The sequence below is a fragment of the Phyllostomus discolor genome, chromosome 6 (genome assembly GCF_004126475.2).
Source record: "Phyllostomus discolor isolate MPI-MPIP mPhyDis1 chromosome 6, mPhyDis1.pri.v3, whole genome shotgun sequence".
NCBI lineage: Eukaryota > Metazoa > Chordata > Mammalia > Chiroptera > Phyllostomidae > Phyllostomus > Phyllostomus discolor.
In genome coordinates this window covers 69,926,392-70,214,749 of record NC_040908.2, presented here as the reverse complement: position 1 = coordinate 70,214,749, position 288,358 = coordinate 69,926,392, and the positions used below count along the sequence as shown (strand labels likewise).

Here is a 288,358-nt window from a genome sequence, read left to right as displayed (position 1 = left end):
GGGCTTTTGTGTGTTGGGAGTTTTTTTATTACTGCTTCAATTTCTTTTGCTGTTATTGGTTTATAAAACTTTCTTCTTTAGTTAGATTTTATAATTCGTATCTCTCTAAAAATTTTTCCTTTTCATTGAATTTGTCTAGTACATTAGCATAAAATTGTTCATAATAATCTCTTATGATTATTTAATCATGGGAGGGTCTGTAGTGATGTCTCCTCTATCGTAATTTTTTCAATGGGCATCTCCTATTTTTTTCCTGGTCAGTATAGCTCAGGGGTTAGTAAACTGTGGCACATGGGCCAAATCTGTCCCATGATCTATTATGTTATAACTCAGAAGTTAAGAATAGTTTTTACATTTTTAAAGAGTTGTAAAACATTAACAACAACAACAATTAGAACATGCAACAGAGACCATACATGGTCTGCGAAGTTTATCCTTTTTACTATCTGGTACTTTATTCTGAAGAGTGCTTCAGTTGTCAAGGTCCCAGACTTTCTCAACAATAGGCATTTATTTATTTCTTCTCAGAGTGTTTAAAGAGACTGATATGGAAGAAAGGGTGCTATGTGCCTCATATCCATCCTTGATAGGAACATGTAAAAACTATACTTCCCAGCCTCTTGTAGTTGGGTGGAGTCATGTGTCTACATAAAAATATGCATGCAGAAACAATAAGTAGATTCTTTCCAAGCCATGGCAATGAAAAGCCCATGTGCTATTCTTCCATTTCTTTCTTTTCTTTTGATGGTAAGGGTGGTGATCTTCTGTGAAGAGGGCAGAGATATAAGTTTGACAAAGTCTTGATTGCAAAGTCTTCACATAGGCCACAGCTTCTTTTGGATAATAGAAAACTTTGAGTGTGCAAGAAATAAGCTTTTAAGTGCTAAGCCATTGAGATCTAGAATTGTTTGTTACCTCATCAAGAATCTAGCCTACTCTGAGGTAGGTTATTAGAAAGGCAATAGTGAAACTACCTTCTGAAGCAGCTCAAAGGATTGAGAGGGGAATGTTATTAACAGAAAGCCTACACTCTAGTGTCATCTGATCCAGCTCCTTCCACAGTGAGGTAATATTCACAATGCACGTGCCTTTCTTGCAGTTATTAGGGTCTGACCTTTTCAGTGGAAGACAATGTCTTAGACATAATCTGAAATACAGATACAATGAACTGTGAATTAACTAGAGCCCATCTATTCAGAACCTTCACTTATATAAATAGTTTCAATAATCAGCATGAAAACAAGAGTCATTCTATTTTAATCTTCAGGTAACCAGAATATTTCATTAATTAGAACGAACAGTTTAAATCTCCAAGCCTTTTCATTATTTGAGATTTTACCTTATATACAATGATTTTAACAATATATAAACACTAAGTATGGTAGGCAGTTAGACAGGTATGAGCAGAGCAAGGATGATGGGCCAGGTACAGAAGATTCACCAGTGTGGAAAGCCCCAGGTGTCTAGCAATGGAAAGACAAGGGCAAGACCCCCCCTCCACCATATCCTTTCCTCCTCTAGTTGGTCCTTTGGTTTAGACCACCTGATTATTCATATCACTGGTCATGTGGTTCAGACCCTCTCTTGACCTTTCCTCCCCCAGCATATGGGTTAGACCCATTTAGAGTGTGAACAAACAAGGAGTCCAGAGAATGGCCCTAAAGATTTACACCCTCAGGACAATGAGGTTCTGACCCAGCAAATACATCTAGGCCTCAGTTGTGTTTCAGCTCCAGTCCCAGAATATCAGCAAAACAAGATGAATGATGCCATGGCTGACATCAGGACCAGCTGCACTGATGAATGATCCCCTTCCCTGGTGCTCACCAGTCAGTAGTGACCACAACCCTGAAAGGACACACCTGGAAAGCTGATGAATATGGTATTTGAATCCTCCCCTGAGACCTCCAGATAAATACCCTCAAGACAGAGTATCTACTGTGGCTCTCTTTAAGGAGCACCCCTGTGTCTTTCCCCACCCCCCCAGGTGCATTTTTTGCCCCTTTCTTCTTCCTAAGACCCAAGGGCTCTTCTTTCACCTCTGTAACTTGTTTTTTGAGCCCATTTCTTCTATAGCTCACTTCTTCTACCTCTGTAACTTTCTAAATAAACTTTCTCTTATAGTTTGATTCTTAGCTCTGAATTTTTTCTTAGCCAGACCTCAACTACCCAGATTCCTGAACCAATGTCCAGTCTCACTTCACTGGTCTAATACAGGGTGCCATTTCACTGACAACATAAGTAGGAAGAAAATAGATGGTGTACTTCATAATAGAAAAAGAATGAACAAAATTAATAAAGTTACTTTCAGCAGGGAAATAATAAACCTCCCTATATGTAGAAAAACACCACCTAAATGAAATATAGCTGGTTATATTTTATCTTTAAACACTGAACACTAGCCTTAAAGATGCTTTCCACCATCTTCCCCCCCACCCCATGAACACCAGTCTGTCCATCCTTGGCCCACACTCATGCCATTCCTCTATCTCTTTGCATCGTATTACTGATGCAGTAATTAAGGAGCATGTTGGTTTTAGGTTGGAGGAAAGTAAAAGCCAGTTTTCAACTCCTAGAAAATATTGTGAATCTGTTTGGTGAGCATAATAGATACACTATGAAAGTGAAATTGTCAAGTTTTCCTGCTTTGTCTTCATTAGCTTCGACATTTGCATGAAGATTGAATCCTGGTTCCCTGGGAGTTCATCTGTTACCACAGCTTCCTTCTTACCTGAAGCTGGTGACATGATAATCAGGTCTCCAAAAAGCAATTATGATGTTACAAGGAGATAATTATCACTTTAGGTGAGAAAATAAACAGCCCACACAAATGATCACCTGAAATCTTCATGCCTATCTTAATGCATTTTTTCCTTGTAAAAACTTAACTTTGTATGAGAAAATTAATGTGACCCACAAGGCAATGGTAAATTTTGCATTCCAGTCTCTCTGCCAATTTTTTAGTGGAGGTCCCCTAAGTCCTTATTTAATAGTTCTTGAGTATCTTCTCTTCACTGTCAGCTGCAAAGTATACTTTCCTGAACACCCATGGGCCTGAATGCTCCTCCTACTTGAAAGCAAAGTGAACAAAAAATCTATCTAATTGAAACAATATCATAGAATAATACTGTTAATTAGGGAAAATTTTTATTGCACAAAAATTAAACAATGTTTATAAGCAAAAAGAATGCAATAAAAATTATCTAGAATCCCACCATCCAGAGAAAACCTCATTATTTTGATTCCAGTCTTTTTTTTCTTCATTGTGTCAATATGTGTATGTGTGTGGTTTGTTTCACAATAACTAAATCACAATGGGCACTGAGACAAAAAAATATGGCCCAAATGAAAGAAAAGATCAAAGCTCCAGGAAAAATACAATTCAGTGACAAAGAGATAACCAACCTATCAGGTGCACAGTTCAAGACACTGGTAATCAGGATGCTCACAGAACTGATTGAACTTGGTTGCAAAATGAAGGAACAAATGAAGGCTACCCAAAGTGAAATAAAGCAAAATATACAGGTAACCAACAGTGATGGGAAGGAAACCAGGACTCAAATCAATGGTTTGGAGCAGAAGGGAAAAAGAAACACTCAACCAGAACAAAATGAAGGAATAAGAATTCAAAAAAATGAGGAGAGGCTTAGGAACCTCTGGGACATCTTTAAATGTTCCAACAGCCAAATCATAGGGGTGCCAGGAGAAGAGGAAGAGCAAGAAACTAAAAACTTATTTGAACAAATAACAAAGGAGAACTTCCCCAATCTGACAAAGGAAATAGCCTTTCAGGAACTCCAGAAGCTCAGAGAATCCCAAAGAAGTTGGACCCAAGGAGGAACACACCAGGGCACATTATAATTACATTATCCAAGATTAACAATAAGGAGAGAATCCTAGAAGCAGCAAGAGATAAGGAGACAGTAACCTACAAAGGAGTTCCCATCAGACTGTCAGCTGATTTCTCAAAAGAAACCTTGCAGGCAAGAAGGGGCTGGAAAAAAGTATTCCAAGTCATGAAAGGCAAGGATCTACATCCAAGATTACTCTATCCAGCAAAGCTATCATTTAGAATGGAAGGGCAGGTAAAGTGCTTCTCAGATAAGGCCAGGTTAAAGGAGTTCATCATCACCTAGCCCTTATTATATGAAATGTTAAAGGCACTTATCTAAGAAAAAGAAAATAAAAAATATGAATAGTGAAATGACAACAAACTCAGTTATTAACAACCAAACCTAAAAACAAAAAAACAAAAGCAGGCTAAGCAAACAACTAGAACAGGAACAGACCCACAGAAATGGAGATTACATGGAGGGTTATCATCAGGGGGGAGTGGGAGGGGGAGAGAGGGGGGAAAGGTACAGAAAACAAGTAGCATAAATGGTACGTAGAAAATAGACAGGTGGAGGTTAAGAATAGTATAGGAAATGTAGAAGCCAAAGAACTTATATGTACAACCCATGGACATGAACTGAAAAGGGGGAATGTGGGTGGGAGGGGGTGTGCAGGGTGGAGGGGGATAAAGGGGGGTAAATTGGACAATTGTAATAGCATAATCAATAAAATATAGTTTTAAAAAATAGAATAAATCACAATGTACATATTGATTTGCAATTAACTTATTTATTTGAACATATGTTGTGAATGCCTTTGTACTGCAGTATATTTTAAATAAAGGAAACTGATAGTCTTACTTTAACCAATACAGCCTTGGCTGCCTGCCACTACAAAAGTCAAATTTGAGAGACAGGTGCTGACATGAAAAGAAAGTGGCTTATTCAGATGCTAACCATCTAGAAGATGGGGGACTCATGTCTCAAAGCCCATTTTCCCATCTCAGTACAGGCACAGGTTTTCATAAGGAGGGGAGGGAAGCAGAACTAAGAAATCAAGGGGAGCAGATTGAAAAGCTCTTGACTTGCAGATGAGCACAGTACATTCCAATAAGGACAGTAATGGTCCAGTGTACAGTCATCCTGGCTCCATGTCATCCTGGATCCATTGTTGAAGGTCAGCAAATCTCCTGGAACTGAGATGCCTGAGTGTTGGAGTCTGTATCTTTTGAAGTTAGTTCCTAGGATTATTTATCTACAAGCTACACATTAGTCAGAGTCAGCACTTAACAGAAACAATGTCAAAACAAAGGCAGGGTGGTCCTAGTTACCTTACTGAGAGAAGTGCTTTAGACAGGTCATTTTTCAATGTGGCTAAGAAGACAATGTTTGATTCTGGCCAACCAGGTGGTCACTTAGGTGATGACTGGGCACTTGAGTCAAGACAGGAGCATCTAACAGTAACCACTTATCAAAAGGGACAGGCTGAAGTAAAGAGGACTATTTAGGCCAAGAGTGCTTGTGGTTTAGACCATTGCAGTCCTGTTACTAAATTCTAGTCACTAAATCCCTAATGCGCCCCTATGCTCCCTAAGTGTTCTCTTCCCCAATACATGATCACAGTGTTTTTATTTCCCACCTTAAATGGTTTCCACAAGTGTTGACTTCCTTTTAGAATGTACATACCTTAAAGGAATGACTCTTCTCTACAAAACTGTTCTTAAGAGCTAGCCAAAACAAGTAGAGAATCATGCCTACAAGAACTTACCCATGGCTCTTCCAGATCTTCTCAGCATGTTGAAGCTGCCTGACACAGTAGAATTCTGGAAGAGGAAACCCGCGTACCTACCACAGGCAGCTTGTGGTAGGATAAAATACAGGAGAGGGGCATGAGAACCATACAAATTAATTAAAGTCCAACAGAGTTAAGTCAGGGGCCTGCTATGTGCTGGGACATAGAACTTGGCTGACCAGAGATGCAAACAGACCACAAAGGGCCTCCAGATAAAGAAAATTCCTGCAGAGATTGATTAATAACTACTCTTCCACACTTTATTGTTTACCCATACCATGAAGGGAAAACACAAGGCCACAAAATACAGCTTGTAAAGGCTGAAATCAAAATCCATCCTGTTTCCATCCTCTATTTCCATACATCAGCAATTTTCCATAGAAACTACAAACAGATGCAAGCTCAACTTCTAGACACTATTGGGGTCTCTCTTCCTCTTGTGAGGAGAATCCACTACTCTGCCTATGGAGTGGATTTTCCCGCTTGATCTCTCTTTTCAATAAAAACTGCCTTACCACTTTAACCTCTTGCCTGGCTCATGTCTTAAATTCTTTCTTATGAGAATCCAAGAGCGTTGGTTTTGGGGTTCAAGTCTCCCCTAGGGACTTGCCCCTCTGGCATCAGAAGGAAGAAGAAATAGAAGAGCCCACATAGGCATGTTTTTGGAGAGAGTTAGGGGTACAACATCAGAGTGAAAGGTTAAGATATAAGAAAAACTGGGGCAGTTGCTGGAGGTGAGAAAACCGTAGGTGAAAAAAAATATTGTAAAATTGGTGCTGAGCAAAAGGAACTGGATCTCTTTTAATATTTTTGAAGGAAAAACTGAAATTACTTTTAATATGCTTTTTGTTGTGTGACCCAGATCATTTCTTTGAATATAATGCTGATATGAGACTGGGCCATGTGGAGCCTTGGTTTATACCCAGGTTTCTTCAGTAGAGAATGTAACAAACGTCTGTGGTGGGTCAGTGCAGACACGTGATTGTTCTGTTATACTGCATTTCACATTACCTTGTTGTCTGTTCACAATTCCATTACTCCAACTAGACTCTGACTTCTTCCAGAGCAGAGCACTTTTGTTATTAATGAGCTCCATTTCCTCTCCCCCATAAGCACATGTATTAACTAGAATAGTCCAGGTGGTTTTAAGAAGGACTTCCCAAGATATAGTGATATAGTATTTTATATAAGTTTGAAGTTTATTTGTCTTTTAAATACTTGTCAGGAGGTAGGCAGTCCCAGGTTGGTTGGGTGGTTCTGCCATCCTCAAATTACTCTTTTAGCTCTTATCATTACATACATATCTGACCCAGCAGTAAGGAGGAAAAAAAGAAGGGAAGGGAATGTTCCTTTATTTTAAAGGCACATCCTTGGATTTGTACATGCCCTCTGTTCATATCCCTTTTATCAGAACTTAGTCACGTGGCCACACTCAAGGCAGGCTGGGATGTGTCACCTTTAGTGGTGTTACCAAGTGGCCAGTTAAAACTTGATTACTGTAGAAGAAAGAGAGAGCAAATATTAGAGGAAACAACTGTGTGTCTTCTGTAGTTCACTCACTTCCAACTTTTCCATAATGTCTCTCCAAGTATTTCCTCACTGATCACTCTGTTCTGAGCTCATGTGCACTGCACCCATTCCCCAACATATGCTCCCTCATGCTGGGTAACTTTTCTCTATTTCATATATATTTGTTTAATCCCTAAACTTCTATCTGGTCAATTATACCATAATTTGCTTTAAAGACCTTTAATGTACTTTACTGTATACTTGTCTCTTTTGGTTACCCCTCTGTTTCAGTTGAAGACAGTGTCCACGCTCTTTGCAGCCACAATCAAAGCACTGGACTGATGACACAGATATTGTAAAGCAAAGTAAGTAGGAAATTTATCAAGGAAAGTACACTTCCCAAGACACGGGAGTGGGCCATCTCTGGCCATGGAATGGCTCCCTTTTATTGAAGGGTTACAGGCTTTATAGGGATTTTACTTAAGCTTCTACACATGCAATTTCCAACAATCCTCCTTGATTGCCCACTTGGGGTGGAATCGACAATGCTAATTATTATCAAGTGTCACAAGCAATTTTCAGAAGTCAGGATGCTGACTGTTGACAGCTACAGTGTCTAAGGATTTCCTATTATATCTCCTGCCTCAACTTTGCCCCTAAGAGACATGGTTCTCAAAAATTCTTTTTTGGGGTTGCTGAGGAAGGATGGCCAATCTTCTATATCTACTTCCTGCTGGAATGGGACAGTAGACCCTGCCTACTGAGAACCATGACACTCTTGTCCTATCTTATCTAGTGGTTGGGGAAGAGTTCATGAGATCAGTATGGATACTGGATGTGGTAAGGTGCTGGCATCCAATTCCTTAAGGATTGGTTGAAAACCCTGGAACATCATCACCCCAATGTGGTGCTCTTCAAGTCTGTAAAGATATAAGGGCCAGAAATTAGAATGATCTATTGGTAGTTTATTTGGCCCAAAGTAATGTTAGGGATATTTCTTGCCCAAAGGAATTGTGGTTGTCAATGGTAAACCCAGCAATTATTAGAAGTACTTCCCCAGAGAAAATCCTGGGTAATTTGGAAAAGGGAGTTAATGACCAATGAAGTAGCACAAGTGAAGATTGTTAGCAAGAAAATATTTCATGTTGACTTATCTTTAAGGTTTCTTCTTCTTGAACAGGAATGTGAGGCCTTCTAAGGATTCACAGGCATAGATAGGGTTTGAATTCTTCTGCTGCTCTGGGGGAGGGTCTGCTGGTTTTACTCTAGAAATATGGACCTGACTATCTACCCTTAACAGCTTCATAGCCATGAGGGTACTTAGGAAAACCTGATAGGCTCTCTCTTCACTGAATAAACTCTAAGAGTAGGGAAAGTTATGGGGTTTTCCAGGGTTGTTATAGGCACAAAGGGTGTAGGCATGGCAAATATTCTTTATAGCAGTCATAAGTCCTTTGCCCACAAATAATTTGTTAACCACTATTGTGGCATCCCTTCCTATGTGAAAGGAGTCGTGCAAAACCTTTAAAAATTTAAACTGGGAGACCTGGGGAAGGAAGAGTTTTGGACACTGCATACCCAAGGTCCTTCATGGATGCTCCATTGCTCTGAAGCCCAAGATATCTACCCAGACATATAATTGAGCTTGATAACTGTACCATTCACAAAGGAGAATAAGGGCAGTTTTCCAGCAGTCCCTAGTGCTGCCTTCTTTGCCCCTCAGTCTGCTCTTCTATTTCCCTGGGAGACAGAGGACATATCCTTCTGGTGACCTTTGCAATGGATGCTGCCAGTTGCTCAGGGAGCTTAACTGCTTTTAATAGATTAAGGATTTCTGGTCCATGTTTAATGGGGGAATTCCTAAGAGTGAGGAGTCCCATTTTTCCATATGGCAGCATGAGCAAGAAGAACAAGGAAGGTATATTTGAAATGTGTGTGTGTGTGTGTGTGTGTGTGTGTCCTTTTTCTTTGTCCATAACAGTTTGGTTAAGGGTCATAATTTCAGCCTTTTGGACCAAGGTTGAGGGTAGAAGGGACTGTGCCTCAATGGAGTCATATAAACTGAGTACTACATATCCCATCTTTCACTCCCTATTTTGTACAAAGCTGCTTCCACCAGTGAACCACTCTTCATCAGGGTTTTCTAAGGGTTAGTCTAGCAAATCAGTTATTCTGCAATAGGTGAGATTAATAATCTCTGAGCAGGAATGGGTCAAGTATGGAGATGATTCTATAGGCATTAAAGTATTACAGGTTTTTACAGTTACATCAGGATTCCCCAGAAGAAGGACCTGATTTCTGGTCAATCTATTTCCTGTTAGACAGAGATGCCCTTTCATTTCTAATACTCCTTGTACCTGATGTGGAGTTAAGACCTCTAACTTCTGCCCAAGAATTATCTTAGCAGCTTCCTCTGTTAGTATGGCTGTGGCTGCAACCACTCTTAGACACAGAGGCCACCCGGTTGCTACAGTGTCTAGCTTTTTAGAGAAATATGCAACCAGTCAAGGTTCATTTCCTAGTCAATGTACTAAGAACCCTAAGGCTATTCCCTGCTTTTCTGCTATGTATAAAGAGAAAGACTTGTTTAAGTTAAGGATGCTTAGGGTTGGGGCCTCAACTAGAGCCGTTTGATTTTATTATAAACTTGATCACATTTTGTCCCCATATCATGGGTTCAGGGTTTGGTCCCTTAGTAGCATTGTATAAAGGTTTTGCAGTTAGTTCAAAGCTTGGGATGTAAATTCTGTAATATCCAGCCATTCCTAAAAATGAATGGAGTTGTTGTTTTGTAGCAGGTGGTTTTAGCTCAGTGATTGCTTTTATTCTTTCTTGTGACAGTCATCTAGATCCTGGGGTTAGGATAGATCCTAAATAGTTTACTTTTTGTCTGGCAATTTGGGCCTTTTTCTCAGAGACCCCATATTTCTGGCCCCTCAAGGAAGTTCAGAGTTTGGACAGTATTACGATCTGAGGCTTCCTTCAAGGGCTTCAGACTAGGATATCATCTACATATTGTAAGATGGCTCCCTCTTGTAATTGGGATTCCCTTAGATCTTTTCCTAATGCTCTTGAAAACAGATGAGCTTTATCTCTAAATCTTTGTGGTAGTACCATCCAGGTATATTGCTGATGGGTCATTGCTTTTGGGTCTGTCTACTCAAATGCAAATAGGTATTGGGAATCGGGGTGGACAGGGATGTAGAAGACACCTTGTAAGTCTAAAACTGTGTAGCACTGAGTATAGTCCAGTACCTGAGTAAGTATGGTGTAAATACTGGTTATAAGAGGATGGAGGGGAACCACAGCCTCATTACCTAGTCTTAAATCCTGGACCAATCTGTATTCTCCTATCAGTTTAAGAATAGAGAAGATTGGTTTAAAAATGGAGAAGATTGGACTATTGCAGGGGAGTTGATAGCAGCACTTGTGCTACAATTTTTTTTATGATGGGCTGCAGAACCTTTAGGGCCTCCTGTTTAATAGGATACTGTTTCCTATGGGGATAGACTGTCCCAGGCTTCACGTAATTTGAAATGGTAGGAAAGTCTTCGCTTTTCCAGGAACTCCAGAGTCCCAAACTAGGGGACCTACTTTCTGTAAAATTTGTTCTGGGATATCATTTTCTTATTTTCTTTATTGGTTAACATTATTTTAGAGATCTTAACTGGGACCCCCTGAAACTTCAAAATGCCCCCAATCTGGCCAAGAGATCTCATTCTAGCAAGAGAAAGACACATTGTAGAAAAATTATGAAAGAATGTTTAAATCTTTGGTTTTCAAATTAACAGGTGATGGGGTGTGTAAAAACAAGTTTGAGATTTTTCTTCAACCTCCATAATATTAATTGAACTAAAAGAGAGAGGTCCAGTATAAGAAATGAGGACAGAGTAAGTAGCTCCAGTATCAACAAGAAAGTTTATTTTTTTTTTTTTTACCTACCACATCAAGGCTTACCCAGGGATCCTTGTTAAAGATCAAAATGCTGGTGTAGGCTAGGGCCAATCTGTTACCTGGGCACTCTCAATCCTCAAGTAGTGTCATGGCCTTAAGTGATGACCCCTTTCTGCTCTTGGAATGGAGTGCCAGGGATCAGGGTTTGCACCTTTGCACATGGGACATGGCCCTGGGAATGGCCTAGTGCGATAGCTTGCCTAATGTCCAGGATGTTTGCACTTAAGGCATGTTTGATCTTTTTGTTCTTGGTGTTTTTGTGGGTTTCCCAGGTTACCTAAGGTGGCTGGACATTGCCAGCAGTGCTGCTGACAGCTAGCACTATTAATTTGGCCTGCCTTTCTGCCCCTTTTTTCCTACACTGGATTTGTTCCTCCCTTTCCTCAAGGTCGTTGTTGTTAAAAACTGAGAAGACAGTGTCTGTTATTTGGGCAATAGGAATTTGTGGACCTATTTGTAATTTCTGAAGCTTTCTATGAATATCTGGTGCTGACTGGTTAATGAAATGCTGCCCCATTAATACTTGCCCTTCTGGAGAGGATGGATCTAGATTACTGTATTTCCTGAATATCTCAATCAGCCTATTACAGAAGAGAGCAGGATTCCCTTCCTTTCCTTGTGTTATTTCTCTGATCTTGTCATAACTCACAGGCTTCCTAAGGCATTGTTTCATCCCAGCTAATAAACACTGAATCATGGTGTTCCTGTTTCTGTTTCCTCCCTGAGGATTATACTCCCAATTGGGCTCTTGATCAGGGACTGTCTGAGCTGCAAGTCATACACCACTGGAGTTTTGAGCATGCAATTGGTCTGTATGTTTGTGGGCCTCTTACCAAATTCGTTGCTTCTCTTCTAGAGGGCAACAGGTGGTCAGGATTATATAAAGGTCTCTCTGGGACATGTCAAAAGAAAGGGTTAAAGTTTGCAGTTTACTAGTGAAACATGAGGGATCCTCAGAGAAGTTTCCTAGTCTATCTTTGCACTGGTGCAGGTCAGTTATAAAAAAGGGCACATATACCTGAATAACACTTTCTGCACTCTCCAGACTCTCAGGGACAAGAGAACAGGGGTGGTCGAGAGATATGAAGCTCCACTCGGAGTATGCCCCAATGGATTAGGTTTATCATAGTAGGGTGAAGGAGAGTTTAATTCCTCTGAGCATGGGGGAGCAGAGTCTTCAAGACCCTGGGGCTTACTTGGTTCCCCCTGAGAGACAGGTGCAGAACTTAGAAGGGGATCTTCTAGGATGTCACTGTTGACACTCCCCCGCCACCCTGCCCAGAACAGAGGGTTGTGATACAGTGCCATGAAGATTTGAACATAGGGAACTTCTGGTCATTTGCCCAACCTTTTACAAAACAGGTCTAACTGGATATGGTATTGTAATTTTTGCTCCAATTTTCAGGTCAGACTTCCCCATCTCCTAGTTTATACTGAGGCCAAGCCATATTGCAAAAGAAAATCAGCCTCTCTTCCTTGAAATTTTCAGGGTCAAAAATTTCCCAGTTTCTAAGAATGCATCAAATGGGAATCCTGAGGGGATACATTATATATTACCCATCATGTCCATGGTGCACCTGAGGAAGAAAAAGAGAATGGAACTTCCTGGCTTCCTAGAGGCACTTCTCTTTGTTTGCCCAAGGAGTTCCCTAATGGGTTACAGGGCATTCCCCATTATCCCACCACTCAAGTGGATTACCAGGACATCACCATTATTCCACCATTCTGATCTACTAGACATCTTTGGAAAAACTAAGAGAAAAAACCCTGGAATGGCCATGGACTAATTGTACCCTCTCACCTGTTAGGTAATTCAGAGGATTTGGTAAGAAAACTAGCTTCTGCTAGTTTCCTTTGCTCCTCATTGATTAATGGGGGCTAGTTTCCTCTGTTACTGGATTAACTTGGGCTACTTTAACTTGGGCTAGTTTCATTTGTTCTTTATAACTTGGGCTAATTTCCTCATAATTTATTAACTTGGGAATTGATTCTTTAAGTTGGACTCCTGGAAGGAGTTGTAGGGACAAGACTGTAATTGATTAACTTGGGCCAGTTTCCTCTGCTCCTCCTTGTAATTGTTTAACTCAAACTAGTTTCCTCTGAATTGATTAACTCAAACTAGTTTTCTCTGAATCGACTAACTTGAACTAGTTCCTTTACACAAACTGGTTTCCTTCTCTCCTTTGCTTTTCATAATTGATTAACTTGCCTCCTTATGATTGATTTCTCTGCAAAGGGGATGGAAGTCTTCTAGTTTATCTATTTACAAACCTGACCTCTGTTGGGAAGGCCTCCAAAAGGATCTTAAAAGGCTCACCATCCTTGACCTACATTCAGCAAATGCAGCAAACATTTACTGAGGAAAGAGGCAAAATAGAGAGGTAGTAGGTGAAGCAAGTTTTAGAAGGGAAGTATACCTGCAACACTTTCTAAGAGTCACAACAGTCCTGCATAGAAAGCCACAGAGAGGGACAGTGTTATATTTAACAGCGTGCCTCATTGTGCAGGTATTGTCTTGTTCCCAGTGGGCAGCTAGTCTATAATCCTGACCCATGACCAGATAATCCTCACATGGGAGTCTTTCAATGTGGCAGGCACCTTATTGGCTTTTAACTGCCTGATCCATGCCTGCACAAAAGTGGCAAACTCTCTTCAAGGAGCTGGGGTGTCCCCAGGCATAAAGGACATAGAGACAACAAGTCTTCTCCAACCACTGGGGAGGGTGGAAGGGGTTATATTACCAGTCTGGCATTTTCACAGAAGTTTTCCTCATTGGCTCACCAAACTGTTGCAGATGGAAACAGTATCCAGGTTCTTGGTGACTGCAAACAAAGAATTGGGCTGACTACACAGACATTGTAAAGCAAAGTAAGTGGGAAATTCATTAAGGAAAGTGCACTTCCCAAGACATGGGAGCCGGCTATCTCTGGCCAGGGAATGGTTCCCTTCTATTGAAGGGTTACAGGCTTTACAGGGTTTTTATTTAAGTTTCTACATATTTGATTCCCACAATCCTCCTTAATTGCCCACTTGGGGAGGAAACAACAATGCTAATTATTATTGGCACAAGGTGATTCTAGGAAATCAGGATGCTGACTGACTCGGAAATCAGATGCTGACTGATGACAGCAGCAGTGTCTCAGGGTTTCTTGTTCCATCTGCTGCCTCACCTCAATACTTAACACAGTGCTCAACACCAAAAGACACTCAAAAGATATTTTCTGACTGGTGGAATGAGATATTGGGGATATTAGCAGATGTCTATAGAGCATGAGGCATTTTAAGGAAACTGAGTCTAATTCCATACATACACTTTTGTATGTGTGTTTTCCTCCTCCTATGAGGTGATGGCTTTTTGGATCAGTGAAGAAAAGCTTCACTTGTCTGGTAGTGGATTATTTCTGGTATTCAGACATTAAGAGACTAATCTAACTATATTTCCAGATGTGATTACGTGTACCTGCCTCTGTGATGCTTGAGTCAGGTATTAGCAATCAATTTTTCCAAATGAATTACCTCTGGGGAAGAACTTTCTGACCTCAAGCTTTGTATTGTGGAGCCACAAAGGAATTGTTTTTATACTCTTTTATTATTTCAAGGCAGAAGAAATATTCCACTTTGATTTTGCAAATCTCCAATGAAAGCCTGTTCTACAGTTTGGGCGAGTTTCTAGTGAGTACATGGTCCTTGTTTCCTGTAACCCTTTTGGGATTGTAAGCATTCCTCAATTTGATAATAATTATACAGGCAGGGACCATTGGAAGTGAAATTTGTCCTGTATACCAGATCTAGTATGCTGGCCAAGGCCCCATCCTGGGAAGACACAGTGGAATGAAATCAACATTGGAACCAATGACAACTGATTAGCAATTCTAGTTATGCCTTTTCTAGAAGAGGGAACTTGGGAAAGTAATCTAACCCCTCTGAGCCTATTTCTCCCCTATAAAATTTTGACAGTAATATCTTCCTTATTTTATGGGTTAAGTAATAAAGTGTGTATAACCAGAACACAAACATAAAATGGTCTCGAGTTTTTCAGTTCCTACCCCTAATTATGTGACATTTAATATCTTTTTCCAGATGAGTTATGTCTGCATTAATGACACCTTGAGAAGATTCTATAATTTGATAGTCACTTTCTGTTACAAAAATTTAGTTCATTTTCAACATAATGGTTTGATTTTAGATCTAATTCAAAATTCTCTTTCCCCAGCTCAGGTCTGATCGGTGTCTTCAGGATTCAGTGCAGGAAGGGGCTAGGTTCTGTTCTCTCACTTTCTGGTCTGAGGAGGGGTGGGTGCTGCCTGGTGTTGCTCTGAAGTGGTCTGATGCTATCTGCTGCTCCATATGTATGATGTCCATGTTTTCCTTGGAGGTGGTTCTCAGTTTCACCCAGAACCTTCAGAGCTCCTTTCTTCACCTGCTGTGGCTCACCCTCAACTGCTGTTCTGGTTGGACACCCCATTCCTTGGCCATTACCTGTGAGCCCACTTCATCTCCTGGTTATCAGCATTTCCTTCAACCCTATGGCCCTGGTGCTCCTCTTGTTTGTATCTCCCTCCATTTGGAGTTAATTTATCTTTGATAACCTGGGAGGAGGGAAATCTTTTCTACTATGACTCAAAATCCTGGAGCAATATGGGGTATGATTGATATACTGAATTATACAAAGTATTTTTAAAAATAAAAAATCATTGCATGACAAGAAACATTCGAGGCAAAGAAAAAAGACAAATTCCATACTGAGAGTAAATATCTGTAACTCATACCTTAGAAAAAGAGTTAGTATCTCTAATATATAATGAACTTTGAGACATAGAGAAGAAAAGACCAATAACCCTATATAAAAGTGGGCCAAAGGAGAGAAGTGCAAATTAAAACTATAGAGTTGCCAAGTATTACCTGTCAGATCTACCAAATGCAAATGTTGAAAGCTACACTCTGGGAAGGCCTGTGGGTAAACAGACACTCTCATGCTTGATGTATGGAAATTAAATCTGACTTTGGCAATAACTAATAAAATTCTCTATGCATCTGCCTTTTTACCTAACAGTGCTACTTCCAAGAACCTATTCCAAAAATACACTGGCTAAAGAAACAAAACAAAACAAAACAAAAAACCTACTCCAAAAGACATATGCACGAGAACATCACAGCAGTACTCTTTGTGGTGGGTGCATCAGTAGGTGCCTGGAAGAGTCCAGCCAGCCTGCAAAAGGAATGAGAGAATCTCTGGACACTGGCATGTTGTGATCTCTAGGACATATTTTAAATGAAAGAAGCAAGTGAAGTAAATATAATATGCTGACATTTATCTAAGAAAGGAGAACATAAATATATATTTTAACAACATGGGAGGATAGGTTATATGATGATATAGTGACTAACCCTTAGGAGATAGGAGAGAAAAAGTGAGAACAGGGAGAGAAGCTGGGCTTTTCTCAAATTGCCTTGTATTTATATTTGATGAAAGAGACACAAATAAAAAAAGTCACACTCTGTAATACTAGTTTTGTACTTTTTCTTTTAAAAAAGGGGGAGGAAACTTTTTCTCACATTCCTTTAAAACCTGACTTTAATGGGTGCGTAGTAATTTATTACAGAGATAGGCCATGATTACTTTAACAAACCAAACTTTATTTCAGATGCCTCTCCACAGAATGGAAAAACATTGGACACAGAGAGAGAAATCCTAGGTTCTGGGTCAGCTCCCAGGTTCCACTAGGTTGAATGCCATGATACTGCTGATGTGGCTTCTCTGATCTGCCAACACAGCAATGCATATGGGTCACATGGTTATTACTCCTGTGACTCTGGGCCAACTCATGACCTCTCTCATCTTTCCCCCAAACCCAAGGAGTCCCATCATGCTCAGGGGATGGTAATGAGAACCAAAAAAATTCTGAGCAGCAAGGGTGAAGTGAGATATTGTTACAACTGAGAAGAGGTGGGGTTGTAAGATGGAATGAGAAATATGAATGTGAATCCTGTTATAATTCCTTGCAGAACAAGTCTAAAAATAAGGCTGAGAGCCATTCTCCAGCTGGGCCAGGACTGCAGACATTCTAAATTATACCAGTTATGCAAACAAAACTCCACAGGGCTAGTTGGCAATTAAAGGACATTTGCATAAAATGAAATTTTTATTTTTTTATGCAGTGCTGTTGTTCAAAGAGGATCCTTTAAATTGTATTCTCAACACAATTGTTTTTCCCTTTAAAATGGTCTGCACACTTCTCACATTTGAGAAGCTCTGGCCCTGCAGGGAGTGATTTCATCTGAAATGAAAGGCCTCCACATGCTGCATGGATGGGAAATAGCCTTCTGGGACTCCTGCCAGATCCTCTGGGAAAAGGGAATAGCCCGTTGTCAAGTGGAGATTTGGTTGTTCGGTGACCCAGGGTACCCAAAAGGAATAGAGAGAAAGTCAGTGACTTACTTCCCTTCCCAGGAAGGCAGTGTTGTGTGCACTTAGGGTCTCCTGGGGAGATGCTTTTTGAAAGTGAGTGAGCTCTTTCAGTCTGACCATTTGTGACCCCGAATTAGAGCCAGCTGGAAATTAAAGATATAAGCAGCCCCTCAACCACAGTCAGTGAGTCGAGGGCCTGCTAGCCGCCTCGCTCAGCTCCCAAATGTTTCCAGTATTTGATAATGCTTCCAGCATCAAGACAAGGGCAATAAAATGTGAATTGGATGTAGATGAATGTGCCACAGAGGCAGGAAGAAATTCTCATGCAGATGTGTGTGGAAATTAATGGTGTGGTGATAACAAATCGAGTACAGCAACACACAGAGGGAAAGCCCCAACAACTGTTTCACAGAGGGAGAGGCTGCCTAAGAATTGGAGGAAAAGCTGGGGCAGGGGTAAACACTTTGGGATTCACACACTTGGTATATGTTAAGGAGCTCGTCTAACTTCTTTCAGGAATACAATTTAACTTGTGATGCCAAAAGCTTTTCTATGAAAGTTTCAATATTCATTGGAAAATGTGTTTTCTATGCTCCTGCTTCTACGCCCTCTCTATCTTTACTCTTTCCTCATCTGCCCCTCCCTAGGAAAAGAACATGGGTAACTTAAGTGGAAGAAAATAAACTACACTCTACCAGAGGAACACATCACAGAGGACCCATTTCCAAAGTCAGCTCTCCACCCTTCTCTGGGCCTGGTCATTCAGAACCGTGTTTTAAGAAGGAAGTAGGCTTAACAGTATAAAAGCAACTCAGACCCTAAGCCTGGCTACTTTGGCAGGCTGGTGATTAGCTTTTTAAAAGCCTTATTTGTATTCAAGGAAAAGAAAATACGATGAAAAAGACATCACTTTGAGGACTGTGACAAAATTCTGATATTTACAAGTGACACCCAAATATTCTGTTGAGTACAGTTTCCATAGTAAAAAAAAAAAAAATACAATGCAGTGAAGTGAAAAGAACTGCTGGATTTGGCATTTGAGGACCTAGGTTCTTACTAGCTGAGGAGATTTTGTAGGTCACCATTAGTCCATGAGCACTTTCAGGCTCACCTCATATTTTTCTTGCTCCAGACCCAAATCAGCAGCTTGTTCCTTTAAATGGAGAATGATTCTTAGACACTAAAATGTGGGTACTAGATGTGCTCATTGCTACTGAGGTATCATTACTTCTAAACTCTTTCAATAGAGATAGATAAATATGTTTTTAAGATCATGGGTGCATACTGATATCTTCAATTCAAATAAATTCAACACCATAGTGTTCTTCCTCATTATTTTCCATTTTTTATTTGTATCTCCCTTCTTCCATGTGAGAATCCTGGAAGATCACTCTATTTGTCGTTTCACTATATTCTATAACATACTCAAAACATTTCTGAATCATTACCACTCCAACAAAACTACTAAGTCAAGACTTCTTCAGTGCTCCAAGATGGCAGCAGAGTAGATGGATGTTACACTCACCTCCCAGGGCCAAACTGGAATTGCAACTAAAATATAGAGCAATCATCCTGAATAACCAACTAGAAGCTAGCTAAAGAGACATCTTATAACCAATGATTTACAGAAAAAAGCCAAAATGAGACAGTAGGAAGGACAGAGACATGAAAAGGGCTGATCCAGCTCCTAAAGCTACCACTTGAAATTACGGAGGGATGTCTCAGCCGCAAAAGTCCCTACCCCCTCCCCCCGAGAAGCGTGGGGTATCAACCCCAAGCCAGGGTCCCCAGCCCAGAGGACCAGAGCCAGGAAGAGGCACCCACATAACGCCTGGCTATGAAAATCAGTGGAGATTCTGGCCGCCCAGGAGAGATGAGAGTCCACTAGAAACATAAGCACCCTCCTCAAGGGCCAGTGCACACAATCTCATTTTCAGCCACTCATCCTGGGCTCCTATGAGGGGAGGGTGGAGCATACTCAAGTCTTGTGAGGAGAGACTGAGGATTGTAGTTCTGGGGAGAGAGCTAAAGGGATAGACACCAGGATCCCTGGGTTGAATTCCTCTCCCACACTACAAATCCCATTTTTCTTGGGAAAAGCACTCCCCTCCATATGACATCAGCCTGGGGGGATGCATTAGCTCCATGCTCTGGACTCCAACAATATGAAAAAGGGCATACAAACCATCAAAATAACCAGTCAGAAATGAAAAATGCAATATATGAAATGAAGACCACAATAGAAAGAATAAACAGTAGGTTGGATGAAGCAGAGGATCAAATCAGCAATTTGGAAGACAAGATACCAGAAAACACCCAACCAGAGCATCCATCAAAGAGAAAAAAAATTAAAAATTAACCATAATTTAAAGAATATTTGTGACAACATAAAACATAACAACAACTTCAACATAAGGGTACCAGGCAAAGAGAGAGCGAAAGAGAGAGAGAGAGAGAGAGAGAGAGAGAGAGAGAGAGAGAGAGAGAGAGAGAGAGAGAGAGAGGGAGAGAGAGGAAGGAATGGAGAATCTATTTGAAGAAATAATGACTGAAAACTTCCTAAACCTGGTGAAGGAAAAAGACACATGAGTACAGGAAATCATAGAGCCCCAAACAAGATGTATCCAAAGAGACCCACGCCAATACACATGACAATTGAAATGACAAAAGTTAAAGACAAAGAGAGAATCCTACAAGCAGCAAGAGAAAGACAATTAAATACCTACCAGGGAACTTCCATAAGACTGAAAGTTGATATCTTAAAAGAAACATTTCAGGCCAGAAGGGATGGCATGAAATATTCAAAGTTTCAAAAGCAAGAACTTACTACCAAGACTACTTTACCCAGCAAGGCTATTATTTAAAGGTGAAAAGGAGGAATAAAGAGGTTCCCAGGCAAGGAAAAGCTAAAGGAGTTGTTACCACCAAACCAGTATTACAAGAAATGTTAAAGGGTCTCTTGAAGAAGAGGAAGAAGAAAGAGAAGAAGGAGGAAAAGAAGGAGAAGAAAAAGGAGAAGAACAAAAATATAGAAGCATAGTTAAAAGAATAAATTGAGCCCTGGCTGGCGTAGCTCAGTGGACTGAGCACGGACTGGGAACCAAAGTGTCCCAGGTTCGATTCCCAGCAAGGGTACATTCCTGGGTTGCAGGCCATAACCCCCAGCAACCGCACATTGATCTCTCTCTCTCTCTCTCTCTCCCCCCCCTTCCCTCTCTAAAAATAAATAAATAAAATCTTTAAAAAAAAAGAATAAATTGGCAATAAATATGTACCTATCAATAATCACTTAAATGTAAATGGCTTAAATGCTCTAATCAAAAGACATAAGGTAGTGGAATAAATAAGAAAAATAAGACCCATATATGAGGGGGGAACCCCCCAAAATCAAATTATCTTCTGGAAAGTGAGCCTCTTGTAGTATAAGCTTCCCTCACTAGGTGAGTGTTCTAGGAACCCATCTGTATCAGTGTACCTACTGACATTGTTGTGAGAGGTTGCTTTCAGCTTCAGTGAATTTTTTTAAGACTCTTTCAGCTCATTTGCCCATTTCATGATGGGTCATTTATGAGCAAACCTGCCCACACCATACTGAGTGTTCACCAGTTTTTGAAAAAAAAAACACTATGACCCCTGTGGCCCACCCTCCCTATTCTCCTGCTCCCATCCTGAGCAACTTGGTTTTACCCCAGATGAAAAAATTCCCCAAAGGGAAATGTTTTGATAATGTGGAAGAGGTAAAACAAAAACAGCAGAAGGACTAAAAGGCATCAAAATCTACAAGTTCAAAAACTGTTTTGAGCAGTGGAAAAAACATCTCGATAGGTATATTACATCAAATGGAGAGTACTTTAAAGGTGACTGAAGTTTAAATTTGTAAGAATAAATACACAATTTCTATAAATAAATTCCTGTTTTTTAGAGTCCCCCCTCATATATATAGTCCATATGAGATGCATCTCAGAAAAGAAGATACACAGAGACTAAAAGTAAAGTGATGGAGAAAAATATTTCTCGTAAATGGAATTTTTTTTAAAAAAAATCTGGGGTCACAATAGTATATCTGAGAAAATAGATTTTAAACCAAAGACTATGGTTAGTGACAAAGAAGGACAGTATATAATTATCAAGAAGGATATACCCTTGTAAACATTTATGTACCCCACATAGGAGATTCCAAATATGTAAAGCAAACCTTCATGGATATAAAGGAATAGACTGAAAGTAATACATTCATATATAGTATTAACACCCCATTGACCCATCAATGGATAGCTCTTCCAGACAGAAAATCAACAGGCAAATGGTGGCCTTAAATGGCAGACTAGATCAGATGGACTTAATGATATCTCAGAGCATTTCACCCCAAATATTCTTTTTGAGAGTACATGGAACATTTTCTAGGATAGACCACATGTTAGGATACAAAATAAGTCTCAATGAATTTAAGAAGATTGAAATCATATTGAGTATCTTCTCTGACCACAATGTTATGAAACTAGAAGTCAAGCACAAGAAGAAAACTGAAAAATACACAAAGACATGGAAGCTAAATAATGTGCTATTAAATAATGAATGGCTCAACAAAGAGATCAAGAAGGAAATCAAAAGGTACCTTGAAACAAATGAAAATTAAAACACAGCCCAAAATCTATGGGATGCAGGGAAAGCAATCCTTACAGGAAAATTCATAGGTCTATTTAAAAAAAAAAAAAAAAAAAAAAAAAAAAAAAACGAAAAAACCCAGAAAGGCCAAGATGGAGGCATGGGTAGATATTCTTTCCTTCTTGCACAACCAAAAGAAGGACAACTACAAATTTAAAAACAAAAAAGAAATAACCAGAACTGCCATAAAATTGAGCACTGTGGAAGTACAATAACCAAGGAGTTAAAGAAGAAACATTCATCCACACCAGTAGGAGAGGTGGAGATGGGCAGCCAGGGCAGAGAGGACTCATGGCAAGGTGGTGGCTGGCAGTGTGGTTGGTCTCACATTTGTGTGTGTATAAACTGGAAGGAAAAACTGGGGAGTGAGCCAGACCTCACAACCCAAGTTTCCAGTGTGGGGAAATAGAGCCTCTAAACCTCTGACTGAAATAATCTGTGGGGGTTGAAGCAGCACAAAAAACTCCCAGCCCCCCAGGATAGTTCACTGGAGAGACCAACAGAGTCCTAGAATGTACACAAACCCACCCACCCAGGAATCAACACTATAAGGGCCCAATTTGCTTGTGGGTAGTGGGTAACTAACTAAAAGCCAGAAAAGAGCTGAGCAAGTGGCATTGTTCCCTCTTGGACCACTGCCCCATATACAGTGCCAAAACACAACGATGTGGGCTGCCCCACCTTGGCTAATATCTAAGGCTCTGACCCTTACTACATGACAGGTGTGCGGAGACAAAAAATATAAGTATATAACCCAAATGAAAGAACAGATAAAAGCTAAAGAAAAAAAATAAACTACGCAATGGAGAGATAGCCAACCTATCAGATGCAGAGTTCAAAACACTGGGAATCAGGATGCTCACAGAAATGGTTGAGTATGGTCACAAAATAGAGGAAAAAGTGAAGGCTATGAAAAGTGAAATAAAGGAAAATGTACAGGGAACCCACAGTGATGGGAAGGAAGATGGGACTCAAATCAACAGTTTGGAGCACAAGAAAGAAATAAGCATTCAACCAGAACAGAATGAAGAAACAGAATTCAAAAAATGAGGAGAAGCTTAGAAACCCCCAGGGACAACTTTAAACATTCCAACATCCAAATCATAGGGGTGCCATAAGGAGAAGAGGAAGACCAAGAAATTGAAACTTTATTTGAAAACATAATGGAGAATTTCCCTAATATGACAAAAGAAATAGACTTCCAGGAAGTTCAGGAAGCTCCAAGAATCCCAAAGAAGTTGGACTCAAGGAGGCACACACCAAGGTACATCACAATTACATTACCCAAGATTAAGGATAAGGAGAGAATCTTAAAAGCAGAAAGAGAAAAGGAGTTACCTACAAAGGAGTGCCCATAAGACTGTCAGCTGATTTCTCAAAAGAAACCTTGCAGGCAAGAAGAGGCTGGAAAGAAATATTCCAAGTCATGAAAGGCAAGGACCTACATCCAAGATTACTCTATGCAGCAAAGCTATCATTTAGAATGGAAGAGCAGGTAAGGTCAAGTTAAAGGAGTTCATCATCACCCAGCCCTTATTATATGAAATGTTGAAGTGACTTATCTAAGAAAAAGAAAATAAAAAATGCAAACAGTAATATGACAACAAACTCACAAGTATCAACAACAGAACCTAAAAAAACAAAAACAAAAACAAACTAAGCAAACAACTAGAACAAGAACAGATTCACAGAAATGGAGATCACATGGGGGTTATCAGCAGGGAGGGAGAGGGGAGAAAATGGGGGAAAAGGCACTGGGAATGAGAAGCATACATGGTAGGTACAAAATAGACAGGGGAAGGTTAAGAATAATATAGGAAATGGAGAAGACAAAGAACTTATATGTATGACCCATGGACATGAACTAAGGTAGGGGAATGATGGTGAGAGGGGGGTACAGGGCAGAGGGGAATAAAGGAGAGAAAAAATGAGACAACTGTAGTAGAATAAACAAGGAATTTATTTTAAAAGGAAGAAAAAAAAACAAGACAAAGCTGAAATAAACAATTTAACTTCATACCTAAAGAAACTAAAAAAAAAAGAACAACAAAACCCAAAGTGAGTAGAAGAAAGGAAATAATAAAGATCAGAGCAGAAATTAACAAAATAGCATCTGAAAAAACACACAAAAGTTCAATGAAATCAAGAGCTGGTTCTTTGAAAATATAAACAAGATTGACAAACCTTTAATCAGACTCGTCAAGAAAAAAGAGAGAGGATCCAAATAAATACAATCAGAAATGAAAGAGGAGAAGTAATAACCGACACCGAAGAAATACAAAGGATTGTGCCCAGGCAGGTGTAGTTCAGTGGATTGAGCTCTGGCCTGCAAACCAAAGGGTTGCAGGTTGGATTCCCAATCAGAGCACATACCCGGTTTAAAGGCCAGTTCCCCAGTAGGGGACACATGAGAGATAACCACAAACTGATGTTTCTCTCCATCTCTTTCTCCCTCCCTTCCCCTCTGTCTGAAAATAAATAAATAAAATCTTTTAAAAGAAAGAAAAACAAAGGATTGTAGGAGAATATCATGAACAACTATATGCCAACAAATTGGGCAATCTGGAAGAAATCGATAAATTACCAGAAACATACAATCTTCCAAAAATGAATCATCAATAATCAGAAAATCTGAATATACAAGTTACAACTAATGAAATTGAAATAGTAATTTTAAAAAACAAAACAAAACAAAAAACCCTCCCAACACACAGAAGTCCTGGACCAGATGGATGGCTTCCTGTCTTCGCTGGTGAATTTTACCAAACATTAAAAAAAAAAAAAAAACTAACACCTATTCTTCTCAAACTATTCCACAAAATTCAAGAGGCAGAAAGACTCCTGAGCTCATTTTATGGGGCCAACATTATCCTAATTCCAAAACCAGATAAAGACACTGTAAAGAAAGAAAATTATAAGCCAATATTTCTGATGAACATAGATATGAAAATCCTCAACAAAATATTAGCAAACCAGATCCAACAATATATTAGAAACATTACACACCATGATCAAGCAGAATTTATTCTGGGGATGCAAAGTTGGTATAATATCTGTAAATCAATAAATGTGACACACTACATAAACAAAATGAAGGGTAAAATCACATGATCATGTCGATACAGAATAAGCATTCGATAAAAACCAGCACCCACTTATGATAAAAACTGTCAGTAAAGAGGGAATAGAGGGAACATACTTCAATGTAAAAAGGCCATATATGACAAAACAATAGCCAATATCATACTCAATGAGCAAAAACTACAAGTGTTGTCCTTAAGATCAGGAACATGACAGGGATGTCTGCTTTCACTACACTTACTCAACATAGTAGTGGAAGTCCTAGCCAGAGCAGTCAGACAAGAAGAAATAAAAGGCACCCAAGTTGGAAAGGAAGAAGTAAAACTGTAATTATTTGCAGATGACATAGTACTGTATATAGAGAACCCCAAAGATTCCATCAAAAAACTACTATAACTGAGAATTGAATTTAGTAAAGTAGCAGGATACAAAATAAATGTCGAAATCAGTTGCATTTTTATATACTAATAATGAATTATCAGAAAGAGAAACTAAGAAAACAACCCAATTTACAACTGCATTAAAAAGAAATAGCCCTGGCAGGATAGCTCAGTTAGTTGAAGCATTGTGTTGATAAGCTAAGGTAGCAGGTTTGATCCCTGGTCAGGGCACATGGAAGAATCAACCAATAAATGCATAAATAAGTGGAGCAGGAATAGATGTCTCTCTGTCCCTCCTCAAATCAATTTAAAAATAATAATAATAAATAAATAAAAATGAATAGCATAGCTAGGAGTAAATGTAACCAAGGAGGTAAAAGACCTGCACTCAGAATTATAAGACACTGAAGAAAGGAATTGAAAAAGACACAAATAAGTGGAAGCATATACTGTGTTCATGGATAGAAAGAATTAATATCATTAAAATGTTCATATTACCTAAAGCAATCTATAGATTTAATGCAATTCCTATCAAAATACCAATTGCAGCCCTGGCTGGTGTAGCTCAGTGGATTGAGTATGGGCTGCAAACCAAAGTGTTGCCAGTTTGATTTCGAGTCAGGGCACATGCCTGGGTTGTGGACCAGGTCCCCAGTGGGGGCCACATGAGAGGCAACCACACATTGATGTTTCTTTCTCTCCTTCTCCCTCCGTTCCCCTCTCTCTAAAAATAAATAAATAAAATATTTTTTAAAAAGATATCAATAGCATATTTCACAGACCTAGTACAAATATTCCAAAAATTTATACGGAACCACAAAAGACACTCAATAGCCACAGCAATCTTGAGGAAGAAAAACAAAGTTAGAGGAATCATGCTACCTGATATCAAACTATACTACAAGCCCATAATAATCAAAACAGCATGGTACTGGCATAAAACACATACATAGATCAATAGAACAGGATAGAGCCCAGAAATATACCCACACCTTTATAGTCAATCAAAATTCAATGGAGAAAGCAAGCACATACAATGGGCTAAAGAGAATGTATTTAGTAAATGGGGTTGGGGAAATTGTACAGATACATGCAAAAAAAAAAAAAAAAAAGAAACTAGACCACCTTCTTATACCATATAGAAGAACAAGCTCAAAATGAATTACATACTTAAATGTTAGACTTAAAACCATAAAAATCCTAGAACATTTTGCACAGTGAAAAATAATTATCGACAAAATGAAAGACAACCCACTGAATGAGAGAATATATTTACTAATGATACATCTGACTAGGGGTTAATATCCAAATTTTATGAAGAACTTATAAAACTCGGTAACAAAAAAACAAACAATTCAATTTAAAAAATGGGGAAAGCATCTGAATAGACATTTCTCCAAAGAAGATATGCAGATGGCCAATAGACATATCAAAATATACTCAACATCACTTATCATCAGGGAAATGCAATCAAAACCACAATGAGATATCACCTCATACCTGTTAGAATATCTATCATCAATAAATTAACAAACAACAAATGCTGGCAAGAATGCAGAGAAAAGGACACCCTCATGCACTGTTGGTGGGAATGCAGATGGGTGCAGTTACTCTGGAAAGCAGTATGTAGTTACCTGAAAAAATTAAAAATGGAACTGCCTGTGACTCAGCAACTCCACTTCTGGGAATATATTGGAAGAAATTCAAAATACTAATTTGAAAGAATATATGCAAGTCTATGTTCATTGTGGTGTTACCTAAAATAGCCAAGATTTGGAAGTGGCCCAAGTATCCATCAGTAGATGAGTGGATAAAAAGTATATTTATGCAATGGAATACTAGTCAGCCATAAAAAAGAAGGAAATCTTACCTTTTGTGACAGCAGTGATGGACCTGGGGAGCACTATGCTACATAAAATAAGCCAGTCAGAGAAAGACAATTACCATATAATTTCATTTATATGTGAAATCTAATGAACAAAATAAACTAACAAATAGAAACAAACTCATCCATAGAGAGCAGGATGACAGCTGTCAGAGAGGAGGTGGGGACTGTAGGACTGGGTGAAAAAAGTGATTAAGTCAAGTATAAAAAACAACTCATAGACACAGACAACAATATGGTTATTACCAGAGGGAAAGGGGGTTGGGGAAGGTAGAAGAGATTAAAGTGGGGATGAATGGTAATGGAAGATTTGGTGTGAGGTGGTAGGTGTACAATATAGAGTTGTACACCTGAAACCAATATAATTTTATTAACCAATGTCACCCCAATAATTTTTTAAAAGAGTTCTTTGCAGGTCATTTTGCCCTAAGAATAATTTCCACCGTGTGTGTGTGTGTGTGTGTGTGTGTGTGTGTGCGCTTAGAGTACTGCCTTCAGGTCACTTAAGCTAAATCTGTGTACGTACGTTCCCAATTTGACATATGATATAATCATGTAGTTTTGTTGATACAGGTTTAGAATGATTTAATTTTCTTGATTTTACTTTTGAATTATGTAAAACACATAATATAGTTTACTTTTAAACTATATAAAAATAATACTCATTTCTATCCTTATCCCTTATATCCTGATCTTATCCCCAAGTTTCATCGCTTTCTGATTTAAAATTCCTGACTTGTTTTGAAAAAAATACGTATTTGCTTATTTCCCCTTCTTTTATATACAAAGTATAGCATATTATTATACTTTATATCTTGCTTTTTTGCTTAATATATTTTCAAAATTACTTCCTGTTGGTTCAAAGAGCTCCCTGGCTCTCAACTTTTGCAACTGCAGAGCATTCCCCTATGTAGATGGGCCCTTGCTTTTAGCCCAGTCTTTTAAGAAGGGACTTAGCAATAATTTGCTCTTGTTAATAATCACATTATGAAAAAGCATGCAAACCTATTGTTCTGTATTGATAGAGGTGGGGGAGGGGGGTTCCGGCCTAAATTTCTAGAAGTGGGAGTTTTGGGTCAAAAAGCAAAAATATATGTAATTCTATTAGTTATGGCCAAATTGTTCTTCATAATGATTGTACCATTTGTCCTCTGTCCAGATTATACCAATGTTGTGTTCTCATTGCCTGGCTAAAGAGTATGTTGTGCTTTTGAATGTCAATCTGTCAAATGAAAATGGCAACTCAGGATGCATTAATCTGTGTATCTCTTATTATGAGTGAAGTTTTCTTTCACATGTATAAAGGGCATATGTCTACAAACTAATTGTTCATGTCTCTTGCTACCATTACTATTGGATATGTGGGGGGGGTTACTTCTTTATTTCTAAAAGATCTTTGTATATTATGGAGATTAGTCTTTTGTTTGTGGTGAATATTGCAAATATTTTCTCATTTTTCATTTTTCACTTGTCCTTTGACTTTGCTTATTTTTATGTAGTCAAATTTATCACCAAATTATGAAGGAATATTTTTTAATTATTTATATCTTTCATTCACTTGGAGTTTATCCTGTTGTAAGGTGCGAAGTATGGATCAAATTTTTTTTCCCAAATGGCTATCTGGTTATGCTAACAGAATGTATCTAAAAGGTCTATCTATCTTTCCACCAGAGATTTGGGATGTCACATTTGTCAGATAGTGAATTTCCAAGTATAGTTTGGTCTATTTCTGGGATTTCTATTTCTGTTCCATTGATTTATCCATTTATGTACCATGCTGTTTTAGTTATAGAAGCTTTATATTATATTTAGATATCTAATAAGGCTGGTCCCTTGTAGGGAAGTCTTTTTGTTTTTATGGAAGCTGGGAGGTTGCACTGGCATTTAGAACTTGTGATGCTAGCTATCTTGCAAAGCAAGGGTGGTCCAGTACCTGATAAAGCATCTGGCATGTTGCACAGTTCTCACATGACTCCCGGATAGCATGCAGATAAAAACTATTTCTAATCATTGCAGTCTAGAATCTAACTTTGATTCACATATAATCACAAGGTATTTTTTGCATGGTTTTAATGAACAGTCTATTTTCCAGACTTTAAAAACTTTTTATCAAGCATCAACAGGATTTCAGGAAAATGAAACATTCCTGCTGGTAATAGTGGTGAAGTGTTTGGTAGCTACCATTGTAGAAGTCTACCTCATTGTGTCTTTTAGTGTATTTAATGCAGATAATGCACATAAACTATGTAAATGGGTGGTGTTTTTTAAATTATAAATTGCATTCCTTTTATTTCTTTTTAAATTATAGTTAGTGAATTATGTTGATTTTCTTAAAATTATATATATAGTTCACATATAATCTATATATGTCACTTTGGGGTACTTTGTAAATTATTTGTTATTTATAGAAAGAGTTTGGAGACTGATAGCTTGGAAATCAAGCCTAGCCTGAATGCATTCATGTTGAGCCATTTGTCAATGCACGCCATGACTACTGCAGGGCCAGTGGGAGAGTTTGGGTGCATTTTTGCAAACCCAACAGCTATGCTGGAAAAACAGTTAAGGCTCTTGCTCATCTGATGTTGACACAATAGTTTCCTTTTTGGTACTAAGAACAATGTACATTTCAGACAGTAGTAGAAAACATTAGAGATCCTGGAAAAGTTCATAACCCAATTCTAGTTCCCTCCTCAAGATAGAGTTTTTTCAGTTTTGTGAGTGTTCTCCCAGACTTTTAATCTTTTAATATTTTTATGGTTTTGCAAATGTATGCAAGTATGTATGTGTTGTGTGTTGTTGGGAACTGCTCTGCTTGGTTTCAAAATATGTAACCTCCTATGGCTAAGGCTGAGTAAAGAAAGCCACTAAAGAGACAAAGCTTATCCTCCTGGCAGGGGTGCAGCCTCTGCCCTCTTTACTTCACCCTACTTGGCCGTAGGTGGATGACTGGTGAGCCAATGACCGGTAAGATTCTTCAGGGCAGGGACAACCTAAGACAGGTATAGTCATGAAGGGGCCCTCAGGGAAAGACTTGAGGGCTATAGAAAAAGGGTGATGGACCTTCACCCCTCGGCTTCAACATAGCCTGAGTCCTCATTCTATCTGTAAAAAGTCTCCTAATCTCTTGACTGCTGGAGTCCCCCACCTGATTTCAAGCCTGAAACAATGCTGGAGGTAGGTGTGGCCCTGTTCTGGAATGGGCAGTTTCCGGGGGCAATCAAGCCTAAGAAAGAATGCATAAAATCCTGTGAAACCTGCTTTGCTAAGAATACCCTCAATTTAAAGGATAATGGTCCAAGCAAAAAATGAGTTTGTTTCCCAGGGTTTTATGGCCCTTTGGCATCACTCTATCTGGCCCTGACTCAGAATAAGCCCTCATAGTTCTTTGAATATTATCTATTATTTGATCATTACTGCCTGGTAATAATCGATGAGCTTTACATATACACCCTGTATTCCTGTGCAAGTTAAACCAAATAAAGCCCATTGAAGAATAGGCTCGAGGCCTTCTCTTCTGAGAGACTGGCCACCTTTCCTCCCCAAGCAGGTCATGTCTTAGTAGACTTATTCTATTCCACAATGGCCCAGGGGAGCTCTGTGGGTGTAGCCCCCCTACAGTGTGTATGCATAAAGAAAGCTGTATAGAATATGATTCAAATGATAGTCATTGAGCACATATTATCTAGAAACTAGATATCAGATACTAGGTACCAGAAATGTAGCCCCTGCTCTCAAATAGCTTATCAGTGACATAAAATACCAGCACTGCTGATATCTTGTTCTTGGACTTCTAGCTTCTAGCACTGTGAGAAAATAAATTTCTCATATTTAAGCCACTCGGCATGTGGTATTTTGTTATGAAAACCCTAGCAAACTAATACAGGTGTCTTTCTTAAAAAAATAAATTAAAAGTTCTTAATTTATATAATTAAGCATATCAATTTGTTCTTTTGTACCTTCTATATCTTATTTAAAAAATCGTCCCTCCCCTGCATTCAAGAAGATACTACTCTATGTTGTTAAGAGTACGGAGAGTTTCCTATATGAGTTTCCTACTGTTGCTCTAACAAATCACCATACATTTAATAGCTTAAAACAACACAAATGTATGATCCTATGGTTCTGGAAGTCAGGTGTCTGAAATGAGTCTCACTGCGTTAGAATCCAGGTGTTGGCAAGGCTGTGTCATTTCTAGGAGAACCTGCTTCCTTGACTTTTCTAGCTTCCAGAGGCCACAGCAGGGAATGCTGTGGCCCCTTTCTCCACTTTTGGAGCCCGCAGGGTCAGGCCAGTCCTTTCCATGCTGCCATGTCTCTGGTTCTCTCTTCTGCCTCCCCTCTCCTTTATAAGGACCCTTGTGATTATGCTGGGCCCACCCACATTGACAGGATAATCTCTCCAGCTCAGAGTCAGGTGATCAACCTTAATTCCATCTGAAAATTTAATAGCACTTTTCCACATAACACAATAGACTCACAGATTCTAGTATTAGGACATGGACATCTTTGGAGGCCATTTTATGCCTACCATGGTTTCCCACTATGACATCAGCTAACTACTGCTAATTACCGTTGCTCTCTTTCTTGCCACCACCTCAGAGGAGCCAGTAAACTTTTCCACATTAAATTTCGGTGTCCTCACCAGAGCAGAGAACTTGTCTTAGGATGGTTTTTTGCTCATCATCAGGATTGCCAATTAGACCTGAGATCCCACAATACTTAGCAACTAGCCTTGGAAGAAGAATGACACTATAATTGGGGTCCAAGGCTCCTATCGCCTGAACCAGTGTCTGAGTAACAGCAAGCATCCACTCTTGTGCTCTTCCCTATGAGGAACAAGAACAAAGCAAGGAGCAAGTGTTTTCTGATCTGAAATTTGGTTACCCTTTAACCCAACTCAGATCACTAACTAAAGTTACAAATCTTTGAGTGGGAACTTGGGGTAGAGTGCCAGGAACACTTAGCATATGGCTTCACTGAACAGTGGAGTAGAAAGGGACCCTCTTAATGAATGTCCATTCATGGAACCCAGGTTTAGTTCATAATAGTGCTTTATTAAGCTCTTCTTACCTGAGGCTGTATGTCTACTTCTAGACATATAGTTTCCTTTCCTTTCCTTATTCTTTTCCCTTTTTGGGGTGTGGGATGGGGTTGGGGAAAGGAGACACTGTGGGTGGGGGGATCTTTCTTGTTCAGTTATTCTCTCTTTCTCTCTCTCTCTCTTTCCTCTGGCTATAAACTAAAATGAAGTAATTTTAAAGCCTGCCTTTAACTTTGTGATAAACCACCATTCACTACTTTGAATTTTCTGAAATTGGAAATACTGAGCATATGTCCGCCTAGGCATCAGGGGAAAAGTTTCTTGTTCACAAAGATGTCACTTTTTTTTCCCTACAAAATTCTGCCCTGGAGCAGAGCTAAACTGTAGGGTTGAATAGAAATGGATCTAGAAAGTAATGATGTAATAGACTCTTTTTTTAACAAGTGAATATTGTCTCCTGGGATGGTCACTCTGAGAAGTTAAGCATTGATTCCAGTTATCTCCTTTTGGGAGACTGACTTTAGGCCCTGCCTCACATTTTGGGGTGGAGGTAATTTCCATTATTAACAAATCTTCATTCTTGAGGAATGTTTTATTTTTGAAACCAATGAAAAATTCTTCAGAGCCCTGTTAGGAAAGGTTGGTGATCAGCATGATAATGCCAGATTTGATTAAAAACAATAAAGATATTATTGTAGTGATTCTCAAATGAGACCATAGCTTGTGGGGGCAGATATGAATCTTGGGGAGGGGTTAAAATGCATATATTTATATATAATTTTATAATTTTATATTTGAAAAATGGAAAAACTTTGAAACTTTAAGTAATAATCAGGAGAAACAAAATATTTTAGGTTTGTCAAGCGGAGAGGAGGTTATAAATTTTAAATCAGCTTCTCTAAAATAATAAAGGAAATGTTCCTGTGTGGCCAGAAACTGAGTTCCCCTCAGGTCCCTGCCCTAAGTCCCTATCAACACTCTCTAATTCCAGATGAAGCTGCCACCACCTTGGCTAGCATCTCTTCCATGTGGGTCCATCTGATTGCTCAGCTGGGACACTTGCCTGAGCTCAGCCACAGAAAAGCTGACATAGTGAGTAAGTTTACAAAAACTCAAAAGGTGTGGAAGCTTTCATATCCAGGAAGGCTAGACCAGAAGAATAACAAATGTGTACTCTTTGTATGAAAAGCAAAGAAGAAGCTACATTTCTGAGTGGGTCATTGGAGAGCAGAGAAATGGAACCTGACAGTGTAAGAACTGAGGAAGTAGGACTAAGTCCCAACATAATCTTACCTCCCTTTCTTCTTGCAGAAATCTTACGGCAGGTGTGAACATCCAGAGATTCTAGAATTAGGGTTCAGCATATTTGTACCTTTATCTCAGAGAGCTGATGGGTCCCAGTTTTTTTTTTAATGATCAGCCTTTTCCAGTAACAAAATATCTTTGAAAATAAAGAAAACGTCCTATTTAGGGTAAATTATTCCAGCCTATAGATAAATAGCTAGCATGTTCTGTGATTATCAAAGTCTGTCCCGAATCAGTTGTGTGTCTAATGGACAAGCCACTTAGCCTCTGTGGGTTTCTGTTAAATGAATGGCCCTAGGGGGTTTTTATCAATATTTTGTATTCGTTGTTCACAGTTTAGTCCATTTGTTTTAAGGAAAAATTTTTTTAGGATAGGATACTTTATTGAATTGTAATTTATATAAAGTATAAAAGTATAAAGTATACAGCTTAATGACAGTCCTAGTTTGGACAAAAATGTCATAGACTGAGTGGCTTAAGAAACAAACATTTATTTCTCACAGTTGTAGAGATGGAGAAGTCCAAGATCAAAGTGCTAGGAAATTTGGTACCTGGTGAGAACCAGCTTCCTGGTTCATAAATAGTTGTCATCTGGTGTGTCCTCATATGATAGAGAGTAGATTGCCAGGAAGCAAGCTCTCATGTATTTTTTTAAAGGTACTAATTCCATTCACCAAAGGCTGCATCCTCATGACTTATTCACCTCCCAAAGGCCCCATATCTAAATATATATCATTACATTGGGGGTTAGGATTTCAATCTATGAATTTTGTAGGGTCACAAACACTCATTCCATACAATGACTTTTACATATGTACAAGTATGCACACACATGTGCATGCACAAATGTATGTGAGACCACCACCCTAATCAAGAGAAACAAAGTATTTCCTTCATCCAGAATACTCCTCTATACCCTTTCCAATTGATATTCCCCAAACTTATGTACTATTGTAACTTACACACTATAATTTTGCTTTGCCTGTTCTTTAATTTCATATAATATAGAATCATACAGACTTTTTAATATCTGGCTTTTTTCATACAACACAATACTTGCATGTTCATTCATGTCATTTTAGGTTGGAATTGATCATTTTGGAAGAAAGAAATGTTTCTGGCTTTTAAAATAGATTTATGGTGCTATGGCCAGGTGGCTCAGTTGGTTGAAGTGTCATCACCTGCACCAAATGGTTGAGGGTTCAATCCCTGGTCAGGGTACATGCGTGAGGCAACCAGTCAATGTTTCTTTCTCACATTGATGTTTCTCTGTATCTTCCTCTCCCTCTCCCTCTCCCTCTCTCTCTCTCTCTCTCTCTCTCTCCCAAGTCAATGCACATATTCTGGGGTGAGGACTTAATATATATAGTGGTTGCCAGAGGGAGGTGGGGTGGGGAAGGTGGAAGAACGTAAAGGGAAGATGCATGGTGACAGAAGGAGACTTAACTGGGGCTGGTGAACATACAGTACAGTGTACAGATGATGTATTATGGTGTTGTGCACCTGAAACCTGTATAATTTTATTAACCAAAGTCACCCCAATAAATTCAATAAAAATATATGCATTATATTTGTACCAATATGACAAATTAAATTAAATTAAATTAATTTATGGTGGACACCAGAGAATGAAAAGATTTTTGAGGCCAGCAGGAGGCAAAATAAGTCTCCTCAGAGATGTGTGATCTTAGTGTGAGCTGCAGAATGTGACTCCAGTACTGATTCCAGACTCCCAAAGATTTTAATAACAATAACAATAAGAAAAGAAAGGAGGAGGCAGCAGAATAGGGGCAAAAGAGAAGGGTGGGCAAGAGAAAAGGCAGTGGGCTGCTGGCTAGCTGCAAGAGTTAGCTCTTCCTCGTAATTTCCTGTCAGAAGTACAGTTGTGTAAACGGATATGTGCCTGGAATGCGAGGAAGGTGGAATGGAAGCCAAGTAAGGCAAAGACTGCTGCTAGAAAACAGGAAGAACTTGCTTGAAATAAAATAGCTCATTCTTTTAGTATGGAACTTCTTGAGAACTCATCAGGCATAAGTCAAAATCAAATACAGTGCAAACTGAAGCATGGCCTGGAACCATGTGGCTCACCTACCTGTGACGTCACTGTCCCTTATCCTGGCCCCATGTGGGCTAATGGAAGAACTAGACAAACTGAGTGCCTGACCAGTTAAAGGCTGTCATTAACCAGTGAGGTAGGAGTAACATTGTCATGAGCCATGAACGAGTTGTCCTGTACATGGTGAAAATTCTACTCTCAACCATCATCTCCTAATGTAACAGATTTTTGACTCTTTACCTATATTTTTCTTAACTGTAAATATTTTAATGAGGGCTTTAAAACTTTTCTTTCATCTTGACCAAAGCTCCATTCTACTCCATCCTCTGGAGTAGATACTTCACTTTATTTTCCCCAATCTGTATTCAGATCAGATGCTTCTGTTCAGTCTAATGAATTCCACAGGTTCAGAGACAGCTGAGGAACTGGATGCTGCTTTTCATGAAGACTTTCAGCCCAGCTGAAATTCTAACTTTAAAAAACAATGTAAAGTCCAGAGACAGTGATAAATTTTTCTACACTCCAAATTGGCCATGTTCCAACATGCATTGAAAAAAAAATTGAATGAACAGTAAATAAGATACCAGGACCCACTTTTAGAATGGCTAAAATAAAAAAAAACAAACAAACATGACAATAGCAATTCCTCACAAGGATGTAGAACAACAGGAACTCTCATCCACTGCTGGTGGGAATACAGAATGTTGCAACTGCTTTGGAAGATAATCTGACAGTTTCTACAAGGCTAAACTTGTTCTTATAATGTGATTCAGAAATTAAAGTCTTAGGTATTTGCCCTACTGATCTCAAAACTTATGTACACTCAGAAACCCATGTATAGCCCCTGGCTGGCGTAGCTCAGTGGATTGAGCACGGGCTGTGAACCAAAATGTCGCAGGTTCGATTCCCAGTCAGGGTACATGCCTGGGTTGCAGGCCATGACCCCTAGCAACCGCACATTAATGTGTGTGTCTCTCTCTCCTTCTCCCTCCCTTCCCTCTCTAAAAATAAATAATAAAAATAAAATCTTTTTAAAAATCTTGAAAAAAAAGAAAGAAAGAAACCTGTGTATAAATGTTTATAGCAGCTTTATTCACAATCATCAAAACCTGGATGCTAATAAGATGTCTTTCAGTAGGTGAATGGATAAAAAAAAAGTGGTATGTCTGTACAATGGAATACAATTCAGAGAATAAAAAATAAAGGACTATCAATCCACTCAACAACAAGGATCAATGTTGCATTATGCTGCATGTAAATTCATTATGCTAAGTGAAAAAAAAAACAGCCTAGAAAGGCTATATACATACTGTGATTCCATTTATATGACATTCTGGTAAAGGAAAAGCTATAAAGATGGGAAACAGATCAGTTGCTTTCAGGGACTTGGAGAGGAGGAGGTTTGAATTAGAAGAAGCATACAGAGACAGGCCTGGCCAGAGTCCACCTTGACCCAGGGCTGCTTCATAGCTGTTCTGTATCACAAATTGAGTTGTTTTTCTCTTAATAAAGTTTCCTAATTCACCACATCCCAGACTGGGGATTCCTGTTGGCATTGAATCGGCACCAATGACCACTGGTTGACAAGATGTTAATGTAAATAAGACTGACTCCATCTTCTCCCCCCTGCCCTGATTTCTCTTTTATTCAAGTTTTCATGCTGTGGACTCTCATCACCTAACTAGTCTCTGCCAGCACCAAAACCTCATAATTAATTATTAGCTGTGTCCTATAAGCTTATACAATGTAACCATAAAGAGTCTCTTCAGTAATGGCCTGAATGGCATAGCAAGGGATAATTATCCAAACTAGGTGTGGGCATCAATTTTAGCAATTATTTGTTATAAGACCATCAGGAGGCATGGTCCTTGGCTCATGCTGCATTCTTTGTCCTTTTATCAAGTTGATCATTTGTTCTTTAGCTGTATTATAAAATATGTACTGTAACAGCTAACAGTGGATATTAGCTACACAGACTGTGGGGTATCATCTTTTGCTCCAACTCTCTCTTTGTAAATTACTCTGTAATAAATTCTCTTATAATCTTTGGAGTTGCCATATTGTTTTTCAGTCTTACAACACCCTCAAAGTACCTTTGCTCCACCTTCAAACAGCTCATTAACAGCAGGGAAAATCTGAGAAACTATAATACTCTAGAGGTACCTAAGGAGACATAATGATTCAGTGTAACATGATGTCCTCAATGAGATCTTGGGACGGAAAAAGGACATTAGGTAAAAACTAAGGATATATGAATAAACATGGACTTAGTAAATAATAATTATCTATCACTGTTGGTGAAATACTTGTGACAAAGCTATGTACCACAGTAATGAAAGATGGTAAAAATAAGATGTTGGGGTGTGAAGGATATGGCAACTCTGATAACTGTCTGCATTAGCTTTGCAATTTACTGTAAATTTAATTCTAAAATATAAACTTTATTTGAAATGAAATGGATGAGTACAGCTAAATTTATACTGGATAAGGAAAATTTTTATTCACCAGAATTCCTCTAAATTTTATCAGAAATGTAACAATATGTTTGAAAGATGCTTTGGCAAATGCTTTTGGTATCAAGGGTGAGCCTCCATACTCCAAAGGAGCAAGATGAAGATAGGGATGTTTTGCACAAGGATACATTCCATTTGGAGGAGGGCTGGGAAGTTAAGGGCATGGCAGCAGGAAAATCACAATGAATCAGGAGAAAGCTTCCTTGGCCTCTGAGTCTTCAGCAAATTCTTCCGAGTGGTGAGACTCTTGGTGGGAGTGAATTTTTGAATTTTTAACAGAAAACTGGTGGAAAGGCTGAATTGGGGTAAAGAAAGAGGAATAAAGTAAGTCAAAGTTTTAAAGCCAGGTTTTTAAAGATTGTATATATTCATTTCTAGGGAGAGGGGAAGGCAGAGAGAAAGAGAGGGAGAGAAACATTGATTGGTGCCTCTCGCATGCCACCAGTGGGGGACCTGGCCCACAACCCAGGTATATGCCCTGACCAGAATCCAACCAGTGACTGCTTTGTTCACAGGCCAGGGCTCAGCCCACTGAGGCACACCAGCCAGGGCCTTCTATACCATTTTTAAAGATCTACAATGACTTCAGTTCCCTGGAGATTAACAGGAACCTTCAGGCGGGCACTGAATTACCCAGGCCTGTAATTGAGGGTTCTAGGATGATGGGACATAGATGCCAAGGGGCAGACAGGATCCCCAAGTAATGTCTGCATAGATATTGTTTAAATTGTTGACCCAAACTAAAAATTATCCCTTAATAATTAGAAGTTGAGAGCTGTCTCTGAACATTGAGAATTTTTTACTAAGAGCACCACTCTGAGTCAATGCTATTCCTTATCACACACACACACACACACACCCCATGGTCAGGGGTTGGTCAATCTATAAAGCAAGTTAATATCTTTCCCTGCTGCAGGTGTCCTGCCCACCAGGGCTGCCCAGGTCCACCAGCAGTGCCTCAGAGCCTGGCCACCTTCGACTCTTGTGCAGTGCACTGAAGAGCTCCCCAAGTGTCCCCTTGGCCCAGCCCCTCTGCTGAGCCCTGGGCCCTTGCAGCCAGAGCTCCCTCCCCTTCCCACCCCCCCTCTGAAGGATCAAGGGTGTGGCTCACCAATGGGGGCCCCAGACAAACTTGGTGTATGGCTCCGCTTCTTCCTCCCCCACTGCCCCTGGGCAGTGGGGGTGGCTGTGGAGGACACCCCCTAACCCACACCTTGGTGTGCTCTGGCTCTGGAGGTTAAGCTGAAAAGGAAGGACACTTGGCAGATAGATGTTCAGAGAGAGAGCTGGGGATGGGGCAAGCAGGGTGTTTGTCATGAGCATATGTTCATGATATAGTCTTTCCTATAAGTTCTCCAGGCAACTGCTTGGCAACCTGCCCGCTGAGCAGCCTGGCACCAAGGAATAGGCAAGAGTCACACACAATAACCATGCTATTCACTCAGCTTTTATTGAAGGCAGGTCCACTCAAAGTAGAACATCAACATACATTAATATCCTACTCATACTCTAACAATCTAAGTGAAATACACACACACAGTAATCAGCGGGGGACAATGAACCCAAGTGCCAGTCTCATCTGCAGGTCCAGGAGACAGCAGGGTGGGCAAGGGAATTGTCAGCATCTTGCAAGGAGGAGCCTCTGGAGCCAGTTGTGCAGCAGGGCAGACGAAGTCCTCATTTCAGCAGGGCAGAGTCTCCGGCAGCCAATGCCAAGGGAGATCAGTGTGTTGTGGAGCAGCACTCTGGTGTGTGGAGCTCGGCTATCTCAGCAGTGGTCTGGAGCCTGCCTCAGTTATGTCTGGAAAGTGGTGTATTCCACCCTTCTGGATATTTTTGATAAAATCTTGGTATCCTTGATGCCAAATAGGGAATTTGCCCAGGAGCCTATGGGTGGTACATGGTTGTTCTGCTTGACACCCCTGCTGGCAAGTGTGGAATTTCCCCAGGACCCTATCTATAGCTGGTCCTGCTCTGTAGACAAGGCTATTCTGATTACATGTGCAGATATCTTAACTGTGTCTCCTTGCCAGATGTGTCTGCTCTGACTTATGTAGTTCCCCTCTTGAACCAAAGTGTCATGGCTGATGGGCAGCCATCTTGGTTGACATGAGTGACTCCACTTTGTTTTAAATACTTTATACCGTGTTGATCAGACTAATGCCATTTTACTGGTCCTGTTCCCCACGGCCTCTGGCACTAAGGAAACTCTGCCTTTGATTTTTTGGTTTTTTTTGTCCCTGCTGGGGACTCCCAGGTGATGAATTTGACTCACAGTGACCTAGGAAGATGCCCACTTCCCCCATGGGGCCATCCCTCAGGGGCCTATCACACCTTACCACTCCCCTGGGCTAGCACAATGCCAAGGCCGACGGGAATGTTTTCCATCGTGTACTGAACCTGCCTTTCCCCTAGTCCTGGGGCCCACCAGCTGGGACCCAGATAGTCAGGTCCCAGCTGCAGGGTCAGGGACACCATGGCCCTGGGACTATTATATACCCTACTCCTGCTTCAGATCCTGGGGCAAGGTAGGTCAGGGGCTTCTGACCTGCACAGGTGACAGTAGTCTATCCCCAGGAAATACCATTCTGTATTTTTTCTGTCCTGTCTCCTTAAAATGGAACTTTTTGAGGTCAGGTCTTTGTCTTTGTATGTTCTGTCCACAGCTCCACCTCTCAGGGGCTCTCAGTAAATGTGATAATGAGGAGGGGGAAAAGCAAGCTAATGCCATTTGGTTATCTTTCCCCATCTTACCTGTTTTCAGCATTGTTCTTCCACTTTCCTTCAAATTTCATTTCTATGATCTTTCTTACATCTATAAGTCAAAAATACCATAATCCAATAACTAAGTTTCACTGGCATTTGCCCTAAAATAATAAACCCAAGTTGGGGTAGGGGGCCTGGCCAGTGGCTCAGCTGGTTGGAGTGTCATCCCATACACCAAAAGGTTGCAGGTTCAATTCTAAATCAGGGCACATATCTAGGTTTCAGGTTCCATCCTTGGTAGGGGCACATATGAGAGGCAATTGATTATTGTTTCTCTCTCACATCACTATTTCTCTCTCTCTCTCTCTCTCTCTCCCTTCCTTTCTCTCTAAAATCAATTTAAATATATCTGTGGGTGAGGGTTTAAAAAAAACTACATGGGGAATTCAATAGAGTAATTTTTAATGCTTTCAAAATGTGTGATTTTTAACTTAAATCGGGAAAGGTATTTTGAGTGGGCTGTTAGTATTAAAATCTTCATAAGTATAGTGATCCTTCAAGTGGGGTCTCTGGACCAGCAGCATCAGCATCACTTGGGAACTTGTAAGAAATGCATATTCTCAGGCCTTACCTCAGGCCTGCTGCATCAAGTGGCTGGGGGTGGGCCCAGGAACCTGTATCTCATCAAGCCCTCCAGAGCATTCTGGTGCTCACTCAAGTTTGATAACCAGTGATTTAGGGACTCCCAATTCTTTACAAAGCCAAGCTGTGAGGTTGGGATGATGCACTAGGAAAGGCTCCCACATTTGATTGCACATGACAGTTAACCTGGGAACTAAAAAAACAACTTTTTGAGGGGTAAAAAGATAGTAGCAATGTAGGTGGGAGCTGAGCCCACTTGCTCGTGCACCCAACTGGGACACCTAGCCAATCTTCCAAAGAACAGAGTGAACAGCCAACAGAATCCCAGCTGATACAAAGTTTGGAAGCCAAAGTGTGCAGAGGACGCTTAAAAATAGGCAGTAAGGAGATTTTGTAGGCTGAAGGGAAGGTCCTTGGGCCTTGTGCCTGAGACCACAGCTGCTGTGGGAGCACTGGGGGAGAGACAGGTCAGTAATAGCAACCAAGCAGCTCTCTCTCCTCCCATAGCAGGGACGTCCCAGACCCATACCTGGATAAAGTCGCTGAGGGATAAAGTGACACACAGCCAGTGGCGTACCCCTGCTGGGGCAACGACCACCAACTGGAACAGTACCAGAGAAACTGGGGAGCCAGGTGACACTGGAAGCTGGGAGAAGTCACTGGCTGTGACTGGCTGTGACCCAGGTAGAGTCTGAACTGGTCAGAGAATTGGTCTGTGTGGAAAGCAGGGCACTTGTTAGGAGGCAGGCGGCACCCAAGGGGACTTTTCTCAAAAAAGGAACTGAGCCACCATTCAGGGACCTCGTGTACACAGCAGTTGAGTCTGCCAAGAGGAACAAATGTGTACGTGATTTTCTCCCACTAAGGGTGCCTCACAAGTGGGACCGCAGGGGCTTGGAGAGGCAGAGGCTCCCAGAGAGACTTTTTTCAATAAGGGAACAGAGATGCGCAGGGACATCGGCTCACAGTGGCCAGGCTGACAAAAAGGGAGGAGGATGGGTGTGATTTGCTCCCACTCAGTCCACTTCATGGACTGATCAAATGGTTGCAAAACAAGGTGGATTATTGGCACTGACATGGCACAAATGCAAAGGGTGGACAGTGCAGTGCTCTAAGGGTGTGGACTGGAAACTGGGCACCTGTGAGTATTGTAGCCCAGGCTGAGCCCCATCCTTGCAGAACCACAGTGTAGAAGGGTGCAGCCAAAGGGTCCCCAAATAGAGATTTGGAATGGGGTTCAGAACTCAAGGTGTCCAGGAAATATTAGAAAAATATATAGAATGTCCTCACCCCCCACCCCAGGGGAAGGGACAAATGGAGCAGGGCCATTGAGAGCTATTTCCCATAGCAACAGCCTTGCAGCTACCCTCTCGGGTGGTCTTTTAACATATCTATGGCCTTTGGCTGGTTGCATAGATATGTTAAATAGCTCTGGCCAAGCTCTAAGCCAGGGAAATGGAAGTAACTTTCCCTAGTTACGGATCCTGGGAGGCAACTCCCCCTGGTTACCGCGCCTGTACCTGCCTGAGAACTTGGAAATGATTGGTTCCATGACATGGGGCCACACCTGCCCAGACCCACAATGGCAGTCCAGTAAAGCTGGAAGGCTTTGAGAGTTCTAGCAAGTGAGGCCGAGAGTGGGAGGAGTCGGAAATAGGGCTGGAGAAGAAGATTGGCGTGGGATTTAAAACCCAGACTTGGCGGCCATTGGGGAGAGAACCATGCAGCTTCAGCAGAGTGGGGACTTCCGCAGCCGTGCGGACACCATCTGGGATGCAGCTGCCTGCAGCTCCTCTACCACCCGGCTCCAAGCCCCAGCCGGCTCTGCAGCCGCGGCCGAGAGAAGGGGCCACCAGTAAGTGACTCGGGAGCACCAGATCACTGTCCGGCTGCCGCAGCCACCGCCAGGCCTCCGCAAGCTGCGCCCACGCTCTCACCGCTCTCGGGCTCAGCTAACCTTGCAGCCACCTGCTCTGGCCAAGACACGATGAGCTCCGCGCTAGCCCTCTCGGCGCTGCTGCTGCTGCTGCTCTCTCAGAAAGGGGGATCACCCCCCGCCCCCGCCCACAGCCATGAGAAGAATCACCACGCGGCTTTAGCTGGAGATCCTGGCAACACAACCAATGGTGCTAAGAACTAAGGAAGACCTGCCAGCTAAGCACAAATTACTAGGAAAAACCGAGAGCTGCCTAAGCTACAGACTTCTATTTCTTCTCCTGAGATATGGTACCCCAGACTGGGCAAAGGAGGGAAGAAAGGACTGTGTGTGTTTGTGGGTGTTTCAAGGGATTTTGGGATTTTAACAAAGACATTAAGTCATTACTTTTAGTCTGTATAATTTGAATAAATAACTCTTTTCTTTTTCACCAATCTCTAGCATGGAGAGCTATAATTCTCTGGCTTAGAGAAAGGTGAACCTAGTACAGGGGGACCCCAGGAGAAACGGGGATTAATTCCCTAGCATTGTGGGACTCTCTTCCCTGGTGGCCAATCGGGGAGGATCATGGGAAACCACATGTGCAGTAGCTTTAAAGTAATGCAACTACTTGTATATACTCAGTAAAAGCCCACTAAAGCTAGCCAGGAAGGATCCACCCTATAAGAATAAAGTCCCTCCAGCCCTTGAGGTCAATCTCTGCTTGGAGTTGACCTGCTCCCATGTTCTCTTCTATGAACTCTGGGTGTTCGGTTCAATTCTTTGTCCCGATCACTAAGAACCTGGTTACCTGTGCCCACCTGTGACAACACGAAAGGAAAAAATGGAGCCCAGCCCTGCTCTTCCTACAGGATCCTAGAAGACCTGCAAAACCGGTCTGGCAGGTATAAAATCAGCAGGAGGACTTCCCCCAACCCCGCCAAGAGTAAAACAATAAATCCCAGAGCTATGAGAAGACCAGAGATGGATCCAGAAAGAAGTCAGAAGGTGAACACCAACAGCTGAGACAAATTTCACTTTGCTGTCCTTCAGAATTTGCATGTTTTTTAAATTTCTCTTTCTGTTTATTTAGTTTTTTGTTTTGTTTTTATTGTTTGATTTGTTTTTTATTCTTCCTTTTGTTACAGGGTGCAGCCAAGAGGGGGGACCCCAAATGGGCATTTGAAATGGGGTCCAGAACTTAAGGTGTCCAGGAGATTTTAAGATGTCTCCATCCCCGCCCCACAGGGTGTGGGTTGGGGGAAGGGACAAATGGAGCAGGGCCATTGACAGCTGTTTTGCATAGCAACAGCCTTACAGCTAAGCTCTGGCGTTGTCATTTAACATATCTATAGCTTTTGGCTGGTCACTTAGATATGATAAATAGCTGTGGCCATGCCCTGAGCCAGAGGAATGGAAGTAACTTCCCCACCAAGACGTAACTGGGGGAGGCAGGTCCTCCAAGTTACAGCACCTACGTGGGAGCTTGGAGATGATTGACTCCAGGACATGGGGCCACACCTGCCCACACTCATGATGGCAGCCCAGTAAAGCTGGAAAGGTACGAGTTCTGGCATGTGAAGTCGAGTGTGGGAGGAGTCGGAAATGGGGCTGCAGAGGAAGATTGGCCGCGGGGATTTAAAACCCAGACTTGGCGGCCATTGAGAGGAGAGAACCACGCAGCCTTGACGGAGTGGAGACTCCTGCAGCCCTGAGAGGAGAGAACCATGTGGCTGTGGAGGTGCAGAGAGGATCACAGCCATTGGAGAGAGAGCCACACAGCTTTAGCAGAGTGAAGACTCCCACGTCCCTGAGAGGGAGAACCACATGGCCTGGACAGAGTGGGGACCCCCACAGCTTTAGAAGGGGGAACCACCACCTGGTTTTAGCAGAGATCCCGGCGACTCAGCCGAGGGTGCCGGGAACCCAGGGAGGTCTCCCAGTCGAGAGGGATTACTAACTGAGAAGAACCAGAGGACTGCCTGAGCCATGGACTTCTATTTCCTTTCCTGAGATACGGTACTCTGGATTGGGCAAAGGGGGAAGGAAGGAAGGACTGTGTCTGTTTGTGGGTGTTTTAAGGGACTTTGGGATTTGGTGAAGACATTAGGTCACTACTTTAAGTTTGTATAGCATTAAATAAACGTTTCCTTTCCTTTTCACAAATCTCTGGCATTGAGAGACGTCTTTCCTAGGGCGGCGGACATAACGGACCCAGGGCCTTCTTTCAATAGTAGTATATCGTCCCAGGCCCCCCTTGTTGTGTTCTGTAACACTTTCATATTGCATTTTAATTTTTTTCTTTCACTTCACTCGTATTCCAAATAACTCATTACTCTTAGTCTTTTACTCTTTATTCTTTTTATTCAAATTATATATTTCTTATCATACTATTGTTATTCCAAATCCCATACAGCACCCTTCCCTGGTCTTGATCGATTTCGCCATCTTCCTGAGCCTTATTACTGTTGTGGTAAACTATTTTCGCTCTCACACTATGCCAAGTTTCTATCCCTTACTCTCGCTATATCTCACCATCTAACCTCATTATACACTCTGCTTTCTTAAATCAGCTCACATTCTTTTTCCCTTCTATTAAGAGTCTTATTTCTTTTTCACCTTTTATAAACAGTGGCTAGTTGGGTGAAATATCACAGTTATTGCTGTACTTCTCCAAAGGATCTCCTATTTGTTCACTGCTTGTTTGTACTTTAAATCCCATAGAACACTTCCACTGTCTTACTCCATTTCGCCTTTGCCCTGCTCATGATCAGTTGAGTGAGGAATTTTATTTCATTGTCTTCTCTCTCCTGTTTTTTCTTTCCCCACCCCCTTAACCTGGGCTTTTCTCCTTACTCTTATTAGTTTGCTTCCCCTATCCTATCAAAATCATTTTTCTTTACTGTAGACCTCTCATATTCACTTCTTGCTTTTCTACAATATTCATATTCCCATTCTACCTTTATTAAACTTCATTCAGCTATCGTTGCTATTGACCCTGCTGTGGTTTTTCTGCAATTTTGCTCCCATTGGTTCAGTACCTTTCCAATTCTACTTCAATTCTCACAGTGTACTCTTCCCTCTTCTTACCTCATTGTTCCCACTGCCCTTTTGTGTTTTACTTATGTTGTAAATTTTGTTCTCTCCCTTTCTTCACCTCAGGTCTATCCAATTCTTATCAATTTTCCTCCCTGTTACTATAAAACATTTTCTCCTCTTTTAATCATTTCATATTCCCTTTGAAATGTCTTATAATATCTGCAATCTCTCTTCACCTTTATTAATCTTAGTTCAATTGTGATTGAGACTGCTCATGTGGTAGCAGGGGTTTTTTTGCTGGCGTAGGTTTGGTTGCCTGGTAATGCTGCTTTGTTAACCAACACCGGTACAATAGCATACAAGACAAGGTGGGAGTTGTAAATACCAGCAAAACCACTGCAGGGGAGAGCCCACCACCAAAGGAGCCACCAACAGGTAAAGTCCAAGTACAACAAGACAACCCACACAAACAGAAGAAAAGGCAGCCCTAGAGTATCCAGACAAGGAGATCAAAGAAGCTGTACCACTGAGTTCCACAGAACCCCTACCACGGAAGTTCATCCTACGAAGACAGCTAGCAAAGCAGAGCATCTGGAATCACAGAAACAAACAAAAAATCATCTAAAATGGGGAAACAAGGAAAGAACCCACAATCAAAAGGAATGGAAGACTCCCCAGTGAAAGAGTTAAATGAAGTGGAGGCAGGCAAACTATCAGATATAGAATTCAAAAGAATGATTATAAGGATGCTCAAGGAACTCACTGACAAATATAAGGAGCTGAGTGGGAACTACAAATGTATGAAAAAGGAAATAAAAACTATAAACAAGAACCAGGAAGAAATGAAGAATGTGGATGTGAGGGCTATCTGGCTGTGACATCTGTCAGTCACCCCACTGATTGCTAGGGTTGATTCATCTAATCTGGCTGGTTAGGCAGGTGTCCCCTTCTGCCCTCACCAATCCATGTGCATCCTTCCCAAAGCTGTGTGCTCAATCAAAGAGGACGACCTTCTAGAGGAGAGGACTGGTGCCAATCAAGATGAACCCAAAGAGGCCTATTCCAAGACACATCATAATTAAAATGCCAAATTTTAAAAAAGATTTTATTTATTTTTAGACAGAGAAGACGAGAGGGAGAAAGACAGGGAAAGAACTTCAATGTGTTGTTGCCTCTCACGTGCCCCCTACTAGGGACCTGGCCTGCAACCTAGGCATGTGCCCTGACTGGGAATCAAACTGGCAACGCTTTGGTTTGCAGGCCAGCAATCAATCCACTGAATCACACCAGGCAGGGCTTAAAATGCAAATTTTAAAGACAGAGACAATCTTAAAGACAGCAAGGGAGAAACAGGAAGTAACATACAAGGGAGCCCCAACAAGACAAGCGGCTGATTTTTCAACAGAAAAACTACAAGCCAGAAGGAATGGCAAGAAACATTCCAAGTAATGAAAAGTGAAGGTTTGCAACCAAGACTACTCCACCCACCAAGGGTCTCAATTAAAATGGAAGGTGAAATAAGGAGTTTTCTAGACAAAAAGAATGCTGAAAGAATATACCTCCACCAAACCAGCACTGCAAGAATATGCTAAAGGAACTGTTTTAAGAAGAGGAAGAAAAAGAGTGAGAGAAAGAAACACAGATACAAAGGGAGAAAATGAGTAAGTACCTATCAATAATAACCTTAAATATAAATGAATTAAATGCTCCAATCAAAATACATAGGGTAGCTGAAAGGATAAGAAAACATGACCTGCACATATGCTGCCTACAAGAGACCCACTTCAGAACAAAAGACCTACACATACTGAAAGTGAAGGGTTGAAACAAAATATTCCAGGGAAAAAATCTGGGGTAGCAGTACTTGTATCAGACAAAATAGACTTCGAAACAAAGGCCATATAAAGAGACACACCCATCAGTAAATGAGTGGATCAAAAAACTATGGTACATTTACACAATGGAATACTACACAGCAGAGAGAAAGAAGGAACTCCTACCCTTTGCAACAGCATGGATGGATCTGGAGAGCATTATGCTATGTGAAATAAACCAGGTGGTGAAAGAAAAATACCATATAATCTCACCTATAAGTGAAACCTAATCAACAAAACAAACAAGCAAGCAAAATGAACCAGAGACATTGAAATAAAGAACAAACTGACAGTAACCAGAGGGGAGCAGGGAGAGGAATAATGGGGGAAAGAAGGGAAAGGGTAGTCAAGGAATATGTGTAAAGGACCCATGGAAAAGCCAAAAATGGGGGTGGTTTGGATGGGTAAGAGTGGTGGAGGGAAAATGGAGAAAACTGTACTTGAACAACAATTTTTTTAAAAAAGCTTGTGACCCAAAAAAAACCCAAAAAACAACCCAACTCCTGCTTGGGCCTCATCCCCAGAGCTTCTTATTCCTACATTATTTTTTAAAATCTCCTCAAGTGGTTTTAATATGCAGCAGTGCTGAGAACTCCTGACCCAGGATCCAACCTGGGCCATGTCTTATCCTCCTTCTAAGGACTCTGACTCAAACTCAAGCTAACAAAAATGAGCAACAGAATCCCCTGGAGGACTTCTTCCACCACCTCAAAATTCTGTCTAGCAGGTCTTGGATGTGGTCCAAAGTTTTTCAAGGGATGCTGATGCTGCTGCTCTGGGGGCCACACTTTGAGAATGTGTGGTCTAAGGTTCACACCTCAGTGTATAGCCAGTCTGCCATTCTGCTGATCTTCCAAATAGACACAGAGGGGCATTTGAAGAACATCAGGTTAGATTAGCTTTGAAATACAGCCTATCCCCTCCCCATAGCAGGGTAGCTCCTCCCCTCCCTTCCAGCATCCTAGAGTATATGAACTTGTGTGGTCCACTGAACAATGGTCCCAAAGATGTCCATATCCTAATCTCTGGATCCTGTGAATGCTCTCTCATCTGTCAGAAGAAACTTTTCACATGTTATTAATTTAAGGGTCTTGAGATGGAAAGATTATCTTGGATTGTAAGGGTGGGCCCAATACATGGGCCCAGTGCAAATGTTTTTATAAGAGGGAGTCAGAGAGAGGTTTGATTCAGAAGAGGAGAAGATGTGACAATAGAAGTAAAATGAAATGTTGCTGGATTAGAAGATAGAGAATTGAGCCACAGACCAAGGAATTCCAGAAAAGCTGCTCTAGAAGCTGTGGAAGACAAGGAAATGGGTTCTCCCTGCAGCCTCAAGAGAGAGTGTGGTTCTGCTGACACTTGATTTTAAACAGTAAAACATCTGGCTCTGGACATCTGGCTTCCAGAGGTATAAGAGAATAAATGTAGCTTGAATTAAGCCACTGAGTTTGTGGTAACTTGTTATAGAAGCCTTAGGAAACTAACTAACACCCTCTCTCTCTCTCTCTCTCTCTCTCTCTCTCTCTCATACACAAACACACACATACACATGGCAAAAAGAGCAAGAGGCCTGGGAGAAATCAAAATTATGTATGGAGTTTTCCAATAACTAATTCATTTTCCTTCCAGAATCCAGTGAGTAAGAAAGGAAGGTATTAGTAGTGTGCCCAATTCACAACTGAGGAAACAGTTCTGGCCACTGTCTCAGAGTACATAAGGAAAACCAAGATTCAAAACTAGACCTTCAGACAAGTCCAGGGCTCTGGCTCATGTTTTCTACAGCTCTCCTCTCTGCTGGCTAGGCTAATCCACAAAGTTAATTTCCTTCATTGAGAATAATGATTTACTTTCTGTTTGTCACCTGCAAGGAATTATTCCCAGTGACACCCTCTCTAAGCTGTTGTACCTCACTCCATTAGTTGGCAAAAATTAAATCACTGCTACTCAGAGAGTGCCAGGACATCTGCTTGCCATCATCATCCCCAGAGAACCAGGCTCTCTGATATTGCAGCCACCCCTCTTCCCAGCAGGGCCTGGGGCATGTTTTTGGAGACATTTAGTAAAGGAGTTGGGACGGAAGCAGATTGCTGAACAAAAACTGCCTTTCAGAAGACTTCACTGTTCGAGTCTGTCAAGCCCAAAGATTTTAAACACATCCCCCACCAGTCATTGCTTGTCCAACTCCTAAATTCAAGGAGCCCATGGATACAGAGAGCAGCTTGTCATGGAGCAAGAAAGGTCATTTCTGCAGGCCTTCTGAGAGCAAAGGGTGTGAATAATATTCTTGTGTGCTTCAGCCATTGGATTAACACAGATGTACTGTGTAGGTGGAGGTCAGGGCCCTAGTATTACTTTGATCATGGCAGGCTCTGACCACAGGATAATTCTCACTCACAGAGGACACACATGTGTAATAGACTTCACATCTATTACTTCATGAGATCCCCCAACAGCCCTATGAGGATCTCACATTGCAAATGAGGAAATAGGCATAAAGTCTTCAAGAAACTAGCCCAAAGTCAAGCACCTGGGGAATGGCAGCAGGGATTTGTACCCTGAGTGTCTAGATTGGTGCTCTGATCTACCCCAACACATTGCTTTCTAATGACAAATAGAGCCTTTTTCTCTCACACTTCATCCAATCTTTAGCTGTCTTCCTCCGAGAGCTGTGTAAAGAAATCTAGAAACTCTGTCCTTCACCCCACTCACTTGTAGTCCCACTTTCTTTCCACAGGAAGACATTTGTCTCAGAGCCAAAGAGTGAAAGACTGGAGGCGCTGGGAGGTTAAAGAACTTGCCAGAAGTCACACAACCACTCAGACTCTGATGGTTTGGCTCCAAGACCCACACTTTTAACTGTTATGCTAAATTAGGGATAAAAATGAGCCTAACATCTCTGCTTTTGTTTTTCAGTTTTAATGAAGATAATGTATTCTAAGTTCTTAGCTTAATGACTGCCACATAATAAGCCCTCAATAAATACCAGCTAGCATTATTATGACCACTAAATATTAAATAACACAAACTGCCATTCTAAACACTATTGGATTTTTCTGTTTTCTATCTTTGCTATAACATTGCTGCCTCTTATTATGTTTTTACATTTTAATCTTTTGTTTTATTTTATACACACTTAAAAGACCTAATAGAGAAGACATAGTCTGCATTGCCTGTTTGGGGTCATGTTTGTACCTGGTAATCCAGCACATCCTGGCCACAGCTGTTGGGACCAAAAGTTGATACCTGACCCAATCATAAATCAAAAGAGCCAATCAGATTCCCTCTCAGGAGTTTGAAATCAGGAATCTGAGACACTGACAGAAGATGGTTCTTGAACTGAAAGTTCTCACAGAATTGGAGCTGGCAAAATCTACTGTGTAAATCAAATCGGCTTTGACACCAGAGCTGTGGAGAAGCAGAGAAGCCACCACTCTGTCTGGAAAAATGTGTCCTAGGGATAGCTTGACTATATTTCTTGTCCCTGAATTTCTAAGTGATTGGCTGGGTGAGCTTTAGCTAATTTCTTTTTTTGCTTCAGCTAGCTTGAATAGTCTTCTCTTCCTTGTAATATACATGCATAGACAAAAATTTCAAAAAAAAAATTTCCATATAGGTGTGAAGAAGAATTTTATTTAGGTGAACAGTTTGCAAACCCCAGAAAAAAAAGCCTCCCTCTGATGGAAGATGAAAGTGTGCTCCACAAAGATGAATGGGAAGCCACTTTTTATAGGGTAAGTTCCTGCCCAGATTCTCAATTAGATCTATTTTATTCAAATGAGGTTTTCAAATTCCTGCAGCTCTGATTGATATAAATCATGAAGTTCTAATGGTTGCTATTGTGCATTCTGATTGGTCATTATCAAACAGTTCTGATTGGTCAGTATAGATGCAAATAAGGATACAGTTATGCAGTTCTAGTTGGTCAGTACAGATCTCAGTCCATTAGTTGAAAGACAAAACTACAATAGGAACTCCCATATAGTGGTTGAATCAGACAGCAAGAGTACAGTACAGGAAGTTCAAAGTTTAGTCTGTGGCTTTTTCTGGAAATGCAGAGTACATGAGAGGCATCTGTCAGCAATGACTGATGGACTCTAGCTATGAACTTGGGCCCAATTAGCCACTAGAAGGCCTTCTTGGTGGATATATTTCCTCTCGGGGTTCACAACTGAGATTAGCTATGCCTCTCCTACAGAGCATTGAAATAGCTCTTTTATTAGATCTTAGAAAGTTGGGAGGATATCCTAGTGCACTGGTCCTCAAAGAAGGATCCACAGACCCTTGGGGACCCATTGAAGTCTTCAGGGCACTTGTGGAGTCAACACTTCTCACAATAATACTAAGCATGATGTCAAAAACAGTGAATGGGTAAAAGATCTATTCAAAGTGCAAAATAGATCACTGGATTTTTAATGTGACAGTCTGATCTGAAAAGTTTATTGATATGATTTATGATTTCTCATTGCAACTAACCTTTAAGAAACTACTACATTTGGATAAAAAAGTTGTGGTACATATACAATGGACTATTACTCAGTCATAAAAAAGAGTGAAATCTTACCATTTATGACAGCATGGATGGACCTGAAGGGTGTTACACTAAGTGAAATAAATCAGACAAAAACAAACACCATAAGATTTCACCACAAAATAGAAACAAACTAGTGAATACAAAGAAGAGACAGATAGTTGCCAGAAGGGAGGCATTGGGGGGCTGGGCGAAAAAGGTGAACGGATTAAGATAGACAAGTTACAGAATAGACAGATGGATGTAAAGTACAGCATAAGGGCTGTGATCAATAATATTGTAATAACTATATACTGTGCCAGGAGGGTAATTGAAACATCAGGGGGATCACTTTATAAAATATGTGATTATTGAGTAAAGGGGGGGAAATGGGACAACTGTAACAGCATAATCAATAAAATATATTTTTTAAAAATGTGATTATCTAACCACTATGCTGTACACTTGAAACTAATACAAAATAATATTGAATGTCAATTGTAATTGAAACATAAAATTAAAAATAAAAGAAACTACCACTTTTGAGCTTTGGTGTAGTTTTAAAGAAGAATATCCACAGTTATCTGAAAAGAAGTATCTAAAATACTCCTTCTGGTGACCCAGGAGTTCCGGCCAAGATGGAGGCATGGGTATAAACCCTTCACTTCCTTGCACAACCAAAAGGAGGATAACAACCAATCCAAAATCAATAAACAACCAAAAGAGCCAGAAAATCAAATTGCATAGAACTCCGACAACCAAGGAATTAAAGAAAAAAATCAACCAAAACAACCAGCATCAGAGCACACGGGCCAACTCAGAAAAACCATGGCAGACCGGGCGAGCAGGGCTGACTGAAGGCAAAACTGAGGCTCAAAGATGGCAGTGGGCTTCAGAGGTGGCTGTGGGCTACAGTAGTTGCTATGGTGGGAGAAACTCCCAGTTTCACATGACAGTCTGTTGGAAAGTGTTCTAGAGACTTGTACTGTTCCCTCTCTGGCCCCTCACCCCACAGGCAGCACAGCAAAGAGGGTTGCCCTGCCTGGGTGAATACCTAAGGCCCCACCCCCTTACAACTTATCAGGTGCTCCAAGACAAAGAAATATGGCCCAAATGAAAGAATAGAGCAAAACCTCAGAAAGAGAACTAAGCAAGGGGGAGATAGCCAACCTATCTGATGGAGAATTTAAAGCCCTGGTAATCAAAACGCTCATAGATCTGATTGAACTTCATCAAAAAATGAAAAAACAAATGAAGGATACTGAAAGTGAAATAAAGCAAAATATTCAGGGAACCAACAGCGACAGCAAGGAAACCAGAAGTCAAAGCAATAATTTGAAACAAAAGGAAAAAATAAACATCCATCCAGAACAAAATGAAGGAATAAGAATTCAAAAAAGTGAAGAGAATCTTACAAACCTCTGGGACAACCTGAAATGTTCCAATATCTGAGTTATAGGGGTGCCAGAAGGAGAAGAACAACAGCAAGAAATTGAAAATTTATTTGAACAAATAATGAAGGAAAACTTTCCCAACCTGGCAAAGGAAATAGGTTTCCAGGAAGGCCAGGAAGCCTAGAGAATCCCAAAGAAGTTGGACCCAAGGAGGAACACACCAAGGCACATCATCACTAAGTTACCCAAGATTAAATATAAAGAGAGAATCCTAAAGGCTGCCCATAAGGCTAACAGCTGATTTCTCAAAAGACACCTTGTTGGCAAGGAGGTGGAAAAAAGTATTAATCACGAAAGACAAGGATCTACATCCAAGATTACTCTACTCAGCAAAGCTTTCATTTAGAATGGAAGGGCAGATAAAATGCTTCCCAGATAAGGTCAAGTTAAAGGAGTTCATCATCACTAAGCCCTTATTGTATGAAATGTTAAAGGGACTTATCTAAGAAAAAGAAGATCAAAAATATGAACAGTAAAATGCCAAATTCACAACTATTAACAATTGAACCTAAAAAAAGAAAAATGATGAAAACAAAAACTAAGCAATCAACCAGAACAGGAATAGAATCAGAGAAATGGACATCACATGGAGGGATTTCAGTGGGGAGGGGGAGAAAACATACAGGGAAGAAGAAGCATAATTAGTAGGCATAAAATAGATGGGGAGAGATAGGAAACAGAGGACTCAAAGAACTTATATGTACAACCAGTGACATGAACTAAGGGTCGGGGGATGCTGGAGGGTTTGGGGGACAGGGCAGAGGGAGGATAAGGGGGAAAATTGGGAAAAGTTAGTAGCATAATCAATAAAAAATACTCCTTCCTGGCCAGGTGGTTCAGTTGGTTGGAGTATCACCCATAGACCAAAAGGTTGTGGGTTTGATTCTCAGTGAGAGCACATACCTGAGTCAAGAGTTAGATCCCTGGTCAGGGTGCATACAAGGAGGCAACCAATCAATGTCTCTCTCACATCAATGTTTCTCTCTCTCTCTCTCTCTCTCTCTCTCTCTCTCTCTCTCTCTCTCCCCCTCCCTCCCTCCCTCCCTGCCTCCTTCCTCTCTCTCTAGTCAGTGAACAAATCCTCAGGTAAGGATTAAAAAAATGACATAAAATACTCCTCCCTGTTTCTATTGCATATCTAGTAAGGCTGGATGTTTTTCATGTACTTCAATTACAACATATTGCAAAAGATGGAATGCAGGAAGAGATATGAGAACCTAGTTATCTTTTTAATAGCCAGATATTAAAGAGGCTTGCAAAAATTTAAAACAATGCCAGAAATATATTTTATTAATGTTATTTACACTAACACATAGTGAGTTTATTGTTTACAATAAATTAACAAATACTTAAATGAGATCTGATTTTAATTTCAAATATGGTTAATGTTGATACATATAATCTACATAAACAAAGGCTTTTGGGGCTGCTCCATAATTTTTAAGAGTATAAAGAAATCCTGAGGCCAGCAAGTTTGAAACTGAATATCTAGTCCAACCAGCCACATGGCTCAAGAGTATCTTCTGCAGCATTCCTGAGAGTGACCATCTATTCACAGCTCAGTTTTTTCTGAAATAGGAAGCTTGCTAATTTTCCAGTGGTCCCATTCCATGTATTGACCTGAAACCTACATTCTTGTAAACTTCGCCCGTTGGTCCCACTTCTAGCCTCATCAATCATGCAAAATAACATCTTTCAGATACTTTTGTCCACTTGAAGGCAGCCATCTGTCCTGCCAACCGTCTTCAGTCCTTGTCTTCTGATTTGGTTAGTGAATCATTCATCACCCCACTTGAAATTATTTGTACCCATTCCAGTTTTTCATTGTCCCAAAGGCCTTTCTCTTTATTACTTTCAAGGTTAGGGGTACTTCTTAGATAACTGATGGTTTTAAAAATCTAACCCTAGAATAATTGACAGTTTCTACAGTAATGTTTGCCAGATTCAGGAATGAACATACGTGTTTCGTGACTTTTCTGTACACTTGTATAAATATTTATAAGCCCACTCACCCCTTTTTATGGAAATCATACAACTGTGAACTCATCCTTTCCCCTAGCATTGTTTCCATGTGGAGGTAACTCTAGTGAAGCAATACCCTGATCTCTTGACCATACTCCCTGCTCTCCAAGGAAAGAGACTTATCCAGCCCCAAGTGAGGCAGGCACATGGTTTTCAGTGTTGTCCATAATGAGGTGGGTAAAGTTCAACCCAGGGGCTCAGTATTAGCAAGCCCATTTGTTACTACATCTACCCTCTTTCTCCAGCCTAGCCTTTATCTGTCGTAAGGGTGATATTTTATCTCCATATGTCTGACTTCTGTGTCTATTTCTCATTCCATAATCAGAGAGGGAAAAGGATATTAATTATTGGGCCTCTTCAAATCCCAATGCTTTTTAAAATTGTAACCAAATCAAAGGTTTAAAAAATTAAGCTAAATATTTATATTAGCAAATTTTCAATAACCCTAGACTCAGGAAAACACATGCTCTGGTATCTGACTTGACCACTGATAAACTCCTTTGTAGTTAGGGAACTTGTTTTCAAATGTAAATGACAGCAGTTTAAGAATAAGATAGATTTGGTGAGAGGAAAGCCAAAAACACTACCTTGGAAGGGAGGGACAGGGGACAGAAAATCAGGGTTATTCTGGTCCACTGAGAACAGGGCACATGTACTCACAGAGGAAGCCACATGAAGAAACACAAACTCTGTATTACACAACATTCAGTCCCACCCTCTCAACTCTGAATGACTACCTTTTTCTCCTTTTAAAATACTAGACTGCCAAACTCTCCATCCCTGATACACTATGTACTCTTTTCTCTTTTTTTAACTCTTGTGATTCCTGAGACTGTAGCAGCCATAGAATCTCATATAGTAAGGCCCAGCTTGATTCAAGGTACTGATCTCAAAATGGGCTAACCCTTGGATACAGAGATATAGGGCAGATCCATGAATATTGGGCACTTTGAAAAGTATGAACACCTAAAATCAGCATGCTTTCACCGAAGGTTCAAAAGAAAGAACAAGAACCGAGAAACAAAGGGCATTCAGGACAAACCATGTTGTACAAAATTCAAGTGAGATGCAATGAGATGATGAAAAGTAGTTAAGGCAACAATGATCATGAATAAATGTTAAAGAAAATTATCAACAGGAATCGATTTTGACTATGAAATCTTTTATTTCTGTTCATTATTTGTGGACCCCTGAACCAGGGGCCCTCACTTAGTTACTCTCTGTACTTTGTGCTCTGTCTTAATTCTCACTGATTTCCCAGAAATCCTTGGTCAAATTTTTATGCCACTTTCTGATGAATTAGTCTTAAAGAGAAAATACAGTTCTAGTGGGTATTCGGTAGAAACTACTAAAGAAAGTTTTGTGACTGACTGAGAGGCACAAAGAGGTTCACTCCCCAGAAGCCTTGGATGCTCTCCCTGCAAAAATCCCACGGAGCTTTACCTCAGTGAGAGGAGCTCCTGACACTTCCTTTGACTACAATGCAGAGAGGAGTCACTGTCTGGCCTGAGGGAAGCCTCCTGGGGCTTCACAGAGATTAGAATATGGTTTGTTATTTTTGTGGATAGTCCTGCGTGCCAAGTAAAAATTATTAATCTCTCTCCATCTATATTCTCCTTCCCTTGTAGTTTCCTTCCAGGTTTCAGGAAAGTACTTAAAAGGTTTAATGGAATTCAGACTAGGTTCAAAAATATTTTAAAGTTCAAATATAACTATTTGAAAGCACAATCCTTATGCAACAGTGAGAAAATGTGGCATAGGAACACCTGACAGTAATCCACACGCGTCCACTCACTGTGGGGCTGGGTGCCTCAGCTCTCCCTCCATCAAACAGGGAACACTGCAAGCACCTACAATTACTGTAGACCACAGGTGGCAAACACACCTGTGGCCCAAGGGCCGAATCCAGCCCTCTGCTCTGTTTTATCTGGCCCAGCACCTTGTTTCTACCTGGCAGCAGTGCTGAGCCCTCATTTAACTGTTAAGGAGTAGTTACATTTATACAGTCCTAAAATTACATTTGGCCCTTTGAAGGCAACCAGGAGGCTGATGTGGCCCCCGATGAAAATGAGTTTGACACCTCTGCTGTAGACAGTGATGTAGAATAATTTTAAAGCCCTGTACAGTGTATGCACAAAGACAGTTCTCCATCCTTTCATTCTCTCTATTTTGTTCTTCTCTTTTCCCTGCTTCTCTCCCTTCCTTAACTCTTCTTTTTCAAACCCACCCATCCTACCTTTCTTGCTGGTGATCAAATGAATTATATAGTCAGACTAAGATGACCTTCAATTTAGCCAAATGGTTGATATATCTGTTTTACTCCAAGTGTCATAATAACCATAACTAATATTTATATCATGCTGTATACCTTAGAAAGTGCCTTCAAAACATTAGTTCATATTGGGAAGTTTGCCAAAGCAAAACAAGCTAAATCTTAGTGTTATCACATGTCAAACCCCATCTTGGGGATGTAGTAATGTATAACAAAGCTGTGTGAAGAAAAACCTACAGTTCTATCTGCCTGTGTCTTTTCTTTACTTTTACAGAGCACACTCACAACATTTTTGACACCAGCTGGGGAGTGGTGGTATTCCCAAACACCATGCAATGGTCTGAGAAACCAGCCAAGTGTCCTACACTGTAACTCAATTCTGATAACTACATCCCTGGAGATAGCATCAGATCCCACAGGTTAAGGGCTCAGGCCCACAAGAATGCCCTCACTTCAGGAGCCAATGGCAAGTGGCAGGTCCCCAGATTACCCATGACCTCTTGCCCCTATGATCCAATTATTTGCTAGAACAGCTCAAAGAACTCAGGGAAACATGTTTATCAGTTTATTGAAGAATATGATGAAGGACATGGATGAATAACCAAACAAAGAGATGCATAGGGAGGGTCCCAAGTGCAGGAGCTTCTTTCCCTGTGGAGTTGGGCTGTGTGACTCTCCCGGTACATGGGTCTGTTCACCAATCCAGATGTTCTCTGAGGCCTATGCTATTGAAATTTTTATGGAGGTTGCCTCATGTAGGCATGATCAATTATTAACTGTAATTCTAGCCCCTCTCTAGAGAAGTGGGGAAGATGAAAAATGTAAGCTTCTAATCCTGGCTTGGTCTTCCTGATTACATCCAGGAGCCCACCAAGAGTCACCTCAATAAAACAAAAGTTGCTCTTAGTGCTTTTATCACTTATGCATCTACAAAGGTTTTAGAAGTTCTGTTTGCCAGAGACTAGATGGAAGCCATCCCTACATCTTGCCACATCATCTTGCTAAATTACATAAGCAGTACAAATGGTAAATGTGCTAATAAATGAGGTTGCATCTTATCAGACAGTGAATTCATTTAACAGCATGCTCTCTGGATACAATGTTGAATCACAATTGCTGATTTGGGGCAAAACAATGGTATAGCTGGAACTTGTCTCTGGTGTCCTCCTCATTCCATCCTTCTACTTATCTCTCTCTATTTTAGTAATTAAGGTGTTCATGTGTTTTCCTCTCAGGAAAAGAAACCATTGATATAATGAAGAGTTAGTAATTTAATGATTTGTCCTTTCCAGGAATATCTAAATTTTTAAGAGGAATCAAACACTCTCCATCTCCATCTCATTTCTAGATTTCTCTTTAGATATTTCTTTAAATATCAGTTTTCTTCTAGGTTCCATTCTAGATGCTCAACTTCCCACCTCTCCCTGGGTGAATATCCCCACTTTTATAGAGTTAGAGATCCTTATACACCAACAGTTCCCTAAATTATCTCCAGCCCAGTCTCTTTCCTGAGCTCCAGACCTACCAGTGGATATCCAACTGCACACTGGACATTGCCACTTGGGTGTGCCACAGCTGTTTCAAATTCAATACATCTAAGTCTTAGTTCATATTTTCAGTCATATCTACCTCTACTTCTATATTCTGCCTCTGTATGAATGTGTTGCTGTTCACCTAGTTGCTATAGTCAGAAATCTAGAAACCATCTTGTTCCTCCCTCTACCTCAGTCACCAAAACCATTCACCAAGTCTTGCCAATTCTATCTCCTAAATGCCTTGTGAATTCTGCTCACATGTCTCTCTCTGTCCCTACTAACACCATCCTGGTCAACCTTCAATCATTTCTCACCTGGAATATTTCAGTGCCTCCCAATTAGCCTTCTTGTTTCCTATCTAGGCAATTTAAACACTATAGTTAAAATGATTTTTTAAAATTTACTTTCTATTTCTTTATTCCTTTGCACAGCATTTTGGGAGAATTCCTCAGCCTAATCATCTAGCTCATGAATTCACTATTTGGTCATTTATTTCAAATAGATATAATTAGTTCTTATTTGAAACTTTATTGTATTAGTTTGAGGAAATATATTTATCTTAAAGCTCTGTTCTGTTTGTTCTATTAACTAAGTTTCTTTAGTAAGTTTTTCTGTTAAGTGTGTTTCTCATAATGTCAGTTTCTTTCAGATTTCTAGCAAATCTTTATTGTGTGCTTGGCTTTGCACTTGGAAATCCCTGCTAGATTGTTTACTACCTCTGTTCCTACCAGGGAAGGGAACAGAATAATCTGCTAGTGTTCATGCCTTACATTGTTCCGTGACAGCAGAAGAAACCCCAGCCAGGTCACTGACCTTGAAGGCTTTGCCAAATACCTGATGACAGATATCTGTCTTTCTGCTGTAATGGCAATAGACACTTTTTTTTCCCCTGAAGCCTAGCTCATGGAAGAATGTGTGATATAAAGGAGTGGACCAAAGCAGCAGAATGTCCATAAGGACATTTCCTATGTCCTTTTAGGAAATCAATAAGGACATAGTTGAATTCAACAACACCGTCAATCGACTGGGTATCACTGACATCTATAGGTTACTCCTTCCAATAATAGCAGAATGCTATTCTTCTCAAGCTCACATGGAACATTTACCAAGATAGACCACATTAACAAATTTAAAAGAATAGAAATCATACAATGTCTACCCTCAGACAACAATGGGATTAAACTACAAATCAAGAACAGAAAGATCACTGGAAAAATCCCCAAGTACATGGATATTAAACAATATTATTTTAAGTAACACCTGACTTAAAGAAGAAATTTCAAAAAAATTAATATTTTGAACTAAAAATAAGATCACTGCTTATGAAAATTTGTGAGGTTGGTGAAAGCAAATCTTGGAGGAAAATTTACAGCTTTAAATGCATATATTAGAAAAGAAGAGAGATCTAAAATCAATAATCTAAGCTTCTACCTTTGAAAACTAGAAAAACAAAACTAAATACAAAGTAAGCAGAAGAAATATTAATAATTAGAGCAGGAATCAATAAAGAAAATCAACAAAACCAAAAGCTGGTTATTTGAAAAGATACATGAAATTGATAAGCCTCTAGCCAGGCTAAGAAAGAGAGAACACAAATTACTAATATCAGAAATGAAAGAGGGGACACAACTATAAACCTCATGAACATCAAAATGAGAGTAAAGGGATACTGTGTACAACTTTATGTTCACCAATTCAATAAACTAGATGAAATGGACCAATTTTTTGAAAAACACAATCACCAAAACTCACACAAGAAGAAACAGGTGACCTGACTATGTCTAAACCTCTTAAAGAATCAGTAATTAAAAACTCCAAAACAGAAAGCACCAAGTTTAGATGGGTTTAGTGGTAGATCTTTACAAAACATTTAATAAAGATATTATACCAATTTTCTACTATCTCTTTCATAGAATGGAATATCCTCTTTCAGCAGAAGGAATATTTTCTAAACCATTCTATGAGGCCAGCATTACCCTAATGCCAAAACCAGAAAAAGACATTACAAGAAAAGAAAACTACAGATGACTCTGGCCAAGTGGCTCAGTTGTTTGGAGCATTGTCCTGATACCAAAAAGGCTGCAGGTTCGATTCCTGGTCAAGGCACATACCTAGGTTGTGGTTTAGATCCCCTGTCAGGGCATGTATGGGAGTCAAGTGATCGATGTTTCTCTCCCGTCTTCTCTCTGTAAAATAAATTTTTAAAAAATATCCTCAGATGAGAATTTTTTTAAAATTCAGAAAACCACAGACCAATAGCTCTCATTATGCAAAATCCTCAACAAAATATAAGCAAATTGAATCCAATAATGTATAAATAGAATTATACACCACAACCAAGTGGAATTTATCCAAGGCATGCAAGACTGGTTCAACACTAAAAAATAAATTATTGTGGTATTAATCTATCACATCCCAAGCTAAAAAAAAAAAAAAGGAGTGGACCTACCTGGATGTAAGGACTTTAGGGACCACCTAATTTCTCTGGACCCTCCTTCTGGTTTCTATCCCACTGATCATGGAACATCATTGGTGTTATTTTCACCTATTGTGTTTGTATTCTCTTGTGGTCTCCTGTTCTAGGGAGCCAGTTCTTTCTTTAATTCATTTCATTTGCTTCTAATTTGGGAGACTTTTCATTAACCTAGTATCTTTTGAAGAACAGAAGTCTTTTTTTAAAAAAATTATAGAGTCCAAATAATGGTTTTTATGATTCTTTTTTAAATTTTTATTGTATTTTCCCATTACCATTTAGTCCCTTATATCTCTCTTCCCACTGAAATCCCCACAGTGCTGTACATGTTCATGAGCCCTTTTTTCTTTTTGTTCAATCCCTCCACCCCCTAATATCCCCACCCCTCTTTGCACTCAGCCTGCTCTCTATTCTATGAGTGTGTCTCTATTTTGCTTGGTTAGTTCAGTTTGTTCATTAGATTCCATATATGAGTGAAAGAATATGGTATTTGTCTTTCTCTGACTGGCTTATTTCACTTAGCATCATGTTCTCTAGGTCCATCCATACTGTCGCAAAGGGTAAATTTTTCTTCTCTTTTACAGCTGAGTAGTATCCTATTGTATAAATGTCCCATGGTCATTTTATATACTCATCTAGTGATGGAAACCTGTGTTGTTTTCATATCTTGGCTATTGTAAACCATGCTGCAATGAACATAGGGTTGCTTATGTTGTTTTGAATTAGCGATTTGGGTTCATTCAGATATATTCAAAGAAGTGGGATCTCTGGGTCAAAGGGCAGTTCCATTTTTAATTTATTGCAGTATCTCCAACTGTTTTCCACAGAACCTGCACCAGTCTACATTCCTACCAACAGTGCAAAAGGGTTCCCCTTTCTCTTCATCCTCACCAGTACTTGTTTGTTGATTTGTTGATGATGGCCATTCTGATAGGTGTGAGATGATATCTCATTGTGGTTTTCCTTTGCATTTCTCTGATGATTAGTGACATTGAGCATCTTTTCATACGTCTGTTGGCCATCTGTATGTCCTCTTTGGAGAAGTGTTTATTCAGGTCATTTGCCTATTTATTAATTGGGTTGTTTGTTTTTTGGTGTTGAGTTTTGTAAGTTTTTTATAAATTTTGGATATTAACCCCTTTATCAGATGCATCAGCAAATATGTTCTCCCATTCTGTGGGTTGACTTTATTTTGTTGATGTTTTCTGTTCTTGCACAAAAATGTTTTACTTTCACATAGTTTCATTTGTTTACTTTTCATTTGTTTCCCTTGCTTATGAAAACAAATATATCTGTATTATATATGTCTGATACAATATTGCTATAATCAGTATCCAAGTTTTTACTGCCTATGTTTTCTTCTATGATTTTTATTGCCTCAAGTCTAACATTTAAGTCTTTAATCCATTTTGAATTTATTCCTGTGTGTGGTGTCAGAAGGTGGTCTAGTTTCATTTTTCTGCACATGTCTGTCCAATTTTTCCAACAACATTTATTATAAACTAACTTTAGCACATTGTATGTGCTTGCTTCCTCTGTGGAACATTAATTGACTGTGAAGGTGTGGGTTTTTTCTGGGCTCTCTATACTGTTCCACTAATCTATGCATCTGTTTTTATGCCAGTACCATGCTGTTTTGATTGCTATGGCCTTATAATAATATAGTTTTGTATTAGGTAGGGCGATTCCTCCAACTTTGTTCTTTCCCAGGATCACTCACTGTTGCTATGCAGGGCTTTTTGTGGTTCCACATAAATTTTTTGAAATATTTGTTCTAGTTCTGTAAAATATATCATTGTGAATCTGGATAAGAATTGCTTGAATCTATAGACTGCTTTGGGTAAAATGGACGTTTTAATTCTGTTAATTTTTCCCATCCATGAACATAGTATGTGCTTCCATTTATTTGTATCTTCTTCAAGTTTGTTCTTCAATGTCTTTTGATTTTATAATACATGTCTTTTAAATTCTTGGTTAGATTTATTCCTAGCTATTTTATTCTCTTTGAAGTGATTGTGAATGGAATTCTTTTCTTAATTTCCTTTTCCATTAGTTTGTTATTTGCATATAAAAATGCAGCTGTTTTCTGGATATTAATTTTGTATCCTGCTACTTTGTTAAATTCATATATCATTTCTGGTAGTTTCTTGGTGGAATCTCTGGGATTCTCTATGTACAGTATCATGTCATCTGCAAATAAAGACAGTTTTACTTCTTCCTTTCCAATTTGGATGCATTTAATTTCTTCTTGTCTGGTTGATGTGGCTAGGACTTCCAATAATATGTTGTAAGAGAGGTAAAACTGGACATTCATGTCTTGTTCCTTATTTTAAGGGGAACTCTTGTAGTCTTTTCCCTTTGAGTATGATGCTGCCAGTGGGTTTATCATATATGGCCTTTATTATGTTTAGGTATGTTCCTTCTATTCCCTCTTTGCTGAGAGCTTTTATCATAGATGTGCTAGATTTTATCAAATGCTTTTTCTGCATGTATTGATACAGTAGGATGGTTTTTCCCCTTCATTTTGTTTATGTGGTGAATCACATTTATTGACTTGCTAATGTTGTGCCAACCTTGCCATCGCTGAATAATCCCACTTGATCATGATATATGATCTTTTTTCTGTTTTTAATATATTTTATTGATTATGCTATTACAGGTGTCCCATTTCCGCCCCCCCCCCCGCTTCATTCCCCTTCACCCTGTACACACCCACATTCCCCCCCTTTAGTTCATGTCCATGTGTCATAAGTTCTTTAGCTTCTACATTTCCCATACTATTCTTACCCTCCCCCTATCTATTTTCAACCTACAATCTATGCTACTTACTCTCTGTGCCTTTTCCCCATCTCTCCTCCCACTCCCCTGTTGCTAACCCTCCATGTGATCTCCATTTCTGTGGTTCTGTTCCTATTCTAGTTGTTTGCTTAGTTTCTTTTGGTTTTGCTTTAGGTGTGGTTGTTAATAATTGTGAGTTTGCTGTCATTTTACTATACATGATTCTTTATCTTCTTTTTCTTAGGTAAGTCCCTTTACATTTCATGTAATAAGGGCTAGGTGATGATAAACGCCTTTAACTTGACCTTATCTGAGAAACACTTTATCTGCCCTTCCATTCTAAATGAAAGTTTTGGTGGATAGAGCAATCTTGGATGTAGGTCCTTGCCTTTCATGACTTGGAATACTTCCTTCCAGCCCCTTCTTGCCTGCAAGGTCTCTTTTGAGAAATCAGCTGACAGTCTGATGGGAACTCCTTTGTAGGTGACTGTCCCCTTATCTCTTGCTGCTTCTAGGATTCTCTCCTTCATTTTAATCTTGGCTAATGTAATTATGATGTGCCTTGGTGTGTTTCTTCTTGGGTCCAACTTCTTTGGGACTCTCTGAGCTTCCTGGATTTCCTGAAAGTCTATTTCCTTTGCCAGGTTAGGGAAGTTCTCCTTTATTATTTGTTCAAATACGTGTTTAATCTGTTGCTTTTCCTCTTCCCCTTCTGGTACCCCTATAATTCGGATGTTGGAATGTTTAAAGATGTCCTGGAGGTTTCCTAAGCTTCTCCTCATTTTCTTTAATTCTTATTTCTCCATTCTTTCCTGTTTGGTTGTTTTTTTTCTTCATTCTGGTCCACTTCATTGACTTGAGTCCCAGTTTCCTTCCCATCACTATTGGTTCTCTGTGCATCTTCCTTCATCTCTTTTATGGTAACCTGAATTTTTTCATCTAATTTGCCCCTAAAATCAACCAATTCTGTGAGCTTCCTGATCACCAGTGTTTTGAACTGTGCATCTGATAGATTGGCTATCTCTTGGTCTCTCAAAAGGATGAGTCCTGGGGCATTGATCTGTTCTTCTGTTTGAGGTATGTCTCTCTCTCTCTCTCTCTCTCTCTCTCTCTCTCTCTCTGTCTTTTTTTTTTTTTTTTTGGTCTGGTCACTCCTGTTACGGTGAGGGGCAGAGCCTTAGGTGTTCACCAGGGCTGGGCACCCCAGTCACTAGATTGTGACATTGTATGTGGGGGTGGGGGTGGGGGCGGGAGGGAACAATGGCGGTAGCTCTGTTCTCCTGGGACCTCAGTCCCTTCTCTGGGATCCTGGGTTGCTCGCTCTGCCCTGGTCCACAATCGCCACCTCGCTGGGTCCGCTAGCTACCGCTTGCAAACTTAGGGTCCACCCACTGAGATCTTGTGCACCCCAGATGCCTTATGTGCTCCCAGTTGCCTTAGGTGCCCACTGCTCTCTACTCTCCCCGCCGAGACCCATGCTGCGACACATACCCGGCTGCTTGTCTCCACCCCTCCTACCAGTCTGGATGAACGGGTCTACTTCAACTTCTTGGCTGTCTGAATTCCATTCAGATAAATTCTCTGTCAGTTCTTGGTGTTATTCTGCCTCTAAATTGTTGTTGTTCTAATCTTGGTTGTGCTTAGAGGTACGGTGCATCTACCTATGCCTCCATCTTGCCGGAAGTCCCCGGTATATGCTCTTTTTGATGCATTGCTGTATCCAGTTTGCTAATATTTTGTTGAGGATTTTAGCATCTATGTTCATCAGAAATTTTGGCCTATAATTTTCTTTTTTTGTAGTGTCTTCATCTGATTTTGGTCCAAGGATATTGCTGGCCTCATAAAATGAGCTTGGGAACCTTCCTTCCTTTTCAATTTTCTGAAATAGTTTGAGAAGGAGAGGTATTAGTTCTTCTCAGAATGTTTGGTAAAACTCATCTGTGAAGCCATCCAGTCCAGGGTTGTTGTTTGTTGGGAGGTTTTTTTATTAACTGCTTCAATTTCACTAGGTGTAATCTGTCAATTCAGATTCTCTGAGTTTTCCTGATTTAGTTTTGGAAAATTGCATGTTTCTAGGAATTGATCTATTTTGTCCAGGTTGTCCAGTTTGTTGGCATATAGTTATTCATAATATTTTCTTATAATCCTTTGTATTTCTTTGGTGTCAGTTGCTATTTCTCCTCTTTCATTTCTGATTTTAGTAATTTGGTTCCTCTCACTTTTTTCTTGACTCCAGTTAAAGGTTTGTCAATCTTATTTATCTTTACAAAGAACCATTCTTGGATTCATTGATCATTTGTATCATTTTTAAAAACTTTATTTATTTACTTATTTTTAGAGAGGGAAAAGGAGGGAGAAAAAAGGGGAGAGGAGCATCAGTGTGTAAGAAATACATAGATCGGTTGCCTCTTGCATACCCCCAACTGTGGACCTGGCCTATAACCCAGACATGTGTCCTTACTGGGAATGGAACAGGCAGCCTTTCAGTTCACAGGCCAGCACTCAATCCACTGAACCACAACAGCCAGTGCTTTATCATTTTTTTGTACTCTGTTTCATTTATTTCTGTTCTGATCTTTATTATTTACTTCATTCTACCCCTTTGGGGCTAAATTGTTTGTTGTTGTTTTTTCAAGTTCCTTTAAGTGTAAAGTTAGATTGTTTATTTGAGTTTTTCTTGTTTGTTTGTTTGTTTGTTTTTTTGAGATGGGTCAGTAATGCTATGAATTTTCCTCTTAGGATTACTTTCCCAGTGTCCCACAGATTTGGGGATATTTTCATTTCTTTCAAGGTATCTTTCGATTTCTTCCTTGATCCCATTGTTGACTCATTTATTGTTTAATAACATGTTATTTAGCTTCCATATCTTTGCGTGTCTGTGTTCTTGTGGTTGATTTCTAGTTTCATAGCATTGTGGTCAAGGAAGATGCTTGATATGATTTCAATCTTCTTAAATTTATTATGACTTGTTTTGTGACTTCCGGCCAAGATGGAGGCATAGGTAGACACACTGTGCTTCCTTGAACAACCAAGTAAGAGACAACAATTTAGAAATTGAGTAACAACCAGAACTGACAGAAAATTAATTTGAATGGAAGCCAGACAACCAAGAAGTTAAAATAGACACATTCATCCAAACCAGTAGGAGGGGTGGAGTAGAGAATACGGGCACGGGTCAAAGCTCGGGAAGCAGAGAGTGTTGGGACCGGGCACATAAGGCATCCACGGCACACAAGACCGCAGTGGGTGGACCCTAAGTGTGCAAGCAGCAGCTGGCAGACCCCGGCCGAAGGGTGGCAACTGCCAGACCAGCAAGGTGGTGATTTTGAAGCAAGGCACTGTGAGCAACCCAGGATCCCAGCACTGGGAAATAGGGCCTGGGGACATTGATTAGAAACACCTGTGGGGGTTGATGCACAGGGAGAAACTCCCAGCCTCACAGGAGAGGTCCTTGGAAAGTCCAACAGCATGTACAAGCCCAACCACATGGGAATTGGCACCAGAGGGGCCCAGTTTGCTTGGGGGAGGCAGCAGAAGGTACTGAGATCCCACGAAGAGAGAAGCAAGCGCCATTGTTCCCTCTCAGAACCCATCCCCAAATACAGCATCACAACCCAGAGATTGGGGTGCCCCGCACTGGTGAACACCTAAGGCTCTGCCCCTCGTATGTTAACAGGCATGACCAGACCAAAGTAAAAAAAAAAGATGGCTCAAACAGAATTAAAAGCTCCAAAAGATAGGCTGGCTATCTTTTAAGCAACCAAAAGATAGCCAGCCTATCATATGCACAGTTCAAAGCACTGGTGATCAGGATGCTCACAGAATTGGTTGATTTTGGTCACAAATTAGATGAAAAAATGAAGGCTACTATAAATGAAATGAAGAAAAATGCACAGGGAACCAATAGTGATGGAATGAAAGCTGGGTCTCACATCAATGGAGTGGACCAGAAGGAAGAAAGAAACAACCAAACACAAAAGAATGAAGAAATAAGAATTCAAAAAAATGAGGGGAGGCTTAGGAACCTCCAGGACATCTTTAAACATTCCAACATCTGAATTATAGGGGTACCAGAAGGAGAAGAGGAAGGGCAACAAGTGGAAAACTTATTTGAACAAATAATAAAGGAGAACTTCCTCATTCTGGCAAAGGAAGTAGACTTCCAGGAAGTCCAGGAAGCTCAGAGAGTCCCAAAGAAGTTGGACCCAAGGAGGAACACACTAAGGCACATCATAATTACATTAGCCAAGATTAAAATGAAGGAGAGAATCCTAGAAGCAGCAAGAAATAAGGAGACAGTCACCTACAAAGGAGTTCCCATCAGACTGTCAGCTGATTTCTCAAAAGAGACCTTGCAGGCAAGAAGGGGCTGGAAGGAAGTATTCCAAGTCATGAAAGGCAAGGACCTACATCCAAGATTGCTCTATCCACCAAAACTTTCATTTAGAATGGAAGGGCAGATAAAGTGTTTCTCAGATAAGGTCAAGTTAAAGGCGTTTATCATCACCTAGCCCTTATTACATGAAATGTAAAGGGATTTACCTAAGAAAAAGAAGATAAAGAATAATGTATAGTAAAATGACAGCAAACTCACAATTATTAACAACCACATCTAAAGCAAAACCAAAAGAAACTAAGCAAACAACTAGAATAGGAACAGAACCACAGAAATGGAGATCACATGGAGGGTTAGCCAGAGGGGAGTGGGAGGAGGAGAGAGGGAGAAAAGGTACAGAGAATATGTAGCATAGATGGTAGGCAGAAAATAGACAGGGGGAAGGCAAGAATAGTATGGGAAATGTAGAAGCTAAAGAACTTATGACACATGGACATGAACTAAAGGGAGAGAATGTGGGTGGGAGAGGGTGTGCAGGGTGGAGGAGAATGGGAGGGGAAATGGGCAAATGTAATAGCATAATCAATAAAATATATATTTTTTAAAAAGACTTGTTTTCTGTCCTAACATGTGGTCTGTCCTAGAAAATGTTCCATGTACACTTAAAAGTATGTATATTCTGCTGCTTTGGAATGAAATGCTCTAAAGATATCAATTAAATCCATTCGATCTAATGTGTAATTTAAGGCCAGTGTCTCTTTGTTGACTTCATCTCTAGAAGATCTATCCATTGAAGTCAAAGGGATGTTAGAATCCCCAACTATGGTTGTATTTCTGTCCTTTTCTCCCTTTAAGACCATAATGATTTGCTGTATATATAGAGATATTCCTATGTTGGGTGTGTAAATATTTACTAGGGTTATATCCTCTATTATTATGTAATGTCCTTCTTTGTCTCTTACTATAGCCTTGGTTTTAAAGTCTACTTTATCATATGTAAGTATTGCTACCCAGCTTCTTTTTCCTTTCTATCTTCATGAAATATTTTTTCAATCCCTTTACTTTTAGTCTGTGTATCTTTAGATATGAGGTGGATATTTTGGAGGCAGCACATATATGGGTCTTGCTTTCTTTTTTTATTTTAAAGATTTTATTTACTTAGTTTCAGAGAGTGGGGAAGGCTGAAAGAAGAGGAGAGGGAGAGGAACATCAATGTGTGGTTGTTTCTTGTATACCCACAAGTAAGGACTTGGCCAGCAACTCAAGCATGTGCCCTGAGAGCATTGCTGGGTAAACCTTGATAGTACGTCCTTGTTTTTCATTACCTTGAATATTTCACACCACTCCCTTCTGCCCTGAAATGTTTCTGTTGAGAAATCAAATGATTGTCTAATTGTTTGTCCCTTGTATGTAACTATCTGCTTTCCTCTTGCAGCTTTTAGGATTCTCTCCTGGGCCTTTAGGCCTTCATTTTAATTATGATGTGTATTGGTGTAGGCCTCTATGGGTCCAACTTGTTTGGGACTCGCTGAGCTTCCTGAACTTATGTATCTTTCTTTTTCCTTCATCAAAATAGGGAAGCTTTTGGCCATTATTTCTTCAAATAAGTTATTGGCCCCTGGCTTACTCTCTTCACTGGTATTCCCATGATGCAGATGTTGTTATGCTTTGTGTGTCCCAAAGGTTTCTTAAGCTCTCCCCATTTTTTAAATTCTTTTTTTCTTTTTTCTCCTCTGCTTCAGTGTTGTTTCTACCTTGTCTTCCAAATAACTGATTTGATTCTCTGCTTCATCTAACCTACAGTTTATTCCTTCCAGTGTATTATTGATTTCAGATATTGATTTTTTTTTATTTCTGACTGGTCCTTTTTATGGTTTCTATGTCTTTTTTCATGCTGTTGAGTATCCTTATAATCATCATTCTAAACTCTCTATCTCACAAATTGCCTGCCTCCATTTCACCTAGTTCTTCTGGAGAATTTTTATGTTCTTTCATTCGGAGCTTATCTCTGTCTTCCCATTTTGGCTGCCTCTTTGTGCTTGTCTCTATGTATTAGATAGATCTGCAAACTCTGATGCTTTGTGTTGATTTTTGCCCCTATGTACAATTGCCTTTTCTTGAATCATTTATACATATAAATGATAAATATAATATATAATATATTATAAATAATGTATAGATATAATATCTAATATTATATAATATTAGATAGTATATAATATTAGATATTACATATAATTATATAAGATAACATATAATATATTATATATTATATAATAAATAATTTAATGATAATATTATATAATATATATTGTGTATTATATACCTATAATAGGTATTATCTATAATAATGTTATGTATAATAGAGATTATATTGTATATAATAATATATAATATATAACTATATATATAGTTTTTCATTGAATCATTGAATATATATATTTTTTCTATCTCCCATTGAATTATTTTGGCACCTATGTTGAAAAAAATATATAGGCTTATTTTTATACACTCATTGTGTTCCATTAAGCTACATATCTATCCTTATAACAATACCACTGTCTTGTTTATGTAATTTTATAACATATTCTGAACTCAAAATAAATTGTAATTATGTAATTATGTCATTGTAACTTCCTTTTTCTTTTTTAAAATTGTTTTACTTATTCTGGATCAGTTGCATTACTTTATAAATTTTAGAATTAGCTTGTTGATTCTTACATAAAAGTACTCTGGGTTTTTTGGTTGAGATGACATTGACTCTATAGATCAATCACTTCACAAGGAGTGTGAGAATCTTTCAACAAGACACTTTCATCATCCTCTTCCACTGTTTGGAATATGATTGTCAAAAGTTATACTCCCCAGGGATGGCTGGGGAGGGGGGATAGAGGTGGGAGGGAAAAGCAGAAAACTGTACTTGAACAACAATAACATTTTTTAAATAATAAAATCAAATAAAAGTAAAAAAATTCTATTTCTACATATGCAATAAGCCCCACAATATTATTATCTTCATATTAAACTGTCAGTTTTCTTTTAAGGAATTTTTTAAAACAGATAAAAATTATCTCTCATATTTATTTACATATTTACATCTTTGGTTCTCTATTTTTCCCCCAGCAATGAGTTTCCCTCTGGTATCATTTTTGTGTAAGTCTGAAGAACTTCTTTTAACATTTCTTAAAGCATAGGTCTTCTGGCAATTGGCTCAAATTTGTTGTTATTGTCTGAAAAAGTCCTTTTCACCTTCACTTTTTAAAGACTTTCTCCGGATATAAAATTCTAGGTTGACAGGCTTTTTTTTTTCTTTCAGCATTGTAAAGATATCCTATGCCTTCTGATTTGCATTGTTTCTTATGAGTGATAATTCTTATCTTTATTACTCTATGTGTTTTGTTGCCTTTTCCTCTGGTTGTTTTAAGATTTTTAGTTTAGTACTATTTCCAGATATCTAATTATAAAGTGCTTTGTGTGGGTTTGTCCCCAAATTTGGAAATTTTTTATAATTATTTTGTGAAAATTTGTTCTTTACTCTCTCCTCCCTTTCTGGGAATCTAAGTTTATATACATTAAATTGTTTGATATCTTGCCACTGTTCATTGATGTCTGTTTTTCCTCAGTTTTTTCTCTCTCTGTGCTTCAATTTGGGTAGTTGTTACTGCTTTGACCTCTAGGTCACTGACCTTTTCTTTTCTAGTGTTTAACTTGCTGCTAAGTATATCCAGTAAATTTTTTATTTTACTTATTTTATTTTTTTGGTTCTTGAAATTTTGCTTGAGTCTTTCTTTTTTATATCTTTTATATCTCTCTTCTTTGTGTTCATGTTTTCTTTTCAATTATAATAACAATTTTTGAAGTCCTTAGTTGCCAAGTCCATTAACTTCTCTGACATTTCTGGACCTGTTTTTATTAGCTGATTTTATTTCTCCTGGTTATAGGTTACATTTTTCCTACTTCTTCATTCCTCTACTGACTTTGATTTTATGTTATCTTTGAGTGTGTCGAGATTTTTTTATCTTCCTTTAAAGAGTATTGAGTTCTATTGTGGCAAGCAAATAAGTTATTTGCAAATAATTTTCATATAAGGATCATCAAAATACAGGCTTGCTTTTCAGCATTGCTACTGTGGGTCCAGAGTGACAATTATACTATGGCTTAGTTTAGTCCTACTTATGGTGGTGATCCATCTGGGGTCCCTGTTGAGTGCCTCATGCACTCAATGATCTTCTCCATTTTGGCTGGTCAGAGCACAAATGTCTTTAAGTCCCGTGAAACTTTTTAGTGTTTTTAAGCCTATAACTCCATGCACAGCCCCATGGAGGTTCATCTTCCATGTGCATACTTAGTATTCAACAAAAGGTTCAAAGGGAGTTACAGGCTTATACAGAGTTTTTGAGTTTTTCATTCTATAGCTTCTGTCTTTCTGTTCTGGAAATTCTACCCACTTCATCTTCACCAGACTTCAATCTCTGTCTTCTCATGTCAGTGAGATCACTGACCTCTACCTAGGTTGTCCCTTCTTGTTCTACAGTCTGAAAAAATGCCTTCAAGCAAAAGACCAGGGTGACTGTAGGCTCTCTCATTTACTTCCTTTCTGTTGGGAGTCATAGTTATATTGTCTAATGTCCAGAAACAATTGCCTCCCATATTGTGTCTCGTTTTCTAGTGGTTTGCAGCAGAAGAATAAATTCAATACAAGTTACTTCATCATGTTTGTTAGTGAAAGTACCAATAACATTTTCCAACATCAGGGGCATGGCTTGAGCAGTCTTCACATTCCCATTGCCAAAAACAGAGAAATATTTGAAGTGCTACCCTGTGCAAAGCACTATGACAGACCCATGGGATACTGAATACTTGTGGTTTAATTGTGATGTGTAAACACATAAATGTGGAAGATAATTCTTTGAACATCTTAATTGCTTTAAACTCTTTAGAACACTTATGGGATAAGCTTCTCTATGTAACAGTCCACTTCGCATCACTATTTTGTAGACTTAATTTCCATCCCAGAAAAAGTTCTTTCATTAAAGTTTTTGGTGTTGTTGTTGTGGGTTGTATATGTGTGTGGGCATGCTTGTTCATAATAGGGTTTTAATTGTGTGGCAATGTAGTCCAGCTTCTACACTAAATCCTTGTAATAACAAGTATTTGGCTAAAGCCTACCACTCCACCCTCACCACAATTGGGCTTTTGCCTACAGCAATGAAGGTTACAGTGTTTTTAATACTGTTTTGGTTTGCTCATAACAGGTTTGGATGACATGCACTTTGCCATCTAGTGCTTATTTACCACTTACACTCCTGTCCCACATTTTCCTCCTCCTGAGTTTCTACTTTTGTTAGTTGTTTGCTTGCTTGCTTGTCTGGGTTTTTATTTTGTCATTTGGCTCCCAATACTAACTTGTTCTATTGTGCATTCCCTAGTCTAAAGTTGACAAGGTCTGGTGTTGGCCGTGCAGTCATTCCTCAGTATTTGTCGGCTTCAGAATTTGTCAAACCCTGTACTCATTACATATTGATGAGAAAACATTGTTTCAGCACTCAGCGCTTGTGTGGGACTCATCACACTTGCTAGAACTTGTGTGAGTCATGACACCACCCTGCAAGAGAAAATGCTTCATCACTCATCGCTTGCTCGGTACTCGTCCATTTCGGTGTCACAAGTTACAGAATTAACTAACGATGAGTATCGAGGTACCACTGTATTTATTTATTCATTCATTTTCATCACAGATTCTTTAGCTCCAGCTCCATCTCACCAATGCTAGCTGTGGAGGAGAGAAGAGTATTTGATGCCCTTCCATCTACCCATTAAAGCTTTCCTCCTCCCATGACATTACTGTTTGCTGACCCCCCAATACCAGAATCAGTTCAACCCAGTTCAACCCAAGAGTTCAGCTTTCCCAACACAACTTCTATATGAGCTTGGGCAATGTCCTTTCTGTTCAATCTTTCCCATCTCTTCATTGACAAAGCTGAATTGTTCTCTATGCCAGTTATTTCAAGCTATAATCTCACTTTAGAAAATCAGACTGGTCTTAAAGCGTAATTATCTAGAGTGCTTAGCACATGGCCCTCCAGCATACCTAATTACTTAGGACAGGGCATGTCAATGAACAAGAAACAGAAGAAATGATGCCAGGCAGACATTTCAGATATGAGGGTGGGAGGTGTTAAAAGAGTCCTTTTGGAGACTGTTCTTCACCTGAGCTTCTCTATTCCCTTCTACATCTATGCCTCTATCATCCTGATACCAAATTCAGAGAACAATCAAACCCATAGAGTTTTACAAAAGACAAGCAACTTCTATGAATGAGTGTGGTAAATCTAACAATACATTTGAAAGCTCAAAATAGTAGTTCTGAAAGTGGCTATTTTACCATTCTAAAGATTTTGTCGTTCTTGTTTGATGTGGATTTGACGATATCATTTAACAAGCTTCAAATTCCCCATTTCTATAGACAGGGACATGGGGTGAGGGGTTTATCTATAAAGAATAGCCTGGATAACTTTAATAATTGATGCTTAAATAATTGTCTGACTATTCAAATGCCTAATGCATTTGGAGAAATTGAAAAGCTGCCTTATGTTGGCAGTAATAATTAGATGTGCAGCAACAGAGTCTAAATGATTACATCTTTAGCGAGCTCTTCCCATTTTTCCCATTATCGGGAATTTTGATGAAAAAACAAAAGCTGACCCAGGGAAAATATATTTGCACCAAAGCTTTGTAAAATTGATTAGTTTCATTCAAATCCACAACCAGTGGTATTTAATTGGAATCCTTTACATCAAAGTGTTTGAATTAATCTTGGGACATAAATATTCTGTTGAATTAGATATTAGATGCCCATGGCACTGAAGCAGATTCTTTTTTTCCTTGTTTATTTTTTTTAAAATATTTTATTGATTATGCTATTACAGCTGTCCCCATTTACCCCCTCCATTGCCCTCCACCCTGCATACCCTCCCCCACCCACATTCCCCCCTCTAGTTCATGTCCACGTGTCATAAGTTCTTTAGCTTCTACATTTCCCATACTATTCTTGCCTTCCCCCTGTCTATTTTCTGCCTACCATCTATGCTACATATTCTCTGTACCTTTTCTCCCTCTCTCCTCCTCCCACTCCCCTCTGGCTAACCCTCCATGTGATCTCCATTTCTGTGGTTCTGTTCCTATTCTAGTTGTTTGCTTAGTTTCTTTTGGTTTTGCTTTAGATGTGGTTGTTAATAATTGTGAGTTTGCTGTCATTTTACTATACATTATTCTTTATCTTCTTTTTCTTAGGTAAATCCCTTTACATTTCATGTAATAAGGGCTAGGTGATGATAAACGCCTTTAACTTGACCTTATCTGAGAAACACTTTATCTGCCCTTCCATTCTAAATGAAAGTTTTGGTGGATAGAGCAATCTTGGATGTAGGTCCTTGCCTTTCATGACTTGGAATACTTCCTTCCAGCCCCTTCTTGCCTGCAAGGTCTCTTTTGAGAAATCAGCTGATAGTCTGATGGGAACTCCTTTGTAGGTGACTGTCTCCTTATTTCTTGCTGCTTCTAGGATTCTCTCCTTCATTTTAATCTTGGCTAATGTAATTATGATGTGCCTTAGTGTGTTCCTCCTTGGGTCCCACTTCTTTGGGACTCTCTGAGCTTCCTGGACTCCCTGGAAGTCTACTTCCTTTGCCAGAATGAGGAAGTTCTCCTTTATTATTTGTTCAAATAAGTTTTCCATTTGTTGCCCTTCCTCTTCTCCTTCTGGTACCCCTATAATTCAGATGTTGGAATGTTTAAAGATGTCCTGGAGGTTCCTAAGCCTCCCCTCATTTTTTTGAATTCTTATTTCTTCATTCTTTTGTGTTTGGTTGTTTCTTTCTTCCTTCTGGTCCACTCCATTGATGTGAGACCCAGCTTTCATTCCATCACTATTGGTTCCCTGTGCATTTTTCTTCATTTCATTTATAGTAGCCTTCATTTTTTCATCTAATTTGTGACCAAAATCAACCAATTCTGTGAGCATCCTGATCACCAGTGCTTTGAACTGTGCATATGATAGGCTGGCTATCTTTTGGTTGCTTAAAAGTACTGGTTTTGGAGCTTTTAATTCTGTTTGAGCCATCTTTTTTTTTTTACTTTGGTCTGGTCATGCCTGTTAACATACGAGGGGCAGAGCCTTAGGTGTTCACCAGTGCGGGGCACCCCAATCTCTGGGTTGTGATGCTGTATTTGGGGATGGGTTCTGAGAGGGAACAATGGTGCTTGCTCTGCCCTCTGCCAATTTCAGCCCCTTCTGCTGCTTCCCCCAAGCAAACTGGACCTTTCTGGTGCTGATTCCATGTGAGTGAGCTTGTGCACCCTGCACAAATGGGGTCCTTGGGTCCTTGGGTCCTTGGGTCTTTCCAAGGACCTCTCCTGTGAGACTGGGAGTCTCTCTCTGTGCCTCAACCACCTCAGGTGTTTTCAATCAGTGCCCCAAGGCTCTATTTCCCAGTGCTGGGATCCAGGGTTGCATGCAGTGCCTTGGTTCACAATCGCCACCTTGCTAGGTCTACCGGTTGCCACCCCTCGGCAGACCTAGCCAGCCACTGCTTGCATGCCCAGGGACTTCCTGCTGCAGTCTTACATGCCAGGTCCCAACACTCTTTGTGCTGCTCGACCCCTCTCTGCCTGTATTCCCAACTCCACCCCTCCTACTGTTCTGGATGAATGTGTCTATTTTAACTCCTTGGTTGTCTGACTTTCTTACAGTTCAATTTTCTGTCAGTTCTGGTTATTATTCTGTTTCTAAATTGTTGTCCCTATCTTGGTTGTGCAAGGAGGCACAGTGTGTCTACCTATGTCTCCATCTTGGCCAGAAGTCCCATATTCTTTTTTAACAGCAAATTTTCACCAGTGTGCTTTCCCTCTAAAATTCCACTGAAGGTATTTTAAGTCTTCCTCAGTACCAAAGTAGGGAGTACTAATTGAGCTGGTTGGGGTTGTGAAGAAGTATTTATCCTCTGGATTTTTAAAAAAATTCTTGTAGCGTATCTGAATGCTTAAGGTCCTTTTTCATGCTGAGCAAAATATGACTTGATTCATATAACAAAAAGAAACTAATAAAAGAAACCAGATGCTCAGTGTAATTCACATGAGCTGCTTATAAGTGGGATCTTAGAGGAGACGGAACTGCTAATTACATCCATGTCCAATCTTGAGCTTGGCAACCCCGGTCTCAGCATATGTGAGGAATGGGGATCAATTGCTACAAAGACACCCCTTGATGGGTACAAAGTGTATTAATGTTAAAATTATATGCAGACCCCAGACATTCAATGAAGAATTTTGTTGCTTATTATCAGTGAATTCTGTTATTTTTCCCTGTCAGATTTGTGTTGCAGGCTACATGCTATAGAGTATCTGAACCCTCCCAGATGCCAGCCTCTGTGGGTGTAAGACAGGAAAGACAAAGTGGTTTTGGCCCAAGTATAAAAATGTGAACCATAACAGAGAATGCTTTGTGGGATGGCCTCTATTATTTTTATGCTGTTTCAGGCTGAGTATTAAATCATGAGTAGCTCGTCTCTGTGGAAACATTGGTGTATCAGGCTACTTTTGATCTTAAGGGACAAACTCCTATTGATATAATTAAAGCAAGTACATGAATTTATTGGATATATTGTGGGCTATCTCACAGGCTCAGGAAAGTCATGAGTTCATCAGAATCCACCTGACAAAATCTCAAGGGTACCCACCTCTCATCTCTGTTCTTCCTTCACATTTTCATTCTTCTTCCTTCTGGTGACTGCTTTCTCCATGTGACAGGTGACACAGATACCCACAGTTCCTTTGGCACAGGAAAGGGACTCAGATTAGCCATCCACTTCTGGGTCAGTGAGATCTGGCAAGCAGATCACCAAAGACAGGGTATGTGTTTGGGATAGGGGGAGAGAATTCTTGGTAGGAGCAGATCAAAAGAAAAATACTGGTGACTGAGTGCTAGGCTGACAAGATGAAACTTATTACACCTGGCAAGATGGGTGTTTGTCTTACTCTGGGCCATGAATCCAATTCTGGGTGGTCACAGACTTTCTATGGTCCTTTAGCCAATATCACTCTAATGTGATCGTCTTTTAATTGGTTTAAAACAAAAGACAGGAAACCATGTTCCAACCTATCTACAACTTTCTCCCATCATGGAAAGAGAAACAGTATTTTGTGGTCTTGGATTGTGGTTTCCCACCACCATTCAAAAGAAAGAGTAAAATGTATAATTAAACTAAGCCTTGTGTTTGTTAAGGGCAGGGAAATTGTCTTCTTCATCATGGTTTCTTTACTTGTGTTACAGCAATGCCATGCACACATAGGTATTCTATACATGCTTCCTATATTAAATTTTTGGGAAAATGCTCTACCATATTGAGAGCAGGATATAAACAACTGTTATGGACTGAGTGTCCATGGTAGAATTGTGAACAAGTGGCTAAACCCTGGAAAAAGATGTACTTTAAGTACCACTAGGAAATAATGGCATGGAGTTCATTATGTGGAGGACCAGAGCACCTTCAACATGCAAAGGCTAATAGCATCTCTTGTGGAGGCTGGTCACTGTAAGATTTTCTGTGACAGTTCAGGGGCTGCAAACATGCCTAGTGGACTGGGCATTAGCAAGGGGCTAGGGTGTCTTTGTGGGTTGACTTATTGTGTGACTCTGAATTTTATTGAGTTCCTTTGGTTCAAAGTTCTCACAGAATTACATTTAACTGCACATTATCACAAAACATAATTTTAAAACATAGCAAGGTTGCTATAAAGGTTTGATGTTCCTTTTGTATCAAAATTTACCACGTCCTGGAAAGTCCAAATGCCTGTATAGTTTCACACATTAAAAAAAACCCTTCATTAGTACTGACTGCACTTTGCTAAAAGTCACCCCTTGGGACCTTCCCTGAGCATCTACTCCTTCCCTGCTCCATGGACCTCCACTTAACCCATGAAGGTCCATGGCTCTTCATTCATCAACTAACACATTCCCTCTTCTGCTTCTCTTTCTGTGTGTTCCTCTACATTTTCTCCATGGTCTTCTCAGCTTTTCTCCTGCCTCTCCTCCCTGCCTGCCTTCTGTATGTCTGCTTCCCAGGGCCCTGCCTCATGGTGTCACTCAGGGGCCCTGAGCTGCTCTGTGGTGGCACTAAGATTAGGAAGGGTGCTGTTAGGGCTTCCTGTTGCTGCACACAAACCACCCAAACTCAGTGGGTCAATGATGACAGCTCACTGTGTTGTTTCACAATATTCATGAGCTGGGCAGCGCAGCTGGGCAATTCTGCTTCTGGCCCCCTAGACTCAGTCATAGGTCTTCCTTCATCTGGGCACATGGCTGGAGCAGGAGCACCATGAGGCCTGTCTCCAATGGGCCACCCTGCAGAGCAGTCAAACCTGTTCCACAGCAGCTGACTTCCAAGAGAGAAGAAAGGGAAGCTGTCGACTCTCTTTGGCTAGGCTGAGAGGTCCCCAAATGTCATTTCTGAACTTTTTTGTAGTCATAGTCATTGGAAAACTTTTTCTAAAATGGACCAACTAATAAATACTTCAGCTTTGAGAGCCATATGGTCTCTGTCACAACTATTCAACTCTGCCATTGTAGTGTGAAAGTAGCCATAGACAATACATAAAAGAAGGAACACAAATACATAAAATTCCATTAAAACTTTATTTACAGGAACCTGGATTTGACCTGTGGTCCAGAGTTTGCTGACTTCTGCTATTGGTCACAACAGCCTCAAGTCCAGCCCAGATTTAAGGGAAGGAATGGCACATGCATAAAGGAAGATGAGGAGGACCTGATGGAGATCATCTGGGAGAACCACCAGCACAGCTAGATCCAGGGCCTTGCAGGCTACTTGGTGAAGGGTGGAGAGGTTGTCGGAGCCCGGCATGATGACAAAGGATAAGCACATGCTTCCTAACTTGCTTCTCTTTTGAAGACACTGTTAGGAAGGAAGACAGCCAACTTTTTGGCCTCTTTGGTAGCTCAGCCCTGAATAAAGGAAAGGGCACTGCCACCAAACCAATGGCTGCAGAAGCGGCCTCTGCCAGCGAGTCTGAAAACCTACAGAAACTTTTTTCACCTATCCATGGTGTTCTGCTGTTAATGATAGCATACTTTTTCTTCCTAGAGCAATAAAAATCAAAAAGACAAAAATGCAGGTGTTTGTCTGTTATGTATTCCCTTTATGGATTTGTGTTAATATCACCAATGTTATTGGGACTAATCCTATTGAAGAGGAAGGTGGGGAAAAGGGAGTAGAAATATAGGGATGGAAGAAGGTGATCTGCACTGGCCACCCTGGGGCAGGAGAGAGGGAGTGTGGAAAGCTTGAGGGGGGTGAGCATGGAAGATGGTGAGTCCTTGAATATGGACTTCATGTAATATAATGTGATGCTTATGTTTCTGTTCAAGGTGTGCGGTATAGTAGACAGCAGTAAAGAAATGAGGTTAGGGTACACAGTGAACAACTGAAGAATAGGGGTTAGTGGTTGGTGATACAACATTCTTGGAGGGCAAAAGGGGGTTTACTAGGAGACACAAGGATTCTGTTAACAGGGCTTTCAGTTCAGTCTGACAACAATCCTGGAATGAAACCAGGGTCATATTGGAGGTGATGCCCAGTATCCTCAGAAGAAAATACCAGGGCTGAACTGGGAATGTTGCAGAGAATGGGGAAGAAAGGAAGTTACCCTGAAAGGGTAGCATAAATACAGCCTCATGGGGATTGTTAAGACTGGAATGTGGAAAAGGAAGAGGTCAACTGATACAACTTACAGAGCTAAGAAGTGTCTGTTAGGATTGGGTGGAGAGGGTTAAACTTACTCCAGAAAGCATTGTTAGAGAAGAGAGAATGGGCCCAACTAGAGAATAAACTTCTAATGATTGGAAAGGCTCCAAAGGGAAACAGCTTCTCCAGGGAGTGGTGAATCCCTCTGATCAGAAGTGGTCATGCCATAGATAGGTTAATGACATGGCTTATAAGAACCCATCAAGCTCATTCACCTTCCTTTCAGAAGATGGTGCTCTTTGCCATGAAACAGCCTCCTTGATAGACTCTAAGCCCCTTGAAGGTAGGAACTTACTGGCTTCAGTGTTCCCAGAGCTTATATGCTTTGCTATTCACTACTCATATTTGTTGAATAAACAGGTGGCCACACAAATTCTCATGATCACTATGAAGTTAAAACACGTAGCTAAACACACTCTACCATACCACCTAGCCATCACCCACCAGGGATTAAAAGAAGAGAAATGGAAGTGTGTCCACAGAAGATGTGTACGCAAAAGTCTATATCAGCTTTATTTCTAATGGCCAAAAAATAGGAACTACACAAATATATATGAACTGGTAACTAGATAGATACATAACTTATGCTATATCCATACAATGGAATTATCAGTAAAACTCTTCAATAAAAAGGAACACTACTTATACACACAACAACATGAGTTAGAAAACATCATGCTGAGGGCAAGAAGCCAGACACAGAAGAACACATACTATGTTAATTCCATTTATATGGAATTCTAGAAAAGGCAAGGCTAGGGTGGTAGAAAGCAGGTCAAGTTTGCCAGGGGCCAGAGCATAGGGAGAGGAGAGTGACTACCAAGGAGCAGGAGGGAGCATTTTGGGGTGATAGAAATACTCAGTGGCATGGTCATGTTATGGTTGCACAGTTATATACATTTGTTGAAACTCTTTGAATTATGAACTTTAAATATAAGCAGTTTATGGTACTTCAATTGTATCTTAATGTGAAGTAATTAGAAAATGTAGATGTATTAGACTGTTTTCAGGCTTGAGACAGTTGGAAAGCTAGGAGAAAGTTCTATTTACGTTAACTCAGCAGATGGCACAATAGGAAGTGGGTGTCCCATAAAGTCTTCATGGCTCAGGTCCCAGGGCTGTATTCTCAGTGATTGGTGCCCAGGGTCTGTCCAGACAGAAGGAAAAGGCTAACGGTTGCAGGGGCTGTTGTGTGGCTGTGCCTTCTGACTGCTGTGACCCCTGCCTTGGGACAGGAGCACCCTTCTTTGGGGCTCTCAAAAAGAGGATTAATTGAAAATGCCACTGGGAACCATCTGTGTAACAAACCCCTTGACCCCCAGACCTGGAGCTGTCCCCAGAGCCAGGGCTACCCGACTCCTTCCTGCACCCCAATGCAGCTGGCTCTCCAGGTGAGGGTCCCGGGGAGGCAGTGAGCAATGACTCAGGAGTGTATGTCCAAAGTCTGGAGGACCTGACAAACACAATATGAAAAGTGACTTAAAAATACACTCCCCCTTCCCTGCAATACAGTCACGGGTGGAAAATAGAGCAAAGACTAAATCTCATAAAGGAAGTACCTGAACTATTTCATGTTAATGTGCTAAGATGATGGCATTATGACCATCAAAGGGCAAAAGAAATTTCCTTTGTAAATATCTTGGGTGAGATGAGATTCTTGAGCAGAATCTTAAGAAGAGACCTGTTTTGGCAAAGAACAGTGACCTCAGCCCTGACCCCTGAGTTTGAAATAATGAACTCCATGGGGAGGTGCTTTATAAAGGTGCTATCAGTCACTTACACAAACCTTTATCATTCTTGTTTCTAATAATATTAAACTTGATTGTTTGAGGTCCTTAAAATGCCAGTTCTGAGACAGCTTCAAACAGCTGCCAGATCTAATTGCAGTCTGCAGCCTCTCGTCATTCTTACATTTAGTTCCCACTTCTCTGATCAGATTGACGACACGAAGACAAGAACCAGCGCCCAGCACAGGGTCTCATCTCTGAACAAGCCAAGGATGCAAAGGACCATGGGGATGTAGAGCACCTGACTGAGAGCAGAAAAGTTAGACACTGGTAAGAACTGTTGAGTAGCACGTCGCACCTCTGACCCACAGGTTCCTTATCTGTCAGTGGAGGTCAGATTCCTGCCCACCCTACAGGACCTGGCAAAGACCAAATTGGAAACCACAAAGTACCATTTCAACTCTAGGTTTCACATGACCTGCATCAGCCCTGTGTACCGAACAGGTGCCTGTACCACTGGGAAGAAGATAAAACATCTAATTTATTGTTGGTACATATTGTTGGTACATATTGTTGGTACAATAAATTATCAAAAATATTTTTACTTAAATGGAATATATTGGAGATACAATACCTTACCCAAGGCAAGACTCTCTGATGCTGAGGTGGGTGATGGGGAAGCTAGTTTGCACTACACTTTTTCTCTGAATTTATAGAGCAATTGTAAAATTCTATGCTCAGTAATTAACAGCATAAGTAGATAAAGAAATGAAACAACAGACACACACACAAAGGAAGTAATAATAACAACCATGCTAGGGAGGTCTGGACTGTGTGAGTGTTGTGTGTACTAAACAGTGAAGCTCCAATTCTTTGGCCCTGAATCGGGCTGAGTAGGGCTCTATTGACAACCTTCCGTGATATGCAGAAGCAATAACCAAGATCTTTGTCCCACCACTTTGGAATTCAACATATCTGTTGAAAGCTGACAGGACTCTTGAGTCATTCAGCAAGCAAGGAAACACTAATGTACTGGTGGTGCCTGTTGCTCCTGTGGCCTCTGCCTGCCCCTCAGTGCGGGTGGCAGCTTGGTCATCCCAGGGTCACAGGAGCGAGGCCTGGTGCATTGTAGGCCCCGGCCTGGAGCAGGCCTCTGGGTTTGGTCTAGGCACCCTGAGACTGGCATTCACCACCTGTAGACCTATGAACTCCAGCCTTAAAACCCATATTTTGTGTCCAAGTGGTTGAGCTGCAGCTCAGAGTTTTACATTAAGAACCCACCATGCTCTTCTACCTGTAGGTCAAAGGATGTGTGTGTGTGGGAAGCTGGCGCGGGCAGGTGTGCTGCCCTTCAGCAGAGGTAGTCTGCTCTATGCCTTTGTGATCTCCTCAACTGTCAGGATCCTTTTGGTTAAAATTCTATAAATTCAAGGTATGAAAAGATTGGAAACAGTCCTCATTCTACATGTTAATCTGTTCTAATAAAATCATCTCTTCCCACCAGAGGTCCCTTGGATATGAAGACCATTTACTGGAGACTTTTTTGCTACCTCCAGACCACAGGCTGGGGTTTTATACTCATCTTCACCAAGGGCCCACATTTGCCTGTGGAGTCCTGGACACATGGCCAAGGGGCCACGTCTTCAGGAGCCCTGTTCACAGAGCCTTTCAGTGAACTGTACATAATAAGGACTTTGTGCTCCTCAGTATTTTTTTAGAATGAAAGGAAACTTTCCTGTTTTCCCTGTCTTTGGCTTCAGTTAGTTATTTGAAATGGCAAAAGCTATTAAAATTCCAACATGGAAATTTGCTTAATAAACAGGAACTGAGTTTTGAGGACCGACCACTGAGCATAAAAATTAACCCTGTGATTGCCAGGCCTTAAGTGTAGAGAGTTGCTACAGCTGGCATTCGGCAGGGTTCACTCAATTACCTTCTTTATTACTGGGATGTTTCTATGAGCCATTGTCATGTGTAATGCATACTTTTCTAACATCAAACTTAAAATAATAAATGGGCATTCAAAATGATCTCATTTATACAAGATTTGTGTAGCTGTAGACTCACTTTTAGATGACTCACATTTACTCATTCATCAAATATTTGAGTCTTCTGTTCTATGGAAAATTAAAAAAAAAAAGAATAAACAAATTGAGGAGCTCAAAACTTAAAATCTAATGGAGAAGAGAGAAATAAGGTACACAGAGAAATCCAAGGTAGAATGGGGAACATTCAGGGAAACATAATGGTGGTAGGAATTGAAAAGAGAGTATGCTTCTAGCCCAAAAGGGTGAAGCAGGAAGGGTGAAGCTACCTCTTGGAGGAGGTAGCACCTGAGCTTGGCCTTGAAAGGTGGGCAGGTGTAGTGGATTAAAGACAGACACAAATTCTTTGACATTCTCCCATTGGAAATGGGATTTTTGTATCTCCTCATGAATGCCAGTGAGTTCTGTGACTGCTTCAATCAATAAAATACATTTATTTGTGCCCTGACTGGTGTAGCTCAGTTGGTTGGAACACTGTCCTGTAACCAAAGGTTTGTGGGTTCAATTCCCAGTCAGCACATAGCTAGGTTGCAAGTTCAGTCCCTGGTCCAGATACATATGATTTCTGGTCTGGGCACATATGGAAGGCAACAAATCAATGCTTCTCTCTCACATTGATTTTTCTGTCTTTCTCTCTCTCTAAAAAAAAATAATAAGGAAAAAGTGTCCTCAGGTAAGGATAAAAAATACATTGGTTTGTGTCCATTTCTAGGTCAAGACCTTAAAATACTGGCAGCTTCCTCTTGTCGTCTGGAGCAGCTGATCTTTGAATACTCCCTGTGGGAGGGAGCCCTGAGCCTCCCTGTAGGAAACACCCTGAGACCTCTTGCTGAGAGGCCACATGTAAACACTTCAGCTAACAATCTCAGCTGAGTCTAGACTTTCCGATTAGCCCACTAAGGTGTCAGACACATGAGCAGAGCTCTCTGGGACTGTCCAGTGCAGCCCATCCCAGCTGAGTTTGTGGAGTGAGTGCCATCAGAACTGTGGAAGGTAGCAGAACCACCTGACTGAGCCCTGCATTGGTAGGTAAGCAGGATGTAGGGGTTTGACTAACAGGTGAGTGAGGGCCCAGTGACATGCCAAAGGAGTTTTGTGTGCAAAGCCCCAAAGCTGTGAAGGTGCCAAGAAAATGTGCAAGAATTTAGTTTGGGTGAAATTGGGAACCTACAGAAAGTGCAAGGGAAAAACAACTGTTATACATATTGTAAGGCTAAACAGAGAATCCGCAGGTCATGTGTATATTATAGATTCTATAGTCAATGGGTGCCACTAGGATTCTGTATATATTTTTTTAACATTTAGTTATGGAAATCTATAAATATACACAGAGAACAGGATAATGACCCATCACAACTAAGTCTCAGGGAATGTATATGTAATTCTGTAGCAGAAGAATTAGCAATATCTGCTAGTTTTTTCCAGATATATTTTAAGCCAAATCCCATACATCACTTCATTTTCCCATAACTATTCTAGTATGTAGTTGTAACAGATAAGAGCTTAACAAAGTAACTGTAAAACCATTTTTATACCAGAAAAAAACAATCAACTATCTTAATAGGAAGTCTATTCCATGATCAAATTTTTCCTACTGTCTTCTTATTCTCTGTTTGATTCAGAGTCAAGCTGGGTCCTACACTGCATTTGGTTAGTTTGGCTCTGAGGCTTCTTGTGATCAGTGGCAGTTCTGCATCAAGCCCTCTTTCCTGTGCTGTTTGTCCTGTGGAACTTCCCCCATCAGTCTCATGGCACCCTCACCCCTCACTGGGTGATGTCACTTAGCATATTCTTCTAGTGCTGTATTTCCTGTGAACTAGGAAGTTAGAGTGAGTGGTGGGAGATACCACGTCACATCTATGTTTGAGAAGGTGAATCTAATCATGTATGATAGTGAAGTGATAATGTATGGTGAGTTAATGATATATGGTAATGAGATGGACTAGGATCCATCCAAAATGAGGGTTCCTGCTCACCTGGCCTAGGCTGCAGCGTGAGGAGTGGGAGGAGCAAGCAAGTGTCAGACACTTTGAATGGAGAGGTTGGAGGCAGTGTTGTTGATGATAACCACTCCTGACATTTAATGGGTGCTTACAGCATATGAAGATCTGTACATGTGATCTCTGATCTCACCTTACAGAATAAGATCTAGAGAGGACATGTGAATTATGTACATCATTAGTGCACGACACATTCCTGGAACTGTGTTCTTAGGTACTATGCCAAATCACAGAAAGGCAGATCCTGAAACTTCTGTGGTAATTATGGGGAGAAACACTGGGGTAAGTAAGGCTAGGTAGGTGAAGACTGTGTGGGCAGCCCAGTGGGCTGAGTGTCCCAGAGAGTACTCTGAGCACTGCTGACATCAGCATCCTCTAGAATCCTCTTTCCAAAAAATGCAAACTCCTAGGCCCCACCAGGGCCAGCAAGATCAGAATTCCAGGGAGCGTGGCCCAGGAATGTGCATCAACAAGCACCTTGGGATTTTCAGATGAAGTTTGAGAAACACTGGAATAAAGAAAGAGAACGGTGTTAGCAAAGGAAAAAAGTAGAGCCGTGCACTTGGCAAATGTAATTAAATAGGAAGAAAAGGGCTTGTCACAGCACCTATGCATAGCTAAACTTTTATAAGTAAATACTGTTGAACAAATAAACAAATGGAAGGAACTTCAATGTGGAAAACCGACTGTGTCTCCAGAGAGAGCACCAAGATTAGCAGCACCCCCTGCGAAGGCAGGGTGAGTGGCTCCTTGCCACGTAGCAATCACTGCTTAGTAAAACCTGGGGGCTTACATCATGCCCTCGTACTGAAAGAAGTGACAATAATGGCCACTGGGGCCTAGCCAAAGTTGTCTTCCTCTTGCAGCCCTCCTCCTCCACATTTGTGTGGGAGAGAGGCAGAAAAATCCCCACTGAACAGGATCGAGTAAAACCAGACCTGGATGCAAATGGCTGGAAAACAAATGAGACAGGTGTATGTGCACGCTCTGTGCCATTTTATTAGTGGCGATGAAATGTCACCAACAATGTGTAGGGCAGATGAGAACACTGGGGTGAAGACATGTCACTCTGAAATGTTGTCTAGGTCCAGGCAGAGGAATCCAGTGAGCTTTTGGAGAAACAGGTATGAATACAGGATTGAACTGAACTGAACTGATGAACTGACCTGGCCATAAACCGCACAGTTTTTAACACATCTTTTTATTAGTTGCTGTCTTCCTGCTAGCAACCATGATCTTTATTTTATTAGGGTTTTTTCTTTTTAAGGAAATGAAAACAAAATACCAATAAAATGTTTTTAAAACAGGATTGTGCTACCTACACTATTTGTCACAGTACATATTGGGGGAAGGGCCTCACAGGGGACAGGGACTCCTAGAATGTGGACAATGTTGTTTCATGATCACTATGCCATATATCTGATCTCCACATTTTTCTGTATTATATTTCAATAAAAATTTTATGCAAAGAGACTGTGTCTCTCATTGGCAGAGATGGAGAATTCAGTCATTATTTAGGATGAGTAATGTTCCATTTATCCAGGAACTATAGAATATCCTGGAAACCTTTCTTGTTTTGCGAGTAAACACTGGAGCACTATGTGACTGCCAGATGGGCCCTCCATATCACATGCCGGTCATTTTTATCTTCTTGGTTAGAAAGGGCAGACTTAGCTTCAAAATGAAGACTTACCATCAGAATACTGCTCTGGCTATGTCTTCTGATCATCGCCCTTCCTGTGAAAGATGCTGCCCTTCGGCCCCCCAGGATCAGCTTGAGGAGTTTGGAGCTGGCAGGAGGATGAGTTCACCTCCATCCCCTTCTTGGAGAAAAGAATCCGGGCTAATCCTCAGAAAATGTTCTTCTCACCTTATTGGCAATTATTTAAAAATAATCTTCTGTAGGCTCCTTGATTTGTCTTGCCAATTCTATAACAGAACACTAATCAAGGTACTTTTTATATATACTCACATTAAAAATTAAGATTCAATATTTACTTTGTTTTTAAATCCTGCAACTAACTGTATGAGCTAATTAAAACACACATTTTTCCCCCTTGGGCTCTTTGAATTAACAAAAAATAAAATTGCCACCTCATTTTCAAGTGTTCACGGGAGGAGATGGGTAGAGGGCATAATATGTTGGCCTGCTTCCAAAAGATGGGAAAAGAAAACTGTGCAGGGAGGTGGCTACTGTCCTCTGGCTCCATGAACTCAATTTTGATCAGATCCTAGTTAAAAGACAAGGATTTAAATGTTGTATTAGAAGTAAATTCTGTTGAAGATTTGAAGCAAAGGAGGATGAACTCCACCAGACAAATAGGAGATTAGAATTAACACCTTAAATGTACATTCCAAACCAATCCAAACAGAATTTCAGCTTTCTATTTGCTTTTTCTTCCTAATAATGAATTTCTTGTCCTTGGGAAAAAGTACAGATATTGCTATTTTTAGTTTAGTTATTTTTTTAAAATCCTACTCCTTACTCCAGAGTTTCCCCAAGGGCTCCTAGCTTTCCCCTACAATCGTTTGATGTGTAAAGTCATCTTTCTGCTTCTCTCTGGAAATCTGTGCAGCCCAAGTCCTTGTGATTCTCTCAGCCCCACTTTACACTTCCTTGGCCCCACCACCTACTGTCTTTTCTTGCTCAATATTAACACAATCCTTCTGCAGCCTGCTGGCGAAATCCAACTGCGTTAAACAGAGAGCTGATTATGTGGTGAGACAGTAAGCACCCCCAGAAGGTAAAGGAAAGAGATAGTCATAGCAGTTCATAGCAGGTGGAGGGCCCGTAAAGGTAAATTTCAACATCACTGTCCATTCTGTAGACAAGGCCTAGAGAGACTAACTAGGTGACCAGCTCAAGGTCAGCTGGGACAAGCTTGTCTCAGTTTTCCTTTACCATCCTGCAGGTCCTCCGTATCTGATCAGGCCTAGCACTGGGCCTCATTTCAGAGCACACAGTGGGATGCTTTTGTTCTGCAACCACCTACAGAGCTCCCTCAGTTCCTGGTTTCTGAAAGGCTTTCTATTCCAGTAGTCTGGGATAAAATGTTTTCCTGGTTGGCAGTTCTGAACCCAGACTGTGGAGTCTTTCAAAATATACCAAAACACAGTGCTGCCAAAAGCATCTTTAAGTGCTACTTGGGGAATTAAGGAAATTCCAGAGACGTCTTTATAGGCCAATGCACGATGAGAAGGCGGTGAAGTATTAGTGACAAGGACAACATAAGTGGCCATCGCACCAGGCTAGGACGAGAGGGACATGATGGGAGAAGGGGAGACCTGAGCTGGGGTTAGCAGTCCGCCTCCTACCCTTTCCTGGGGCATCAGCTTTTCCCTTCTGGATGGTGTCAGCCCCTCCCTGGGCAGCTGGAACCCCAGTGGAACCCCGCTGGTCCCCCACTGGTCCTCACCAGCCACAATGCCCCAGGTGATCTTCAGTGGCGCATGCATCGCAAGCATCCGTGGCCAGAGAGCAGGTCTCAGAAGCGATCGCTGGGGCAGCTTGGCCCGTGGACCGCTGGCACAGCGCCCTCCCGGCTGGCCCCGCCCAGGCAGAGACGCAGGCAGCACCCGCCCGCCTGCGCCCCTCTCTCCAGCACACCAGTCTTCCTGCGCAGCGGCTAGTGGTGTGCGTTCCCCTCCTGCTTGCTGGGTGCAGCCATGGCCACCTCCTCCTCCACGCGGCCCACCGTCCTGGCCTTGACCGCTCTGGCTCTGTTCCTGGTGCTGTGCCTGGGTCCAAGTAAGTGGGGATATGGCAGGGAGCAGGGGAGGCAGATAGGTGCTGGAGTGGAGACATAGGGACCCATTTTGAATCCCGGGAAGGACCAAGAGTCATAGTGGTTTTGCACTTGCAGGAGTAGCTTGGGCAAGCTAACAGAGTACCAAGATCAAGGGTAGGGTCTCAGGGATGTTTGACAACCTTGGGGGAAAATGAGGGTGGGAGGCCCGAAAGAGGAGCAAGAAGTGTTTCAGGACTGAGTAATTCAGGAAGGGGTAATGGGAGCTTGAATCCGGTGGGGCACACGTCTCTCTCCCCAGCCCGCATTCCCCAGACCCCAGACTTAGGGGATCCAAAAATACATCATCCCGGAGATTCCCTTCCAGGCACTTCCCAGCTGGGTCAAGTCCAGGTAGCAAAGCAATGAGCAGGCCTCACATCCCATATAGGGAAACTGCTCTGAAACGAGAAATACTTCTCCTTCTGTACTTCATGGAGCCCTCAGTGAATAGGTTGAAAATTCCCAAAGAAATGGTCTCTGTAATGATGTGCACATGCACACATATGCCCAAAATGAAGCAATTTGGTGAGTGTGCAGACAATCTAAACTCTGGGAGTCCATAGACCCCATCTTAAGAAAGGCAATCTGAAATAGCATGTTTTGTCTGGATAACAGTACCCTCCCGTGTGATCCTACGTGGTTTGCCAGTGGCCCAATGTATGCACGAGTGCCTCTGAGGCTCTGTGACCCAGATCTACTGCTAAGGGAGCAGGGGCTGGAAGGCATGAAGTGACTTGTTGGTGAAATGAGGCTGGTGTTTTTCCCACTGCAAAGTAGCTGGACACTGATGGAAAAGCAGATTCCCTTGGTTGCTCATTCTCTGTATTTTATTTATTCGAAGCAGGTATAGAAAGCCAAGCTCCTGGTGTGGGGGAGGGAGGAGCCCTGAGGTTGGAGCTGGAGTCCTTAGAACAGCAGGGTACCTGTTCAGGTGGGGAGAGTTGCTACAGTTCTGACAAATCTCAGGGGAGACTGATCAGTAATTTCTCAGGGCAGGATTTACCTGTCTCATACCCTTTGTTCCTTCCATTTTAAGAAGCACATTCCAAAAAAGAGAGTGAGCATTGGCTTTATTTCTTTTCAGGCCTTATACTTTATTTCATTCATACCAAGAACACAGTGAAAGGAGTCAATTAAATATTATAGTATCATCATCAATCTGTAATGTGAAAGTCCTTATGACTTAAAGTGAATATCATTATATCTATGTAGAGTCCCAAAGGTGGCTCTTTATGACATCCAAAAACATTTAATGGGAAAAAAAGATCATTGCCCTTCTTAATTAATAAATTGATCAAAGGGGCATCTTGCAATTCTGAACCCGCCAGGAGATCTATACCAGGTAAGTAGATTTGATAAATTCAAAAGCGCCTATTATCAGTGTAGAAATAGTAATTGATGGTGTTGGAGTTAAAAATAAAAAACCTATACTACAGAAAAAAATATCACAGTTATTTACTTGTTCTTTTTTTTTCTTCAAACAAATTTAGTGCAGTATTCAATCATATGTGTTAATATTTATAGTTGTCAACATAAAAAATGTCCAAATGTGTAGAGAATTTATATAAGTTTATTTAAGCCAAACTGATAACAATTGCTGTGGAGCAAAATCTCAATGAATTGAGAAAATGCCCCAGAGAATGGTAGTTTTGCAACTTATTTTATACAATACAATTGAAGGAGGAGATGTAAAAGGATTACATGAAATCCACTGATGATAGATTTGTGAAGTGGGAAAAAGCAAAGCTGAGAAATATCTAGGATTGGATAAAAAATAAACCAAATGGACACATTGTTCCTTTACATTTGTGGACCTAGGGTAGTTAACAGTTAACAGGATAAGATAACACTGAGGGGTTTTGTGGTCTCTGCTCTGGTGCAGTGAGGGGCCTAGAAAAAAGGAAATCGCCCTGACATTCCAAAGGTATGTTATCCTAGATGCAAAAAGACAATAGACAGGCTTGGTTAAGGTAAAGATTGACCTTTGTCGGGGAAGATACTGGCCTAAGACATGACCACCCGTCATAACTCACTTTTAGTTAGAAAGTTGTAATTTCAGACTGTAATATGTAGTTACTTTCAGTCTCTGGATTTGTAAGGACACCATGCTTACCAAGCTTGTCAGGTTTAGTATGGGCCCCTTTTTGGTCCACACAGTTCAGTCTGTGGTAATCAGCACAGTGGCAACAGTGACAATTCACGATTTAGGGTTTATCCATGCTTTTCAGTTGTATTGCTTAGAATTGGTGAAGCTTCAAATCTGGAGCAGTGGTGACACATTTGCTGCAAGAAATTGCAGCCTCATCACAAATGCTTAAACCAAATGTCTACTTCAATATCAGATCACATTTCAGATGGAGGGATTTACTCTGAGTTGTTGGAGATCAACAGATGTTAAGATAGTAATGAACGCTAATATTAGTGCCAAGGAACATCCCTGTCTGCTTTGAGAAATGTTTCCATTGATTTCTTCATTGACCCTTGTAAGGGAAGTATAGCCTTTAAGAGTAGTGCCATGGCCTCTAAATAATCCTGTCTATGGTAGCCTCATCAAGTGCTCATCTCTGCTTATTTATGCTCAGAAGCCTCCACCAACTCTTGATGTGAAACCTCTTGGTGCAACCTGTGCCAATTTTGCATGGCTGCCCAGGTATTGGAAACCTTACTTCATGTCCTAATCTATGGCCCCGTAGCCCCTTACAGCCATAGCTTTTCTCCCAGAAGTTTTCTTTCTCTAGGTTAAATAACTAAATTCTTTTACTTTTTTCTCATATAACACATATTCGGGCCCTTGTCCTCTCTGGACTCTCTCCTTGACCAAAGCTCCAATTATTCTGTGACCTTCTGAAAGTCAGATGTTGTGAACTGAACCAAATAGTAGAGAGGTGGTCTGATCAGAGTACTGACAAAACAGAGATAGGACAATTACTTCCTTTCTGCAAGATGCTACCCTGTTATTAATGCAGCCTAAAATTGTAATTTCTTTTTGTTTTAATTTATTTTAGAGAGAGAAAGGAAGAGAGAGAGAGATTTGTTGTTTCACTTATTTATGCATTCATTGGTTAGTTCTTGTTTGTGCCCTGAACAGGGACTGAACCCACAAACTCAGTACATCGGGACAATGCTCTACCCAACTGAGCTACCTAGCCAGGGCCACAGATGCTTTTTAAACAATCACATCATTGCAGACTGATGATACCATACACAATGAAAACCATTAAATTCTTCCATAGGCTGCCACACACTGTACTACTCTCTGAGCCCACTGCCCAGCAGACACCCAGCCTTCCTATGGAAGACGTGAGAGCACTATCACCCGCACTCCATTCCTTCAGTGTAGTCTCTAAAGATTCTTCCCAAACTGAGCTCCCCAGCTGGAATACCTATTCTAAAGGCAGTTGGGTATCACTCAAATTCAGATGCTTACAGAGGGCTAATTAGAACTGGCTGTTTATGGACCATGGGGTGTGCTGAATGATGTGGGCCCAGAGGTGTTCAAATTCAAATTTCATAAGTACTGGCATGCCAATAAAACACATCTGCAGGAAAAGTTCAGCTGTGGGCATCCAATTTGTGACCTTTCCCTACAAATGTGGGGTTTTTCTCCCCCTCAACTACCTAGTAAATTGTTTAAGCAGAGGTCATTAATCTTATTTAGATCCCAGACACTTTTGAGAGTCTGGCAAAAGCTATGGCTTCTTTCCCCAGAAAATTGTGCCTTTTTAGATAGAAACACAGGTTTGGGGCCTGTCCATGGAAAGAGGGAGGTTAAGTGCCTGCACAAGAAAGTAGGCACCACCATCTCAGTGCCTGTCCATCTGAGGCCAGACTAGTTCCTTGGCCCTGAAGACACTTGGCTCAGTACTTACAAGGCTTGGCTTTTCCCCAGGGGCTTTGAAAAGCCTTACAATATGGCAATTAAGGATCAGAGACATTGATGGTCCTCAAACCAGATCACCTCATGGAGTGGGGTATCCTGTCAGGCTAGACATGTTATTTTCCACTGAAATAATTGGGCTGAATAGAAACATCTTTAGAAGTGAACAAAAATAATAGTGAGGCTTCTGGTCAAATGGTGGAGTACACAGACACATCTTGCTTCTTAGCATAACCACATTAAAATTACAACTAAAATATAGCACAACCATCACACAGAACCATCAGAAATCAAGTTGAATAGAAGTCTGACAACTATGGAATTAAAGAAACCACATCCATCAAGACTGGTAAGAAGGGCGCAGACAGGGAATGGGCTGGTCTCTTACCCATGTGTGGTGGATAAAAATTTGGGAGGAATACCTCAGGAGTGAGCAGGCCCAGGCCCACACCAAGCCCCCCAACCTAGGGTTCCAGTGGCAGTAAGACAAGTCCCCCACAACTTCTGGCTGCAAAAACCAGTAGGCACTGAATCGGCAGAAAAAACTACTGGGGTCTCAAGCAGTTCCTCTTAAAGAACCCATACACAGACTCACCTACTCAGACTTACTCCCTCTAAGCTGCAGCACCAGGGTGGCAGCTTGAAGGGCACCAGTGGCATCCAGGGAGAGGCTGAAATGTCTGGCATCGGTATGAGCAGAAGTCATTGTCCCTTTTATGAGCCCTCCTCCCACAAAGCCATTGAGCTGGCAGGTTGGCACCATATTTGAGAATCCATCAACCTGGCTGACACAGTTTGAACCCCCTTGTAGATCCCCAAGGATTCTGCCCCACCCAAATTATAGACCACCCAAGCTGCTTTGCCATATGAATGGCTGATCTTGATTCATGCTTCACAAACTCCTAAATCCTACCAAACAAGCAACAGCTGGCCTCAGTGACTCCCAGGCCTGGCACTAGCAGCAGCCAGATTAGCTTCACAGCTTGGCTTCACCTGGGAATCTCCAATCCCAGCACAAGTAGCAGCCATCTAAGATTGCTTTATAGCTCAGAAGAGATGGCCCTGAGCAAAACACAGGTGGGGGCTGACCTTTGCCTGCACCACCCAGGAAACCTCAGAGCCAACACACCCAGTGGACACCTACAGACCACTTCAGAGCACCACCACCCTACCATTGCACAGCTGATCCTCCTCCAGCTGAAGGCAGAGGTTCATGGTACATGGTCATAGCCAGTCCCTGCAGCTGGGTAAAATCCTCCCATTGATCTGTCAACAGCAGCTAAGCCTCAACTACAAGAGGAAGGTGTACTCAGCCCACACAAAAGGATGCACCTTGAATATCCAGCTTGGGTGATAGGGGAGGCTGTGCCTCTGATCTCTACAGGACACCTACTACATTAGGCCACACTACCAAGATATAGAGTCACAGCAGCTCACCTAATACATAGAAACAAACACAGGGAGGGTGCCAAAATGAGAAAACAAAGAAATATGGCCCAAATGAAAGAACAGATCAAAACTCCAGAAAAAGAACTAAACAAAATGGAGATAAGCAATCAATCAGATGCAGAGTTTCAAAACACCAGTTATAAGGATAGTCAAGGAATTTACTGAGGACCACAGCAACGTAAAAAAGATCCAGTCAGAAATGAAGAATTCACTAAATGAAATAAAGAACAATTTACAGGCAAACAACAGTAGAGTGGATGAAGCTGAGAATCAAATCAATTATTTGGAACATAAGAAAGCAAAAAACAACCAATCAGAACAAGAAGAAAAGAGAATCCAAGAAAATGAGGGTAGTATAATCAGCCTCTGGGACAACCTCAAGATGTCCAACATTCACATCAGAGGGATGCCAGAAGGAAAAGAGAAAGAGCAAGAAACTGGAAATATATTTGAAAGAAATGAAAGAAAACTTCCCTAATTTGGTGGAGGAAATAGATATGCAAGTCCAGGAAGCACAGAGAGTCCCAGTCAAGTTGGATGCAAACAGGACCATGCCAAGATACATCATAATTAAAATGCCAAGGGTTAAAGATAAAGGGAGAATCTTAAAAGCAGAGAGTTACCTACAAAGGAGTTCCCATAAGATTGTCAGCTGATTTCTCAGAAGAAACTTTGCAAGCAAGAAGTATTCAAAGTGATGAAAAGCAAGGACCTACAACCAAGATTACCCTCTCTAGCAAAGCTATCATTTAGAATGGGACAGCAGATAAAGTGCTTCCCAGACAAGGTAAAGCTAAAGAAGGTCATCATCACCAAGCCATTGTTACATGAAATGTTAAAGGGACTTATTTAAGAAAAAGAAGATCAAAACTATGAACATTAAAATGACAACAAACTCACAACTATCAACAATTTGAATCTAAAAAAGAAAAACAAAAAAAAACAAAGTAAGCAAACAACCAGAACAGGAACAAAATCATAGGTATGGGGATAATTTGGAGGGTTATCAGCTGGGAGCAGTGAGGGGGAGAAAGGGAGAAACGGTGCAGGGATTAAGAAGCATAATTAGGAGGAACAGAATAGACACGAGGAGGTTAAGAATGGTGTAGGAAATGGAGAAGCCAAAGAACTTACATGCATGACCCATGGACATGACCTAAGGGGGGGACTGCTGGAGAGAAGAGGGTACCAGGCAGAGGGGGGCAAAGGGAAAAATTGGAACAACTATAACGGCAAAATCAATAAAATATACTTTAAAAAATCTTTAAAAAAATAGCAAATAGTGCAAGGTATACCTGATTATAAGACGGTCAGAACAAGCTACAAACTGGGCTGAATTTTGGAGAGCTATAGTATGTCCCTTGACTTGTGGCCACATAACTCCCATTTCTGCCTGCCCCTGTTGTCTGATAACTACCTTCTCTGTCCTCTCCTCTTCTTATAAGGACACTAGTGACTGGATTTAGAGCCCACCCAAGTTCAGTGTGATAGAACCTCAAGAGCTTTAACTACTTGTGTCTGCAAATACCCTATTTCCAAGTAAGTTCATATTCAGAGGTTTCAGGTGGACATGAACTGGGTGAGGGGGGCACATCCACCCCACTATACCGTGAAAAGAGAAAGTCATCAGGAAGGTACATATGACAGATGGCTGGCCCTCATAATAGGACAGAAGGGCTGAAAGAACATGTCACTTTTCTCAGGGACTAGCTCGTGCCAGAATGCCCTTGGTCAGCCATGGTGATTGTCACCAGTCTGAGTCATGGGCGGCCTCTATTGCTTTTTCTGGACAGCAGGGAACACAACAAGCCTTAAATGCTATAATACTATCAAGTTGCCAAATCAAGATGGAGGCACACAGTGATTTTTTTAAGTGATTTTTGCATTTGAGAAATTAAAAGAGTACAGTTCAAGTCTGAACCTGACTTCTATTTTCATTCCTTTAGGTGCCATAAATGGAAATAAACTCAAGCTGATGCTTCAGAAACGGGAAGGTAAACACATCCCAAACAGGTGGCCGTTGCGTGCCTCACAGGGTTAAAGCGAGATGGTGGTGTCGGACGTGCTCATTGCAGTTGTGTACTCAGGCAGCCGTCACGTGTTTAGTCCTTAAGTGTTGGCAGATACAAAGAGCTTATTCTGTGGGTGTGTGCTGTGACATTTTATTAGATAAATATTATTGCCAGTAAATGTGTGAAGGCTGGTTTTCTGAAAGTGGTCAGTGTAGACGCGGGAATAAAAGAAGCGGAGCTACTGTGTCCACTGAATGCACATGTCTAAACTTAGAGCATATCCTCTGGAGCCCAGAAAAGTTCAGTTGGTGGGTGCACACGTCTTGTATTGTATGGTAGTCTGTATCCAGTTAGCTATTGCAGGGAGGGTCAAACCGAAAAACGTTTTGTTACTAGCACCTGCTGTGGAAAATACTCCTAAGATAAATGTGGTAGATAGCAGGAAAGTGTCACAGAAATGGGACAGTCTGGGAGCCACACACTGTGAGCTGGGTCTGCTGTCATCAGACCAATGGTATGGTCTTGTGAAGGCCACTTTCCCTCTTGGAATTTTCACCTTTACCTGTAAAATTAAGAAGTTAACTGTCCCTTAGAAATTGTGTGGTCACATTTCTGATATGGACATTTAATCTCTTCTTGTCTCTCTGAGTTAGCAGGGACTCTACTAGTAGGTTCAACTCAGCTCCTGACAGGGCCTCAAGCTCTTACTTGCACGCTTCCCAGTCGCCCCTCAGGGAGCCAGGTGCTGAACATAGGCAGGCTCTCTCAGGGCCAGGGGACTCCTGGAGCATCTTTCCCAACATTTCCAGCTGCTCATGAGGCCCTGGTCCCTCTGCAGTCTCTGAGGCTCCTCGGAGTGCTTCCTTCCCATGCTGGGCCACCAGCCATCCCCCCAGGGGACAACCTGGTAACAGAAGGTCTTGCAGGGCCAGACTGACAAAGGTGGAGCTGGAGAGGAAACTGCCAGGATAATCAGAATTCCTGGGTGCACAGCCTCAACTTTTATTGAGGTCAAGCCAAGAAATACATATGGAACACCTACTGTGTGCCAAAGAGTGCAGCAGGCCCTGAGGGAATTAGACAGATAAGCCAAGAGTGAAAAAACAAACCCCCTCATGTTTATCCCCATGGCCACTGAACACATAGGGCACTTCCATTACCCTGTACAGCCTACAGAACAGTGTGGACAGGAAAGGTCAGTCCAGTTTTACAGATGAGGGGCAGGCTCAAAGCCAGACAGCAGGGGCAGGCCAGTGGCACATCTGCTTTCCCTGGGCACATCCTACCAAGGTGCTACCTTTCAAATAGTTGAGACCACACAGGGAGACGGCAGAGGGAGCATGTTGAAGCAAGCATCAGGACACTTCCAGACTCAGTCGACTCATCGGTGATCTGTGAGGCCCCCAGATGGTGGCCCAAGGCAGCACTGTGTGTTCTAGCGATCTGCCCTGAGCACTTGCCATACCATGAGGCTGGTCCTGGTCTGGGCCCCTCAGGGCTCATCATTCCAGTCTTTTTCACTCAGTTTCCTAAGCAAGCACAGTGCTCTCTAGTTTGCATGTACACTGCGTATGCACCAGGGTGGCACTAGACAGCCTGTCATTTGTCGAATACAGAGCCCAGGGTGTAAGCCACCCACCCTTGCGTGAGGCCTAGGGTCTGAGCATGGTGAGTGGCTGGAGACAATGAGCTGAATTTCATTTCTACCCTGAGCCTGACAAGTTGAAGGTCAGCCCGTGCTCTTTTACATGACTGTAACAAGAGAGCCTACTAACAAGGACCCCATGTATAAATGAAGCTGAGTCAAAATCATCCTGCCCGTGTAGCACTGGATGAGATGTATAATAGCGATTCACCCCAACAACAAAAGAAAAGGAATTTGGGGGTGGGAATTATTCATTTCAGCACCTGCTCCAAAGAAAACTGACGTGGCTGTTGATGAGAGCAGAGCCAAAGACTTCTTAGGCCCTCTGAAGCGCCAGAGACGGCAGCTGTGGCACCGGACACGACCTGAGGTCCAGCAGTGGTACCAGCAGTTCCTCTACATGGGCTTCGATGAGGCGGTGGGTGTGCCCTCCTGCTGGGGCTGGCTTCCTGCGGGACAGTGTGCATGTGGTGGTGGGGGTGGGTGAGGAGACAGGGCTATAGCTTGGCAAAACAGGGCACAAAAAATTAGGCTTCATTATTCACTCCAAAAGTGCAAGCCCCACTGTATACCAAGAGCGATCCAGGCTTTGGGTCACGTGACCATCAGTATAAGGACAGCAGCTGGAATTTTCCATCACATGAGTCCGAAAGGGAATCCCTTCCAATGCGTTTGGGAATTCCAGACAGGTCACTGTCAAATTGGCTGGAACTTAGATTCATTGAGAATCTGATTTTTTTAGGAACAATTTTAACAGTTTTGCATGGGTGTTCTTAAAATAACTCACGACCTCCCCCAGATATTTTCGGCTTTACATCAAAAAATGTCAGAAACAACAAGATCAGTGCAAAGACCCACGAAGACAGTGGAAAGAGATGAAAACAGACTTTTAATGAGAAATGGGTCTTTGCAGATGTTTAGGGGATAATTTGTCAATGCCTTTGCAGAAGATGGTTCAGTTCATGTGTCCAGGTAATGTGAGTGGACATATTCACCAAATTACAGGGAAAAGTTTTTTGTAATCACAGCCTCCAACTGGGGACCAGGGTGAGGGACTCTGCTGCACAGAATTTGGCAGAGTGACTGACAGGGCTGCGTGGGGCTCGGGAGGAGCACAGGTTTAGTGAGGTTTAGTGTGGAGAGCATCGAGCCCACCCATCACCCTAGCCTGGGGGCAGAAGAAGGGTGGCATCTCCAAAGAGGGCAGAAGAAGTGTTTTTCCAAATGGGCCCACGATTCATATTGTGAATCAAGGGTGTATATGAATAACTGCAATAGGTGAAAACAAACTCTTTAGAGACATTATTTTTAAAGTTAAATTTATTGGGAAACAAAAACAAACATAAATGAATGGAACTACATCAAACTAAAAAGCTTTTGCACAGCAAAGGAAATCAACCAAAGAAAAAGGCAACTAACCAAATGGGAAAAGATATTTGCAAACAATACCTCTGATAAGGGGCTGATATCCAAAATATGTAAAGAACTCTTACAACTCAAGAACAATAAGCAATCAGTTGTAAAATGGGCTGGGGACCTGAAGAGACCATTTTAAATGTCTGCATAAAAAGTGGACCTACAGCCCTGTGGTAACATCCTCCTCATTCCCAGCCATTGGACATATCAGTGGTTCCCCAGATTAGCGTTTTGCAATTCAAATATAATTTTTGTTGTGCAAATAGCTAAAAACTTATAGCCTAACTCTGCACCAGGAGTGACTGTAGTTTTTACATGAATTAACTTACTTAACATTCACAACAACCCAAAATGTGGGTGCTATTTGCATCTTTGTGTGTAGTTTGTGTCTCACTTACTATTGCACTCTGCCCTGGGGAGTTGCTAGGCAAAGGTGCAATTATATTTCAGGGTTGTTAAGCAGTGCCAAATTGCACATTCTTGTAAGTCACGTGTGAGTGCACCATTTTCTCACATCCCTAACAGCATCTGGTATTCTCACTGAAAACTTTAAAACGTTTACTTATTTGATAGATGAAAATGCTCTATCATCTTTTAGCACTTAGCATTTCTTTGATTATCTGTATTTGCAGTTCATGAAAATGGGTATTAACAGTTCAACATGGGCATTTTTTCATATGTCTATGGGCCCTCTGTATGTCCCCTTCAGGGAAATGTCTATTCAGGTCCTTTGCCTATTTTTAAATTAGATTGTTTGCCTTCTTGGTGTTGAGTTGTGTGAGTTTTTTATATTTTTTGTAAATTAAATCTTATTATATGTATCATTGGCAAATATGTTCTCCCATACAGTGGGTTCCTTTTTCATTTTATTCATGGTTTCTTTTGCTGTGCAAAAGCTTTTTAGTTTGATGTAGTCCCATTTGTTTATTTTTTCCTTTGTTTCCCTTGCCCTAGGAGATATATTGGCAAAAATATTGCTATGTGAGATGTTTGAGATCTTACTGCCTATGTTTTCTTCTAGGATTTTTATGGTTTCAAGACTTACAATTAAGTCTTTTGTCCATTTTGAGTTTATTGTTGTATATGGTGTAAGCTGGTGGTTTAGTTTCATTTATTTGCATGTACCTGTCCAATTTTCCCAAGAGACTGTTTTTACTCCATTGTATGCTCTTCCCTCCTTTGCCAAATATTAATTGATCATAAAAGTGTGGGTCACTAGCCATCAGAGAGATGCAAATGAAAACATCAATGAGGTATCTCCTCACACCTGCCAGAATGGCTACCGTCAATAAATTCACAAACAACAAGTGCTGGCAAGGCTGTGGAGGAAAGGGAACCCTTGTGCACTCTTGGTGTGAATACAGATTGGTGTAGTCACTATGTAAAACAGTATGGAGTTTACTCAAAAAATTAATAATGGAACTGTCTGTTGACCCAATAATCCCACTTCTGGGAATATACCCTAAAAATCCTGAAACACCAGTCAAAAAGAATAAGTGCACCCCTACATTCAGAGCAGCATTATATGCAATGGCCAAAGTCTGGAAACAGCCCATGTGCCATCAGTAGATGAACAGGTAAAAAAGCTGTGGCACATTTACACAATGGAATACTAGGCAGCTATAAAAAAGACGGAACCCTTACCATCTTTGCAAAACATGGATGGACCTAGAGATTATTATGCTAAGTGAAATGAACCAGTCACAGAAAGACAAATACCATATGATCTCACTTATATGTGGAATCTAATGAACAAAATAACTGATGAATAAAATAAAAACAGGCATGGACATGGAACAGACTGATAGCTCTCAGAGGGGTGGGTGGGCTGGATGAAAGAAGGTGAAGGGATTAGCCAAAGAACTCACAGACACAGACAACATTGTGGTGAAGGCCAGGGGAGGGGGCTAGGGGCTGGGTGGAGGCGAGCAAAGGGAGGAAATGGGGGACACCTATAATAGTGTCAACAACAACAAAAAACAAATGTGAAAAAAGGGTTCAACATGGGGAAATGGCTAAAATAATGTCTGATAGCAAAAACAGAATAAAGGAGGATCAAGAAAGAGTGTAATAACTAGATATGCACAGATAACTCTAGGAGGAAATCCATCTTAATGTCAATAGTGGCTGTCTTTGGCAATGGAATTACAATTTCCCTTTTTCTTTGTCCCCCTCCTACATACAGATTTTAAAATATGAGACTGCATTTTTTTTCTATAGTCATAAAACATTTTAAAATTTTAGTGAAAAAATTATTTCAAGCCAAACTTCAAACAAGATTCTAAAATGAGAAAAATCAAAGGCCAAGAGTTATTTCACTATGGGAAAAACTGCAGTATTGGGAAGCAGGCCACTGTCCTCCTTTCTGAGGCAGAGGCTGGAGAGGGCTCCAAAGGTGCCCCAGGCTAAGTAAATGGAGACAGACATTGAGTCCTCCTCATCAGCCTGGCACTGTCGGCTCACTGCTCACCCAGAGAGGATGGCCACCAAGACTCCACTGTGGGTGAGGCCGGGCTTCCAGCCTCAAGGAGTTCTCGATTATCAGTGTTCACTGGCAGGCTTAGTAAAATAAAAATAGATTCCTGAGACCCCACCACCAGAAAATTCTATCCAGGGGGTGTGCAGTGGCACCTGAGAATCTGCATTTTATACTATCCCTGAGACTTGGAAGCAGTGGTACACAAACCACACTTTGAGAAAAACTGGCCCCAAGCCCAAACTTTTAAACACACTCCAACCTCTCCAGGCTATCTTTGTCTGCTTTGGTTTTTTGCCCTTACACCAAATCTCTCACCAAGTCCTGAGCATTGACAGGTGCGAGTTTAATCCAAATTCATCATGCACCTTCATCATCAACAAAAACCTAGTTTCTCCTTTAAAAATGGGTTAACAGCAAAGACCTGTTTCCCATGCTGTAAACCTGAATGTCGTTCTTCACTTCTCACTCATCCACAGTCCTTCTTCCCTTTTATTTTTATTAAGTGCAACTGTTTTCATATGTGTCTCTCGGGTACTGTAGGCTTCCTAAAGGCACGGAAGGTCTCACTTGGGTTGGGTGGCCCTCCAGCGCCCAGCTCGGGGCCTGACATGCTGTGTCCACTGAATCAGTGCCTGTGGAGTGAATAAGGCACCTGCGCATGCTCTAAGCAACCCCACAGGTATAAAGGAGTTACCGTCAGGAGTACCCCAAATAACCTGCCCTGTGGCTGTACTGTGCCAGTCCCGTGACTGACCACATGTTGGCTTAATTTAGCCAACATTTATTAAGCATCTACTATGTGCACTACAATGGGCCTGGCACCAAAATGGGACAGGAAGAAAATAAGACAGTGTCTGCCACAGTAAGACATGTATGGTGCCAGGGGTCAGGCCAAGTTGTTACTGTATGAGGCAGATGTCCATTTTATTTACCAAAGAGAAAAATGTTAACATGTGGGATACATTTAGAAGCTTTCATATGACAGAAGTTTTCATGAGTATGGATGTGCACTCCTTTGGGGAAAATGTATTATCAGTCTTCTGTAGCCAGCTGGAATGACCTCTGAGCACAGGAATACTGTAAGAAGGACTCATTCTTAGGGAGAGGTGTTAATCATTGAAGAAAAACCACCACCAAGAAAGCCAGAGGTAAGATGTGGTCAGGAGTGTGTGTGCCCTTAAACCCACTCTCTATGGTTTTCTCTCTTTGCCTCCAGAAATTTGAAGATGATGTCACCTATTGGCTAAACAGAGATCGGAACGGACACGACTACTATGATTACCACCACCGGCACTATGATGAAGATGCTGCCATTGGTCCCCGGAGCCCAGACAGCTTTCGGCATGGAGCCAGCGTCAATTATGACGACTACTAACCATCGCCTCATGTGTACGAGAAACCAGCAGCAGACCTCTTCCCTCTCCATGATGCCTGGCACAAGTGTGCTTCTGTCATGCTTTGTTTCAGCAGTTCTTTTTGGCCCACTTCACATGACCAGAAAGAAGGTGTCAAAATGATGATTATAAATGCTTTTTGATATTTTATGCAAGTACCTAACAGTGCATTTCTCTAAAAGTAGCAATAAAAGCATTTCGTTAAAAAGTCTCAGAATGGATTTGGATGAAAATTAAGCCGTCAACAGTTTTCAGTACCTAGATGTCTCTAAAGTTGAAGTGCTATCTGAGAAGCCTCTCTCTGTTATCATCCCAAGTGTAACCCAAGAATCCTCACCACCCCCCAACCTGACCCTGGGACTCAGCAGGGGTCTCCTTTTGTTAAAAGTTAGTCCACATTAAATGCAATGTATAAAACCAGCAAGAAATTTTAGTTGAACATTGTTCAAGGTTACAAATCTAGGCTTTCTGGGTTCCAATCCCTGAGCTAGAGCTGGACCTGTTTAATGTTATTGTCCAAGAAATTGTAAGTGAATGAAGAAAATCCATAGATTCAGCTGTCTGTTGCCACAAAAAACACACTCATGAGAAAGATGTTGGTGCAAAAGGAAGGAGAGAAATTTTATTCAGGTGCTGTGTAACCTGGGAGAATGGCAGACCCCTGTCTCAAAGCCAGTCTCCTCAGCAAGACCAAGACAAAAGCCAGTGTCTAGAGTTCCTGCTCCAATTTAAAGTGCAGTCCTTTGGAGCTCACAGACAGCTGCTAAGTGGTCATACTCCCCATCCAGGTAGCTTAGGTTGTTCTTGGATGCTGTTCATTTCAAGGTCTCTCCTGGAGCCTGCATGTAGAGCCCTCACAGCCATGGACCATGCAGCTGCTAGGGCTGCAAGACTGCATATGCCCAGGAGAGAGCATGTGAATGCACCAGCAAGTGCATCACCAGGTGAGCAAGACAGAGAGACTCCACCCTGGGGGCCATGGGCCACATGGCTGCTAAGGCCACATGGTCCATGGAGAGAGTGGCAAGGTGCACTGTGTGAGTACAAGTCATGAGCAACCAGGAGAGCTTGGCTCCCCTGGCATTATATTAGCGTGGGTATGGACAGACCAGGTGCTTACTCAAAATGACCAATCACCTTCCCAAACTTTCAAATATTTAGGGTGGGTCAACCTCCCAACCAATCTCTTCTTTCCCCAATCTGGACTCAAAGACCTCTTTGGTCTAGTACCTCCCTCTGTGTCATTTTGACTTCTCTAGTGCATGTGCCTCCCTTCCCTTGGTTCAACCCCCAATCTGGTGCCAGTGGGGGAGAGGTTTTTTACCTATCCAATTATCTTGCTAGGGTTTTTATGAGCTCAGTCCCTATCCATTGACATTTCTAGCTTTCCACAAGCTCAATGTAAGAACGTCCCCTTGCCACCATCTTGGCCAATGGGGGAGACTCCCCAGCACTCCAGACAGTCTACTGGTAACAAAATGAAGTGTAATAGAAAAACCCCTGAAGTCTGGTTGATTACAGAGCCTTGTCTGTCTTAAAAAAAATAAACCTTGTCCAATGAAATCAGTGAAGATATAAGAATATACTTCACATCATATTTAAATTACCTGAGTGAATGAAAGAAAAAGTGGTGGGGTGGGGAGAGAGGAATGAGGAAGGTGGTAATGACATGGGAGGCAAATAAAGGCCAAGTGCATTACCTATAGGCAGTCTGGTCATAGCCTGTGCATTCCTGCAGAGCTGCTGGGTAGGGGTGGGGGTGTGAGATGAACAGTATAGGAGGGTCCACTCAGAATGGCTCTTACAGTTTTGTGGGTCACAGACCCTTCTGACAGTATAATGCAATGATTTCAAACTTTTGCTTCCCATGGCACATGTTAACCAGTTACTAAAATTATGCAGCACACCAAAAATTTTTATTCATTCACAGTAGACAACTAATGCTATATTGCTTGTTGGCTGTAGTCATTTTTTTATTTGACAACCTAAGGGAAAAGAGGTCAGTGCCCCTGACTGAATAGTCAAGTATTGCATGTTTTAAAAATTCTTGCAGCACACTAGTTGAAAATTGCTGGAATAATAGAAGCTTGTTTATTCTCTCTCAGAAAAAAATGATACATAATTTCACATATAGTCTCTGAAGCATCCTCATTCAGAAACCACAGGTAACGAAAGAGCCTGGGCTTAGTAGGAGGTGCTGGCTTCAGGAGAGCAGTGTTTATGGACAATAATAACGTCTACGTAGTAGTGACTCTGTTTCTTCCTTTGGAATCCCTAGAACTTTTAAAAATGTATGGTATAATATGCATAATTTGCCATTTCAACCATTTTTCAGTGTACCGTTCAGTAGCACTAAGTAGATTCAGGTTTGCGCACAATCTCCATTATCCATTTTCAAAATGATTCCATCTTCCCAAACTGAAACTCTGTCCCATCCCATTAATACTAACTCCCCTTCCCACCCAAGCCCCTGTAATCCCCCATTCTACTGTCTTTATGAATGAGACTATTCTAGGTATCTCATATAAGTGGAATAATACAGTATTTATCCCTTTGTGACTGGTTTATTTCACTTAGCAGAAAGTCTTCAAGTTTCATCCACTTTGTAGCATGGAACAGGGTTTCCTGGGTTTTTAAGGCTGAATAATATTCCATTACATGTATAGACCCCACCTGGTCATCCACTCATCTGTTGATGGACACTTGAGTTGCTTTCACCTTTTAACTATTGTGAATAAGGCTGCTATAACAGTGGTGTACAACCATCTCTTTGTGTCCTAGCTTTCAATTCTTTTGGGTAATTCCCAGAAGTGGAATTATGGGATCATACAGTAATTAATTTCAGAAGGAACCACTACATATTTTCCACAGCAGCTGCACCATTTAACATTCCCACCCTTAAAACTTCTGTTTCTTCTTCTTGACCACCACTGAGCTGACTCACACCTCTATGCAATGTTAAAAAGGAGGGAGAAAGCATGATGGAGTGCACATCTTTGTTTCATTCCTAACCTTAAAGGGGGTGCTTCCCATGTCTCACCATAAACTATGTTTGTTGGATATCTTTTGTAGACGCCTCATAACAAATCAATGAAGTTCCTGTTTTTTAAATACATGAAGACATTTTTAATGTCATATATGGATGTTGAATTTCATAATCTTTATTGAAATAATATAACTTTTCCTTTTTAATCTGTAATTAATGTGGTAAATTCTATTAATAAAACTCTAATATTAATCAACTGAATGCCTGGAATACACCTAACTTGATCATGATTTGTTCATTCATTGTTGCATCTGGCTGGGTAGTACTGGTTTAGAATTCTTGCATCCACATTCAATTTTCCATTCTTTGCTTAAGAATGGAATCATCTGTTTCCCAATGTTCAGCAGCATTCAGATACAGCCATTTAAATGTCTGACTGCTGATTGCATTTCTTTTAAAGGATTATTCTAATTTTGTCTTTCTCCTTGATCTGCTTTTGCAAAGTTCTATTTTTCTGCAACATCATCCATTATATCAATGTTTCAAAGTGTGTTGAGAACTGTTCTTAATATCCTGTTTTTCTCTGTAGCATCAGTGGTAATAGTTTTTTTTTTTCATTTCATTGTATTTGTGCCTTTAAAAAATTAATCTTACCTTTTCAAACATGCAATTTTTGCTTTGTTGATCTCTTCTTTATGTGTTTCTCTATTTTATGCACTTTTTTTTTTTAATTTCCTTACCTCTGCACCTATGGGTCTTTGATTTGTATTTGACCTTAGCTCTATTTTGAGCCTTCTTAATTTTTTAAAGGTAAGCATTTCATACTCTAAGTTTCCTTCCAAATAGTGTATCCCATGAGTTGGATGTGAAAAGTTGCATGATGAAATTTTCTAATTTCAATTATAATTTCTCTCTCAACCCATGTGTTGACTGTGTTATTAAATTTCCAAGTGAATGAATTTTTCTAATTATCTTACTGGCTACATTTTCTCAGTTACTTACAACGTGGTTAAAAAAAATGTGATCAGTCCTATCCCAATCCTTTGAGTATAGTAGTGAGGTCAGCCAGTTTTATGTCCAAGTGTGTGTCAGCCTTGGCTGGGGTTCCATGTGTGGTTGAAGGGAGTGTGTCCTTCCAGACACACTCAAGTTCCATATTTATACTTCTCACATTTTCTATATTCTTCCTTTTGGCAGGAGGATTAATTTGATCTACTGATTAGTGTGTGATCTACTGGTAAGCATGGTAAAATATATTATGATGGATTTGACAAGTTTTTCTATTAATCCTGTGAGTCTGGCTTTATATGATGCTATAGACAAATTCATGCAGTACACATAAATTTAGAATCAGTATGCCTTTCCGATGAATGAAATCATTTATCATTATGCAGCAAATTTCCTTATTTCTAATAATGTTTTCTGCCTGAATTCTCCTGATAGTAGTGTGACTATCCACACGTTCTTTTGGTTACCACTTGCCTAGTATATCTTTTCCATAATTGGACCTTTATTTTGTGTTCTTTAGGGATATCTTTTGTAGAGTACAGAGCTGATATTTGTTTTGTGTGTTTTTAAAATATAGTATAACTATCAAGACCTTAATGAAAGAATTTAGTCCACTTATACTTTGTAGGAGACCATTCTGCATGGCATGGGCCCAGCTCCCAGTGGAAAGCAAGGTCCGATGCACAGGATCCACGGCAATGGATAGGTTCTCCCATGCAGAATCAGGCCTGCATTGTACCTAGACTGCTATGAGACTTGCTTTTGCTAAAACTCCCTCACCCTGAATTGAGACAAGTGCTTACTGTAATTTCCTAAAATCCAAGCTAAAACTCCCCAGTATGGAGTATAACTGGCTCAACCACTTTTCCCTTTGCATTTGCAAATATCCTTCTTCTGTGATGTGATTAGCAGCATCTAATAGGCTCCTTTGTTTTCTGTAAAAGGTAACTAACCACCTAAAGCCAACCTGTGCATAGTAAATGAGACCATTATGTAATGTGCCAAGAAACCCAATAAAGGCCAGTCACAGCAAGGGCCTTGGCTTTTGCTCCCCTTGAGAGAAAAGCCATGCTGTCCCTTTTCCTCCAGAGGACTTGGTAGACCATGTGAATTTGTCTCATGTCTTATCCACAATGTGGCAGACACCACGAGCCAGGGTCCTCATCAATACTTAGTGTGATTAGTGACTTGGTTTTACTTCTGACATCACATTTTGAACTTTTGACTTGTCCTATTTTACCTTTACCTTTCCCCATCTCTTGCCCTCAGGGCTATTTTGTTTTCCTTTGCTTAATCTATTTACTGGATCTATTCTATTAGTATTTGCCCCATTTAATACATATTTAAGAAGTTATAGGTAATCAATGGCCATAGTCTTCTCTTGAACAATACAAGAAACTTGCTATACTCTATTCTCCAATTTCCTCTCCCAATTTATAAGCTATTACAACTTGGAATTTTAAATCTAGCCTGCTATATTTTCCCCACAAATTGTCTTTGTTTCATAAGTAGTCATTGGTTTACTTAGATTATCATATATTTATTTGGGTTCACTACTTTTTCTTCCAAATCACATCATGCACCTGAAGTCACTTCCCTTCAGTTTGTATCACATCCTTCAAAATACATTTAGTGAGGGTCATTTGTAGGTAAATTCTCATGGATGCCCTCTCCATACCCTCCCACACAAATGAAGGTTTTAAAGAAAGCATGCTTATTGCTGCTTCAGTGTGATGGGGTTTGTCATTGGCCCCTTTATCAAGGTAGAGCCTTTGGGGGCTCAGTCTGTATTCCAGGACAGTCTGCCCCGCTCTTTATCTCCTGTCCTGAGCATGGGACACCTTTCAAGACAAGCATACATTCTGCAGGATTCTGTTGACATCTTTGGGCAATACTCAGCTGTCCCTTCATTTTGGGATTCTGCAGATTTCTTACTTTTGTATCATCTAAGGAATACATCTAAAAAGACAGCCTATTTTAAAAAATCATATTCAGCATGTGCTCCCATTGGGAGATTTACTCAGGTTACTTTTCTGATCTCCTATTCTAATAAAAATAGAATTCCTACTTGCTCACTTGTCAAATCAGAAATTCTCCACCTTTTTGGTGTGTATCTAGGAATCTCTTTTAAATACATAAAATACACAGTATTACAAATAAAACCAACTACATTGAAAAAGTTATCAACATTTTAGAAGACTAATTTGTGATATAGTAACAAATGTGCTTCTTCATGCTATAAATAACAAGATCTGGTGAGAGGTATATTTGGTGACAATGTCCCAGGTAAGAGCTAAAACTATTGCAATTTGTTGCCTACACTTATGATTGAAGAAGAGGTTAAATTTGAGTTAGGGGTTACTAAAAAAATCAGTATTTCTCACATTCATGAAAGTCTCTACTTAAAGGGATTTCTAGTCCAGTTTCTGCAATATATCCAGAGTGCAAGTTTCCCATTATTCTGAGGTTAAAAGTGAAAATACGTGATGAGTCTCATGAATCTGGCCCCTATCTCTTACTTCCTTTTGTCCTCACTCCCCTTTGCTCTGTGTTTTATCTACCTCTGCTGTTCAATCCCGTCAGCATACCATTCTACTCTCTCCTTCTGGAAGGTTCTCTCTCCCATTTGTAGGTAAATTCTCAGACTTTCCCCCAGTGCTCAGTGTTGCCATTTCTTCTTACAATACTTCTAAGTCAGCTTCCTCTCATGGGCTCTGATATAGCACTGTGGTATTGCACCTTCCCACAGAAAATGACCACATGGATGATTATGTGGCGAACATCTTTCTTCTTGCTAGACCAGAACTTCCAGGATGGGGATCACAAGTCTTTGCTCACCATTGAACCCTCAGAGCCTAGCACAGAACCAGTCAGAGCAAGTGCTCTTTAACGTGTGCTGAGTGGAGCCTGGCTCTACTCAGGAAGGCAAAACTGATCCAGGCTCATTTTTGTGTGCAAGGAAAATGACCTAAGGGGATGGATGACAGACACTTCCTGGGATACAAAGTGAGTTAGGAACAGAACAGGATTATAGCTCTGAATTGGGTTTCCTTTCCACACCTCATTATCTCTCCCTCTGCCCCAGGACAAGCCCTACCCTCTGTGAGTTTATCCATGCCCTCCACACCCCCATGGCAGGGACCACCTTCTCCCTCCAAAGTATGCCTCATGGGTGGACCTATAATTTCCTGGGCCTATGTTCAGCATGAAAATAGCAGCGAGCTGCCATCTGAGCAGGACCCTACCATAACCTAGGGTGAGAACTTGAAGCCAGCTCAGGCGCAAAGCTTGGTCAAGCTTGACCAGAGAGGTTGGCCAAGTACTTTCTGAATCATACCACCCAATTGTCTAAGTGTCCCTTTTTAAATCAAGAAACACCGTTTTCCTATGTGGATCAAAATTATCTCTCAGAATTTTACAAACCGACCATTGGTTTGTATAAAGCTAATTCTTCAACAAAGGATAAAAATCCCATTGTATAAGGATACTGACCAAGAGCTAAAGATGGGAAATAAGAGGATGGCATGAGCCCAGATATTGTTTCCCCTCCCCCATCATCTATTTAAGATTAAGACTCACTGAGTGGGCACCATAGTTGTGGGGAGGGTGTCTGGCTCATGCAGGAAAAGCCATGCTGGGGGTGTCATGCCTGGGGTGACCTGACTGCTCATTTTCAAACACTGGCAGGGCTGTCAAGAGAAGTCTTTGTCTTGTTCTTGGAAAGCCCGAAGGGCACAACCAGAACCCATGAGTGACTTCGCAGTACAGCCAACTTTAACTCAAAATTCTAAAAGTGGAATGGGCTGCTTCACTAAGTTAAGTGCCTCCAGCTGAGTGAGTGAACATGTGTCAAGATTGTTCATAGAAATGCCTGCATTTGAAGATTAAAGTGTGTTAAAGATTGAGATCATGGGATACTCAATGATGATTTTCATATACAACAGCAACTCACTTCTCCATCCCTGCTGAGCCTTTGAAAAGAGATCTAGCACTGGATGCTCTAAAACTGACTGAACTTGTCTCTATGATAAAACTAACAGTGCATGTACATAAGGACAGCAGGCAAAACCAGATACTGGTGACAAAAGGAATTCACCCTGTTCAGACAACACACCCGGAAATTAACGACAAGGCCTACCCTTTCCTAGAAGTTTAGAGATCTTCTCCGTTTCTCCCTCCAGGCTGCTGCAATCAGGGAGGAGCAGGGAACAGGGGCTTCTAAAGAGCGTGTCTTTCCCTCAGCAGTACATTGCTTGTAAATAACTAATACTTCTAATGTAAGACAGCTGGGGAGAGGGCAGAGAAAAACACCATATGATGCCACTGCTGTCACCACCAAGGTTAACATGAAACCCAGAAGCAGCCTGTGTAAGAGGCAGATGGAGTGGTTATGAGAAAAGGGCGGAAGAGTTTCTGTTACAGGTGCGTGGGGTGTGCATTTGATGTCACCCAGAGCTGGTTTTGTTGTTGTAATGGAACTCTCTCTTCCTATTCTTTTCTGATTTCCAATTCCTTTTCTCTTTTTGCTGAGAAACAGACTGTGTGAGAGTAAACCAGGAAATGTGAAAGGGAACATGGTAAGCATCCATTATTGAAAAAGCCCTAAAGCTTATAGGAACACTGCTAAGCAGGTTCTTACAGTGCTGACAACAGGTGAAATTTACCCCCTGCCTTTTGATTCGTAAAGCTAGGAAAGAAGAGTAATTATCCATTGTAGGGAACCATTTCCAGTGGCGTGGATATGTAGCTTAGTGCCCACGTGGAAAACCAGTGGGGAGTGAATCAGTGCACAGGACCACGCCCACAGAGAGGTTTTCCTGTGGGGAATCAGGCCTGCATTGTACTTAGGCCACTTTGAGGCTTGCTTTTGCTAAAATTCCCTCACCCTGAATTGAAGCAACAAGGGCTTACTGCAACTTCCTAAAATCTGAGCTAACCCTTCCAAGTATGGAGTATAACCAGTCCAACCACTTTTCCCTTTACATTTGCAAATATCCTTCTTCTTTGATGTAATTAGCAACACCTTCTCCTTTGTTGGAAAAGGTAATCACCTAATGTGAACCTGTGCATAGTAAATGAGGACCATCCTTGATGTAATGTACCCAGAAAAGCAATAAAAGCCTTTCCAGGCAGGGGTCGGGGCCCTCTCTCTCCCTCTCTCTCTCTCTCTCTCTCTCTCTCTCTCTCTCTGTCAGAGAGTGGCCATGCCATCCCTTTTTCTCCACAGGACTTCCATAGTCCATGTGAAATTGTTCATTGTGGCCACAACACATGGATCTTGCCAGCCAGGATGCGCATCAGTCCATCCATGGCTTTACCAGTTGGCCAGATGCGACAAAGTTGTTCTTGGAAATAATAAACAAACATCATTATCATCATTTCCCCCTCACATCTGTATATGACATCACTGCAACCTCACTATTACCGTTTAAAGTTGGAAAACCAGATATTAATACCTTTACCCATCTTTTTTTACTGTCTTCAATAACAAGTTTTTATTTCATTAGTAATTAATAAAATTCCATTTTTAGGAATTATCATTTATTCTCATTTAATCTTTTCCAATGTCTATTAAATTTTCCTATTTAAAAATAACCTTTAGAATTCAAATTTTATCAGAAAGATAGCATAGGACAGATCATGATATAGCTGAAATATTTAACATGATTTGACTTTCCAACATCACTTGATACAATCATGAGATTTTTTTGTCTTCCTTTTAAAAAAAAATCAGGTGTACAACACAGTGATTAGACAATCATATACTTACAAAGTGTTTCCCCCATATTTCCAGTACCCAGTTGGCACCATACATAGTTATTACTACATTATTGACTTTATTTCCCATGCTGTACTTTACATCCCCAGATCATGAGATTATTTTTTTCATTATGGTAGATTATACTGATCAAGATTTTCAAGTACTGAACCAGCCTGTATCCCTGGAATAAACACCACATGGTCATGGTATATATAGTTGACCTTTGAACAACAAAGGTTTGAACTGCACAGGTTCACTTGTATATGGATTTTTTAAAAATAAATATGTGCAGTGCTATAAATGTATTTTTTTCTTCCTTATAATCTTCTTAGTGACATTTTTTTCTTTTCTCTAGCTTACATTGGGGTAAAAATATAGTATATATGACAATATATATGTTAATCAACTCTTATAAGTAAGGCTCTGGATAACAATAGGGCATCAACAGGTAAGTTTTGGGGGAGTTAAAAGCTGTACATGAATTTTTTAAGTATGTTTTATGGATTATGCTATTACAGTTGTCCCAATTTTTCCCCCTTTGCCCAGTACTCTCCTTCCCTCTAGCAATCCCCCCACCTTAGTTCATGTCCATGGGTTGTGCCTGTAAGCCCTTTTGCTTCTCCCTTTCCTGTATTTTTTCTAAATATCCCCTATTTTGTACCTACAATTTTGCTTCTTAATCCCTGTAACTTTACCCCCATTCTTCCCCTTCCCCCCCCACTAATTAACCTCCAAACGATTTCCATATCTATTATTCTGTTCCTGTTCTAGTTGTTTTCTTAGCTTTTTGTTTTTGTTTTTTAGATTCAGTTGTTGATAGTTGTGAGTTTGTTGTAATTTTAATGTTCATAGTTTTGATATTCTTTTTCTTAAATAAGTCCCTTTAACAAATAATAAGGGCTTAGTAATGATGAACTCCTTTAGCTTTACCTTGTCTGGGAAGCACTTTCTCTGCCCTTCCATTCTACATGACAGCTTTACTGGATAGAGCAATCTTGGTTGTAGGTCCTTGCTTTCCATCACTTTGAATACTTCTTGCTTGCAAAATTTCTTTTGAGAGATCAGCTGACCATCTTACAGGAACTCCTTTGTAAGTAATGCTCTGATTTTTCTCTTGCTGTTTTTAAGATTCCCTCTTTCTCTTTAACCTTTGGCATTTTAATTACAATGTGTCTAGGTGTGGTCCTCTTTGGATCCAACTTGTTTGGGACTCTCTGTGCTTCCTGGACTTGTATATCTATTTACCTCACCAAATTAGGGAAGTGTTTCCTTTCACTTTTTTTTTTCAAGTAAGATTTCAATTTCTTGTTCTTTTTCTTCTCCTTCTGGCATCCCTATGATTTGGATGTTGGCACTTTTGGATATATTCCAGAGACTGCTTATACCATCCTCATTTTTTAAAAAATTCTTGTTTCTTCCTTCTGTTCTGGTTGATTGATTATATCTTCTTTATGCTCTAAATTATTGATTTGAACCCTGGTTCCTTCCCTTCACTGTTGGCTCCCTGTGGATTTTTCTTTATTTCACTTAGTGTAACCTTCATTTCTTCCCTTATACTTCTGTTGTATTTGACGAGTTCTCTAAGCATCCTTATCACCAGTGTTTTGAATTCTGCATCTTATAGGTTGGCTATCTCCATTTCACTTAGTTCTTTTTCTGGGTTTTCTTCTGTTCTTTCATTTAGGCCATATTTGTCTCCTCAATTTGATAGCCTCCTGTCATTGCTGTGTATTAGGTAGAGCTGCTTTGACTTCCCTTAGCACACCTGTTAAGTTACATGGGGCAGAGCCTTAGGTATTTGCCAGGGCAAGGCAACCGGCTTCACTGCTTTGTGGCTTTGTCTGTAGGGGAGGGGTTGGAGAGGAGACAATACTACTGAGGCTTGCTTGGTACTTGCCCTATTTTCAGTCACTTCTCTCCCTTCTTGAATGCAACTGGCACCACTCTAGCTGCTGCCCTGGTGGTGGTTCCCTGAGTGAGTGGGTTTGTGTTGGTTCTAGGACCATGGGGCCCTTTAAAAGGCCTCTCCTGAGAGACCAGCAGTTTCTTCGGCTCCCCCAATCCCCGCTGGTTTTTACAGCCAGAAGTTGAGACTTTATTTTCCTGGCACTAGAACCCTGGGTTGAGTGGTCTGGACTGGGGCTGAAGTCGCTTGCTCCCAGGGGTATCTCTCCCAATTTTATTCACCACATGTCAATGTGGGACTGCCACTCTGCTGGACTCCTCAATGCTGCCACACACATCCCCTCCATCCATGCTCCCCATCTCTTCCCCTCTACCCCTCTAGGTGAATACGGCTTCTTTAAATCCTTGGTTGTTGGACTTCTATACAGTTCAATTTTCTGGCAGTTCTGGGTGATTTTTGTTTTGAGGTTAGTTGTGACCCTTTTCATGGTTGTGCAAGGAGGTGAAGTGTGTCTACCTACACCTCCATCTTGACCCAAAATCCCGTATGTCAATTTTTAACTGCATGGGGGGGGGGGTCACTCCCCCTAACCCTCATGTTGTTCAAGGCAACTATAGTTCTTTGTATATATTGCTCAATTCAATTTGCTAACATTTTATGTAAAATGTTTACATCTACATTCATGTGGGATATTGGTCTATAATTCTTTTTTGTATTGTCTTTGTCTTGTTTTTAATATCAGACTAATACTGGCATCATACAATAAATTAGGAAGTGTTCCTCTTTCTAGTATCTGGAAGAGATTATGTAGAATTAATGTGTTTTCATAGATTTTCTCCAATGAATCTTAATGGGTATGAAGGTTTCTTTTTCAGAAAGTTTTAAATTATGAATTCTATGTCTTACAGGCTATTTCAAATTATGGATTTCATATTGGGTAAGTTATGGTAGCTTATACTTTTCCAGGAATTGGTCTGCTTCACGTAAGTTGTCAAACTTATGTACCAAGTTGTACCTAGCATTCCATTATAATTCTTTTGATGTCTGTGTTTACTTGTTTCACTCCTAATGTTGGGTATGTCTTGTTTTTATTTGTCTTAGAAGTTTGTGAATTTTATTGATATTTTCAAAGCTTTGTAGACATCATATAGTTGGGCCATTAAAAAAACTACTCTATCTATTTCTTAACTGGTGTCATTAGACCATTTATATTTAATGTAATTATTATATAAATACTTAAATCTGCCATTTTACTTTTTGTTTTCTGCTTGTTGTCATTTCTTTTTGTTTTTCCTGCCTTCCTGGGGGTTAAACATTTAGTAAAAAAAAATTCTATGTGTGCATTTGAGTGTATCTGCCTAGCTTTTTAGTGGTTGTTCTAGGTATTACATTATGTATACATATAACATGTCAAATCTACTTATGTCAACTTTTACCAGTTGTGATAAAAGTATAAAAACTTTACTTATCCTCCAACATTTATAATATAGTTGTCTTATTATATGAAGGGTGACTGCCCCAAAGTGGAATTTATTTATAAAATATTGTGTACTTATTTTTACGTTTAAACTTCCATCACCTTCAAAGTACTCTCCATTTGATGCAACACACCTATCAAGATGTTTTTTTTCCACTGCTCAGAACAGTTTTTGAACTCGTCAATTTTGATGCCATTTAGTGCTTCTACCATTTTTTGTTTCACCTCTTCCACGTCGGCAAAACATTTCCCTTTCAGGACTTTTTTCATCTGGGGAAACAAAAAAGTTGCTTGGGGCAAGATTGGGTGAATTAAGAAGAGTGGGGCACAGGAGTCATGCAGTTTTTGGTCAAAAGCTGCAGGCTACTCAGTGTTGTGTGGGCAGATGTGCTTGTAAATCACTCATCATGAAATGGGCAAACACATTCAGAGAGTCTTCAAAAAAAATTCACTGAAGCTGAAGGCAGCCTCTCACAATGCCAGCTGGTAGGTACACTGACACAGATGGGTTCCTAGAACACACACATAGTGGAGGAAGCCTGTACTACAAGAACCCCACACTCCAGAAGATAATTCTGGGTTTTTATTTGATCCCCTAATATTTCCTTTATATACACTGAAAATCATGATTGTTATGTTTGTCTCAACCATCAAATATAATTTAGAAAACTTAAGAAATAAGACTATTACATTTACTCATATTTTTACTCTTTACATGTTTTCTTCCTTCCTGACATCCCAAGTTTACATCTTTAATAGTTTCTTTTCATTTAGAGTTTTACTTTACTCATTCTTTTAGAGTAGGTCTGCTGGTGAATATTCTCATAATTTTCCTTCATATGAAAATGTCTTGATTTCTTCCCCATTTCTGAAGGATATTTTTACTGGATATGGAGTCCTGGATTGAGGTTTTCTCCTTTTAGCACTTGAAAAATGTGCCACTGAGTTCTGGCCTTCATTATTTCTCATAAAAAACTTGCTGCCATTCTAATTGTTTTGCATTAAAAGAAATATTTCATTTCCTTCTTGCTGCTTCTGAGATTTTTCCCCCCTTTCGCTTTAGCTTTCAGTTTGACTATTCTGTGCCTTGGTATGAATTTCTTTGGGTTTGCCTAATTTGGTGTTTACCCAGCCTTCTGAATCTGTTATTTTATTTTGTCAAATTTTGGAAATTGTCAGTCCTTTTTCTTGGAATATTTTTTTTTAGCTCCACCAGTTCTCCCCTCATCTGGGACTTCAATAATATGATTTTTTTTTGCTATAATTCTACATATCTTCAAAGCTCCTTTCATTTTCTTAAGACTATGTTCTCTCTATTGATTAAACTAGGTAATTTCTATTGTTCCATCTTGAAGTTCCTAGAAACCTTTCCACTGTTAAATTCACCTACAGAGCTTTTTATTTTGGTTACTTTTTCATTTCTAAGTTTTATTTACTTCTTTATATTTCCTCTTTGCCGAGATTTTCTATTTTTCATATTTCAAGCATGTTTAAAATTGCTCACTTAAGTATTTTTATATCTGCTTTAAAATATTTGTCAGATAATTCTAACATCTGTCATCTCAGTGCTGGCATCTGTTCTCTTCTCGTTCAGTTTGAGATCTTAGTTCTTGGTATGATGACTAATTTTTTTAAATTGAAACCTGGTGTTTTAAGTGTTCTACTGTAAAACTCTGAATCTTATTTAAATGTCATGTTGTAACAGCCTCCTCTGGCACCACTCCAGTGAGTGAAAGAGGTGGGGCACTGCCTTGTTAGCGCAGATGGGGTGGAAGACCAGGCTCCTCACAGAGCATCCACTGGTAACACCCAGGATGGAAGGAAAGAGAGACCTCACTACTGCCGTCCAAGTGGCCTCCACTGAGGTTACCCTGTTACTCATGATCACTAAAGTACTCAAATCCTCATATGGTCTTTTCTAACATCATGGAGATGGGGTCATTATCACCCACCAGAGATACAAGTCCCAGCTCAGGCCTTCTAGTCCCTAGTTCCTGCTGGCCTTCTCTGATACTACCATGGGAAGGGCATGAAGAGGGTGTGGAGGCATCTTGTAATAGCTAGGCCTCATTTCATTTGCTCTTTGTTGGTGGAAATGGGGGGTGAGACTGCAGATTTTTCATGTATTTGACTGGAATAAAGTCCTTGTAGACCATCACAGCTTACTAGTTTTCTGTTTTACCTGTCTGCTCCTTTCTTGGTATGTTCAAGTGCTTTTTCAATTTTTTTCTATGCACAATGAAATTCCTGGGTTGCTGGATTCACCAGCTCCAAGTCTGGGGTATCTGAGGTAACCCCCTCTTCCAAAAAACAAGGAATTCTCTTGTTTGCTAGAGCTGCCATAAGAAAAACTGGAGACCGTGTGGATTAAATAACAGAAATGTATTTCCTCATAGTTCCAGAGGCTAAAAGTCCAAGATCAAGGTACTGGTAGGTGAGGCCTCTCTCCTTGGCTTGCAGATGGCTGCCTTTTTGCTGTGTCCTCACATGGTCTTTCCTCTGCACATGCACATGTATGGTTGTCTAAATTTCCTTCTTTTAATAATACCTTATAAGTCAGACTGAATTAGGATCTAGAGAAACATTGATCAGTTGCCTCTCATACTTGCCCCTCCCCCCCAAGGGACTATGTCCACAACCCAGGCATGTGCCCTAATCAAGAACTGAACCAGCAGCCTTTTGCTATGTGAAACAATGCCCAACTGACCAACACAGGTCAGGGCCATTTTTTCAATATTCTCAATTATATTTCACATTCAATACTTTTCAATATTATTTTGTATTACTTTCAAGTATATAACCTAGTGGTTAAGCAACCATATACTTTACAAAGTGTTCCTCCTATTTGTAGTACCCAACTGAAACCATGTAGGTATTATAGTATTATTGACTATATCTGCCATGATGTATTTTATATCCCCATGACTATTTTGTAGCTACTAATCTGCACTTCTCAATTCCTTCACCTTTTTCACCCTCTAAAACCCTCCCCTCTGTCACCATCAGTCTGTTCTCTGTATCTATGTCTGTTTATTTAATTTGTGTTGTTCTCTAAATTCCACATATAAATGAAATCACATGGCATTTATCCTTCTCTGACTAACTGACTTCACTTAGCATAATACCCTTTAGGTCCATCCATTCCACTTGGCTGCTTCCACAGCTTGGCTATTGTAAATAATGCTGTGATGAACATAGCAGTGCCTATTTTCTTTCAATATATATCCAGAAGTGGAATTCCTGGGTAATGAGTCAGTTCCATTTTTCACTTTTTGAGGTAATTCCATACTGCTTTCCAGTGGCTGTACCACTCAGCATTCCCACCAACAGTGTATGAGGGTTTCCTTTCCCCACATCCTCTCCGACACTTTTATTGATGACAGCCATTCTGACAGGTGTTAAGTGTTATCGCATTGTGGTTTTGATTTGCATTTCTGATTAGTGACATTGAGCACCTTTTAATGTCTATTGGCCAAATGCATGTCCTCTTTGGAGAAATGACTATTAAGTCCTTTGCCCATTCAGAAAATTTTTTTTCTTTTGGTATTGAGTTGTATGAGTTCTTAATACATTTTGGATATTAACACCTTAGCAGATATATCATTGGCAAATATGTTCTCTCATTCAGTGGGTCATCTTTTCATTTTGTTGGTTGTTTCTTTTGCTGTGCAAAAACTTTTTACTTTAATGTAGTCACATTTGTTTACTTCTTGTGTCTCCCTTGCCTGAGAAGACATATCAGGAAAGAATATTACTATGAGAAATGTCCAAGATTTTACTGTTTTCTTCCAGGAGTTTTATTCTTGAGTATGGAGTAAGAAGGTGATCTAGTTTCATTTTTTCCCCTGTATCTGTCTAATTTTCCAACACTATTTATTGACTAGACTATCTTTACCCATTGTATTTTTTGCCTCCTTGGTCAAATATTAATTGACCATGAAAGTGTGGGTTAACTTCTGGGTTCTCTATTCTGTTCCATTGATCCATGTGTTTTTATGACACTACCAGGTTGTTTTGATTGCTGTGGTCTTATGATATAGTTTGATATCAGGCAGCAGGATTCCTCCAACTTTGTTCTTCTTTCTCAAGATTATTGTGGCTACCTGGGGCCTCTTGTGGCACCATATACATTTTTGGATTATTTGTTCTAGTTCTGTGTAATATGTCTCTGGTATTTTAATAGGAATTGTGTTGAATATATTGATTACTTTGGGTAGTATGGACATTTTAACAATATTAATTTTTCCTATTCATCAGCACAGTATATGCTTCCATTTATTTGTATCTTCTTTAATTTTTCTTCAGTGCCTTATAATTTTCTGAGTATAGGTATTTTATCTCCTTGATTAAATTTATTCCTAGGTATTTTCTTTTATTTTGTTTTTGGATGCAGTTGTAAATGGGATTGTTTTCTTGGTTTCCCTTTCTGATAGTTCATTATTGCTGTATAAAAATGCAACCAATTTTTGGATATTAATTTTATATCCTGTTACTTTACTGAACTTATCACTTCTAGTAGTTTTTCAGTGGTATCTTCAGAGTTCTCTACATACAGTATTACATCACCTGCAAACGACAGTTTTACTTCTTCCTTTCCAATTTGGATGCCTTTTATTTCTTTTTGCCACTTAATGAACTCTTTTATTAAAGACTCGACCTCCAACTATGACTATATTCTGAGGTTCTAGGGATTAGGAGTTCAACATGTAAATTTTGGGTGGGACGCAAGTCAGCTCATAATACCACCATATTATTCTGCTTCAAGACCTTAGGTCTCTAGTTGGTCTGCCCTTTTCTACTGACTTTTGGAGTCTTCTTATGTTTGTTTTGTATTTAATGTCCAGAATTTGACATTGTACTTAGGGGGGAAAACACATCTGTTTCATCTTCTTGGAAATATGCATTTTTCCTTATTTTAGGGTCTTTAAAACCAACTTCTCATGATTGGTAAGTGGTAAAGTCAACTATTTTGACTTCTGCATGCTGGGTCTTTATACCTTCACACTAGTTTTACTTCAAATTAAATGCATAAAAAATACAGAAACACAAAATTCAAAATGTTGCAAAATACTAAGATTTTAAAAAACATTCAAGTTCTTGAACAAACCCATTAACTGACATATTAGTATCTTGGGAAGTCATTGCTCCATCCTATCTGTTAAAAAGCAGAACAAACTGAAAAATCAGTAATTTAGATACACCAGAGAAAGTGAGGTCAAAAGACAAACTGCTGTCCCTCAGACTAGGACACTAACAGGCAAATACGGATAATCACAACTTACAGGATTAGCAACCTACACATGAACCAGTGCCAGGGTAGGAAAATCTGAACTATAACCAACAAATTGCTGGAGGCTTAGTGTGGACAAGTCTGAGTTTAAAAATCCAGGGGAAGCCAGTCATAGGGAAACCCCACAATTTTGTTTTACCTCCAGGAGCTCAACTGAGTCCTCATAGTGAAGAACAGAGAAAAATCTCATGCCTCTAGAATGAGGAAGGAAAGAGAAACTATTCTGAACTACATTAGAGCACTCTGTTCTGCATAACAAGACCTGCCCTCAGGAGGAACTAGTTAACTGATCTAACCTGCTAGGGAAAGGGAAATAAGGTCAACCCCCTAGATACTGTCTTACCTAAAGGGTGAATAAAAATTAAGTTTGTTGATAATAAAATCCCCCACTCTTTTCCTTCCCACGGCACAAGTGTAAATAAAAGTGATACTTGTTCCCCAATATGGCTAAGGTACAAACAGAATACAAATAAGAATTTTTAATATGGAAAAAAACAGGTGGTTTAATCTCAATAATGAGAACAACAAAGTCCTATTGGGGTCTTTGAAACAATGTGCATCCCCACCCCCTGGAAACTGCGGTAGCAGTCTCAGGACAAGGCCATTTTTCAATTCTCTATCAAAGGTAACAATCAACTAACAAGAAAGTCCAGGTAAGGCACACAGATCACTTTAATATGCAAAGTGAAACCTTAAAACTCACAGCTCCTCTGCCCCAGGAAATCACTGAGGGCTTCCCAGATTTCCCTGGTTCTCTTATGAGACCAAATTGCAACTCACTCTACTGGGCAGACTAGCATTTAACTCAACACAACTTCTAGGTTAAGAACTAAGTCAAGCTCTCATAACTAAAAACCACTAACCAGAGGGCAGCTCATCCAGCACCAGGACCAGTGAAGGAAGACTCAACCAGGAATTGGAGTAGCCCCAATGATGAAGGGGTCTACATGGGGCCCATGGACTGGGCTCAATATCCACAAGGGTGTAGGTAAAATCCAGTCTCCCTGGCACATTCACATGTTTAATTTGAAGTTTCCATTATTTCCCTGAATGTAGTACCCATTCCCTGAGCATGAATTATTACCCATAACCCCTCTTCCCTTCTGTCCTTGTTCCGTAAATTTTATAAAAACCGTGGGAAAAAATGTCAGAGGAATGAAACCGACAGCAGCATTCCAGCATTAGCAAGTAATAAGGTAGAAGAATTCTGGACCCTGGAGCTCTGGGGTACTCCCAAACTGCACCACACAGCCTTAGCTCCACACACCTCCCTCCCTGTCTATGCTCTGTCTTCAATGTACGGTCACCATTAGTAGTTTCCAAACAAGCTTCTCAGTTCTGTTCATCAGAGCTTAGTAAAAAGTGTATCACTTGGTTCCAGCCAAAATAATGACAATCAAAAATGAGAAACCATCCTTGAGTCCTCTTGTCTTCCTCTCACACCACATCCAATCTGGCACCAAATTTTGGTTCCAGAATCTTGCTAGGAATTGAGCATGGCAAATAAAATCACAACTTCTGTAGGCTGGCCCCAGAGATTCTGATTAGAGAAACATCTCAAAAAAAAAAATCTAGACACACTACACACACACACACACACACACAGAGGGATCTGGCACAAATAACACCCCATTTTTATTACAAAATCTTAAGCATGTAATTCTGCAACACAACAGTAACATACTTATCTATGCAGCAGAAAGAAAGAAGGAGCTCCCACCCTTTGGGACAACATGGATGGAACTGGAAAGCACTATGCTAAGTGAAATAAGCCAGGTGGTGAAAGACAAATACCATATGATCTCACCTTTAACAGGAACCTAATCAACAAAACAAACAAGCAAAATATAACCAAAGACACTGAAACTGAGAACAGACTGACAGTGACCAGAGGGGAGGGAATTTCAGGGGAAAAGGGTGAAGGGTTTGCAGGAACAGGTATAAAGGACACATGGACAATAACAAGGAGTGGGTGGAAATGGGAGAGAGGTGGGGAGGGCTGGGGAGGTGGGCTGGGATGGGGGTAAAAGGCAGAAAACTGTACTTGAATAACAATTAAAATAAAAAAGCAATAACATACTTAAGCACACCATATGACATTTTAGGTGAAATGTTGAAATTAAAACTACAAATTATTACACCCATACTATCACCCTACCAACCACACTCAAGCAGGCCTTCTGCTGGACCCTGTATACTCCAAGGTGATTTTGAAGGATAAGCAAAATCCTGGTTAGTTATGGAAACAGATATTCTGGCCAAATGCTTGATGCTTTTATTTTCTTAGTGCCAGTTCAGGTTTTGTCCATATCATGCAGAGCCAACTGAATGCATTGCTTTAATTTATTGCATTCTTCTTCCTGTTGTTATAAAAGGAATACAATAATCTAAACTCTGAACCTTGAAAGAAATCTTAATGAAAGCGAAAGCCCTCAAAGTTTTCTCTCAGGACTCTAGTTCACAGGCACTTCTTTTTTTCCATCTGGTCTGTGTTATCACAAAAGGACACTCAATGACTGCACCCCTGGGTGAGAGCTGAAGATCTCTCCACAGTACATTCAAGAGTGAGCCAAAAAGCATATAAATGTTTTCAATGTTCACTCATCATATTACATATCATACCAAAATGGACATTTTCAGAATTTAAAAAATTAAATTCTCCAATATTTTTCTGAAAGCAGAAAGCCAGCCAACCTTTAAAACTGAAAGTTTCAATATTTTATTAAAATAGCATATTTAACCACTGTAACCAAGAATACCTTAACTTTGTCCCCCACCCCACCCCACCCCATCCCAAATATGCAGCACAACACAGTAGTGATTTCAAATATCCTTGATCATTTTAACCAGCAGAAATACTTCAAAGTCAAGTCTGCAAATAAAAACTGGACCTTGAAAAAATCCTGAATTAAAAGAAACATAAAGCTCTCAAACAGAATTCTTTCATCCACCTCAGGAATAAATGCCGGTGCACCATCCATCTGACGATACTGTTATTTTTTTCTTTATGCACAGCAAAATGTCTCATTTATAGGTACCACTTCTATAAATAAAATCGGCATTTTCACCCCATTTAATGTTCCTTTTCAGCTTCACAAAGAAACCAGTAAATAAAACTGTCAACGACAGTCACAAGATATGCTCTCACAGCAAGATAAAAAACTTGAAAATATGCAGATGCAGCTATGCTATTTTACATAAAAAGACAGATTTACTATATTTTGCTGGGTATAATGCACTCCCGTGTATAATGCGTGCCCACGTTTTTGCACGCATTATACTCAGGATCGTTATACCCATGTACAATGCACATCCTTATTTTCCCTCAAAAATCAGGGCAAAAGTGCACATCATATATGACAAAATACAGTAAAAAGTGCAAGGCAAAATTTGCAGGTTTTTGAGGGGAGTTTTAGGCACATCCATTTCTTTAAAGCAAGTTTCAGAATAAAATTCCAGTTTGTTCTTCATGACACCTGTTTAAGTCTCTCTTTGAGAAAAATAAAAAAGAAGAAAAAATATATCCCATCAGTGTGAAGCAGGGAGTCTTGGTCCCAAGAATGAGGTTTTCAGTTGTGGCGCGTCCGTCCTTTTTTAATTCTTGCAGGCTTTGGTTTGGGGATGTATTGATTATTTGCCTGGTACTCAAGTTCTTTCCGGAAGTAGTGAATTGCTTTGTTTAAACCTTCTTCCAATGGGACCTGTTTAAAGAGAAAATGAGAGTAGGGAACTAGGTGGCTAATGAACAAAACAACAGACTGTCCCAGACATCCCAGAAAGAAGTGCCAACTTGAGGTCATAGCACAACCCGTGGGTCACAAGGGCAATAGGGCTGAGTGGGAGAAGCCAGTCATCTTTCCCAAGCACCCTTTGGAACATCTGGGGAAATTTGACAAATTATACTCCAGACTGATATAAAATGAGCTCTAAATCCCCAGAGATCAAACTACTTGCAGGCTTGGTGTCTACTCCAGTTGCAATCAGTCACAAAGATCACTGCTAAAATAATGCACACATGCACCTTTGCTTTGAGAAGCACCTGTACCTGATCCACGCACTTCATTCTCCACGTAACATTGACCCTTTACACTTTTACCCCCACTGACCTAAGAGACTGAGTCTGAGAGGGACCAAAGGACCTTTAGGCAATCTTAACTTGGGGCAGCCCTACAGCAAACAGGAAATAGAAATCAAATCAGCTGCCCACTAAAAGAACAAAGGGTGAAGTGAGAGGGAGCAAGACACGTGTTACCTTGGTGGCAATGGTTTCATGTCAAAATTTATCAAGTCGTACATTTTAAATACAGGCAGTTTGCTGTATGCCAATCTCAACAAAGCTGTTAAATACATATGACTAAAGCTTCTCTGGATTAGATCTCTTAAAATTTTCTTATGAATTAAACTACTAGTAGGAACAGACTAGTGGTAGTTGCCTTATACTCCAAATGTTAGAATATTATAAATTTAACTCCAGAGATAAAAATACCCACTGTATACATACTTCACGTAAGTTATGAGCAATAATTGCTATGCAGTAAATGTGCATTTTAATTTTTTTCAAAATATTTTTTTTTAGAGAGGGAAGGGAGGGAGAAAGAGAGAGAGAGAGAGAGAAACATTAATGTGCGGTTGCTGGGGGTCATGGCCTGCAACCCAGGCATGTACCCTGACTGGGAATCGAACCTGCGACACTTTGGTTCGCAGCCCACATTCAATCCACTGAGCTACGCCAGCCAGGTCAAAATAATTTTTTAAACATAGGTTCTACTTACAAAGTGACCAATGACAAATTTCTTCTAAATATGAAGACCTGTGCTCATTATAACTTGTCCTGTACAGCTGGTATGGTTACAGATTAGATTTTGTTAAGTCTGGGCATAATCATATTTTTACTTCCTTCAATAAGTTTCTGTGGCCTTCAGCAGATGACTTAAGACTTGTAGATCAAAGGATAAACTAAGGACAGGACTGGAATTCTCACATCTCTTTAAGGTTCAACATTCTACATTTCTACTCACTTAGTTCTCTAGTTCTCTGAAGAGTAGCAGAATATATCACCCCAAAATATAACTGTAGGAGTTCAGGACACATCACCCAATCTGCCACTTTGGCACATTGATGAGTTTGAGCTGTAGGCAATTGAACAAAAAAAAAAATGCAGGGAGAGACTTTCTCTGAATTTCCCTTTTCTGCCTAAAGAGAAATCCTCCAAAAAGAATTCAACAGCCATAAATCCCTCCCAGGGAGTTTCATCAACCAGGGAGGACTGACTTATTATGGCACAGGACACGAAAGTTGTCACTGGATAAACTTTGTCACAAACCACCATTAACCTCCCATCTATTCTTTTAAGGGACCTCCCGTCCCGCTGCCCCTCCCCTCCTTTTCCTTCTTTCCTGAACCTGCAACCTTTTGGGTTATGGGATGACACTCTAACCAGCTGAGCAAGGGCTCATTCATCTTTCTTAAAAATCATTTACTCTGCCCTAAAAGGCCTACATTTCCTGTCCCCTTTTCCTACAAAGATGGTATTTAAGCCTGAATTATAAGCCACCTCTTTGAGTTACTCACTTTTCCCTGGTATCCCCCATGTATACAAGAGGTAAAAATGTTGATAAAGATTTTCTCTTATTAATCTTTTATTACTCAAGTCTCACCTGAGACCTCAGAAAGGTAGAGGGAGAATCATTTTTCCTCCCTTACATTCCCTACTACATACATTTTCTAAAGGTAAACAGCTGTGGACTATGCCCCTCCTCTCTGTACCTGTGCCCTGACATGGAAGAGCCTTAACCCACAGGGCCATGGCTTTATTGGTTCTATATTTATTGAGACCTGTTGTGTGCTAGGCTCTGCAGGAACTGCTTGGGCTACTGCTATATATAAGCTTACATGTCTCTGTCCTCAACGAGTGCAAATTCTAGCACGGCCCACAGGTGGGTGGTGGGGGAACGTGGGGAAGAAAGGGGAAGCAGAGAAGCAGAGGCAATGGCAGAGACATGAGAGCCGGTAAAGGGGTGAGGCTGGTCCTGGAGATGTGGTCTCCCAGGAAGGGCTCTCTAAGGATATGGCCTCTGAACTGAGACCTGAAGAGCAAAAATGCAGCAGCTATGTGCAGCCTCGGGGACACACAGCCCAAGAGGATGGACACTCTAGACTGAGGGAGAACTCTGCAGCTTCTTGCAGGCCACAAGAGTCTTGGTCTAAGTGCAACTGTCTGCCTTAGACTACGGAGGTACAGCTTTTTCCTCACCTTCTGTTTCTCACACTTCCCCCCTGGTGTTTCACCTGTATGGGAACTGGTGGGACTTGCTCACCCTGGTTCACAGCAACCTCACCCAACCCTGCACGTGCAAAGATATCCTGGGCCATGTGGAGATAGGCAGGCCAAGCAGGGCTATACAAAGCCCACAGTGCATGCAGCCATCACTCTCAGCATTGCTTTCACAGATGAAGCTGTGTGTGTGTGTGTGTGTGTGTGTGTGTGATTTCATGAAAATGATATGAAAAGCCATGTGGCTTTTCTTCAAGCCAGTGGCCTGAATAAAGCCCTACATCTGGTCTGCCCAGATGCTTAGGCCTACCTTGCTCCACCAGGGGCTACCCAACAATGGTCAGTGCCTGTGAGGACAGAGATGTGGGACAAGGGGGACCTTTCTCCCCAAGGTGACAACTCCCCAACACTTACCACAGGCTCCCATCCTAGCATCAACTTCGCTTTTTTGATGTCTGGTTTTCTTTTCTGCGGGTCATCCTGGGCTTCAGAGAGAAACTGAATTTCACTTCCACTACCTGAGTTGTTTAAAAAGAAGAAAGAAAGAAAAGATAAAAGAGCATCACAAACCACCAGGGATGTGACATTTTACTAGATCATCAGAGTAAAATCCCATCTCTGCAGTGAATAGGATACAGGTTGCATTGACACATCCATCCTAGAATCATTCAGCTGCCCGAGGGACTGCACTTCTGTCCTCACTCGAGCTTGGTGAGGGGCAGGTTACTCTGCCTCTTACAGGCCCGAGTGAAACTCCAGAGACAGACCTGCACAGCCGGCTTCAAGGCAGACCACCCACCATCAGCTAACACAGCAGGTGTGCCATCGAGCACAGCTTCAAAATGGCAAATGTGGTGTGTGGTTAAATGCAGTGTGCAGTTGTCTATGATGATGCTGCCCTGACTGAGCACCGGGTGGTCATGCCCTTACAGGGCCCTTGCCTGGAATCAGGCTGGTCTTTAACTCACTTAACATAGAGTTCAAGAGGAATGACCACGGGCCAGTTCTGGGCTGATATTTAATGAAGACCTGGGCACTTAGGTACCTGCAGCAGCGAGCTCTGAGCCAACACATAAGATGTCCAGCTCCCTTGCTGGGGAGACAGCATGCAGAAGGACAGAGGGCCTGGCTTGTTCAGGTGCTGGCTGGGCCCAGACCCTGCCAGCCAGAAGAATGAAGCCACACCATCCTATCGGCCAAGCCCTCGGAGGAACCCTCAGTGGAGGCCAGCCCTGTCACAGAATCGCTGCTTTCAGCCACCACAGTTTTGGGTGGTGTGTCACACTGCCATTCACAGAAGCATGGCGGTTACACTGCAGCCCACTCAGGTTTTAGGCCAGCACTTCTCAGACTTCAACATGCAGATGGGTCACCTGAGGGTCTTATCAAAATGCAGATTCTAATCCAGGAGACAAGGGTCGGGTGTGTGACCCAGCATTTCTAACACGTGTCTGGATGATGCTGAAGATGCCGGCCACAGGCCTGACTCTGGAGAGTGGCCTCAGTGCCATATTCCTGTTATCTGAGCACATCCTTCCCTCACAGCGGCAGGAACAAACAGATTTTCAATGGAATAACTGGGGAAATGGATCTGAATGCAGGCTGCTGGAGCCACAAGATGCTGCATTTTATGTCTAAGCAGGATCATCTCCTCATCCACCCAGCTGTCCAGAGTGGATCAGAACAATGCTGGTAAATGACAGCTCAATGCCAGGATGGACAACCCTGAAGAATCCACCCAGCTAAGTGTGGGTGTGACAGCCACTTCAGAACATACTACATCACGTTCATCCTCAGCTTAGCCCCCAACTATGGTCCAATCTGGTTTTGTCTGGACCCAAATTTCTCAATCAACCCTGGGAAACCGATACCTCGCAAGAACCAGATTTCCCAGAGCTCCAGTCTGATGATGAGACAGAGGGGACACCCAGGGCATGTCTACTACCTGAGAGCTGGTTGAAAAATCACAAACTTCTATGGCTGAAAAGCAGACCCTTGAATGGGCCACTCAATGTCTGCACTGCCTCCAAACTTCATGGCAGGCTGGCCATAGGGCTCAACACAGAGCATGACACTGCAAACAGGTTCTGTCAGAAACACAGCTGGTGTGGCTCTCCCCTGCACTCTGAAGGCCTACACTCAGCACTGCCATGTCTGAAAATCAAACAGCTGTCACCTGTGCAGGATGATTGAACATCATCAGGTCTCAAGCACTGGAAACAAAGCTATACTTTTTGCTCCACAAAGAACTGCAATTACAAAGGTGAAAAAACACACCTCCTTCCCCAGCCTCCTTGGTCTTTCTTTCCACTTCTTAATTAAAAAATCGGAAAACAATTAAGTGCTCCTGATAGAGTTCTACTCTTTACCCAATTTGACTGGCTTGTATTAATTACATATTTTCCACTCCAAGTGTTTTGACTGACAGGGTAAGTGCAGGCAGCTTCACTCTGGAAGGCATTTGTCCTACTTACCAACGAGGTTTTTAATTAACTGAGCAAATTCTAGGATTGTGTGTTCTTCTGGGTTGCCCTAAGGAAGAAATAGGTTCTGGTTATAAGTGTAACGGCAAAAGCAGACACGGCCCCCCGACCCCACACATGCATGTCTTCAAAAGTGTCATGGGTCAACTCTGGCATCTTTGGAAGTCTACAGGCCCCTGCCTCATGTTTCACTGGGCGCTTAATTGTTCCAGATGATGGCTACTCAACATGGCAGAGTGCTGAACTTCACCTTTGTCCTCTAGACAAATGTCTGGTTCAAGAGCACCTTTTGGCAAGGTCAAGAGTATCTAAAGTGAACACACATTCTGTGGCAGAGTTACCATGACAGACAACTTCCATACCTAACCACAGTGTCACTCTGCACAAAAGTTTGATCTTGCAAAATTAGCTTTCCTAAGGCAATTTCTTTCTGTCTGGGTGCACTGTGTGAACAACTTAAGTAATAAAGGCTTTGCAAACTCACATATAAAAGCCATGATAGAAATAAAACGCACTCACAGATGAGGGCTCTGGGCAAGCTGGGGGGCGGGGGGTGGGAAAGACGTGGCATGGTTTACAAAGTAAGCTGACTTTGGGGGGCTTTAAGGAAAACCATTTTCTCCTTTTCCTCCTTCCATTGCCCACTGCAGCAACTACTGCCCCTCTTCTCTTCCCAAGCTCCTCCTCTGGTTCCCCATTGTAAGAGACCCCCATAAAGTCTGGCAGTTACATATCCTACATCCTCTTCATTCCCAGTTTCCTAGTATAGTCCACAGCTGGAAGGTAAGAAGCAGGAAGGGACCCTGGGCCTGTTATGAGCACAAAGTAAGGGCTGATTTTAGTATAGCGGAGTGACAGGCATCTGGGAGAAAGCAGCCCCATCTTTATCAAGAGGGCTGGTGGACAGTCTTCAGACTGTGTTTCTACAAGAGACATGAGTTCCCAAATGTCCCTGTACAAAAGCTCCCAAAGAGAGGAAAAAAACAACGTGGTCAGGAACATGGTGTCTGAAGAAAAGTGAGGACCCAGGACACACAATTTAAAGGGCTTGTAGAGAAAATACAAAGTAAGGGTGACGTGTCTTTCACAAAGTGTCAGGGCGGTAAATACTCAAAGCGCACTGAGTCTCACAACACACCTCTCATTCTCTTTTTAACTGCATGTTTCTTCAAAAGCGCATCAAAGAAACAAGAGCTGGGTATTTGCAGCCACCTGTACCCATGAGTTGGTCACCATTTCCACAAGGAAGCGACCACTCTAAGACCCATCCTTTCCTATGTGGTAAGAACCCACTCCAACTCAGTGAAATATGAACGCTAGGGAACATGCTTAAGATTGCTGACTAAAGAGAAAAAAGTACAAGGAAAAGCTTTTGAGTGAAGTAGTTTCCAGGAAATAAGCAGGTATGGCCATACCTGTTTGAAAACGCTGTAAGAAGTAAGAGAGGCAGTGTGGGAGAGGCACCCGAAACAGACTTTGCGAAGCTGAGGCTGTCAAGGTGAGGTAGTGCTAAAGTGGCTCCCTAGGGGACTAAGGGGCTCTCATGTACTGACATGCCATCAACAGAAGCAGAACATCTGGATGCTGGACAGTCTACACTAGATACCTCATATTTTAAACGAGATGGGGAAAAAAACATTGAGACAGTGACCAAGAGGATAAGACAGTTCCAGCATGACATGTGACATGAACTCTGGGCGAAAGAGCTGGAGAGAAGAAAACTTGGGGTGGGGGGCAGGGGGCAGGCGCGGTATGACCATACCCTTTCAGTCCTTACAAAGCTTTCACACTGCAGAGGCACCAGACCAGCTCTGAATGGCCCTGCACGCAGAGAAGGCTGGCCAGCAGATGCACATATATAGAATGAGATTTTAGTCATAAATATAAGAAAAAGCTTTCTGTTGGCCAGTACTGGCCAAAGACAGGATGACTTCTTTTGGGAATGTGAGTTCACCAGTACTAGATGTGGTTAAGGCCAGGCAAAAATGACCTTACAATCCTTCCGACACGGAGATTCTGGGACTGCAAGAAGCGATGTAGGAGCACAAAGGTGGTCTGCACGGCTGAATTACAGAGGTAACTAGAAAACTGTCTTAACCACCTCCATCTTCTCTAGTCTCATTTAATCACGTCTCATAAGATGATCTGTATGTTAAATGATGGCAAAGAGGATGCAAACAAAAAAATGTCCATCTACTGCTACCAAAATGCCTTCCAAATTATTAGGTGGACAGAGTTGGTTTAGTGTTGATTACATTATTCATCCATGCCTTACAGACATTTTTCTTCTTTACAATTTCTTTCTTTGTTCTATTTTGTGTTTTTCCTCTCTGGTATTCAGCAAGCAACAAACACGTATGCCCCAAGTGTGCTATAGCAAATAAAGCAAAACCTGATGTTTTTCATAGTTTCACAAAGAATGAGTGAGCCTGTGACCTATTTTGGGATGGTGGGAAGAGAGGACGTACTCACCAGGTTGACGGGGCTGCTGACATTGCTGTTCATCAGAGCCACCAGGCCGTTCACCAGGTCACTAGGAGAGAAGGGAAGGCCAGCTCAGGCGCCTTCTGCCCAGCATGCAGGTGCTGAGTATCAGACACAAGCCACCTCCCGGAAGAAAATCAAAACCCAAATGGAAAATTGGATGTCAAAATAAAATCCTGCAAATAAGAGGGATTTCAGAATGCTGAGGTACTTATGGATGAAATGATGGGGCCTGTGGAATTTGCTTTCAGTGGGTGGGCTGGAGGTGGCTAAACAGGATGGCAGCCAAGTGATGGGGCTGAGTGCTCTACTTTTGTAAATGTCTGGAATCCTTTAACAATAACAAAACAAAAATAAAATAGGCACACACCCAGAAAGGATGGAGTTGATACAAATTTCTGATGAAAGTCCATGTGACATGGGAATCCAGGTAGTCGGCCCACACGAAAGCAGATAATTTCAAAAACTAAAATCCACTGAAACAGATGAACTCCCGTTATGTGAGTCCCACACAGGCAAAGCACAGATAAAGCCAACAATACTAAGTGCTGAAATAAACCAAAACACTCTCCCAACTCCTTCAATCTTCAATTCAGCACCCCACGCCCAAAACGTCTCATGTGAAACGGTTAGAGGTATCTGGATGTTTCAAATGAATCGTGATTGACTGGGCCATGAAGGTGAAGATAAGTAAGCAAATTTTCGCTTACCAAGGATTGTTTCTTATTTTCAGAAGCTTTAAAGTGTGGCTCTGTTAAAAAAAAGTTACTTCGTAAAAATGACACCTCACTGCTATACACAAGTACTTTCTCTAAGTCTATTTCCATCAGCTATAGTGTTAGAAGACTTTTAAAGCTCAGTTTCATGATCCAAATGAAGTCTGTTTGGAAACCTCTCCCTCCTCCTCAGTCATTACCAGAAAGGAGCAGGTTACTATGGTAAACTTCCAAAAGAAAACCTCAGTTTTTGCTTTCCTTTTCATTGAAAAACAATGGGGGGGGGCAGTATTTAGAAAACGAACTATTTTCTGGGTTTTTGTTTACAACAAACAGGTATTTTGTATGAACATGCTTTAAGTCTGTTCTGTTCTAACAGAGTCCAGCACAAATGCAAATACAGCTGACTTTGGATGATTTGTCATTTCTAGAAACTGACAAAAAGTCATTTCATCACTATGGCAGAAATTGCAACATCACAGCACATTCTCTTATGGCATACATCTCTGGGCATTTGTAAAAAGACATTAAAAGCTGACACTCAATAGTCCACAATCCTTTTTAACACAAACTGGGGGAGTGAGGTCCATACTAAGCTGGAAATGACTGTTATGCAATCAAACTCAATGGGGGACTGGAGGGGACAGGTATGCATCTTTTACGGAATAAACTGGCAACTTTTAAGGTCAAAATTGCACAGATCACACTCATTTAACCTGAAGCTCTTTAAAAGTGTCATTTTGACAAAGTGACTTTAAAAATAGCATGGCTTTGTTATGTGGATGAGGACATGACCTGACAATGAAGCACCAAACACAGTCATGTCAGGATGCCAATGCACATGACCTAGACCTCAGGAACCGGACATGCTGCTTTAGGGCAAGCATGAATTTTAGAAACAGCTGCTTTAGTGCAGTAACGACAGATTCAGATACTGTGCATTTTTAGTTGTGGAGTAAAAGGATTCTCAGTTGCTAAAACATAGCTTATTAAAAGTAGCAAAACTTTGGTAAGTTAACTCTTTTAGCTGAATCTTGAATAATTATAAATTCTTAAAATACTTTAATCACGAACAAAAACAAAAGTATCTGAGGCTATTTTCAATGAGTTTTGTATCTGATGGCTTTGAAATAATAATAGTAAGAATGGGTTCTGACTTCCCCTTTACCCGGCCTCACTAATTTTTCACAGGGTGTTACAGCTGGAGAAGTGCAGGGAAGACCAATGAGGGCGCTTCAGGAAGTTCAGCATACCTGGAGACTGCAAGACCCCTCAAGAAAGCGCACAGACGGAGAGGGGGTTTGGAAGGAGGGCAGGGGGAGAGAATATTATTATGAAAAGATGGTACTCAATGCTAGTCCAGTTAATATGGTTTCCACACAGAACTGTGCCATAAGCCTTTCCTCTGAGCACAAGGTGCCTAGGTTAAGTGCTTTGAAATGAAAATAATCCTGAAGGAGGGGCAGCTGCCATTTCCTGGTTAAAACCCTTCTTAGTATACTTGGGCAATAAAGCAGGCCCATTGTGTACTCCCAGGCTTTTTGTCCTGCTGCGCAAGACAATGATGAGTGGTGAGGGCTGGGGGTGGGACGGAAACACTGACTGTTACATGTGTTTAATCACAGCTTTCTTTCAGACTAAAAGTGAAAATTCACAAACAACACTTTCAGGAAAAATTTATACTTGTTGTTTTTAAGTCCCTTCCCACACTACCCGCCCCCGCCCCACCCCACCCCAGCAGTTCCATTTCTGAAAGAGAACCCTACCCTGGACCCTCATATACTCAGACAAAAGTCTACGTGATCGCTCTGGCTGAGGTAGGGCTGGGGGGCTGCCCAGACCTGCATCCCCACTGCCACCTCTCCACCTCTACAGCAGCCCCGGGATGCCTCAAGGTGCCAGGAATAGCATTTTCTGGCTGGTAGACATTCCAGCTATTTGCACTGAAAAGTGAAAGTATACAGAAATGACTTTACAATTTCAGATACTGCAAACTTACACAGAATTCTCAGTAACTGTGGCATGTGGAAAATTATGTGGGTCTATGTAATTGTTTATGTGGTAACTCCTCTCAGAACCCAAACTGCATTTTAAAATTAGTCACCAAGTGAACTGACCAACAAAAAACTAGGATACCAAGAAGACGATGAAAATTACCATGTAAGACATTTAGTCTCGGCACAAATTTCAACAACAGCAGGACACTATCTCATCTTGGCTGTAATGGGGACAATCTCATCCATCCCAAAAAGCCATGTATGAAATGGGTTAGGTTTCAGGATCTGCAGGTTTTGTTGGATGATTAAAGCCAAATGTTAAGTTGGCCTGAACTGAAACTGTTACCTCAAGTTGGGCAAGTTTACCTACAAAACACTAGGTGGCAGTAAAGGATTAGCATATGAGTCAAGTCATGAACATTCATGTAAACTTTTAACTTTAAATTGAGAATTGAAAGACCTTTCCCATCTTAAAATTAAAATGAACTTTGTACCAAGTCATGCTGTTAGAGTTGTAAAGGCAATTATTGTACAAACAGACACCGCCAGTTCGGTCTGCACCAGCCTTGCTGGAATCACCGTGAAGGCCAGCTGGCTTACCTGACGTACTGGAAAGCCCTGGTTTGCGACCCGGATCCGTACACCTAGGAGGAAACCAACAGTGAGGTCTCGAGTTGTGTGCTTTAAAGTTATGCCCAAGGGCGAGGAGGTGGCAGAAACAATCACATGTGTGTGTATGCTACATGTATAAAGTTTTCCCTCAAAAGACAGTGTCAGAAGGACTCTGCTTTCATCAGAGTCCTAGGCTGTGTCAGGCCTTGTGTCAGGTTCTGGGACAGGGTCCAACAAGCATCAGCACATCTCCCCTGGACCTCCACTGGGCTGCCCATCAGGACAGCTAGGCGCTCCGTAAGACCATGCCACAGAACCTCTGCCACAGCATCCTGGTGTTTTTACAACTAGTTCACTGGGTCAGCCTAATGTTGGCTAAGGTTAACCACCACCCAGAGACTCTGGGTAGGAGGCAGAGGTGGTGGGAGGGAGGGGCCTCATGCTCCATTTGTTTGCAGTGTGCAGATGGTGTTTTATTGAGTTCTACACTGGAAACCTGTATGTTTTGCGAACCAATGTCACCCCAATAAGCTGAATTAAAAAAAATAAGAAATAAAATAAAATGACATAGACCCAGATTCAAACCCTAAATCTGGCATATCTGGGCTGTCCTAGAAAAATTCACCTCAGTGAAGCTATTTTCTGTGGCAAATGGCAAACTGAGTAAATACAGCCAGGAGGCACAGCAGAATCAAACTCTACTCTCAAGGGGTCTGTCTGTGTTTTAACTGAATTATGAACTAAAATCTCTGTTTTAAAAAAACGTAAGCTCTATAAACTTAATAAGTCAGATCCAGCTGAACCACATTCATTCATTCTCTAAACTTTCTGAACTAGAACACATATTTTCTGGGCTTCTATATGATTCAACTTAGAATACAGATTCTGTCTAGGACCTGTGGAACTTAGCAATATACAGACAGGCATACTTTGTTTTCTTGTGCTTCCTAGATACTGTGGAGAGTTTTGTTTTGTTTTCTTTCTTTTTTCTTTTTTTTACATAAATTGAAGGTCTGTGGCAACCCTGCATCAGCCGCCATTTTTCCAACAGCATTTGTTACCTTGTGTCTCTGTGTTACATTTTGGCAATTCTTGCAGTATTTTAAACTTTTCATCATTATTAGAGTTGCTGTGGTGATCAGTGATCTTTGATATTAATATTATCAGTGCTTTGAGGCACCATGAACTGCACCCATGTAAGACCACATACTTAATTGATAAAGTGAAGAAAAGTATGAAGCTAACAGAGGCTGATTCATGAAGTTTAAGGAAGGAAGCCATCTCTATAACACAAAAGTGCAAGGTGAAGCATCAAGTGCAGGTGTAAAAGCTGTAGCAAGTTCTCCAGAAGGTAACTAACAAAGGCATTTACACTAAACAACAGGCTGTTTACGTAGACAAACAGCCAGAATTATCTTCTGGAGAGCGGCCCCTTGTAGTACAGACTACTCCCACTAGGCAAAGTGTTCTAGGAGCCCATTTGTACCAGTGTCCCAGCTAATGTTAATTGTCTTGAAGACTCTTTCAAAGTGTGTGCCCATTTCATGATGGTTGATTTACGAGCACACCTGCCCACAATGAGCTGAATGTGCAGCAGTTTTTGACCAAAAACTGCATGACCCCCATTTTCCATTGTCCCTACTCACCCAATCTTGCTCTGGGTGACTTGTTTTTGTTTACCTGGATGAAAAAAGCCCTCAAAGGGAAACATTTTGCCAATGTGGAAGAGGTGAAACAAAAAAATGGCAGAAGCAGGAAAGGCATCAAAATCCACGAGTTCAAACACTGTTTTGAGCAGTGGAAAAAAAACATAGGTATATAGGTAGGTATATAGCATCAAATGGAGAGTACTTTGAAGGTGACTGAAGTTTAACCATGTACGAATAAATACACAATTTTTTATAAATAATTTCCAGGGTTTTTTGGGTCTCCCCTCATATTTAAAGAAGATGCCATCTAGGACCTTTAGAGCTAGAGAGGAGTCACTGCCTGGCCTCAAAGCCTCAAAGGACAGGGTGACTCTCCTGTTAGGAGCTAATGCAGGTGGTGACTTTACCTGAAGCTCATTCACCATTCCAAAAACCCTACAGCCCTTAAAAATGATACTACATCTACTCTGCCTGTGCTGTATAAATGGAACAACAAAGTCTGAATGACAGCACATCTGTTTACAACATGGTTTACTGAATATATTAAGGCCACTGTTGAAACCTACTGCTCAGAAAAAGATTCCTTTCAAAATACTACTGTTCACTGACAGTACACCTGGTCACCCAAGAGCTTGGATGGAGATAAACAATGAGATCGTTGCCTTCATACCTGCTAACTAACACAACCTCCATTCTGCAACCCATGGAACAAGGAGTAATTTTGACTTTCAAGTCTTATTATTTAAGAAATACATTTCATAAGGCTATAAGCTGCCATACATAGTGATTCTTCTGATAGATCTTGACAAAAGTAAATCAAGAACCTCTGGAAAGGATTCACCATTCTAGATGCTATTCAGAGCATTTGTGATTCATGGGAAGAAGTCAAGATATCATTAATAGGAGTATGGAAGAAGTTGATTCCAACCCTCATGGATCAGAGACTTTTTGTAATGACTTTGAGGAGTTCAAGACTTCAGTGGAGGAAGTAACTGCAGATGTGGTGGAAAGAGCAAGAGAACCAGAATTAGAGGTGGAGCCTGAAGATGTCACATTGCTGCAGTCTCATGACAGAATCTTAATATATGAGGGGTTGCTTCTCACTGATGAGCGAACTAAGTGGTTTCTTGAGATGGAATCTATTCCTGGTGAAGATACTGTGAAGTTTGTTGAAATGACAACAAAAGATTTAGAATATTATATAAACTGAGCCAATTATATAAACAGCAGCAGGATGTGAGAGAACAGACTCCAATTTTGAGAGAAGTTCTACTGTAGGTAAAATACTATCCAACAACATTGCATGCTACAAGCAGTCATTCATGAAAGGAAGAGCCAATGGACGTGGCAAATTTCACTGTTGTCTTATTTTAAGAAATTGCCATAGCCACCCCAACCTTCAGCAAACACCACCCTCATCAGTCAGCAGCTGTCACCACTGGGGCAAGACCCTCCACCAGCAAAAAGATTAGGGTTCACTGAAGACCCAGATGATTGTTAGCATTTTCTAGCAGTAAAGTATTTTTTCATGAAGGTATATACATTGTTTCTTTAGACATAATGCTATTTATTGCACACTTAATGGGCTGCAGTGTAGTATAAATATAACTTCCACGTGCACTGGGAAGCCCCGGAATTTATGTAATTTGCTTTACTGTGATACTCACTTTCTTGTGGTGGTCTGAACCGACCTCATAGCACCTCTGAGGTACGCCCACATGCACTCCCAAGTTACCCTTACAGGTGTCCAATACAGTACTGACTCGACACTAAGACATGCCCAAAGAATAAAATTTGCCTAGGGATAAGACAACAAGGAGCTCAGGAAAAAAAGCTGAAAGGTTAAGTTATCACATTAACCTAGCTTGGAAAAAAGAAAACAAGATACCAAGGTATTCCCCATTCCCATGAAAAGGTCTTTAGACTTAGAAATGACGTGCTGGAAACATGAGAAATGGAATGAGGATGAACACACCTCCTTGTTCTTGCTTAATAGACAAAGTGTTCCCAAAGATGGGCTACAGAGAGAGAATCCTGACTTCTCCACAGAAGCCTGTGACAAAAGCAAGAGATGCTGCCTCAACTGAACAGAAAAGGATGAAATCTAGGGATTCATCAAATCACTGAAGGGAAACAATTCTGTGTGATAGGAAGCAAATGCCTGAAAGGCATCGCTGGGGCTTCCCACACTGAAGGTGTCTAGAAAAGACTAAACCTGGCATGTTCTGGACTCACTGCAGTCCTGGATGGCACCAGCCCGCCTTCTCCTCTGTCAATGGCCTAGAAGCTTGCATGGCATGAAGACAACACACAAGTTATTACCTCTGCCCCAAAGGGCGCACTCCTGGGGCACACTGGGCACTTGCTCTCCCACCTGACACTTGGGCGATGGCTGATGCCCAGGAGACAATAAATCAGTAAGTTCTTTCTCAGCAGCTTTGAACAGTTTTTGCTCTACAAACAAGCAGCTCTGATCTCGTGATGTGAGGAGAGTTACTGAGGGTAGTGGCTAAACAAGCACTAGAAGTGCCCCCGAAGGTGAGAAATTCTCAACAGACTAGCTGGACTAAAGGGCCCAGTGTACGAGTAACTCGGAACCAGCAGCAGGCAGAAGGTAACAGGGAATGAGGACAAGCGACACCTGTTAGAAACGCAAGACCACTAGCTTCCAGAACAAGTCACTGAGCCGCCTGTGCTTACCACAGAGAAAAGCAGCCACCAGAACCCCAATCATTAATTGAACCACGCTATCCCATGCCACCTGTGTGCCAGGTGCTCTTCTAGGAGCAGGGACACAGACATGTCTGAACCAAAGTTCCTGGTTTCAAAGAAGGGGCTGAAGGCTAGAAAATGAGCATTTAGTTGGTGAGTAAGTGCAATGAAAAGCATGATTAGGAGGAGCACAGTGACAGGTGGATTCCACTACACATACAATGATCCAGAAGGCTGCCCAAATGAGATGACAGCTGAAAGGGGAGATGGCCTGGAGGAACAGCACTCCCAGGAGAGGCAGGGGCAAAGACTCAGGCTATAAAGCAGAGTGGGGGTGAAGCTGAATGTGCAGGGAAGGGGAGATGAAAAGCCATCTGGAGTTTCTGACCTCTCTTTCAAGGTTCCCTCTGGCTGCTGGGTTGAGAGCACTTCACAGAAGAATGAGAGAGTTAAGAGGCCACAGCAGTAAAATGGAGTGCATGGAGGCACTGACCAGGGCAGAGGGAGAGAGGACTGAGTGTGACCACTGCCTGTCCTCAGGCACCAAGGCAGTGGTGGAGCTGGTGCTTACTGAGTGTGGAGGCAGGGCAGCAGGCTGGAGCATCCGCACCTCAGGCTGCAGTCTGAGTTCACCTCTCTCCTACATGTGAATCAAAACTCACCTGAAAGATGTATCATGCCCTGGTTTTAAACTGTCAAAGCTTTTTGTTCTAAATTGGTAGTAGCACAGCAAACACATCTAAGAAAAGTTGAACACCATGGAGAATGGTGATTAAGAGCAGAGGCTCTGGGCTCAACCACAGCTGCCACCGTCTGGCCACATGAGCTTGGACTGTTTACCTGACCTCTGTGCTTCTGTCTCCCCATCCGGATAACAGAAACAGTAACTCACCTGCACCCCAGAGTTGTTGTGAGCACTAAATGAGTGAATAGATAAAGATCAAAGAACAGAAACAGTAATTCTCTGCATTGAGAGGCAGCTAGAGAAAGGCAGAGATGGATACATGGACAGACTCACGTGTCTGCTTTCCCCTGGAATACATTCAGCTGATTAGCAAACTATCCTGCAGAATTTTTGGAGAACCAAGACACTTCTCTAGTCTGGAGACCCACCAAGCACTGAGCTCTCACAGAAAGTTACAGGGTGAAGAGCAAAGTGGAGGCAGAAAGAAGAACAGGAAAGGCAGGAGGAAAGAGATGCAAGAAGAGAGGAGAGCACTAAGGATTCAGCAAAACTGAGGAAAACCAGTGGAATTAATCTGCAGATGCCCTGGCAGAGCAGGCTGAGGGTGCTCTTCCACAAGGGAGGCAAAAGGGAACAGTGGCGACATGTGTGGAACAAGTAGCACACACTGACCCCACAGGGGGTGTCTGAGAGCACTGAGCAGTGGGACCTAATCCTCAGCACACACTCACACCACTGACCCCAGAGCACGGGGTGCTCACTAGGCCCAGAAGCCTCCCAGGTGAAGAGCCACTGGCAGAGGGAGTGCTTCTCAGCACTGCCAAGAAAACTGCTGAAACTGACCCAGACACGCCTCCATTGCTCAACCACCTGAGGGACACTGAGTATAGACACACTCCTGGCTACAGCCCCTGGGGCAAGAAAACTTTGGGGAAGGGCTTTGGAGGTTGGCTGGCCCAGGCAGACAGGCTCTGAGGCCTGTGTAGCATGGACCATACCTACAGCCCATGGCTTAATGTTATTTATGGGCTCCGAAAGCAAGGTGACCCAAGTTACACCAGTCATTCCTCCCTGGACTCCACACATGCACCTCCCCTCCCAGTCGCCTAAGGGTGGTAGGGACACACAGAAACACCAAGTGGTAGCTTCAGGAATGTGACTCCCTGAATCAGCATGCACTTGATCATGTGTTGGTGGTTCCCAGTTTTATCTTTATCTTATCTTTTTCTTTTTTTTTTTTTTTTTGGCCCACTGAGGCAGGCACTTACCGTGAGTGGCTCCCCTTGGAGCGCCTGCAGGATGAAGTTGCTGACAACCCGGCCGTCATTCATGTGCATGCGTGGCCCAAATGTGTTGAAGATTCTTGCCACTCGTACTTCTACACCTTCCTGGAATAGGAGCAGAGGAAGGGAGATGTGTTTCATTCTGCAGTCTGCATGTATGCTTTGGCACTTACAGTGCCCTGCACTTAAAACATGTCAGAAAACGTCCTGCTTTTCATTCAAAAATGAAAACGGCCGTTTTGTTTCCATTGTGTGGTATGTGCTTACTTATAAACAAACCTGAAGACTACGGAGTTATACCAAAGAAGGTCGCCATCTCCTACCTCTCACTACCAAACGGTCGCCAGCACTAACACTCTGGTGGAGAACCTGTACAACACTAACATGTTTACAGACGTTTTTTTCCCAGTAAGTATCCATTTTTTCCAAATGGGATCATGCTGTGTTCATTCCTTTATCACTTTTTTCACATATTTTTTGATAGAGATTTAAATGTGAGTGTTTACTAGCTGATTTACAGAAAAAGGAGCACTTTATCTTGGGAAGAAGGAACACATAAACATTCTTAAAGAGCTACACTCCGCCTACAGCCCCGGCTGTTCTGCCCACAAACTAAGACAATCTGGCACCCAGTACCATTCTGCCCACACACTAAGACAATCTGGCACCCAGTACCGGCTGTCAGCTGAACGTCCTGAGAAGATGCACACCAGCACAGTGTAAAACACTCTCTCTATGCGGCAGGATCACAGATATTTGTTTTCTTCTGTGTATTTTTAAAAAAGGTTTCTATCTTTATTATGATAAACATGTATTACTTTTATAATCAGGAAGTGTTTATTTTTAAATATGTAATCAGGAAAATATTTTTTAAACCCTAAAGACTTCTTTAAACTATCTTATTTAATTATTAATTTTACAGGCTGCTTTTTCATGGATACAAAATTTAATTTTTTTAATCCTGACCCCAGAACATGCTCACTGACTTGAGAGGGGAAGGGAGGAAGATAGAGGGAGAGAAACATCGATTGGTTGCCTCTCACATGAGCCTTGACTGAGGACTGAACCCGCAATCTTTTGGTGTATGGGACGACGCTCTAACCAACTGAGCCACACTGGCCAAGGCCAAAAGTGAAATGTTTTATCACAAACTCTGATTTATTGGACTTCCCCAGCACATGCGCTTCTAATCTGTTGGACCCATCAGGCTACTGACATATATTTCTGGGCATCTGACACAGGCAGGATGGTGGCGTGAGAACCTGGGCTCATGTGCCACCCAGCTCTGCCATTTAACCAGCCTGCCACTTAACTCTCTCTCAGTCACAGTAAAACTGGGAGAGGAACAGCACTTCCTTTAGCGCAATGTTATAAAAATCACGCCTCTATTACCCTTAGTACAAGCTCAGTGGTGATACATATTAGTTGTTGTCACTGCTAGTTGAAACAGTTTTTCTCTCTCTTGCCCTTCTCCTCTCTCCTCTTCTCTTATTTTACCACCTCAGATCTTGCAATCTGGCACAAGCTGGGAGCCAAATGGACCCTTAGTTAACTGGGCTCATGCACAGAATTCCACCCCCAGTCCAGTGAGTTAAAAGCAATCTGCTGCAGTGTACCAAGGGCCCACGTTAGACCACAAGGAGGCAGGAGCCACCCAGTTGACCACCTCTGCCCATCAGCAGCCTCACCTATGTCCCTGGTGTGCCGTTTCTGTATGTGCTGAAAGAGCTCCGAGTGGCTGGAAATAACCAACCGGGCACAAAGTTAACTGTTAGAAAACAAAGCACTATGTTTTTGCTAACTCCTCCCAGCAATACACAATAATAGTTCCATGTGATTTTTTCAGATTCTTAGGATTAAGATACAAGCTGTTATACTCGGTCCAGGAATTTGCAATCAGCCCTTTTTTCTACTTAACAGAGAATATTTTTTAAAATGGGGGAAGGAAGGAAGAGGGAGAAGGACAGAGATGTTGATCCCAATAGAAAATAATTTAAAAGTATCCACTTATATTTAATTGTTAAGATGAAGGAAGAATCAGAAGTAGATAAATATAGCTTTATTCTAGGAAGGTTCTAAAAAAACCTTAGCACATTTTCAGTCAAATCCACCCTCCTGGCAGAAGGAAGATCTATGGGCTTGTGAGGGTTGCAACAAAGCTAACGCTTCTGCCCTCCTGACCCTCCCTTTCCTCAGCAACAACAGTCCAGAACACGGCCTCATTAGAAGATGAGCTCTGCGGACACTGCCTGGCCAGCCCATAAACAAGCCTGCTTGTTTTGATTTTCCCATTTGGATCACCACCTTAGTTAGGAGACACAGGACAACGCCTCAGGACAGGTGCAGCCGCAGAGAGACAGCCACAACGCTGCACCAAGAACGCTGGCTCTCATGCCCAGTTTATACCAATAAGACTAGTCCATATTAAGCCTCACCCTCCCAGTCAAATCAACATAAGGCTCCCTCAACCGAGAACCATGCTCTCTCATGCACTGGCTTTTCCTATGTAACATCAGGACACAACGGTAACAATTCAGCACACACGGTCCATCAGCCACCAAACTCTCGACCCCTGGGATTCTGCAGTGGCCCTGCGCTAGATGGTGGACAGTCAGCAGGTACCCACATTCTGCCCATAGCAGTAGTCCTGTGAACACCCATATCTTAGATGAAAGGGCCAGTGACCCAAAGCCTGCTTCCCAGGACACAAACCCAGGAAGTACCCACCAGGTCACAATACCTATTTTGAGGGAGATCCTCCTCTGAAGGACCAGTGAGCAACACAAACTGCTGACTCCCATTCAACGCCATCTGCCAGGTACAGAGTCCTAGGCTGCCCACCACACAGGGTATCTCCTCCCACCCTGGCAAGGCGCAGGGCCTCTGCACGCACCTGGCAGGACAGCTGAGGCATTCTTAGGCACGGCGGGGTTTCACTTTGTGTTTGTGGTTTTGTCCCATGTAGGGAACCATGGCTCATTCACTTATGCCTCCGAGCACCAAGAGGTCCTTGTCAGGGACCAGCATAACTCCTTCAAATGTGAGTCACACTGGAATCAAAGCAATGGAAACTTAATGGAGGAAGGATGCTCAAAATGCCACATGGGCAGGCATTTCACACACATAGAAAAGCACACACAGGGAAGCAGGACATGGAATACACATGACAGACGCTGGGGAAGCATGGGGGATGGGAGGCTGCACGCCTGGAGGGCCGTCTTTGAGACCCTGTCACTCACTAGCAGCATATCCTGGAGAAGTCACTTGAGTTTTCTCAGATTTGAGACCACAATCTGTGGAACGGGGATAATAATATCCATCTGCCTCCATTACAGAAATCAGTGACCATTCCTGTTTATCTACAAGTGATGGATGTAAACCTCATAAACTTTGACCTTAGCCCCTGATTACACTAAATCTTGCATAATGGTGACCTTGTGTAAAGTATCTCAAAAACATTTCTATTAGGTTCACTTTGGGATCACATTAATGACCGGGCTTTGGAAACAGTGATTGACTACAGTTAATAAACAACCCCAGACAGGTAAGCTGACCTCAGAAGGCCTCTTTTCCTCATTCGTCACAGCCAGGAGGGGTGAGGGGTTTGAGAGGCAGTACAATGATGGGACAGGGCTTCCTCCCTCCCAAAGGACAGAAATGTTACCAGCAGGAATTAAATGGTTCTGCCTCTGAAGTTCTCTTAAAATGTGGCCATTCCTTGGACAGCATTGTCTCAACACACTGAAAGCTGCAATATGACTGCGGTCATTGACTTCACTGATGGGCGGTGCAGGGGGTAGAACCGAGAAGCAGCGCCCAAGGAGAGTGGGTGCGGACCGGGAGTCCCACTGAGCAGACGGCCTGTCCTGAAAGAGGCACCGGGGCTTATTTACCCGCAGGGCCGAGACAGAACTGACGGGGAGTGCTCCCAAGTCCGGCTACCCTCCTCTGCGACACTTCCTTAGTCTTCCTCATGCCCTGAGAGTCACATGCACCTGCCTACAGCAATGGAGCCAAGCGGCCCTGAGACAGAACCATGCATTTCCCATGAGGCCTCTCATAAACATTTCTTGATGGGATCTGCTCCCCACCTGGGGGTGAGACTGAGGCCACGAGAGAACACAGAGCTCACTTTGCTGAGCAAGCCTCTTGAGGTACTAAAATGTTCTAATTCCCTCTCAGTGGTAGCAGAGGGAGAAGGCCACACAAGGTCAGGGCATGCATCTGCCTGGCAATCTCCCTCGACAGCTGAATCATAACCATTGGGCCTGTGTGTTGGCTACACAGCAGGCTACGCTCACTTTGAGGCCAGGCGGGCACAAGTATCACTCTGCTAATTTCTAGGAAGGCGAGTAGATACGGAACGCTGGTGCCCAGTGAGCAAGCGTCAGAGCTGGGCAGGTCCTGGCCATAGAGGTCTTGACCCCCAAGGTGTGAATCCTACCCACGGAACATTTGACTTGTTTTATCTGCTTTCTGAGTTATTTTTTTAAAACTAAAATATAAGGCATATACCAACTATTTTATTTTTTTAAGTATTCCAATGCCAGAAAATAAAATAGTGCCATACCTTTAAGGCCACTGGACTAGCTGATGTATCAGTGTTCTGGGTCTGCTTTCCCAGTCTGCGGTTTTATGAATGGTGGCCTGTTTGCACAGCCTGCCCAGTAGGTGGGCCACAGGTCTGCAGTGTCAGACTGCTGCCAAGCTGTGAGCTCAAACACACAACAAGCACCGGCCACAGCACACCAGAGAAGTCCCCACATACATAAAACCACCACATCCAAGTACAAACAGAAGCCACAATTTAATTCCTCTCTGACAAGTTCAAAGTACTTGTGAAAGGCACTATGCCCTTTGACTCCCACTCCCATCTCACTTCATTGCCTGAAAGAAAACTAAAGGGAGCTTCTCTTTATGTTCAGGTCTCTAAAATGCATTATGTGCCACAGATTTTTTTTCTTGGAAGTAAAACTCTATTTTGAATACATTAGCATATTTCATTACGAGAAACTCAGAAGACAATCCCTTAGAAAAGAGAAGAACTATAAAAACATTATTCCTACCTCTAGTTCATATTCTCAATCCTTATATACTAGGTTTATTCAGAGTAAAACATATCCACATACCATATGGGTGAAATAAAACAATGATTTATGTATAAAAGTGGATGTGTCATTATGTATAAAAAATAGTAATTTGTGTTATTAAATAGTTAATTAAAAACATGTCAAAGACAGAGTATCCCACCCGATTCATCCTTCTTTCTAGGCATTTCTCCCCCATTAATCTGCAGACAACACAAATCGTGTCACTTCTGGAAAGTACTGTCCTGAAAAGCTGCACATGTAGAACTGCAAGGTAACAAGGTCATGATGCAGCTCCTTGCTGATCAACCTCACTGCCCGAGCAGCAACGGCGATGCCCATTCCTCTTTAAGTCCTGAGAGCACAGCCCACCACACATCTGTCAACAGTCTGTCTTGTCCATGTGTCCCTCCCTCTAATAAGGGCATGTCCACAAGGGCCCAGAGCACTGGTCCAAGCACAACAGGACAGTCACTATGAAATGAACAGACTAGCCAGGCTCTTACCTGGCCCCTCGAGGGCCCTGTCTGTGTCATCTGCTCCCATGCAGACCTGAGGCAGACAGAACAGTTCATTGGAGCCCTGTCAGAAACAAGAACGGAGGGACCGAGGAGGTCAGGTCACGTCGCTGAGGACAAGGAGGCAGCAGAGCCAGGGTGGGAACCCAGATACTCCACCTCTCAGTCTGTGGGCTCTTCTGTTACAGCATGTGAGTGAGCAAATCTGCGGCACAAAACTACCCATGGGAAAGTCACCCGTAAAGCCGTGAGTGACTAGAAAAGCACGAAAGAATAGTAAATAGTAATTCCTAAGGAGGTTCAAATAAAAGCAATAATAAATTCACTTTTATACCTATTAGATAACTGGAAGTTTTTTAAAAAGTCCACTAATTTGGAAGATTTGGGAAAACAAAGGCATTTCAACTGCTGTGGGCAATTAGACAATAAAGCAGTGTACTGTTCCTGGCTGTGCAATAGTATGCTGTACCTAAGAATGTGTCCCCTGGAAATCATTTTTTTTTTAAAGATTTTATTTATTTATTTTTAGGGAGGGAAGGGGGAGAGAGAGAGATAGAGAGAGGGAGGGAGGGAGAGAGAGAAGGGGAGGGGAGGGGAGGGGAGGGGAGGGGAGGGGAGGGGAGGGGAGGGGAGGGGAGGGGAGGGGAGGGGAGGGGAGGGGAGGGGAGGGAAGGGAAACATCAATGTGCAGTTGCTGGGGGTTATGGCCTGCAACCCAGGAATGTACCCTAGCTGGGAATTGAACCTGGGACACTTTGGTTCCCAGCTCGTGCTCAATCCACTGAGCTATGCCAGCCAGGGGAAATAATTTTTTAAGTAGGGAGACACATGGCCCTGGTTGGTGTGGCTTGGTGGATTGAGGGCTGGCCTGCGAACCAAAGGGTCGCCACTTCAATTCCCAGTCAGGGCACATGCCTGGGTTTCAGGCCAGGTCCCCAGTGGGGGGCGTGCAAGAAGCAACCACACACTGATGTTTCTTTCAGTCTCTTTCTCCGCCCTCCCCCCTCAAAAATAAATAAACAAAATCTAAAAAGAAAAGGAGACATATGAAGAAAGCTGTCGCTGATACCATTAATGCAAGACAGTGGGAGTCTGGGCTTCCTTCCCCAGCAGCAGCCTGGCAGTTAATCATGGCTTTCATTCCTTTATGTTTTACATCCAACGAAACTGACACACTGCGTGGCGCAGGCTCACACACTTGGACGGATACCTGCTTCATGTAGGCGTAGCACATGGTCTCTGCAACTCGTTTGCCTTCATCATAGCAGGCTCGGGGGCCTATTGGATTCACATGGCCCCAGTAATCCTCACTCTGAGGGTGGACTTCAGGATCTATGAGGGGGAGAAACGAGACCGTGTTTTCATCTTTCCTTTGTTTCAAGTTCATGTGCATGATGAACACAACATTTATGATACAAAAGGGAGCTATGGGAAGACCAAGATAAATTCAGCACATGAAAAGATCGGTATCTAGAAAACTGCAAAGTTTCACAGTCCAGTGGGATATGCTGCTCTTACCTCTCAGATTAATATTGTATTTTACAGGAAAACAATTAAAAAATCAAAGGCTCTCAAAGTTAAGTCTTCCCTCTCTCCCATAAACTGTCCCTAACTTTTAAAATTATTATACAAACCACAGTTAAAATTAAATATAATCTATGTGAAGAGATATATGGGTTAATTTTACATTTATAAAATATGTAATAAAAACAAAGCATGTATTTATTGAAAAATATTTAACAGCATCTCTGTGGAAAGTGACTCTCACATGTGCCATCATCAGAACAACCCTGAGAACCTCAAAGACACACCCAGGTCCAGTGTCAGTGGGACCAGCCCGTGGCAAATGGCTGTTCCTGTAGCACGCATTTTCTATTTCTCAATTCCTGTTTTTCTGGTGTGTAACTCAACCACACTTTACTATGTACCAGGGGAATGACTACTTAAGAAAACCCAATAACAAATTCTTTAACACATCTTTAACAAATTCTTTAATATAAAGAATTCTTTAATTCTTTATATTAAATTCTTTAATATAATTCTTGTATATATTTGGAATATGAATTAATAACTAATTTATCTAATACACCAGGAATTTTATACAACCATGGTATAAAATGTGTAAATCTCTACCAAGACATCTGGAACCATGTTATGTATTAACTTCTTGCATATCTTGTAGCAGAAATTTGGCTTTGACTTGTGGGTACAGCAGGACCCGTGCAGGGAGGGGATGTGAGCAGATAGGTGCCCCAGCTGGCCATCTAGCACCTCTTCCTGAGGGCGGCAGGAGCACAGTGCAGATGCAAACCCTTCTATCTGCTGCTAAGGCTTAAAACTGCCTTAAGAGGATGCACATGCTTACTGCGCGGTGGAAGAAAAGGTAAGGCAAATCCTCTTGGAGAGAAGAAAACCAATGACATCAGTTCACAGACATGATTAACATCAGACCTTTTCCTGGGATTTTTCACAAGGACTGGACAAGGAAACTCCAAGAGAGATGATTATACATTTGGAAAATGATGAGAAAAAGAAGGCCGGGCCTACCCATGCACCCCTGACAGGCACTGTCTGGGATGAAATGCCCAGGATGCCTGAGGTTCAGGACACAGCTTTAAAAGTTCCCTCACAAAATCTCTTTGGAATTATAAAAGTAAAAGGCTAGAGTCACAGCTGCTTTCTAATCAGGCTCCCAGGTTCAGCATTTTGCTTGGCTGACAGACCAAGCATGCATCCCACAAAATGCCAGTTTACAGTGGTTATGAAATGTTGGAGCAGAGCACCAAGGGAATCCCATGTTAGGCCCTGAAGTTATTTCAGACCCCACAGAACACAAACTATTGCCAAACGTGCAGATAATAAACTGGGTCGGGGGGAAAGCATGGATGTGGAAGAGAGGTCACTGTGCTCTCTTTGGACAGAGAACATGAACACCTGTATATCCTAGGCATTTAAAAAGGTACAGCCTGTCAGACCTTGTCAACACTACTCCTGTGACATATGAAGTCCAGCAGAGGGAGCAAAGAGGAACCACCCGATGCAAGTGGGGAACTTGTGATCCTCCACAGAGTCCTGATGTGGAAAGAACAGGGAGGGGAGAATCCCAGAGTCCACTCAACTACCTGTTCCTAAAGCAATGCGGCGAACAAGGAGGAGGAATGTGGACATTTCCACCCTTTTAACTGCCTAGGGTTTCAAAGAAGTAGACGGTGCTCTACCTTTTCATGGGGATTACAAAAACATAACTGCAAGTAGTGGAATTTCCATTTTTTAGACTTTTTTCATTCAGTTTCCCTTAACAAAAATGTATCTCTTCCCATGCTGCCCTTCCGCTCCCCCATGTCTATTGTCCCTTACAGTGTGTGAGGTCAATAACCTCCAGCATGGCAGAGCCTGGCTCCTGCTGCATCCTCTAGGCAGTGCTCCAACCTCCTGCACCCCATTCATCTGAGGCCAAACAGAAATCCATGTGACCTGAACACGGCAGCCCTCATCCCACTCACTATGGAGGGTGTTGGAGTGCTGCAGTTTGGCAGAACAGGCCCTTGAACAGGCCCTTGAGTTTTCTGGCACTGCCATACAAGGTAGATTCTTCCAGAAATGGCTATACAACAGTGAGGCATCAGCACAAATCCCTTCACCAAGGAAGCTTCAAGGACAACCCTGAGCTCCTGGTGGGTTGGCTCAGAACACACATTGTTTACACTGAAGAATAACATACAGCAGCTAAACTGGCAAAGGATCCCTAAGGAATGTGATTTCTGGGGTACTTTTGGAGCAGAGTGGCAAAAACACACCTGTGGAATCGTGAACGGCAAGTCCTCCCAGGGTATGCTTCAGAGGAGAGGCGGGGGCCTACTGACCACAATGGTGAGATGGGCAGCCCTTTGCTGCTGTGCTCTGGGATAAAAAAGCAGGCTGGGCCTCCTCAGAAATAAAATTCTGGACTCGGTTTTGATTCCTTCCTCACCTAAGACAGGATGCAAACTGTCCGGGGGAGCCCCACCCACTTACCTCCATACACCTCTGAGGTGGAAGCCAGGAGCAGACGAGCACCAACTCGCTTTGCCAGCCCTACAGAAAGCAGGAACATGGTAAGAGAAACTGTCAACATCAAGGAAAAGAGGAAAAAATACATGTGCACATTTTTGTAGCCAATTTCAGGAATTATTTTACTATTAATGGTATCTGATCAGCCATGCATTTTCAGGTATCCACTCATTGCATCTGTTTTGGAAATAAAAACAAACAAACAAACAAACAAACAAACAGTAAAACACAAATGAACCCTCAGAAGCACAGTAATTAGTTAGATACTTACAATTGTAAACAGGGCCAAGTGCAGAATCTGTTTGATAAGGTGTGATTTGAGGAGTTTCACAAAGATTCCTTTGCCCCAATGTATCACCCAGTATTCTATAAGGTAAGCCTCACCCTGGCTGGCACAAAGCAAGACCCTTTGCACCTTGACTTCTGCTATCCCCCGGAAAATGGTCTATCTGCCACTTCCTCAACATGCTCCTGGCATCTTCTGACCCTGCCAGAGCCAGTCTCCAAGTCTGGCACCTCCACCCCCGTCCTCTCACCTCCTCCCAGGTTTAGCTTAAATAGCACCTTCTCCAAAGCAACTCACCACATTCTGCCACCCTGCTCTGAACACTTTCCTGCATTCGCCCTCACATGTGGAATGGACTAGAACATCACTGTCTATGGTGGCCACATAAGTGTGGAAGGTCAAGTATCAATGTACAGGAAGTCATCAGAGGCTCTGAGAAGCCCTGTACAAAAGAACTTCACTGCCCCTCACTTAGCCCAGCGCTTCCCAAATGGACTCCACCACAGAGCCCTGTGCACAGACACACAGACTCCGAGGGCCCCCTGGCTGCTCCCCGCAGCACCCAGAGCTGCACGCGGCCCATGAACTGCTGCAAGCAGCAAGAGGGTAGGTGAGCACACATAACCTACAGCCACTTCTGAGGAGGCTGGGCAAGACAGAAGGGTCCTGGAGTGAGGAGGCCAGGGGTATGAGTAAGTAGGAGCACCTGGGGGCGCCAGGAAGACGCACACTGAGAACGAGGGAAGAGAGTGGCTGAAAGGTAAGGATCTGAAGATAACCTGTGAAAATGCCACCATGTGGGCAAGGAAGAAAATGGTAGAAAGAATGTAGTACCATGTGGGACTTACTCACAGGCTCCCCACCCCACAGGCCTATCCCCTCCACTCCAGCCCACCGTACACAGTCTGCGGGGTGGCTCCCTGCACCATATCACTGCACAGACACAGTGGTAGTAGCTTCAAGTGAAGGATCCCGAGGCCTTTTTAATTAAAATTTTAATTTGAATTGTACATTCAAATGAAATTGAAAGAACACAGAGACAGCCCATGTACCTTTATCTAGTTCCCCCAATGGGGGAACAAACCTGCAAAACTATAGCTCAGGATCACAACCAGGACACTGACACGGATGCACGGAAGACAGAGAATGTCTCCCTTCACCAGAGGGTCGAAGCCAGGGCAGCACACCTGTGCTGCTGCAGTGCCCAGGTGTCTCTGCAGAGACTGGACAAAGACACTGCATCATCAGGAAGCCAAGCTTAGGAACACGGAAGCAATAAAAGCACAGAGAGAGAAGGGCCCACCAGGAAGGAGCCAGGTGACACTCAGGGCATCTCCTCTCTTGTGCAAAACAACTAGAGGCAGCTCCTCTCAGTGCAGAAACAGTCCCTTTGGGTCTCTTGCTGGCCTAGTAATTGTCCCTCATCAGCCTCCATCCATGTTATTCCTGAAAGACCCTTTGCCATTTCTTCAAGACCTCCAGGTCCAACCTCACTCAGGGTTCAATCCTAGCCCAAGAGCCACTTATACCTTGAACTCCAACAGCACTCCACTGATGCCCATACCCACATATTGTCTCCCTGGAGATACCCAGTTCCCCAGCAGAGGAGCCTGAGTGCAGTCCTCACCTGAATCCCCCTCCACAGTGACCGCACAGTGCCTTCAGCACACCGACTGCATCTCCTAAACCGGTAGAATAAATGATATCTTTTGAAACACCATGTGCTTGGTGGCTCTTCCTCTATTGTGTCTAGTTTTGGCATGAAGGAAGGGTTTGGGTAGACAGAGAGAGAGTGTGAAGAAGGGGAAAGAAACTTGTAGTGGCAGGAATGGGGAGCAGCCTGTCACATACCATATCTCTAAGCAAAAGCGGGGGGTAGAGCAATCTCTTCTGTCTGGTGACCAGGGTAGGAGTCACAGCACAGACAAGGACAAATACCTATTCCAGACTATTACAAAGTTTCATGCAGAAACATTCATGCAGAATGCAGAGCTTGATTCCCTGAAAAACCTAGTTTAAGAGACTTGAAAACCAACCTCCAGGTGTTTTCTCAGACCCTCATCTAGCGCTTCAGTCAAATTAAAATTTAGTGCTATCTTTCCCAAATCCATTTGTAGAACCTGTTACTATTTAAATGTTACTATAATTAAATCCGTTTTTACTTGACATTTTAAAAAGTGGTTCCTTTCTCCCACTTTGTAACTAATCAAAACCCCTAGTGTATTTGGAACCTGGGACAAGCTTGAACATGCTTCTAATTTCAAACATTAATATTTGCATGTTATCCATAGTATGTCATTTGGGAACACACACACGTGGCTACCTTTAATGGTGCACACTCTCATCTTGCACGTCTAAGGCAAGTCCTGCAGTTCTGTCTGGAGCCAAGTACTATAGGTTTTAACAACCCCACAGGACAGTTCTCCAAGTCCTTTCAGGAGCGCTCCTGAAACACTCACCTGTATGTGCACATGGTGTGTGTCTTTACATGTGGTGTGTGTGTCTGTGGCATGTGTGTCTCTGAATGCAGTATATGTGTGTGTAGTATACGTGTAGTATATGTGCATGTGCGTGCTGTGTCTGAGTATGGGTATGGTATGGGTCTGTGGTGTGTGAATGTGTGGCGTAAATGTTGCTGAATGTGGTATGTGTCCATGGTGTGTGAGTGTGTGTGCAGTCCTCTCCACCCCATCTCAGATCAGAGCCACCATCTCCCCTTTCTAGCAGGGAGCCATGTGCTCCACGTGTCCGAGGGGAAAGTGGAAGGAAGGTGGATTGTCAGTTGGAAGCACAGGTGGTCATCCCAGGGGAATGAACTGGTTAGCAAAGACTGGTTATGACAATGACCACCTACCCCATGACCAATTCTGATGGCAAAGTCACACTGGCACAGCCCGGGTGGGGTTGAGGGAGGGGTTTAAAGACCAGGATCAAACTCCCACAGCACAGCCAAGGACTGATGCTTGGAGTTGTCTACAGTATTCCCAACAACAGCTACAGAATAGAGAAAGGGCAACTTACCCAGCATATTTAGTGTCCCGATGGTATTGGTCTTTAGCGTCTTGATGGGGTTGTACATGTAATTTGGAGGGGAGGCTGGAGAGGCCAGATGGTATATTTGGTCAACTGAAGGAGACACAATGGGAGTATGTTATTGCCAAGAAAAACACCAAATTAGTTCTGAATGCCTGAGTTCAGACTGTTTAGTAAAGGTGTTAGTGTATCATGCACCAAAATTTGTTATTTTAGTATTCTTCGTAGAACATAATTCACATTTGCCATTAGAAGAACTTTAAACAAAAAATAGGAAGTCTAATTATCTAAAACAAAATATGTACCGGGCCAATTATTTGGGCCAGTTCTCCTCTAACGAGGGTCCACCTGATTACCATGCTGATTGTTCTCGGAGAAGCCTAGCTCCAGATAAAGCAGTCAAAACAGAAGGAAAACTGGTTTTTCAGACACAGAATCAGGCGTGAACATCTAAAGCAGCAACTGCCAACCTCTTTCATCTCACAGCACACACAAACTAATTACTAAAATTCTATGCCACACCAAAAAATGTTATATTTTTTTATCAGTCTGACAAAGTAGTTATAATTTTGATTTATGTACACCAGACAGCTGTTGTTGTGTTGGCTGTTTTCATTTTCTTATTTGACAACCTAAGGGAAAAAAGGTCAGTGCCCCTGACTGAACAGTCAAGTATTCCATGTTTTAAAAATTCTGTGGCACACCAGCTGAAAATCGCTGCTCTAAAGAACACATCATTTTAATTAAAAATCTATTACTAGTTACATAAAACAAATATGACATAAAAGCAAAGGCACAAAAGTATGAGAGAAAATAGCCTTTCCGTTTGCTTTTATGTGTCCAGTACACATAAAACCAGACCCTGAAATGACAGAGGGTTACTTTTAACGAGATGAATGGCAAAGTATTCCACACTCCTTCCCTCGCACACAGGCATCACTTTAACATCACCACCCACAACCCTCGCTCCCCAGGGTCAGATAACACCTGGCACACAGCAGAGAGGCCCTTGAGCACCGCATCTCCCTGTGAAGGGGCAGTGATGAGCAAGCACGCAGGAGGAAAGCCACTCCCCTCCAGGCAGACAGTCTGTGCCATGCCATCCCACTTTAGCTACTGAGGTCAAAGAAAACACGAGCACCATCACAAGAGAGCCAAGGAATGGGGGACCTGAAACACCACTGCCACAGGGAATCCTCCCTTGAACACAGCTTCAGCCCCCATGCAAGGGCACCTACAGGGATCCTTCCATGATGTGCCCCTCTCGGCTCCCCCTGGCCTCCTACTGGCCTCCCACACACTTCCCAACAAGGGACCAGGGCCCTCCTTTGAGGTAACAGTGAAACAAGCAAACTTGAAAAATAGCCCCCATGATGAACTTTCTGATATAACTTTCTCAGAAAACAACCTTCCCCACCAAAAAATACCCAAATTCCCCATCCACACCCACAAAACACCTGTCCCCCTAAAACTCTCCTGTAGTCTCCAGGCAAACATGGGAATCACTATAGTATCTTCAAGGACCTAGGGCTGTTTTCCGACATGCTCCCCAGTTCCAGAGGGCAAATGGGATGATAATCTCTCATCCTCAGACAAGGGGCAGAAGTGGTGGCTCTGCATCAGAGTGTGCTATCCCAGGCTGTGAGCTCAGTCTTTCAAGCCTGAGGATGTCTGAAAGACTGTGTGCCCATGAGCCACCAAACCAGGGACAGGGCGTGCTGGATGGTTCCACAGAGACAGTATCTGTGGAAAGGAAATCTAGGTATTGCGCACTTACGTAATTACCCAGTAACTGTGGGTTTTTTGTTTGTTTGTTTTTCTGGGTTGTTTTTTTTTTTTTTTTTTTGCGATACCAGGACTGTGTGTCAAGGAAGACAAGGAATAACACATGAAAGACTATGGATCCCATATTCTGGATATTGGTGAGACTTCATTGTTTGCCAAGGCTATTTCAAAAAACTCCTGAGATGATTTTTAAAAAAGGTTTTCTTGTTTAAAAAATAATACTATGCAACAACCATCCCTACCCAAATCCCAATATTTTTTTTCAGAAACAGAAAAAAATTTCATCCTAAAATTCATATTAAATCTCGAGGAAACCTGAACAATCAAAACAATCCTATTTTGAAAAGAACAAAGTTGCAGGACTCATACTTCCTGATTTCAAAACAAATTACAAAGCAACAGAAATCAAAACAGTGTGGTGCTCACATAAAGACAGACATATAAACCAATAGAACAAAGAACCCAGAAGTAAATCTTTTTGTGTATGATCAAATGATCCTCAACAAGGGCACCAAGTCATTCAATGGAGAAAGGAGAGAAGATTAACAAGTGGTGCAGGGAAAACTGAATACCTACAAGCCAAAGAATAGTTTCACCCTTATCCTGCTACACACCATAAACAAAAATTAATTCAAAATAGATTAAAGACATAAATGTAAAATCTAAAACAATAAAACTCCTAGAGGAAAACACAGAGGAAAGCTAACCTTGACATTAGTTTGGCAAAGATTTCTTGGATATGACACCAAAAACAAATGAAATGAAGGCAAACACAGACAAGTAGGACAACACCAAACTTAAAAATTTTATGCCACTATCACAGGACAAAATAAACCCAGTTAAAAAATGACAAAGCACCTCAATAAACATTTCTCCAAAGACAACATACAAATGGCCAAAAAGCTTATGAAAACATGCTCTATGTCACTAACCATCAGAGAAACGCAAATCCAAATCATAAAGAGGTATCATCACCTCATACTCCTTAGGCTACTATTAAAAAAGTAACATAAAATAACAAGTGTTGGAGAAGATATAGAGAAATTGGAAACTTTGTGTACTGTCAGTGGGAAAGTAAAATGTTTTCCACCATGGAAAACAGTATGACAATTGCTCAAAATATTAAAAATAGGCCCTGGCTGGCGTAGCTCAGTGGATTGAGCACAGGCTGCGAACCAAAGTGTTGCAGGTTCCATTCCCAGTCAGGGTACATGCCTGGGTTGCAGGCCATGACCCCCAGCAACCGCACATTGATGTGTCTGTCTGTCTGTCTGTCTCTCTCTCTCTCTCTCTCTCCCCCTCCCTCCCTTCCCTCTCTAAAAATAAATAAATAAAATCTTTAAAAAAATTAAAAATAGAATTAACGTATGATCAGAAAGTCTACTTCTGGATAAACAAAGAGAATTGAAAGCACAGTCTTAGAGACATGTTTGTACATTCACGTTCACAGCAGTACTATTCAAAATAACCAAGAAGCAACCTGTGTCCATCAGCAGATGAATGGATAAACAAAGATGGTATAGACATAGAATGGATTATTATTCAGCATTAAAAAGAAAACCCTGCTCTGGCTGGTGTGGCTCAGTGGTTCAAGTGCTGGCCTGCAAACCAAAGGGTCATTGGTTCGATTCCCAGTCAGGGCACATATCTGGGTTGTGGGCCAGGTCCCCAGTGGCGGTGCTCCAGAGAAAACCACATATTGATGTTTTTCTCCCTCTCTTTCTCTTCCCTTCCCCTTTCTTAAACAAATAAACAAACAAATGATTCAATCTTAAAAAAAAAGAAAGCCCTGTCACATGCTACAACATGGATAAACTTTGAAGACATTACTCTAAGTGAAATAAGCCAGTCACAAATAGACAAATACTGGACTTCCAGCCAAGATGGAGGCCTAGGTAGATACACTATGCCTCCCTGCACAACCAAAATTAACAATAACAAAAATTTAGAAACAAAACAACAACCAGATCTGACACAAAATTGAACTGTACGGAAGTTCAACAACCATTCATCCAGACCAGTAAGAGGGGCTGAGTGGGCAGCTGATGGAGAGGGGTCTCAGCAGGAAAAAGCAGTGGTTGGTGGTCCCCCATGCAGGCGGAGGCTGGCAGACCCTGGTGCAGGGTGGCAACTGGCAGACCCAGAGGCACGCAAAGCCACTGACTAAACACGGACACATATTCACGTGCAAATAAACCAGGTGAAAACAGGGAGCAAGACAGACCGTGCAACCCAGGGCCCCAGCACCAGGAAATAAAGCCTAAAAGCACCGACTGAAAACACTGGTGGGGGCTGAGGTGCCGGGAGACACTCCCAGCCTCACAGGAGAGTTCGTTGGAGAGACCACAGGGTCCTAGAACGTACACAAGCCCATTGACCTGGGAACCAGCACCAGAAGGGCCCAATTTGCTTGTTGAAAGCGGCAGAGGGGACTGAAATCCGACAGAGAGTAGAGCAGGTGACATTGTTCCCTCTCTGACCCCGCCCCCACATAAAGCATCACAACCCAGCTACTGGGCTGCCCCACCCTGGAGAACACCTAAGGCTCCGCCTTTCACTATGTACCAGGTGAGACCTGACACCCCTCACCCCCACCAAAAAAAATGGCTCAAACGGAAGAACAGATCAAAGCCCCAGAGCCAATACATCTAAGCGACCAAGAGATAGCTAACCTATCAGATGCACAATTCAAAGCACTGGTGATCAGGATGCTCACAGAGTTGGTTGATTTTGGTCGCGAATTAGATGAAAAATGAAGGCTACACTAAGTGAAATGAAGGAAAATGCACAGGGAACCAATAGTGATGGGAAGAAAACTGGGACTCAAATCAATGGAATGGACCAGAAGGAAGAAACAACCAACCAAACACAAAAGAATGAAGAAATAAGAATTCAAAAAAATGAGGGGAGGCTTAGGAACCTGCAGGACATCTTTAACCATTCCAACATCCGAATTATAGGGGTACCGGAAGAGGAAGAGCAACAAGTGAAAAACTTATTTGAACAAACAATAAAGGAGAACTTCCCCAATATGGCAAAGGAAGTAGACTTCCAGGAAGTCCAGGAAACTCAGAGAGTCCCAAAGAAGTTGGACCCAAGGAGGAACACACCAGGGCACATGGTAATTACATTAGCCAAGGTAAAAAATGAAGGAGAGAATCCTAGAAGCAGCAAGAGATAAGGGGAAAGAGTTCCCATCCAACTGTCAGCTGATTTCTCAAAAGAGACAAAACAGGCAAAAAGGAGCTGGAAAGAAGTATTCCAAGTCATGAAAGGCAAGGACCTACATCCAAGACTGCTCTATCCACCAAAACTTTCATTTAGAATGGAAGGGCAGATAAAGTGCTTCTCAGATAAGGTCAAGTTAAAGGAGTTCATCATCACCAAGCCCTTATTGTATGAAATGTTAAAAAGACTTATCTAAGAAAAAGAAGATTAAAAAATATGAACAGTAAAAAGACAGCAAACTCAGTTATTAATAACCACACCTAAAACAAAAGCAAACTAAGCAAACAGCTAGAACAGGAACAGAACCACAGAAATGGAGATCACATGGAGGGTTAGCAACAGGGGAGTGCTAGGAGGAGGGGGGAAAAGGGACAGAGAATAAGTAGCATAGCTGGTAGGCAGAAACTAGACAAGGGGAGCGCAAGAATAGTATGAGAAATGTAGAAGCTAAAGAACTTATGACACATGGACATGAACTAAAGGGGGAATGTGGGTGGGAGAGGCTGTGCAGGGTGGAGGGGAATAAGGGGGGAAATGGGACAACTGTAATAACATAATCAATAAAATATATTAAAAAAAACAAATAGACAAATACTGTAGGAATCCACTTATATGATGAGGTGCCAAGTAGACAAGTTCATATAGTCAAACAATAGAATGGAAATGGCATGCCTTGGCTGGGTGGCTTAGTTGGTTGGAGTGTCATCCCATATACCAGAAGGTTATGGGTTCCATTCCCAGTCAGGGCACATACCTAAGTTGCCAGTTCGATCCCTGGTCAGGGCACGTACAGGAGGCAACCAATCAATGTCTCTCTCTCCCCCCTCTTCCTCTCTCTCTCTAAAATTATTAAGAACATATCCTTGAGTGAGAATTAAAAGAAAAAAATGGTTAGGATGGTAAAAAGCAAAGATACTTAAGAGTGGCAAAAGCAGATGAAAAACAAGTATTAGTGGAAATGGGTAAAACCTTTATTACAGAAGCTGAAGTCAAAATGAATAGTTTAATTTCTGTGTTTGTTCCCCTCCCTTTCTCAGCCCTGGGAACATAATGGGTCAAAATTAGGATCCTGAACCACTGCAAATCATTCAAGATTCTCCATCAGTCCTTGCTCTTTATCAGTTGCTAGGTGAAGTTTTCGCATACCTGGGCCCCTGGCATCCTGACAAAGACACTCCAGGTGGAGAGACCCTGGATATCTATACACATGTATGTTTAAAAGCCATGTTTGAAAACGATTGGGTTAGCTTAAAATTAGAACCTCTGGTACTGAAAGAATAATTTTTCTTCAAAAACACTAAAAACTCAGGAAACCTTTTAAAATTGTTTATAGTCTCAATATGCAAATTAACTGAAGAGATCTAAGTAAGAGGAAACTACTGTGGCTGCTAACTCCCACAGTTTTTCTTAGTTGAAAACCAAAAGCAAACAAAAATGTTATTATGAAAACAACAAGTTGACAAGATTGTTCTCATAAAACAGTGATTGTTCCCATCACTGTTAGGTTGTTTTATCTTTTCTAGCTTACAAATATGACCATAAGGGCAAGGATCAGTTCTCATACACCTGCTTTTTTACAATTTTTTAAAGACTTTATTTATTTATTTTTAGAGAGGGGAAGGGAGGAAGAAAGAGAGGAAAAGAAACACTAATGAGAGAAACATTGAGCAGTTGCCTCTTGTATGTGCCCAACCAAGAACCAAACCCACAACCCAGTATGTGCCCTGACAGGGAATTGAAACAGTGACATTCCTCTTTGCAGGACGATGCCCATCCAACTGAGCCACACTGGTCAGGGCAACTGGCCTGCTTTTTTAAAAGCTGAAGGTCTGCTGTGTAAGGAGACCTTCACATTTCCTCTCTCATCACACCCGTTGCTGCTCTAGACAGCTGTACCAGATTCCAAACAGAATAAACCTGGACAGATCTTCAGAGCCGAGAGCTACACCGGACAGCACACTCAAGCACACCTAACTGTATTTGAGCTGGCTTCCCACACGATTCACCAAGCATTGGCATTTCTGCTGGAAGATGGGGCCTCCAAATGCTCTCCAAAGCCAGTGTAAATCAAAGTGTACGGGTTGTGATCTTACAGCACCAACTATTCAGCACTAATTTTACCCTTGAGGTGACAAAATATGCAGTGAAAGAAACTGCATTAAAGACTACAAGAGAAAAGGGTGCCTGGAGAGTCTAATTCCCTGAACCAAACATAGAGACTGAACATTTATAACCTGTACCCTGCCTCAGGCTCTCTTCTGCCTCAATTCAGACATCACTTTGTGTGGGAAGCCTTCCTGGTACCCAGAAAGTCACCTTCACTGCTGGCAGCCTGTGAGCTACTTAATATTATTTCAGTATGCTTTGTCAAGTGCTTCATACAAATCTTGTTCACTAGATGATAAAAGCCCATGGAGCAGGAGAAGCAAGTCCTTTTCTCCCTTATGATCACCACCCAGCTTGCTCTCTGCAGGGAGGGCAGCCCCGCCATTACCCAGAAGCACATATGAAAGCAGATTCCTGGGCAGATCTAATGTGGCAGAATGTCTAGGCACGCTGGAAATCTGACACAGAACAAATGCTGCTACACGATGCTTTAGCCCTGGCCTGCTTGGGACCAGTGTGAAGTAAGTTAGCTGAGTAAAGAGAGGAGCCATAAATTGTTTGTTTGTTTTTTTCACCCAATAGGCTATGCATCTGGTTTGTTGGTTTTTTTCACCACTGGACAATTTAGCCCAACTGCGGCTCCCATTCACTCAACCTGAAAAGGCTAAAGTATACCCTATAAAACTACTTTGTGATGTTTATTTATATAGTAGCAACACCAAAGCATCCTATTTAGGAACCTGAAAACCCTATGAAAATCAGTGTTTTCAATAGCCCTTCTTTCCCATGAGTATGTGTTCTGCATGTAACATTAACAGTGTTAACTCCAGTTCCTGGCCTAAATAGGCCCTGATACCAGAATCTGTTTACTAACTAATCTGGTAAGGAATTATGAAGAAGAAAGTCGGGGAGAAACTGTAGAACAAGCATAAGTAATCCACAATAAAAGATGCTATATAATACTAAGTAATATTAATAATAGAGCAGCAAAAAACCTCACTGCCCAGAAAAAAAAGCCCTCAAAACATGTCAACTACTTAGTTCAAAATATACCAAAAATGAGTATGGCATTCGAAACTCTAAGTAGGGGATGGAGAGAGGAAGGAAAAAGAAGAAAGGCAGGCTCAGTCAGCTGCTGGACTTGTGCCTCGAGGTGCTGAATGCCAAGTGACCCCCTCACCCCAACCCTTACATTTACATGGGTCCTGTGCTGTAATCACAGCTAGAAAAATAGTAGCCTTAAGAAGTGAGCCTAGAAGAGCTCAAATTAATAACCATTCAACAACAGTAAAGCAAACGTGTTTTCTTTTTTCACAATATTTCCGTAAGTAAGTTCAAAGCAGCATTCCTGGCAATAGCAACACAAGCATGGCATTTTTATGTTGGGAGGAGGATGGATGAGGGGTGGGAGAGCTGAGCTACACCTGGCCCTACAATGCATCCAGAATACCCAACCTGCCTGACTGCAGCGAATTTCCTATAGACTTTCACTATGAATTTCACTGTCCCTGAAATCCACATAAATGGTACATAAATGCCAAGGGGTGGGGGGGGCTGTTAAACTCGAACTCTTAAGATAACTCAAATTATTGTTCAGAGTCCATAAAGAAGTTATCTCCTACTAAAGGGAAAATGCACATAAAAACCCACTAAATGTTTATCTCTGCCTTTGATTTTTTTTTTTTACTAAAGTTCTTAGTGTAGGCTGCATAAACCTTCTCCCTGGACCAGAGACACACTCTGCTGAACTGAGAAGATATTAATTAAGGATCTGTACTCTGAAAAGGAAGTTTTTGGAAAAAATAAAACACAGAGTCAGTTCATTCTGTGAATGTGCATGTTTTAGAATATGGTAAAATCCCATCAAACAGACACTTGCTACACACTTCTTTTTTCTACAGTCCAAGTCAGAGGCTAGACATAAAAACTATAAAATGTCATTTGGCAACACAGAATGCATAGCCCAACCCACATCCTCTAACACCAGTATTTATGGAAAACAAGGCTTTAAAGGATTCAGACCTTTGCAAAGTGTAAAGACCAAATTCCTCTTGGCACAAGAAAGAAGAGTGGGATTTCACCTTGATTTCATATCAAATGATATTGGCTCAATGCAAAAGGAAGACTGCCCACACAGAGGTCTGGTTTAGCCCTAGGATGGAAAATTACCACTTGCCCATTTCCTGCAGGCTGGCAGCCACCCTCCCCTCCTCCGAATCTCCCCCAAGTACTGAGGGGCTCACCATGATAACATCATGGTCAGAAAGCATCCATGGTGCCTGAGCTGCACTGCAGGAACTCCCCATGGCTTCCAGTTCAACAGAGGATTTCTGAAAACTACAGCCTCTGCATTTCATGTTTGTAGTTGCAACATAAACTAAAAGTGAGAAATTCCTAAACTATAATTTAACAGTATTCTCATCAGAGCAGCACTCCTCAAATGTCTGCATAGAGTCAATGTGCTTAGCAAACACCATTTCATCCCACCTTTCTCTGACTTCTGGGTGGCTGGGTGTGACTGGCCCAACCTCTCCTATTCTCCCTCTTAGTGTCCATGCCTCTTGGCCTTTCACAGGACTTCCTCAGCTGGGTAAAGGTAAGTAACAGAGCGCCAAGCTGGTTTCCCCACCTATAAAACAAGGATAATGGCCTACCACACATAAACATTGAAAGAATAAATTTGTAATCATACATAGTGAGTAGAGTAGTGCTGGAACACAGCAAGTGCTGTCAGCTCCTATCGTGTCTGTCTTCATTTCCCTGGACCTCTTCTACACAGGCACTGCAAGTTCTAGGAGCTAGCTCTCCACCACATAACAAACACTTCTTCCTTTCTCTGTCCTCTACAGAAATGCTGGTCTCAAGATGCAGATGCTGGGCAAATAAACTGAGTTACTTCTGTAGGGAAGTGAGACTATATGCATCAGGAGCCTGGACATGTGTCCTAAGGTAATGACAGTGACTTAGATGTATATACTGGGTGGCTTTCAGTTTATGATGGTCCCATAGAGCAAAAAACTAAATGTCCAACAACACAGGAAAAATGAAACTATACTATATTCATAAGATGGGGAAATGCTAATAAAATAGTGTTACGAGGGAGAATGTCTCTTTGTAAAGAGATCCTATATAGACACATAATAGAAAACTAACCTGTAGCCAAAAAATGAAGTAGCTTGCTATGCATAATACAGAAAGATTGCCAGGATACAAAAAAAGATGCAGAGTAATAAAGAATCTGCTATTTTCTCTACAATGAGAATAAAGGAACTGCATATAAACACACAAAAAAAAATTTAATAGCAGTTTCCTGAGGAGACTTGAGAACTAGAAAGATAGTAGACAGAGGCAAGAGAAAGAATATTTTGGGTAGTACATCTTTCTAATTTTTAAAAGATTTTGAGCCATATATTTCCCATTAAGCATACTTTTAATTTTTAGAAAATCACATTTAGAGAAATGATTGGATTTTAACATGAATAAAGTAGTTTTGGATAGGAGGATTAAGTATAAATGTCTACTTTTCTTTCCAAATATTAATATTAAAATATTAATATCTTTAAAGCTTAATACTTTAAGATTTTAATATTTAGCTCAAAATAGTTATTTATTTATTTATTTATTTACTTTTAGAAAGGGGGGAGAGAGGGAGAGAAATGTCAATGCAAGAGAGAAACATCTATCGGTTCCCTCTCGTAGATGCCCCAACCAGGGACCAAACCTATAAACCAAGCATGTGTCCGGACTGAGAATAAAATGAGCAACACTTCACTTTGGAGGATGATGCCAACCGACCCCCACCAATCAGGGCCATTTAGTTCAAAATATTTAAAAATTTCTCTTGAGATACCTTCTTTACCCATGTGTTATGCTGTTTAATCTCCAAACATTTTTCGGAATTTCAATGATAGCTGGAAAATCCAAATTTTTTCTCTGTTTAAAAGACTTTTCTAATGATGAAAGTAATACATACATGTTAAAGATAATTTGGAAACATATAAAAATAAAATAGACATTTATACTTAATCTTCCTATCCAAAGATATCTGTTATTGGTTTCCAGTTTAATTCCACTATGGTTTAAAAGCATAACTTATATAATTTCTATTTGACATTCTTTCTATTCTATTACCACACTTAAAAGTTTGTTAAGGTGACTTCTGGTCAAGATGGAAATGGAGGTAAACACGGTTCACCTCCTCACACAACCACATCAAAATTACAACTAAACTATAGAACAACCATCATTCAGAACTGCCAGAAATCAAGTTGAATGGAAGTCCATAACTACAAAATTAAAGAAACCACATCCATCAAAACTGCTAGAGGAGAGGTAGAGAGGCAGAGACACAGAACAGGCTGCTCCTACACCCATACATGGTAGATAAAAAACAGGAGGGATACCCCAGAGTAAGGCACCCCAGCCCAGGGTTTCAACGCCAGGAAGATAAGTCCCCATAACTTCTAGCTGTAAAAACCAGTGGGGATTGAGGTGATGGAGCAAACTGCTGGATTCCTAAGCAGTTCCTCTTAAAGGGCCCACACCAAAGACTGACTCAGACTCACTCCCTCTGAGCTCCATTACTGGGGTAGCACCTGAAGGACACCAGTGAGACATGAGGAGGAACTGAACTGTTTGGCATCAAGGGGAGAGCTGGGGGACAGCTTTCTCCCAGACAGAACTTTGGGCAAGAGGCCACACTGTTTCTTTTTTGAACCCTCCCCACACAGAGCCACAGATGGAGCAGGCAGGTCCCATGTGTGCCCCACCCTATTGATTCACTGAGTCTCTGCCCCACCTAATTTACAGGCCCATCCAAACTGTTAACAGTGGCTGGCTTGTCTTGGCTATTGCTTCAGACCTTCCTAAATCCTCTCAAACAAGCAACAGCTGGCCTGAGTGAGCCCCCAGCCTCCATACCTCTTGCTCTGTGGCCCCAGGCCTAGCACTAGCAGCAGATGGTCTGGGTTCACAGCCAGGCCTTGCGGGGCACCTCCAAATCCAGTACAAGTAGCAGCCACCTGCAGATCACTTTATAGTTATGTCAAGTGACCTCAGAGAGAACACAGGCAGTCACTGTCCTGCAAGCGTTCGAGGCCAGGCAGGTTCACACAAAATTCCGGCAGACGGAAAAATATACCGAGCCATTGGGATGTCTGACATGCCTTTATTCCGAGATGGGGTGATCCACGTGTGCCACAAGCCAGGAGTCATGCCATGGGAAATCCTGACTCCCTTACATAGTAAGTGCACACAAAGCCAGCAAGGTGCCAATACTGACCTTCTAGTTATGTAACAGAGCTTCATCCTACGCATGCAGGCCCCTACTCAAGGTTATATGAACAGTTATGTTTGCCCTACATCTGGGTGAGGGAGCCTGACTGACTCTATTGTCCCTACACTGACCTTGGCTGGCACCACCCAGGAAACCCCAGAAACTGTACACACAGTGGACAGCTACAGACCATGTCAGAGCACCACCACCCAACCACCTCCACAAGCAACACACTTAAGGGGTGGACAAAGTGGGCTCCACAGCCCTGCTGAGGTAAGTCCTGATCTGCAGAGTGGGCCCCTGCACAGATGATCCTCCAGAGGGTGGAGGTTGGTCTCAGTGACTACAGCCAGTCCTTGCAGCTGAGTGGCCTGGGTAAATCCATCCCACTGAACTGTCAACAGCATCAAGGCTGAACTACAAGAGGAAAAGTGCACTCAGCCCACACAGAGGGTACACCTTGAGTATCCAACTTAGGGTATAGGGGAGGCTGCACCACTGGACCCTACAGGACACTCACTGCATTAGGCCACACTACCAAGACAGGGGAGTCATAGCAGCTCTACCTAATACACAGAAACAAACACAGGGAGACTACCAAATGAGGAAACAAAAAACATGACCCAAATGAAAGAACAGACCAAAACTCCTGAAAATGAACTAAACAAAATGGAGATAAGCAATCCATCAGATGCAGAGTTCAGCACAGTGGTTATAAGGATGCTGAAGGAACTTAGTGAGGACCTCAACAGCATAAAAAAGATCCAGTCAGAAATGAAGGATACACTAATTGAAATAAACAACAATTAACAGAAAAATCAACAATAGACTGGATGAAGCCAAGGAGCAAATCAATGATTTGGAACATAAGGAAGCAGAAAACAACCAATCAGAACAACAAGAAGAGAAAAGAATCCAAAAAAATGAAAATGAAGAATAAGAAGCTTCTGGGATAATTTAAGTATACCAACATTCCCATCAAAGGGGTGCTGAAGAAGAAGAAAAAGAACAAGTAACTGGAAATCTATTTGAAAAAATAATAAAAGGAAACATCCTTAACTTGGTAAAGGAAATAGACACACAAGTCTAGGAGCAAGCATAGAGCATAGAGTCCCAAACAAGATGAACCAAAGAGGCCCACACCAAAACTCATTATGATAAAAATGCCAAAGATTAAAAACAAAGAGAGAACCTTAAAAGCAGCAGGAGAAAAGCAGTTAGTTACCTACTGCTGAGTTCCCCTAAGACCTGTTAGCTGATTTCTCAAAAGAAACTTTGTAGGCTAGAAGAGATTGGCAAGAAATGTTCAAAGTTGTGAAAAGCAGGGATCTACAGCCAAGGTTGCTCTACCCAGCAAAGCTATCATTTAGAATGGAAGGGCAGATAAAGAGCTTCCCAGACAAGAAAAATCTAAAGGAGTTCATCATCACCAAACCCTTATTACATGAAATGTTAAAGGGACTCACCAGTATTTACAAAACAGAAGACCAAAACTATGAACAATAAAATAGCAATAATTACACACTTATCAACAATTTAACTGAAAAAATAAACTAAGCAAACAAGAACAGAGACAGAATCATCAACACGTAGAGCATTTTGATGGTATCCGGTTGGGAGGTGGGTGTGGGGCAATGGCTGAAGAGGTGAGGGGATTAAGAAGTGCAAGTTGATAGTTACAGAATAGCCATGGGGATGTAAAGTACACTACTGGATATGAAGTAACCAAAGAACTTACTGCATGGCCTATGGACATGAACAAAGGGGTGAAGATTGTCTGTGGCAGTGGGGGTACTGGGTGGAAGGGTGCAAGTGGGGGAAAACTGGGACAACTGTAATAGCATAAACAATAATATAATGTTTTTAAAGTTTCCTTAGGTATATTTTATGTCCCAGAATGTGGTCAATCTAGGTGAATTTTCCATGGAAGCTTGAGAAGAAATGTGTTTTCTACTATTGTTGAACAAAGTAATCTACAGATGTCAATTATATCCAGCTGATTAATGGTAGTGTTGAGTCCAATTATGTCTTAACTGATTTCCTGCCTGCTGGACCTGTCCATTACTGACAGAAGGGGGAGGGTGAATTCCCCAACTATAATAGTGGATTCATCTCTTCACTGTAGTAACTGTTAAGTGCACACACATTGAGGACATCTTGGAGAGCTGACACTTGTTTTGTTATGCAATGTCATTCTTTATCCCTGCTAATATTCCTTACTCTGAAGTCTTGTTTGTCTGAAATTAATATAACTACTCCATCCTTCTTTTGATTAGTATTAGCATAGTATTGGCTTGACCAAAAAGTCTGTTTAGTTTTTCCATAAAGCAAAAGGTGCATTTTTCATTTTCACCATTAACTTTATTGATTTGGGTATTCTGACTATATTGGTTATCTCCTCCTATAACATTGATTGTTCTCAATTAATGTCTCAATTTGATCACCATCAACTTCAGCTGGTCTAACCAATAGCACAGCATTGTCCAGCGATAAATCTCCAGCACAAAACTTTGGAAACCACTTTTGACATGTTCAATCAGTCACAGCACCTTCTCCACACACTGAATAAATCTTTTTTTTGCAATTCAGTTGTGTTTTTCTTTCTTGAAATAATAAAGCATAATATGCCGAAAATGTTGCATATTTTCTTCTACCTTCAATATTAAAATTTCTACACAAATTCACCAACTTTGAATAGTTTTTTAATGCATGCTAATATGACAGTTGTCATAATACAATCTAACAAAATTTTTCTGAATGAAGTTAAAGACAACTAAGAACTACTAGAATCATCTTACAGAAAAAGAACAAATGAACTTTTTGGCCAACCCAATATATCTTTCTCTCCCCTTTACTTTTAATCTATCTGTACAATTATATATAAAGTGTGATTTCTTATTTAAAAAACATATAAAAGTTGACCCCTGAACAATGTGGGGTTAGGGACATGAAACCTCCATGCAGATGAAAATCCACATGTAAACACTGACAACCCCAAAACTTAAGTACTAATAGCCTACTATTATTAACCAGAAGCCTTACTGCTAACATAAACAGTCAATTAACACACTATAAACCATTTGAAAAGGGTTTGGGAGAGCTTCAAATGGAGATAGTGGCAAAAGTAAAGGCAATACTAGCCTCCTCCAATAACCACATCAAAAATACAACTAAACTACACAACAACCATCATTCAGAACTGCCTGAAATCTAGCTGAATGGAAGTCCTACAACAAAGAAGGATAATAAAGAAGCCACATAGAAACTAGTAGGAGGGGTGGAGACATAGAGCATGCTGGTCCCATATCAACATGTGGAAGATAAAAATCAGGAGGGATATCTTGGCTGCAGAGGTCCCTTCTGAGGATCAAGGAGTCCCAGCACCACATGAGACCACCCAGCTCAGAGTTACAATGCCAGGAAGAGAAGTCACCATAACTTCTAGCAGTAAAAACCAGCAGAGATTGTGGCTAAGTAAGATGAAAGGCTTCTGAAGTCCAAGCATTATTCTTAAAGGGCCCACAGACTTATTCAGACTCACTCCCTCTGAGCTCCTGCATGGGGACGGCAGCTTGATAGGCACAAAGGACACATGGGGAGGAACTAAACTGTATGGCATCAGGGTGAAAGCTGGAGAGGTAGTTTTTTCCCAGACTGAAGTGCTGACAGATGCTATTGTTTCTTTTCTGAGCCTTTCTCTCACAGAGCCAGGAGGAGGGCACAATATATAAGTCTCCGTTAAACTGGCTCACACTGTTTGCGTGGCCCTGGAGATTCCCTGAAACTTCACCCCAGCAACTGAAATACCCAACTTAGAGGTCCATCCAAGCTGTTTCTAGTGGCTTTTTCATACCAATAACCTGTCTCAGCTCATGTTTCAGATTTTCCCAAAATCTCTTTAGCAAGCAGTGTCTGGACTCAGTATGCCCCATACTTCTTGCTAAGTGACCCCAGGTACAGCACTAGCAGCAGCCATCCTTGCTTAGTAGCTTGGCCTCTTCTGGGCACCTCCAAGCTCAGCACAAGTATCACCATCACAAATCACTTTATAGCTCATGCTGGGTGTCCTAGGCAGAATACAGATAGCACTTGACCTTGGGCTACACATCCTGGGAGGACATACAGCCAGCACACACAGTGGACAGCTTTAGTCCACGTCAAAGCACCACCCAACCACCTCCACAAGAGACAGATTCAGTGGGCACCAAAGCCCCATTAAAGTAAGTCCTGTTCTGTGAGGTGGGCCCCTGCAAGGTGGTCACAGTCAGTCCTTGCAGCCGACTGGCCAAGGAATAAATTCCTCCCAATGACATGTCAACAGCAATCAAAGCTCAACTACAACAGGAGGGTGTATACATGTAGCCCACACAGGGTGTGGAGATGGAGGTGAGGGGAGCGCACCTTGAGTCTCAGTTTGGGTGAACAAAGAGGCTGTGCCACTGGACCCTACAGGACACCTGCTACATTAGGCAACTCTACCAAGCCAGGGAGATATAACAGCTCTACCTAATATATAGAAACAAACATAGGGAAGCTGTCAAAATGAGAAGACAGAAAACCATGTCCCAAATTAAAGAACAGAACAAAACTCCAGAAAAATAACTAAACAATATGACAACAAGCAATCTCCTAGGTGCAGAGTTCAAAACACTGGTAATAAGGGTGCTCAATGAACTTACAGGAGGAGCAGAGAAACTTAAAACTTTTTAACAGTATAAAAAAGGACAAAGAACCCATAAAAAAAGAACCAGTCAAAAATAAAGGATACACTAACTCAAATCAACAGGGAATGAACAGTGGAGTAGATGAAGCTGAGAATCAAAGCACCAACTTGGAATAAAGGAAGCAAAAAAACACCCAACCATAACAACAAAAAGAAGAAAGAATCCAAAATAATGAGCATTAGTGTAAGGAGCCTCTGGGACTACTTCAAGCACACCAACATTGACATCATGGAGGGGCTAGGAAGAAAAGGGAGAGAAGCAAGAAATTAAAACCCTATTTTTAAAAAATTACAGAAAACTTCCCTAATCCGGTGATAGAAATAAATAATTTAAATCCAGGAAGCACAGAATCCCAAACAAGATGAACCCAAAGAGGCTCACACCAAGACACCTCATAATTAAAACACCCAAGGTTAAAGACAAATTGACAATCTTAAAAGCAACAAGAGAACTTTTCCCTTCCCCTTCCCCTTCCCCTCCCCTCCCTTCCAAATTGTTATCTGTTAGATCAATCCCATAAGACTATCAGCTGATTCTCAACAGAAACTTTGCAGACCAAAAAAGACTGGCACAAAATATTTGAACTGATGAAAATCAAGAACTTATAATCGAGATTACTCTACCCAGCAGAGTTATAATTTAGAATCAAAAGACATATAAACAACTTCCCAGACAAGAAAAAGCTAAATGAGTTTATCACCACCAAACCAGTATTACATGTTAAAGGGTGAAGAAGAAAGAAGAGACACAAAAGGAGGAGGAAGAAGAGGAAGAAGAAAAAGAAGCAGTAGGAAAATATGAATAATAAAATGGCAAAAAATTACATATGTATCAACAATTGAATCTAAAAAACAAACAAAAACAGAAACAGACTCACAGATACATGCAACATTTTGATGGTTGCCAGATGGGAGAGGTTGGGTGAAAAAGGTGAAGGGATTAAGTACAAATTGGTAGTAACAAAATAGGGACTATAGTTAATATAGCATAGAGAATATAGTCAATAATATTCTAATAACTATGTATGGTGTCAGATGTGTACAAGATTTATTGGGAGTTAGTTATATAACTTAGTTATATAATATCTAATCACTGGTATGTACCCCAAAACTAATATAATATTGCATGTCAACTATAATTGAAAAATTTTAAAATGATTGAAAAAACACATTACATACTATATTCTTACAACAAAGTTAGCTAGAGGAAAAAATGTTATTAAGAAAATTGGCCCTGGCTGGTGTGGCTCTATGGATTGAACACTGGATTGCGAATCAGGTCTCAGGTTCGATTCCCCGTCAGGGCACATGCCTGGGTTGTGGGCCAGGTTCCCAGTTGGGGATGTGTGAGAGGCAACTGATCAATGTTTCTCTCCCTCTCTTTCTCCCTCCTTTCCAAAAATAAATAAATAAAATCTCAAAATAAAAAAGAAAATCATAAGAGGAAATATATTTATAGTAACTACCAAAAAATATCCATGTGTAAGAAGAAGACCCCTGTAGTTCAAACTTGTGGTGTTCAAGGGTCAACTGTGGTTGGGTCTTATTTTTTTTTAAACCCTATGAAAAGTCTCTTTTTTAATTAGTGTATTTAGACCATTCATATTTGAAGTGATTATAAATATACTTGGATTAATATCTACCATATTTATAACTATTTTCTGTCCATGTCCCTTGTTCTTTCTTTGTCTTCCACTCTTTTTCTGCCATTCTCTCATTTTAACTGAGTATCGTATATAATTCCATTCTCTTCTTTTAGCATATAATTATACTAAAAAAAGTTTTAGTAGTTGTCCTACAATTTGCAATTCAACTAATTTACTCCCACTTTCAAATTATACTACACTGCCTCACAGGCAGTGGGTACCTTATATAACTGTAGTCCCAATTCTTCCTTTTGTCTCTTACAGCACTGCTGACATTCATTTCATTTATTCAGAAGCAGTGATCACCCAATATAATGTTGCTATTATTACTTTGAAGAAATTGTTATCTGTTAGATCAGTTAAGAATAAGAAAACTAAACATCTTTATTTTGTAACATAAGAAAAATAAGATGTCCTAAATTAAATTATAGCAAGCCAGGAAGGTGGGCAGAAGAGACAAGGAGAGTTAATCATTTAATAACTAGAGATGGGAAGGAAGTGGGGTTGCCGTAAAACTGAAAACAGGCTGTAGGAGACCATTCTGCATAGCGTGAACCCAGCTCCCACTCAGAGATGCACAGGACCCACGCTCACGGATAGGTTCTCCCGTGGGGAATCAGGCCTGCAATGTACCTAGGCCGCTTTGAGACTTGCTTTTGCTAAAACTGCCTCACCCTGAATTGAGACATCAAGTGCTTACTGTAACTTCCTAAAATCCACGCAAAATCCTTCAAGTGTAACCGGTTCAACCACTTTTCCCTTTGTATTTGCAATATCCTTCTTCTGTGATGTGATTAGTGACATCATCTCCTTTGTTTTCTGTAAAAGGTAACCACCTAAAGCCAACCTGTGCAGAATAAATGAGGACCATCATGTAATGTTGCCCAGAAAAGAAATAAAAGCCTGTTATGGCAAGGGCTGCAGCTTTTGCTCCCCTTGAGAGAAAAGCCATGCTGTCCCTTTTCCTCCACAGGACTCGGTGGTCCCTGTGAATTTCTCTAGTCTCATCCACAATGTGGCAGACCCCATGAGCCAGGGTCTGCATCAGCTAGTGCCCAGGAACACGGACCCAGGGCTGCGAGCTGTCATTGTGGACAACACACCAACTTGGTTGGAGTACACACACATCAGCCCAGGTAAGGGCCAATGAAACTGAGTACTTTTCAGTAAGGTCATAGGGTGTGTTGGATTTCAGAGGAAAACAGTCTTTCTTCTTAGGTCTCTCTCTCTTGCAACCACTTTGCAAACTGTACCTTCTTCAGTAAGCAGGAGCCATGCTGTCTTTCCCAAGTATTTGACGTTACTTCACGGGCTTGGGTCGAGCAGTTAAGAGCCACAAGGATGCTCACTGCACTGTTAAAACACCCACAAGCTGATCCCCATGGAACAACCCCCAACTAGGTCTAGGCTTGGGAGAAAGAGCAAAGATTTTCCCTTTAATCAGCTTTAAAAACATCAACTAGTTACAGGACAATTTACAAGCATCTCAGCAAATTCTTTATTTTAAGCTGCCTCTTGCAGTCCCTTCAGTTTTGCCTTTTCCCTGCATCTGCTGGCATAAGAATTTAAGGTGCAGGTGGAGCAAAGGCAAAATTGAGAATGGTTTTGCAATTGCCATGCTTGCGGTGGGAGGAATTTGAGAAGACGGTTCTTTTATTTGTTAAAAAAAAAATTCTGTAAAGGTTTCTGGAATCCTCAACCATGGGGATCATGTTTTCTAAGGAACAAGAGCAATGTTTTAAGTTACCTCAGCAGCCTTTGGGGGCTGCTGAATTTCTCCCTGATAAGGGATCTTTAGACTTAGTTAATTAGGAAAAAGTTGGGCAGAAGTTGAAGTAGCACGAGGTGGTGTGAGATAAGATTCTAGGTTAATGTCTCACTCCTTCCTTTAGAGGATTTAATTTGAAAATACTGGTTTGCTTGAATTCTGTTTTTGTTTCAAAAGGAACTGCTCAGTCTCAAAATATTTTGCTAAACCTCTGGTAAGTAGAATAGGATCTCTAATGTTGTTACATCATAAGAATTCTACTCAGAAAGAATTTAAATTGATTGTTTAAAGAAAGGAAAAAGATCTCACTTCCCTCAGACAGTAAAAAGTGCAGAAAATAAAAATAATGAGAAAATGTGTCTTTTAACCACTCTGAATCCTCCTTATGGAGGCCCAGGGACTGCTTTAGTCCTAGGAACCAGCAGTACGGAGCTTAGCATCCTCCCTCCCTCTTCTCCAGCCTTCTTAAAGTTGTCAAGGGCACTAGATAATGAGACAACTCACTTCTGCGCACACTCAAGGAATGCAGTAATCAATAAGAATTAAAAAAAAAAAGTAAATGTATTTGCCAGTAGAGAAAAAATCTGTTTCTGAAAGTTACGAATGTATTCATAAATTTGTCAATCTAAAGCATGCTATAAGTGGGATGGGGTTGTGACGTGTTAAAGAAATATTAAGAATCCTCCTTGTCTATGCCAGAGCCGTGACCCTTTATTGTAAAGATGAAATTTAGGTGTATTGTCTCCTGGAGAGAACTAGCCCTTCTCATGGAAGATTAAGTACCACTTTTTAACTCAGTACCTGTCAACACTGATGGTTTCCTTGGGGAAGAACTGGCTATTCTCCCCAGAGGGAACAGCTAGTCAATTGAGTCACAAAAGGCCCTTGGCATGTAACCATTTTTGTCTAAAACATATTTAAGTAGAGTACTCCCTCCACCCCCTTTCCCACTTTCCTTGAAAACTCTGAACCTAGGAGCTACCAGGTCCTGAGAACAACAGGGCAATTAACTTGCTGCTTAAACTCATTGCAGCTTTCAGAAAGAGCAGGGGGCCTGTCTTTCCAAGCTAAGCAAATTATTAAAGAATGTCCTGATTATGAAGCCCTTACCTGGGCACCCACATCTAACAGGAGTTAATCCACACCGACTGAGTTCTCAAATAATTTGGCAAACAGCTGTCAGTCATTATGCTCCCTTTGGAAAATTCAAATACATTCATATTTCTATTGATACTTACTCTGGTGCTCTACATGCATCTGCCTTAACAGGAGAATCTGCTAAAAATATACAAGCCCATTGTCTTGAGGGCTTTAGTCATTTAGGATGGCCTCAGCCAATTAAAACAGATAATGGCCCTGGATGCCTTTGCCCATTCTACTCAGGTTTTCTTTCAGCGCTGGAATATCCAACATAAAACAGGAATACTTTACAATCCAACCAGTCAGACAATTGTAGAATGGGCTCATAATACTTTTAAGAATCTTATTAAAAAACAGAAAAAGGGGGAGCCATGAGTCCTTCCCCCACAAATTTGATTTTGTTAGCCATGCTTACCTATAATTTGCTAAATTGTGATGAATCACTCTGTATTCCAATTGAGAAACATTTTCAGAAGAAAGAGCCAAAGTCATCTTATCCTCGGGTCTTATACAGAGATTCACTGGGAGATGGCTCTTGGCTGGGCCCTATAGATTTCTTAACTTGGGGAAGACGGTATGCTTGTGTTTCCATCCCTACATGTCCTGTCTGGCTACCAGCCAAAAGAGTAAAGCCTTATCATGAGTGGGGCAGACACCAAGCTCTGCTACCTGGAGCCGAGAACCAACTGACTGACAGACCAGATGGCCCAGCTGATCATGAACAACCAGAAGGAAAACGAACACTCACACCATCACTCACGGGTCTGGGTCCGCCAATGGAAGAGCATGGGGCCTGCCCCAATGACAGAGGCCAAGGCTCAAGCGCCTCCTGCAGAGGGCAACAACCCCTTGGTGCCCCATAATGTTCAATGGTTGAACCCTAAAAACTGGTTCAGTGCACTGAATTTATGGGTTTGGGTCATGGCAGCCCTTGGATGCCTCCTCGTCTTAATCCTTATTTGTGCTTTATGATATATATAAAGGTTGTTTTCTTAAGATTGTGATGGGGAACAGCAAATAGTAGGTTTCACAGGCTTAACAGCTACAACAGCATTTACAAACAAAAAAGTGGGGAGATCAGATGTTGGGAACTGCCCTGCCTGGTTTCAGAAGCTGTAACCCCCCATGGCTAAGGCTGAGTGAGAGACCTTGGGACCATAAACCACTGAGGAGACAAAGCTTATCTCCCTGGCAGGAGCACTGCCTCTGCCCACTTTACTTCATCCTGCCTGGCCCCCAGTGCTTGGTCAGTTAGCCAATGAGGGGTATGATTGCTCAAGAGAGGATGGGCCTAAGACAGGCATGATCATTAGGAGGCCCTCAGGGAAGGACTTGGGGGGCTATGGAGAGAGAAGGTGATGGACCCTTGCCCCTCGGCTTTGACATAGCCTGAGTCCTCATTCCGTCTGCTAGAAGTCTCCTAATCTCTTGGCTATCTTACTTCCCCTGCTTGACCTAAGCCTGAAACAATGCCAGTGGTGAGTGCAGCCCTGTGCTGGAAAGGACAGGTTCCCCATGGCAATCAGGCCTAAGAGAGAAAGCATAAAATCCTACGAAACCTGCTTTGCTAATACCCTCAATTTAAATAAGGGTCCAAGCCTGAAATGAGCTTGTTTCCCCAAAGTTTTGTGGCACTTTAGCTATTTGACCCTGACTCAAAATAGGCCATCTAGTTCTTTGAATGTTATCTATTGTTTGATCAATACTGCCTGACAAGGATTGATGGGCTTAATCTAAGAATGTGGGTCTTTGGAACTGCTGGTTGCTTACTGATTGTAAAAACATTCTGTGTATTTTCACACATTTGTGAATTATTTTCACAGGGTCCTGTGAGAGACCAGCAAGTAGAAAGCTCTGTGGGATCTATAGCAATCCTAACTAAAAACAAGGGCAGAGGGGGGGTCATTAATGTAGAAGGCCATTCTGCGTGGCGTGAGCCTAGCTCCCACTTGGAGATGCACAGGACCCACACCCATGAGGGGGAATCAGGCCTTCAATGTACCTAGGCCACTTTGAGACTTGCTTTTGCTAAAACTCCCTCACCCTGAATTGAGACATCAAGTGCTTACTGTAACTTCCTAAAATCCACGCTAAATCCTTCAAGTGTAACCGGTTCAACCACTTTTTCCTTTGCATTTGCAAATATCCCTCTTCTGTGATGTGATTAGTGGCATCATCTCCTTCGTTTTCTGTAAAAGGTAACCACCTAAAGCCAACCTGTGCATAGAAATGAGGACCATCATGTAATGTGCCAAGAAACCCAATAAAGGCCAGCATGGCAAGGGCCACAGCTCTTTGCTCCCCTTGAGAGAAAAGCCACGCTCGCCCTTTTTCTCTACAGGACTCGGAGGTCCATGTGAATTTGTCTCGTGTTTCACCCACAATGTGGTGGACCCCATGACCCAAATTCCATATCAACAGACTGCTTACATTCCTGAATATATATTCAAACTTTGAATCAACTTCCAGGTGGCCATTTCCAAGAACATCAAGAGAGGCTGGGCAACCAGATGCCACCACATCTTGCTTACACATGAACATGTTGAGCTGCTGCCTATAACCAATCCAGAATCAGGAAATACCTCTTCTTTACAGGCAATCCACCTATCCCAGGACTTTCTCCAACTCACATTCTCCTGCTCCCTTTATGTACAACCAATATAAAAACTTTTAAAGCAACTTTCAGAGAACTCGCAGCCATTATTACTTCATATATCTATTCTGTACCTTCCTTTCCTCTCCTTCTGGAACTTTCATAATGCATAAGCTGCACCTTTTGTAGTTGTCCCACAGTTTTTTAAATATTCTGTTCTGTTTTTTATTCTTCTTTATTCTTTTTCATTTGGAAAGTATTCATGAACCATTTTTTTCTGCTTTGTCCAATGTACTAATGAGGCCATCAAAGGCATTCTTCATTTCTGTTACAATGGCTTTTATTTCAGCCATTTCATTTTAATTCTTTCTTAGTTTCCATCTTTCTGCTTTCATTACCCATTTATTCTTGTACATAGTTCATTTTTTTCCCATTACAGTGTTTGGAATGTTTATCATAGTTATTTTAAATTTGTGCTCTGGTAACTCCAAAATTTCTGTCATATTTGTTCTGGTTCTGATGTTTGCTTTGTTTCTTTAGATTGTGTTCTCTGCCTTTTAGCATGCCTTCTAATTTTTTAAAAGATTTTATTTGTTTATTTTTAGAGAAGGGAATAGAGGGAGAAAGTGAGGGAGAGAAACACCCATGTTTGGGAGAAGCATTAACGGGTTGCCTCTCACATGCCACCAACCAGGGACCTGACCTGCAACCCAGGCTTGCCTCCTGACTGGGAATTGAACTGGCAACCTTTCAGTTTGCAGGATGACACTCAACCCACTGAGCCACACTAATCAGGGCAGCATGCCTTGTAACTTTGCACCGAAAGGCAGAAATGACAGCGTAAAAGAAACAGATAAACAAAATCTCACACTAAAGACCTACATATCTGACCAGGAGTTAAACTATCCATATTCACTGCCTGCTCCAGTCCTAGGTGACAAGAGGCTAAAATTTCCTCTAGTACTCTTGTTTTTGTCACCCCTGTTGTCTTTGGGTTTCCCTAGAGACTCCTTAAATGAGGCCTGAGTCTTACTATAACATGGTGGTAAAATGTGAGGAAGGAGAGGAAGCATTCTGTGGCACTACCATAAGGTCTCAGCCTTTTAGTGTGCCTGAGCAGAGTATGCCCCTTCACCCACATCAGTAAAGTTCTGGGAGAACAGTTTCCCTTAAGGGCAGGCCTTTGTTAGGGAGAAGAGAATGTACGGGTGTATTTCAAAACATTTACTTCTCCCTCCTCTGCTGGAAACATGAAGAGATTTTTCTTAGATCTTTTTTAAAAGATTTAATTTATTCATTTTTAGACACAAGGGAAGAGAGGGAGGTAGAGAGGGAGAGAAACATCAATGTGTGGTTGCCTCTCACATGCCCCCTACTGGGGACTCAGCCCACAACCCACACATGTGCCCTAACTAGGAATCAAACAGGTGACCCTCTGATTCTCAGGCTGGCACTCAATCCACTGAGCCACACCACCCAGGGCCTTTCTCTGATCTTTAGTGAGAGCCTAAAGGGGTTCCTGGAGGTGACACTCAAAAAAGTGTTTCACCCATCCCTCAAAACTGAAATTCTGGCAATTTTAATTCTCAAGCTTGTCCACACTCAGTTTCCAGCAATTACCATATTGTGCTGTGTGTAATGCACAGTTTTTTGCCCAAATTTTTGAGGGAAAAATAAGGATACACATTACACCCTTATATGCTATACCCTTATATACACATTACACAGGTAGTACTTGAAATACCCTGTATCTGTTCTCCTGTTTTGTTATTATTTGTTATACAATAATTCTTGTACCATAATATGTTCAAAACTAAATTCTAAAATTCCTATATAATATACAAAAAAACAAGTATCTCAATATAAATAATTCAATTAAAAAGTTAAAATGAAAGATTTTTTTTCCTGTAAGTTTGAATGAAAAACATTGGTGCATATATACATGGGATCACATTCTACATGGCAAAATACGGTAGTTAGTTCTCTATAAAAAGTGCTCCTATCAGGCTCAAGCTGCTCCTTCTATACCCATAAATTGTGATTCTCTGTGTTCACCTGTGTCTCTAGTTTTCAAGTGGCAATTTGTGCTGGGCCCTCAATTCTCTAATGGAGCAAAGAACAGTCATTGAATTTCAGTTTGTTCAGCTTTTTTTTTTTTAAATCCTCGCTCAAAGACATGCTTATTGATTTTAAAAAGACAGGAAAGGAGAGAGAGAAACATCAATGTGAGAGAGATATATCAATTGGCTGCCTCTTGTACACACCCAACCAGAGACCAAACCCCCAACTAAGACATGTGCCCTGACTGGGAATGGAACCCTCAACCTTTCGGTTTGTGGGACAACACTCCAACCAACTAAGCCACAATGGGCAGAGCTGTTCAGCTTTTCTCTTGTGAGGATACAAGTGATGCTTTCCAAGTTCCTTGTATGCCAGGCCCAAGACCTGAAGTCCATACACCCACTGTTAAGTGCTTCTTCTCTTACATTTTATCTACTGTGTGGGCTTTCTGCTGAATGGGGACTGTGGGTACTACAGTCTCCCTTCTCTAGCGATTAATTCTGAAAAGCCCCCATGGTCACTACCCCATGTCCTGTGCTTCCCTTCCTAGTCTCCAACCATACCGGGCTCTCTGCTTCTCTGTAGAGCACCTGGTGGCTGAGATGGCCCTCCAGTCTCCCAGCTAGAACAAGGAGCTAACTCAACAATGAAGTCCCATTTTCATCATCGCAATGGCTGAGCATCTCCCATACAAAACCCAAACACACCCTGGTACCCCTGACCCTGGCTTCCCAGAAAATTTCCTGTGTCCTCAATAGACGGCTTAAAAGGATAATTAACTTGACTTTTTCCAGAGCTAAATACGTTACAAGGTAGATTCAACATCTGAAACTGGCATGCCTTGATTGGTGAAATCCAGTTTTAAAAGCAATATATCTAACCAAGGATGTAAAATACCTATACTTAGAAAATTATAAGACACTGAAAAAAGAAACTGAAGATGATACAAATAAGTGGAAGTACATATCATGTTCATGGATAGGAAGAGCTGACATCATTAAAATGTCCATGCTATCTAAAGTCATCTATAGATTCAACACAATTCCTATCAAGATTCCAGTGTTTTTCACAAAACTAGAACAAATGTTTCAAAAATATGTATGGAACCACAAAAGGCCCTCCACAGCAACAGTGATCCTTAGAAATAAGGATAAAGTTGGAGGAAATCAGTCTACCTAATATCACACCAAGGCCATAGTAATCAAAACAGCACATGGTACTAGCATAAAAAGACACACTTGTTGTGGGAACTGAATAGAGATCACAGAAATAAATTCACATTTAGAGTCAACTAATATTCAACAACAGCAGCAGTCACATACAATGGACTAAAGACAGTTTATTCAATAAACGGTGTTGGGAAAATTTGGATAGATACGTGCAAAAATGAAACTAGACTGCCTTCTTACGCCACACACAAGAATAAATTTAGAATGGATTAAAGTATTAAATGTTAGACCTCAAACCCTAAAAATGCTAAAAGAAACACAGGCAGTCAAACCTCAGCCATTTCTTATAGCAATATTTTATCTGATACATCTCCTCAGGCAAGGGAAACAAAAGAAAAAATAAACAAATGAGATTACATCAAGCTAAAAAGTTTTTACACAGCAAAGGAAACCATCAACAAAATAAAAAGACAACCCACAGAATGGGAAAACATATTCGCCGCTACATCTGATAAGGGGTTAGTATCCAAAATTTATAAACAAATTACAAAACTCAACACCAAAACAACCAATCCAATGAAAAAATGGGCAAAGGGCCTGAACAGACACTTCTCCAAAGAGGACTGACAAATGGGCAATGTGCATATGAAAAGGTGCTTAATGTCACTAATCATCACTGAAATGCAAATCAAAACCACAATAAGATACCAACTCAACTCACATCTGTCAGAGCAGCTATCATCAACAAATCAACAAACAACAAGTGCTGGCAAGGATGTGGAGAAAGGAGAACCCTTTTGCACTGTTGGTGGGAATGTGGATCGGTGCAGCTGCTATAAAAAGCAATATGGAGATATCTCAAAAAATTAAAAATGGCTGTGACTGGTGTGGCTCAGTGGACTGAGCACAGGCCTGCAAACCAAAGGGTCACCAGTTCAGTCCCCAATCAGGGCACAAGCCTGGGTTGTGGGCCAGGTCCCTGTAGAGGGCAATCAAGAGGCAACCACATATTTATGTTTCTCTCCCTCTCTCTCTCTCTCTTCCCCTCTGTAAAAATAAATAAATACAATCTTTTTTATCTCTTTTTAAAAAATTAAAAATGGATCTGCCTTTTGACACATAAATCCCACTTCTGGGAATAAATATATCCAAAGAAACCCAAAGCACTAATCCGAAAGAACATAAGCAACTCTATCTTCACTGCAGCATTATTTACAATCGCCAAGATACGGGAAGCAGCCCAAGTGTCCACCAGTAGAGTAGTGAATAAGATTAACTATGAGACATTTACACAATGGACTACTTTTCAGTCATAAAAAGGAAGACAATTTTACCCTTTGTGACAGTAAGGATGCACCTGGAGAACATGATGCTAAGTGAAATAAGCCAGTCAGAGAAAGACAAATACCATATGATTTCACTCTTATGTGGAATCTGCGGAACAAACTGAACTAACAAGGAAAACAGAGATAGACTCATAGATGTAGAGCAGGATGACAGCTACTGGGGATGAGGGGATTAGGGGGTGGAAGGATTGAGCAAAAAGGGAAAAGGATTCATAAACCTGGACAACAATGTGGTGATTGCAGGGGGTGGTGGGGGTATAAGGAGATAAACAGTAATGAAAAAAATACAATGAAAATAAATAAAAAGTAAATAAAAATCCATTTCAAAGCAATATATTACCAGATTAAGTTATTTCAATGAGTACTTACAATTCCTTCTATAGCAATCATTCGCATTCTCTATAATCTAACCAACACAAAACTAGGCCTCTATCATAACCCCTGTGACAATAGCACCTCTTGTCTTTCTTTGTCATTTCCATAATTCTGTAATTTATTACTACGTAGCAGTTCCTGAATTCTATACTACCCTATCTCAATCCTGAGCCTTAGCATACTCCACCTGCATTGTCCTTTTCCAATGCTACCACCACATTCTTAGACCAGAGAATAGTTAATTTCCTATTGTAAATGTGAAATTAAAATAAAAATGCTAATGTCTGACACATAATGGCTACTTTGAAAACAGTGAGAGGAGGAATCTGTGCTGAGGAAAATTCAATGAAGTTCTGCTTGATGCTGCCAAATTAAGGGACACCATTGTTACCTCAACAAAACCCAAACAACTTGCCAGCCCCAGCAAAACAAATAAACAAAAGTATGTTATACAAAATACTTTCCAAACTGAAGCACATTTCTGCTATGATCTAAATATCAGATCAACTGAAGTTCTTCTACTAGGAAAAAGGAACTAAAAAGAGATTTATGTTTTAAACTTTGGGTTATGGACTTTGTACTCTTACCACCCAGAGGAAGAAAATAATTTATTACATTACAGAACATATAAACTTGTTCATTGCTGCTAAAAGAATGAACTTCATACTACACCAGATGGCAGTCCCACTTAGGATGAACACAGGCTGTAAAAGTCAGTAAGACCGACAACTAAACTGACGTGTATGTGAAATATGACAGGCACTATACATACAAACAACGACTCCTCAGTCAAGGGACCCTAAATGATGTTATCCTTTGTGTGACAATGCCATGCTGAGGAAGAGAGAGAGGGCCCATGAAACTAGGTTCATCTGGTTAAAGTGTTCCTGCGTTAGATGTAAGTGGTGAAGGAAGGGATTATTACCTTTGGAAAGCACAACTGTACTTTTTGGAGGATCAAATGATGTACTTCATCACGTAAGTTCAGACTCAGTGGCACTGTGGGGCCGGAAAGAGTGAAGAGATGGGAGGATGAGAACGGGATGTGGGGATTATCAAGAGCATGGAAGAAGCCAATGCTGAGGCCGAGAAAATGAAAAACAGGCTTTAAAGTATCAAGGTTGAGAAATGTCTTACAGTACTACCTGAGGAACTTACTACTGTGAGCAAAGGAGAAAAAGTGTCAATCATTTTTTGTGTGACTCCATTCAGTCTGTGTGTGTGTGTCCCCTACAGAGTCTATTTACAGCAGCAGAAATAACTAGCTCTGGTGTCAAAGCTCATAGTCAAAACAGGTAAGTTACTTGCCAACATACCATTTTTGCTAAGTTTTGGTTTCTGGGTACTACTGAAATTATGTAATCAATAATTTCATTCAACAAATATTTACTGCAATGTGCAAAAAAGGGAAAAGAGTAGTAAGAGCTATTACTAGGGGAGCACTTACTGTGGGCCAGCCACTGCACTAAGCCTCCTGTGGTAGTTTCCCTATTGCTGCCCTAACAATTTAGAGGCTTAAAAAACATCTATTTATAACCTCAGGTCGGAAGTCCTGGTATGGGGTGGCTCAGCTGGGTCTCAGCCCTGACACTCACAGACTGAAATCAAGGTGTCAGTAGGACTGTGCTCCTGTCATCAGAGGATGATTCAGGTCGCTGGCAAAATTGAGTTCCACAAAGCTACAGCACAAGGTCTCGTATGCTGGCTGGCTGGGAGCTTCTAGAGGCTGCCTGCATGGCCTGGCTCAGAGCCCCTTCAAAGGCAGCAGTGGTGGGTCAAGTCCTTCTCACACTTGGAATCTCTCCGACTTCTCTCTTGCAGCTCTTTCACCAAATTTCTCACAGGCTCTTCCACCATTTTCTGCTGCTTTTAAATGCTCCTGTGATTATGTGGGGCCCACCCAGATAATCCAGGGTAATCGCCATATTTTAAAGTCAGTTGATTCATAACCTTAATTCATCAGCAAAGTCCTTCCATAGCAGTATCTAGGATTTGCCTTTGATTGAATGGCGGAATAACCAGGAGGGGGCACCATCGGGGCACACTTGAAGAACTGTGTCCATGAGAGCACTGTCACGCACATTACCTCAGTTAACTGTATCAAAGCCACCCCGTGATGAAGTCCCAGTGGAAAGTGAAACAGCTTGTCTATTATCTACATCATCTGCTTCACTTCACAAAACTATAGCATGACCCCAAAATAAATCACAAGTAGATTAAATAATTAAATGTTTAAAAATGAAGCAAAAACAAGCAAAAAAAAAAAAACCCCACCATGGCTGAATATTTATCTAATTTTGGGACACTTATACCATAAAATAAAAAGAAAAAATGGCAAAGAGGAAATGAACATATGAGACTATATTTTAATTGCAAATTTCAATGAAATTAAAAGTCAAAAAGTCAGGTTGCAAGAAGTCAGGTTGCTAAATATATGTCAAATGATTAATATCCCTATTATGAAGAACTCATACTAAAAGCAATTTTTTAAAAAAGGTAAAAGACATTATTTAATTTTTTTGTGAATTAACATGTAAGAAAGTTTAACCTTTTTAATAACTAAAGAAATCTACATCGAGCCATGGGCTTCCTATCAAATTAGCAAAACATTTTTGTCAGTATTTTTTAAGATAATGCTCAATGTTACTAATATATTAGTGAAATAAACACCACCAAATGATAAAGGAGACATATTAGTATTTGGCATAATTCATATTTGGACTCTTTACTGAGAAAATAAAATTCAGGCAAAGGTATTTATAATAAAACACTGGAAAAATTTAAATGAGGAAATGAATAAGTAAACCATGGTATATCCATATAATAACATTGCTGACCAATTACAATGACTCTTCAAGATATATTTTATTGACATGGGAAAATGTTCAGGATTTGATAATATGAAAAAAGCAGGAGGAGGAGCAGGTGTTTACAAACTTTGGCATCAACAACCCAAAGTTGGATTCTGGCACAGCCACTTAACTACCCTGTAACTTTAGGCAGCCCACAACTCCATTCATTTTCCATATACAGAGAAAGGCAAAAATAGGTTTACAACTGTGAGTATGTGAAACACAGTTTATTCTTGTGTTATTTATTTATTAATTATTGTATTCTATATTATTATTAACCTACTTTTGCCCAGCCCTGTATATATAAGTGGGATGATACTTGCTTCTCAAGGACATGGTCAGATCTAAAGGAGAGAGAACATAAATAAAGTCTGTGTGACTCTAAGAGGCCTCCTAGTCAAGTACCTGTGGTAGTTCTCAGCAGTACACCTTAGAAAAAGTCTCCTTTACAGCCTCTATATTAGTTTCCTGAAGCACCACAAACTCAGTGAAACAGAACGACAGACAATTTATTCTCCCACAGTCCTAGAAACCAAAGTCTGAAAACAAGGTGTTGGCCAGACCACGTGTTCTCCAAAGGCCCCAGGGCAGCAATACAGGGCCGCGTAACTCCAATTTCCACCTCAGTCGGCACATGGCCTCCTCCTCTTCTCCCCACGTGTCCACTTCTCCTCCTCCACCCTGTCTCTCACGGACACTTGCCATTAGAATTAGAGCCTGCCCAGGCGATCTAGGTTGACCTCATCTCAAGATAAGCCTCAACTTAATTATATCTGCAAAGGCCCCTTTTTCACATTAAAAGGTTCTGGGGGTTCAAGTGTGGCTATATCTTTTTCGGGGCCACCATCCAACCCAGTATAGCTCCCAAAGCTATAGCTCCCAAAGTTTAAACCCCCTATATATCAGCCTTCTATATCAGCCACTTTCTGACAGGAAGCTAGAAGTCATTTCACATGGGTGGGGCAGACATCAGACTTGTTAGGCAACAGGGACAGATGTGCATTACATAATAAGCCTTACTTCGACAGACCGTGAAGTTCAAAACTGGGGGACGGGGCATGTAATAGTGAAGTCAGACTCTTGCACTGTCATAACCGTCTTTCATCAGAAACTAGATTAGTACCTTGCACATGAGTAGACTATTTCAACAACAAAATACACAAAAACTGGATGTGGCCAAGCCAGGCAGTTTACCCTCAAGGGCTGTCTGCTCTGGTGAGCCCACACCCACCCGGCTCTGAACAATAACAGTGCATGGTGTCACTCACCTTCAATGTAGAGGGGCTCCACCACATCATGGTTAATCAGCTCGAAGTTCTCGTGGCCAATCCAATGCTCCACGTTTCTCTTTCTGCCCGTGAAGAAGTTGTCTACCACAGTCACCTCGTGGCCGTCCATCATGAGTTTGTCAGTGAGGTGGGACCCCACGAACCCTGCTCCTCCAGTTATCTGCATCAGAACAGTGTGGAAAACATCCCCAGTGAAAGCTCAAGAGAACACGATGACAATCAACTTCAAGAAGATATATTTCTGGTGCAGCCACGACTTCAAACTTACTTAGGTATAGGGGAAGGAAGGAAGATGGCAAAGCTTTAAAGCAGCATCTTTACTGCTTACCCCAGAGCCAAGAAATTATACTATCTGTCAGCTTCCAAACAGTCTAAAAACTGAAATTACCACCCAGTAAGACAGAAAAATCATAGTTACAAGTTTCAAAATGTCTTCTTTGACAGAAAATTTTACATTCTTTTTAAAAATATTTTTATTTTTTATTTTTTTAATTCTCACCTGAGGACATGTTCACTGATTTTTAGAGAGAAAGGAAGGGAGGAGGGGAGGGGAGGGGAGGAGAGAGAGAGAGAAAGGAACATTGATCGACTGCTTCCCATACATGTCCCAACCACAGATGGAACACACAACCTAGGTATGTGCCCTGACCAGGAATCAAACCCGTGACTTTCTGGTGTATGGGACAACACACCAACCAACTGAGCCACACTGATCTGTGCTTTACATTCTTAAAAGGCTCTTATGAGGCATTACCCACAATAGCCAAGATGTAGACCTAAGTTTCCATTAATGGATGAATGCATAAAGAAGACATGGCATAATGTATATACAGTGGAACACTATTTAGCTCCGAAAAGAAAGGAAATCTTGGCATTATGACAACATGGATGCATCTTGAGGGCACTGTGAAAAGTAAGTCTGACAGAGAAGGCAAATACTATATGATGTCACTTATGTGCGGAATCTAAAGGTAAAAGCGAAGTATACAGCGGTGGTTTACCATGGGCCAGGGAGCAGGTAGATGGGAGGTGCTCTTTGTGGGTACAAACTTCCAACTACTAGATTAAGTCCAGGAGACCTAATATAGTCCTGTGATTATAGACAACAGAACTATAATACAAACATTAAACTTGCTAAGAGACAAAATATTAATTGTTCCCAGCACTAGAAGAAATGGTAATATGTGACAACATAGAGGTGTAAGCTAATGCTACAATGGGCAACCATAACACAATATAAATGTACCAAGCTAATATCAACATATAATATACCTTAAATTTATACAATGTTTTATGTCAAATACATCTCAATTTAAAAAAAGACAAAAAGGTTCTTGTTTTATAATAAAAGGGATGCTGACCATCGCTTACATGGTTCTAATACAACTCCTACAGAATTTTAGAAGTACTGGAAAAAAAAAACAACTATTAGCAAAATGCAGAGATCTGATGAACTACCAAAAAAAGTGATACTTAAAATGGGCTTGAGAACCTCATGAAAAACTTTTTTGTTGCTAAGAACAAATTAATAAGCAACAGATGCTGTTTGCAGACCAAAGGCCCCAATGATTAAGTTCCACTGTCAGTAAATGTCTGATCAGGAATGCAGACAGTGAAACGATGCAGCTCTGAGGGGCCTGTGAGGGGCAGGAGCTCAGGAATAACTAATAAAAAGACTTTACTGAAATTAAGTGCTATAACTGAGAAGGGTCAGACAAAGCATATTTCATTTCTGGGAGGTGGGAGTGAAAAGAATAAACTCAGAAAAGAGACGTGTGATGTGCAAATCCCCTATTTTGTTCTGTTCTCCACTCTGCTTCCTCCTCCTCCATTAAAATTTGCATTCACCTCATGCTCCTCTTCAAAAAAAAAAAAAAAAAAAAGAATTTACAGTAGGAAAAAAAGAATTATTTTTACCTAAAATAGTACATAAACACCTAGGTCTATAGTTTCAAGACATTTAATTTGCCATGAAGTCTTCTGTTCAGATAAAATCTAACACATAACTCCAGCATTTACCATGGTGAGTTAGCCGTGCTGGGTTAAAATGGTAGATTGTGGGGAGCAGGAGGGGTATTGCTTGCCTTAAGAAGAACTGTTTGTCAACCACGACTAGATGTTTATATACGCTCTGGGCAAACATAAATATGGATTAGAATGTGAATACAGGAAAAGTCCTGATACTCAACAGCTTTGAACCAGCTACACTCACTCTTCATTGACAGCACCATTTTATAAGTCCCCTTTGTTTAGAGATGACACCCAGAGGAACTGAGGTTTTGACCAAGGTTCCCAGGTCACTGGTAATGATATATAAGCCCACAGTCTTCCCATCCCCCATAGAGAGAGAAAGAGATAAGAGAGAGAACCATCAATTTGTTGTTCTACTTATTTGTGAATTCATTGGTTGATTCAAGCATTTGCCCTGACCTGATATCGTACCTGCCACCATAATGTATCGGGATGACTTTTTAACCAACTAAGCTACTGGCCAGGGCTAAATGCACAGTCTTAATTCCATTCTTTTTCACCCACCTATAGCTTTGTCCAGTTTGTGTTTTAACTTTACCACTCTTACAGTCTATCTGTATAACTGAACAATGATTTGAAAAGAGAATTTTCTGGAAAAATAAATGAATTTCAAATTGGTTTACCACTAAGGCTTAATTAATGGGGTGAGATTTCATTTTACTTTGCCTTTATTTGATTGCATTTTCCCATGTTTTCCATAGTTTTGAAATGAGAAAAATTATACCCTTTTAAAGGAAATTTAACTTTTCTAATGTAACTATATCTATATGCAACTGTTTATTAAAATAAGATGTTCTGTGGCACGTGAACTTTACCTCAGCACCTAAAAGAACAAAGTGGCTCAGAGCCGGCAGAAGTGCAGTGCATTCAACTATAATACGTACTATCACTTCCAATCCTTCCTTAGTTTTAGGAGGAACATAAAACTGCGGGAAGCACCTTAAGTCTTACTTAAAATAAACTGTTTTTCTTGAACAATGCCTTTCTATCTACAATACTAAAAGATTTATGTAACATAGCTGGATGGTTATAAAATGGTTTTCCAAATGAATTTCAGCCCATTAGGCAAGCATTTCAAATAGAAACAAAACTGGCAGATGCTCACCACCCAGGCATACTCTCTGAATAACAAAGAGCTAATAGCCAAAAGACAGTAAGAAGAAAAGACCTAAGATCTCTTACACTGAAATGGACTCAGGGGTGTTCAACCTGCGGCCCACGGGCCTCGTTCGGCCCAGAATGGCTGTGAAAGCAACCCAACGCAAAATTGTAAATTTACTTAAAACATTATGAGATTTTTGTGTGTGTGTGATTACATGTTGAAGTGCATTTAATGTGTAGCTCAGAGACTCCAAAATGTTGGACATGCCTGGACCTCACACAGCTTTGCATGGCGGTGCAGTTTATGAGCTTATCTCAATTGTGCTTACAGTTCTTGCTCTTGTGGGAATTAACAAGCAGCTAAAATGATCTAGTTCAAGGACAGCGTTCAAACTCATGCTGCTCACTAAATCTGCAAAAGAATGTCTTTTCACAAACCCCTTCTTTGTTCTAAGGCCTCAACAATAAATGAAAAGGCTTTTTAAGTTTTAACAACAGTGCCTAGACTGAGGCACCAAAATGACTCTGAAATGCGGCTTAACCTATGAGATGACAAAGGAATGAAACACACTATGTCCGTTTGTCGTGGTTATGTGTAAAGTGAAATAAACTCAATAATACTTGGCATCAAGCAGAAAAACATCCCACATGGAAATAATAACCCTTGAGAGCCTGTGCAGAGTTCATAAATTGGTGTAGAGTATCACACTGACACAGAAAGATTAGAAAAATTAACTGTACTCTGCTGCTGAGGACACTGATATATTCCTCAATTCATACTTAAATGCATACACATTTTTGATGTGCTGGTGGATGTATAAGTAGAACAGACTTTAGCGTCTGCTCAGGGTGAGATTTATATAAACCATCTAAAAAGGCAAGAGGTCTATAACTTCTAAATGCAAAGGGGAATTAGATGGGGAAACAGATTTAATATTGTTCAACAGTGTTCCTTTGGTGTTTGAGGGACATACTCCCACAACCTAGATGTTGGCTAATAAAACTTTTTGTACTAACCATTTATGTACCAAGGTCACAGATAAAAAATTTTTCCAGAATGGGAAGGTGTGAGGTGCTCTGCAGACCTGTTCTCCAGCAAAACCATAATTGGTGAAAATTAATTTTAAGAAACCAACCACTTCAAGTCTCTAGAAATTGTCATAAGGGTATATAATAAATAAACAAACATTTACGCAAGAAAATCTACTAAAATTCAGTAGAGTCTGTGACACTTATGCCATGGATCACCCCCCTTCTCTCCCCACCCTCATAGTTCACAGTAGGAGAGAATGGTGGGTGTGGCCAAAATAATGGGCCTCCCAGGCAAAAGATGGGATCTCACCTGGAAAGGCAACCCACCAGCATTTCTCATCCCCTCCAGCTGCAAGGTGCAGAGGTTCAATTCCTGGCGAGTGGGCCAGGGGGTTAAAAGCTCCCTTCCCCCACCAGGTCCTACTCCTAGGAGAGGCGCTCTACCCCAGGCATGCCGGCTATGACTAAAAAGACTGTAGTCATTCTTGTCCCAGCTTGCTCACAGGGTGGAAACTCTAAGTTGAGATAGGCAAGGCCAGAAGATCGGGGCTTCTGCCCCTGCCCCAGCTCCCCACCACATGGGAAGCAGCAGTGTGGCAGTGTCGCTCCCTCCCCACAGCTCCTGAGCAGCTGCTCAGGTACTTCCCCAAGGGCAGAGGCAGCCAAGACAGACAGCTCCAAAACTCTGCCCCTATAATCAATTTTATTTGAAAAAGAGTGTAGAGAAGTTCAAGCATAAGGGTCTTCCCAAAAACAATGGAGATTTAGGTGGTAAGCAATAAAGAAGGCTGGTAGTTCTTTGAGAACAAGCTAAACCATAAGCCAGCAAACTCAATAGGGAGACCCAGGGAAAGAGACACCTAAGAGTCCTCCTGGGGTCAGAACAAACCTCAAAGACTGGCCCCAAAAGCTACATCTGCAAAGGGGCCAGAATTTAATGGATCAGACTGAGAAGCAATTGATAACCCAAAGCATTGATGAAAGAATAGTTTACTCAACTGGCAATTACTGGAGCCTAACAGTTGGTGTGATACCACCCAAGGCAGACGGCTTAACAGAGAAATCGGGGGAAAGAGAAGGTCAGTAAGAGCCCTGCTAGAACCACTATCATCCTGATGGGGGACTCAAATGTGGGAAAAATTTTAGTTTTGGGTAGTAGCTAATAAGCTCAGTAATCGAATATGTAAAAACATACATCGTTTCAAGAAGTGAAGGATGAGCCACCCTGAGTGCAGGAGATCACAAGCAGGTCCACCTCTGTGCCTCAGGACTGCAAGCAATCAGGGTGGTATCTGAGCCATTGTGCTCCAGGGTGAGATGTCCACTGCCCAGGACACAGAGGAAAGAATGCTGCAGCTTTTTATCTGATTAACTTTTTCCCTGAATTCCAAACTCCTTACCTACCCTTTTCTTCTCCTTATAAAAAGGGTAGGTTTAAAATGGAATTTAAGATGGCTCTTTAGGGTACAAACCTGCAGTTTCCTCAGATCGCGGGCAATCTGAATAAAGTGCCCCTAAAGATGCAATCCCTGTCTCTGCTTATTGGGTTTGGCAGCACAAATGCTGCTTTTCCAGTTTCCATTCCAGCTAAGTGTGTCCATGCCCAAGTCTGTGGCCTGTAAGGAGCAACCATCAGAGCGTCCCACTGCAGGCAACACAAATGTCACTTAAAAGTCAAGTCACTAAACAAATATATAACCAAACAAAAATAAAACTAGTTGAAGGAAAAAGTCAGCCCCATTTGCTATTGCGGCACCATTTGCTTAGCAGGCCCATGACCTCGTTAAACATGACTGACATTTTACTCTTCTGAGCTTATGTCCCCAGGACTGGAAATTACTGGAAAGCAAGAATAGAACTGACTGCTCTCTACAGCCATAGGCAGAAGATAACATTGGAACAAACGCAACCTTGTGTAACAATGCCCCCAACAGCTCAAGGGCCACACAGAGCAACCTCCCACCCTTTTTTAATCCACTTATAATCCAATAAAATCTCAAAGCCCCCACCCCTCAGTGCTAATGTGTCTCTCCACACCATGCCCCTCTCCTTTCTTGGAGAGTGACTAAAAACTTTATTCTGTACATTTTCTTCTCTTCGTGAATTCTTTCAAAGCCTGTGTCACCACCTAACACTAGTCTCTTAAAGGAGAACAGTCTCCAAACTTGCTACATTACACAAGAAGAAACCCCAAAAAACTTGGAATTTTTTATAAAAAATTGTGTATTAATTCGTACACATTTAAACTTCAGTCACCTTCAAAGTACCATATTTTGCCATGTACAATGTATACTTCTTTGCCCAAGTTTTTGAGAGAAAAATAAGGATGAGCATTATACATGGGTAGTACCAATTCTGTATCTGTATAAATGTTTTTAATTCTTTTTATTCACAGGTCAGCACTCAACCACTGAGCCACACCGGCCAGGGCTAATTCTTTTATTTATGCTTATGCATTAAAAATGTAACTCTACCCTGGCTGGTGTGGCTCAGTGGATTCAGTGCCTGCCTGTGAATCAAAGGGTTGCCAGTTGGATTCCCAGTCAGGGCACAGGCCTGGTTTGAAGGCTGGGTCCCCAGTAGGGAGAGGCAACCACATATTGATATTTCTTTCCCACTTTCTCCCTCCCTTTCCCTCTCTCTAAAAACAAAAGATTTTTTCCCTGAAAGTTTGGGCCAAAAATGTGGGTGCACAGAATACACAGGAGCACATTATACATGGCAAAATATGGTACTCCCCATTTGATGCAATACACCTACTGAGACGTTTTTTTCCACTGCTCAAGACAGTTTTTTTTTTAAAGATTTTATTTATTTATTTTTAGAGAGGGAAGGGAGGGAGAGCGAGAGAGAGAAACATCAATGTGCGGTTGCTGGGGTTATGGCCTGCAACCCAGGAATGTACCCTGGCTGGGAATCGAACCTGGGACACTTTGGTTCCCAGCCCGTGCTCAATCCACTGAGCTACGCCAGCCAGGCTCAATACAGTTTTTGAACTTGTTGATTTTGATGCCTTTAGTGCTTCTACCATCTTTTGTTCACCTCTTCCACATCGGCAAAAAGTTTCCCTATGAGGACTGTTTTCATCCAGAGAAACAAAAAAAAGTCACTCATGGCGAGATCAGGTGAATAGGGAGGGTGGGACATGGGGCTCATGCCATTTTTGGTGGAAACCTGCTGAACACTCAGTGTGGTGTGGGCAGGTGTGTGGCAGGAAAAGAAAGTAGAAAGTCTCATAAAGGGGCTTTCTGCTCTTTGTAACACCTGCAAGTCTTGTCAGGACAAAAGCTGAGTAAAAGTTATTTTGAGATAAGGAGCCGGCTAACAGACGTTGCTAAGTAAGGTTATCTCAAGGCCGAAATGTTGACCTTTGTTCTGCTTCTGTCTCTGCATGCTCCCTTGCTTTAGCAGATGAATCCCCCTCCCCTCTTTGTTCTGTAACAAGTATTTAAAGGAACTGTGACGAGCCCAGGTTTGGGCTCAGGATTTGGGATTCTTCTCTGAGTCCCCCGCCAGGGTAATAAAGTTTGTGCTTCATTATCTTCCCCGCGTGTGAGTGACATTTATGCAACAGGTGCACTCATAAATCATCCATCGTGAAATGGCCAAATGCACTGAAAGGCTTTTCAAAAAAAAAAAAATTCACTGAAGCTGAATGCAGCCTCTCACAACACCAGCTGCTACACTGATGTAGATAGGTTTCTAGAACACTTACTTAGCAGGGGAAGCCTGTACTACAAGGGGCCTGCCCTCTAGGAGATGATTGTTTTTTGAGGGGGTCCCCTCTAAAATTTCCACTTTTCTACAAAAACTATGAGATATACAAAGAAACAGGAATGTGACCTGTACACACAAAAAACATGCAGACAACAAAAACCGCCTGTGCAAGAGCCCAGATGTTGAAGTTAACAAAGCTCTTCGAAAAAACAATCACAAATATGCTCAAAGAATTGGGGGGAACCATGTTTAATAGAAGTAACTTGGAACTAAAAAGAGAGAAATGATAAAATAGAAACGAATGGAAACCCTAGAGTTTTAAGTATAATAAAAAAAAAATCGCCAGAGGGAGTCAACATTTACTGCATATAAAAAGATTCAGTGAACTTGAAGATAAATCAAGAGTGCTTACACAATCGAAAGAACAGAGAAAAAAGGAAACTGAGAAGGGGCTCAGACAAATACAGGACACCAACAAGCACACCAGCATGCATGTAATGGAAGTACCAGAAAAGGAGAGAGAGAAAAACAGAAAAGAATATTCAAAGAAATAATGGCTGAAGACTGCCCAAAACTGATAAAATACATTGAAGAAGCTCAAAATACTCCAAACAGGATAAAAATAAAAAAAAAAAAAAAAGAGATGCACACATCATACTAAAACTGCTAAAAATCACACACAACAATAAACTTTTAAAAGCAGTTTTACTGGGGTGAATGCTGTCCTGCAAAATTCATGTCCTTCTTGAAACTTCAGAATGTGACCTTATTTGGAAATGGGACCATTGCAGATGTCATTAAGGTAAGGTCATATAGGAGGAGGGCGAACCCTGAATCCACTATGAGACACACAGCGAGAATATTGTGTGATGACAGCAGCAAGGACTGGAATGAAGACAGTCTCTACAGGCCAAGGAACTCAAGAATCACAGGCAACACCAGAAGCTAAGAGAAGATTTTCCCCTAGAACTGTGATTTTCAACCATTCCACAACACACAAACTAATTACTAAAATCCTGTGACACATCAAAAAATATATTTTTGCTAATCTGACAAAAAAAGTTACACTTTTGATTCATTCATACTGGATGGCCATTGTATTAGCTGCTGCTGTTTTTTCATTTGACAGTCTTAAGGAAAAAGAGGTTAGTGCCCCTGGCTAAATAGTCAGGTATTGCACGTTTTAAAAATTCTTGGTGTGCACCAGTTGAAAATCGCTGCACTAGAGCCTTCAGAGAAAACATGGCTCTGCTTACCTACACCTGGATATCAGACTTCTAGTTTGCAGAACTGTGAGAGATTGAACTTCTTTTGTTTTAAGCCAATGAGTTGGTGGTAGATCTTACAGCAGCCCTAGGACACTAATACAACACAAGAAAAATGACTCCTCACACACAAGGGTACCCTAAAGTGATTAACTGCTGACTTACTGTAACAAATAGAGAGAAACAAGTGGAACAATGTGTTCAAAGTACAGAAAGAAACTATCAGCCATGAACTTCATATATAACCAAAGATAACTTTCAAAAACAAACAAAAATAAGTCAACAAAAAGCAGACCTGCCATATAAGAAATACTAAAGGATGTTCTTCAGGCTGAAAACAAATGATCCCAGACAGTAACTTAGTCTACAGGGAAAAGAAGGGAGGGAGGGGGAAGAGGAATCAATAAAGCAATTATAAAAGGCAATGTAATTGCCTTTTCTCCTGTCTACTCGTAATTGATTTAAAGGCCAAGCTGTAAGAACAACAGTGTAAACATACTTAAAGCCACGGAACTGTACACTTAAAAATGGTTAAAACAATGTTTATGTTATTAATATTTTATCTTAACAAAAACCCAATTATATAACATATATATACTTGTATTATTGGACCTATAAAATAAAGATATATTTTTGACAACAGCAACACAAAGAAGGTCAGTGGTAACAAAACTGAACTGCACTCAGGAAAACGACACTGAAAGGTAACCCAAACCCTCAGCAACAAATGTCCTCAGCAACACATAAAAAACCAGGACAGAATTCCCTTTAAACTATTAGCACTAACCGATGAGTTCTGCAAGGTTACAGGATATAAAAAAATACAAAAATCAACTGTACTTCCAAATACTTGCAATACACAATATAAAATAAAACTAAACACTTCCATTGAAAAGAATACTTCAAAATAAATTAAACAAAACACATGCAAAATATACTGAAAACTACAAAAAAGGTTAAAAGCAATTCATGAAGCCCTAAGTAAATGGAATTTATTAGGAATTTATTAAATACCCATGTTAGGATTGGAAGACAATATTGTTAAATGACAATACTGCCCAAATTGATCTACAGATTCAATGCAATCTCTATCAAAATCCCAACTGGCTTCTTTGGAGAAACTGGCAAATTAATTCTAAAATTCACAAGGAATTATAAGAAACCAGAATAGTCAAAACTATCTTGACAGACTTCCGGCCAAGATGGGGGCATATATAGACACACTGTGCCTCTTCACACAACCAATATAGGAACAACAACAATTTAGAAACAGAATAACAACCAGAACTGACAGAAAATTGAACTGTATGGAAGTCGGTCAACCAAGGAGTTAAAATAGACACATTCATCCAGACCAGTTGGAGGGGCAGAGTCAGACAACCGGGCTGAGAGGGGTCGCAAAAAAAGAGCATTGGGACGGGTGTAAGGCATCCCAGGCATGCAAGACTGAAGCGGGCGGGCCCTGGGCGTGAAAGCGGCGGCTGGCAGACCCCGGCCAAGGGGTGGCAACCGGCAGACCCAGCAAGGTGGCGATTGTGAAGCAAGGCACTGTGTGCAAGGCGGCTGGCTGCCGGGCAGTCCCAGGGTCCCACCGCCAGGAGATAGAGACTCGGGGCACTGATTGAAAACACCTGTGGGGAGTTGAGGCACAGGGAGACTCCCAGCCTCACAGGAGAGGTCATTGGAAAGACCCACAGGGTGCACAAGCCCACTCACATGGGAATTAGCACCAGAAAGGCCCACTTTGCTGGGGGGAAGTGGTAGAAGGGACTGAAGTCCAACAGAGAGCGGAGCAAGCACCATTGTTCCCTCTTGGACCCCACCCCCACTTATAGCATCACAACCCAGCAACTGGTGTGCCCTGCCCTGGTGAATACCTAAGGCTCTGCCCCTCATATGTAACAGGTGCAACAAGACAAAAGAAAAAAAAAAAGATGGCTCAAACAGAAGAAAGCTCCAGAACCAATACTTTTAAGCAACCGAGAGATAGCCAACCTATCTATCTATCATATGCACAGTTCAAAACACTGGTGATCAGGATGCTCACAGAATTGGTTGACTTTGGTCGCAAATTAGATGAAAAAAATGAAGGCTACAATAAGTGAAATGAAGAAAAATGCACAGGGAACCAATAGTGATGGAAAGAAAGTTGTGCCTCACATCAATGGAATGGACCAGAAGGAAGAAAGAAACAACCAAACACAAAAGAATGAAAAAATAAGAATTCAAAAAAATGAAAGGCTTAGGAACCTCCAGGACATCTTTAAACGTTCCAACATCCGAATTATAGGGGTACCAGAAGGGGAAGAGGAAGAGCAACAAGTAGAAAACTTACTTGAACAAATAATAAAGGAGAGCTTCCCCAACCTGGCAAAGGAAATAGACTTCCAGGAAGTCCAGGAAGCTAAGAGAGTCCCAAAGAAGTTGGACCCAAGGAGGAACACACCAAGGCACATCATAATTACATTAGCCAAGTTAAAAATGAAGGAGAGAATCCTAGAAGCAGCAAGAGATAAGGGGACAGTCAACTACAAAAGAGTTCCCATCAGACTGTCAGCTGATTTCTCAAAAGAGACCTTACAGGCAAAAAGGGGCTGGAAAGAAGTATTCCAAGTCATGAAAGGCAAGGACCTACATCCAAGATTGCTCTATGCAGCAAAGCTTTCATTTAGAATGGAAGGGGAGATAAAGTGCTTCTCAGATAAGGTCAAGTTAAAGGAGTTCATCATCACCAAGCCCTTATTTTATGAAATGTTAAAGGGACTTATCTAAGAAAAAGAACATACGAAAAAGATAAAAAACATGTATAGTAAAATGACAGCAAACTCACAACTGTTAACAACCACACCTAAAACAAAAACAAAAAGAAAATAAGCAAACTAGAACAGGAACAGAACCACAGAAATGGAGATCACATGGAGGGTTAGCCACAGGAGAGTGGGAGGAGGAGAGGGGGGAAAAGGTACAAATAAGTAGCATAGATTGTAGGTAGAAAATAGACAGGGGGAGGGCAAGAATAGTATGGGAAATGTAGAAGCCAAAGAACTTATGACACATGGACATGAACTAAAGGGGGGTAATGTGGGTAGGAGAGGGTGTGCAGGGTGGAGGGGAATGAAGGGGGGTAATGGGACAACTGTAATAGCATAATCAATAAAATATATTTTAAAAAATAAAAATAAAAGATAGATGAAAGGGGAAAATAAACTATCTTGAAAAAGGAGAACAAGGTTGAAGGATTCACATTTCCCAATTTCAAATCTTACTACAAAGCTACAGTAAAAGCAAGACTGTATCATACTAGCATAGAATAAACAGAATTCAATGTAATAAATTTGAGAATCTAGAAATATTTATGTTAATGGTCAAGTGATTTCAACAAGTGTCCTAGACAGTTCAAAGGGACATGATTAGTCTTCTCAGCCAATAGTGCTGGACAAGTGGGCAGCCACATGCAAAAGCATGAAAAGAGCCTTATCTAACACCACACATAAAAATCAATTCAATGGGTCATAGACCTAAATGTAAGAACTAAATGGGAGAAAATATTTGCCAATTATATATATGATCAGGAAGTTATATTTAGAATGAAGAAATCTTATAACTCAATAATGAAAAGAAGAATAACCCAATTTAAAAAGTGGGCTAAGTATCTGAATAGACATTTCTCCACAAAGACACAGGAATGGGCAATAATTATAATAACATCGTTAGCCAGTGGGGAAACTCAAACCAACACCATGAGACACACATCATACCTACCAGGAAGCCTACAAATCGAAAGAAAAAAAAAACAGTGTTGGCAAGGAGGAGGAGAAAACTGGGGCCCTCACACACTGCTGATGGGAATGAAAGGGGTACAGTCACTTTGGCAAACAGCTTGGATGTTCCTCAAAAGGTTAAATATAGAGCTACCTACCTATCATGATACATGGGTAAATAAAATGTGGCACATCCATACAATGCAACAGTATATGGTAATAAAAACACATGAAGTACTGATACATGTTACAACATAATGAATCTTAACATGCTAAATGAGAGATGCCAGTCACAAAAGGACAAATATTGCATATCCCACCTAGATGAAACATCCAGAACTGACAAATCTGTGTAGACAGAAAGCAGATGAGTGGTTGCCTAGGGCTTGGACTGCGGGTAGTGGGGTTGGGGGGAAATGGAGAGTGACTGCCAATGGGCACAAGGTTTCTTTTTGCAGTTATGAAAATGTGCTAATACTGGTATGAATGCACAATCCGTGAATATACTAAGAACTAGTGAATTACACACTTTAAAGGATGAATTATATGGTACATAAATTATATTTCAAAAAAACTGTTATTTTTTTAATGCAAAGGTACCACTCTCTTTGGACATATTTCAACAGAATATTTCAATAGTTCACCAGAACTCTTTCATTGGTAGATTTGTGTTGATGTTTAACAGTAAGACCACTAGCTGAGGAAGTCCCCCCTGGAGTCACTAAAGTGGTGTGTGAGCCAGAAAAGGTTTCAAAAACCAGTGCTCTAGAAGTTTCACATTTCCTCAGAAAGTGATACACTGGGTAATCGTATGACTCAGCAGTTCCACTCTTAGGTATACATCCAAAAGAAATGAAAACCACGTCCACACAAAAACTTGTACATATATATTCACAGAACCATTATTCACAACAGCTTCAAAGTACAAACCCCAATGACATCAATTGATGAATGGATAAATAAATGTGGTACATCCACACAGAGGAATACTGTTGAGTCATAAAAAGGAATGCAGTATTGATTCATGCTACAGCATAGATGAACCCTGGGAAAATTATTCTAAGAAATCAGATACTAAAGAACACATATCATTTTGTTTGTATAAAATGTCCAAAACAGAAGAATCCACAGAGACAGAAAGTAGTTACAGCCATTGCCACAAGGTGGAGGTAGGGAGATGGAAAATGACTGTTCATGGGCCTTGCAGGGGACGGGGTCAGTTTCTTTTTGGATTGATAAAAATATTCTAGAATTAGAACATGGTGCTATTTCACACCTTTGTGAATATAATAACCACTGAATTGTATACTCCATAAGGGTGAATTTTATGGTATGTAAATTATACCTCAACTTAGAAAGCAAGTTTCTTTTTTTTTTTAAAGATGTTATTTATTTATATTTAGAGAAAGGGGAAAGGAGAGAGAAAGAGAGGGAAAGAAACATCAATGGTGGTTGCATTTTGCATGCCCCCTACTGGGGACCTGGCCTGCCACCCAGGCATGTGCCCTGACTGGGAGTCAAACCAGCAACCCTTTGGTTCCCAGGCCGGCACTCAATCCACTGAGCCACACCAGCCAGGGCAAAAAGCAAGTTTCTGAATACTACAAATATTAATCAGATATGCAAACTTACCAAAATTCTTTTACGATCCTTTTCTGATAAAAATTTTACTGGAGGGTATTTCTGAGTAAAGCTGTATAATACAAAGAGATTAAAAAGAAAAAGTTAAACATCCCATGTGAGTATTTTCTCTGCCTACCATCAAAACAAATGCCAGATTTTAGAACTGTTACTGTTTGTTCCTTCTCTCTCTACTCCGTGTGTGGCAGGAACCAAGCAAACAGTGGCTAATTTCAATTCAAGAAACAGTTAACCTGCTCCTTGTTTTGAATCAAGCTAAGGGTATGCCAAAGCTAAACACAGAATGAGGGAGGTGGTGGCTTTCTCATGATGCTGTACCAGGGCCTAGAAAAAAGAAAACAGCTGTAGAAGACGTGTCCTGGGGGAGTAAGGGAAGACCTTAATAAAGTTGATTCTCCTGATTTGGACAGGTTCACAAATCCAGCACCCACTTCCTGCCTTGTGCCACTGGGCAAAACGATTGGGCATCAACACTTTCTCTCTCAGTCTATTTGGAACCTACTATATGTCTCATCTTTCAATGCCTCTTGCCCCAGGTATAATGGTGCCATGGGTCCCAACCCACATGGGTATTTCAGGAGCAGGATAGCATAAATTGTATATAAGATATCAAATGAGAGTTGTAAGTGCAGATTTGAAATAGCCTTTCTTAAAGTGCTTTCAATAAATTCCAAAAAGTTGGCTTTATTGTTAATACTTCAACTGGAGAGGTGCTGGGCCAGGGGCACTGCCTCCATCCTCTCCGTGTGGTCACATCACCAGCTTGGATACAGAATGCATTTCCTCATTGATTGTGGAAATGAACAGAATATGACAGGTTATTAGAAGGCCTTGAAGCAAGTGTTCCTCATCTCCTAAAAGAACGATTAAATTGGAGCATGGAGCAGGCAGACTTTCCTTTATAGTGCAGACGAGCTCCCATTAGGAGCTTCTAGATTTTCAAAAGGTCAAGCTCTCCTTACAGACTACAAAAAGAGAGGTAGCCAGGTGGGAAAATCTAAAGGTGTGGGTGAGCATCCCAGCCTCCCCTGTTAGTTCTGTGCACCTCAGTACTTCCTGCTCTGTCTGCCAGGCAGGGGCCATCTTTTTTTCTTTTTAATTTTTTTCAATTTCTTTTTCACTTACAGTTGACATACAATATTATATTAGTTTCAGGTGTACACCAGAATGATTAGATACTTACATACTTTATGCAGTGATCACCCTGATACAACAGGGGTTGCTGTCCTTGGAACGTCCCACCCAAGTAAGTGCTTACCCTGCTCTGGAGCTGGTTAAGTTCTGCCTGCAGTCAGAGCCATGCTGCAGGCCGTGAGGAGGCCTGCCAGATGCCTTCTCAGGGAAGTGGCACTCTCTGCCATGCCAAACACTTCCTCAACACTCAGGTGGAGGACGGCAAAGTACACTTCAGCAGGGCTCATGTGCAACCCTCACACCTGCCCCAATTCCCCATGTTCTTTCTCTGAGCACCTCACACCCACCAATGCAGACTCAGCCCCCAGTTCCAAACTCCACCAGTGGAATAAAGTAGGAATCCAACAATAAATCTTTTCTTATCACCCCAAATTAATTGTTTAGTAATTATTTTATGCCATTCAGACTCAAACCTTACTACTTAATGGGACAGTCAGTAAAGTTTTTCACAGAATTTAAATTAATCATTATTTGCTATCTATTCAAAGAACATTTAAAGACACGAAGATGAAATTTTTAAAATGGAATATAATCAAAGTATTAGGAAATGAAGATGTGGTATGAAAGAGAAAAAGCCTGCATAATCCCCTCATGTGGACTTCTAAAGTGGCATCATCCCCATTTCTCTCCTGAATCAATATAACTATCACCTTTCAAAAATATCACCTTTCAAAGTGGCCTTTCTTCAGGGCCACTTTGCTCAAAGTGACGAGCACATTAAGACAACATTATTTCCAGTAACATTCTGATCTTGCCAGTGTTGAGATGATGGTTTGATCATTCTTATCACACAATCAATCAAGAAAAATAAAACTAGACAGAGCTCCAAAAATTTCTACCACAAAGCCAAGTTTGGGCTTGACTTTCTAACCAAAACGTTCACTCAGGCTCATCTGTCACCTGACTTGTTCACCAACCTGAAGAAAGAACAGAACCACTTCAAAATAACTCATAAGGCAGAGCCAAGAAGCAAATTTTTAACCTTTGCACCTATTTTAAAGGTAACTCTGACTGTTTAAGAAGCATTAAGTTACTGGTAAATTCCTTAAGAGTATATTTATACCTGTGCTTCTCCTGGTTTAAAAAGCACAGAGAGGCAATTCAGTAAGTATGCAGAAAGAGCCTGAGCTTATGTCCTCCCACAGACTCAACCAGTCTACAGCTACATATGGAACAGCTCACTCTGAAAAAGACCTGACACTAGCCGAACACTCCCTCCTCACAGCAAAGATAAAAGGGCCACCTCCAATCGGGTAGTAGAGGCAGAACACTTGGTCTTGCAAAAAAACCCCACCCCAGGCATAGTGACCTACATACAATCAAGAGAGATCTCACAAATACAGAGTTTCTCCCTGAAAAAGAAGGGATTGTGCCCCACATATGGCACCCCAACCCTTGGAACCTACGTGGGAGAGATGAGCCCCTGCCAAAACACCTAGCTGTGAAACACAACAGGGTTTACGGCCTAGGACAGCCAAAGGGCTATTAGTCACAGATTCAATCTTAAAGGGCTCACCAGCACAAAAGCAGCAGTTTAAAGAGCATTTATATTCATATGTGAATGGTAATCATTTACTGATTTAAAAGCATCCCCTGGAGGGGCAGAAGACAACTGGAACTCCCTCAGGGACACAGGCACTGGCAAGAGGCATTTTTACATTCTCCCTCCACCCAATGCAGAAGCACCCAAGTACAGACCTTGAAGGAAGAAATAAACAAATACAGTAATAGAGGAATTTAATATCCCACTAAAGTGAATGAATAGATTATTTGGAGATAAAATCATTAAGTATGTGCCTTAAATGACACATGAAAGCAGATGAACTTAATATATCTATTAAGTTGACAGAGCATTCTAACCAAAAGCACCAGAATACATTCTTCTTAATACTCATGAAACATTTCGCCAAGACAAATCATTTGTTCCATCACAAAACAAGTCATAGTAAATTTAAGACGACTGAAATTATATCAAGCATCTTTTCTGGTCACGATGGTATTACACTGGAAAGCAATTTCACAAAGAAAACTGGAATAATCAGAAATACATACAGATTAAACAACATGATGCTGAACCAAGTGGTCAACAAAAAGCAAAGGTAAAATAAAAAACACCCTGAGACAAAACAATGCAAATATAACACACCAAAATCCATGGAATACAGCAAAAGCAGTTCTAAGAAGAAAGTTTACAAATCATACTGACCTACCTAAAGAAACAAGAAAAATCTCTAATGAACAATGTAACTTTACAACTAAAGAAACTTTAAAAAAAAGAGCAAAGTTACTGAAAGAAAGAAAATAAAGATGAGGGTGGAAATGAAAACAACAACAACAACAAAAAATCAATGAAAATTAAGCTGCTTCTGAGTTCCGGCCAAGATGGAGGCCTAAGTAGAAACCCTTTGCTTCCTCGCACAACCAAAAGGAGGATAACAACCAATCTAAAATCAACAAACAACCAAAAGTGCCAGAAAATCAAACTGCATGGAACTCCGACAACCAAGGAATTAAAGAAAAAATCAAGAACAAGCAGACCAGTAAGGTAGACCACAGGGGCAGACTCAGAAAAACCACAGGGAGGCGGCGGAGGGGAGAGGCTGACTGCCTAGCTCCCCAGAGCTGCACGGGAGGGACTGACTTAAGGAGCAAACTGAGACTCAGAGTTGACTGTGGGCTAAGGCTGGGGTTGCTGCAGTGAAAGATACTTCCAGTCCCACAGGAGAGTCTGTTGGAAAGTACGCTAGAGACAAGCAGGTGGGCTGCACTGTTCCGGCTCTGGCCCCTCCCACACAGGCCACGCAGCAAAGAGGGTTGCCCTGCCTGGGTGAATACCTGAGGCCCCGACCCCTTACAGCCTATCAGCTGTGCCAAGACAAAGAAATATGGCCCAAATGAAAGAATGCAGCAAAACCTCAGAAAGAAAACTAAGCAATGAGAAGATTGCCAACTTATCTGATGGAGAATTTAAGGCCCTGATAATCAAAATGCCTGCAGACCTGATTGGGCTTGGTTGAAAAATTAAAGAACAAATGAAAGATACTCAAAATGAAATAAAACAAAATATTCAGGGAACCAACAGTGGCAAGAAGGAAACCAGGATTCAAAGCAACAATTTGAAACAAAAGGAAGAAATAAACATCCAATTGAATTACAACGAAAAAACAAGAATCCAAAAAAATAAAGAGAGGCTGAGGATTCTCTGGGACAACCTAAAACATTCCAATATCCGAATTATAGGGGTGCCAGGAGAACAACAGCAATAAGTTGAAAACTTATTTGAACAAATAATGAAGGAAAACTTCCCCAATCTGGTGAAGGAAATAGACTTTAGGAAGTCCAGGAAGCTCAGAGAGTCCCAAAGAAGTTGGACCCAAAGAGGAACACACCAAGCCACATTATCATTAAGTTACCCAAGATTAAAGACAAAGAGAAAATCCTAAAAGCAGCAAGAGAAAAGGAGAGAGTTACCTACAAAGGAGTGCCCAGAAGGCTATCAGCTGATTTCTCAAAAGAAATCTTACAGGCAAGAAGGGGCTGGAAAGAAGTATTTGAAGTCATGAAAGGCAAGGACCTATATCCAAGATTACTCTATCCAGCAAAGCTATCATTTAGAATGGAAGGGCAGATATAAAGTGCTTCCCAGTTAAGGTCAAGTTAAAGGAATTCATCATCACCAAGCCCTTATTATATGAAATGTTAAAGGGACTTATCTAAGAAAAAGATCAAAAATATGAACAGTAAAATGACAACTCACAACTATCAACAAATGAACCTAGAAAAAAGAAAAACAATGAAAGCAAAAACTAAGCAAACAACCAGAACAGGAACAGAATCAGAAAAATGGACATCACATGGAGAGATTTCAGTGGGGAGGGGGAAGGGAGGAATGCGGGGGAAGGTACAGGGAAGAAGAAGCATAATTAGTAGGCATAAAATAGGTGGGGAGAGATTAAAAAAATGGTATAAGAAACAAAGGACTCAAAGAACTTATATGTACAACCCAGGGCCATGAACTAAGGAGAGGGAATGCTGGAGGGTTGGGGGTCAGGGTGGAGGGGGATAAAGGGGGAAAAGTTGGGAAAACTGTAATAGCATAATCAATAAAAATTTCTTAAAAAAAACTAAGCTGCTTCTTTCAAAAAAATTTTTACAAATCTTTTCTAGATTTGCTAAAAGATAAAGACTCAAAATCAAAAATGAAAAGTTACAACTGATGCCAAAAAACAATCATAAGGTATCACTATGAACAGTTATTCAATAACAAACTGGACAACTGTAAAGAAATGGACAAATCTGTAAAAACATATTTTCCACAGCTGAGGCATGAAGAAACAGAAAATCTGAACAGACTTATTAATAGTAAGAAGACTGAATCAGTAATCAAAAAACCCCTAACAAAAAGAAGTCCAGGAGGATATCCAAGATGGTGGTGAAGTAGGTAGAAGATACACTCACCTCCTCCACAGACCAAACTGCAATTGCAACTAAATTATAGAAAAATGATCCTGAATAAACAACTAAAGACTAGCTGAAGAGATGTCTTATTACAAAGGATTTATAGAAGAAGGCACTTCAAGACTAACAGGAAGGGTGAAGTCCTGAAAAGGGCTGGCTCCGCTCCTATGAGCAGAAGCTGAGGCTCCAGAGGGGACTACCTCAACTGCTGGGGATTCCCCAGAAAGAACATGGGGTCACAACCCCAAGCCAGACTCCCCAGCTCAGAGCACCACAGCAGGAAAGAGGTGCACATATAACATCTGGCTCTGAAAAGCAGTGGGATTTCTGTCTCTCAGGAAGAGACAGGAGTCTACTAGAGACATGGGTGCCCTCTTTAAGGGCCAAAACACAAACTCCTGTTTACAATCACTAACCCTGGGCTCTAACACAGGGAAGGAGGAATAGACTAGAGTTGCATGAGGAGAGATTGGGGTTTGTCTCTGGAGAGAGGGCTGATGGACAGCCCCCAGAATCCCAGCGCTGACTCCTTCCATACTGCAGAAACAATCTTGATCTTTCTCGGGCGCAGCATTCCTGACAGTGTGGAATCACCCTTGGGGAATGCAATAGTTCCACCCTCTGAACTCTCTGTAGCCCCACCCCACAAAGCTTGTACCCTGCTGAAAGCCAGGGTGTAGAGGTCTGGGCAGGCTCATGGATGTAACTGACTGAGTTGTATGGCTTTGAGAGAAGCACCATTCACCCCATATTTTCGTGAACCTGACAAGAGCTTCTCCCTCATAGGAGATCTCCAGTCTCACCATTCAGGCTCCAGGGGCCCCACCCACACAATTCCTAGTGGCTCTGTTCCACTGAAATCCGGGCAAAATCTGGGACAAACTGAGTTGTATAGCTATGGAGTGTGGGCCACTCCCTCACCTTCACTGGAAGCCTGACCAGCACCTCCCCATCAGTGGAGACCCACTAGTTCCATCCTATCAACTCCCCAAGGCCATACCCTGCTGAGCTCTGTCTCCTCCAGGCAGAATCTGGGACAGACTAATTTGTGTGGCTCTAGGTCAGGGGTCACTTGTCCCTTGAAGGTCCCACAGAGCACATCCTCCCTTCACACGACCAATTCTTGGTCTGTTTGAACCTGATAAACTCTGTTGGCATCCTCAGCATTCTCCACGACCCCGCCAACGCAAAGGTGTGTGAGCACCCAGCAGCTGGCAGTTAGACTTGATATACCCAGGGACATTTGCTGAGTATACTCAGAATCAGCACTGGCACCAAGTTTGAACAGCCACCAATATGATGAACACCATCCGCCCCAACCTGGTAACTTAATAAGAACCTATTTCATGCAACACAAATACTACCAGAGGCCATCTCACTGACTGAACCTAGCAGGTAACCAATAGGCAGAAGCAGGCAGAGGTGGAACTCGGGGTGCCCTAGGACTTTTGCTCGCCCCTGGGCCTGGTGCTGGTAAAATCCAGCCTTGGCAGCTTGGTCCTTCCAGTGTGCACACAGGCTCAGCACAGGCAGCCACAAAGTGAATCACCTACAGTTTCTGAGAGGTTGCCCAGAGCCAGTCACAAGTAGCAATTGACATGGCCTGCACCAGAGTCCCTCCCAAGAGACCCAGATCCAAAACACCCAACAGGCCAACTTCAAACAACATCAGAGCAAGATCCAATGAGATTCAGAAGCAGCATTTCCAAAGAAGACCTGGGCAAGCAACAAACCCTAGAAATTCCATTTCATGTGCTCAGCATCTATACAGCAACTCCCACACCATGGTCAAGCCTAAGTCTCACAGTCAACCAGCCTGAGGGCTCGTCAAAGGCAAAGACTCAAAATACAACAGAAGGGCTCACATAGTCTGCCCAAGGAACACTGCTGAGGCACCCAGCACAGGGATAAAGGAAACTGCACTACCAGACCCCACAGGACACCTACTACATGAGCCCACTGCACAAAGATCGGGAGTCATAGAAAACCTACCTAATACACAGAGACAAACATAAAGAGGCAACCAAAATGGGAAGACAAGGAAACAGGCCCCAAATGAAAGAACAGGAAAAATCTCCAGAAAAACTGCTAAATGAAATGAAGGCAAGCAATTTATCAGATTTCAAACAAATAGTTATAAGGATTTTCAACAGCATGAAAAAGGGACCAATCAGAAATGGAGAATACACTGGAAGGAATGAAGAGTAGGCTGAATAAAGTAGAGGACTGAATCAGCAATTTGGAAGACAAGGTAAAAAAAAAAACACCAAATCAGAACAGGGAAAAACAATGGATAGTTTAAGGAACCTCTGATACAAAGTGAAGCATAATAAAATCCACAGCCTAGGGCACAGGGGGCAAACACAAGGACCACAGGCCAAATCCAGCCCTCTACCGTGTTTTATCCAGTCTGGCACCAGTGAAAATGAGTTTGACAGGCCTACAGGGATAGCAAAGGAGAAAAGAGAAAGGGATCGAGAATCTATTTGAAGAAATATTGACCAAACACTTTCCTAACCAGGTAAAGAAAAAAGACACAAAGGCCAGGAAGTGCAGTAAGTCCCAAATAAGATGAACCCAAACAGGCCCACACCAAGAAACGTTATTATTAAAATGCCAAAGGTTAAAGACAGGAAATGTTAAAAGCTGCAACAGAAAAACAGTTACCTACAAGGGAGCTACCATAATATTGACAGTGGATTTCTCAACAGAAACATTTCAGGCTAGAAGGGATTGGAATGAAATACTCAAAGTAAAAAAGCAAGGGCCTACAACCAAGATTATTATACACAGCAAAGCGATAATTTAAAATTGAAGAAATAAAGGGCTTCCCAGACAAGAAAAAGCTAAAGGAGTTTATTACCACCAAACCAGTATTATAAGAAATGTTAAAGGGCCAAGAAGGAGAAGGAAAAAAAAAAGAAAACAAAAAACAAAAAACAGAAACACAGTTAAAATAATAAAATGGCAAGAAATACATATCTATCAATGACCACTTCAAATGTAAGAGGCTAAAGTACTCCCATCAAAAGACATAGGACAGCTGAATGAATGGATAAGAAAACAGGACCCATATATACAAGGTCTGTCTGGAAAAAGTCCAAATATTATTACTATAATGAAAATGGTTTGTGCAACACTGATGTAACCTGGCAGCCAAGGAGAGTGGACTGGAATGTGCATGCATAAACAATGACAACTTCACTGTACTAGTCACAGGGACAGTAGATAACATTGAGTGAGCATGTATACTGTGTAGCCGTCACATTCAAAATGAATGAGCAAATAGAGCAACAAATCTGCATCAAATTTTGCATTAAGCTTGTACATTCTTCTGTGGAAACTATTTGGATGATTCAGAAGGCCACAGCTATGGGCAACTGGTGACTGGCAGCTTCATCATGACAATGCACCCACTCATGTATCACATCTAGCGCAGCTTTTCCACAAAACATCAAATCACCCAGGTGACTCAGCCCCTCTACAGCCTGCATTTGGCACCCTGCGACTTCTGGCTTTTCCCAAAACTAAAATCACCTTTGAAAAGGAAGAGATTTCAGACTGTTGATGAGATTCAGGAAAACAAGACAAGGCAGCTGATAATGACTAAGAGAACCGTATGAGGTCCCAAGGTGCCTAGTGTGAAGGGGACTGAGGTATCATTAACCTATGTGCAATGTTTCTTTTATCTTCTTCAATAAATGTCTCTGCTATATGCTGCCTACAAATCACCCACATAAGAATGAAAGATAAAGTAAAGGGATGGAAAAAAATACTTCTTGCAAATGGAAAGGTAAAAATTCTGGGGTAGCAATACCTATATCTGAAAAAAGAGACATTAAAAGAAAAGTTATAGTGAGAGACAAAGAAAGACACTACATAATGATAAAAAGAACAATTTAACAAGTGGATATAATCCCAATAAACATTATGCACCCAACATAGGAGCACCAATATATATATATATGTAAAGCAAATCTTAAAAAACTTAAAAAAACAACAAAGCCCAAAGTGAATAAAATAAAAGGAATAAAGATCAGAGCAAAAATGAATCAAAGAACTGGTTCTTTAGAAAAATAAACAACACTGACAAACCTTTAACTAGACTCATCAAGAAAAAGAGGACCCAAATAAACAAAATCAGAAATGAAAGAGAAGTAACAGCTGACACCAAAGAAATACAAAGGACTGTAAGAAAATATGACGAACAACTATACCCCAACAAACTGAACAATCTGGAAGTAATGGATAAATTCCTAGAAACATACAATCTTTCAAAACTGAAACTAGAAGAACCAGATAATCTGAATAGACAGATTACAACTAGTGAAACTGAAGCATTAATTAAAAAAAAAAAAAACAAGCCTTGAACCAAATGAATTTACACAGGTGAATTTTACCAGACAAGCAGAGATCTAACACCCTCCCTTCTCAAACTATTCCAAAAATTTCAAGAGGAGAGAAGACTCCCAAGTTCATTTTATGAGGCCAGCATTATTCTAATTCCAAAACCAGATAAAGACAATCCAAAAAAGAAAATTACAGACAAATATGCATGATGAACACAGATGCTAAAATCCTCAACAAAATCTTAGCAAACCAGATCCAGCAATACATTAGGAAGATCATACACCATGATCAGGTAGAATTTATTCTGGGAATGCAAGGTTTATAAAATATCCACAAGTCGATAAATGTGATATAACACATAAAAACTAAAAAATAAGCCCTGGCTGGTGTAGGTCAGTGGATTGAGTGCAGGCCTGAAAACCAAAGGGTCACTGGTTCAATTCCCAGTCAGAGCACATGACTGCGTTGCAGGCCAGGTCCCCAGTATGGGGCCATGCAAGAGGCAACCACACATTGATGTTTCTTGCCCTCTCTTTCTCCTTCTCTTCCTCTCTCTCTGAAATAAATAAAATCTTTAAATAAATAAATAAATGATAAAGAATAAAAATTACAGGGTCATATCAATAGATGCAGAAAAAGCATTTGGTAAAATCCAGTACCCCATATATGATAAAAAGTCTAAGCAATGTGGGAGGAGAGGAAACAAACCTAAACATAATAAAATCCATATATGACCAACCCTTAGCTAGCACCATACTCAATGGGCAAAAATGACAAATATTCCCTTCACATCAGGAACAACACAGGGATGTCCACTTCACCACTCTTAGTGCTAGAAGGCTTAGCCACAGCAATCAGACAAAAAGAAATAAAAGGCATCAAATAGTAAAGGTTGTAAAACTGCCAATTATTTACAGATGGCATGATACTGTATATAAAAAACCTTAAAGATTCCACACACACACACACACACACAAAAACCCCACTAAAAGTGATCAATGAACCCAGTAAATTTGCAAGATATAAAATAAAGATCCAGAAATCAGCTGTACTTTTATATGTATCATTAATGAACTATCAGAATGGCAAACTAAGAAAACAATCCCATTTACAATTATATGAAAAAATGAAGTATCTACAAATAAATTTAACCTAAAATACCTATTCTCGGAAAATTATAAGACTGAAGAAAGAAACTGAAGAAGGTACAAGTAAGTGGAAGCATATACTGTGTTCATGGACAGAAGGAATTAACACCATTAAAATGTCATACCACCCAAAGAAATCTACAGGCTCAATGCAATTCCTATCAAGCTATCAATGGCATATTTCAAAGAATTAGAACAAGTATTCCCACAATTTATATAGAACCATAAAGACCCTGAATCTTGAGAAAGAAGTTGAAGGAATCACACTATCTGATATCAAACTATACTACAAGGTCACAAGTAATCAAAACAGCATGGAACTGGCATAAAAACAGACACATAGATCAATGAGATAGAACAGAGCTCAGAAATAAACCAATGTCCTTATGGTCAATTAATATTTGACAGAGGAGTCAAAAACATACAATGGAGTAAAGATAATCTATTCAGTAAGTCATGTTGGGGAAATTGGACAGATATGTGCAGAAAAATGAAACTAGATCATCTTCTTACACCATACACAAAAATAAACTCAAAATGGATTAAAGATTTAAATGTTATACTCAAAACCATAAAACTCCCAGAAGAAAACATAGTCAGTAAAATCTCAGACATTTCTCATAGCAATATTTTTTCTCATAAATCATCTTACATAAAGGAAAGAATAAAAAATAAACAAATGGATCTACATCAACTAAAAAGTTTTGGCTCAGCAAAGGAAACCATCAATAAAATCAAAAGACAACCCACTAAATGGGAAAACATATACACCAGTATATCTGATAAGGGGATAATATGCAAAATTTATAAAGAATGTATGAAACTCAACACCAAACAAAACCACACAATCCAATTAGAAAATGGGCTAAGGACATGACTAGACACTTGTCCTAAGGGGACATAGAGATAGCTAATAGACACATGAAAAGATGCTCAATGTCACTAATCAGAGAAATGCAAATTAAAACCACAATGAGATATCATCTCACATCTGTCAAAATGGCTGTCATCAATAAATCAACAAACAACAAATGCTGGAGAGGATGAGGAGAAAGGGGAACCCTTGTACACTGTTGGTGAGAATGCCAACTGGTGCAGTCACTGTGGAAAGCAGTATGAAGTTACCTCAAAAAATTAAAAACTGAATTGCCTTATGACCCAGCAATTTCACTTCTGGAAATTTATCCAAGAAACTCAAAACACTAATTCGAATGGATATATACATTCTTGTGTTCATTGCAGCATTATTTACAATAGACAAGATTTGGAAGTAGCCAAAAGTCCATTAGTACATAAGTGAATAAAAAGCTGTGGTATATCTACACAATGCAATACTACTCAGCGATAAAAAAAGAAGGAAATCTTACCCTTTGCTACAGCACTGATAGACCTGGGGAGCACTATGCTAAGTTATATAAACCAATCAGGGAATGACAAATGTCATATACTTTCATTCATGTGGTATCTAATGAACAAAACAAACTAACAAACAGAAACAGACTCACAGAGAACAGACTGACATCTCTCAGTGGAAAGGGATGAAGGTGAAGGAATTAAGAAAAGAAAATCTCATAGACACAGATAGCAGTATAGTGATTGCCAGAGGGAAAGAGGGGTGAGGGTGGAAAGGGTATAGGGGAGATAAATGGTGATGAAAGGAAACTTTATTTGAGGTTGTGAACACACAATACAATATACAGATGATGTATTATAGAAATGTACACCTGAAACCTATATATTTTTATTAACCAATATCACCCCAATAAATTCTAAATTAATTTAGTAAGAAATAAAATGTCCAGGAACAGATGGCTTCACTGGTGAACTCTCTCAAACATTCAAAAAAGATTTACTGCCCATATTTCTCAAATCTAAAAAACTGGAGAAGAGAATGCTTTCAAAGTCATTTTAGGAAGCCTACATTACTCTTTTTTTCAAAACCAGAAAAGGAAAACACACAAAAAGAAAAACACTATAGGTCAATATACGCGATGAACACAGATGTAAAAATTGTCAACCAAATAATGGCAAACTGAATTTAACAATACATTGAAACAATCATCGCCATGATCAAGTCAGGGATGCAAAGATAGCTCAACATTGACAAATCAATCAATGTGACACACCACATGAACAAAATAATAGATAAAATCATATGATCTTATCAATAAATGCAGATAAAGCATTTGACAAAATTCAACATCCACTTACAAAAAAAAACTCTTGACAAAGTGGGCATAGATGAAACTTACTTCAATGTAATAAAAGCCATACTATATGGCAAACCCACAGGTAACATCATAGTCAATGGTGAAAAGCTGAAAACTTTTCCTCTAAGACAAGGAACAGGAAAAGGATAGCCACTGTCACTAGTTTTATTCAATATAGTATTAGACATCCTAGACAGAGCAATTAGACAGGAAAAAGAAATAAAAGGCACTTAAACTGTGAAAGAAAAAGAAAACTGTCCCTATTTACAGATGACATGATTTTATAAATAGAAAACCCTAAAGACTATCAAAAAACTGTTAGAACTAATAAACAAATTTAAAATTTAGTAAAGCTGTAGGATATAAATTCAATATGCAAAAATCTGTTCCTTTTTTATACACTAACAGCAAACTATGAGAAAGAGAAATTAAGAAAACAATCCCATTTACAATCGCATCAAAAGAATAAAATGCCTATGAATAAATTTAACCAAAGTGTTGAAAAACATGTATTCTGAAAACTGTAAGACAATTAATGAAAGAAGTTGAAGATACAAATAAATGGAAAAATATTCCATGCTAATGGATTGGAAGAAATAATGGTATTAAAATATCCATCTTACCCAAAGCAATTTACATTCAATGTGATCTCTATCAAAACTTCAATGACATTTTTCACAGAAATACGTAAGACAAACAATCCTAAATTTTTATGGAACCACAAAAGATTCCAAGTAGCCAAAGCATTCTTGAGAAACAAGAACCAAGCTAGAAGCACGTTATCTCTGATATCAAACTATATTACAAAGGTATAGTAATCAAAATAGGATGGTATTGGCATAAAAACAGATATACAGATAAATGAAAAAGGATGGAGAGCAAGAAATAAAACCATGAATATATGGTCAATGCATTTAAGACAAAGGAGGCAAGAATATATCATGGGGAAAGGAAAGTCTCTTGAATAAATGGTTTTGGGAAGACTAAATGGCAACATGCAAGAAAAAAAAAAGAAACTGGACCACTATCTAACACCACACACTGAAACCTTAAAACTTTTAGAAGAAAACATAGGCAGTAATCTCCCCGACATTGATCTTGGCAATGATTTCTTGGATCTGACTCCAAAGGCAATGACAACAAAAGCAAAATTAAATAAATAAGATTTCATTAAACTAAAAAGCTTCTGCACAGCAAAGAAAATCATCAACAAAATGAAAAAGTTACCAACTATATAGAAGATATATACAAATCATATATCTGACAAGGGATTAAATCCAAAACATGTAAACAAGTCATATAACTCAATAACAAAAAACTGATTAAAAATGTACAGGGAATCCTAATAGACATTTTCCCAGAGACATACAGATGGCCAACAGGTACATGAAAATATGCTCAATGTCACTAATCATCAGGGAAATGAAAATCAAAACCATAATGAGATATCACCTCATACCTGTCAGAATGGCTATTCTCAAGAAGACAAGTCAGTGTTGAGGAGGATGTGGAAAAGGGAACCCTTATGAACTGCTAGTGGAAAAATAAAATGGACTGGCCACTACGGAAAACACTAATTTGAAAAGATATATGCACTCCTATGTTCACTGCAGCATTACTTACAATAGCCAACATATGAAAACAACCTAAATGTCCATGAATGAATAAATATAAAAAGAAGTTGTGGTACAAGCAATATATATAATGCAAGATGACTCAGCCATAGAAAACAATGAAATCTTGCCATTTGTGACAACATGGATGGACCTTAAGAGAATTATGCTAAGTAAAATAAGTCAGGCAGAGAAAGGCATATACTGTGTGATTTCACTTACATGTGTAATCTAAAAAAAACAAAACAAGTGAACAAATAGAACAAAATGTATAGAGAACAGATGGATGTTTGTCAGGAAAAGGAGATGGGGTGGTGGGCATAATGGGTGCAGGGCAGCAACTGCGTACAGTGGTAGACGTTAACTAGACTCACTGTGACAATCACTCTGTAGTGTACATAAATATTGTTATTGAGTTGTACGCCTGAAACTAATGATGTTATATGCCAATGTTACCTAAATTTTACAGAGAACATACAGGAAGTATCAAAGGGAATTTTATAATTCTCACATTTAAAGAGACCTTGTGTTTAAGCCATTAGCTTATAGGGAAGTTATCTAATTGATTCATTTTTCACAGATAAATATTATTCTCAATAGAAAATGACTGCTGGTGGACAATTTTTTTTTGGACCAACATAAACCCTGTGGTGGGTTAGTTCTACTTTTTAAAGCTCCAATTTAAAAAACCTCAAATTATGCCAATCACATCAAAGGCAGAGATTCTAGCTCTCATCGAGAATTTTACAAGCACTATTATTTCAGCACCAAATCATGGAAAGAATGATTTATAGCACAAATAACAATCTTCTTTACTAACTGAATCTGTTAAAAATAAGAACTTTTACTCCAGTAAGAGTTGAAATTAATAGCTTTCCTAACCACACATAAACTACTAATTAAGGAAAAGAAGAAAGTGAATAAACACATTTTGATTGATGAATTTTATCCATGCTTATTCCTCTTTAATCATTTAATGAAAATACCAAAATCAAAGAAAGAAATTGCTCTCCATTTCTCCCCTTTTATTCTAGCCATGATAAAAGGCTTGTACAATGCTGACACACATCATCCAACCTCACTCGAAGAAAAGAAAACATTACATAAACTTTAATGAATGTTATCATTTTTCTTTTGTAAACTTCTAAAGATCCAACTCTTACTCCAGACACCCAAAGTTTTCCAAATATAGTAAAAAAAATAAATAAGCTCTAATACCCGAAGCTCAATTGTTTAAGAGAGACAGGGGAAGTTGCAACAGAACGACAAAGACAAAGGCTGAGCAGAAATTTTCTTTGCAATCTGATTTAAATAAAAGTTTCCACAATGTTACACATTCTTCCCTCCCAGCTAATTTACCTAGACTCAATTCTGGAAATTTCCTGATATATTTTGGTCATAAAAGCATATAAATAAATCAACATGACAGATCACAAGACCATCATTTCTTATAGGACTCACATTTGGTAGTAGATTTTATAACTCCAAATTGTTTTCTTATTTTGGAAATTGTTCTCTTAGACTAATCACTATATGTTAGAAACCATCTGATCACTTTGCAAAAAAGTACAGGTAAGGCTTAGAAATTCCAGAAATTTAGAAATGCACAGAGTTCAGAAAGGAAAGATTTCAACAGATCCAGATCCTCTCTTCTTCCAATGTTCTGACTGCTTGGGTATTCTACTCAAATGGGAAAAAGCAAAAACATTACATAGACATTCATTTAGATCATCACAGTTTATAGAAATCAAACAGAGAGGATTTTAGAGGAAGAACTTTTAGCACAGGATCTCTGGTTGGGCTTCACAAAGACCCCTGGAAAAATAAATTTAAGTAAACCAAGAAGTAATTCTCCCCTCTGGAGAGAATCCATTACTTTCATCAGAAATAGTTCTTGATAACTAAACTAAAGAACAACCATCATTCAGAACCACCTGAAATTTGCCTAAGTCCTATAACCAGGGATATAAAGAAGAAGCCACATCAAGACTGGTAGGAGGGGCAGAGATGCAGAACAGGCTGGTCCCCCACCCACGTGTGGCACATAAACTTGGGAAGGATATCTTGGCTACAGAGGTCTCCCTGAGCTAGGGGGTCCCAGGCCTACACCTGTGCCCTCTACCCACAGCCAATAGTTCCAGTGCCAGGAAGAAAAGTCCCTATAACTTCTGGCTATAAAAACCAACAGGGATTGAGGCTGAGGGAGATAGTACAGGCAGTTCCTCTCACAGAGCCCATGGAGAGACTTACTCAGACTCTCCTTATAAGCTCCAGCACTGGAGCAGCAGCTTGAAAGGCACAAGGGACATAAGGGGAGAAACTGAATTATCGAACATAAGGGTGAGAGCTGGGGAGCAGCTTTCTGCCACAGAGAAGTGCTGGCAGAGGCCACTGTTTCTTTTCTGAGCCCTTCCCCACAGAGTCGGCAAGCAGGAACCATATCTGAAAACTCCATCAATCTAACACTATAAGCCCACACTGGTGATTCTCTGAGACCCTGCCCCAGCCCACTTTCGGGCCCACCCAAGATATTTCCAGTGGCTTTTCTATACAAATGGCTTGTCTTGCGCCATGCTTCAGATTTTACGAAAATCTCCCCAAGAGTAGCCTCTGGCCTCAGTGTACCTCTCACTAAGTGACCCCAGGCCTGGCACTAACAACAGCCAGCCTTGGTTCACAGCTTGGCCTCACCTGGGAACCTCCAAGCCCAGCACAAGTAGCAACCATCTGAAAATTGCTTTGTAACACATGCCAGTGTTACAGTGTTGATCTTGGTCTGCACCTTCTGGGAGGCCCCAGAGCCAGCGAACCCAGTGGACAGCTACAGACCACATAATAGCATCACCCAACTACCTCCACAAGTGACACACTCAAGGGACAGACTCAGCGGTCACCACAGCCCTGCTGAAGTAAGTCCTGCTCTGTGGGGTGGGTCCTTACACAATCGATCCTTCACAGTAGTCCCAGCCAGTCCTTGCAGCAGAGCAGCCTGGGGTTAAATCCCTCCCACTGGCAAGCCAACAGCAATCTAGGCTTAATTACAAAAGAATAATGCACACAGCCCACATCGGGGTGGGGGGCAGGACATGACAGCATACCTGGAGTACCTAGCTTGGTCAAGTTAACAGGAATCTGTGCCACTGAACCCTACAGAACATCTACTACATAGGGCCACTTTACCAAACCTGGGAGACATAACAGTTCTATCTAATACATAGAAACAAACACACAGAGGCTACCAAAATAGAGGGACAAAAAACCATGTCCCAAATGAAAGAACAGAACAAACCTCCAGAAAAAGAACTAAACAAAATGGAGACAAGCAATCTCCTAGATACAGAGTTCAAAACACTGGTAATAAGGATGCTCAACAAACTTACAGGAAGACTAAATAAACAGAGAGAGAACTTCAATAGCAGAAAAAAAGAACATGAAATCCATAAAAAAGAAGCAGTTAGAAATGAAGGCTACACTAACTGAAACAAAAAATAATTTATAGGGAATCAACTGTAGAGAAGATGAAGCCAAGAATCAAAAAGTGATTTGGAATATAAGGAAGCAGAAAAACACCCAATCTGAACAGCAGAAAGAAAAAAGAATCTAAAATAATGAGGATAGTGTAAAAAGACTCTAGGACAACTTGAAGAGTATCAGCATTCACATCATGGGGGTGATGGAAGAAGAGAGAGAAGCAAGAAACAGAAAACCTATTTGAAAAAATAATGACAGGAACTTCTCTAACCTGGTGAAGGAAATAGACATACAAGTCCAGGAAGCACAGAAGAGTACCAAACAAGATGAACCCAAAGAGGCCCACACCAAGACACAGCATAATTAAAAATGCCAAAGGTTAAAGACAAAGAGACAATCTTAAAAGCAATAAGAGAAAAGCAGTAGTTACCTACAAGGGAGCTCCAATAAGACTGCAATTTGACTGTTCAACAGAAACACTTCAAGCCAGAAGGGACTGGCAAGAAACATTCAAAGTGTGAAAGGTAAGGACCCACAACCAAGACTGCTCTACCCAGCAAAGCTGTCATTTAGAATCAAAGGGCAGATAAAGAGCTTCCCAGACAAGAAAAAGCTAATGGAGTTCATCACCACCAAACCCATATTATGTGAATGTTGAAGAGTCTTCTTTAAGAAGAAAAAAGATAAAAAATATGGACAATAAAATAGCAATAAAACACAAATCTAGATACAGAGAACATTTTGATGGATGTCAGGTGGGGGTGAGGACTGGGGAGATGGGTGGAAAAGGTGACAGGAGTAGGAAGTACAAGTTGGTTGTTACAGAATCGTCAGTCATAGGGAGGTAAAGGTCAGCATAGGGAATATAGTCAATAATAGTCTAATAACTATGTATGGTTTCAGATGGGTGTGAGATTTTTTTTTTTCAGGAGAATCACTTAGTAAGTTATATAATGTCTAATCACTGGGGTATACATCTGAAACTAAGACAATAATAAATGTCAGCTGTAATTGAAAAATAAAAAATGATTTTAAAAAAGAAATAGTTCCTAATGGCAAAAGAAAAACATTTTAAAGACACTGCACCCTAATTTTATAATAAAAACTTACCTTGTCATGGGAAAGTTCTTGTCTTGACAGTGCCTTACACCTTTCACAGAAGTGATTACTCAGCCGGAATGAACTTACATAAGACATTAACCTTCTAAGGTCAATAACTAAGATACAAGCATTTATACAAAACAAAAAAGTATACATACCTTTTTTCCAAATCTCTTATTTTTTCTCTAAGTGGTTCAACAATCTAAAACAAAATAATCAACATCACTTTTAAAGCAAAAGCACAGCCCTCCACCACTTCCCCCTACTCTGATGTTCCAGACAGGCATGACATAAGGCAAAACCAACTTTAATTCTCCTGCAATTCAATTCCAGTTTGAAATTAAGTTATACTATTTCATCACAATTCTAGATTTGAAATGATAAATTGCACATTGGAACTGTTGCTCCATAGATGCATTAAGTCTCTGAAAAAATTAACCTTTTTACTTTGTGACCTTACTATGAACAGTATTAAATTCGGTTCTGGCTCATAGGCAGCTCAACACCACTGGTGTCTCTTCAGAAACTATAATCCCCTAATTGCTGCCCACAAAGACTTAACATCTTGTTTCTGCATGTTATCTCCAGAGGATCAGCTCCAGCATGGAAATGACAAGATGACAGGCCGAGTCAATCCCTTCCATGTGTGTTAATACTGTGAGAGTGGACACAACAACAAGGGCAAAAACCCAAGGGCTTTCCCAGGAATCCAGCAGCTGGCTTCAATTCAAAATGAGGAACTCTTCATCCCCTCCCAGGCCATATTACAACAGTCCATCCATATCTGCACTTCTTTGACTAAAACCTAAGTAGTTATTTTTAAATGGAAGGTGTATTATCAACCAGAGGAGCTAGCTTTCAGGGACATAGCTGTGATTTCCCCATTGGTGCCTACAAACACTCTTTATGTTCTCAATCCCAGCATCTGAGCTGGGCCTTTTTCCTTTCAGCATCTGCTTGGGTGAGAGGATTCTGGTGCTTGCCTCCACCCCTGTACAGGTAATCACATCCCTTTCTCTAAGAAATGCTGGGAAGGCTCAACCAAAAAGACACAAAGAAGTTTAAACTCATTTTGCCATAAAGGTAGAATTTGTTTTAATAAAGCACACCTTTATTAAATGGACAAAGGCTGACACAGAGATGCATCTACACATAATATATATTAAGTCTCCTATTAAATAAGGGATCACTGTTTGAGAGATGGTCTCAAAATCATAGATCAGCATCAAGCTGCTAAAATAATCATACCAGCATAAGCAAAGAACTGAAGTACATAAATATAATATAAAGAAAAAAACCAGAAGCAAAATATGGAAGAGACTAACCTCTTCAATCTTCCTTTCAATTTTCATTTCACCATTCTCCTGGATAGACCTGTTGAGTAGAAAACTATAAAACTGAGATCAATTGAAAGGCTTTATGACCTTAACAGTTATTTCTTAACAAATTTCCACAACACAAACCAAAGGCTGCAGACCTCCCTCTCCTTTCAAACATCAGTCCTGTGTGCCAATTCCCTCCAGACAGGGGTGCACTAGAGGAAAATAAAGACTACCAGGGAGAGGAAATCTCCTAAACCCATCTCATATGCTCCAAACTGCCTTAGCATTGTTTCTATTAAATTAAAATAATCTCACTTTCACATTATACCCAACATGGGATTTCAAAGCAGGAGGTGCATCTACAGGAGTATAAGTCTGACTGCCAGGCTTTCCTGGGGATTTAATATAAATGGAGTTTTTCCAAGTAAAAAAACAGAGCTCCTTTAAATTGGATCTGAACACTCCACCTAGCCACACACAGAAGCCTTTGTCAGGAGACACACACAGCCCTGGTGGCAGGAATCAGCTCAAGGAGGCCCCGCTTGTAAAAGCGACCCAAACTGAAAAGCCTTGGTGGGAGCAACCGCAAGCCTTTTTTCCCTTACAGCCCTGTGCAGCAGTGTGAAACTTCCAAGTTCAATCCAATCACCACAATTGTGATTGCTATTCTTTTAGTTGTACAATACTGCCAAGAAAAACAAAGTGAAGCAAATTTTTCTTTAAATTAAAACTTGCTGACTTTTTTTGTGAACATTAATTAACACAAGGATTTCACTTTTTTAACTGTCCCTCCTGCCCTACTAGACAACACGAATAATGCAGAGGTGGGCCAGAGATTTCCTCAAGACAGACAGGTAGTCTCAGCATCCACGTGGGGCCAGGGACCCGCTGCATCCCTCAGGAATACCCACAGAAGACAAGACACAGCCCAGATGTGTGAGCAGCAAAATATTCAGTTGCATTTTTAAAATTGAATTTAATTAACCCATGACATCAGTGGTGTACATGTGACAACCGAAATGTGTCTATAAAACCCAACTACAATATCCAAATTATTAAAAATAATTACCTCATATTAACGAAGTTGCCCCAAACAGCTGTAAGGAAAGAAGAAAAAGTCAGTATTTAAGTTCATGATATTCAAGGATTTCAATGAATACAATTTTAATTTTTAACCAATGTTTTAAAATTCACTAAGAATACTAAATTATAGCTCATGAAGAAAATGAAATGCATACTTTTATTTTTTTAATATTTTATTGATTTACTTTTAGAGAGGGAAGGGAGGGAGAAAGAGAGAGAGAGAAACATCAATGTGTGGTTGCCTCTCATGTGGCCCCCACTGGGGACCTGGCCAGCAACCCCGGGCATGTGCCCTGACTGGGAATCGAACCTGTGATGCTTTGGTTCGCAGCCCGAGCTCAATCCACCGAGCTATGCCAGCCAGGGCCATGAAATGCATACTTTTAAAATATTAAGTCCTACTAAAAAAATATAAGTGAAAATGACCCTATATATATCCCTCTAATTTTGGAATATCTCTTTCGAGGTGTGGCATTCAACTTGGCATGTGTTTTGATTAACAGTATGTCCCCAACTGTTGTTTGAGGAAAAGCCAGTCACAAGGATCCAAGACCTGTGTGCCTGAAAGAGATCCGAGGGTTCAGTCCAGCCACTTAACACTTTAGTGTTGATGAAACCAAAATCCAGAGAAGTTAAAAAATGGCCTGACGTGGCTAAACTTCAACCAGAAATCCATCCATCCATCCTCAGTCTCCCTTACATTGCAGTGTCTTGTCTGCTGATCTGCCTCCCAGATTATAGGTTATCACGTCTACAGATGGCATTTGGTAAGTGTGCATAAATCACTGGGCTGCAACAGCAAAGTGTTACCACAGATGACTTTGAAAACATAAGACTGGACTAGAAGCAACTACTTCAAATTACTGAACAGGGGATTACGTCATACAAAAACCTTCACCATGAATGAGTGGTCCTAAGGTTTTATACACATTCAGCCCTTTGTGGTCATTCCCCAAATGCTGAACTCCTCCAAATGGCCAGGTACTCTTAGGTGCTTCTAGGTGCTGGGAAAAGAAAGAGAGCAAATAACAAAACACCCTCCCATCACACAGGGCTGGCAATTTTGTGAGTATGGGAAAGCCTTGAGGTTAGAGCTACTCCTGGGCATCTTCTCATTGCTACCCTCCAGTACACTAGGGCTTTAATAAATGTTTACTGAATAAAACTGTGTCCAAAATCAAACCCCCCCCAGCAGAAACCCCCACTGTTAAGAAGGGACATGTTGTCAATTCCATAAAATCATATCCTTCTTCAAATAAAGTAGGAAACTATGACAGAAGATTAATAAAGTAACCACAGAAAAGTGGCAAGTGAGCATGAAATGGCAGAAATAAAATAAAGCAGTATAATATTTATTATTCATCAAGAAAGCAGTAACTGTTTATATGTATGGACCATGTAATGTTCTTTTGAGTATTATCCTCAGGCCATATGCATAAATACAGGAAAGGTGCCTTCACAAATCATGGCCTTATTTATAATTAAAGAAAAAAGACAGTGGGATAAACCAAAATATCTGACAATTGGGAAGCTGCTATCTAAATTATGATATGGCCATTCAATGAAATCAGAAAGCCATTAAATATGACTATGAAACTATGTTGTAGCATGAGAATGTAGTTGTAGGAGTTCCAGAGGGGAAAAATATATGCAGTATGACTTTGCAAATAAAAAATACACAGAAATAGACCATGTGAAAATGCCAAAACACAGAGTTTATATGGTGACACGAGTACTTGCTTATTTGTCCCTGGATTTATGTGCTTGCCTTACCTTGCTTTTTTCAAAGGAGAAGGATTTTTAAACCCTAGCTTTTTTTAAAGGAGAGGGATTTTTAAACCCTTGCTAAAATCCTGTTCTCAGTCTCTTCGTAGACAACTTGCGAACAGGTGTGTCAATCCTTGATCCCATAGCAGGTGATGTCACCACCAAAACAAAGCCCCAAGATCAGTGACCAGCCAGGAGTGGCCAAACCCCATGGGTATTTTCTTTACTGTGTATATCTCGAATAGACATATTGTCTCATTCTGGCTCATCAAAACACACAAGGAAGCCGTCCCTCTCTTTCCATGTTATGGAACAGTGCACAAGAGGAATTAGCCATTCCATAACGTACCTTCTGGGTGGTGAGTGCCTTCTGACAACCTATTCAAATTAGTCTGTCATTTTTAGTTATTTAGTTTTTCCTTTTTAACCTTTTCTTGAGTCCATTTAAATTGTCTGTTTTGGAGACATTTCTCAATGCTTCTATCATCACTTAGACCACTTCAGGGAATGAAGTCGGCCTCCACTCCCGGACACCTTCTCCTTCCTAGAAGTAAAGATACCAGGGTCTCCCAAGTCCTCCCCCAATTCCCAGTGGTCCTGCTGAAGCATCTCTCCCTTAGTACATGGACTGGGGCCCTGGGAGCAGCCGCAGGAATAAAACCCAAAGCCACCGCTGCACCAGCCTTTATAAACAGATAACAAGGGTTGTAAGATAACACCCAATTCTAGTCCTGTGGCTCAGCCCTCTTCAGTTGGCCCTTGGCATCTGGAAACATACCCTCCTCCCAGCAACCTGCTCTTTCCAGTTGACCGCAAAGCTTCCTGAGCCTTTTCTCATCACCACCAAGCAACCCTCCACAGCAGCCCCTTCTAGGAAGCCCCCTTTTCAAGACTCTCCACCTTCCTAAACCACTCACCACCCCCACCCCTTTAGCTCTGTCTGCAGGTGGTCTCCTGCCTAGGCCAGAAATGTCCTCATGTGTCACCTGAGCACTCAACCTCCCTCCCTGTTTCAGGGAACACTGGAGCCCCTCTGTGTTGCTACTTCTTTTTTAATTGGCAGTTTATAGGTGGTCTTCCTGCAAGATCAGGTGTTTCCTCATTCATATTTGCAACATCAAGCACATGAGGGCCAGGCACCAAAATCAGGTAAATAGAGGTCAAGATATGTTTTTACTTTCTCCCATTTACCCATTGCTTAGTACTTTTCATCTTCAGAAATGTTGCTACCAATTAATCTTCAAAATGTTTTTAGGTCAAGTGCTTTGGATTCCTTTTAACTCTCAAAAGCTCCCCCAGCATTGCTTCGGCTAATAAAAGGACTCGGCACCCAGCACAGACAAGGCAGGAAAAGACACTCACTACTACACATTCATTTCAAAGCAGAGACACAAGTGATTTCCATGACCCTGCGTTTTGTGTAAATTATCCTGGAATGTTGCAATTAAACATTATCTAAAAGTAACATTGCTTTTAAAATTTTGCAATGCGCCTCACAGTGTCTCAAAATGAATTGCTAATAGATGCACTTGATGAATACTGGAACTAAATTGAACTAAATTTAATCTATTGTGTATGATACAAGCACTAAATATTAAGAAAAGTATAAGAAAAAAGATCAGGATTATCAACAAAGGGCTTAAAACCAAGTTCTCTTACAAAGCTTTCAAGATAAATTATTCTAACTTTAATACAAACTTTAAAAAATATACTGTATGCAAACTGAGGCTCACTGGTTCTACATTTCTCATTATGTCTGTATGTAGACTTCATGCTATGCTGGGAAGCCTAGATCAAGAAAATCTATTACACAGAAATTTTCGTGTAGGGCAAGAAACTGACTTATTTTAAAGATATGATTAAAAATGAGTGTCCTTTTCCAACAAAGAAAAAATTAAAGGGCTAACACAACACTTTTGTCTGTATTAGCCTTAGTTTATTAAATATTAATCAGCTAACTACTTGAGACAAATCCTTTTAGAACACAATTCCTCTCAGACTGAAGTCCATGGGTCTCAGTGGATTCACGGATGAGTTTCAGAAGTGGAGGGTTGGGCAGGCGAGGAGAGGATCCTTGGAAGTCCAGGCAAAACCCTGGCCCATAACCTTCAAAAATCCTCTGAAGACTACCAAGACTTCAAACAGATGAAGACCCACCAATATGTAGCACGTAACAGCTTGGAATTTTTGAAGGCATATTAGTTTTAAAAGGGGGATTGAGTTCTCCTATAACACTAGGCAACAAAGAAGGTACATTCCTACTGCCCTATTTTAAGTACTGTTATTATAGCACTAGGTCAGACAAACCATTTTTATTTCCCATATGTACAAGTGAAATGGCTACAGTATGCTTTAGCATGTTTTTATTGGGCATTCTGATCTCCACTTTCACCTGGAAAGCACACACACTTTTACTCTAAGCACAGGAAGAAATGTGAATTAAGGAAACCTGTCTTGCACATGAATGCACATCTACTACCACAGTATGTAAGGCATGACTGCAGGCAAGCATGCCAGTGGCTCACCATTTTGGCATAAAGATGTTAGTGCTTAATTACACAAATCATGGAGGACTTGGGACTTGTTGTCTTTTTTCAAAGTTTCCTAAAGTCCACCATCCACCCATCCAATAAAGTTGGATGCACAGAGACTGCCTACAGATGTACAGAGGGGTATGATCCTACACACAGAACTTCATGCATCAGGTAAGCAATGTGCATGTGATATACAGGAAGGACCCTAAGAGCAGTGGGCCAGAAAAGAGTGGTCCCAAAGGAGGTGAGGCTCAGGTGACAAGAAACAATAGGGGTTCACCTGGGCCTACAGGAAGAAACAGCTTGAGCCCACATGCAGGAAAAGGTGGGACACTGGCCACCTGTAGGACACTCGGGAACTTACCCGGATCACAGAGACTCAGTCCTTCAGGACGGTCCCGAGAGAGAAATGACATGCTCCCACAGCAGGAACAGAGGACAGTCACTAACGTAAATGCAGGTCTTTTTTAAAAAATGGAAACATTTATTTATTGAGTCACTGTTTGGAGCCAAGCTACCTGTGACGTCTTACCGCAAAGGCTCCCAATCCACAGTGCCCTTTAGCTTTAAAAGGCCCTCCAGAGTGAAAATGACAAGAATGGGCTCAGGGTGGAGCAGGGGGTCTGCACTCCCCAGTCTCGAATGATAAAATCCAGGCTTCCCAGAGCCTGCGAGGCCGTATGTGGTCTTCAGACCTCCTCACTCAGAGTCTCAGGAGAGGAGCCAAGGCATCCGTATTTTTTTAAGTGTCCCAGGTGACTCGGACCTGGAAGGATCTGGTGACCAGTCACAGCTGACAGACCTAGGTAGGCCTAGGAGGAAAGGAAAATCACCAGGTGGGAAAACTGTACTGTGGGAGGCTGTAGCCTGGGAAACTGCCTGCCGACCAGACCCAGAACAAACAGATGCCCAGCTAAGATTGGGGTCTGGGGCAAGCCTATCCGGCATAAAAAGATGCAGCTTTAACTTGAGCTTGACAAGACGTATCAAGAACAATGGTCAGCAGAAACAGCACCCAGCAACCAGCTCTAGCCAATCAGACTCTGACACCCCAACCAGTTACCCTTTGTGGGGTTTTGCACTTAAAAACCCTGCCCTAAGAACAACTGAGCAAGTCTTAACCTCCCTTGGTTGGCTCTACTTTCTCTACTTTCCTCCCCAAGCCCCAACCTCCCTAGGTTGGCTCCACTTTTCCTCTTATTCCCTGTTAATAAACCCTGCTCTTTAGCTCGCAGCATCTGTCTGGTTATTCAGCGGCTCCAACCAAACAGCGGCCACACCCAAACCTGTTACCCACCCCTCTGTTCTTCCAGTCTAGGCTCAAGCCACTCTGGTACCATGCAATTCCCCCAATTTGCCAAGCCTGTTTCTGCTTCAGGGCATCTACCCTTCTCCCAAATGCCTCCTCACTGCCCCTTTCTCTCATGTCTCAACTCAAAAGTTACCCCATCAAAGAGCTCTTTTGACCAATCCATCATAATAAACCCACCACCACCATCACCCTCTCTGCCTTCCTACTCACACTTAACCTACTTTCTTTTTCTTCACAGTATTTATCGCCAGCTAACATACCTATATATCGACTAATCTGTGAATCTGTATTTATTGTCTGATCCCGTCCAACAAAATGTGGGCTCCAAATGGCAAAGATTTTCTGTTTTGTTCAATGCCATTATCTGTGGCACTGATACACATGCATGTAATATGTACTCATTAAATATTTGATAAGGAAGGAAGGGAGGGAGGGAGGGAGGAAGGAAGAAGGGAAGGGAGGGAGGGAGGGAGGGAGGCTCTCTGGAAGGAAGAGAGGAAGGAAGGGAGGGAGGGAGGGAGGGAGAGAGGGAGGGAGGGAGGGAGGGAGGGAGAGACGAGACTCTCCCGAATGACTGGGAATTGCTGCTGTAGGACAGAGTCAGCAGGCATTTCCTATAAAGGAACAGATTATAAATATTTTAGGCTTTCCGGGCTGTGTGATGCCTGAAGCAGCCCCCCAACTCTGCCACTGTGGAGCATGCCCAGATAATTTGGAAACACATGGCTGTGCGAAGGACACTGAAATTCGAATTTTGTGTTACGAAATAGTTTTGTGGGGGGTTTTTGGCTTTTCTTCAACTATTCAAAAATTGTCACAATTATTTTAGCTCGAGGGTAGCCTGGATTTGGCCAGGGTCAGTATCTCCCTGCTCAAAAAGATACCGGAATGGCTGGGTGTAATCCCCTTGTTCTTGACGGGAAAGCAGCCACCAGCCACCTATACATGATACATACCAGGGAACTAAACCTAGTCCTGGGGAGCAGAGAGGAGGAGGCAGGTCTGAACTGTGAGCATGGGCAGGGACATCTACTGGGCTCTGAAGAAAATGCTCTTGGAAGGAAAGAGTGGGGGAGGTCAAGGCCAGCAGAGGGGCCCTAAGGAGGAGATGGAGAGAAGAGACGGGACCAGGAGCCCACAGCATCAAGCTAGATGAAGAAGGTTTTCTTACCATCTCCCCAGGGGATTCTGTTAATGAGTCAAATATGGATAACATTGTTTTGCCTTTTGTAGCATTCTAAGACACCTAGTTAATGGACACCAGCAAGCACTCCAAGGTGTGATAACCGGCAGCCTGTATTTCAACACAACAGAAAGAAAGAGCAAATGGGCAAGGAAGAAGCCAGGTTGACACAAGAACGCAGAGGACAGAACTGACAGGTCCTGGAGATGGGTGGTGTATCAGGGTGAGATGAGAGGGTGGGGTGGTGCCATGGATAATGTCGGGAGATAAGAACACCAGAGATGGAGGATGGCTGAGGGAGAAATAATGGACTGGGAAAAGCATGTCCTGGGTTCAAGGCATCCTATAGTGATGCAGGTGAAAGATGTCTAACAGGCTAGTAGAAACAGAGACCTGGGAAAGCCAGCACTAGCCAGAGGTGCAGGGAGGGGACAACTGAGGCTGGCATGGTGAAGGTTCATTGACACAGGGCGCTGACTGCTGCATCCAGGTAGGTGGGCAGAGGCCATACCCCGGGGGGAATCTCATGACCAGGCCAAGGCACGGGTCCAGGAAGTGCAGCAATGCCAGTCTCTACGTGGGCCTCTCATCCTCGCTGTTTCTAATCACAAGGCCATGTTACTACCTCCATTTCACAGTCAAAGACAGCGGCCAAGAGGAGTATCATGTGACTTGCTCAGGGTCACCCAGGCCAACCATTTGCAAACGTGAGGCCTAATTTCAAGGCCTGTGTGACCTCTCCAGAGCTCCAAAGTCATCACCATCTCCAAAGAAAAAAGGCATCTTGGTTGTTTTTTTTTTTCAAAGTTGTCCTGTAAACTAACCCCCTCCCCTCAGCCTCCCAGTGTGTATGACATGTGTTCAAACTCAAACTAAGCAACATTAACTTCATGAAACCCTTGGGGAGGGGGCAGCAACAAAAAGACTATTCGAATACTGAAGATGCTTCCCATTTCAGGAGAGTAAACAGCAAATCCCACCTTCCACTCACTCAGGTCAAGAACACTTTCACTTAGAAAAGTGTTCAAAATAGAAACCCTGAACAAACACAGGGCTGCTTGAAAGGTCCAGTAACACTGAAGTGTGACGTTGCTATACTCCTTCCGCTGTGACTGTTTATTGTTCCTCTCCAGATTGTCTGAGTGTGTTAAATAAAACAAAACACTTCGTCTAAGCTATGACTAGTTTGTCTGCCAAACACTCACAGCAACTGTACAATGTCACTGTGTTTTTACACAAAAGGCAGACCCAACGTGGTGGTACTTTTCAAACCTGTCCGAAAACTCTTCAACATGCCTCCCATGAAGAGATGGGGTCTCTGGGTCCTCCTTGAATCTGGAGGACTTGTGACTGTCACCACAGGAGAGAGCAGAAGTGACACTCTGTGACCTTTGGAGCTGATCATAAAACAGCAGGCACCTCTACCTCGTTGTCTCCAGGACACTGGCTCTTGGAACCCGGGCTGCTGTGGAAGTCTGACCACCTCAAGGCTGGATAACTGACCTGCAGGCACTCCAGCAGCCGGTCCTAGCCCGGCCCATCCTCAGGAGCCAGGTTTGCCATGAAGAAACCACCTGGAGTGGCTCCTCCAGGTCTACCTGTTTTGAGACTTCCCAACTGAAGTCTTAGACATCACAAAACAGAGAGCAGCCACTCTCACTTCAAATTCCTGACCCAAAGAACCCATAAGCATTATAAACTGCTTGCTGTTTTACACTACCAAGTTTTGAAGTTGTTGGTTAAGCACCAAGACTTAACCAAAACCAAAACACTGTCAGGTATATCCTTACCCCTTTAACGCACTGATGTTCAGATGTTCCGGTGGCAGTCCTCAAATCAACCCAGGACACAAGGCTAGATTCCTCCCCACCTGATGTGTTTGTTCCCTATGAAGAGCAGTGCACCCTCCTCCCATCAAAGGCACAGCTGTGCCACCTGGGTAAAAAGGATGGGTCAAGTTCTTGAGGAAATCCTACCACCCCAACCACCCGAGGCTACCTGCCTCCACCTGGACAAAACATTCAGCACCCCTAGGAAAGATGTACCCTTGCTTACCTCCAATGAACAGTGACAATTCTAGAACTGTAACAGATCAAGTATTTGACTCACCTAGATAAACTTTTAGGAAGTACAACTGAAAAGGTTTTCAAAGCAGGTAAGAATATGCACTATTCTAATAGTAAGAAAAGCATTATTAGCTGTTTAAATGGATCAGAAAGGTCAAAATTAGAAGGTATTACTGTTTTAATATATTCAAATAAGAAAGGGAGAATTGCAGAAGGAGGGAGCTCTGGTCTCCAGTCCCCATTACAAGAATGAGGTGTTAAAAGGCAGGCAGCATGATCCACCAAAGAGTAGCTGTCACTGAAGGAGAATCCCTGACTGCTCCCTAACCTGAAGAGGCCCAGCCAGGCAAGTCTGTGCTTGTCCTCACTGGTGATGCAAGATGAGAAGTGTCCCAGAGAAACAGGTGGTCTGGGGTGCCTGAGCGGGCTCCAGTAACAGGGCACCAGGTTCTTGTACCTCCCCGTGACACCAGCCCTCTCCGAGCCCTCCCCAAAGCCAGACCCCAGGGATGAGCCCAGAAGCAGACAGGACAGCAGTCCTTTCAGCTCCCTGCCCTGTAGTCCCCTGGCAGGTCTCATACTTCAGCCACAAAACTTTTAAGTGACTCACATGGTCCCATTGGCTTACCTAATAAAATCATACCGATATTCCCACAGGAAAATTTTCTGTCCCAAGATGTTCCTCTTTTTTAAAAGTGGTTAAAAATGCAAGGAATTGTGGAATTTGTAGATGACAACTAGTCCTTTTAAAAAAGTCTTTACATGTAAAAATGTCAACATTAAGTGAGAAGGAAACTTGAATGCATGTTGTATAATCAATCTTTTTAAAACTGTGCATGTTTAAAACACATGCATGTGTACTTATTCACAGAACAAAGTCTAAAAGACATGAGGTGTAACCTTTCTATATTTTTGTATTATTTTAATATTAACAACTTGCAGGAAGCAAGTCTGACATACAGTTCTGAGGTCTATGAGGATGCCCATTTTGCTTTGTGCAGCCCAGGGTGGTCAGCACCACGGCCTGCAGAGCACCGGGCCTACTAAAGCCCCAAAACCAGTGAGTTGGAAAAGCCCAGAAGAATCCTCAACTATTTACTCATCTACCATCTCAAAAACACCCACCACTCTGTTTTCAAAGCTTGGATAAGAGAAACCCCCTTCCTCAGGGACCCCAGTAGGTAGGACGGACAGATGATGGTTATTCTGACCACAGCTACACAAAGTGTGCCCTGCAGCAGTGGTGGCGGCAGCACCTGGGAACCTGTAGCATATGCATATTCTCAGGCCCCATTAGGGCTCCTGCAAAATCTCAGGAGTGGGGCCCAGCCTTTCAGGTTTTTAAAAGTGCTACATAAGGCAGATTCACCTACCACCTGAGTGAGATCCTGTACATACACAGCCCACCTTTGTTCTTCTCCCATTTTCCAATCCTCCTAAAACATGCCATGTTTTGTTACAACAGACTTAAAACAAATGTCAAAATAAGCCCTCTCTGCACACTCCCTCTAGTCGGCATCCTTGTAGACTTCCCCTTTCTCTTTGTGCTGCTCTCCCCTTCCTTCCCAGGTGGCTGACAGACCATTTTGATTCTTCCTTTAATGTGTCCCTCCAGTGCCTGTCCTCTGTCCCTGGGCCAGCCCCTCGTCCAGGCTCTGGCCACCACATGACCCAACCACCTCCACCACTGTCCTCCCATTTCTGCCATCTCCACATAGCATTACTCCCTCCCCACTGATGATTTGTCCTAGAAGCTACTATCCTAGTCATTTTCTTGATCAAGATTTCCAAGTTCTCCAAACTATTTTGATGGCCCATTCAAGTTATCAAAATATCTTGTGTATGTACCCCACATATATGTGCATGAACAACTGTATTATGTTCATTATGAAACAAAGGCAGAACATGTAAAAGGATGAGGTTAAACAGCATGTGTGTACATATGTAATTTGAAACTTCATCTTGAATTTCTCTTTGATTCAGGGTTTTTTTCTTTTTAAGGAAATTTGCTAATTTCTAACTACTTGTGTTTAGTGTTTTAAAACATTTTATGGCTTCCTTACTCCCACATACATAAGTTTGGGAATGAATGAATGAATATATATATATTTCCCCCCCATAGGGTACCCTCTCCCCTAACCCTAACCCTACCCCACCTGCTTCTACTCCTCCATCACCTGCAGTAACCAGGCAGCACAGTTCTGAGCACACCCATCCCTCTCCAGCCTTCCCAACCCATTGAATGCCTTGGGGCTTCTTATATCCTATTTGTGCTTCCTGACTATGAAATAAACATCAGCTGACCATGGAGGGTCCCATCTCTAATGGAAAGCATGGATGGCAGTGCTGATATAAGCCTTGCTCAGTGCCAGGTCTCTATGAGATGAACTGGGCACATTTAGGAGCAAGGATTCCATGTTCCATGTGCTCCACACAGTAAAGCCCTGGCACCATCATTGTAGCCAGTTTTCTCTCCTCCTAAGGTGTCTAGTGCTCCCTCCCTCAGCTCTCCCAGGCACCAGGCACCCAGCCCAGGGGGAATGGCCTCTCCACATAAACAGGACACCCCAGGGACACTTCCTACTGCTCCTTCAGCCTCATCTCCCATGACTCACTGCCCCTCTTGGTCTTCCCTGCCCCCCAACACTGAACCTCACCTGATGTCTGAGTGCACCTCCCATGCTCCATCTTCAAACCCTGGCCCTGGCCCTCCCCTTTGCACGGAGGTCCTTCCCCTCCTTACCTCTCACAGTCAGCTAGCTCTGTCCTATCACCTGCATGGGCCTTGCTCTCCCTCAGATGCCCTGTCTGACCCTCAGTATCACTACACAGCCTGCACCTGCTTCTGTCTCCACCTGCTTCTGTCTCTTCACACCGAGATCAGAATCCCTGTCCCACCTTACCTGTATCTACTCTGCAAGATAAACACAGCCACAGAATGAAAATCGTAATAAAACTTCCCCACAACTGACCTTGGGAACCCAAGACAGTCTTTAAAACTTAAAAGGTAAAGCTTTAAAATTCTAAATACTGAGTTATATCCTTAAAGAGTTTCACTCTTACTCCAGAAAGCTGTAAGAACAACAGTCTGAAGGAAAAACACTCTCCCGCTAGAGGTCCTCATCCAGGCAGAGCCTACCTCTCACTGGACATGGAATGAAAACCATCTACCACTGAGTCCCATGCAACCAGTTAGATGAATGAGGTAGATCTCTGCATTCAAAGACTGTCTCCATATATGAAGTAAAAAAGCAAATCACAGAACAATCAATGGTATAAAATCACTTACATTTCAAAAGAGCCAAAATATGTAATACTTTATAAACCCATAATGCAAAGGAAACTACAGTACCTAGATGACTCATACTTACAGACTAGCAGCCACCAGCAACCAATGGGAAGGCAAACAGGGTAAGCAAGAAGGGGGAAGAGACAGGAGAGAGAGCTTCCAAATGTTTCCATATTGTTGGGATGTTGAAATTATGAATTACAACTAAGCCTCCAAAAGACATAAAATATCAATACCCCTTGCACCTTATTATCCAAACTGAAAACTACCCTTAACCACCAAATACAATGGTTTCCAGATTCTTCCACTCAACACAGTACATATTCAGAGGTAACAATCCTACAGAAAGCAAGCTACCTGTGTGATCTACCTTATGCAAATAATGACTGTGAGACTGTGTCTTACAGCTGGAATTAAGAGACATTCTGTCCTCAAGTCTTCACCTGAGAAAATCATGCCTATCTCCTCCCAGCAGGACACCAATAAATTTGTAAACAGGTTCCACTCAAAGATGTTCTCAAGACTCTAATGCACAGTACTACTATTTAATAAGTAAACATTCAAAAGGCTCTTAATCTGAAACACTGAACAACAGGATCAAATTTGGAGCCAAAGAGAGAGAAAAATGGCAGAGACCTCTTGAGACCCAGCACACAAACATGCACTTTCAGTCTTCGGGTTACGGTACTAGAGACAGATACAAGTGACAAGAGGAGCATTCTCCTTTCTCCCTTCCCCTCCTCCCCTGCAATTTCACAAATATCAAGAGATGCCAGTCTGATACAGTAGAAAAAGTTGCTATATAAGTTCTTTTGTATACTTTCACTTAAACACATAGAGACTCAACCTAAGAAAATGTGGTGATATTCTCTGTCAAATAAACGAATGCACCTCCTAGTTTTTAAATGAAGAACAGATTCGTGAAAGAAAAAGAGCAACCAAATCCATTCCCAGACCTTCCCAGCATCCAGGAGGGCTGCTGCCCAGAGGAGTGATGAAACCAGGGACTCAACCACCACAGCTCGGACCTCACTGTACAAGTCTGTGTCCCAGACACAGGGACCCTGACACCCAGTGCAAGCAGGAGGCGGAGGCAGTGTGCTTCCAGCCCCAACACAGAGCAGGCCACCCAAACATTTGCTGCTGCCCAGTCAATGAATTTGCTGGGAACTGCCGACAGCCACAGCTCTGCTGCAAACACTTCCTTTTCAGCTACTTCAATGAACACCACAGACTCAGTTTGACAATGGTGGGTGAACCTATTTTTAGAATGCCTAAGGCAAAGCAAGCCAAGAAAAAAAGTTTAAAAACAAAAAAAATAACCCTAGCTAAGAAGAAAAAGTAAATCCAGGCTCCTCACCACAACTTCCATTCTTTTCTGTTTTTTCATTAGTTTATTGTTGACATTATTACAGATCTCCCAATTTTCCCCCCTTTGCCCACTTCCACCCATCTCCGCCCACCCCTCTTCCCTCCAGTAGTCCCCACACTGTCTGTCTGTGTTATGCATATATGTTCTTTGGCTAATCCCTTCACCTTCTTTCATCCAATCCCCATCATTTTCCCTGCCTTTGACACCTGTCAATCAGTTCCCTGTATTCATGCCTCTGTTCCTGTTTTGTTCATCAGTTTATTCACCACAACTTCTAAATGGAGAGAGAAGCAAGCCATTGTGTAACCAAACCCAGAATGTGAAAGTAGGACATAAAAGGTAAAGTTATATTAACTTTCTTTGGAAAGTGGAACATCATGATTAAAAACAAGATGAGAAAAAACGTGTACATGTAAGGATTCATGCAAAAGGCAAAGGAAAAACTTTTTAAAAACAGAGTACAACTTTGGAGCTAATTTTGCAGTATGCTGTTGAAAAGCATTTTGTTCATAATATATTTGCTATTGGATCTTTATTTAGAATGCTAAAAGAAACTTCATAGAAATGAACTTCACAAAAAATGTACAAAACCTATGTGGAAGAAATTACAAAACATGACTGATGCCAAAAAGAAAAGATCTGACTAAATGAAGAGACATCATTATTTCTGTATGGGAAGGCATTTTAATGTGCTACAATTATGAGGATCGTGATTTTATTTTCTTTGCACTTCACTATCTAGTTTTTTTCACAATGAACACATTTTTCCTATTTCCAATTATTTTATAATTTTTAACTGGGAGCTTTAAAAATCTTAATGATGTTTTAAGTCCACCTTTTCCTTTCATGTTTAAAGAGGTAGAGCAGGAAACGTGGTGAGGGAGGGACCCAGAAAGGCCATCTGCAAACTGCAGTGCCCAGTGGCATGGAAAGTATGCTCACCTAAGGCCAAGAGACCCATCCACAGCATGCGACATAAGTGACCAGGGACAATGGCACTGGTGGCCTGACCATACACAGAGACAGAACCATATGCAATGGCTGAGTATTGCACATGTCAGGTCTGAAAAATGCCAGCCTTCTATCCACAGCTTTTATCGAGGATGGCAGAATCCAGGAGAGTGCAAGGACACAGGGCATGTAGGGGGTAAGAGTGAGACTGCAAGTGCAGAGAGGGTGTGCACAAGAGAGGGAAGTGAGGAAACAAGTGAGGGGGAAGGGGGGAGTGTGGGATGTGTGTGCATAAGGAGGGGAGGGAAAGAGGGGGAAAGGGGAGGAGATCTGAGTGGGAGGTACAGGAGCAGGTGGGGGAGCAAGAGAGGAATCAAATGGAGGGTGGGGTGTTCCTGCAAAGAGGGTATGAGAGCAAGAGAAAGTGAGGGAAAGGAGGCGAGTGGGGAGGGGGAAGTGGGAGAAGAGGGGCAGGGGTTACAGGTGAGATGGGGTATGAGAAGGAGCAGGTGGGAATGTGAGAAGGGGAAAGGTGAATGTGAGTGGGCAAGGGAAAAAGGGGTTGGGAATGGGAGAGACAGGGGCCTTGGGAGGCCTCTGGCGGAGCCTGGGTGGTCAGCTATGGTAGGGATGTTGCAGGGAGAGCATTAGGGTAGGACCCAGCCTTGAGTCAGGCAGATATGCAGGTGTCTGTGACAGGTGCAGGTGTTGTAGCCGGTGCAGGTGCAAAACACTCCAACCTGGAAAAACAGGGCCCTGCAGACTCAACACCCTAGCCCAGATAGGATGACACTGCTGGGCCCTAAGCATGAGCCTTCCAACCACCCAAGCTGGGGTACTGGGGCTGTGGAGACTTCAAGACAGACAAGCTGACTGCACTGTCTCCCCGTTAGCCACATCAGAGTTATCTGACATGTCCACTGAATCCCAATTTAGAACCTGCATGTTTTATTTTCTGAAAATACTATAAAAATGTTCAAATATACTAAGAATAAAATCCCCAAATCTCACCACACTAAAAAAATTTTTCACCCTGGCTGGGTGGTTCAGCTGATTGGAGTGTCATCCCATACTCTTAAAAGCTTGTGGGCTCCATCAGAATGTCAGCTGATTTCTCAAAAGAGACCTTGCAAGCAAGAAGGGGCTGGAAAGAAGTATTCCAAGTCATGAAAGGCAAGGACCTACACCCAAGATTGCTCTATCCAGCAAAGCTTTCCTTTAGAATGGAAGGGGAGATAAAGTGCTTCTCAGACAAGACCAAGTTAAAGGAGCTCATCATCACCAAGCGCTTATTATATGAAATGTTAAAGGGACTTATCTAAGAAAAAGAAGATAAAAAATATGAACAGTAAAAAAAAGACATCAAACTCACAGTTAGTAAGAACCACACCTAAAACAAAAGAAACTAAGCAAACAAATAGAACAGGAACAGAACCACAGAAATGGAGATCACATGAAGGGTTAACCACAGGGGAGTGGGAGGAGGAGAGAGTGGGAAAAGATATAGAGAATAAGTAGCATAGACAATAGGTAGAAAATAGACAGGGGGAGGGAAGAATAGTATGGGAAATGTAGGAGCTCAAGAACTTATGACACATGGACATGAACTAAAGGGGGGGAATGTGGGTGGGAGGAGGTGGGCAGGGGGAGGGGAGTGAAGAGGGAAAATGGGACAACTGTAATAGCATAATCAATAAAATATATTTTTTAAAAAAGGTTGTGGGCTCGATTTCCAGTCAAGGCATATACCTAGGTTTCGGATTCGATCCCCAGTCTGGGAGCATACAGGAGCAAACCAATCAATGTTTCTCTCTCTCTGTCTCCCTCTCTAAAACCAATGAACACATCCTTGGGTGAGGATTAAAAACATAACATGTTTTTCATTTTCTAGGAAATTCAGGCTCATTCTGAAAATGACTACTATGAAGGGGTTAAAGTATTTTCTTTTGTTGCTTTACTTCACTTATTTACTTTGGTTACAGCAATAAAAAGCTAAATCAAGAAGTCAAAAAAACTTGGCTGGTGCTGGTGTGGCTCAGCGGATTGAGTGTCAGCCTGAGAACCAGAAGGTCACCAGCAGTTCAATTCCCAATCAGGGCACATGTCTGGGTTGCAGGCCAGGCCCCTAATAGGAGGCATGTGAGAGGCAACCACATATTGACGTTTCTCTCCCTCTCTTCCTCCTTCCCTTCCCCTCTGTCTAAAAATAAATAAATAAAATCTTTCAAAAAAAAAAAAAGAAGTCAAAGAAACTGATGAATTAACTTGGTATTTAGTTCTTGTCTTATACGTGAAGGGGAGATAAAAAAAGACCTTGGCCAATCCTCTGAGAAGCACACCTTCTACTGCTCTTCCTGCCTGAGAACAGTGCCTCCACTGCAGGTTACTTTTACAACACTCACACCTGGAACCATCTTTCTTCTCTGGTGGCTCATCAACTGAAGCTATCACCTATTTAAAGAAATTCTTTTAATTCCTCATAGCATTTTTTAAAAAGTATTACTACCTGCAAGGTATGAGAGCATAGTATTTTTATTTTACAAGTGAAAAAATGGAACAGCAAAGTTAGACAACTTATCCAAAGTTATTCTCATCGAACATTTACTAATATCACTGAATAAAGTTTACGTCAGGTCAGTCTTCAAGTTCTGCCTTTAAGGACCCAGAGAATCCTGCTCCTTGCACCTTGTCACCTCCATGCCTGTGGTCATGCTGGCACCTCTGCCTTCACCTCCACCATCCAAACCCTACCCATCCTCTGCATACCAACCCCAGGCCTGAGGGCCTCCCCATTCTTCACAGTTCCTGGTCTTATTTCTCTCATTGAATATTTTGACCAGTCTCTTTAAAACTACATGGGGAAATAGGAAACCCATTGAAGATAAAAATTCCCAAGTCCTAAAATCTATTTCTAGTCTCAGAACACTTCTGACACCAAATGTGTGGCCTTTCCACACCAACAATCAATCTCTCCAACTCTCTAGACACCAACTGGGTATTCAACAATTCAATCCAGTTCTGGCACAGCCTGGAATTAGCATCACACCCTATAGGTTAAGTGCTCAGTCCTACAAGACTGCCCCCATCTCAGACTCCAATCACAAGTCTCAGGGACTCCTATGCTTCTGACAAATTAGCTATACAACAGGGATTTCCACCACTCCCTCCCTGAGCTCAACAATTTGCTAGGAAAACAGTTTCATTAAAACACCACCTTATTGTAAGGTTACAACTCAGGAACAGCCAAATGGAAGAGATGCATAGGGCAACATATGGGGAAGGGCCTGGGACTCCATGCCCTTGAGACGGCACAGGAACTAGCACCAGGAAGCCAAGCAAAGAGCAGAAGGTCAGAAGGAACTCAGGATAAGCTGACAGCAAAAATGTCACCAGCCCTACAATCCCTACTCAAAACAACAGAGGTTGCTGATTTTGTCCCCTTCTAACTACCTGCCTAAACTACTGACCCACATGTGCTGTTGATCAGGGTGTGACGCTGTCTTACCCTCCCAGGGTGGAGGTAGTGAGCAGTCGGCCACCTTGCCCCTACAGCTCAGGCACCAAAGTAGTTACCAGGCAACGGGGTTGGGGAAAGAAGTCACCAAGGCCTGAAATGGAAAATTCCAAAAACCCTTTCCCAAAAAGCCTGCCTTTTGTACAAGCCCACTTTGTCCCCAGCTTGTAGAAGCAGCCAACCAGAGGCAGCCCCTGAGTCAGTTCAGAGGAACGTCCTCTCCTCTGTGCTGCCTCCCTTGTGCTCAAGCATAAGCTTCATAAAATCTGTCTCAAAATTTCTCAGGGGTTTCCCCTTGATCTCTATCTTGGGGAACCCAAGAACCCTAACACCAGTAACACCCTCTCCAGGTGCACCACCTTCACAGTACCTCTACATATTTACCGAGCAGGAAGCTCAATAAAATCTCATTGCTCCAGAGTTTATAATGCTCAATGCTCAATATCCAGTCCCCCCTCACACCCCAATCCTCTTCCAGAAGGTCCCTGGGTGGGGCAGAAAGTGCCAACCCTCTTAAGCACAAGTTTGGTCTCTCTGGTGATCAGCCCCATCCTGAGACTATCCAGGGGCCCCACCCTAAATCACTTTATTGGCGTAAACTCAGGTATGACCAAAATGGGGCTCTTATGAATTAACACAGCTGTTCCCAACCCAAGTTTTAAAAATTCTGTGCGAGGAACAGGAGACAAAGACCAAAGATATCTTTCCTGTATACCACACCAGGCATGAGCAAATAGTTGCAATTTATTTCACAAAGGGCAGTTAACACCCCAATATATAAAGCATTCTTAAAAATAAGGAAAAAAGAAGATGAAAAACTCAATTGAAAAATGGGCAAAAGCATGAATGAAGCAGGAGACAGCATAGGAAGAACTCTGAGACTGCAATACTGTCACTGGCCAGCATTTATCACCCTGGTGGCCAGGAAACACCTTTTACCAATTAGGTAGAATAAAGAGTAAACCGAGGCAGGGAGGAGGAAGGAGACAAGTCTCACATGCTAAGTCAGCAGTCCTAAGTCTGGTCTGATAATATCGCCAGGTGTTCCAATATCACAAGAAACACTATATTAGCAAGAAAGAGCCCATAACTCGAGTTTGGTTAATTGCCTACCTCTGGTCACTATCTATCTGTCTTACAAGGGAGTCCCTGATGCTTACAGAAAGAGCCCATAAATAACTTTGGAAATTGCCCCAAAATTTAATTAACTGCCTCCTGTCACATATTTGTTTTATAACAGGATGACCAAATGGGGTCTGGAGCAAGATAAGAATTCGGGCAGACAGGCCCCCATTCATCCCTAAATTTGGGTAGTCACATTCCCCCAGGAAAGCTGGTGCCACATTTACCCATTAATCAATATGTAACTTTTTCCCTCCTATCCCACCAACTATATAAGTCCTGAGAACAAAGGACTCGCTTTCACTCTCTCGGGGGCTCAGGGGGCTCTTGGCTCTCGGGCCACAGGGCCTCTGGCCACCCAGCCTTAGGCTGCCCAGGGGCTTGCCACCCTGGTCTCCAGCCTCTCTTGCTTTTCTCACCCTGCTTTGCTCTGAAACTTTGCCTTTCACCCCCTACTCTACCCAGTCTTGTTCTCTTCCATGGAAGTGAGCCACTAATAAACTGATTACATACTACTAGATTTGCTGATATGTAATTCTTTACATGCGTCAGCAAGAAGAACCAGGTCTCTCCCGTCAACATGACCAGTACTCAGAAAAAGACAAAATAACAGTCCTTAAACATTTGAAAAAAAAGCTCAAGGACATTCAGTAAAAGAAACACATGTTAAAGCAAGGAGACAGCATTTTCAGATTGGTAAAAAGTCTGACATTTGTCAATGCAGTGTGCTGAGCATCAGAGAGGAAACAGCTGTTCTGCATTGCTGGTGGGAGCACCTGCACAAGCTTATCCACTGCAGCACTATTTGTAATAGCAAAATATTTCAAGGAACTTAAATGCCTTCCATGGGAGACTGGTCAAACAAACTGCAGTGCACACATGCACAGGAATATTATGCAACTGTAGAACAGAACAAAGGTGATCTCTATACACTGATGTGGAGTGCTTTCCAGGAAATACTGAGAGCAGTAAAGAAAAAAAGAGGCAAAACAGTCTAGATAGTATGCTACCTTTGGGCTAAAAAGGAAAAAAATATATACGAACTATACACACAGACTAATGCCTATATTTGCTAAAAGAAACAGAATTGATAAAAGCAGACCAACAAAAATAGGAACAGGGTAGAGAAACTAGAGATTACAGTCTAACTTTAATATAGTCTAACTTTTGACACCTCGTAGATATTGCAGGTTTGGCTCCAGACCACCAGAGTAAAACAAGTATCACAATTAAATGAGTAGTCATCTTTGCAGCTGCCAGAGGGTCTTGCCTCCAGTTTGTAAAAAACCAAACACCTGTGAAGCACAAGAAAGAGAAGCCAACAAAATGAGGTGTGCCTATAAATGGCTGACACACAGTAACAATCACAAAGAAAAAAGCAAATCCTGAAACTGAACACAAACAGAAAAAATGAACCTAACTGGTAAAAGGCATAGAAAAAAATTATTTCAAACAGCTTTTGAACACAACACTTTAAACTGCACATCCTTAGTGGGACATATTCTAAGGACAAAAACAGTACAAAGAAATACCAAATTTTCTTCAGATTGTTGTTATTGATTCAGTAATTCTGAAACTGTTTTCACTGTATGGTAGTACAGAGTAAATGGGTCTTTACTGCTGTTAGAAACAAGATTTTCATTGTGAGGAAAAGGAAATAGGAACATAGGATGAGAAAAGATAAGGAAGAAAGCTGCTGTGTTAAGATTTAAATTGGGGGTATCAGCATAAAATCATGATTGGAAAAAGTATTTTCATTTCCTGGCCCTGTCGCTGAAAGAGCTATGGCTCCTCAATACAGCAAAGGGCACACTAATGCTAATACCTGATTCCTATACAGCATTCAGCACTGGAAAGGAAACACGGCTCCTTGGACAAATGGTGGATTCTAGATTTGGGGTGTGGAAAGAACAAGATGAGCCTGAAGCATATGGAAATCAAAAGAAGTCCTCAAAGACTAAGATTCCCGAGTGATTTAAAAAAAGAGGGGGGTATAAACTGATTGGTGGCCACTTAATTCTAATTCCTAGACCTGTGACTATGACCTTACTTGGAAAAAATGTCTCTACAGGTGTAACTAATTACTGAAATTCTGTGGCACATCAAAAATATATATTTTTTGCAGATCTGACAAAAATATAGGTATAATTCTGATTCATTCACACCATACAGCTATTATTATGTCAGCTGTTGTCATTTTTCATTGGACAATTTAAGGAAAAAGAGATCAGAACCCCTGACTAGTCAGGTGTCTCATGTTTTAAAAATTCTTGCGGCACACTGGTTGAAAATGACTATCCTAGATTATTCAGTTGGGCCCTAAATCCAGTGACAAGTGTCCTTATAAGGGATGAAGGGGAGATGTGATGGAAGAAGAGGACACACTGTGACCCACAGAGGCAGAGACTGAAATGATGCACCCACAGCCAAAACAGTGGGAGCCTCCATGGAGCCTGAGGAAGGAGAATGGCCCTGTGAACACCTTGATTTCAGACGTCTGGCCTCCAGAACTCTGAGAGATTTCTCCTTTTAATGCCATTTAGTTTGTGGCATTAAACTAAGTTTGTGGCATTTTGTTACAACAGCCATAGGAAACGAATACAGAGAGTGAAAGAAGAGAGAGGGCAAGTTATTCTTTTCTTTTCAGAAGAACACTAGTCAACACAGAAGGATTTACAGAATTAGAAAATCACCATTTTGAAATTCCCAATATAAAAACTCATCCAGGCAAGGGCTGTCCATGAACACTAGACGCACCCGCCAGGGAACTACAGGTGTCCCTAAGGTCTCTAAGAATCACCCTCCGGGGCCTGCGTACTGGGGAAAACATGCCTTTAAAATGGAGTGATGTGGTGGCCCTTCCAGGCGCTGAGGTAATGCCAGTCAACAAGCATTATCATAAAAAATGTTTAAGTGGTTTTAATCATAAGAAAACAAATAAATACATCCAGAATGTGGGTCATTTTGCAGCACAACTGGCCTGGGCTTTTTTTAAAAGGTAAATGCCATGAGAAACAAGAGAGACCCAGTCAAATGCAATGTCCAAACTTTGACTGGATCCTTAGAAACAAAAACAGAATAGGCTATAAAAGATATTTATAATACATCTGGGGGAAATTGGAATATAGGCTGTATATTAGATGATATTTATGTGAATTTTTAGAGAATGAAAATGGTGATAAGATTATATAGAAGAATGCCTTCAGTTTTAGGAGGTTACAGTAAAGTATTTAAAAGTGAAGTATTATTATGTCTGCGACTTTCAAACATTTCAACAAAAAGAGTATAAAACAGTGAAAAAAACAAATGTGGAAAAAAAACAGAAGTGGTAAATCTAGGCAGAGGACTGCTTGGGTGTTTGCTGAATAGCTCTTTTAGTAGAAGTGGAAAATAGGTATGGAAATTCTTAAAATAAAACGTTGAGGGTTCAAAACAATTTTTAGGTTGCCCCTCCCTGGCCCCCAGAGAGGGAAGGGAGGACGATCCCAGGTTCTGACATACAGGTCTGAGGAGGAGCCTGCATTATTTCCCCGGCTGAGTCTTATACTCAGGCCAGTCCTGTAGTTTGCTTGCTCTTCCCCGTCTTTCCCCTGAAGTCTGCTGGCATTGGGATGGTGTCTGACTCGCTGTGTCTCCTCCCTCGCAGCAGGCCTGTAAACATTCACTGAGTGAGTTTTGAAGGGACTGATTAGATTGCAAAACTACTCCAATAAAAGTCCCAACTCAGAAGTTCGTTTGAAGTCTGCTACCATAAATGCAAAACTAACACACATAACATGCTTCTATATGGTTTTCAGGATTTAATTTCATGTCTCTTCTGAAACTGTCAGTGGAATAACACCAACATGTATAGAAGAGTACCACAAATGCAATGTCATTACAACCAAATCCATGACACACTAAAAATTAAATTGGTACTACTAGATGTCACAACTCTAGTTCTCAAGATGTTAAGATAAAAAGATAACAACTCAGTGTCCCAGGTTCGATTCCCAGTCAGTGCACATGCCTGGGTTGCAGGCCACGGGCCCCCAGCAACCGCACATTGATGTTTTTCTCTCCCTCTTTCTTCCTCCCTTCCCTCTCTAAAAATAAATAAATAAATAAATAATTTCTAAAAAAGATAATGACTCCTAACCTCCACTAAAATGTCAGAAAATAATTTTTTTCTGTTCTTGTTGTTTAAGGTACACACCTACATGGACAGAAAAGAGGGGACCAAAGTGTTGCTGGAGGATGAAAAGAGGATTGCTGAAGGCAGAAGAATTAAGATAACAAGAGGCCAGCAGTGGGAAAGGCCAAGTTATACCTTAGAACAGCAATGTCCAACCGGTGTGCTGTGAGAATCTTTAAAACATGCAGTACCTGACTATTTAGTCAGGGCACTGACCTCTTTTCCCTTAGATTGTCAAATAAAAAAATGACAACAGCCAACACAACAATAGCCTGCTGGTGTGAACAAATCAAGATATACCTATTACTGTCAGATCGGCAAAAAATATATTTTTTGGTGTACCGCAGAATTTTGGTAATTAGTTCATATGTGCCATGAAATAAAAAAGATTGAAAATCGCTGCCTTAGAAAGGTTGAGAATGATCACGCCTGGTGCACTTGGACATGGGGTGACAGGTAGCTAAGATAGAAAGTTTAACTTTCAAATCTATCTAAACAGCACTCTGACTACCAGCTCCCCTCCCTGCTTTGGCAGAAGATGGGCAGTTCCATCTCTGGATGGGCAGTTCCATCCCTGGAAAGGGCAGAATAGGTGTCTGAGACTGGGAGGGAGCCCCAAGTCCAACTGGGATGATAATCAAGGTTCTTTAGCCCACTCCCCACTGGGGGCTCCCAGACTGCAGGCAGTCAGGCCTCCCTTTTCATCAGGGGCAGGGAAGAGCCTTGTCACAACAGCTCAGAGGACAGTCCCAACTGAGGTTGTGAGGCTCCACCAGAAAGTGACATGGCTTACAGCTCAGGGGTCCCCATCTGCCCAAGTCCCCAAGTTCACCAGAAAGCTAAGAAGTTTCTCAAACTAGAAAGGGAGAAGCAACCTGGGGGAAAGAAACTCTTCAATGAGAAGAAAATTGAACAAATAAAACTAACATGAAGAGAATTCAAACATTAAACAAAGACCATATTTTTTTAATTTTTAAAAAAATTCAGAAATAAAAAATAAGTCTTAAAAGTGAAAAACGATAGCAAAAATAAACTTTTTAAAATCACTAGAAAAGTTAGAATACAAAGATAAGAAAATTTCCTAAAAGCAGAGCAAAACTTTAAAACGGGGAGAAAATTGGAAATTAAAGGACTAGACCAGGCAATTCTAATAAGCATAATATCCCAGAAAAAGAACAGAAAAAATGTAGGGAAGGAAATAACTAACCAGAGTAATTCAAGAAAACTTCCAGAGCTTATGAATTCGAGTTTCTGGATTGCAAGGGCTCAAAAGTACCCCACACCCAGCCAGAGCACAAGGTGGGTTATCAGCGCAAGCTTTGCTGAACTGCAGCACCCACCAACTCTTTAGAGTCTTAGAACAGCAAACCCGTATTCTTCAGGGTCATTTCACTCTAAGGGAGTCAGGGCAAGGGGACTCTGCACACCCAGCACTGCATCTGGAACACTGTAGAAACCTACCTTCTCAACTAACCTCTGGGCCCAGAAGTGAAGTGGGCACTCCCTCAGGACCCAGGGAACTGTGATTAGTGAGGCCAACAAATTCCAGGAGTGAGGAAAGGCTCGGGAGCAGAGAGCTGGAAATGTGTGGTGAATGTGAATACTACAGCAAAAAGACCCTGCAATCTTGAAGAAAAAAATGCTAATCACACAGAAAGGGACCAGCCTGAAACTCCTCATCAACACTAGAAGCCAGAAAGGAACAAAACAATGCCTGAGACATTGTGAGGGAACCCTTTTCTAGAATTCTACATTATTAATCTATGAACTAAATGTGAAGACAGGAAAGATACTCATGGACAGTCTCCAAACACTCCTCCTGTGCACAACTGTGTGAAATAAGAAAGAGGAAATGAGGAGACAGGACATGAGTGATGGCAGAGCCGGTCTGAAGGCTGGGGCCTTTCTTCAGGAAGAAGCCCTGACGCTTCTGTGCCTCCTTCAAGAAGACACGGGCAACCAACAAAGTGTTTAGAGTTGAATCAGTAACAGTACCTCAAAAACAAAGTACATTTTTTAAAAAAGCCAATTATTAGCTCCAAGGAAAGCAAAAATATACAACACGGCTCACTATGAATGGCATTTAGTCACACACAAGAATACTAAATGGTGATCTCCCCAAAATTCCACAAGACCTATTGGGGGGGATAATGGTACACAGGTAAGAGAATACACAATCACCATCCAAAAAAGAAAGGCACTAGGTAACATATAACTACAAATGAAATTCAAGAGGTAGATCATTCCATGGCACAAAGACAAATACCAAAATAATCAGCTAGAAGAAATCAAGTGCTTACTTCAGGGGAGGAGAAAATAGTGGCAGGGGACACTGTTTTACCTAACAACTCTTGCAGAGGCTATTTGACTTTTTAAACTCTAACTATGTACATGTTAAAAAATACTAAGGGTAACTGGAGCTGAGTCTCTGTCAAGCAAGCCACTTGGTAGGTGGGCCAGATTTTCAAACAATCAGACCTCAGAGCTCCTCTAATGACCTAATAGAACATGTAAGACACAATCTCTGTCCTGAAGGATTGGTAGTTTTATTGAAAAGAAAGCATATGCATGGAAAAGAACTCACGTGCAACGCAAGTTGACATAGGCTAAACACCCTAAGCATGGTACAGAAGAGTTATGTCGTAAGAAGGAAGCCCAGGCCCCAGGAAGCATAAAATACTGAGGAAGAGGAGGCAAGAGAGAAGAGGGTGAGTGAGAAAAACTAGTAGAGCCTGAGAGAGAAGCAGGGAGAGCATTTCTTTAAAGGGAACTGGCCAACAATGACAGTGTATGTAATTCAGGAGTATGGACAGTTTTTTGTCAACACAGGTAAGATTCTACTCATAATGGGGGAGGCAAGATTATTAATAAGGGAAAATAGACACTAAAAATCATAGAAGTCATTGCTAACTTACATTTTCAGTATCCTCGGACACTATCAGAAGCCCTGTAACATTTTTCCAGCAAAGAGTCTCAGATTTACCATCCCTTCTCATTAGTAACACTGCCTTTGCCCTAGCCTTTAATGCCTCACAACTAAAACCGCCCACTTCACAATCTGGCGCAGACCTCTCCCAGGCCTGCCTGCTGTCTGGTGAGGCAGTCTCACCGCTATACTTCATTTGCACATTCCAAAGACACTGCCCTTCTTTGCAGTCCCAGAACACTCCCTGCTCTTGGCTGCCACAGGGCCTCTGGCACATGCTGTTCCTCCTATAACACATCCCTCCTCTACCTCCCTATTAATTCCTACATATCCTTCAATTCTCAGCTCAAGCCTCAGTTCCTTGTGGAAACAATTGTCCCTGGTTGCTCTAACTCAGGAGCCTCTACCATAAACTCTTATGCATCCTTTCCTTCTACCAGTTTATAATTTAACCCTCATTTGGGTGATATCTAATTAATGACCACCGCACCCTGTAGTCCAGTCCTTCTCAAAGTGGGTCCCCACAGCACCAGATTCCCAGGTGAAGCTTTTAGAAATGCAAATTGTCAGGCCACACCCTAGACCAAGGGTGTCAAACTCATTTTCATGGGGGGTGTGTGTGTGTGTGGGAGGGGGGGGGCATCAGCTTTGTGGTTGCCTTCAAAGGGCCAAATGTAATTTCAACTCCTTAACAGTTAAGGAGTGGTTACATTTATACAGTCCTAAAATTATTTCAGCCCTTTGAAGGCAATTGCAAGGCCCATGTGGCCCCCAGTGAAAATGAGTTTGACACCCCTGCCCTAGACCTACTGAATCAGAAACTTGAGGTAGGAGGCAGCAACCTGAGTTTTGCAAACCCTCCAGGTGAGTTTGAGACCCACTGCCCTAGACTCCATGACTGCAAAGCCTAAGTGTTTTGCACTCTGTGGTGTCCCCTGACACCAAGCGCAGCAGTAAGGAGTTGGTAGGATTTCCTGGTTGAATGAATGGTGAATACCTTTCCATGTCTCTCCTGGGTCCCCTACCTTATTAATTCTACACCCCTCTATCTAACTTTACAAACCTCCACAATCAACAGGAACATGCTGCAGACCTAGTCTCTAGGTCCCAGCTCCCCAGCCTTTCCAGGTTCAAAACTTGGGTCTCCAATAGTTTTTCATCTGTGTGATAGTCCATAAATTTTCCTAATTTCTCTTGGCTTTAATTTCCTCAACTCTAAAATGGGAATAAATAATTAGTACCTACTTCCTAGGACAGTTGAGATAATCAAATGTGACAATGAAAGAGGCTCATACCTGCACATACATGGTAAGCACTAAGCAAATTTTGGTAATGTTATTGTCAATAATAATAATAATTATGCAACTTTAAGTGGTCTTTCCCCTGAGTCTCAGCTTTCTTACTTAAAATTGACCACACACACTTCCTCCTTCCAAAACTACTCACACCTAACATCCTCCGACAGCATGAAACCTGGCCTAGCAACCAGAAGCCCTACTAGAGCTTCCTCAACTCCACCTCCTGGAATAGCTGGACTTCGGTAAACAAGCTGGATCTTAATCACAAGTCTTCTTAGTGCTCAACCTAAGTCACTTTCCGGAGTCTCCTCTCACCTCCAGAATCAGAGCTTTATAACTTGACCAGTTAAGCAGCTGGTTTCATTTTAGTGTGTGTCCGGTGGCTAGAACTCAAAGAGAGCTCACTAAGGTCTATTTCTAGTCCAGTTTTGGTACTTGGTAAAGGATTAATAGCAATAATTAAAATATACTCCCATCGAATAGATCTTAAATTTAAAATAATAATAATAACGGTTTCTGTCTCTAAGACACTGGGTCCAATACCTGCCCTATCTCGGGTGCGACCGAGAATGATGACAGTGACGAGAACCACAACACACGGAAGCGCCTGTCCACTGGGCCAGTGCGAGCCAGGAGAGCAGACTGCCCGGCCCCGAGAACCTCGAACGCCTGCACACCTGGCAGCGGCTGCTGCCCAGTGGAGGCAGGCAATACTCGCTCCCCAACAGTTACCGTAAGTGCTGAGTAATTTTCCTGCGGAGCAAACTGTCGGAACGCGGTGTATGCCAACGGCAACAGTATTTTTATCCTACTTAACCAACAAGGCACAGCGGCGCGGCGGTGGACGTTCCCAGACTGTCCCCACGCGGCACACTCCAGAATTGCCCTCTGGGACCCTTAGCAGCTCCCGGGGCGACGTGGACAACAGTTCCACGCGTCGAAGGAGGTATTTGGGGCAGTGGACTAGGGGCACGGGGTTGCCCAGGACAGCGGCAACTCCGCCGCGCTGGGCCCTGTGGTCACTGAGCTCGGGGACAAGGGCCCCTCCTCCGGGCTGCCGGGTCTCCGCGCCGGGCCTAACCGATGGAGGGTCTGCGCCCAAGTTGGCCGGCTGTTTTGCCATAAAAGTGGAAATAGGGAGAATCCGAAGCCCATGGGAAATGGCGGGAGCAGTAAGCACAGGTCCTGGAGGGAGAGGAGACGCGGCTGCAGGGCGGCCTCCGGGGCCGCACACAGCCCGCCGACCCCCACCCCACCGCCGCGACGCCCAGGAATGAATGAGGATCCGCGGCCGACCACAGGCGGTCACTCACAGGCGACGTAGGCGAGCAGCGCGATGCCCAGCAGCAGCTTCATTCTCCGGCGGTTGATGGCAGACACCAGGCGCAGCAGCGCCTTGCTCACCATCCCCGGGAGTGCGCCGGTGCAGAGCCCTGCAGCGCGGGGATCTCCCGCTGCACAATGCGCGGTGGCGGCAGCAGCGGCGGCCCAGGAGAGCCCCGCCCCCGGCCATCTGCGAGGCTCCGCCTCCGCGCGCCAGTTTCCTGCTGACAAGACCACTGCGCACGCGCGGCCCCGCCTCCCCGGTTGCCCTCCCAATGTCCCGCCCCTCCTCTTTATCTCCCCGCAGGCTCTACAGCAGCGGCTGTCACCTCGGTTTTCGAAGAATGTAGCTAGGAGGGGTGGCGGGGCGGGCGCCGCGCGTCTGGCTCCGAACTCGAGAAAGCTGCGTCCCTAGCATGAGGACGATACGGCGGTCGCCCGGTTTCGGAATCCAGCCCACCCGATGGCACGCGATAGGCAATCAAATTTTGCGATGAAAAAGAAATATTTATTCTAAATTTGGCGTGTCTTTGAAATTGTTTGAAGGTCTCCGCTCAGAAAGTTGACTAGTTCTCTGGCTGTTTTATTGACTCTTTTAGGTACAGAAGCCTCAGAGAAAAATGATTAATCCCCAAAATACTGATAAAATCAAAACCCTGTGCATTTTTTGTGCTATGATAGACTGAAATATCTTTTAAAAATAGTTGTTTATTATTATAAGAAATTATTTATTATATATAGTTATTATTAATATATAGATGTCCTAATTATGGTGATATAATTAGGACAAACCAGGAAGAGGAAACGATGAAATCACACTCTCTCTACGTAAAGAAAAAACACTGAACGTCATGTGTGTTTCATTCCAATTTGTTGAGTGTATTGATTTTAACATAGGTAAGGAGGTGAATTATGGTGGGATAGTGATTGCATATGTGGTACCCGAATTTATTTTTTCAATAAGCATTTACTGAATGCCTACTACAAGCACAGAGGTTTGTCAAGGAATAGTAAATACCATCACTGGATCCCTGGAAACACTGGTCCCATAGGAGAGAAAAGATGGTACCCACAGATCTGCATGTTGTCAAGTCAAGAGAGACCTCAGAAGGTGTTGGGAAGCTGCAGATTAGACGTGCAGATCTTCAGCAACAAGAAATGAAAGCAGCCAGCAGTGTTGCTGACCTCTGAACACCAGGCCTGTGCTAAACTTAACAATCTAATGCCCTTCTTTAACTTTATTTAAAATATCAGATTGAAGCAGTAAGCAGATCCCAAGAATATTAGGTTGTAAGTAGGAGTTAGTTAATAGTTATCTATCAATTCAAGAAGGCCAGAAACTGTGAAATACATGTGATTTCTGTACAAAACTTAAAATCCAGCATTCCTATTTGAGTGTTTTTCTTGCCACCACACACTGTTCCTAACTTCTCCTGCCACACTGGTTTAAGTATATGGAAATACCATTAGCAGCAGCTGCATTTAGAAATACTGTTGCTGTCATTATTACCACCCGGAAAACTGGTGGTGGCCCAAGATCCTGATTTCCGGTTCAACCAAAGCCAGAAATGGGGAGTAAGCAATAGTAAGTGTTCACCCTCTGGCTGTGAGAACACCTGAGGGAAAGGAGGTGCCAAAGACAACCTCCAGGCTCATCAGGGAAACCCTAGGTTTAGGCAGGTCTGTACTTGGTGCTTGTCTCCTCTTTTCTCTTCTTCCAGTCAACCTACCCCACCTGCTCATCAGATTCTGGGCTTTCATCCACCCCACCCTGGCCTTGCGACTTACTTTATTCTCTCCATAGATATGTGAACAAGAATATTTCAAGCAATTTCTTATTACAAGGCACTCTTCTCAATACCTGGGGTAATTAAAAACTGAATTGTCATATGGCTCCTCTCCTAGATTGTGAAAAGCCTAAGAAAATGGTACAAAACTAGAATTTATTAAACTTCTACCATGTGCCAGGAACTATTATGTGGGATGCTTTCACATGTTATCTGATTTACTTCTGTAACAGTCCTGTGATGTAGGGTTGGTGCTGTATTTAACAAATAAGGAAATTGAAGTTCTGAGAGTTTAGCCAGTGTCCACATTGCTGTAGTGTTGAGCTACATTTTGAACCCATGCCTTATTCCTATATGAGGTTGCTTTTCTGTGGAAGAGTAGAGGCAAGTACAGAAACAACTATGATTCATGGTATAAAGTAGTGAGTGCTATGGGACAGACTCAGATGAATAGCTAAGAAATTTCACAACAGAGACATTGCTTACAGGGAGTGTGCCAGTTGGGTGACCTGGTATAGGTTCACCCAAGCTGAATGTTAGCAACTCCAGTGGGATTATTTATGTTACCCAATTCACGGAGTTGGTAGCTTGGAGTATTCCATTTAAGAACGAGACATGGTTGTCATTAGGTAATTTTATTTAGTTACAGCAAGTAGAGGAGATGGATTCACATCCAAAGGTCTGTCTCCAAAGGGGGTTTAGCCATTGTTTATATTTAGTTAATTGTATATGGATTTCTTCTTTGCAGTTGGCTACACTTGCCCTTGGGTTTCCTCAAGTTTATCCTGTTTACAGCTAAGTGTGCAAAGCACTGTGCTAGGTTTTAACATTTAGCAAGAATAGCATTTGGTAAGAACTGCCCAGACCTTGAAGCCCTTGTCTCATCTAATAGTTATTTGATGGAAATGAGCAATTGCTTACAAATCAGGGGTTTTTGTTTATTTTTTTAACCAGCACCCCTCTGTTTCCAGATCAAAACAGTGATAGGAAGGCCTTGCACAGCAGGAGCTACCTGATTTAAACTTCAAAGCACAAGTAAGACTTTTCCTCATACACATTGGGCTGGGTATCCCTCAGGAAGTAGCAAAGGCAGGGCCCTGAAAAGGGAAAGGATCCCACAGGGCACAGTGGGGATCTTTGTTTAGCAGAAGCAGGCAGTGAGAAGAGAAGGTATAAATAATGTTGAAAAGAAGATTCATCAAAGCCTTGAGGGTTAGTACAAACCAGTGAAACAGAACTACTCTGGGTTCTATTGCCCACCACCGAAAAACTATGACTCCCAATGACAGAGTCTTATGAAAAGGAAAGTAACTATTTATTCAAAAGTTATACAGATTTAGAATGGCAGAACTCCACCAGTTAATCCCACTGCCTTTAGAAACAAACAAAAAAATCCATAATCGCACAGCCCTGCCTCCCCTCACCAAACCAGGCCAGTCAGAGCTACTGTCTCTCGTGAGGGGAAAAAAAGTCTGTACCTGAGCTGGGCAGATTCCCAAGTGTATTCTGGCTTCTCCCACTCTTCCATGCTCAGCTAGGCTCCTGCTCTCAATCCAAAACCACATGACCTCTCCTCATGGTGGTATGGTGGGGGTCCTTCTGCATCCTTTCAAACCTCATGGCCAACTACCCCTTTTCCTCTTTCAAGTCTTATGGTTAAGAGAGCAGTGGCTACACTGCACTTGGGTTTAAATCCCAGCACAGATCTTCCTCTGTAACCCCATTTCTGACTCCTCCCACAAAGATTACACCTGCCAGTCAGTAGTCCCTCTGGTAGGCTTGGTCCACTGGGAACAGCCTCTAAACTGCTCAACAGGTACAGTAACCGAGGGCTGCCTCCGGCTGCTGGGTGAGTTAGTCCCACCCATCTCCCTAGTAGCAAGCACGGCTATTAGCATTACCAAAACACTGGCCAAGTTCTTTCTATAAGCAAAGTAACTCTCGAAGTAACTCTCAGGCCCTGAGTCAACAACCAACCGGTAAAAATAAGCCTAAAATAAGGAGCATGGATCTCACAAAAGAAACAAAACCCCCTTTAAAAGGAAGTTTTAAAGTGAATTAAATGAGTATTTCAGAAATTCTTAAAATCAGGATTATTTCAGCCATGACTATCTCTCTATAACACCCTGATTTTGCCAGTCAAAATGCCTCACTTCGATGAATATCTATTTGTACAGGACCTTAGGGCCATAAATGATGTTGTCCAGGGCACTCATCCCACAGTGCCCAACCCATATACTTTATTGACCATGGTGCCTGGAGATAGCAAGATGGCTTTCGGTTCTAGTCCAGAAGGATGCCTTTTTCTGCATCCCAATAGACAAGCAGGTTGACTATTATTTGCCTTTGAATGGCAGAACCCAGAAACTAAAGCCATACTCCAATATTGTTGTACTGTGTTGCCACAAGGATTTGAGAATTCCCCAACCATATATGGGGAAATAGTAGCAAAATATTTAAGGGATATTCAATTGAAATTGGAATTTGCTACAGTATGTAGACAACTTACTAATAGCTAATAATACCTATGAAGACTGCTTTCTCAACACCACCACAGTCCTGAATCATTAGGCAAGAAGAGGATCTAAAGTACTGTTACAGGGTGCAGCCAAGAGGGGGGACCCCAAATAGGCATTTTAAAATGAGGTTCAGAACTCAAGGTGTCCAGGAGATTTTAAGATGTCTCCATCCCCCAACCCCAGGGTGTGGGTTGGGGGAAGGGACAAATGGAGCAGGGCCATTGAGAGCTGCTTAGCATAGCAACAGCCTTGCAGCTAAGCTCTGGCATGGTCATTTGGCATATCTATAACCTTTGGCTGGTTGCCTAGATATGTTAAGTAGCTGTGATCAGTTCTAAGCCAGGGGAATGGAAGTAACTTCCCCACCCAGACTGGGGAGGGCAGGTCCCCTGCGTTACAGCGCCTGCATGGGAGCTCAGAGAGGATTGGCTCCAGGACATGGGGCACGCCTGCCCAGACTCATCATGGCAGCCCAGTAAAGCTGGAAGGATACGAGTTCTGGCATGTGAAGCTGAATGTGGGAGGAGTTGGAAATAAGGCTGCAGAGGAAGATTGGCCTCGGGGATTTAAAACCCAGATTTGGCGGCCATTGGGGAGGAGAACCACGCATCTTAGTAGAGGAAGGAGAAGAGCCGTGTACAGCCCTGAGAGGGAGAAACCATGCAGTTTTGGCAGAGTGGGGACTCTCCCTTCCTGCAGCCCTGAGAGAGAGAGGACCACATGCCTGGGAGAGTGGGGACCTCCACAGCTTTAGAAGGGGGAACCACCACCTGGTTTTAGCAGAGATCCCGGCGACTCAGCGGACGGTGCCGGGAACCCAGGGAGGTCTCCCAGTCGAGATGGAGTTCTAACTGGGAAGAACCAGAGGACTGCCTAAGCCATGGACTTCTATTTCCTTTCCTGAGATACGGTACTCTGGACTGGGCAAAGGGGGGAAGGAAGGAAGGACTGTGTGTTTGTGGGTGTTTTAAGGGACTTTGGGATTTTGGTAAAGACATTAGGTCACTACTTTAAGTTTGTATAGCATTAAATAAACGTTTCCTTTCCTTTTCACAAATCTCTGGCATTGAGAGACGTCTTTCCTTTGGCGGCGGACATAACGGACCCGGGGCCTTCTTTCAATAATAGTATATCGTCCCAGGCCCCCCTTGTTGTGTTCTGTAACAGTACCACCTCACAAGGCCCAGATCTGCAAACTGATGGTGGCATACCTGAGATTTCAACTGAGACAGGGCACTAGGAGCTTGATGGCTTGCCACGCCCTCTTCCAACCATGTTTTTTGACAAGGTCTGAACATGGAAAGAGGGCATTCAAGGAATCCATCTTCCTGGAAGAGAGCGTGGCATACAAAGGGGGGCGGTAATTTTTCTGGGGATTGCTTTTAATAATTTCCTTGCTAATATTAATCATGGTCTTACTTTGTACCCTGATTCCCATAAGAACAGAACATGAGAAGAAAGAGGCTCGAAAAGAGTCAATGATTGATTTTGAGGGAAATTCTGAAGGGACAACTAGTTCTCCCTAGACTATTGAAATCATGCCCAGATTGTTTTAAATACAGTGTTTATAAACCTGAGTAAGAAATTATCCCCGATTGTTCCCATAAAAGAATTCATAAATCAGTTACAATAGGTTGAATTATTGGCAGACTTTCCCATGCCTGTTCCTTACCCATAGATACAAAGAGTCTTTCTAGAAAACAAGAAAAAAAAACTATATAGACCCTTACCCACAGCCCAGGGATACCCCTAGGTAGCATATTAGATTATTGGCAAATTATGGTATCCCCCAAAAGGAGCTAATGGTCTCCAGAGGGTTCCAGATCTCCCATTGCCTTATACAGGAGCATATAATGAGGGTGACATTAGAATGGTCAATTAGGATGAAGTTCAAGTGCCTTATAATAGTCTAAATGTCATAGAAAGGCTAGCTCGAAGAAGACCTCCCTGGTGTTTATTAACTAAGAAATAAAAGGAGTTTACTGTAGCTGAATTTCCTGTTTATCGCTCCTTACCTGTTTGTTTTGGAGATTAAAAAGTGGTGGGATTGTTAGATATCTGTATCTCAGGTTTATTGATTTGCATAATTCCAATGAAGTTGTATAAAATAATTTCCTGACCAGAGAATAAAATCCCCTCTAATGAAATAGCCCCTGAGTGTCTAAAAGTTGTTGGAGTAACAGCCCCGCCTTTACCTTGAATAGGAATATATATCAAGTAGAATTAGACAGGCAAAGAAATAAGAAAAGCTGGTTAACTATTATAAATTAAGCACATAAAAACAGTTACCAGGGAGTTAAAGTCCATGGTACATAAAGAAATATTTTAGACAGAAAAGATAAATAGGTAAGTTAAACATCACAAAGGCCTTATAATAAATTTCCTATATCCTCTGTTCAATTTAGCATATCCTTTTGCCACATAACAAATTCTGAGAATTTTAATAAACAATAAGACATTCAAACTTTGTATGTACAGCTATTTCTAATTGTCTGATTTATGGCTCTCCTGGTTAAAATAATCTTTGTTTAATATAATTGAATCTATGGGAATTTTTGTACTTTTCCTGGTTACCTTTGCATTAATTTTTTTCTGCTTTACCTAATCGCAAATGTTAATCACTGCTAAAAATGAAAGTATAAAAACCTGCTTGTACTTGCAATAAACGGAACAGAGCATCACTGTCCTCTGAGGCGTGTTGTCGTCTGTCTCCCATCGCCGACGCCTTACCCACCTTTCAGGAAACCCTGGACCTAGCTGCGGCTGGACCGCGGCAATGGCTGATCAAAAAACAAGCCATTGCTACAATAAAATTCCTCCAGTTAGAGGCAGTTTTGTGGATTCTTAGGGATTATAGGGTGTTGCTGAATTTGGATTCCAAACCTTGGCCTTATAGCAAAATCAATGTATACTTCTTTGAAAGGACTATACTCTGAACCCCTTGTATAAATGAGAAACTGTCAGGTGACATTTGACAACTTGAAAGCAAAACTGTTTTTGGACCCCACACTAGCATGCAGAAAAAGGCACCCTTCTGGACTAGAACCGAAAACCATCTTGCTATCTCCAGGCACCATGGTCAATAAAGTAATATGGGTTGGGCACTGTAGGATGAGTGTCCTGGACAACATTTATGGCCCTAAGGTCCTGTACAAATAGATATTCATCGAAGTGAGGCATTTCAACTGGCAAATTATACATTCATGAAGGCAAGGTATTGGACTTGGGATACTAACCGAGACCCTGGGAAATATCCCTCAACCTATAGCCTATCTCCCAAAGAAACTAGGTTACACAACAAAAGGATAGCTACCATGCCTTCGAGCAATAGCAGCTACCTAGGACATCCTACAGGAAGCAAGAAATTCACTCTCAGGCAGCCTACTGTGGTGTTTGTGTAACCAGAAAAGACACCTGCGTTCGGGCTGCCTGTCACTACCAAATCCCATAAGCAATGGCAGTGATTGAATCTTTTATGGTCGCTTTATTCAGATGGCCGAGAAGTGATCCGAGAAGATGGCAGGTTCATACCCTAGCAAACCATCTTGCCTTCTCTTTCCTGGCCAGATCTTTTATAAGGGGGGTGGGGGAGGACAAGCAAAGTGCGGTGAGGCTTTTGAAATTCAGGGAGGATTAGGTGAGCAAAGCTGCAGGCTTCCTGTTCTCTGCAGTTAGCTGTTCCCAAGGGGGGTGGGGGGGAGGGAGTCACACAAAAGGCCCAGATGTCTCCAACATGTCCCCAGGTGGTAATCTCTAGCCAGTGCCCCAGGAGGTCAGTTGCTTTTCCCAGGAGCCAAGATAGGCCTTATCTGTAGTATCTGAAACAAAAGCTTAACATACACATTACTTGTTAGACTTACAGCTTTTTACCTTAAGCTAAATTTTTCCAAGTCTTGAGTCCCCTATCATTTGTACCACACCAGGTCCTAACCCTATTATAACAGAAAGGAGAGCATTGGCTGATGGCAAGGCATATGAGAAAATATTAAGCCGTTTTATTAGACAACCTAAATTTTATCTTACAAACCACCACTATCTTAAACCCAGCCACCCTACTGCTGGACTCAGATGGAGGCTCGGACCTCCAACACAATTGCTTAGAAATCACTAGCAAAATTTACGCCAGCAGACTAGATCTACTGGACCAGGTGCTGACAGAAACTAAATGGGAATTGTATACAGATGAGAGCAGGTTTATGGAGAATGATCAATGAACTGTGTACATGGTAATCACCATAGACAAGGTAATAGAAGCCCAGACCATTTCCATAGGAACCTCTGCACAAAAAAGGCTGAACTGATAGCCCTCACCAGAGCCTTAGAATTATCCCAGGGAGAGAATGTTAATGTCTACACTGACTACTGTCATTCCCTTCAGAAATCTCCCAGAAGATAGGACAGGCACTACAGATTCAATGGAAAGTATATGCATCTTGAAGACCTCAATCTATGAGGAAGACTGAGAAAATGAACCACACAATAAATAAAACCCTGTTAAAAATACACCAGGAAACATATATGAAATGGGAACAGTAACTCCCTATTTCCTTGCTGTGTATTAGGGTAGCACCCTGAAATGAGCTTAAATTAAGCCCTTTTCAAATAGTTTATGCAGAGCCTTCCAAGTTTTTGTTTTAGGAATGCAACCTTTAGATTTAGAACATGAATCAAAAATGAAACAGTATGTACAAACTTTAGGGCAAATACAAACAATTTTGCACAAGGTTGCCTATTGTAAGTCCATCTACCTGTATGGTGAACCGTTACATCTGTTCCAGCCAGGAGACTGAGTCTTAATAAACACTTGGAAGACTCAAGGTACTGAAAAGCAGCCAGCATTAAACCAATCCCTATGATGTCCTGCTGAAAACACACTCTTCCCTAAAGCTTATGGGAATCAAATCTTGAATCTACCACACATGGATAAAGTCAGTGCTGCCAAAGGAGGACCAGAATCTTGCTGCTGTTGCTACTGTTGACAGCAAGGAAAAGTTGGACCTGCACTTTTGAAAGAGATTTAAACTTCCTCTTTTGGAAAGAGAGCATCTCTCAAAGCTAAGTAACAATGTTATTTTTAATTTTATTATTATTTTTTGACAGTTGCTATACTTTATGCCAATGCTTGGATTGTTAATACCTTTTTCCACATTTCTCAGACAGTGGCTTCCTCAGCAAACTTATCCCACTGTTGGCTGTGCCAGCTCAAGCCCCACTCAGGATTAGGTCATGGAGATTTTTAGTCTAATCAGTTTCTGATTTCACTGCAATTCCCCCAACACTACTAGGCATCCCTTTGTGATGCCTCTCACTAAATACTTGATTGCTTGTCTATACAATAGGCCTCACTTTGGAAGCCCATCTATAACAGCACCTGTTGAAATATGAAGCCATCTACCAGCTTCTCTTATTCAGCAGTGTCATCCTCTGGATACCGCGTATGCTGCCTTCCAAAGACAGCAATTCTCCTCCCTCATGTAAAGGCTTCCCTCCGGGGATAGGTAAGACTATGTCCCTTGACAGTAGGAAGAAACTACAGAAGGTAAGACTTCAATCCATTTAATCTTGTGAGAATATAAGAGTCCATCATTTTAAAGGGGAAAATTGTTACCATAGACATTTGGGGAGCACTGGGGAGTCTCCTCCCTTGGCCAAGATGGTGCAGGGGGAGGTTCTTACACTAAATATGCCAAAAGCTAGAAAGATAAATAGATAGGACCCAAGTACACCACAAACTAGAAAGAAAGATGAATGAATAGGGCCTGAGCACACCGAGAGCTAGAAATATGATTGGACAGAAAAAATAAAACCCTCTCCTCCCTATCCTGAAAAGAACTATTGTGGGCTTTAGCAGGAAGGAGAGATAGTCTTTCAAATGAGAGTCATCATTCTCCCAAGTCACGGCACCTGAATAAAACCTCTTTCCTACTGCTCCCAGGCTTTTGTGGAGGCAGGCAGCTGAACCTGCATTTTTGGTTACATTTCTATGAGTAGTTTTAAAAATAGATTTTATTTTTTAGAACAGTTTTAGATTTGCAGAAAAATTGAGAAGATATTCCAGAGAGGCCCCCTACTTTGCATCCATTTTCCCTGTTTTTGACATGTTACATTCACATAAGATGATTGTATCACTTCCTATCAAAGGTTCATACTGTCAACATGATGTATGACTGTTAATGTGAGCCTTAACCACCTAGCTCAGGTTACTCTTTTTTCCCCTTTCCACTATGCCTTCTTCAGATGAAAGTCACTCTGCATAGTCCACACATAAGGAGTGGGCTCTGCCTCCTTGGAGATGTACTATATAAGCAGATTATTTGAAATGTTTTATTAAGGGAGATTTGTCTCTTTTCCTTTATTTGATTATTATTTTCATAATTTGATTATTTCAGTATGAACTTACAAATATTAAGTTTATACTTTTTGTTTATAACAAAATACTACTTTGCTTGTTGTATTGCTAAAATTCTTCTAGCTTGAGTCATTGGAAGCTCTTTTAGTTGATTCTTGTGTCTCTTAGATATACCTACATCATTGTTTGTTGTTTTAAAGGATGTCCTATTTTTCCGGCACTGTAAGATACTCTAGGCTTATCTTGTATATTTCCTGCCCAAATCCTAGAATCAGCTATTTCTCCAAGAAACTCTGGTTCCTTTAACTGGAGAACAGTATTAGAAACCAAGATCTGCTGCTCTGTGTGCTGGTATTATTGGGTGGGGTTTCTAGGCCTTCACAGCTGACAGAGCAGAGAAAGATATAGATGTACGCTAACCTGAGTATATGGGCAAATCAACAAATATTTCTGCATTTAACAGTCTGTATCTGTAGCAAGCTAAACATAAATTCACCCTGATGTCTCCTACTCTAATCCATTACCATTAGGATCATTCTGGCCTCTTTTCTTGGTTGTTTGTAACCCCCCACCCCAACAGGGAGAAGCCTGACTCCCACCATCCATCATCCATTTACTTAATTGTCCAATTCAAGTGCATACATGTGAGTTCTTCAACCACTTCACCACCGGGGATATTCTTCTGTGCAGGCCCCCCACCACACACATGTCCCTTCCATTGCCTCTCTATGATATACTCTACCCCCACCCCACCCAGATTCACCCCAACTCTGGAATTCCTGTTTATTTCCTTGTAGTGAAGTTTGTTTCCCCTCCTGTTGTGTGGACATGTTGTATTCCTGTTCCCATACAACAGGAGGGGAAACTAGTGGCTTCCTTTTCCTGACCTCAACTTGCTAATAAAAGTAACTTCCTTAGCAATTTCAGTTCCCTCCTTGAGAACTACTCTGGTGTCACCCTTAAGACACTTTTTTAAAGCGTGCTGAGGAAAAGAATCTGTTCATTAATCTATAGACAATGGGGTGTGACTGGCCATCCCTGGGCAGCAGCTCTGATTGTCCAGACAGGTTTTCTGGCAGCAGTAGGAATAGCAAGAGAGGCAGCTAGTGTAGAAGCTGGTGCAACAGTCCAGATGGACAAGAACAGGAATATACTAGTAGTTGTGGTAGAAATGGCATGGAAATAAATTTGAGAGTTCTCTCAGAAGTAGAACAATAGAAGTTCTAGTTGATTCTAGAGATTATAGGAGAGAAAGATTAATCAAATAAAACTGCTCTGTTGTATGCCTGGGTGACAAGTCTTCTTGAGGTGTTAATCAATGAGGACTAAAGCTATTTTTCCCTCCAGGTATTTGTATTTTAATGAGACTCCTGGACTAGAATTCAAAGTTGGCAAAGAGGTTTCAAACGCATGCCAACTCCAGCATAAATGTAGTGTTTGCCTGAAGCTCCGAGTTAGGGAGGGCTTCTGCATCCAGACACAGAGGAAAGGTGCTGTGATACTGGTAATGCCTGCATGGTTAGGTAAGGGCGGACCACAGTCTGGGACTTATGACACTTGGTTGTCATGGTTCTATCTGCAAGTTCCCTTCCAGTTCAGGCACTTAATGCTGACTTTTAAGTGCTAAAAATCACCACTGGTAGAGATAATTTTGAACAAAAGCCTCTATATCATATCAGGTAGGCAGCATCCTTGTCTAGTCTAAGACTAGTCCTCTATTTTAGACTAAAATAACCTAGGAACTGGAAGAAGATAATAATGAGTTCCTTAAAGCTGACTCAGGTCTTTGCTCAGAGCACTCTGTTATGAGGCAATAGTGAAGTAATCAGTTAATTGTGGATTAGGTATCAGCCACTGCTAAACCATGCTTTTCAGACCGTGTGATTACTTTGAGTATTACAGAAAAAAAGCATAAAATGGTATTTTTAGTACAAAGAACAGTTAGGAGAGAAAAGTGTGAGTGTGTGTGTGCACACAAGTTTGCCCATGCAGGGAATCTTCAAAGCAGAGCTGCTGCTAAGGCTGTATGGCATTTTGGTAGGAAGAAAAAGGCTTCCCTTCCTTAACACCTTCCATCTAGCAGAAAATTGTTATAGTTAATATATAAACCTATATTTTCTATGATGTTGTGTCTTTAATCAGTGCACAATCTGCACAAGTGTACATGGTATACATAGGCAGGAATTGGGGTTGGACATAGTGATGCAGTGAGAAGGTAGGGGAGATGACAGCAAGAAAATTGCTTTTCCATGTGCATCTAGGGCCATGTAGTTAAAACAGATTTGCTCTGATTGGATTTTCTGATGCACAACCAATCATTACATACTAAGGTACTTCAAGCAGGCAAGTAACTGATGCATGAAAAAAACTTACGTGAAAAAGTACACTTCCTTATGTCCTCCATTTCCACTTCACTGTCTGGACTACTAGTCAGGAACAGTGGCCAGGGAATCTGAGACATGACCAAATTAAGCCAAACAGGGGTAAAGGCAATCACCCATGAAAGTATCCTGTGACTGTAAAGAAACAAAATGGGTAAAATGGATGTGAAGATAATTCCACAGGCATTTTGAGAAAGTGATCATTTTGAAGGACCACATACACTTAGACATAAGTGAAAAAATCAGTTACTTTACCGTCATACTTTTATACACAACCTGATGATTGCTTTGAAATTACCAATATAAGGAAAATGCAGAAATCTTGTGATGGTAACAAATGTCCATTATAAGATAATGTGAAGAACTCAAGGCTGAGATGGGAGAATTTTTAAATGTAATGGGACAACACTAAAGCATTTTTAATGAGTGAAAGGGAACACAAGACAGAAGATTCGGTACAAATTGATAGGTTTCAAAGATGGGTAAGTGAGGGCCCTGAGAAAGAAGATACTCACTAAAAAGGGCTCCCAGTGACTAATCGGGCTCAAATCAAAAAACAACAATAACAAAAACCGGTGCCTAGCAGTCATTTTTACACAGATGTCTCTCATGCAAACTGCACTTCAGAGAGAAGCCTGCACTGAATGGCCTGCCTGCACTGTTTCTGCCGTCTGAGCCAGCTCTTCATAAGGAGGTCCTATTTCAATCCTATTTCAACCAATAAATAGTTCTGAGGCTTTCCCCATCCAATCAAAGCTGCTTCTTCACCAACCAATCAGAGCATCCCCATTTTGACCAATCAGAACAATGCCTTTCACACCAATCAAACTGTGAGGACTTAGAGCCTTCATTTGCATAAGGATGGACCAGTCAGGGACCAAGGGCAAGGACTTCTTGTTTATATAAGTCAGCTGCCCCACTGGTTGTGGGAGCACACTTTTACTTTCCACTTTTTTGTGACTCCTCAGCTGGAGCTGAACCACCAAAGGTGTTTGCCAGAGTAAAGTAGAGCAGACCAGCACAGGCCAGAGCAGAGAAGAGCTTTCTAACTGGAGGGGGGCCTGGGCCCAAGGCTGCTTCACAGGCATGGTGTTTTACAATGATGCTGTATCACAATTGAGTTGTTTTACACTGAATAAAGTTTCCTTCTTCACTGCACCCAAAATTTGGGATTCCTGTTGGCTCCAAAGACTGTCAGTTGACATAAGCCTAGTTTAATGTATAGGTTCAAGGTGAAGCCTTGGGATGAACTAGCAGCTCAATATATAAGCCAGAGACCTTTCTTCATATCTCAAAAGCAACTAGTTCTGAATACTGGGTTTGCTGATAGAGATTAAAAAAAAATCTTCAAAGGAGATGTCCCTAGGTGAGTTTCTACATAAAATAAGGTAGTACTACCCAAGTGTTTATGGATGAATGGGTAAACAAAATGTGGTATACACATACAGTAGAAGAGTATTCAGCCTTAACAAGGAAGGAAATTCCGACAGATGTTATGACATGAATGAATCTTGAGGACATTATGCTGTGTGGAATAAGCCAGACACAAAAGGACAAATAGTGCATGATTTTACTTACATGAAGTATTTAGAGTAGTCAAATTTGTAAAGACAGGAAAGTAGAATGGTGGTTGCCAGGAGCTAAGGGAGAGGGGAATGGAGAGTTAGTGTTTAATGGGTACAGGGCCATTAAGGAAGACGCAAAGTTCTGGAGATGGATGCTGATGATGTCCAACAATAGGAACTTCATGCCATTGAATTGTATACTTAAAAATGGTTAAAATGGTAAATGTCATGTTTTATGTATATATTTTATCACAAAAATAAAAGATCATTCCTACTTTCTGTCCTCACTATAAAGTAGTGATTTTCAACCATGACATACATAAACTAAGTACTAAAATTCTGTGGCACACCAAAAAAAAGAGTTTTTGTTGATTTGACCAAAAAAATAGGTATAATTTTGATTCATTCACACCAAATGTCTATTGTTATGTTGACTATTGTCTTGTTGTTATTGTTGTTGTTGTTTTATTATATTTGGGTTTTTTTATTTTAATCGTTGTTCAAGTACAGTTTTCTGCCTTTTACCCCCAGCCCTTCCTCCCTCCTTTACTCCCATTTCCAACCACCCCCTTGTTATTGTCCGTGTGTCCTTTACACTTGTTCCTGCAAACCCTTCCCCTTTTCCCCTGAAATTTCCTCCCCTCTCCCCTCTGGTCACTGTCAGCCTGTTCTCAATTTCAGTGTCTTTGGTTATATTTTGCTTGTTTGTTTGTTTTGTTGATTAGGTCCTGGCTGTTGTCATGTTTTAAAAATTGACAGTCTAAGGGAAAGAGGTCAGTGCTGCTGACTAAATAGTCAGGTATTGCATGTTTCAAAATTTTTTGCAGGACACCAGTTGAAAATCCCTGATATAAAATGATAAAAAGGCTGAATTCCTTAAACTTGTAATAATGTAACAGAAATATTAATCTTGTGGTTTTGTAGTCTCTCCTGATGCAATGAATGTATTCTTCCTTTAAAAAAAATAACACTAAAATGCTCAGTAATGTCTTTTCAAAAGTGTTTGTCAAAATTTCCTGAAGGAAATTCTTCTGCATTATTTTATCAAATGGACATGGTAATTCACTTTGTGATTGGCTAAAATGAAAACAGTATCATTACCATAAAGAGCTAAGAGCTTGTGTAGTAGATTTTATATCTGTAGCACTTCATACACAATTTGTGTGAGCTGTTTCTTAGAAGTTCAGTTCAAATAGTTTAATAACCTTTAGGAAGCTTTATAGAATATAAAGGTATATGTACATATCTTATTTCATCATGCTTTCCTTCTTGGTTGATTGTATCTTCCTTCTGGTCCACTGTATTGTTTTGAGACTCAGATTCCTTCCTTTCACTATTGGCTCTCCTCCGTATATCTTCCTGCATCTCTTTTATGGTAACCTGCATCCTTTCATCTAAATTGCACCTAAAATCAACCAATTCCGTGAGCTTCCTGATAACCAGTGTTTTGAACTGTGCATCTGATAGATTGGCTATTTCTTGGTCGGTCAAAAGGATGAGTCCTGGGGGACTGATCTGTTCTGTTGGAAACATATCTTATGTCTTTCCCTGTCTTTCCTCCTTTTTTTTTTTTTTCCTGATCTGGTCTCTCTTGTTACGGTGGGGGGCAGAGCCTTAGGTGTTCACCGGGGCTGAGCACTCCAGTCGCTAGATTGTGACGTTATATGTGGGGGCGGGGGCGGGAGTGGGAGGGAACAATGGCGGTAGTTCCGTTCTCCTGGGCTCAGGCCCTTCCTTGGGATCCTGGGCCGCGAGCTTGGCCCTGGTCCACAATCGCTGCCCCACTGGGTCCACCAGTCACAGCTTGCATACTCAGGGATCACCGCTGCATCCTTGTGCCCCAGATGGCTGCCGCGCCGATTTCGTGCCAAATTTTCCCCAACTTCTGCGCGCCGCTGACCTGCACCAGCCCCGTGCCCGCCCAGCTTGTCGTTTCCTACCAGCCTGGATGTAGGGGTCCACTTCAACTTCTTGGCTATCCGACTTCCATTCAGATAAATCCTCTGTCAGTTCTGAGTGATATTCTGTCTGCAAATCATTGTTGTTCTAATCTTGGTTGTGCGAGGAGGCACGGTGCGTCCACCTATTTCTCCATCTTGCCGGAAGTCTGGTATATGTATGTATCTAATTAGATGCTGGTTACTTCTATTTTTTAATCCTGAGGACATCATTTTTTAACTGCTTTCAGAGAGCAAGGAAGGGAGAGAAACAATGGTGTAAGAAACATCAGTCCATTGCCTCCCATACTCAACCAGACTGGAGATCAAACCCACAACTTAGGTTGTGCCCTAACCAGGAACCAAACCTGCAACCTTTTGTTCATTGGACGATGCTCCAACCAACTGAGCCACACTAGCCAGGACTAAATGGTGGTTATTTTTATGAGAAGTTCAGCATCAGGCCCTTTCTTCATCCTTACTACAACATTCTTTCTTTGCAAAACACGAGAGACAGGACATATTATTGTGACTTATGCATGTTGTTCAAAACAGAATGTCATGAACAATGGTGACAGCCTGTATCATTCAAGGATTTATCTGATCCCCATACTCTTGTGTCCTCCTCTGCTCATAATAGTGATGTGTTTATGCATGTTAAAATAAGAAAACATACTAAGCTTTCTTTAGTAATTTAGACTAATATTTCATATCACAGAGACCTCTGCATCCCCCTACAAAGGACAGCTAGCAGCCACACCATAAATGAGGAGGAGGGGCCACAATGTTTAGTATTTGAAGCCAAAAAACTCCAGATTCCAATTCTAGTTCCACAACTGAGGGACTCTGGACATATGACTTAGCCTCCTTGAGTGTAGATCTGTAAAACGGGTTCAAATAATACATGCCTTTCATGGGTGCTGTGAGGATTAGTGATCATATATGTAAAACAGTACAATGCCAGTCACAGAATGGACACTCAATACTTGCTAGTTTTTATTAATGTCATTAGTGTTATCTTTATTAGAGTTATTGCTCAGAAAAACTGATTCCTACCACAATAAATATGCACTGGGAAAAGTGTGCTTTTTCAAAACTTTGAAATGAAAGCTGGATTTAGAGCATTGATAACTAGCAATTAGCATTATTGGTTGATTTCAATAAAATCCTTCACATGTGGATTTGTTAATTCTTTGAACTTTTTATTTTGATTGTTTATGCTATTACACTTGTCCCCACATTTCCCCCCTTTATCATCTCTATCCAGGCTCCGCTCCTTCCCTCCCTCAGGACATCACCACGCTGTTGTCGGTGTCCATGGGTCATGCATATATGTTCTTTGGCTAATCTCTCACCTTCTTTCTTCCAGTCCCCCCTCTTGCGTCTGACAGCTGTCAGTTTATTCCACCTATCCATGCCTCTATTTCTATTTTGTTTGTTTATTTTGTTCATTAGATTCCACATATAAGTGAGATCATATGGTATTTGTCTTTCACTGATTGGCTTATTGCACTTAGCATAATACTCTCCACATCCATCCATGCTGTAGCAAAAGGTAAGACTTCTTTCTTTTTTCTGCCACATAGTGTTCCACTATGTAAATATACCACAGCTTTTTTATTTACTTATCTATTGATGGGCACTTGGGCTGTTTCCAGATCGTGGCTATTGTAAATAATACTGCTATGAACATAGGGGTGCATGTATTCTTTTGAATTGGTGTTTAGGGATTCGGAGGATATATTCTTGGAAGTGGGGTCACTATATGGGAGAACATATTTGCCAATGATACATCTGATACGGGCTTAATTTCCAAAATATATAAAGAACTTATACAGCTCAATGCCAGGAAGACAATAAATCTAATTCTACAAAGAGGATATACAGATGGCCAATAGACACATGAAAAAATGTTCAACTTCACTAATCATCAGAGAGATACAAATTAAAACAACAATGAGATACCACCTCACACCTGCCAAAATGGCTACACCAATAAACAACAAGTGCTGGTGAGGATGTGAAGTAAAGGTAACTTTAGTGCACTATTTGTGGGAATGCAGACTGGTGCAGCCACTGTTTAAAACAGTATTGAGTTTACTCCCAAAATTAAAAATGCAACTGCCTCTTTGAGTTTTTCTAATAATTTTCTCCCTACTTTTTGCATTTTCAGAAACAGGAATATTATGCTGATAATGTCATATTAAGGCATACTCACAATTGCTTTCACTAGTGAAGAAAAAAGTGCCTGTTTTAAAATGTTACATCCCTTTATAAGGATTGTCACAAACAGCAGATCCTGCAAAAATATGTGTTGTGACTTCATAGTCTGTGCAATAAGAAAGTCAGTCCCCAAGAGAAACGTCACACCCACTCATTTCATCCTTTAATCAGTTTTTTTTTTTCACCAGATTAGTATAATGGAGCCCTCAGGTGTGAGGTTACTAAATATAGTCTTTCTTAGCATTTGAGATGGAAATGTTTACCCCCAATCTGAAGTTGTTGGTAATTGATAAACTCAGCTGTGCTGTTAGGGCATTTACAGTTGCAAATGACAAAAATCAACATACTCTACCCCCCAAAAGAAGGATACTGAACTAATTCACATGATTAACAGGAAGAACAACAGAAACTGGGATCTCAGGTCTAGAACTGGGAGCTCAACTGTCTCTCTATGTGTCTCACACACACACACACACACATTCTAATTCTCTTTTTTATCTTCACCTGAGGACATGCTTATTGCTTTTATAGAAAAGAGAAGGGAAGGAGAGAGAGGGAGAGAAACATCGATGTGAGACAGAAACATCAATTGGTTGCCTCTCATACACACCCCAGCTAGGGACCTAGCATGTCCAGCACCCTTGGCATATGCCCTGACCAGGAATCAAACCCACAACATTTCAGTTTAAAGAAGATGCTCCAACCAAATCACAGCTGCCAGGGCTAATTTTCTCTTATGATCCAAAAGAGTTCTAGAATTACCATGCAGGATCAACAAGCTACAGCCCGCTCACCTGCTTTAGTATGGCCTACAAGTCAAGAATGGTTTTACAATTTTTTATTTTTTAAGATTTTATTTATTTATTTTTAGAGGGAATGGAAGGGAGGAAGAAAGAGAGGGAGAGAAACATCCATGTGGGAGACAAACTGATCAATTGCCTCTTGTATTTGCCCCATTCGGAAACTGAACCTGCAACCCAGGCAAGTGCCCTGCCTGAGAATCAAACCTGCAGCCTCTTGCTTTGCAAGATGACACTCAACCAACTGAGCCACACCAGTCAGGGCTAGTTTTATATTTTAAACTGTTTTTTAAAAATCAAAAAGAGAATAGAAATAATTTGTGATGTGAAAATTATATGAAATTCACACATCCATGCTATCCAGTTTTATTGCAGCATAAACATCATTTATTTCATTACTTTTGCTTTACAAGGGCAGGGTTGAGTAGTTGCAACACAGATCATACATGACACTCATAATTTTGCACTGTTGTTTGGCACACTATGAACCAGAGTGACACAGTCATAACCCACAGACATCAATAGATTACAATATATTTTTTATTACTACTGAGTACTTATTATGTCAGAATAAGAAAAGAAAAGGAAATGATTTTGAATGTCTGCCTTTAAGGCACAGTAGAGTATGTATTATTTTACCAGATTAGATGGCAAAGCATTGTGTTTATCATGCAATAACACTGGCTGTGCTAAATGAATTCTACATAGGCTGACATTACCAGACTAAGCACTCACAGCAATATTTCCAATTCACAGGAAAGTAACAGTCAGAAAAAATTAGAACACAAAATAGAATGTCTCATCAAGCAGAATTCATGCACAAAAATGAAAATAAGGCTACAAAGTAGGTTTCCTAATGGCGTATTTTTTAGCTGAGCAAGGGCAACTATTTACCAAGGTAATTTAATTAAATCATATTTTTTTACAGCAGCCAAAGAAATGTGTTCAGGACTTCCGGCCAAGATGGAGGCATAGGTGGATGCACCATACCTCCATGGACAACCAAGATTGGAACAACCATTTAGAGCCAGAATAACCCAGAACTGATAGAAAATTTATCTGAATGGAAGCCAGACAGCCAAGAAGTTGAAATAGACCTGTTCATCCAGACTGGTAGGAGGGGCGGAGACAAGCAGCCAGGCGCCAGTCGCCGCATGGAGATCAGGGAGACTTGGGCACATAAAGCAACCGGGAGTGCGTAAGGCATCTGGGGCACACAAGATCGCAGCAGGTGGATCCTGAGTACGCAAGCGGCAGATGGCAGACACAGTGAGGCAGCAATTGTAGAGCAGGGCAGAGCATGCAACCCAGGATCCCAGGGAAGGGATTGAGGTCCCATGGAGAACGGAGCTACCACCATTGTTCCCTCTTGACCCCACCCTCACATACAACGTCACAATCTAGCGACTGGGGTGCCCAGCCCTGGTGAACACCTAAGGCTCCACCCCTCACTGTAACAGGAGTGACTATACCAAGAGAGAGAGAGAGAGAGAGATGGCTCAAACAGAAGAACAAATCAGTGCCCCAGAACTCATCCTTTTGAATGGCCAAGAGATAGCTAACCTATCAGATGCACAGTTCAAAACACTGGTGATCAGGAAGCTCACAGAATTGGTTGATTTTGGGCACAAATTAGATGAAAAAATGCAGGTTACCATAAAAGAAATGAAGGAAAATGCACAGAGAATCAATAGTGATGGGAAGGAAACTGGGACTCAAAATGATAGAGTGGACCAGAAGGAAGAAAGGAACAACCAAACAGGAAAGAATGAAGAAATAAGAATTCAAAAAAACAAGGAGAAGCTTAGGAACCTCCAGGACATCTATAAACATTCCAACATTCAAATTATAGGGGCACCAGAAGGGGAAGAGGTAGAGCAACAAGTGGAAAACTTATTTGAACAAATAATAAAGGAGAACTTCCCCAACCTGTCAAAGGAAATAGACTTCCAGGAAGTCCAGGAAGCTCAGAGAGTCCCAAAGAAGTTGGACCCAAGGAGGAACACACCAAGGCACATCATAATTACATTAGCCAAGGTAAAAACGAAGGAGAGAATCCTAGAAGCAGCAAGAGATAGGGGACAGTAACCTACAAAGGAGTTCCCATCAGACTGTCAGCTGATTTCTCAAAAGAGACCTTACAGGCAAGAAGGGGCTGGAAAGAAGTATTCCAAGTCATGAAAGACAAGGACCTATATCCCAGATTACTCTATCCAGCAAAGCTTTCATTTAGAATGGAAGGGCAGATAAAGTGCTTCTCAGACAAGACCAAGTTAAAGGAGTTCATCATCACCAAGCCCTTATTATATGAAATGTTAAAGGGACTTATCTAAGAAAAGAAGATAAAGAAAAGACATGTATAGTAAAAGGACAGCAAACTCACAAATATTAACAACCACACCTAAAGCAAAACCAAAAGAAACTAAGCAAACAACTAGAACAGGAACAGAACCACAGACATGGATATCACATGGAGGATTAGCAACAGGGGAGTGGGAGGAGGAGAGAGGGGGAAAAGGTACAGAGAATAAGTAGCATAGATTGTAGGTAGAAAATAGACAGGGGGAGAGTAAGAATAGTATAAGAAATGTAAAAGCTAAAGAACTTATGACACATGGACATGAACTGAAGGGGGGAAACTGGGTGAGAGAGGGTATACAGGGTGGAGGGGAATGAAGGGGGGAAATGGGACAACTGTAATAGCATAATCAATAAAATATATTTTAAAAAAAGAAATGTGTTCAGAGAAAATTAAATGTATTTAAAACAATTAGCATTTTGGTGAGAAAGATTTCCTCAGAGGTAAAGATCTTGGGATCAATGTCAATAGTCATTAAAAATAAAGATAAATGCTGGTCCGATGGTAGTGGGTTACCAGAACTCAACTACTCTTGATGAATCAATGAATGTTACTGATACTGCTCAGCAGTTATTGTTGTTTTGGAAAGTGAATGGTGGTGAATTTGAAGTACCTGAAGAATTAACTTCTATAGACAGTCTGTATGGAAGAACTCTGGGTGACAATATGTCTAAAGAGGTTGAGAAAGTACTAATTCACTACAACTTGAAGTGGAATATGCTAGGATGTATTATATGTGATGGTGGTATAAATATGTATAGAATAGAAAAACAGCTTTGTTGAACAAACTTACAAAGCTGGTGAAAATGCAAGATGTTTAAAGCCTCTGGTTACTCATCGTGTTATTCATTAGTGGGTATCTGGTGGAAGATATTTAAATATATCATGCTGTTGAACTAATAGTGCCCTATCCTAAACTGCCCTAGCACACAGCAGTTTAATGGCTTGGCAGTGTTAAAATTGTATTGCAATTTTGTTTTTGTCTCAGAGCTGACACTGAATTTCTGAACAAAGAGAACTACACTTAATCACTATTATCAAGCATTGAATAGCTTTGGAAATTAACTTCTGCTGTAGACTTAATAATGTTCCTTAATGAATGCATCCTAAAATTAGAAGGCAAAAAATTACTTACATGCAAAACTTGAACTATGGTAAAGGCATTTCAATAACAAGTCATGTTTAAATCACAATTAATGTCAAGATGCTTTATATACTCATGCTGTCAAAAGTAAAAATAAGAAATGATATCTCCAGTGTGACATAAATTTGCCATGGATATATTTTTCAAGCTCAAACTATAGTTCTAGCAGTGTTTTTCAGATCTCCCAGAAAAAGGGATTAGAGGGAAATGGGTAGAAGTAGTACTTGAAGAAATCATGTCTCATCATTTTTGGAGTGGAAAAAAAGAATGAGTCCACATATGTAACCAAAAACAAAAAAAAAAAAATCCATATAAAGAAACTTCTATTAGAGAACTGTAAACATCAAATCCAAAGAGAAACTTCTAAAAATTACCAAAGAGAAGACAGGTGAATTTCAAAAAAAATAACAATTAACAGTAAACTTCTTAACTGAAAAAAAAAAGCCAAAAGATAATGAGAGAACTGCAGAATACTAAGGGAAATATAATGATCAACCCTGAATCTATGCTTAGTTAACCTATCATTCAGAGGGGTGGGGAAATGAAGATATTTCCGACATACAAATACTAAGTTTGCTACTCATAGACTGACACCAAGACTGGTTGGAAAAGAAGGAAAAGCTGATTGGGAAGAAGGAACAAGTTTGATTTTGGACACACTGAGTTTGAGACATGCACCCAGCTGGAGATGTCCAGTAGATGATAAAATATTTGAATCTGAACCTCAAAAGAACAGTTAGAGCTGGAAACAGTTTAGTATTAAGCTGAATTTAATGATGTCATGGCCATGGATACATTAATTTGCCCAAGGACACAAAAAACTAGAGTGAGAAGAAAAAAGGAAGATTAAAGACAGGACCTTTAAGGAATAAGTAGAGAAAGCAAAGAATGGAATTGCAGAAATCAAAAGGAGTGAGTAGTAGGATGGAAACTATGATCAGCAATATCAGATGCTATGTAGAAGTCATACAAGAAGGATCAGAATAGGTTTCGGATTTGGCATTAAGTCTGTACTGATGGACATTCTCAAAGGCAGGTTCCACTGCAATCCTCCTGTTCTTAAAAACCAGAGAGGATATTTTTTCCAACTAAATAATCATTTCATTCAATCAGGGTCCAACCAGAAAAGCAGAAACTATTCAAAATATTTTAAACCCACAGAATACCAAAGAATATAATACAGAGACAACTGTGCTGGCGATGGTGAGGATGGTGAAGTATCCTAGCTATTGTTCAGGACAAAAAAATCACTAGCCCCTTACACAATGGACTGAATATCTGTGTCCCCCCTAAAATTCACATGGAATCCTAAATCCCCAATGTGATAGTATTCAGAGGTGAGGCCTTTGTTAGGTAATTAAGTCATGAAGAAGAAGCCCTTGTCAATGGAATTAGTGTCCTTGTAAGGGACTGAAGATAACAGAGAGTTCTTTCTTTCTGCCTTGTGATGAGGCAGCCGGAAGATAAAGTTTGCAACCTGTAAGAAGGCCCTTACCAGAACCCAACTGTGTGGACACCCTGATCTTGAACTTGCAGTCTCCAGAACTATGAGAAATAATTTTTTTGTATATAAGCCATGCAGTCCATGGTACTTTGTTGTTGCAGTCTGTACTAAGACTGTCTCTTGTCTAAAGGGACAAAGATAGGAACAGTGCAGCACTGAATCCAGGGTCACCAGCAGATGCTACAGACACCATGAGCCTGTCCAGTGAGAGCTGAAGCTGTGGAGAAAACAGCTCCTGCTAGAGCTGGAACTGAAGCACAGAAAGGGATGTACACCCAGCTGGCTTCTCGCTGCTGCCAATGATTCTAGGCAAACCAAGCTGGAGGCCAGCTGGCTCAGGAGCTGGGAAATGCAGCCAGCACGAAGAGTGTGATACCGAACAAAGCAAAGGAGTGGTAAGAAATGGATGAGAGAGCAAAGAGGCAAGGTCTTCAACCCTGACACTTTATCTGCTGTCCCTCCTTTTACTTCCTTTATTAACCCTGTGCCAATCAAACCAAACCACTATTATCAGGGGTCCCTTCATCATTGACTCAGCTAATTCTCTGAATTTAATTCTTTGTTCTTTTCTTTGGCCTTTGAAACCTCTCACTATCTATATTATCTAGCTCAAATGCCACTTCCTCCATAAAAGGTTACTTGATACCCTGGTTAAAAGTCATCCCTTTCTGTTTTGAATTTTCCTAGCATTTTGTTTCTAGCTTTCTTATGGTACTTATATATAGAAAGTGGATTGTAATTTTGTTCACATCTCGTTCCTAATAGAATGAGATTCTTGAAGATGAGGAACACATCTTCCTCATTTTTCTATTTCCCATATTACCTTTGTCATTGTAGGCATTCAATGAAAATTTATTTTCATTGAGTGGTCAAATACATGCAGGTAAGAGGCACAGTCATTTGTATAGGTTAAAATGACTCTAAATTCAAAAGTAAAATGCCAATATGTGTTTTAAGGTGGGGGACTTACAAACATAATAAACATGAAGACATTCTGGTTTTATTACACTAAAGGAGAGGCTGTAACCTTTTTTATTCCTAAAGACAATGGCTCCAACTCTGTGTGATTATCTTTTGGTGTCTCTATTCCTGCTCTTGTGACTGACTTCTCCTTTGCTTGCTCTACTTGCTTCAGTTGAAAGACAAGCTGTTGATGGTAATGATGATGACAGTGGTGATAATGATTTATTAAGATTTTATTTAGTAAAAACAAGCTTGTCACCAGGACTTCTGGCCAAGATGGAGTTGTAGGTAGACACACTCTGTCTCCTTGCACAACCAAAAGGACAACAACAAATTTAAAAACAAACGACAACTGGAACTGACAGAAAATTGAACTGTATGGAAGTCCGACAACCAGGAAGTTAAAGAAGAAACATTCATCCAGATGGGTAGGAGGGACAGAGACAGGCAGCTGGATGGAGAGGACTGACAGCAAGGCAGCAGCTAGAGTACTGAAGCAGGCCAATCAGCAGCTTGTGGACTGCATGGTCCCACATTCGTGTGCAGATAAACCAGGAGGAACTGGGGAGGAAGACAGACTGCCCAACCCAGGGCTCTAGCATAGGGAAAATAAACCCTCAAAGCCTCTGACTGAAAACACTTGTAGGGGTTGAGGCAGCAGTGGGAGAAAGTCCCAACCACAGATGAGAGTTCATGGGAGAGACCCACCAACACAAGAGTCAGCACCAGAAGGGCCCGATTTGATTGTGGGTATCAGGGGAAGTGGATGAAAACTGGCAGAGAGTGGAGCAAGCAGCACTGTTCTCTCTCAGACCCCTGCCCCACTTACAGCGTCACATGCAGTGACATAAGTTGCCCCGCCCTGGTGAACACTTAAGGCTCTGCCCCTTACTACATAACGGGAGGGCCAAGACAAAAAAAAAAATGGCCCAAATGAAAGAATAGATGAAAGCTCCAGAAAATGTACAACTAAGTGACAAAGAGATAACCAACCTATCAGATGCACAGTTCAAAACACTGGTAATCAGGATGCTCACAGAATTGGTTGAATATGGCCCCAAATTGGAGAAAAAATGAAGGCTATGAAATGTGAAATAAAGGAAAATGTATAGGGAACCAACAGTGATGGGAAGGATATCAGTACTCAAATCAACAGTTTGGAGGAGAAGGAAGACAGAAACATTCAACCTGAATGGAATGAAAAAATAAGAATTCAAAAAAAAATGAGAAGAGGCTTAGGAACCTCCAGTGTTACAGAACAGACCTGAGGAGGGGGGCAGAATGATATACTGTTGCTGAATGGACCCACCCTTGTGCTTGAGGGGTCCTCCACCCTGTACTAGGTTTGCCTTGCCCTCCACTAGGGAAAGACATCTCTCAGTGTCAGAGATTGGTGAAAAGGAAAGGGATTATTTATTTAAAGAGTTATACAAGCTTAAGAGTAATAACTTAATGTCTTCATTGAGATCCCAAAGTTCTTTATAATACTCACAAACACACAATACTTCCTTCCCCATCTGCCCAGTCTGGGGTACTATATCTCAGAAAAAGAAATAGAAGTCCATGGTTCCTCTCTGCCCAAGCTGCATGGTCCCAAAAAGATGCCGCATGACTGCCATGCCTGGGTTAAAATCCCAGCACTAATCATCTTCTGCTGCACCATTCCAACTCCTCCCACAAATGGCCACAGTTGCCAACCCTCCCATATTTTTCCAGCTTTATTGGGCTGCCATAGTAAGTCCCAGCAGGTGTGGGCCCTGTAGTGTGGAACCAGTCATCTCCAAGCTCTTATGCAGGCTCATAACCAGGGGGAGTTGCCTCCCAGTTACATCATGGGTTGAAGTCACTCCCATCCCCCTGGCTCAAAGCATGGCCACAGCTATTTAACATATCTATTAAACCAGTTAAAGGTTATAGATATGTTAAATGACCATTCTAGAGGTTATCTGAAAAACTGTTGCTACACAAAACAGCTCTCAATGACCTTGCTCCACGTGTCTGATCGCCCAGCTCAGACTTATGGGGGTGAGGACATCCTATATATATGTTTTTGCTAATATTTCCTGGACATGGTGAGTTCTGGACCCCATTACAAGTCCCCATTTTCCCCTTCCCCACCTTGGTTGCGCCAGGATATCTTTAAACATTCCAACATCCAAATCATAGGGTGTCAGAAGAAGAAGAGGAAGAGCAAGAAATTGAAAATTTATTTGAACAAATAACGAAGGAGAACTTCCCCAATCTGGCAAAGGAAATAGACTTCCAGGAAGTCCAGGGAGCTCAGACAGTCCCAAAGAAGTTGGACTCAAGGAGAAACACACCAAGGCACATCATAATTACATCAGTCAAGATTAAAGATAAGAAGAGAATGTTAAAAGCAGCAAGAGAAAAGTAGACAGTTACCAACAAAGGAGTTCCTATGAGATTAGCAACTGATTTCTCAAAAGAAACCTTACAGGCAAGGAGGAGCTGGAAAGAAGTATTCCAAGTCATGAAAGGCAAGGACCTACATCCAAGATTACTCTACCCAGCAAAGCTATCATTTAGAATGGAAGGGCAGATAAAGTGCTTCCCAGATAAGGTCAAGTTAAAGAAGTTCATCATCACCAAGACCTTATTATATGAAATGTTAAAGAGACTTATCTAAGAAAAGGAGGAAAATCAAAACTATGAACAGTAAAATGGCAACAAACTCACAACTATCAACAACTGAACCTAAAAAAAAAAAAACGATAAAAGCAATCTAAGCAAACAACTAGAACTGGAAAGAATCACAGAAATGGAGATCACATGTAGGGTTATCAGTGGGAAAGGGGAGGAGGAAGAATGGGGGGAAAGGTACAGGAATAAGAAGCATAATTGGTAGGTATGAATACACTGGGGGAGGTTTAGAATAGTAGGAAATGGAGAAGCCAAAGAACTTGTATGTATGACCCATGGATGTGAACTAAGTGGGTTGGGGTTCAGAATTTTGGAGGGAATGGGTGTACTGTGAAAAGGGGGATAAAGGGGAGAAAAAAAGGGACAACCATAAAGGCATAGTTAATAAAATATTATCTAAAATAAAATAAAGAAAAAGAAGAGATTTCAGACCATCAGTGAGATTCAGAAAAATACGATATGGCAGCTGATGATGTTTCCAACAAAAGATTTTGTGGAGTGTTTTGAATAGTGGAAGAGACACTGGGAGAATTGTGTGAGTTCCCAAGGTGCCTACTTTGAAGGAGACCTAGGTGTCATTGTCCTATGTGCAATGTTTCTTGTATCTTCTTTAATAAATGTCTCCACTTTTCATATTACATGGCTATGATACTTTCTGGACAGATCTCCTATTCCTCTTTCTCATTTTGTTTGACCTTTTGTGTTTGTTCCTAACAATTAGATAAGGTAGCTGTCTCTCCTGATTTTAACAGAGTGGCCTTGTCTAGAAGTGACCTCTGTATAGACTGTGTACTGAGTGGGGTTTTTTTATTGTTCAAGTACAGTTTTCTGCCTTTCCCCCCCGACCCTCCCAACCACTCCAGCCCTCCCCACCTCCTTGCCCCATTTCCAACTCCCTTGTTTTTGTCCATACATCCTTTGTCATTGTTCCTGTAAACCCCTCACCCTTTTCCCCCTTTATCTCCTCCCCTCTCCTTTCTGATCACTGTCAGCCTGTTCTCAATTTCAATGTCTTTGGCTATACTTTGCTTGCTTGTTCATTTTGTTGATTAGATTCCTGTTAAAGGAGAGATCATATGATATTTTTCTTTCACTACCTGGCTTGTTTCACTTAGCATAATGCTTTCCAGTTCCATCCATGCTGTTGTAAAGGGTAGGAGCTCCTTCTTTCTCTCTGATGCGTAGAATTCCATTGTGTAGATGTACCACAGTTTTTTGATCCATTCATTTACTGATGGGCACTTAGGTTGCTTCCAGCACTTGGCTATTGTATATTGTGCTGCTATGAACATTGGGGTGCAGAGGTTCCTTTGGATTGGTGTTTCAGAGTTCTTAGGATATAATCCTAGCAGTGGAATTGGCAGGTCAAAAGGCAGATCCATTTTTAGTTCTCTGAGAAAATTCCATACTGTTTTCCATAACAGTTGTACCAGTCTGCAATCCAACCAACAGTGCATTAGGGTTCCCTTTTCTTCACAACCTATCTGACATTTGTTGTTCGTTGCTTTGTTTATAATGGACATTCTCAATGGTGTGAGGTGGTATCATTGTGATTTTAATTTGTATCTCTCTGATAGCTAGTGATACTGAGCATCTTTTCATGTGTCTCTGGATTCTCTGTATGTCCTCCTTGGAGAAATGTCTGTTCAAGTCTTTTTGCCCGTTTTTTTAATTGGGTTGCTTGTCTTCTTAGAGTGGAGTCCTATGAGTTCTTTACATATTTTGGAGATGAAACCCTTGTCTGAGGTATCATTGGCAAAGATGTTTTCCCATACAGTTGGTTCACAGTTTATTTTAATACTGTTTTCTTTAGTCATGCAGAAGCTTTTTATTTTGATGAGATACCATTTGTTTATTCTTTCCTTTATGTCCCTTGCTTAAGGGACATGTCAGTAAAAAAGTTTCTGTGTGAAATATCTGAGATTTTTCTGCCTATGTTCTCCTCTAGGACTTTAATGGTGTCATGATTCATATTTAAGTCTTTTATCCACCTTGAATTTATTTTTGTGTATGGTGTAAGTTGGTGCTTGAGTTTCTTTCTTTTTTTTTTTTTTTTTTTTTTTTTTTTGCATGTAGCTGCCCAACTCTCCCAACACCATTTGTTGAAGAGGCTATTTTTACTGCATTTATGCTCCTGCCCCCTTTGTCGAAAATTAGTTGGCCAGAGACTTGGGTTTATTTCTGAGGTCTCTGTTCTCTTCCACTGGTCTATCTGTTTGTTTTTAAGCCAGTACCATGCTGTTTTGATTACAGTGGCCTTGTAATACAGTCTGGTATCAGGTATTGTGATCCCTCCTACTTTGCTCTTCTTTCCCAAAATTGCAGCTGCTATTTGGAGTCATTTATGGTTCCACATAAATTTTTGAAGTGTTTGTTCTATATGTGTGAAATATGCCATTGGTACTTTAATAGGTATTGCATAGAATCTGTAAATTGCTTTGGGTAGTATGGACATTTTGATGATGTTCATTCTTCTGATCCATGAACACGGTATATGTTTCCACTTGTTTGTGTCTTCCTTGATTACTTTTTTCAGTGTTGTGTACTTTTCTGAGTACA

General features: G+C 41.3%; 2 protein-coding genes across 3 annotated transcripts; one reads left to right on the top strand and one right to left on the bottom strand.

Moving 5' to 3' along the window:
• Positions 1-92,141: 92,141 nt before the first annotated feature.
• ECRG4 (ECRG4 augurin precursor) lies at positions 92,142-106,831 on the top strand. Its single transcript, XM_028517152.2, has 4 exons — positions 92,142-92,313; positions 99,626-99,673; positions 101,597-101,754; positions 106,448-106,831. The coding sequence occupies exons 1-4, from the start codon at positions 92,232-92,234 to the stop codon at positions 106,604-106,606; spliced, it is 447 nt and encodes a 148-aa protein (XP_028372953.1). The 5' UTR covers positions 92,142-92,231; the 3' UTR covers positions 106,607-106,831.
• A 20,917-nt stretch (positions 106,832-127,748) lies between these two features.
• Positions 127,749-257,783, bottom strand: UXS1 (UDP-glucuronate decarboxylase 1). 2 transcript variants are annotated; one of them, XM_028516406.2, is made up of 15 exons: positions 257,598-257,783; positions 228,763-228,790; positions 227,697-227,760; positions 226,530-226,573; positions 206,818-206,878; positions 192,258-192,438; positions 158,911-159,015; positions 155,568-155,627; positions 152,764-152,885; positions 145,934-146,053; positions 139,608-139,651; positions 136,283-136,343; positions 133,802-133,859; positions 131,742-131,845; positions 127,749-128,754 (listed from the first exon to the last, which is right to left on the bottom strand). In XM_028516406.2, exons 1-15 carry the CDS (start codon positions 257,689-257,691, stop codon positions 128,623-128,625), a joined length of 1,278 nt encoding a protein of 425 aa, XP_028372207.1. In that variant the 5' UTR covers positions 257,692-257,783; the 3' UTR covers positions 127,749-128,622. The 2 variants fall into 2 exon arrangements, with proteins under 2 accessions (XP_028372207.1, XP_028372209.1); XM_028516408.2 differs by having other exon boundaries at positions 227,697-227,745; positions 257,598-257,782.
• Between the last annotated feature and the right edge of the window lie 30,575 nt (positions 257,784-288,358).

Excerpts from the sequence above, each read along its gene's own strand:
- UXS1 (XM_028516406.2), bottom strand. The coding sequence starts at position 257,691 with ATGGTGAGCAAGGCGCTGCTGCGCCTGGTGTCTGCCATCAACCGCCGG. Across the intron at positions 136,344-139,607 it reads AGGGCTTTCCAGTACGTCAG|TGACCTGGTGAACGGCCTGG; the intron begins GTAAGCCAGCTG and ends CTTCTCTCCTAG. Across the intron at positions 133,860-136,282 it reads TCAGCAGCCCCGTCAACCTG|GGCAACCCAGAAGAACACAC; the intron begins GTGAGTACGTCC and ends TTTCTTCCTTAG.
- ECRG4 (XM_028517152.2), top strand. The coding sequence starts at position 92,232 with ATGGCCACCTCCTCCTCCACGCGGCCCACCGTCCTGGCCTTGACCGCT. Across the intron at positions 92,314-99,625 it reads GGTGCTGTGCCTGGGTCCAA|GTGCCATAAATGGAAATAAA; the intron begins GTAAGTGGGGAT and ends TCATTCCTTTAG. Across the intron at positions 101,755-106,447 it reads ACATGGGCTTCGATGAGGCG|AAATTTGAAGATGATGTCAC; the intron begins GTGGGTGTGCCC and ends CTTTGCCTCCAG.